Source organism: Homalodisca vitripennis, chromosome 2 (assembly GCF_021130785.1).
Source record: "Homalodisca vitripennis isolate AUS2020 chromosome 2, UT_GWSS_2.1, whole genome shotgun sequence".
In the NCBI taxonomy this organism is placed as follows: domain Eukaryota; kingdom Metazoa; phylum Arthropoda; class Insecta; order Hemiptera; family Cicadellidae; genus Homalodisca; species Homalodisca vitripennis.
Window position 1 is genome coordinate 56,500,019 of NC_060208.1, and position 228,829 is coordinate 56,728,847.

Genomic DNA, 228,829 nt, shown 5'->3' on the forward strand with positions numbered 1-228,829 from the left:
GCATTGTTATAGTATACCTCTCAACATTTTTTTCACGTGTTCTCTTTAAACTTTACGAGGTATCATAAAACATGTAATAACTCAAATATCTTTGTTCTAAATAATCTAATATTTCTAAACAGTTTTCTGAATTGCTCCTGAATGGATATTTCTTATAGGATTCGTCTATAGAATGCTAATGCCTTGGCCCGTCATTGTTAAAATATTAAGGTTTTTATTTCATTGCATACAATTATTATCATGAATACCTACTTGAATACTGCGCCTTTGACTAAACTAGCTGGGATATATTGTGTCATGTTAATATCTGAAACTCATTTCACAAACATAAATACACACAGTGGAAGTGTTGTGTTTATAAGCAGCAATACGAATGCTTTACTGGGAGACTAAGACAGCATGGCCTTCGAAAATTTCAGCAGAATAATATTCAAGTTGTCTGCGTTTTGGTGGAAGATTAAATGGGTTCGTTAGCTATAATTTATTCACTCATCTGTAGTCCTAGATTTGACATTTCAGAACAACGTCTTAATCAGTGTTTTAGCTCTCTGGGTTCTCGTTTCGTCAGCAGGAGGCGGTTACATTGCTTAACACGTATTGTAATAGGTTAGTAAATCCTGGAGGAAGTCTGCTTAAAGGTATAGATAATAATACTCTTAGTTATCTACTGAATTTCCAACTTATTATCCAACAGACGGAAGCAAATGTTACATCTATTTTTTTATCTTTGTGACCAGAAAGATTTCTCAAAACCTTACGTATACCACTTCAACCCTTGATTTTTCATCGGATCGTGTTCAAAAGGGAATGCTTAAATTTTAACACATCTTATAAATCTATCAAAACCTACTATCCCGAACAAAGTAACCATTCGGTATACAACACATTCTAATTATAAGTTTTAATTAATGTTATACTCATTCCAGAAAACTTTGAGGATTTCTCCAGGTACCGTTTGAGCATGACACCAAACGTTGTATGTAAGAAAACGTTTGAGAAATGTTATAAGCATTCCAAAACACTTTCTGTTTTTCTACTGATTCATAAATAACGAAGTTGTGAATGTTTTAGATTCATGGATAACCTAGTAGATACTTTAAAATCTAAATTCGCCTTTTTCAATCTCAAACGTTTACATTTTGCATAGTAGAATGGCTAATAACTGTGAAAAAAATGCTCCTTAAAATTATTCTCCAAATACAAAAAAAGTTACACGCACGCACGCACGCACGCACGCACACACACACACACACACACACACACACACACACACACACACACACACACACACACACACACACACACACACAAGTATTGTATTTTATACCGAAGACTCAAAACAGCCCGACTGCTTGAGCGCCATACAAATAATGTTATACCTCATGCACTTTTACGACATTACGACCTCATTTTTAATCGTAGAACTATGCGAGTGAGTTATTTTAAATATATAATTAATACGTATGGAAAAGTTTATTTAGTTTCTCGATGTTTATTGGTTATTCCACAACACAAATCTCAAACATTTTTTAATTTTGTCTTATAAATATTCAAAAAGTATACGCTGTGCAAGAAAAACTACTCGTAAAATGCATTTGGATTCGTATTAATAAGATTGTCCAAAACAGACATTTCCCAAAACACTATGATCAAAAATAAGGGCGTAAAAGTTCATGAGGTTTACCGACATTCTTAAGGGGAAAATCTTAAGGTCGTTTCACTACCTTAATAGATATAAATATCTAAGATGGCCGACAAGTAACATTTAGTGAAAGTGATCTCTTATTTAAGTGCAGTATTAGTAATGATTAATCCAACAAAAAATCACCACGGTGCTCACAACATTACAACTAACAACGGTAAGTTTGTTCCATTAAGAAAAACAACATTTTACTCACCAGAAAAAACACAATTTCCAATACAAGCGAAGGAAGTTTTTTTCCAACAGATTTAAACATAATTCTAATAACAAGCAACTACACTCAAGAAAAAGTACTATTCAAACTATTATAAACTTCAGACAAAGCTGTTTTAAGCAGAATTAATTAAGACAAACTTTTCAATACAAATAATTACTTAGATATAAAAAATATGACACATTGGCAGTGACGTAGTGCCAGCAACATACTCATCAACTCCAACTCATCACTTCCTCCAACACAAACAACAAGTGTGAATGCCGACAGACTGCTGGACAAAGTGTGTCACTGCTGAGCGTGAGTGACCTGAAACCTGCTGACACAGCAGCCCTGACCTTGCCATACATACTGTGCACACAGCTAAGTGTACAATCTCATTGACAACAGAAGTAGCCTCTTTTACAACTTTAAGGATTATTTCTCATAACACACTACAGCATGGCCACTTTTAGACTGCCAAAATTAGTCATAGTCAGACAAAGTTATTAAAGCTGTATTCCAGTAACTATTTTAACAATCAATAATCAAAAAATTGACAAATAATCAGACAAGTCTTTAAAACTGTTTTCCTACTACACCAAGTTTCAATTAAGAATCCAGTATTTTTATTTTAAAAAAATGACTAAATATTCTTGTGGAATGTGCACAGTAGGAGTCAAGCACAAAGGCATTTTGTGCACTGGTGTTTGTAACCAGTGGTACCATTCAAAATGCTTGGATTGGCCAGAAAAAAAGTTCTCAAAGCTTTCTAAATTTGAAATAGAGAACTGGAAATGCAATAAATGTAAACTGAAAATTTCAACTACAAATCTTACTTTGGATACAGTTAATGACCAACTGAACAACTCTGCTATAGGAGTAATACAAGAGAAATTACTTAACGTTCACAATTTAGAAGAAACGGATTTGGAAACTTCTCTTTCGTTAGCTGCTGAAGTTGGTAATGCCCTACTAACGGAAAACCAAAAATTAAAGCAGGACTTACTTGATATGACACTTAAAAAATTATGGTTGCCTGTAAAGTCGGTTTTACGGGCGAAGATTTTACGTGACAACGTCTTTTTCTCGGTAGAATATTTATTGATATGAATATTATTAAATTGCACAATAGGAACAAGGAATTGAATGAAAATAAGAATTGCACAAATTTTAACTATAGAAATATATTTTGTTTACTAAAACATTGTACATAATTTGAAATTAATTAAAATTTGTTATTGTAAATGGTAAAGTTGAATAAAACATTTACTAAAATTGGAATTTGAAATTCTTGCTAAACACAGTTAAATTCTAACTCCGCGCGTGGTGATTGGTCGGTTTAGTTTAGTTCGTTTGTTTGGTCGCACTGTTATGACAGGTTAGAGGTTATAATTTGTTATTTTAAATGTTTGACTAGCAATACGCGCTGTTTCTTCTCAATCGACTGAATTACGATTGATTGCAGAGTGATTTAAACTAATCATTTACTTAACACTATCAACATTTGTCAATAGTATGACATAACCTATAAACTCAGTTTCTCAACTTTTGTGTCAATCTAACAATTAATCAATCAATCATAGTTTACGATAATGAAATATCAGTGTACAATTATTTACCTTTATTGTTGTAGTTGTTGTAAATGACGAATCTAAGCACTCCACATTTTCACGAATAAACATAGTTATCTGCTTTATCCCGTGCGGCGGACCCACAGTTATCTGCTTTATCCCGTGCGGATCCCGTGCGGCGGACCCACTGGACGGGCATCGTAACGTTACCGGGCGTTACACTTTTTCATGAGTGACTCCGAGCCGCAACCTAATTTAAGACGTTGTCACGTCAAAAACACAAAACTAACACAGGACTTTGAAGAATTAAAAACCTACTCTGAAATAAACTACCAATCACAGATTGAAAAGCTAGAAAATGACAGGGAACAATTACTAAACAAATACAACAAACTAGTAGAAAATTTAAATTGTATTGAAAACCAATTAGAAAAAGAAAAACAAATGCGGATGGACCTCACTAAATTATTTGAAGAACAAGATAAAGAAAAGGAAGAGACCATCTGCAAACTTCTAAATGAAGTCAAATCCCTAAAAGCCTAATCTTTGTAGAACTAGTTCACATAAAGAGACGGCAAGACCAAGCTGAGGAATTTATGAAGACTATACGAGCACAACTGCAATATACCACTTCGTATCCTAACTGTCCTAGTAACTCATTATCACAAAACTGCTCAGCCAATGATGACAAAGTTAGTGATGGACAAATCAATTGTAAAATATACGACCACTCACATTTTCAGAGCCTGACAGCAGATAGAGACTCAAACACTACCCCAGGAATCAGCCAAACCTGTAGACAAAAACTGAATACCTCTGTAACAAATACTGTGACTAAAAATATCAAAACTGCAACCCCAGGAACCAACCAAACCTGTAGACAAAAACTGAATACCTCTGTGACAAAAAGCATGACAGAAAACAACAAAACATCAACCCCAGGAACCAGCCAAACCTGTAGACAAAAATTAACACAACATAATCAGTTAGGAACAAAACCAACTATTTTAGCATCTCTTTACAGGCTGCTAAATATGCTGCGGGTAACAATACCTCTCTAACCAAGTCCAACCTAACACCGCTAACATCAGAAAAAAAACCACCAATGACCGCAATAATTCGTCCAGACAACGAAAATTTTGAGGAATTCTTCATGAAAAACATAGATTTTTTAAAAGAGTCAATCAAAATTTCCTGAACAAGCCAATCACACTGCACCGTACCCATGACATGGCCTCTGCTACTTCACAAGCAACATCAGTGACTCCCCCTACTGAACTAGACCAACACCACATAACAGCTGAGGCAGAAATACATCGGTCCAACCATTGTTTAGACCATGTAAGCTCAATAAATCACCATCCATAACAAAACTCAAAGCAAAATCAGGACAACTACTTTTCTTCCATCAAAATATGGATAGAATGGCAAGCAAAGTTGAGCGGCTAGAACACCTGCTGCACAATAAAAATCCAGATTTTATAATACTGACAGAACATGGTCTAAAAAGGGCACAATAGATCAAGCCATAATAGCTGACTACAAACTAATCAGTGCTTACGGCAAAACATTAAAGGAGGAGTCGCCATATGTAAACATAACCAAGTTTCCTATAAAACCGAAAGCGTAGGGTTAGAACAATACAGTATTGAGATGACTTGTAAAGTATCAGCTATTAAAATAAGAATGACCAAGAAAAAATGCTTATACTTACTTGGAGTGTACCGACCACCAGGATCGAATTTTGACAATGTAGGTACTTAAAGTCCTGTCTGAAGCTTTGGACAAAGTACCGCTGAGTGCTAAAAAAACTTGTTATGGGGGATGTAAACATTGATAATCTTGATGAGACATCAAGAGAACGCAGTGCATTCAACGAACTGCTAAGGGGATATAACATCCAGAGATTAGACCTCCCACCTACCAGAATCACCGAAATCTCTATATCCTCAATAGACATAGTATGCTCAGATCTGGATCAAGACATGATAAGTGTATAAGTAACTATCACTGGGCTATCAGACCACACTGGACAATACTGTACAATAGACATGCCAAAAGAGACCATAGGAAACATATATAATTCACAAAGAAATCTTACACATAATAATCTCCTTAACTTAAAGAACCGACTGTCTATGGAAACTTGGAACTCCGTCATTAATTCAAATGAGGTAGACGAAGCATATTTCCACTTTGGCGCATCTTTCCAGTTTGCACTTGACTGGACTTGCCCTATGGTGAGATCTCGCGCTAAGCAAAAAAAAAAAGGGAAAAATGGTTAATTATACCAGAGAAATGTGTATCCTTAAAGAAGAATTCCTACAAGCACAAGATAAGTTTTTCCTAACTGGAAATCCAGATGACAAACGGGCTGCCACCGAACTTAAGAAAACATATGACCAAAAACTTAAACAGTCAAGACAGGAGGCCAATGCTACATACATACAACAAGCAGATAATAAATCCAAAGCTATCTGGAACACTGTAAACAACAAGAGGCAAAGGAAGATAGGCCCTGAAACTACTAAAATAGAAATATATCATGACGGAGAACTGTTGACAGATACTGAAAGAATAGCTAATTGTTTTAACGAATATTTTGCAAACATATCTGAAGAAACCCTTAAATAAATTACATAAACAATGATTCAGTCCCAGCCACTTAACATGTCGAAGCAGTTCTAAGAGAAACTCTAACAACTTTGGAACCAACCACAGCTGATGAAATGTACAAAATTGTAAGGTCTCTAAGGAGTTCATATTCTTCTGGAGTAGATGAAATATCAACAAAGATCCTTAAATGTTATGCTGATGAACTCATAACACCCCTTGTAACAAATCACAAATTTGTCCATTCAGAAAGGCATCTTCCCATCCAAATTAAAAATAGCTAAAATCTATCCGAAATTTAAACAAGGTGGACCCTCAAAACATTGTCAATTACAGACCTATCTCTCTTCTCCCATCAGTCTCAAAACTTATTGAAAAAGTAACTCTTATTAGACTCCTAAAGTATCTAAAAGAGAACCAAATACTAACTGACAAGCAGCATGGATTCATCTCAGGAAAATCTACCACAACTGCATTTATCGACCTAGCTGAATATATAATTGACAATATGGAGATCAGCAACACTATCACCAGCTTATAACTTGATCTCAGTAAAGACTTTGATTGCCTTGGACATGAACTCATATTGACTAAACTTCAAAATGTTGGTATTAGACAAACAGCACTCAGTTGGTTTGAAAGCTATCTCAAAGGACGAAAGCAAATAGTGGAACTAAAGGAAACAACCAAGGGACTCACACAATCACTACAATCTCACCCCCTACCAGTGAGAAAGAGGAGTTCCACAAGGCTCGATCCTAGGACCAGTTTTGTTTATTTTATTTATAAATGACTTTCCAGAACACTTGAGAGAATATTGTCAAATGATCATGTACGCAGACGACACAGTTCTGCTTGCAGAAAATAGAAATACTGAACAACTGGAAATTAACACATATATAGCTTTCAACATGGCTCAAGAATATACAATGAGAAACGACCTCGTTCTCAATGAGAAAAAAACAAAACAAATTACTCTAGGCAGTAAAAAGGCCCTTGTAACTGAACTACCAAATATCCAAGCAGCTGATGAAGTTAAACATCTTGGCATAATACTTGACGAGAACATGCGCTGGAAAAACCATATAGACAGCCTCTGCCTAAAGCTTAACTCAGCATTGTTTGCATTAAAGAGAACCAAGACAACTAGTACTCATGAAGCCACGAGAACAGCATATCATGCGTTATTCGAAAGCCACCTGCGTTATGGAATAGCAGTCTGGGGTGCTTCTTCAGCTGGCAATCCCCACAGAGTTCTGGTGATGCAGAAAAAAGCAATAAGGTTAATGGCTGGAATAGGACCTAGAGAGAGCTGCAGAAACATCTTCAAAAACTGGAAAATATTGACAGTAACATCCATTTACATCATAGAAACCATACTTTACTGCATAACTAAGAATCTTCCAAAACAAAGAGATCTCTACGGCCACTACACTAGACAAGCAGGGAATTACACTCTACCAGTCCATAGAACAGCATTGTTCGAGAAAAAAACCATCATATGCTGGAATGAAACTGTTCAACAAGCTACCAGATCATCTGAAAGACAACCCAAGAGCTATAAAGAGAACCTTACGGTGTTGGCTGCAAGACCACGCACACTACACGCTCGATGAGTTCTTCTCATGGAGTGATGAATTTTAAATAGACTTCTCATTTAATAATACAATTCACTTTTAAAAACTGTTTGACTCTGCAACATGTCTTGATGATATTGTTAATAAAGCATATTGTCTATTGTCTACAGCCGGTTCTTACGGTTTATTGCAAACTAGGCGTATACGCTTCTTATAATACTTTTGATTACTTTTTGAAATAATTAGAAATAATTGAAACCCAATGGATACGTTTTTATTGACAAGGTTTTAGTCGTATTGTGTATTTACAGTGAGTAGGCTCGGTAAACTTCTTCAACCATTGCATACAGCAAAGTGATATCTAATTTGTATTTTGTATCATTGAGTTTACTATTTAGTTTGATTGTGTGTGGAGGCTAGAGCCTTATTTGTATTCTAATCTTGAGTGAAATACAAATTTTCAAATTAATTATATCGTTTAACGATAATGTAGTTAATATTGAATTTGGGAACAAATACATTTGTATATACAATTTTATACAAACATGATTTACAGTTGGTTTTTCTCTATGACCTTTGACGTTGCAGGCAACTTTATGGAGCATGTTGATTTTACATGTTGGACACCCTGTCGTCTGTGAACACTCATGGTAGTTTTTTAGTTTTGGCAGTTAATGTTATTAACTTTCAAACGTTAAAAATATAAATAAGTGTTTTCATTTTTATTTATATGTCTTGTTTACAAATGTATCTTTAAACGTTTATGTTTACAGTTACAGCAGTGTATTATTGTAAGTACAATAAGCATTCATTTTCAGCGGAAAGTAATAGTTTTATAGTCTATATTTGTGAGCAAAAAGCTTATCAACAACATAATGTAGTATAGGTCTAGAATTTGAAAGTTTGTCCTGCATTAATTCTTCATATTAGTAGAATAGTACTAATTTAATTATAGTACTCCAATGATCCTAATTACGTTTCAAATTAACTTTCAAAATTGTCATTAATTGAATCTTTATTCTGAACATATTAAAGCATCTTCTAATCCAAATAAGCTTGTGAGGTTATGAGTTTCATAATTATAGAAAATTGGGATAATGTTTACTTTAACCACATTTACCAAAACGATTTAAAACTACTTTTACCAATTTCTTAAAATAGGATATTATTTCTAGAAAAAATTTTTGGCTGTCGCAAGCCCAATAGTTTATTGGAGTGTTAATTTTAGGTTATATCTCAATTAATCCATCAATCTTGGGAATCAGTAGGAATTGGGGATTCTGGATGATAACAAACCGGTAATTGTGAACTTAGTAGCCACAGAGGCAAATGAAGCGTTTGCGTAATTAAACTATCGCCATTGTCCACCTGAAGGCGCAGTATAATACTAATCGTCCAATACTCGAGTGATTGATAATATCAAATCATCGATATTCATGAGTAAAGAACCCTTGGTATACTTATTTTTAAACCAAAAGGAAGGGTTAAAACCAAATTACGTTCTAATTCAAATAACAGTATAAAAAGTGATGTCAGGGTGAATACAAAATAATGTAGGATGTGTGTATTTATTAAGGTAATTATCATATTAACGGCCGGAGCGGAAAAATACAAGTTTTGCGTTATTAACTTATTGGAATCGTCCTATAGAACAAAAAAATATATAAGGTTTGATGGGGTGGAAATGAGAAATAACGAAGTTCTAGAACATAAAAAATTAAACATCTATTCACACACGGAGTAATATTTCCATGTTGCACATCCACGTCGAGCGTCACGTGACCATGATTCAACCTTGTGATGACGTCATCGGATGCGCCGACATCTTTGCAAACGTAAATGAAAAATAATACTGAAATGAACAGTATTTTGATCCAAATGAACAATGTTTTTCTTAATTTCAAGCTACAAATTAATGAATTGTTATCGGGTTGAAACAAGTGCCTCCGGCCATCAGCGCAGGCTGCCCCGCACTGATGTCAATGAAAGAAAAACATCCCTCGAGATAGTACCTATCAGTAAAATATCAAATTCTAGAGGGGCTGATCAGAAATATAAATTGAAATATACTGCAAAGGCAATTATGTAAAGTGAAAAAAACTTAATAAATCATGACAAACTCTGATATAAATATATAGATGGATATTAACAGAGAACACTTACCATTAGTGTGTCGGTGGATATAGCTCAGCAGCAGCAAAAAAGTGGATTTTTTAAAATTGCAACATTTAAAACTTTTTTTTACAACTTTTTCTAATTTTCCTATCGCAACGAAAACAACAAAGTCTCCCAGTTTAAAAACAACACGCGACCCGCACGACGACGAACAAATACACTCATTATTAAAAATTCCATGTTCAATTAAAAAGGAAATAATTTCGTTTCGGTTAAAACGTAAACTCTTTACATGCCCTACTAAACAGTCCGACACACACAACTCACTAGGGTTGGTCGAACTAGTGGATGGTTGATTCATAATTATAACGCACTCACTCAATCCAACCTACTGAACACGATATCTTGTGAAGCACTGACTCATGCCCCGGAGAACTCAGATAACAGATACGTTATCAGGCTGCTATCAGTCCCGGCCGCAGATAATATTCAAGTAAACAGATTATCCAGACACAGCGCACAAACTGAACATTAAAACATTATAAACTTAACTACTTATGAATATACCCCCTAAAATCATGTTATTTGTCATTTACACCCCCTAATACTATATATATTTTTTGTTCAGGAGGGTGAGCAGAATACGTTGATAACGTCAAATTCGTGATTTGCCGCCTCGGCCTTTCATCTTATAATATCTTTTATTAAATATAACAAATAAAACCGTATAACATTTACTTACTTTGGCAATTATGAGGTTAAAGGCCGACCTGGCAAATCACGAAATTACCATTATCAACGTATTCTGCTAATTCTCCTGGTTTTTATTTTTGGAACAAAAATATATATGGTTTTAGGGAGTGCAAATGACAAATAACATGGTTTTAGGGGGTATATTCATAAATAGTTACATGTTGTAATGTTCTGTTTGTTTGCTGTGTCTGGATATCTGTTTACGTAAATATTATCTGAGGCCGGGACTGATAGCATATCTGTTCTCTGAGCGCTCCGGGGCAGAAGTCAGTGCTTCATAAGATAACAGTGGAAGTTTTGGATGAGGGGATCTCTGACCATACGGCACAGCTCTGTATGCTACACCACCAGCAGGTAAAAAACCAACAGCCCAGATGACTGAAAAACGACAATTTCTGAAAGGAACATGAGGGACAATTAAAATAAAACTACAACAAGAATCATGGGAAGATCTGATTACTGCTATAGATGCAGACACAGCCTACAATTTGTTTAGTAACACCTTGGGAATGATAATAAATTCTGCTTGCCCACTAAAAAAATCTAGAGTAAAAGGAAAAAGGAGAAATAAAATAACAGATGCTGAGGCTGAAAGACTACGTAAAGTTTTTTTACAAGCACAGATTGTATACAACACTACTGGTCAATTGATTCATAAGCAAGACAAACTGCCTCTAAAAAAGAAAGCCTATGATTTAAGACTTAAAGAGTTAAGGCGTAAAGAAATAACAGACAAAATTCTTCATGCAGAAAATAAGTCAAAGGCCTTATGGGCAGTAGTAAATAATGAAAGGAAAACAAAAATATCACATAGTCCGAAGGAATTAATGGATCCGGTATTAGGGAAAATTACTGACTCTACCCAGATCGCTGATTACCTAAAATTCTAGGTTTGTTACAGCGGCAGACAAGGCTCTAGAGGCTAATGCCAAAACCACCCCTACTTGTAACTGCTCAGAATAATGTTCCACCCTTAACACTCTTTCCTACCACTTCAGACGAAGTAATAAAGATCATATCTTCTTTAAAAACAAAATGTTCTTATGGAATTGACTTGGTATCTTCGAAGCTGCTGAAATTTTGTGTAATGGAACTGACGGACTCCAATAACTCTACTGATAAACCGATCATATCGCATAAGGGAGGTTTCCAACAAGGCTTAAATTGGCGAAGGTTATTCCCCTTTTCAAGCAGGGTAGCACCTCTGATGCTAGTAATTATCGACCAATAACGCTGATATCAACAATATCTAAAGTTTTTGAAAAGGTGGCCCTGACTCGTCTTATTACTCACCTCCTGGAAAATAATTTACTAACTAGTCAGCAACATGGTTTTATCAAAGGACGTTCTACATCAACCGCTATAGTTAGTCTAATAGTACACATTATTGATCAACTTGAAAATGGCAATACCTGTGCATCTGTTTTATTAGACTTTAGTAAAGCATTTGACAGCCTTGATCATAAACAACTCCTAACAAAACTGAAAGCTCTTGGAATTTCTGGAATTTCAGCGAGTTGGTTTGACAGCTATTTGACTGATAGACAACAACTGGTTCAGCTGGTTCATTCGGACAATGGTATGACTCGTTCGGTGAGATCTAGCCTGCTAACAAACTCGAGAGGCGTACCTCAAGGCTCTGTATTGGGGCCTGTTTTATTTGTACTTTTTACAAATGACCTGCCTAAGTATCTGCAAGAATTTGCTACCACTATTATGTACGCGGATGATACTGTGCTTTTATTAAGTAACAAGGAAACAGAGCCACTTGAAGTGTCAACGTACATAGCAACTGAATGTAGCCACTCAGTACTAGCCATCAGAACAGCCTGGTACTAAATGAAACAAAATCGCAACATTTAATAATGGGAAGACGAAAGCTTGAAGCGGGAACTCTACCTAACATAGATAGAGTAGAAGCTGCCAAGTATCTAGGTGTTATAATTGACACAAGTCTTAATTGGACCTCTCATGTTGACAGTCTCTGCAGGAAGCTAAGTTCTGGACTTTATGTAATCCGAAGAATAAAGACAATTAGTGATGTGCAGACGGCAAAAACTGCTTATTATGCACTTTTTGAAACACATCTTTCGGTATGGTATTTTAGTTTGGGGTATATCTAGTTCGTCAAATATACAAAGAACCCTAATCTTACAAAAGAAGTGCATACGAACACTAGCTGGGTTGCAGTCTAGAGACAGTTGTAGAGCTGCTTTTGTTTGATCACTCAATTCTAACTGTAGTATCACTCTATATACTCAGTGTAATAACTTATGCCCATGAAAATAACTTCACCCGTGGCCATGACGTACACCAACACAACACTCGCTATGCTGCAGACTTCGCTCTTCCCCAACACCATTCTGCTCAATTTGAAGAAAAGCCATCCTATAAGGGAGCGAAGTTTGTTCAACTGCCTGCCTGCTGACATCAAGTCCCAAGAAAACATAAAGAAAACATTAAAGACCTGGCTGTTGAAACACCCATTCTATTCCATAAATGAATTTTTATCTTGGAGAACTTTTTGACATAAACATGTAATAATATTGACACAACTAATATTTGTCTTATAATGTGATGTTATATTTTTGACGCTAATGCCATTCTCTATGATTGTTGCAAATAAAGTACATTGTCTATTGTCTATTGTCTATTGTCTATAGTGGACTGTAGTTTGGATCGAGTGAGTGCGTGACAATAATGGATCAACCATCCACTAGTTCAACGAATCAGAGTGTTTTTTTGTTGGGCATGTTAAAAGTTTACATTTTGACCGAAACGAGATTATTTCCTTTTTAATAGAACATGGAATTTTTAATAATGAATGTGTTTGTTCGTCGTGCAGTCGGGTATTGTTTTTAAACCAAAACTTTGATGTCGTGTTTCTTTAAAGTTTTAAATGTTGTAGTTTTTAAAAATCGGCCCGGGCAGGTTTCTTTTTTGAAGGAACGCTCTTAGACATAAGAGACATATTTTTGGTTTGGTGACCTCGTTGCTGCATTTAAAGCCAACGAGACAACGCTATATTTCGTTGGAGTTTGGTGTTTCTGCACATTCTGTGGTGGACTAGTATTCTTTCTGCCGCCAAGTGTATTTGCATCAAATTTCAATTACATTAAAGAAAGTTGGCGGTCCTCTAACGGTCGTCGAAATTGATGAGGCCAATTTTGGAAGGAGAAAATACAATCGTAGCAGAAAAATTTTAGAAACAGTGGGGTTTGGTGGAATCAAAAGGCAGAGCAGAGATTCCTTCCTTGTTCCTGTTGAACAGCATGACAGGGACACCCTCCTTGACGTAATTAAACGGTTCTTGACGGTTCTTCCAGGTGCGACAATTGTTAGAAGGCCTACAACTGTCTCGCTGACGAGGGATTCAGGCACTTCTCCGTGAATCATTCCATTAATTTTGTTGATCCTAATACCGGTGCACATACAAACACTATGGAACGACACTGGCGAGAAGTCATGCCGAACATCCCTCGTTATGGTGTCTGGGGTTACCACTTTGTCCGGTACTTGGCAGAATTCCTTTTCAAGACTAAATATCCCCACCCACATACTAGGCTCCACCACTTTTTTGTTGCTGCCGCTCAGCTCTATCTGCCAACACACTAATGGTAAGTGTTCTCTATTAATGTCCATTTATATATTTATTAGGGTTTTTTATGATTTATTAAGTTTTTTACACTTTACATAATTGCCTTTGCGTTACATTTCAATTTATATTTCTGATCAGCCTCTCTAGAATTTGATATTTTACTGATATGTACTATCTCAAGGGATGTTTTTCTTTCATTGACATCAGCGCAGGGCAGCCTGCGCTGATGGCCGAAGGCACTTGTTTCAACCCCATAACAATTCATTAAATTTGTAGCTCGAAATTAAGAAAAACCTTATTCCTTTGGGTCAAAATTCTGCTCATTTCAGTATTATATTTCATTTACGTTTCCAAAGATGGCGCCGCTTCCAATGATGTCATCACGGTCATGAAAGGTCACGTAACGCCCGACGCGGATGTACAACATGGAATATTGCTCCGTGCGTGAACAGTTGTTCCATTTTTTATGTTTTAGAACTTCGTTATTTCTCGTTGATCTGAGCTTAAATTTGAGTTCTATCTCGAGAGGATATTTTTCTTTTTTGCCAACAGTGCAGTCATCCCCGAAGGATGCGCTGATGGCCAGAAGTATTTCTGATCAATATTTTCCCAAACTTAGATCATGTTGATTACCAAACTTAGGTAATTGTGAAGGTCCTTTTTAGGACTAAGTGTGGGAACAAACCGTCCTTTTCCCTCAGGACAAACAAACCGTCCTTTTCCCTCAGGAAAAAAACGGGGTGGAAATGAGAATATTGTGTTGTATAGTCAAATTTCAATCAACCCATTATAAATTTATCACTTTATCAGTCAGTCTATGTTACATTGAATTAAATTAGTTCAATTTTTGTATACTAACGTGGTACCACGATGATGACAGATTACTGGAACATATTGCCTAAACACATTATGAGATAGGTGTACACCAACTGCATTTGAATATAATTTAAGAGTTTTTCGTTTAGTTTTTCTTGTTTTTGTCATTTTGGCCACAGTTTCTACATTCATGAGAAGTTTATTCATTATTATTCAACCTCCTTGGTGGAAATTATTCATTATTTTTCCGTTGTTATTTTGGTACTTTTAGCTTTTGTGAAACTTCTATGGGTATCTCGAAGTAAATCTTCCTGATTGGTTGGATATAGTTGTGTATCCATTTCTAGATATCCATTTCTAGATATAGTCACAATTTATTTCTTTTGTAGGACTAGTGAGTGATATTTTTCTGCATATTGAATGTCTTAAGTTAGTGTTGTGAGTGCACTTTAGTGTATACTACTTATTGTTGTGTCAAAATGAACAGAAACAATGTTGGACTTTTAAATTTTACTTTGGTATGTGAATTAAATTGTTTATGCATTTCTACAATAGCAGTAACTGTTAGTAATCAGCCTTATTTTTAGTACCTGTACTATCTCAAGGGATGTTTTTCATTCTTTGCCATCAGGGTGGGACAGCACCGAATGCATTACTGTTAGTCTGTTCAATTACTAGTGCCTTTACGAGATTAAAAAAAGTTTTAGCCTCTCTGAAATTTAATTGTTGTATATTGTTTTTTTTTTTAATTTAATTCTTAACCCTTTGATTGGTGGATTTTTTTCTGTAAGAGTATCCTAATGTGTTTTTTATTTTTGAATTTTTTAGGTGTTTTGTTGTTTGTTACCTCACCAACTCAATTTGGAATTTTAACTACTGCTAATGCCAAAAATGACTTCCTTGTTGCTGCACTCACAACTTCTTTGGGGAAATCATATTCTAGGTTTATTCCTATAATTTCTGGTGTTCTCTCCAGGGCTCTATTATAGGTTCACTTTTGTTTCTAGTATATGCAAATGATCTTAACACCCACTTAAAGGATCACTTGGGGCAATATGCTTATGATACAAGTATTGTTGTGTGAGATAAGTCTACTCAATTACTTGATACTGCTCTACAATCAGTATAACTGAATCTTAGTGTGTGGTAGTATTTATATTAGTAGAGAAGTATTTCCTCGTGAACATCTCATTACCCTTCCAATCTTGTTCATAATGACGTGCAATCTACGTAAATTGCAATTCAGTCTTCTGATGTTAACGAATGGCTAGGTGATGTGGTTGCATCCAGTGTTACAAATGAAGATCTTGCATATGAGCAGATTATTGACATCGTTACGTAATAAGCTAGTGCTGAAAAAGAGAAGTCAGATGAATATAAAAAAAAGAGAAAAAGACAAAAAGATCAGCCACTCTGCAGCAAAAGAAATTTGTTAGAGACTGCCCTAAAGTACTTGGAATAACAATCAGCAACAACAGCCATATACGTTTCGTGAGCAAAGAAATGGTGTGAGGCATCAACCAAGTTAATGTTTAAAAAATGTATGATTTTTTAAAGTACTTGAAACATGTTTTCATACCTTACTTAAAACTTAAACAAAATGTTATTCTTTATGTATTCGGCTGTAGTACATAAAGTACTCTTATATTAAAGTACACATATATTCTTAATTAACTGTAGTACATAACATATAAATGTAGTAAAGCATTTTTCACGAACACAATCGTTGTATCCTTGTGAGTGGTTTAATTAATTTCCCCTGATTATCCGATCGTTTTAGCATTCCGACCATCCTCTGGACCTGTAGGGGATGGATAATAGAATTTTAACTGTATTTGTTTGCTTTGTCAAGTTGAATTTCGTAGCTAGCAGTAATGTTTGGAGACATTCGTGTCAGACCCTCTAGAATTTAATATTTTAGCCCTTAGCCCTTGGTGGTGGCCGGAGTCACTTGTGTCAAATAAAACAACTTTTATTTGGATAAAATTCCCCTGATTTCAGCATTATTTTTTATTTACATACAGTGGAACAGCTGCCATCAACAGCAACCAATAATAGGTTAACTCACAATCATAACAAGACCATGTGGTGCCCAGCACAGATGTAGAACAAGGAAATTTACACCGTGCAAGAAAAGTAGTTCTACTTTTAATGTTCTATAACTTCACTTCATTATTTGTCATTTTCACCCCTTGAAACCTTATATTGTTAATTTGTTCAGGAGTATGATAAAAATAATAGGTTAATAACGCGAAGCTCGTTTTTTTGTCCCTCCTGCCGTTAATTTCATATTTTTCCAGGAAGACAGGGAATTTTGGCAGGAAAAATAGGATTACCAACTGCGTTTGAGGGTAATTTAAGTGTGTTTCATTACTCTCACCTGTTTTCGTCATTTTGGCCCAGCTTCTTTTATGGTAAAGTTTAATTATTGGTTTTTTTTCTCTGTTATTTTGGTCTTTATTGCCAAAGTGAAGACGCTTAAAACTTTGTGATGTTGAGGTTTGTCACTCACTGGGATATAAAAACTTACAATGTAAATGAATAAGTACCGCATTATTTTCCATAAATATTGTAGTGCATAAATACAAGTAAAATAGTACACATAGCATCTTTTAAAATACAAAACCATACTGTAGTGGTTTTAGCAACATAAAACTAAATTACAAAACAAATAAAAACATGATTTCTTTGAATACAGAAAAAGGTTTTTAACATGTTCACTTACTCTTTCTTATCATGGTAAGAGACCCATGTTTTACCATTAACTCAGCCTCTAGAAGTTCTAGAAGCACACACTTAGTTTTATTTATATATTGAGTTTAACCCAGTTGTAGCCTATTTGCAAAAGACTCATAAAATGTATTTTATGGTATTTTTTGATTCTTTTTATGCAAAACCACATTTTTACATAGCCCATATAGCACAACATACATACAACATATTAAAAAAAGATTAATAACATCACAATTGTCACGAGTGTTTTCATTTAAATTCAGCATTAAAATGAGAACAAAATGAATGCATTTGCATCGTAATGTTTTATTGTAAATGCAGCAAAACACTGAACAATAGATTCATAGCCTTATTCCTGAGTTTCATCAATGTCTTCATAATTTTGAATAGGCCTACCGGTACTCCAGCTGGTAGACACTGACGTCCTGGTTTTCTTGCAAAAATTTTTAAATTTTAGTTTACTTACCTGCTGTGATGTGTAAGCTTATCAATGCGCAATCGAGTTCCAATAACTTTCACTCATTATACTATATTTAAGAAATACACATTTCAAAACATTCAATGCATCACATGCATTCCTTCACTGAAGGGTGGGTTTGATCACTTTCACTATTTCCCATCTCATCTTCTTCCCCATATCTGTCACCGTCAGGGTCTGCCAGTACTGAAGATGGAATGTCACAGAGGTGCTGCTGCCGCATACGTTGTTGATGGACGGGGGCATTACTGTCAGCTCGTTTAAATAATAATTCCTTTAACAAGGTTTTTATTTTCAGACCTTCCAAATTTTAAATTTTTAAGCATTTTCCTTTTGAAAAAACTATAAATAATGTAAAGTGGCTAAAATAAATATACATCTTAGCCTGAGCCTAGTTTTTGTTTCATGAAGTCTATTCTTTGTTATCATTGTTACCCATAAGACTAATGTACAAATGTTTGCTAACACTTATTGAAATCAAATGGGGTGTTACAACAACAGCAAGGCAACAACTGAACTTGATGTGTATATAGGAATTAAACTTCATGCCATATTTCAACTCTTTAAGTCAGTTCGTTCGTCTCAAGATATCATGTAGGCAGACAAAGGAAATCGTTTCAGCCTCTGGAGTAATAGTCTTTACTAACGCTCAGCCAATGTCATAGAATACACTTCTTTTAAACAGCAATTTTGCACTGACTAACTCTTGTATGTTGTCAGTAAAGTCTTTATCAGTCATCCTTTTACGCTTTGTTATCCTCTTGGACTTTTTAGTAAAGTGATTGGGCAGGCCTATATATTCAGCTACATGTTTTATTTACTTCCATAACTTGTTTCCCCATTTTTCATTTCACAGGTTCTGAAGTTCACTAACTAGATCCTTTGGGTTTTCTATGACGTTGTGAATTTTCACACCACAAGCCTGAATGGTGTGAAAATTGTTCACTAAGTTAATAATTTATATATTAAAATTATTTATTAAACTGACCAGACGTATTTAAAAACTAAAGAGTCACACTATCACAAATATGTTACAAATATAGCTTTTCTAGATTGAGTGATCTGATCCTGATCAGTGTAGTGTCAACATGGAACCATTGAATAAGCTTTTAGCGGGTGATGGGATAAAAATGACCAAGAAAATCCGGTTGGACTATGGCCATGCTGATTCCACAGCTTTAATTATATTGTGACCTGGTATAATATTAGTATCTATGTCTTTTACTTTACACAATATTAAACAATTTGAAATATTATTAGAAAATTAAAACCCTTTCTAGTTATAAACTGTTGGAACAGAGCTCTTCACTTTCAATCTTGTGGAAAGTAAAAGATAACTGAAAAATCGTATACTGGACTTAAAATTTGCTTATTAAAATTTGCTTATTAAAATATAGTTTTATTAATAAAACGTGTAACAAATCATTTTTACATTCGTATTTAATTTATATTAATATTCGGTTTAAACCTAAATATTTTCTTATTCAGAATAAATTTTGTCACAAAATGTATTCTGACTGTATTTTTGAAATTTTGGTACAATAATAAACAAAATATTTGAATTTAAAATGGTAGTATATGTTTTAAAAAACAGTTTATTTCTTAATATAGTTTTAAATATTTGAAGGTACTAAAACTTTTGTAGTCATATAATCTAATCTGTAAGAGACCATTACAAGAGAAGGACTGAAGACTATGTGATATGTATTACAGTTCTTTTATTTAAGTTGTAATATTTTTTAATATTTCAGGGTGGTGTGAGAGCAATGGAGAGTATCCCACTGGCAAAATACAACATAGGAGACCATCTGAATCCTGTTGTAAGAATTAAACGTTTAACTGAGGAGGATGTTAAGAAGTATAAGCGAATTAAGAGAATTTCTGAGGTACTGTAAATTTATTTATTAATTATTCCAATTGAGTTGGACATGTATTGAGATTAAACCATTTATATATCAAATAAGTTATGAATAATCTCAGTTGCAAAAAGAAAAACATATATTTAAGGATACTGAATTTCATATAGATAGATCTATCAGGAATCTATGTTTGCTCACAGTGCTGGTAGTCGTGGAGTTAGCACTCTCTCATACATGGGCGGGCCCCAGCAGGTCAGTCGCCGTCTGGCCTTGGCAGTTAATACGAGCATTCGTTCATTTAATTTTCTATAGCTTTGCAAAATGTGTGTCATAATAAGAGTTCTCTGCCAAATGCAAAGTCCGTGCTTTAATAAGGTTTTTACATCAATCGTTGTTCAGTGGCTGCTAATCATAAGGAACTTTTTGCCATTTATGGGCCAAAATTTATGGGTGAACGGAGTGTACATTAGTGGGTTCATTTGTTTAAAAGTGGGACGAACAAACATCCACAAAAGAGAAAGGAGTGACAGGCTGTTTGTGATGAGTGAAGAATGTATTGACAAGATCGATGTTCAGTGGCTGCTAATCATAAGGAATTTTGTGCCATTTATGGGTGAACAGAGTGTACATTAGTGGGTTCATTTGTTTAAAAGTGGATGAACAAACATCCACAAAAGAGAAAGGAGTGACAGGCTGTTTGTGATGAGTGAAGAATGTATTGACAAGATCGATGAAATCGTTAGAGAAGATCAAGTTTCACAATCTTTGAACTGATTATCATCTCTTTATGCACGTAAAAGTGTGGCTTGGCTCTGTGTTTTGATGGTGATTATGAACTCAAAAACAAATGTGAAGAATTCTCATTAATGGACAGAAAAAATTCAGCAAGTAAATTAGTAATATTATTGAGGCTCCATTTCTACCATAGATTAAATTGGGTAACTCATCTCTAATAGACAAAATCAAAGTGGCGAAAACGGCTGAACATGTTAAAAGTGTTTTGTGGATACTGGTTGGATTGCGGACAGTATGTGCTTCGTTTTTAGAGGGATACGCCCATCCATGCTTTGACTACGGTTCACAAGTATAATCTTCAGCCAAACTTAATGTTCTTAAAATGTTGAATTCTAAAACCTCGCTCTTAGGCTTGCAACAAGGGCTTTTTGCTCCAGTCCCAAGCAGAAAATGGTGAAGCTTCTGTTGCTGACAGGTGAGTCCAACTTAAGGTGAATTATCTCCACAACCTGAAAGCAAAACCTGACAACCTGAATCATTAGGTTGTTTTTGGCAATCAGTTGCAAGAGATACCTTTGGTAACCCACAGCCCCGTTTAAAGTCTGTATCAATGTCATAACAGATGAGCTACAGGTTCTAAATCATCTTGTCTTACAGCATCATGAATTTAATATCCCTCTATGGACTGTATCCCCGGCATTGCTGTAACATTCAAAGGGGACTGATGAGTCAATGTTAGTTATGTCTTTTAAGTTCAATTCACTGGCTCTCAGTGAAGTGTACAAAGATGACTCAAAAGTAGAAGCTGGCACTGGCTATGCATTTAAAAAAAAAGCAAATAAAGAATCTTCGCTAATAAAGAATTTAGATTCAGGCTTCTCCAAACATATCCTGTGTATGTGGGTGAACTAACAGCTGTATTGATAGCCATAGTTTGTCCTAGAACTGTGATGATGGTTATCTGCTCCAACTCCCTAAGCAGCTTAATCATAATCAAAGACAGTTGTCATCAAAACAAGTTCTTGTGCATGAAATCAAAGGGGCAATACATAATCTGACGAGATGGCTGACAAAGCGGTGAAAAACCCTACATTTACCTGTCTGCACTGTATCAAGATTGTACTATGCAGCATAAGACCTGAATTTAAACGAGCACTAAAGTATAAGTAGGAAGGTTATAGGGCAAGGGAATTAGACAGTAAACTGAGTGTTTTCAAAGACACTATCATTCCTTTCGCAACTTTGCGTTGTAACCAAAGAGAAGAAGTGGTGTGCTGACAGTGCATTGGCCAAACACTGGCTTTAAAAAAAATATTAAAAAGACATTCACATATTTGCAACTACCTCCTTAATCTCTAAGACCTGGTCATTCCAAGTACCTAAATTTGATTAGTTTATTGTTACGTTTAATGGGCTGGACTCCCATACACTCCCTCCAATTAATTGTTTTGTTAGTTATAGTATGTCAGTGTTATTTACCTGTTACCTAAATCATTAATTGATGTATTATCTTTAATCAGTCATTGATAACCCAAAAGTCTTTTTCTCCAAAAAAGTGGTGATATTAAACACAAACGTAATCTCTTTAATATGTAACACCAATGGATTAAAAATGCACAAAAGATTAGTTATTTAAAACTTGAAATTTTGTGAAACTAAAATAATTTTAGTAAATAAAAGATTTTCCAACTTCAGTGAAGATCAAATTCAATTCCTTTCTTCTCGTCTGAACAGATTTTTGAATTGCCTTTATTAGCAGCATATATCTCATGTGTGATTGTATATTATCAAGGTAACAGTAGTTTTGTCATAGATTGATGCACTAATATGACATTTTTTAAATGAGTAATTCAAGTTCATTCCTAAACCTTCATTTTTATAGAATTCTAAATCTGATTTAAATGGTGGCTGGAACAATATTTGGCTGGAATTTGCATCAGTAAATCAAACTAAATTAATTACTTTCAAAGTACTTCAGAGTAGTTGTAACAATGATAATTTATAACTATAATTATTAACAAGTACCAATAAATTATAGAGTTCCATTTATTCTTTACTTTTATTTGAAACAAATATATAATATATTTATAAATTAGAGAAGTATTAGTATGTAGAGTGTTTTCAGAAAATCTTTGATTAAGTTGACAAAAAAATCAGTAATCAAATATTTGGAATACACTATGTTTAGCACGTCATCAAAACATAGCTAACACTATAAAATCATGAGATGTTTTGATCCCACTGTGGAGATGTCTTGTCAACAGTTTTGCTTTAAAACTGGTTGACTCAAGATGCAAGTACTCTCAAACAATACAAGAGGCAGTACACATGATACAGAGATTTTTCTGTACAGCTTAATTAGAGCGATTAATATTGTGTGCTATAAATATTAGCAGTTTATTGTGTTCTTAGAAAACAAGAATTATAGCAAAAATTGAGTTCAAACTTAACTTTAATATTTAGTTAGTGGATGATTATGAATTATATGACAAAAAGGAATTATGTCTTTGAGAAATATTAATTTACTATAAGAAATAAATATAGTAAATAGATCAAATCAAATTCATGGGGTATTTGATTATACAAATAAAATAACACAGATAAATTGCATTTTAAACCAAACAGCAACCTTTTCAAAATCTTAGCATCATTTCAATATATGTATCAATCCCTCTCCACCAGGAATATTGTCTTGCCAACCATTCATTTTTACTATTCCAATTTGGGCTTCATGCGGTTTATCCATTATCCCTCTCCTAAGATTGTAAGGAATTTCAACTCTTAATCCTTTGAAAAATACAACTGTTCAACATAAAACTTCATGATCTTTGTTCTGAAATGTCCTTGGATATGTTTGCAATTTTTGTTTGGGTAGAATATTGCATTTGTGCCATGAACAATATTTAAGTGAAACAAAATGTATACATCTACAGAATGAAAGCAAACTTTTAAGAATGTAAACATAGAGTATATATATTAGAAAATCATATGACACTACAGTATCAAAGGAACCAAATATATCAGTAAACTATTCAATTATCCTGTTAATAAATTTAGTTGATAAAGGTAATAACTATATAGAGAATAGTGTACTGATTAAGATGAAGTCTAATTACAAATGTGGACTCACTTCACGAATTGTGGCCGGATTTCTCAGAATTTACATCACGTAGCAAAAGATCTTTGGTCACTCAATCCATCAGAAGTTGCATGCTTCTTTTTAACGTAATCTCAAGATATATGTGTTATCAAGACATTTGTGGTACCCTTTTCTTAGCATTTTTACAATGTTTTAAATTTGTATTTATTTAGATAATAAAATAAATACAATAAATAAAACCTGGTATTGATCATTTACACATCTCAAATTGTGCCTCAATAAATTGTTTTTATTTTCTTACATAGTAGTACAAAATATGAGATCTTATATATTTAAGGCAACTAATAGTTGTCAATACAACTTGACTTATTACTGCAAATTGGAAGTCATTGTTATGTGTTGTTACATTCAGTTTATTGAGAAATTGTTATAAGAAAATATAACATATATATAATTATAACCTCATGAAACATTAAGTTTATCAGTTTAACATTTTAGACAATAAACAATGTCTTTATGTCCCACAAGGCTGTACTTGGGCCTCTTTTATTCTGACTTTATACAAACGTTACTTCAGTATAACACATTCAAATTTTTTTTGTTCTTTACTCTGACGGTCTGACGGTATGAAAATATATGTTCACTTTTTACCAAATGAGCTGGCCACTTTTGTGTCACTACTCAACTTGGATATTGAAGCTATTAACTTTTGGGCAACACAGCAAGGACTGAAACTGAATGGAAACAAAACTCAAGCAATGATAATGTGTTACTCGAGAATGATAACCGAATTAATCTTGACACCGCACCGAAACCTAAACTTGTTATGAACAAAATTACCTAAACAAACTGAAAATGCTCTGATTCACTATGAACACAAATCTCAAATGGACTGACCAAGTTATTATAATGTGCAGAAGAGTCTTTGCTGGTATCCTCGGTTTGAAGCGGTTTGCCTTGAACCTGCCATTCTATTTTTCAGGTGATACTCATTAAGATTGTTATACTACCGACTACTGTGTTGACATGAATGATGACATGTTGAGCAATCAGACAGACTCCAGTGTGCTCAGAACTACTGTATTAAATTTATTTTTAATCTCAGACGTCATGAGCATGTTACACAATGTTTTCAGCAATTGTCACACATAAAACTACATCAACTACGTAAATTCCTCATATTTTCTATTCTACTGTACATTCAATTAACTAAACCAAATATCCCGTTTATATGTGCGATCATGTCAAATTTATCTCTGATATTAGTTAAAGATCTACAAGAAGTGAAGCTACATTAGTATTAATTCCATTTTGTCAATCAACAATTTTTAATAGGTCCTTTACTGTTCAGGCTTGTCGCCTTTTTGTTTAACCTTTAAATAAAAACTGTAAACCACTTGGACAGATTGCAACAAAGTCAGAGATGGACAGATCAATTGTAAACTATATGACCACTCAGATCTTCAGAACCTGACATCAGATAGAGACACAAACACTACCCCAGGAATCAGCCAAACCTGTAGAGAAAAACTGAATACCTCTGTGACAAAAAGCATGACTAAAAACAACAAAACATCAACCTCAGGAATCAGCCAAACCTGTAGACAAAAACTGAAGATAACTTAACACATCATCGGTTAGGAACAAAACTAATTATTTTAGCATATCTTTACAGGCTGCTAAATATGCTGCGGGTAACAGTACCTCTCAAACTATGTCCAACCTAACACCGCTAATATTAGAAAAGAAACCCACCAATAACCGCAATAATTCGCCCAGACAATGAAAATTTTGAGAAATTCTTCATGAAAAACATAGATTTCTATAAAAGAGTCAATCAAAAGTTCCTGAACAAGCCAACCACACTGTTCTATACCTTTGATATGATCTATACCTCTTCACTGGCTACATCAGTAACGACTCCCTCTACCATACTAGACCGCTACCAAATGACAGCTGAGGCAGAAATACATTAGTTCGACTCTATTTTAGACCATGTAAGCTCAATAAATCACCATCCATAACAAAACTCAGAACAAAATTAGGACTACTTTTCTTCCACCAAAATATGGATAGAATGGCAAGCAAAATTGAGTGGCTAGAACACCTGCTGTACTATACTAATCCAGATTTTATAATACTGACAGAACATGGTCTAAAAAAGGGCACAATAGATCAAGCCAGAGTAGGTGACTACACACTAGTCAGTGCTTATGGCAGAAGTGAACACATTAGAGGAGGAGTCGCTATATATAAACATAAACAAGTTTCCCATAAAACCGAAAACAGGTTTAGAACATATAGTATTGAAATGTCTTATAACGTGCTTATACTTACTTGGAGTGTACTGACCACCAGGATCAAATTTTGACACTTTACTTCAAGTCCTGTCTGAAGTTCTGGACAAACTACCGCTGGGTGCTAAAAAACTTGTTATATGGGATATAAACATTGATAATCTTGATGAGATATCAAGAAAACGCAGTACATTCAATGAACTACTAAGGGGATATAACATCCAGAGATTAGATCTCCCACGTACCAGAATTACTGACATCTCTATATCCTCAATAGACACAGTATGCTCAGATCTGATCAAGACATTAGAAGTGTAGAAGTGACTAACACTGGGCTATCCGACTACACTGGACAATACTATACACTTGACATGCAAAAAGAGACTATAGGAAACATATAATTCACAAAGAAATCTTACACATATTAATCTCCTTAACTTAAAGAACTGACTGGCTGCGGAAACTTGGGACTCCGCCATTAATACAAATGAGGTAGACGAAGCATATATCCACTTTGGCACATCTCTCCAGTTTGCACTTGACTGGACATACCCCAAGGAAAGGTACTCGTGCTAAGCAAAAAAAGAGAAAAATGATTACTTATACTAGAGAAATGTCTATCCTTAAAGAAGAATTCCTGAAAACACAAGATAAGTTTTTCCTAACTGGGAATGCAGATGACAAACAGGCTGCCACCAATTAAAAATAAAACTGGGGCCAATGCTACATACATAAACCTATCTGATAACTCGTCAACGCTGTAGAATGCCTTTGACACCAGAAAACGCTTAAGACGAGTTTTTGACGCCTTGGGCGTTTGGGCGTTTTTAATTTTGTTTAGGTTAATCCTTTGAGTGCAGCAGCGTCTACATAGTAGATGTTGTTAAATGTGCATAAATTGCCGGCATCTACCCAGTAGACGATTTGTATTTAATTAATATCACACACAATTCATTTTTGTTTTGACAAATAACTTATTTCACGGCAATCTACAAGTTTCGAACAATCGATTGTGATTGATTTTTATTGTTCACCGCCCCCTTGTAGTTATTTGCCATCAGAAAAAAAAACAGATGACGCAATAGTTGGTCAGCTGCTACTTGTTGCCATTAACTACACAGTTTCGTTTGTTGTGTGTTTACATTGTGCTAGTTTCGTGTGTTTATGCTGAAAACTGTTGTTATTACTATTCTGCAATTGTGTTCAGTAAAACTTACAATGCATTTATAAACTTCTTTTTTCGTGTTTAGTGACGTATATTTTATTGTTGGATTGGTGATGAAGTAAAACGCAAGTTCCAATCAAACTATTGATTTTAGGTGAAGTAAGGTTATAGAAGTAAGGTTATATTGTAGGCCTGTGTATATTTTTATATAATTAGTATTTTACAGTCGTCTTACTTCATTGAGTGAAATAGAATAGTTATAATATTGTTTCTAAACTTTTGACAAACTTGAACAAAAATTGCTTTTTGTTGTATTTTGTATATATTGCAGTATCTGGTTAAATATTACTGTAACACACCATATTATGGATGATTTTTGTTCAGTTTTTCATGCTCTTTCATATGGTATAGCTAAAAAAAAAATAAAAAAATAAAATTGTATAAATAAAATTTTAGTTCAAACTTGAAATTTATTTTTTTTTCATTTTTTAGTTTTTTGTTATAACCTATATTCTTTTTGTGTAAATAAAAATAAAATTATAATATTATATGGAAAAAATACCTTGTTTTATAACACTCAAAACTAAAAAAAATTATTCAAATCAGTTGAATAGTTTTTTTAATATAGTTTTTATCCACACACGCTTGCAAAACAGAAGGAAATGCTCCGGCAATTTATGCGTATGACTTGGGAAAATATGCCGTGGCACTCAAAGGGTTAAGCAATGTTTTTATTTTATTTTTAAATTATAAGTTGATAATTTACCGCAGTTGTATCATATTATTGTAAATTTACTGTGTACAATATGAGGTTGAGTGGTAGAGAGCTAACTCACCTCTATAATGAAGGCATTTTTCATTTTATTTATTTACATAATCATAGAGATCAGTAGTGGCATCACAGTTTTGTGTGTGTGTGTGTGCGCGCGCGTGTGTGTGCGTGCGTGTGTGTGTGTGTGTGTGTGTGTGTCAGAGAAAAAATACAACTTACACAGTTAAAATAGGAAGCAAGTGAAGTTTTTCTTTAATGTTCATTCTTCAGGTATTCTTCTGAATAAAATGGACTCTTCAGTAACCAGTCAGTAAGTTTCTTCTTTAATTGTCAGGCTGGATTATTTTAAATTCTGATAGCTTACCTTGTGCAGGGTGTTGTATCGAAATTTTTAGATATTTCCGAGGATATTACTTGAGTTGAAATCGGTATGTAAAATTTCCTAACATATGACAGGTTAATAAATGTAGTATTAATTCTTTATTTGTTATTTTTATACTGATTTTTTTTTTAAATAATAAAAAAATATAAAATTCCCACCATCTTAAAATAATAGTTTTTTTAACCAAAAGTTATTTGTTAATAAGAAGAAAACAATTAGACATTGAAATACTATAAAGTAAACGGGTGAGATGTATATTTTAAGCTTAAAAACACAAACTTACAGACTAAATGTTTCAGTTTTATGTGTATTAAATGATATTTTATTCTTATTTTGACCTAAGGAACAATCCTCTAAAATATCTGAGGAGTTAGAAAACACTCCATAATTATAAGGTGTTGTAGAAAATGTTTTAATTCAATTACTGTTTATTTCAGTTGGATCCAAAAAACAATGATTTTCTGCCAAGTCCTGGAGGTGAAGTCAGCTTGGAATATATGGATAATGAGTCAGGTGAGGCTTTATCAACATCTGGAGAAAACGGCCAATGTTCCAGCAACCATATCCATAACAGATGCTCTAGAAATCTGAAGGCAGTTTATGAAGATACTGAAGATCAAACACCACGGGTATGTCCCAAACAAGTAGATCTTAAGACAAAAATATCTGAAGTGCACCATAGTAGTAACGAATGCCCCAAAGAGACAGATTATGGTTTTGACAGCGAGGAGAATAGTAGATCACGGAATGAAGAATTTTTGTTTGACGATCCAAATAATTCAATTCAGTCCAATTTGCAGTTTTCAGACAGCTTTCCACAAGAAATTACAACCGATTTGGCTTTCTTCGATGAAGAAATTCTTCGATTTGATCATGGCCGGATGTTAACTGATGAAGAGGTCTGGGATGGATTGCAAAGCCTGAACTCAGAAAATGTATTAGTGTTACCCCCGAGTGTCTGTTTGAAGGTGAGGCTATTAGATGAGGAAGTTGACAGAGACATATTTCCAGAGATTGACTTCAACACTCGTTTGATTATAGCCCCCATATCCAATGCACAGCAAGATGATCATACAGGGTTTAATACAGAAGGCAGCCACTGGAGCTTGGTTGTGGTGGATTTGTGGAAACAAGAATATTTATACCTTGACTCTATTCCAAGGTTCAATTATTCTGATGCTCTGGAATTCTGTAAGAATGCCAATATTTTGTTAGGTTTCAAGCATTTCAAGTTCATTGTAAAAGAATGCCGGCAGCAAAATGATGGCTATAGTTGCGGTCTTGAGGTGATGAAGAACGCTCGAGAACAAGTAGAACTGTTGAAACATAACCTTATAGGATCGTCCATTATGACAGGGAACACTGCATTTGCTGGGAAACCCAAGTTGGTAATAATGGGGGACTATCATGCCCAAAACATCGCAGAACTCCTTCAACAGATAGTTCCACAGTTTGATATACTGAGCGATTGCTGTCAAGGAGCTTCCGTGAGTATCACGGTTCATGTCATATCGGTTATCTCAAAATTCCTACGAGAGGAAGATTGTATTCTTGTGATCACTGGAACTGAAGAGACAAAGCCCAGGGACTATCCCATAGCTGCACTACACATATCAGAGATAATCACCAAGACTAACACTGCAGGAACCTTGGTTGACGAGGTGCCTTCCTTCAGGTTCTGTCTGATCCGTCAGAACGCCAAGTGCCAAAAGGATAGTGATGAATCTTTGCAGGACAACTTGATTGATAGTTTAAGTTAGCCCACACAGACCAGTGCCTTCATTTGTTGATAGTGTAATATGTTTTAATTGTTAACATTAATAATGTTAAAACATTGTTTATTATTGTGTATTTGTTTTGATAAAAAAAAACACTATATTTAGTGATTCATATTTAATTTAGATCAGGGGCTAGTTTCCTGAGTGAATAACATTTAAGATCTTCACATGATGAAGGGTACGGAAAATGATACTGTTGTAGTATTTAATTAGGTTAAAGTATATTTTTGGTTGACTTGGCAAATAATGTTTAATATAAGTGAGTCAGTCTTTGACTTGGGCTATTATAAACAGTATTGTAATACATGAGATGTTTTCACTCTAGTGACTTAACTTTAAAAAGTGCAATTATCACTTGGTAACAACACAAAAAGCCACGTGTATTCAGATTCAGTCCTTGGGCTTCCACCTAGTCTTTTTTAAATATTAATTCACAACATTTTTAGCCATTTTTATGTAAATACTTTGTGCACAAAAAATGTTGGGCGTACATATTTAGCATCAAGATACGTTTTATTCAAAAGTCAGAATTTCTTTGTTCACAAACTTTAAGATAAAAATTAATGTCATTAACATTAGAAATTTATATACACATTGTTTTTAATATTATTTCAGTAATATATCACTTTGAGTATGAATCTATCAAGTTCACAATGTGTCTTGCAGTGCAAGTATTACAACTATTTTTGCAATATCTGTTGAAAATATTTATTGAATCTTAACATGTTGACTACTACTGGCTTTGTACCTGGTGCTAGGGCATCTTGGTTATGTGTATCAGACTAAACCACTATATTCCATACATTTTATGCAATAAAAGGTTCTTGGATGGTAGGATCAATGATATTAAGTTTCAATTAATTGTTATTTACTTTATCAGTTGTCGACTGCAATACCCATTTACCACCACTGATGGGATTTTTTTATTATGAGGCCCACAGGTGGCTCTCATGACATTCACTTTATTTTCTTGACCATCTATTGTTGTACTCTTACTTTATCACATGTTTAACTTAATGCAACTTAAATCTCTGCCATTTATCAGTACTTACAGAAGTAATTTTTTTTATTATGAGGGCTAACATATGACTCATGGTGTAGGCGAGTTCCTTGCATGTAGTTCCTTACTAATTTTTGTTCTACCTTATTCATTTGTTTTGGATAATTTTTGTAACTGTGAAAAGAGTGCAGATGGTGATGTGAATATTAGGATTTTTTACTTAAATTATCCAAACTACGTAATGCAGTAAGCAGAAAACACAACAACCATTTCCAGTTCACCTTCCTTTTATTGCTGTGTCTGGTATCTGACACTATCTCAGACTTGACTCCTGGAATCTGGATCAATTGTGTACCTGATGAAACACCACCTATTTATGTGTCTCTGATGTTGAAACAATGTAAATTTTACTTTTTGAGCTTCTTTGTCTCCCAGATTCCAGGAGTCAAGTCTGAGACAGCGTCAGATACCAGACACTGCGATAAAAGAAAGGTGAACTGGAGCTAAACTCAAAATTCAATTGAATCAACCCTTCCTACCATAGCTACGTTATGTGCATTTCTTAAGCTCTTCTTTTGCTCTTTAATTATTAATTGTTCAGTTAACAAAAAAGTGTTAAAAATCTTAGTGAAAGTTTTGTGAACATTTTTAAAAGTGCTTAGTTGTAGAGCTACCAGTGGTTCCCATCGCATAAAGAAGTAGATCTTAAAGTAACCTCATGCATGGCATACAGATACTCCGGTAGCAGTCAATGTCTTAAGATATTTGTTACTTGTTGAATTAGTATTGAAAGTCATGACATCTCCAGATGGCTATGTTAAAAGTAAAAAAAAAAAAAAAAAAAAAAAAAAAAAACAGATTTATAAGAGACTAATTCAGACAATATCTGTATATTGTGTATAAATATAAGCCCTTTTTTTAACAAAATATAACACTTATTATTGTCATATGTCTTTCTGCAATGTTTTCAAATTAGGTCTATGTTGTTTTGTTTATAATTAGATAGTACCAAAATTTTCTGCTAGTCAACATACAGAAGTATTTTAACATTTAAGAGAAATTTTAGGCCGGTTTTATGAAAATCAAAAGATTTTTAAAGGTATTGTTCCTGATAATTATGGATTACTACTATGGTTCTCAAATTATAGATAATTACAGTTGTTTTATTATTTTAATCCATTATATGTTTAATAAATTAATGTCTTCTAATTTGGTCAAATAGATAATGGTAATTTAATAATACAGTATTCAGCAAATGATATAAAAGTAATATGTTATTTTTATATCTGTAAATATAAAGTTTAAAGCCCAGTGTTACAACATGAAATATCTTTTGTATCTTTATATTACGCATCTTAAACAAAAATAAATATTATAGGATTGAATGTCAGCACGCTAGTATATTCAACCTTCATTGTTTATAATGATTTATTTGTAAAGTTTTAAAATATTATTGTTTTTCTATATTTTCATATTATGTTCATGTAATTTTTACTATCTTCATAAAGAAAATATATATCTCACTAAAAAAAAAAAAAAACAATATTACTGTTATGCATTTATGATGTTACAAAAATTTGCTGCACACACAAAAGATAAATAAATTATATTGTGCATTTGTTATAAACAATTGTATTTTTTAGATTGTAATATTTTCTAGACATAAGCAATGTTTTTGTTATGAGTTCTTTGAAAACAAGAACAACCGACTGACTTATGTTTACTAATAGACTTAATTAATTTTAATAGTACTGTATGAGTTGACATTCTGAAAAGTTCATACATCAATGAGATAATTTTTGTTTTTAAGTGTACAAATAATTGGTTTTGTACAAATGTATAGAAAATAAGAGTTAATGATGTTTACCATATTTTATTATGTGTAATAAATACTGATTTAAAAATGACAATCAGGTGTTATTTTTTAAATTGAAAAATTCAACCATAATATATCTCTCTAATATTGTGTAAAGAGTACAGTAATAAATAATTAGTTGAAAATTATTATAATACTATCATAGCACAAGAAATATAGTTCTGTTCCCTAATTTGTATTTACCAGATATTTCACTGGGGTGAAAATCTCAAGAAGGTGTTCAATAGTGGTAAGTAGCCTGCTAACTTGTATGCACTACATATGGATTATTTGGGGGTTGAGGCCTGAGTTGCTACTGTAGCGATATACCTCTGTTGTTAGACTTGTGATGACGTATGGACCTCTACTAAGGTGATCTAAGACAGAAATCAACCTGGCATGTAGAGATCTTGCTGTTCCCCCAAGTTTTGCAACCTCTTAATCACAGGTGCTATTAGCAATTGTTCCGTAGTTCTCTGAATTGTTTCTTGGACCTATGGCCAATAGACTTGTATCTTTCGGCTAGTAGGTATGAAAATGCATATCATCTCCAAGGCGAGAAACTAATGTATTTCTGGAGCTTTTAGATATACCAGAATTATTTAGGTTAGTGGCAATGAGGGTTATGACATGATGCCATCAGAACCAGATACCTCTTCAGTAGACCTTTTGAAGATGCTTTTGAATTATACCTTCAAGAGAGATTGACTCAATGGACTGAGAATTCTTCCTCACTGTGAAGAAGTTGTACACAGATGATCCAAGACGGAGAGGAGATCCGGGGCGGTGATTGAGGGGAAGCATTATGTTGTGGGTTATTCACTGTAAACAATACATTTTATAAGATTAATTTTTTATAAGAAACTGATAATTTTTGTTTGGTTATTTTAGTGATATTTTATATTCTCGATTGGTTTGGTATCATGATATGGAACTGTAGCTGAATGCACAAAACACTGTATGGTACTAAATCAAGAATGAAATAAGGACACTGGATGGATGGGAAATATGGGAGTTTTGTACATATGTGTTCTGATTGACAACATCTCTTCCACACTTCCAAAACATCACTAACAATACATAATATTGCTACAATAGAGTGTTTATAAGAGTGGCTAAACGAAGAATTATATTGTGGTCCATTCCTTTGTTTCACCTGTTGCTTTAAGTCTAGAAGCTAGGTTAGATCCTTATGTAAAATGTTGATTAACCATATTCCCAGATTTGATCATTACAGTATCGTTGTTATGAGTTGTAAATGTATAGGTTGTTTAGTAGAAACTGATTAAAAAAAATTAAATTAAAAAGATAAATCAAAATAAAATATATACATATATTCTTCACTTATTTCACCCAAAAAAAGTGCCCAACACTTTTATAACAGGTTATCTCTCTCAATGCCAACCACTCTTTTGGTGTTTGTGTAATGTTCAGCTAAATAATTCATAACTTCTTAAAAATAAAGATAATGAGATAATTTGTTCTTTTACTGGCCGCTAAAAGCTCCCGACTACTTCCGCGTGACGCGACTCGGCAACTGTTAGTGTTCCAAACAGCTGTTCGGTTGCTTTGTTTGTTTACGATTCTAGTCGTGTGTTGTGTTGTGATTCATCATGGATAACGATTTGCCGTCTAGTGAAATTCGTGAAATACTTTATAATAGTGATTCAGATAATGACAGTGACATTTCTGTGAATGTGTTTCCACCTGATGTATCGCTTGAGGATTATTCCAGTGGAAGTGATGATGACTATGTTCCTGAAAGCCATAACTCGTCGTCAACTTCTGACAGTGAGTTTGAAGAACCTAATCCTAGGCCTAATCGTAATGAAGAAAATACAGGGGCCACAGTAGACCCAGCCACACAATCTGTTTGGTTACGCGTACTTCCTCCAGAGCCTGAAAATGATGTAGCTGAACAGTTTCAAGTTAGGAATCCTGGCATAATGCATTGCCCTCCTAAAAACAGTGCACCCATAAAGTATTTTTATTTATTTTTTACAACTTCAATTTGGAATATGTTTATAACTGAAACCAATTTGCATGCTCACAGAGAAATTAACAGAAAACGTGCCTCAGGTCAAATGAAAGTGACTTCACGCTTGCAAAAATGGGTAGACGTAACAGTAAAGGAAATGAAGAAGTTCATGTCAGTACTTATAAATATGGGCCTAATCCACAAAAATAACATAGAAGATTATTGGAAAACAACTAGATCTCAGGCCATTCCATTTTTCCCATCAGTTATGTCTAAAACGGTTCCAGTCTATAGCGTCTATGTTTCATTTGAGTTCAGCACCAACACTTGTACGTGGGATGGCTGGCTATGATCCGTGGTATAAAATTAGAAAATTTTACAACAGCATGAATGAATCATTCAAACGACATTTCATTCCTTATCAGAATATTTCCATAGATGAGAGTCTCATTTGAATGAAAAATCGTTGTACATTTATTCAGTACCTCCCAAATAAAAAACATAAAAGATTTGGCATCAACAAATTTGAAACCTGTGAGAGTAAGACTAGCTATGTACTGCATGTTGGTCTTTACAGTGTGAGGGACTATTTACAGGGTGTGAAGATCCATTTACTCAAAAAGTAGTTATGGACCAATTGACACAATGCCAGTTATTGGACAAGGGTTACCACATTTTCTTGGATAACTTTTATACTAAAATTCCCCTTGCTCGCAAATTGTATGAAAAGAAAACATTCATTACTGGAACTATAAATAAAAATTCAAAGGGATTGTGTAAAAAGGTAATTAATGAGAATCTTGGAGTGGAAAAAAGTATCTATTATAGGCAAGGAAAGATACTTCTGGAAGGATACAAACAAAAAGCAAAGCGAAAACCAGTATATTTGATTTCTACGGGATTGCACGCTGAGGACAAGATTATACAGAGTAGAAATAGTCTTCAAGCAGTAAAACCTGTTCTCATAAATGGATATAATTACAACATGGGTGGAGTGGATGTAAGTGACAAATCCATGTATCATGTCACATGTAGCAGGACCACACAAAAGTATTGGAAGAGGATCTTCACTAACCTGGCTGATATAGCTCTCCACAACTCCTACATACTGTACAAAAATAATACTGACCGACCAATGTCCAGAGCAAATTACATAGAGAGTATTGTAGTCATTAGTTGATGAGGAAACTGTGGAAAACTTACCCCAGCCTGGACCACAAGGTGATTGTGCACATGGTCTTGTACACCTACCTAGCCGCAAGGAGCGCACTTGTGAAGTATGTTCACATGATAAAAATGTAAAAAGAAAGCGCAGTTATTATTGGTGCCCTGCCTGCAATTGTGGGGTTCATCCCACATGCTTCCACAAGTTGCAGCACTTCTGGAGGGATAAAAAGGTGGGACGGAAAAGGGCTAATGCTGAAGATGACTCTGAGTAGACATGTTCACCATCTTGTATATAGTCTTGTTTTTTCAATTGTAATTTTATTTGTAAATAAAAGTGTTTATAACTATGTATTTTCTTGTTGTGCATAAGTAAGTGAACATTTTGCATATTTTAGATTTGTAAATAAAATTAATTTTTTGAGTTTTTTTTTAATGGCATAATATAAAATAGTGTTTTTTGAAAAACAAAGATTTGAGTTCTGACCATCAAACATCCACCATTATTCAGGTAAGTCAAATTACAATTATCTTTATATTGTACAACATATTCTGCAGAGTAATTTGATGTATAACACTTTTGTGTTTTCTCCAATATAATTAATTGTACAGGATAAAAAATTAAAAACTCTGCACGCAGCTTCAAAACAGGGTGCCAGTCAAGGCTCAAATGCGCGCCAGCCGGAGGGTTAAAAAAAGACGTACTAATTCATTTGAAAATGTTTCTTGCTCCTTTAAAATTCGTCCATGCAAACAACAATCACCAAAATAATTTCTATTTATGCGATTATATATTAAAGTTATTCCTATTTTTAAGAAATACGACCCAGTTTCAATTACTAAATATCGGCCTGTCTCAATTTTACCAGTGATAAGCAAAATTTTTGGAAAGCTTTTTCTTTTAAGAATGCTTCACTTTTTGGACAAACACAAGCAGCTCTCAAGTGAACAATTCTGTTTCAGAAAGGGCAAATCGACAACAGACGCAGTTTTGAGTCTTGTATGTATGATTGTAGAGGGGATTGAATGTAGAAACCACACAATGAGTGTGTTTTTAGACCTGTTCAAAGCATTCGACTGCGTAGATCACGGTACACTGCGATTTTGTCGAGACAAACTTGAATCCCACGGCATTCGAGGCGTGCCTCTTAAATGGCTTAGCTCGTTCCTAAGTCAGAGATCCCAAGTTGTCCAAATATCAAATAAATCATCCAAACCAATAGACCTGAGATATGGAGTCCTTCAAGGGTCTATCCTCAGTCCTGTGCTTTTCCTGCTTTACGTGAACGATATAAAATCATCTCTTCTGCATGGAAAACTGGTGCAGTTTGCCGATGATACGACTCTCTTTTTCAATGCAATGTCAAGCGAAGTTTTGGAACAACAGGCTTTTGTTGACATCTGTGTCCAATACTTCCACAGCCTCAATCTAACAACAAACTCTTCAAAAACCAACGTTTTGAATTTTGCCTTGCGCACTGCGGACAACCAGTGTGAGCCGACCATTTTGTTAGATGACTCCACACTGGAAGAAGTCTGCTCTTCAAAATTCCTAGGAATGCACCTCGATCGAGGGCTGACTTGGAATGAGCACATTGACCATGTTTGCGCAAAAGTCTGCTCAGGCATTTTTGTTTTGAGATCTTTAGCCAAATACTGTCCGAGTCAGGTACTGATTACGGCGTATTACGGCTTGATTTACCCCCATCTTGCCTACGGAGTGGTCCTTTGGGGAGCTTGCGCAAACACTCAGTTTCAAAGAGCATTCAGACACAAAAAAAAATTAAATTTAGAGAGTCGTGCAGGGAAGCTTTCAAGAAATTGCAGCTGTTGGCTCTGCCGCGCCTCTACATTTTGGGAACAACTTTGTTTTGTATGAGTAAATGTGCCTTAACCAGAGCCCAAGACATACGCGTGACAGAGCAAACTACCGGACTGGGAGACACAGAACGGTAGTTTATGAACGCCTACCCTCGCAAGCGGGTGTGCATTTCCTCAACAGACTGCCCAATTCAATTACTGTAAATATGCCCCAACGCCTATGGCGTTAAAGACTCGCCTCAAACGCTTCTTGGTGTCTCAAGCATTCTATAATACGGGTGAGTTTTTGGCATTAGACTGGGAGACCGCCCAATTAGAAGACTGACTCTACTGTACTAAGTGGGTTGCATTGTCGAAGAATGAAAGAGGCGTGATTGTAAAATTGTATGTATGAATGTGTATTGTGTGTATGAATGCCTGGAATTTTAGAAACCCCGTATTGACGTTTTCCATACAATGTATATACAATGTCACTGCAATAAAAAAGATTTTGATTTTTTATTTGAAACCCGTTTCTCCAGGAAATGCAATGCATCGCAATGTATACGCAAAATTTCAAATGATCCTAAGGGGTGATGTTGCACAGCTGCAGTAACGGCACATTTATAAGTCGGTAAAACATTATTAAGTGCTAAAGCCCTACGTCTTTCGTCTCGACGTCATTGTTCTTTTAATCGGTATTCTCGTTGCTTGCCATTTTCGGTACCTAGCTACACATTGTGCCGCACTCTGCCGCATATCTTGCAGACGTCGCTCTCGTTGTTCGTTATTTTCAGTAGCTAGCTACACGTTGTGTCGCACGCTGCCGCATATCTTGCAGACGTCGCTCTCGTTGTCCGTTATTTTAAGTAGCTAGCCCTACACGTTGTGTCGCACGCTGCCGCATATCTTGCAGACGTCGCTCTCGTTGTCCGTTATTTTCAGTAGCTAGCCCTACACGTTGTGTCGCACGCTGCCGCATATCTTGCAGACGTCACTCTCGTTGTTCGTTATTGTCAGTAGCTAGCTACACGTTGTGTCGCACGCTGCCGCATATCTTGCAGACGTCACTCTCGTTGTTCGTTATTGTCAGTAGCTACACGTTGTGTCGCACGCTGCCGCATATCTTGCAGACGTCACTCTCGTTGTTCGTTATTGTCAGTAGCTACATGTTGTGTCGCACGCTGCCGCATATCTTGCAGACGTCACTCTCGTTGTTCGTTATTGTCAGTAGCTACATGTTGTGTCGCACGCTGCCGCATATCTTGCAGACGTCACTCTCGTTGTTCGTTATTGTCAGTAGCTACATGTTGTGTCGCACACGCTGCCGCATATTTTGCAGACGTCGCTCTCGTTGTTCGTTATTTTAAGTAGCTAGCCCTACACGTTGTGTCGCACGCTGCCGCAAATCTTGCAGACGTCGCTCTGGTTGTTCGTTATTTTCAGTAACTACACGTTGTGTCGCACGCTGCCACAAATCTTTCAGACGTCGCTGTCGTTGTTCGTTATTTTCAGTAGCTACACATGTGCCACATATGTTGCAGACCTAGCTCTCGTTGCTCGTCATTTTCAATAGCTACACTTGTGCCGCACGCTACTGCAAATTCAACCCTTAGAATTAAACAAAACCTGAAAAAATTGGTCCTTAAAGTAAAAATTATTTGGAAAGTTTAAATCCATCTCGTTTTCTTTGTGCTTAGATTAACAATTGTTATACTGTATTTATTTTCTTCATAAGCTTAAGACATTTTTAGTGATTAAAATATTCAATAAATTCTATTTAAGAGTTTTTTAATTCAATAAATATATTTAGTTTTTTCAACTTGTATTTGAATAAGGGGTTTAGTTGACCGTTCCAGACTGCCTCACCAATTTTTTCATAGTTATATTGGGGAACTCTTGTAGATTATGAGTGCATCTAAATTAACTCTTTGTATTTGCCCGAAAGTGATTTATTACGTACCGTATTTATAACATTACTGAAAAATCGCAACTTACTTTTTAAAAAACTTACTTATTTATTAAACTTAAATAAATTATTATTTACGATGATATAGTATTATTTACGATTTATACTTTGTGGCATAAACTTCGTTGTATTTGTATTCATAATAAACTAGCATTTTCTTGTACAAGTAAGAATATGCTAGTATTTACGTGCATGCAAATACGTATGGAAAAGTCAAACAAACAAAGTATCTTTGTTAAATATATAGGTGACAAGAAAATAAAAAAATAAAATATGAAACGCTCTATTCTTGTGTCGATTTTATCACGTAAAATAACTTTCGTTACACATTTATTATGAAATATTGTCATGTCTTCATTCATGATGTAGGGCATTGTTGATATATATCAACGATGCAGACTGATTATGCCATAGCATTACCGAACACATTATTCTGTACAATCAATAATATAGATTACCATAGATACCGGTGGCCGTGCACGCAACGATACTCGTTATCAACCGACACTGCTAATCGATTTCTAAATGCAAAGAATCGATTGTAAGTACTCGGTTAGTTTTTAACAGCTACCTGTATTGACTAATGTCAATTAATAAATTACTAAAATGTTATAGTTCTATTCATGAAAAGTGGTTTCTATTTCTGGTAGAAAACGTTTAGTAATTATAATATAACGTGTATAAATAAGGGGTATATAAAAGAGAAGTTTATTGATATTCTTTGCCCTGATGCTATAAAATTATGCAATCAGGGGATATGGTATGTGGATGGATTTGATTTATTAATATAATTCATAGAATATATGTACGAGGAAATAGCGGACCTTATAAATAATACATCTACAGTATTTATTTTGCTTTGACAAGAACAGGTCTCTATGCCACATTTACACATTTTACCTGGGCGTAATAAACCAAAAATACTGATTCTGGGTTTGGGCCAACCAGAGTAGAAATCTTCGAGAGTTTGATGATGGGTGAGATGAGAAACTGTATCCGAACTGAAAACTTCATTTGACTCACCTTTATTTATGTTCAACATGGGGGGCGCCACACCACGTGTCATGTAACAGGCTTAGCTGAAGTTGCATGCAATATTTCAAATCTATACATCTCATTTTTTCTTGAGATTTCTTGCGGACAGGCAGACGATCAAGTAGACAAAAAAATATATCTGCCAACCTACTGAACGATAGATAAACTTCAATGACGCTCAATCAAATCTCATGGATACACATGCACCTTGAACGAACTCATTCTCGTATATCTAGAAATGAAGTTGCATGCAACATTTAAAACCTACATATGTCGACCAACGATGTCTAAAACTGTTTAGGGCTCATCTTTAGCTTCACTATTATTGTTACCAAAGTAAACACTGATTTTGCAACGTCTTCGTGGTCCAACCCATATTCATTGTTTATTGTTTGTTTCCTAAATCTTCCATTGCATAACCCATTACTTAATGGCTCAAGGCAATTTTTTCATGCTATTTTACAGTAAATATAAACAACTAAAGTTAAATTGAACATGAAATTAAAGTATCAGCCTTGTAACTGATGCAATTCCTTTCGACAATCCCTAGTTCAATGTTAATACTTTCATCCTTGATTTTCGACCAGCTACTTGTTAGTACCTGCAATATTCAACACACGTCAAGCAATTCATCCAAATCTGTCTGACCAACCAGGTCTCCCTCCTGGCTCGTCGACAGTATGCACGAGATTGAAAACAGCAAAACTCTTCTCAACCTTCAGGATCGAATGTGGTTAAAATGAACTCTTAGTCATTTCTCCACTAAAATGACCCTGATCAAGACTAAAGTAGGTAATTACTTCACTACTACATATATTAGTTAACATTTTAGCTGAAACATCAAACATTTTCAACAAGCACTCCCCTTTTGTATTATGAGGTTCTGAAACCAGCTTGAAAATATTTCGAGAACTATAAAAGTACTCTTACAATCTTCTTTCTCCATTTTTCCTCTTTAAGTCTTTTTACTGTCACATGGTAATTTCAGATGTTCGGATTTGTTATAACAATCTTATTCTGCCGGACTTAAAAAAATTTTGTTCGAATACAAATCCTCCAAGATTTGTTTTTTAAAACTTCTTTCTAAGCTCCCTTTTGCAACTCAAATTTGACTTTGTTAACGGATTCGGTGCATGCGAATGAGAATGTACATTTCGTTGAATTAGGCTCATAAGAGATGTGTTTATTCAGACGAAAGATAGTATTTACCCATGTGGACTTGGAAGTTACTGCGAGGCAATCATGCGTATTTCGTTTCCCTGCTAGGACATATATATTTATTTATATAATTTCAATAAACATTGAACACAAAAAGTACTTGCTCCGCTAGGACTCGAACCCGGATCTCTCACTTGCCAGGTGAATGTGCTACCATTACACCACAGAGCCCCTACTTTTCACGATTCAATTATTTAGTATTTGGGCCGTATCTATATATATATATATATATATATATATATATATATATATATATATATATATATATATATATATATATTGAACTTGAAGATGACTTGTACTTGATAGTTTAATAATTTTGTATTTGCCATTATCAAAAAGGATTAATAAAATATAAAAGTATAAAAATGTGTATTGTAGTAACAATACAATATAAATATATATAAACAGAAAAATAACAAAACATATATATTGAATTAGCAGAATCATAAAATAAAATTATTTCATGCAATAACATGATATTTGAATGACAATATAGACAAAGTTAGTCTTTAAACAGCGGTTAAGGGTTTTTTATCCACAAAGATATTACATTTTATTACGTTTATATCGATTAAAACAAACAGCCTATAGCTATTATTTTAAGATTAACTTTATTTATATTGTCATTGTAATGAAATATGGTTATTATTCCAGGAAATAATGTATTTCTTCTGATCCTGTTATAAAGTTAAATATTATTGGTAGACCGACTTCAAAGAGTCACAGACCTATCAGTAATTTTATAGTCGTTGAATCGGTCTAGACCATGCAAATCACTCAGGTCAGGACGAAACGGATTGCGAATCGATACGCACACTCGATATACACAACCGGAACTACTCCACTCGAGTTCCTCAGTCGAGCGATGGACGGGAGTCGGTGAACATGCCACCGTTCTTCGGAGCCTCCTCGTGGTTTCGGAAACCCTCGGAGACCCTTTCAATCCACGACGGGCTATTCCAGATAGGATGTCAGGCGTACCACATTCTGGTCCGGGAACCGGGCGAGCCACCCGGGGCTGCCGAGCGACTCCTCAAGCAGAACGGAACTGCGACCTCCGCCGATCAAGTGGTCGTCCTAATACCTTCACAAAAACCAACTTCCATGAGAGGTCGTCTTTCTGTAAGTTGTACTATAAATATTTTTTACTCTTGGAGATCCACTTCACACCATTTTCTTGATTGTTTTTGTTCCTACAGTTATTTTAAACTCAGTAACCGGTGAGAAAGACTCCTGACTAAAAAAAGGACACAGTACTCAAATATAATACAACGTGGGTAATCGATTAAATTCTTATCAGTAATAGACGTTACGAGTTCAAAAAATCAAGGTACATGAAATCTGTCAGTTTTTGAAACTTTTTGATTGGTATTGGTATGATTAGTGTGCGTTTTCGGCATCATAGAATTTTCGTGTTTTATTTTCCTCGTAATACCTTTTAAAAAATTAACACTTCCCTCTGGGTTAGTTCTCTATGACCATTGTATTCACTTACCTTTTTGTTTGTCTTTATTTTAATTTATAATCTACTCTTACTTAGTATTAACGATACGCAAATGTCAAATTCATTGTCAGTGATTAGTTATAACCTAGTGGTCAAAACTAACAAAAATTAAACAAAAACTACATATTTTCAGTCTAATAAGAGCGGCAAAACGAATATGTAGCACTTGGATTACTTAGTTTGTAAATTACCAATTAGATTAAAAATACCATTTATTAATAGCGTTGAATGATCTATGGTTTCCCCACAGTACGATGACGCAGTTCGCCACAAATATGTTCCCTAGGTCCATACGAAAAAAAGGTTTGTATAAAGTAACTTATTTCAACTATATTTATATTAGACAACACAATTACTTTCTAACGGTTTAAGGTTTTACATATTTGCTACCATATTTTCAGTTAAAGATTTCACTGGTATTTTAAACATTTACCTAACGATAGGTTTAACTTAATAATTGATAGAAAATTAATGCAAAATCGTCTTTATTTATTACAAGAATGGTATAACATAAATTTTAGGTTTTAATAATTATGTTACTGTTAATAATTTTATTAAAGTACTCCGCTGGAGTTAAGCCTATATACATTTTAACGATATGACATGCGATTTTGTAATTATTTACTAAACCTCAGCGATGGTTGTTACGAGACGTATCTTGTACTAGAGTTTTTTTTATGGTTTCTTGCATTATTTATTTATTGTGTTTCTCCACACAATACTACGTTGATTGGTTGTAAACTTATTGGGTTGGACCACGATGCTAAAACATAGTCATTTTGACTCAGAAATGAGAGAAGTCCTAGGTCAATGAAAATATAATTTTTGTTGAGTTTGATTTGCCATGAGCATAGAAAAAATACCGTAAAGTATAAAATAAAAATATGGAGTGAAAAGTTCACTTTAAAAGTCAATTCCAAAATTTGATGATCACCGTTGAAGCGCCCTCGTTAGCTAACCGGAAACGGTCGCTCCCACTTTCCCTCATATCATGTTTATCGACACTGGGTTTTACACTAACAATTCTTTTTCATTGGCTAAACTTACGAAATTTTTCTCTACTACTGTTAAAAAGTTTATTCGCTATAGCGTTAAAATGGTTTTCCAAATTTATAATATTTCTTTCGATTTCACCTTTGAATTTTTTTATTTTTACCTTAAATACGTCTGATTGTAAAATATTTTAAATCTTATATTCAAATTAGTTTTTAAATCTTCTATGTTTAAAAATCTTAATTATCCGGCAGGAAACAAACGTTTTCTATATTTTGTAAATATCCTGTATTGATTTGTCCTGTATTGACATCAAATATATTTTGTGAATCCATGTTTATTAAGTAATACTTTTGAAAGCTCATTCAATACAACATTCATACACATACATGTCCGTAAATTGAAGGATCTTTATAGTCATGAATTTGAGAATCACTGTAATACAACTCAGCTTTTCTTAAATAGTTTATTAATTTTGTAGGAGGTTCTTCCGTATGAGTCAAAATAGTAAGCAAAATGATGATTTTTGTAACAACAAATCCAATGAGATTCACTTCTTAAAACAGAGTCTAAATTTACAATTTCACATTCAAATTTATTAACTTTTTCAGATAATGTATCTCGCATGAAAACTTCTCTGAAATACTTAATATTTATACAAATTTCTTCTAATTCTCTAAAATTTAATGGTTCAAAATTTTTATGTTTGATTTCACATAATTCAAAGTTTTTCATCCAACCAATGTAATATATATATATATATATATATATATATATATATATATATATATATATATATATATATATACTAGCGGACCCGGCGCGCTTCGCTGCGCATTTCAATAAGTTTCCCGCGGCTTCGCACGCAATTTCCCGTTGAAAACAGTACACTATATTCACTTATTCATTTTCTATCACATTCTAAACATTGCTGAGATAATTGATAGTCGTTCCTTCGTGAGCTTCTTGGGCGCATTATGAAGGTATGTACCACATTCCTGATACTTCTGTCAAAAAAAAACAACTAAGGTTGATTTTATAACATTCTTTATATTTGTAGCCAACGTAAGATAGTAATTATGATATCTGCATTGCTCTTCTGATCAAGCATGAGCATGGTTAAATAAATATTGCAGTTAAAGGTGAATTTTTACGTCAAATTTGAATTGTATTATCTGGATAGTAAAGTCTATGTTTAACAGTGATTGCAGAAACAGTTTAAACAAAATTTGTCGTTTCTCTTAAGCTTACTCTATGCTTTAAAACTATAAGTGTAGTAATTAAATTATATATAAATATATTTTTTGTCGCATTATATATGTTTACAAAGAACAGCTGATTAAAAATTTGAAAAGACTCTTTCACTTAATAACATATGTTTGCTGCAATGCATTTCTTACGGGTATTTCTGTAACCAGTGGGGCGGAATCCTGAATCGGGAAAGGGATAAAAAGTATCCTATAACCTTCTACAGATCAAGACGAACAAATTAAAAAAAAAAATAGGCGAATCCGTCCAGCCGTTTGTGAGTGATGCTGTTACACACGAACAGTTTCATTTTTATATAATAGATATATATATATATATTACTAACTATTGGAGTCACATATTTTTTACAATTGAAGCAGCTTTTCTAACGTAAGGTATAACATTTCATACAATTGGCAGATCTTCCCCAAAATCTAACAACTCTTTCAATAATCCACCGTTTTAAAGTTCTTTCAACTGATTATAAGAAAATTCTATTCTGATTTGTTATTGTTTTTCTTATGCTTTTCAAGCTTTTTGTATTGACTATTTGTTAAAAATATTTCATTTTTACCACTTTTAATTGATTTAAATTGAATTAAATACTAACAGAAATTTCTTCCTAAAAGCAGATTTTGTCTTGCTTTATTGCTCTTTTCTCTCCATTTATGAAGCTAATATTTTGATTTTTCTGCGATCCTCTTTCCCAACTTTTTTTAAGCATTGCTCCAGCTGTTGGAAGCGTAACAAATCTTTCACCTAAACTAGCATTTTTTGATAAAAAGATTCATTGCTTCATCTTGTAAACATTTATCTGAAACATGCCGAGAATTTGTATCTCTATGTTTTACATAACAAATATCGTGTTCCATTGCAGCTTTTTAAATTTATTTATACCAAGACCTCTTCTTTTTAGTCGTTTTTGAAGCTTTGTTCTAGGCCCCAGATACTGATGGCCTCGTACATGCAATTCAAACGGTAAATTGTTAACGAAATCGTTTAAAAGTCCGCTATCTTCTATTAAAATATATGAACTTATTGCTGGTAAAAAATTCTCTTTAAATACTTAATTTTGTTTGGCTTTCAATAAATCCATCAAGTTTATTCGAAAAAAATCTTTAATCGCTTTCTTTTTGTTCGAAAAATGGTTGTTTCCAGCTTTTTCTTGAGCACAAATGTAGTTAATAATACTTTCAAGTATTTGTTATTTCATCCATATATCTCTGTTCTATCTTATTATTACTGAATTTTCTTATTCCAGAACCTTCGATTAATAACCCTCTGTTTCCCAAATTTGTTTGATTGAATTCATATATGTTTGCCATGGTCTTTTTAGTCGACGGACAACGTCTACTAAAAACATAATCTCATTATTTTTATAGATCGAATCAGATTTCTTAAGATTTAAGTTTATCTAAAAACATTCTTGTGAATATAAAGTATATTTTGGTACATCGGTGTCTGTTAACAATCTCCATAAACCCTCAGTTCCTACGTATCTTATACCGTCAACAATTATGGCATTGTGTTCAAAATTATCTGGTAAATTTCTTATCATAATACTTCTCTTTTACCTATTTTAATACAAACCAACTTTGTCATCATCTGATCTAGGAAGAAATTGTTTACCAATTCCACCAATTATTACATATCCTGTTTTAGGACTTATTGGGTCAATTACTGTAGGTTATTCAACGATTCAAAATGTGTAGTAGATGGTAGTTTTGATAATTCAAATTTCTCTTCTGTTTCTGGGATGGAAATATCTGCAATTTGTCGAACAACTAAAACCAAATCCATCACATTTTGATTATGGTTTAAAACATTTTTTATGCCCTCAACATTTTAATAGCCAAAAACTACTAGTTGATAGAGGTTTTTGGAATAAATTCTTGTCCTTCTTCATCAATTCTAATCTGTTATTTAAATTCTCAAAATTAGTTGGTTGCAACGTTTTAATGGCCATCCAGATCCAGCATTTGGATTATCCATTTGTTCTCGTTGCGATAATTTATTAAATTGATTAGTGATAAAATCATCAATACAGTATATTTCGTCGGATTTGATAATTTAAATACATTTGACAGGTTTGTGGTTCGCCATTTACTAAATTTCTTAGTAATATAATAATAAATTCATAAATGCTTCTTATAAGAAATAGCAAAAGACTTCGTAATTATCCTTTATTATTTCGACGTTTGTCGTTATTAGAAAGATATAAACTAGCAAAATATTATATAATGTCAAATAAGCACAATAAGTTTGAGCGTTAGCGCAACTATTTCAAATGCATGATAAATCTTATTTTATACACATACATTTTATATATATATATATATATATATATATATATATATATATATATATATATATATATATATATAGCCTATATATCACTATTACCCTAAATACAGTAAAAAAAATTGTCTTTAGCCTAAAGCAGTCCTAAATTTCCGTTAATATTTTCTTAAATGTATCGAATTTTTATATTCTGATTTGTACTTGTATATATAAGTAGCAAAATAGACTGTTGTAGTGATACAAAATAACGTCAATATATGCCGTGTTTTTAAGTTAGGCAAGGAAACATAAACCGTAATAAAAGCAACACTCTATTTGCTGTAACAAAGACAGCAATTATAGTCCTATTAAACAATAGGACTTGTTTACCTTAAAATAATCCTTCTAGATCAATAAACAACGTAGTCAAAATTGTAAGGATGGACGGGGTGGGGATGTTATACAGTTATTTAATGATAGCTAAATCCGCTAACTTACAACATCATGCCTTGACTTTTCTAACCAATGTTCTTACTTTTTCCAACGATTTATAAAGAAAGCAGAGCTAATGTAAAAAATATACTGACATCCACGGATAGCACATGGCAGTGGATGGCGTTTCGCCTTAGGGCGTGGTCTAGGGACATAAATAATCTTAACCACCATCTGTGTGTGATATACAGCTAAACTTTTGTCGAATTGCACCACGCGAGTTATTCGTTTGAGGTCATTGATCAGTAGCACACAATCAATTTCCGGCCCTTCCATGTGGTGCCAATTTAAATGTATCAACGTAGCAATATAACTTACTGGTTGGACAACTTTTACATTGCTCAGATGGTGTCGGTTTACCTACTCTGTATGTTCAACTGGTTTAGATTTAAGTTAAATTGATTTCCACACAATACGAATGGTTAAATAAATAACAGGTGTGACCTACATGACAGTCATTTTTCAATATATTAAATGAAAATATCAACAAATAAATATGGTTACAGCAGTTAAATAACAAAATCTGTAAGAACGTAAATGGATAATTTTAATTATATATTTAACAGATAACAAAATAATAATACTATCTTTTGAATAACTCTTAAGTAATAGTTCAAGAGTCAAGCAATCAAAAACGAGGTACTAGCGTTTCCTTCGGTGTTGTGTTTCACTAAAGTCAAAACCGAATAAAAAATAAGCGTAGCACACCACCATGTGAGTTAATACCCGGGTATAAGATATAAGCTATGCAGGTAAAAACTTCTTCACTCAACTTTGTTATCTCTTTGGAACTAGATCTACAGCTATGGTCTTTTATTTAGTTTCTGTTAGAAGAATTAAACGGTGTACATGTCCTTTTCATGGATGGAATCTATGGACAGTTTCACGTTGCTCCTTTATGAATACACAAAAATTACATTTCAATGGAATAGTCTGTCTTCGTTTGCAATTGTTTGGGGAATATTATATACACTAGTATTTTTACGATGGTATTTTAAATTCAAACTGTTATTGAAAATTGTTGAAAATTAAGAGATTTGTCATATACATGGTAATCTAAGTTTTGTCTGTATAGGCTATATATACAGGGTGTTGTTTTTATATTCTACACTACAAAATAAGACATTTTTGCATTTTAGAGTTTTTCTATATCTCTAATGGTTCAGGAGCTACGTGGACTGCAAGTTTTCGGATTTTTTCGGACTGATAATAAAAACCCTATATATATATATATATATATATATATATATATATATATATATATATATATATATTTATTTATTTATTTATATTTATATACACACTATTAACATTTAATGTTCGTTTTATCATAGTTGTGTTGTTATTTATTCTCTGCATATTATATATTTTTATTATTGTACAAGTTTCAAAATATATGTAACCCCTGTACTGGGTTTATATTTTATCCATCGCACGCACAATATCGAAATATATACGAACTAACATAGGTCATGGAATAAATAGCTACAGTTGCAATCGTAGTTAATCCACACCCAGCCGTCTCGCTAAGTTAACCAGAGCTAGTTGGTAGAATTCACTAGTAAGCGTTGTCCTGATAATGGTAGTCAGGTCTGATGGTAGGATCGCGCTGGGAAATACACTTTAATGTTCTATATTTTCTTTAATGTTAATGTTGTAATGTTATCAATAGTAAAATATTTAAACTAAACACACACATTCCTTTGCTTTTCAAAAGGGACATTTTTCTGAAAAACAATTTTTTATTTAAAAATAAACTCTCATAATATTTTATCCCACATGGAGAAAGCTGATTTTGAAATTGCTACTCCATTGTAAAGTGACCTTTATCCATTCCCAAATTCCAATTACATAGATAAGCCCCCTTCAGTTATTAACTATTTGTGATAAACTTGCTCTAATAGAAACGCCTGCACTATAAAACAATCCAACTAGAAATAAAACTGCAATAGGCAAACATTAATTTCTACCAAGACATTAACTCATCTGACTTGCTCCAATATGAATTGAAATATTTGCAATATATAAATTTTAAACCATTAAACTTTTAAAAACGTTCAAAACTAAATCTGCACTGCCCAATTCCTTTAATGTACCTACATATGTGTACACATATCCCATAACAGTTGCAATCATGACAAAAACAGTAATTAATTAAGATAATGAAAGTAAATTTATAGATAATATTATTATGCTCTAATGTTGCATACTCACAGAATGGACGAGAGTAGGCCTACAATAACATATACCAATAATCATGTTTTGTTCCAAAATGGTAATGTTTATTTTTACCTCTCCTGTAAATTTTGCTTTGTTTAGGCCTCACCAATACGGTTTATTTTTATAATTTGGTCTAAAATATGATTTAACAAACTGTAATCAGAGGTAACTGGATATTTCAAGAAACTACACAAAAGACCCAGAAATCGTATTAGGAGTTTGCATGCTAAGCGCGCAGGGGTATTCACCCAGCAGTGCTGCCCTTTTAGAAAGGTTACTACGGTAGTAAGATGGGTTGTGTGTTATATTCGACCTTCAGGGAGTAGGGGTGAGTTGAGAGCTCCGAGACTGGCCTTCACCCAGATCGAATAATGTCAACACATGATTTCGCCTGTTTAATGTCTTATCGACAAGTTGTTTCAATGTTTCATTGATTAAATGGTAGCACTCAATGTTTCAGTTTTAAGTTAAAAGTGATTCAATTCAAACAACTCTCTTTATAGATTGTGCCATAGTGATTTTAAAGAAAATATCTTAATTTTCTTGGCTGCTCTACTGAGAATTTGTCTGGTTACATTAAAAATGGATCTGGAATGTGTATAGTTTTTTTTTAACTGATCTATTTTTCATCTTATGTTTTTAAGAAATCTATGAAAGATGACGACACCCAGATCTGCAAGCATGGTTTATATAATTATTTTAGAGATTAAAATGGACGGTATTAATATTAAATTTTACCCTCTCTGGGATTGAGGGTGATTATTCATAACTCAAAATATCTTACACTGGCATTTTAAAAACGTTTATACAACCTTTGGAAATTTGCACCTAAAATAAAATTAGTCAGTATAGCACTTTCAGTCGCATACTGTATAAGCAATAATATTACTGTCGTAGATATAATGTAAATTATATGTTTTGAAAGTTCGGCTATATCAATGTCAACATGTTTGAATCATCAAGTTGGCAGTGGACTGCTCTTAAAAATATCATTTAAATTTAAACCAAAGGTTACAAAATGAAAACACATGGTTGATATATATTTGACTCTTGTCTTGTTTTGTGAAGTGATTGATGTGGAATGGTATTTTATTATATCTAGAATTCCATTAAAAAGTAAGTTATTGTTAATTAATTTGTCTTAATTGCCCTTTCGTTTTAAGTTGAAATCTGTTAAGTTCATTTTCACTTGAAATTCTCATTGAACAATTACAAGTATCATGGATGAACATAAAAATATTATGCAAATAAATATCAACCGTCAACAATAACAATGTTTAATATCGACGACATACTACAACTTGTAAAAGATTCTTACTTGGAAATTATTATTAGAATATTTGGTGGTACAAATGAAAATAGAAAACTAATTGAACCGAAATGGAATCGCGGTGGACGTAATGAGATGGACAGCTAGGCTTTAAAATATATCAGTCTGAGATTATGCTCTTGAGCTTACAATTTAATTAAAACAAACCGTAACAAGTTCAGTTCACAAGCAACCGAGATCAGACTACGGCAATACACTTTACGCCATACGAAATTAGTCTAAAATTGAATGTTTACGAGTGGTAGGTGTCCGCAACATCGTCCGTGTGCTGTACTGCGATCATTGCATACCAACGTGTAGCTATTTTACTTTGTTACTGAAAACCTTTCATGACAAATCAAAGCAAATATAGTTTTTCAGTTTTCCATGAACATTTTAAAATTTAATTAAAAATTAAAAATTTTTATGAACATTTTCGCCTGTAAACTGTATAATTTGACCAATATACCTCTTTGGGAAATTAGGATTAGTTAGTATCGCACCGGGGGACTGTTTTGTACTTTTATAAGAGTAGTCGTAATTAGACTTTTACTGTTCGGTCAGAAGTTCCCTTTCTTGTGATTATAAACACGTTAGCAAATCATATAAATGTATAGAAATATTTAGTAACAAAAACAAGTGGTTTACAATGTTCGAAATTAACAAAATAAAATATTAGACTATTGTTAAGATTATGCACTTTTATAAATCATGTTAATTACAGTAAATAAAAACCTATAATGGACGTAAACAGTGTTTGATACTGTCTCAGCTGTTATTTTGTTATTGAGTTAAACTACATGAGCCAATCAAATTAAAATTTTTTCAATTTTGTTTCTAGTGAGTCAGATACATTTTTACTCGTGAAAGTTCTTCTGCCTCAAACTACGTCATGACAATAGATTGTCCGACAAATACCCAGTGGCCTTGTGTACTGCATTGCCAGTTTTTTTATGAAGCGTTAATTTATCGTTTGCCCAATTTCATTTTAAATAAATATACGTATATTTAGTATCAAAGTTAAATTTACGCATTTACGGAAAATAACATTTGAGCTTTGATTTATTATAACACTTATCTTGTTTTGTATAAAGCACAATTTTTCTTTAACGCTTGCCTGCAACTCGGGTCTATGATGAACACTTGCCGCCATGAGATCTACCGGTTGAAAGAGAAGCTCTTATCATTGTTGGTCTCCGTGAAATAAGAATATTTTTAGTAACTTGACCATTCCATGTAAACAAATCTCAAACGTATGTTTGGTAACCGTATCTTAGGATGAGTGAATCAAGCTGTGGTTCTTCTTCAAAATCATACATAATGGACAATTAATTATAACCAGTGCTGTATGTCTAAAAAAGGCAGTGCAGTAACCGTGGGTTTGTTTTCTGTTTGGGAGTAGAACTTATAATAATAAATTAAACTATTTAACTGTAATTTATAATCTATAAAATCTCACATTTAATTGAATGTACCATATGAATTCTAACTTTTTAAAACTGTAATTTAATTCCATATTTGTTTTTAGAGACTCACGATTTTGAGATCGTACAATTTTTTGCAGCGAAGCCAATGAAGTGGAATGAATGTTTAACTGCATCGTTTAACGGTTGGCGCAGAGGTGATTAGCGTGGCAGAGTGGAGAGCTGTAATTTTGTGGTATGTTTTCATTATTGAATTGGTGGACCTTGACCTACTCAGTTGATCACGAACAACTGTTATCAGATTACTTTCTTTACATCTCTGTTTCACTTTTACAAATTGAATCCACTACCATTTTTTGGAATCTCGTAATTTTCTAAATAATTAAAGGTAGTGCATGCCGTCAATTCATACCGAAGTATTAAAATCATTGTACCTACCAAATTCATATTAATATAACTGCATACATTGCTAATATATAATTGTAGTATTTTTTAATCAGTGTGAATTATATTGATTAATATTAAAATAAATCGTGGAGGTTTTGTTTTAAATTAAATAAATTACGAAAAAGCTAGTGGGCATTCATTCGGTTGAAAAATCAAGCTGCCTTTTCATGAAAACTAATTTGACAAAACAACTTTTTTTTAATCTTAAGACATAAGTGAAATGAAAATATTCATTTCCACGGACAAACAACCTATTGGTGATTCACATGTAGCCTACACCTTACAAATGGGAAAAGCCATTGCGGCCGGCCTGGGCCTAACGTTAACGTTACCTTATTTCCAAAAATGCAATTTACTATGCGTCAAAACATGCTTAGTATTCATACACGCTTAGTATTGAAACTATAGTTTCAATTATACTTTTATGAGTATAAAAGTATATATATGAATAAAAAGAGTAGAACTCTTTCTCTTAATTTTAATAGTTTTGATTATATATATAATCACATATATAATCTCATATATATATATATATATATATATATATATATATATATATATATATATATATATATATATATATAAAATCAAAACTATTAAAATTAAGAGAAAGAGTTTTACTCTTTTTATTCGTCGTAATTTGCCCTTTCATTCAAATACAGAATGGACGTCGTCATTTAAATTACAAATAAAAAATGTATCATCAAATTTATCAAGTACGTGCCAGCTAGGGGATCCGGAACTCCTCAAATTTTCAATTTTTTTCAATTACTTTTTAGCAAATGATTATTATTATTTTAACAATTCAGTATTGCTGAAATGTACTGCTGAAAGATAGTTATCAACATTGAAACGAGTTAAGAACTTCTTAAGGAAAAAAATGGGGAATGAGCGGTTGACTGCACTTGTCTTACTTTCTGTCCAAAACGGGAAAATATCAGTCGTCTTGATCCCCCTCCACAATTCTTTCCTGGCTACGTTCTTGTTATAAATGTGCCTTTTACCCTTGCCCCTTGGAAGTTTTACTTCAATTTAGAGTTAAAAGTTGAGAAATCGTACAAACAATAATTTTTTTGAAACACATACATAAATACGTATTGAAATTAATTTACATTTAATTCTGTGTAGTCAATCACGGAAATAATAACTAGAGGTTAAAGCCTCTATATTGTGATATTCTGTAGCAAATAAAGTAGTTTAAAAAATAAAAAACAATTTCTAAAAATCAAGGTGGTAAATCGTAAATCACTCGTTTTAGTAGTTTAGCCCTCATAAAGATCAACGATGTTGTAAAACAAAAAGAGATTGCAGGCAATAACAGGACAAACTGTTATAAGTACAGTAAGTTGTTTACAAGTAAACAACGGTGAGCCGTCAAATTTAGAGGTTAAGTCTCCACTGCGGCCCGCAGTTGGCGTGTCAAACTTCATAGCTAAACTCTGTCCGCCTGCCTGTCGTGACTGCAGTCTTGCGTGAGTCTGGCTACCACGTTTCCTGTAATACCAGCTGTTACTGGCCGTATTCATTAATAACTACTATAATAAACAATGAAGTTTTACTCCAGTCATAAAAACAACGATTATCCCGGTATTTCACTAACAATATATTACTTGTGTAAAAAGCACTCTGAGTTAATAATGCTAGAAATGATTTTGACATAACGTACATTTTTCAATTTGAGTTTCATAAATTTCACTATGGAGAAAATCAAAATGGCCATTACCTCAATCAAGTTACTTTTTAAACGCAAATCGGGGTACAGGTAGGACTCTATATGAGTATTTGTAAAGTTAATAATTTACAGAATATAAATTGTACGAGTACTTCCACTTACATAAGTTTATCAAATTTCATACCCGTGTGACCACTAACTTCGTAAAGTCAAGTGTACAGAACAGATCTCATGTCAGCATGATCCTACTTGAAGAGATAGGAACAGTACATAGTGTGATATGCAAAAACAGTCCTTATCCAAGTGCTCGTCTTACGTGACACCAACATAATAATCTCCTTGCTTCAGAAACACATTGTACAGGAATCCATTAAAATGTACACAGATAGTGATTTATTTACATTTTACAAGCCTCGATCCCATTACTGTTCAGAGGCTTGCCCAGGAAAGGTATAATTTCACAGGTAATACGTTTAATAGCAATAAAATAGTGCATGTGGTTATAATGATCAATTATCTCGAACTAATAACTCGGAACAATTACATTTCTTTACATATCACATGCAATTCACAGGTTGCGCTTGGCCAGTTTTACTAACAAGCAATAATTATAAAAAAGGAAAAAGGTTTATCCTCCCAATCCATTGCAGTTCATTCACACACATCGTTTTTTAACTAGCATATTGTACTTTATCAATAATGTCATGGGTTGGAGATTTAAATGTACAATATGTGTTATTTGAGTCAAACAAGTTTGCGGCGATGTTTTTGCTTTACAAGCGCCTTTATAATGAGATGTGACTCGAAGGAGGTTTACGTTTAAATATTTTTACTAACCACCCCCCCTCCCCTCACAAATCCCCATTTTAGGGTTGAGGTTGAAGTTCTCACATAAACCAAAAATATGATTTTGAGTCTTATAACGACCCCCTCACACCATGTGTATTAGTCGTTTCAATATTTCAGTTCAAAAGTTAATAAACGGGAGGTAGGACTTTTGGCTCATCTGGTGTAAATTTTTATAGTTAGCCTGCTTATGTCCCTAATAACAACATAATCGTAATAAATAATATAAAATTACTACTTTTGTTCTCAAATTAAAAGTGGTTTTCAGTGTTTATAGTCGCATTATCACGCAGCCTAACAAGCTCTGCCATATTTGATGCAAATGTTGAGCAGCTCCAGTTACCTTCCGCTTAGGCAGGGTCTGAAATATATGCTGTCATAGGCTTGCTTCACACCTGGATTTGGATTCCGTGACCGTCTGAAGCGATCAAAAATAGTCAATCAAGAGTAAATCAATCAATATAAACCATTTTGCAAAACAAAATAAATCTAATTGTTAACTTCTTCTTTGAAATAAAGACACTTTGTCTATAACAATCCACAATGATATTTTTGCAAAAACTAAAATCAGTCAAAAGATGTTTCATAACAGTTCCTTACTTGGAAATACAGTCACTCAAAATTGAGGAAATTCTATTCACAAATTGATACGTTAATACAATTTTACGAAAAATCATAAAGAGGACGAAGGATGCAAATGATAACTGACGAACGCTATAACTACAACGGCAAAGACCTACCACCTTAGTGGGTGACATTATACTAAATCTTCGAACGATAAAACATATTTTGATTTAAATTATATATGTGACAGATACGGCCAAATACAAAATAATTGAATCGTAAAAAGTAAGGGTTCTGTGGTGTAATGGTAGCACATTCACCCGGCAAGTGAGAGATCCGGGGTCGAGTCCCGGCGGAGCAAGTACTTTTTGTGATTCAATGTTTATTGAAATTAAATTCGGCTATTGCCATTTATACAAATTTAATTAATGGCAAATGGATAAATGGAACTGCAGAATGTAATTTTAATTAATCCGTTATTTATTAGTAGGTCTAATTGAAGACAAAACTAGCTTAAAATTATTTTCTTATTTTTCTCAAAAATATATTGTAAAATTTAAAATCTGAGAAATACAGTAATATACTGTATATTTGTGCATGTAGTAAGACAATATCGGTATTTGGAAAAGGGAGTAGGTCGATATGATACGGGCTCTACGCCGAAACGAGACTAACAATGATCAAAGTACAGGAGCCGCTATCAAGTATCAATGACTTTTATGTTGTAGTTAAGAAAATAGTTTTAAGTTGAAGTACTAATAACATTTTCTTATTTCGTAGTCCGATGCCTCATAATTTATGGATAGTTTAGTTACATGCCTTACAGTTTAGTTACATTTTCCCTTGTGATCCCCTTAGCCTGCTACTTATCCCACTCTGCGTACAACCAAAACCCAAATTTATGCGGGAAAGAGAAACGCAATGAGTTTATCTGTTATCGCCATTTTCAATTTTTTCGAAAACAAATAGTGAAATCGAGAAATATTCCGGTTAAAAGTCAATAAGGTGTAAATTTGAATATCAGATGTATGCAGTATAAGGTCAAATTTAGAAAAAACTTGCTAATGGACATAATACAGTGAAATATTAGACTTAGTTTGACTAGGATGTTTTTATACATCACTCAAATAGTATACCGAACTTTAGCACAGCGTAGGGGCAATACTGTGTCTCTCTAAACGCGAAATCGTGGGTTCGATTCTCGGGAAGATCATTAAACATTTCCGAATAGATTTTGACCGTTTCCCTTTAAAAACATTTAGTAGTAAATAAAATGCTTTTGGCTTATAGAGAACCCGAAAGAATAAAGAAATAGTAAGGTCATGAGTTTCCTTTTTGTTTTCGACTTGAACGGTGGGATAGGGCGTACCGTTAATAATGTTCTCCCTGATAATTATGAGCTTGGATTTTTGTATTAATTTACCACTAAATTATATTTTATATTATAGCTAAATTATTTATAACTATATAAACCATCCATTTGAATGGACTGCAACAACTCCACGACTGGCGAAGTAATCCATTTTACTAAGCCAACAGTTTCAGGGGGTTAGATTATTGATTACTGGTCAAATGTCAGCACCATTCTTTATCGTATTCCAACTCTGTATACTTCTTGTATCAAATAGTAATTAAATTATGATTACCTTATATAGAATAACTCAATAGAAGCTCTCATCACTCTTCTTTTATGTAACAAATGAGAGTATAGATTCAATTTCGATACACTAATCCCTCGCCGCTCTTCACGAACATTATTAATTAAGCTGTTGCTGTATAAGTCTATGCGACTAATCGTAATATATACTGTGCCAGCACCACTACGTCTCTAGAGGGCTTCCAAAATAAGAAGATTTGCCCCATGGCGAGTTCAGTATGGTTTGTTTGGTCCCTGACGTCATTTGCTCAACAAGAATCCTAATCAGCGACATCTTAATGTAGGGATAGGCGTGGAACATGGACGCAATATCACCTGAATCACCATTGGTCCACATGTGAGACTAGGTTTCAGAGGAAGGAGCCCTACCAAGGGTAATCCGTCTATAAAAAACTGGACTATCCGCCGTAAAAATCTTACAACTCTCTAAAAACACTGCCCCTACAATTAAAACAAACTGATCTTAAATAAGAAATATATTTGCAAGTGCAAGTACGTCGAAATTAAAGAAAAACAGGAAAATCTTTTATCAATAATCAAAATGAAGAAGCAGATGAGAAGATTCACAAATATCTCTTGAAATGCCACCTTCAGATTGGGATCCATCAGCTTTGAATCCAGATCACCCTATAGAACAGTTTTTAAACATAATTGTGTCTAACATTTCTGATCCTTCATTTGCAGATACTTTACCAAAAAACAATAATTTAACAAAACTGCAGCAAAAAGCTATAAATTCTTTAAAAAAATAACAAGGACATAATAATACTTCCTGCTGAAAAGGGCGATGTAACTGTAATAATGAATATAAAGGATTATATTGCTGAAGCAGAAAGACAACTGAGTGACAAAACTACTTATACAATTTTAAATAGAGATCTTAATGAAGAATTTTGTTCAAAAATATCTAATTACGTAAAGAATAATGCCTTACAAGAAAACTTAAGTGATCATGCCTTTAATTTACTAATAAAATAAATTTCAAAAAACACCAACATTCTACATATTGCCAAAAATCCACAAGAAGGTTTCAAATCCACCAGGAAGACCATTGTAGCTTCAATATATTCTTCTCTAACTGAGAGAATTTCTTCATTTGTTGATGACCATTTAAAAGAATTTGTCACTAATCTTCCTTCTTTCGTGAAAAATAGTAATGATTTTTTTGCACCTTGTGAAAAGTGTAGCTCAACTTCTTCCTGAAAATACTATATTAGTATCAATAATTGTACACAAATATTAAACACAAACAAGGAATTCATTCTGTCAAATACTACTTAAACAAACGTCCCAAAAATACACTACCTTCGTCAGATTTTCTTTTAACATTAATAAATTTCATTCTAAAATATGAATTGCTTCAGGTTTATAAATAACTTTTATCCACAGCAAAAAGGGACAGCCATGGGAACAAGAATGGCTCCTTCTTGTGCTAATCTTGTGGTGGGCAAGCTTGAACATGATTCTGTAGAAAACAACCATACAAACCCATATTTTAGAAACGTTACATTGACGATATCTTCATGATATGGACATATAGTAATGAACAATTACAAAGTTTTTTGCAATCACTGAACACTTTCTGCAACTTAAAGTTTACGTGGGAGAATGATATCTGATTCAATTGTGAGTTTCCTGGATATGGATATTTTTATTGAAAATCAGAAGTTGAAAACTAAAATCAATATAAAAACACCAACACATTTCAATACCTACATTATGACAGTTGTCATCCGCCCCATGTCAAAAACGCCATTCCAAATAGTTTAGCTAAAAGATCCCAAAATTTATGCAGTGAAAAATATCACTTAGAACAATATATTGCTAATTTATTATCAGCATTTTCCAAAAGGGGTTATCCTCGCAAACTTTTAAACAACAAACTGAATACTAAATCACTATCAATTGAAACAAATAAATCTAAATTTGACAATAATGATCCAAAGTTTTTAATAAAATACCACCCAGGACTTTATAAAATTTACAATATACAGCATACAGCAATAATAATTATAATTAGCATGCAGTTTATTGGACAGCTCTGCTTCAACTAAAAACATTTTGAAATACATTCCAAAAATAAGATTTAGAAAACCACCGGTTTTGAAAGATAGTTTAGTACATCACAAATTACCTAAGCACAAAGACCAAGAAAACGTGACAGTTGGATCACATCCATGCAATAAACCCAGGTGTTTAGTATACAACATGTGCTCTACTTTAAAAACATTTACAAGTTCTACACAAGAATCGTACAATATATTTGAAAACTTATTATGTGAATAAAAAATATTGTTTATAAAATTCAGTGCAAGTTATGCCCTAAATACTATATTGGCTCAACAATAAATTCTCTTAGAACGAGGATGACAGGGCAAAGGTATGCATATAAACATAAAAAGACAGAGCAACCTGTAGTGGCACATGGCTTAAAACATAATTTAAATTTTAAAGAAACATATTCAGTGAAACCAATTATAAAAATATCAGAAAATTTAAGTACAAACCGTCATGGAACCATGGAACAAGCCCATCAACTCGTCACCAAATCAAAATTTCCAAATGGATTAAACTTAAGGTAACTTAGTCAACAAAGTGAATTTATAAAATCAAATCATATGTTTACCATTCTACGTAATTCATTTTTCATTTTCTGTGTTGATTTTTATGTTTATTTTGTTCTTATAGCTCTATTTGAGCTACACACACACACACATTCAATAATTTCTAAGAAGAATTATTGAACAGAATTTTAAACGCTTGTGAACGACTGAGGTGGTATCAAAAAAGCTACACGTGGTTTCGTTAGACACACTAGACTGAGCATAAATTATTAAGTAAATCTTGAACACCATGTATAAGGTATGAAATTTGGAATAACAGATTGGCAAATATCAGCTATTAAAATGTTTTGTTTTTGCGGAGCACTTTCATTTAATAAACGAATATTGCATTTTCTATCTTATTTTTCATACGTGTTGATTTAATTAAGCATTAGTTTTTTAAACCTTGTGTTTTTTTTATTATCAGCCTATTTTACATTTTTCTCTTCGGAATTAAATTATCTAAAAGTTTTGGTTAAAACATTTGCGTGTTTATTACCCATTCAATGAAGTTAATTTACTTCAAATCTAAAGAAAGCATGTTTATCGAGACCGAATTTTACATATTTTGTCTGATATCTCAGAAATAGGTGGTCTTACAGCCCTTACAGGTCTGGGACGTATTTTATTCAATTTTTTAGTTCATTCTACAAAAGAATTTAACAACTATCTTTACGCCACAAACACATCAGTTTCGCTTTATTTCCGTACTTTCTTAGAAAATCGGGCGAAATCTTTCGCTAGCCGTAGTTCGCTAACAAAACGTTTCCGGATATAAGTTTATATGAACTTTTTTTCATTATTGTGATGAGAGGAAACCACCTGTTAAATTGGTCCGGTTACTTGTGGGACACTCTTTATATATCGGTACACTCTACACCTTAAATCGTATCGATTCCGAAATTTTTTCGTCTTATTTCATTGTAATTTTAGATGCTAAAACCTTAGCTTGGTCTTTGTTTAGTAGAAATAGTGAAAATGCGTATATACAGTGCAATATTCTGATGTTTTCATATGTCCTGTCATCCAGGAATTCCACTTTTAGCTGAATATCTTCACGTAAAATATTCAACACATTGCATTCACACAAGGAATTTCGTGGTGACAGAAAGTGTGTTTATTTTGCGTGTTCTCTGACATTGCTTTTTCTGTTTACTTTTACGTTGTTTTTAAATAATATTTCTATACATCAATGTTAACTTCGAATATTTCTCAAATGAATTGTGGTTTGAAGGCTTACAATATTTAAGAATAATAAATTGTGAAGAGGTAGATGACAATTTATTGCATGATAGACATAACACCTGTGACATAATATGGCCAACTGATAGTTATAATGGACGCTGTATGATGTTTATGGTAGCAAATGGTCAAACTAAATATGACACTAATTTATCTGTTCTATCGCAGATGTCTGTTATGTTTGTAAACGGTTCATCACAAATTAAGACAGCAAGTAATAAAGTCAGTTTAGGTTAGCGAAACCACCCAGACAATAGTATTAATGTCGCGGTACAAAATAAAAATGGTAAAAAGGATTTACAAACACCGATTGTACGATAGGAACAATCGCAGACAGTACCAAGTTATAATAGATGGTGAAGACCTAAGTAGGATCATCTTATCAATATTGGTAAAATTTTAGGGCTTCATCGTAATAAAATTAACTCTATTACTCAAACAGGAAACAAGCTGATGGTTGAGGAAAAACGGGCACGGCACATATTCTTTTATTAACTCTCCGCATCTTGCTAAATACAGCATCTTTATCCCCACAAATAGAATAGAGGTGATGATAGTAAAGGTTGAACCCGATGATATTTATGATATTTTACAGAAGGCAGAAAATCCTATTCCGATTAGTGATGTTTTTCGACTTACAAAGAAGACGCATACAAAATACAATTGCGTTAAAATTGAAGTAAATTACCGCAAAGCAATAAAATTAAACTACTTGCTTTTATCTATATATGCTTATTTTATATATATATATATATATATATATATATATATATATATATATATATATTAGTATCAATCGGTATACATCCTTTTTTCGATGCACTTCAGTTGCTTAAAGTTGGTCAGACAGGATTGAGGTGCTCAAAACCCAGAATTTGAAAGATATGTACTGAAAAATATCACTATATTCAGTGCAAAGAGCCGCGATTACATTGTAAAAGAAAATACGATTCTGATGATAGATCATGTCTTGATTTACGAGACAGTACAGTATCGAGGAAAGAATGTCAGATTTGAACGGAAGCTACATAACTGCAAGTAATTACTACACCAAATCATACATAATGTAAGGTTTATTTTGTTTAGATTAAGGTTGTGAAATATTATTATGAGCAAGGGCTGTTGTGAGAGGATTTAAATAATAGGTTCGATTGGCAATTCAACACCCTCAAATGAACCAACACATATTTTATTTGTAATAGCATCTCATTATATTGATTAAAATTTTAAATAACAATGGATATCATCAACCGACATATTGAACACAAACTTTGATACCAATTATGTTTAATATTAAATTATTCATTACAATTTATGTTTAATTTATTTAACTATAACATTTATTAGTAAATTTTGTAGTGTTGCAATAAATATGTGTTCATGAACTAACGTGAGAAAACTTTCTTTTACAATATTTAAACATTTACATAAATTTACATGATTAAAACAAATGAGTTACTTTTCCAAATTGAGAACATTTAAATAAAATATATATGGAATAGGAAAATATTAATTTCAAGATTAAACTATTCATTTGATTTCTACACATTATAATCATTTCTTTTCATTACTTTAGGTACAGGTACCTTTGAATTGTAAATTAAACGTACTAAAATGATTAATGAACCCTGATATATAATACTACGTTCCTAAAATTAAATACAAGATTTTCTTAACTTACATTTTGTTTGCACTTGACACTATTGTTACAGTTTTGATTTGAAAAGTTAATAGTTCATATTTTTTTATGTTTGTTTGTAAAAGATTAATAAAAAAAAAACACACACACACACACAGGAATCCATACAAGAAGATGAACATACACCCATGCAATTTTGATAACTTACAATAAACATATATAAATCAATAGATTTTAAAATTAAGAAAAACTAGCAACCTATTTTAGAGTTAAAATTAACATAAAACAAATTATCATACATATAAGATAGAAATACATAAACTATTGTAAAATTGAATCATCAGATAAAAAAAATAATTTCTTTAGACCAAATACCACAGAATACATTAAATCTTAATATCAAGGAGATTGTTATGCAAAGTAAGTTTACAACACCTGGAGTTATAAAGTGAATTTAGATCAGCTGGTGACTTTACAATAATGGAATTATTATTCTTTTGAATGATGGCATAATAGGATACTGAGAAGAAGCATTTCTCATCAAAGTTAATAAACATTTGAGTTATTAAATACAGTAATACTTTTATTATTTGTATTAAATTGGTGAATCTCGATTTTTGAATCCAAGAACAGAAAAGACATTTAATAGATGATGAACACTTGAATATTGGATGACAACCAGAACTCTCAGATCTGCAAAGATTACTACTACCAATATTAAATCTACACTAAGCTGACAAGGGTGATTGGAAGATGAATAAGTGTCAGTGGAACATACAAAGTAAAACTGGATTTGAATTCAAGTAAGATCTACCCAATTTATGATTCCAAATTTTTCAAAATTTAAACCTATTTTTGTATAAATTGAAATTTAACATGTACCACAATTTTTCCTATATTGGATATAATTTTCTTTATGTGCCCATGGCAGTATAATCCACGAAACCCTGTATGTGACAAACAAACTCAATAGCAATTATTGTAAATCAAACGTTTATTTACTGTATTTATATCAATAGCTAGTTAAGCAAGGGCAAAGAACTGGTTAATAAATAAATAAAGCAAAAAGAAAAATGTAACACTATTACGCCTAAAAGATTTATGCCCACACACCAAAACAAGCACTGGCACTCCCGAACGTGGCTTTTCGAATCAACTCCTCGACTTCCTGCCTCTCCCTCGTTGTTCCTGATTTCTGATGTTGCCCCCGCCAGCTCTCCTGACCACGCCTATGCCAAATCTCTCCATCATAATAATTGGTGAGTACCAATCTTTCATATCAGCATAGCTGTCCCTTAAATCGTCGCATGATTTTTAGAAATAAGCATTTCCTGTTTGTTCATAATCGGTTTTTGGGCGGATGTGCGTATCCACTTACATCCGGAGGATGTTTGTTTCGAATTGTAATACAAGACTTCCTTTCCAGCAACTATCTGTACATTGATTCTACGAATTTTGTTATACTAATAATTACGGTACGTATTAGAACCAGTATTGATTACATAACAAACCAATAATCACTCAGTTTTTGTTTAGAAAACATATTTAATACGTTGAATGTTATTTACAATGAAGAGAAAGTAGTTACATGTGATTCATCTTTAAGAACAACAACCATCGAAACAGAACTCATTGGTATACGGAAAACACTCCATGATTTGCTAAGTGATGCTGTGTTCAAAACAAAATATAGTAAGTGAGTGCAAACAGTCATATGTATACCATGTAATACATGGTGCAAAGGACAATCTGAGTAATCAAACTTAGATTATTAACGTGTTTTTGTGATGATGGGGAAAATGCTAATGCACCGTCAGCGGATTCCGCTAGCTGAGTGAGACTCGCAGCCATTATAATCCCACTAGCCCAGGCATCGCTCCCTCTCGTGACTGCTTTCCGCATTACTTTAAGAGAGTGACTACTTAAGCCAACACAGGGCTCCTATAGTACAGGGAAAAACTAAGGCTGTATTATCTTTCATCTAATTTCTAGGTTTTCAGCACCCCCTCTACATAGTATTCAAAGTCTGTCTGTCAGAGACCATTTTCGGAAAAATGAAATTCAGTGAGAGATTGACCGATGCAATCTCGAGTCACCCTCTTTCGTTTGCTCCGCATCCCCAGAAGGACACTCCGAGCATCTTAAGCAGGCACGCTAGAAAGTTGCTAAGTATATGGACACGGAGTCTGTATATTGCAACCCAGTCAACTAGAGTCACCGTTGTTCATATCCTACCTTAACTCGTTCTACTTATCGACTTGTTCCTGATGATTGCACGCTTCCAAATCCGTGTCACTGTACAGAATTTGTGTTAAAATCACCGTCGCCAATTGAATTTCCGAGGGGGCAAAGTACATCCTCCAAATTGTTCAGATCCTGGAAATCGACCAAACTTTCATTGTGTGTGAAATAACAGCTGATGAATGTGACCTCATCACTACTTACCCAAACAAAGCCCCGACATGTACATGTTTGGTATTCAGATTGCAGCGGCGCCAAGGGTATCACAGAGCCACTACGGCCAGTCCCTCACAGCACTGCTCGCTTATTATAACTATGTTGATTTTGTGAACGAGATGCGAGAGGAGGTCGTCCGCAACTCTACTTCGGTGGCAATTTCCTTGGGGGATTTTTACTGGCCTTCTCCAGAGTCTGTCAGAAGACAGAACAGGCCCTCGTGCTATGAAGATGTTTCAGTTTTTCGGGGGATGCGTTCAGCCTCATGCACAGTTGACTCTGGGCTCCCGACTTACACTCGTTACACCTGTGATTCGTATCCCCTTACTTAAAACACATGACATGATTCTTTCTGTCCGCATGAAATTGGCCTAAACCGATACACCGGAAGCATTTCGTCACTGCCAGCCTCCGACGGATCCTACAATAGACCCAACCGACTTTTATCCGGGCAGTTATCAGAAGCCTGCTGGCCGCACGTTCCGTTTGGTGCACTATGAGCAGTCTCTGCTTCCGCCCTCAAAGTCTGGGTCATGGAGACTCATGCTCCCCAAGTCAATTCCTAGATAGACATGTTTACTGAAGCTTTAAACTAATTAGGTAATGTATTGGATAATTATGACACAGCTAGAGAAAATATTAAGAATGGTGCAAGGAAATGCATAGTTACTGGCTGCGAAGTGGGCTGATTTCGAACATTACTTACGAAATGTTGCATTAAATCAGGAAACTTGGTTTAAAGCAATAAAATATAATTATTGTATAGGCAATACAGAGGTGATGGATATAGTGGATTATCATTCTTTATAAATAATTCAGTCGGCTGTTTTCGTAAAGGCAGAGGTTGTCAAGACCATGTAGTTATTCTCCACAGAAGATATCATAGCTATAAGTAGGAATAAAACTGTAATCGCTGCGTCGCTTGATCTTAAAAAAAAAATCATATGACAATGTACACATTCCTACTCTTTTATGAAAATTATATACTATGAATATTTCAGCTATTTGTATTACATATCTGTCATTCTAGCTGACGGAATAAATAGTGGTTCTCAAAATAAGTATGAAGGAAATATAACGAGTTCCTTCTAGAGGAAGAAGCCAGTGTAATCAGCCCATTATTACTGTATCCATACATGCAGATATTAAAGAGTTAATGATTGGAAGAACAAAGTCTCTTCAGTATGCAAATGAAATTTTAATATATGCTTCTCACTGAGTGAATATAAAAGCGTGTGAACTGCTACAAGACAGTTTGAGGAATGTCAGCAGGTATCGCTCAAAGGAGCTAAGTTTAGTATTTAATCCTATAAACTTTAAAGTAATAGTATTATCAGAAAAAGGGGAATGGAAACCTTCATAATGTATGATTAAATATTGCCAGTCTTGGATAGTCACAGGGTTTCAGATATACTTTGACAATAAATTCAAGTTTTTCTCATATAGAACAAGTATCTAGTTGATAAATACAAGAAAGACTTAAATATTCTGAAATCGTTAGCTTATAGAGTTAAGGGAGTACACTCAAAGTTTCGATTCAAAACATACACAACACTAAGAAGATCAAAGATAGAGTACTGTAGTTTTATATACGATGACTTAATAAGAAGCATGAGCAAATGATCGATATGATACAGAATTCTGTATTGCGGTTTTGTAATGGAGCCTTGAAAACTACACCCATATCAACAATGTACATGAGGCTGCGATGTCACCTCTAAGTTTGAGCAAGGCATCTTTACTTATATATACTTATATATTTATTTATTTATGTATATGGATATAAATGTTTTAAAATACAATTTTTCCTAACAAATTATTTTTAAATAAATAAAGTGAAAAGATGTGACTACTAAATTGTGTTTAAATTTGAAGGTTTATGGTTTCATGGTATAAATACCAAGCCACAAAAACAACTCGCTGAAAGCAAATAAAACAAAAATAACCTTGTTACAGTTGGTTTTAACCTGTCTGTCGTTTATAGTTTTAAAACAGATCTCATCCTGTATTATATATTTATAATTTTATTCATAATTTGCTGTATATTAGGTTCGAATAGTTATCTTGTGTCTAGTAGGTTAGTGACAATTTCTATAGAAAATGACCATAATTACAGTTCCTGGCAAAAACAAAAAAGTAAGTATACCTTTAAGTTAAACAATATAGAGTTCAACAGTTAGCCTAGGTCTTTATTTAATATTTAGTAAAATAACATTATTTGTTATCAATTAGGGTGATTTAAGTCAATGAAGCTTAGACATGAGGTAATGGTTTACTTTAGCCACTTCACAATGTTTGTTGTTTTTTCAATAGGAAAATACTTAATTAAATTTAAAAACACAACAGATAACAGGTAGGGTACGATAAGCGGACCCGGTTTTTATATCGAAATTGGTAAACGATGTTACGTAATCATAACCATCGATATAATCAATTGAGGTAATTATGTTATAAACGGCCGGAGCGGCAAAATACGAGTTTTGCGTTATTAACTTATTGGAATCGTCCTATAGAACAAAAAAAATATAAGGTTTTATGGGGTGGAAATGAGAAATAACGAAGTTCTAGAACATAAAAAATGGAACAACTGTTCACGCGCAGAGTAATATTGAGTAATATTCTTACGTTTGACCTACTTCTGCTTTCTCCTGATTTTGTCTGTTTCTCTTCCTTTTTTGTAGCTTGTATTTCATCCATCTCTAACTTTTCTCTTGACCACTTCATTCTGTTATTTGTTAGTGCCATTAACTGAAAGAAAATAAATGATCAAGTACTATTTAATAAGCACCTATGAAGTAGTTATAGTCAATAAATAGGTAAAATTGAAATATTCAATTAAATTTATTGAAATAAATGAATAACCATTTATAAAGCAACTAAGTAAATAACTGCTAACAACTTTAAAAGGTTTTTATTTTCCTCAAATGTAACACACTGATCAAGGCTAGATAGATCTGTAGAAAAGCAATCATACGACTTTGTAACAAAAAATCACCCAGTGATAACTTAGGTGAAACTAAATTACTGAACATCATACAATGGTGTAAGAGTTATAAAAATCCTTCGTATAAACTAAAAATCTGTTTTATATCAAATTAAAATTAGCCTAAATTAAATCTCTATTGTGACAGTTTAGTTATAAAATGTGTTTTTATTTTATAATATGGTATTAATTGTAAATTTCTAGATTGGGCACTTAAGCCTGTCTTGCTCTTCTATGTAGATCTTGAACATCTTAGTTAAACATTTGCTTAACCTTACTTCTGCAAATGTTTATTTACTAAATATTTATAGCTTTTATACTACACAAACTTTTGTATGTTTTATGTAACAGGTGTTACAATTTGACATGGACTAACTTAATGCAGATTTTGAACAAAAGGAATAATATCTCTGATCTTTGGATAGATATTTTACAATTTGATTTCAATCCAACTAATGACATCAACAATAGCAGCAATCAGCTGGTCCTAAGCTAAAAATGTAGGTTGGTTAATCATGATTAAAAATTACCCAACTTCCCCTAAACAAACATCAGTTAGAAATGTGAATAAAACTTACAAAATATATATTTCCAGAGATTAGTAATTTATATAATTTTCTTGTTTTAGTTGATTTAATTTTTTGTTGCTCAGACTCAGTTTAGCATGGAATTCTTGTAATGTTTTTTTAATCTAAGAATTATATTTAAATTTTTACTATACAGTTTATATTTACCACCTAGGATATTTTTGAATAATTTATGTCATTTCATGTGCACTAATTTTACAAGGATCAATCAAGAGAATTTAGACTTGGCTTTGGTTGCTGGAATAAGTGGGATAACTTAGTTTTAGATTTTGGAAATTCTCATTATGATCTTGAAAAATTTAATTTACAAAGCAAAGTATTTATCTTTTGTTCTGTTTTGTTAACCTAATTTTTATTAATTGTTTTACCGTCGTAAAATGTTATTGATGTGATAATTTTACAGATATTCTTGTACCAACAATGGGATTAGATTATGGGAATTAGCTACATATTATTTTCATTTTAGTGAAATCATTACTAATCTTGTATTTGTTCCCCAGCAAATATTGGACCGAGGCACATCGCTGCCCTCAGATGACTACGATGATTGGGAATCTCGGTACATGATGAGAACCGACTTTGATGACTTTGGAGATAAACACAACGAAATGTAAGTGACGGAGTATTTTTCTCTGTAGTTATCAACTTTCACGTAGCATCGTTAAAATATAACCCAATGTCGGAACTGTACCTTACAAATGAATTTTCAAACTTCTAATACCACAGGGTTACAGTATTATTAACCCTTTAAATTGTAGTTAAAAACTTTGCAAATGACAGACAGATTTCGGTCTCCTCAGTGGTGAGTTTAATCAATTTCTCTATAGAATACATATATCAGACAAAACACTCTTAATGTTGTTTACTGTTATAATTGGAGTTAGGTGAAATATATAAATATAATAAAAAGTCTGATTTTTAGAAATAAATAAAAAAAGAGTTGAGATAGTTTATACTCTTGTTGTTTTTAGCTTTTTTAAAATTAAAAATCTAAAGCATTTTAAACAATTGTTTTAAAGGTTCAAGATGTACAACAGATTTTTAATTTCTTAGTAATCATAAAAACCGTGGATTTGTTTAATGCTTTTTATATTTTTTTTGCTATGAAACAGCAATTTTCTTGTTTCTTAAAATGACACTGTTTACAATATCTAAGATAAAAGTAAGAATAAATTCTATAAAAATACAATTAAAATCACTTTTGTATAACCAATGTAAAGTACTATAAGAAAGTACGATTCTTTAAATTTATTATTTTTTAGAAATTTAGAAAAATTTTATCAAGTACTGAAAATGCCATTACATTTCTATAACATTTTTATAAATATATTTTTATATTTATTTTTTAATATCACCAATTAAATTATAAGAAAACCTCATAATTTTCCTACAACTTATTGGCAGCAAACAATGATAAAGAACTCGTTGTGAATTTAGTTAAAACTAAAATCTATTTGTGCTTGTCATATTTTATTAAATTTATTAAAAACATTTAATAAATAGGATGTACTAAAAAATTAATTTCTTTTATTGCATAAAATAAATTTGTGAGTTAACATTATATTTATTTACAACTAATTCAATTACAAAGAAACAATAAAGGCACTTCTCTGTTTAAAGTTTGTTATTGACGATGAAAGGTTTGAAAGGATAACAGGATTTCGGACATTTTCCATCTTTATACGTTACAAAAAAAAATATAACACAACGTTTCGAGGATCTATTCTCTTCGTCAGGTGGGTTAGGTATTAATAGGCCTACATATAAAAATAAAGAATAGAAAGATGAAAAGAAGGGAAAGAAAAGGCTTCAAACTTACCCAATAACTGCTTAGAGTCCAGTCCAGGGGTTGTAACTACACAGAATGCAAGTCCCGAGCACAAGTCACGAGTACAAGAATCACATTCACACCAACAAAGGCGAAAGTGGGATACAAACAAGAATATCGATGTTGGCTCTTTCATCGGCACCGCGTCGTGTCATCTGAAACAATGGGACAGGAACGCGATGGTCAGAAGGGGAAGGGGTAAAGGCAAGCCTCTTGTTATTCCTTATAATAAAATGTAAACAAGATTGTTTAATTTTCATGAAATAACCGTTAAACTGAATAATATACATAATTCTTAATGAAAGATAAAGAAAAAGGTTAACAATGTAAAAGAGAAATTAAAATGAACAAAAACACACTGTCTGACCTCACACACACCACAAGCAGCACCAACTGTCACCCCCACAGTCCCTCCAGCAGGAAGTTCCTAACCCTTGTCCAGAAGCACACACTAGCCTCAATACTTCTTATATCATCTGGGAGAGCATTCCAAAAGCTCCAAGCCAGAACAGTAGATGACCTATTAAAAATGGTTTATTTATGAATTGAAATTGATAGTGAAGTACAATTCTCCTTCTGGTAGGTTGTTTACTAAAGTGTGTAGTTCACTATAAAATCAAAGTGATCGGAGAAATAAATAGGAGTTTTAGTTTTAAAATTTAATGTAGAATGGAAAGAATGTGTAATTGGTGTACTTTTTGAAGTTTTACTCCAGAAAACACTGTGAAAAGTGCACGTGACGTCAGATAAAAAAAAATCTAATAAAGTAATTCTGAGCATGCTATGGTCTGTCCAGTTGCACAACAGTCAACGGATTATTATGACATCACAGTAGTTAAAATGTGGAAATATAAGTGTTTTAATCAACATCACCTTAATGGTAAATGGTACATAAAAAGAAAACTTTAAACTATAGATGCTAGCAAAAACTTTGTTGCATATTATCATAACATGGTCAGCTTTAAGGTTGTATTCATAGTTAGTCCAAGATTTCTACTGTAATAGGCAGTGTGATTTGCAATGTATATTTTTAAAAAAACATAGAGGTATATTATCGGCCCCGACTGCGTTGCTGGTCATCCTCGAAAAAGCATCCAGTACGTAAATTTGATAACCATATCATTCTCATTATTGGTGACAGTAACCTCATCCCAGGGCAGAGCAGCAGCATCAGCAAGAAGAGCAGCATGATGTATGTTTCTGTATTCTTGATAAATGATGAGTTTTGGCACACATTTTGGAGTTTATAGGTGCAAAAGATGAGATCGTGTTTAAAAGTCCAGGGGCAGGAAGTTGTCCATGGTTCACAACATGGGTTGTGTCAGAGACAGACATGATGTTCAGCCGAGTGTCGGTTGTAGCGTTATGATGAGGAGGTTGAAGTGGGAGTAAAGTTAGGTTCCAAGATTGAAACATTGTAGTTAAGTGTGCTTCATTGTAAGCAGGTCCAGTCAAGTCCAAGTTTAGTTCGCCCATATGAATGACCTGATTGTAATGAGCCTTAAGATCGATAAGTGTGTGTTTATATTTAGTGAAAAAGCCAATATTTGAGGCTTTGTAACATACAATTACAAGAATATGAGTTCTAATGACACTAACATCCAGAAACATAAATTCTAGACGCCCCTAGAATAGTCGGATTAGTATGTAATAAAAGTAGGAAAGTGAGATTGAACATATGCACACTTGTGCAGATTAAGATGATTTAGATATGAAGTCAATTAAATAATGAACGCCATTCATCAGTATGACCATATAGTGCACATTAATGTGTGCTCTAATAATGTTTGAGACATTGGAAATCAGTAGCCTAAATTAAATTAACTTAAGAAAATCCAAATTCCACAAAAAAGTAATTCAAGATAGTATTTTTAATCTCACAAATAATGTACACACACCTTCTTACACTAATAAAGTAAAAAGAACTTATCAGTAATAGTTTGTGGTGTACAACTGTATCTAATTAATGTTTATGGTTTACTAGTAAGTTTAACATTACAGCTCACTGTTATCACTAACAGATTACAATGAATTACGACAATCACAACCAGTTATTAGCACTGCCTCATATAGTTGGCTGGTTATGTAGCTTCAACAATCTTTTCTATCTTTTTTAATTACGTCTTGAGTTGATTAATACCTGAGTGGTTTAAAGTTATCACAGTTAATTAAAATCTGAGTCTGCCAATCAGTGAAATTAGTTTGTGCTCCTCTAATGTTCTTATTTGTGGTTCATAAAGTGGTTTTATGCAATGGGTGCTGTGCATAAAATTGTGAGTTCAAAATGAGTTTATTTAGCCTTACATGTAAACTCTTAATTAATTTTTAATTTAATAGAAAATGTTTTCTGTTGGTTTCCTCAATGATAGGTATTTAGCTCAAATCATCGGTTACTTGGTGGTCGAATGTCAAAGATAAGTTGACTGATTCATTCACAATGAATCAACCCTTCCCACCATAGCTACATCATGTGTAAAAACTAGGCTCCTTCATTATGTCTAATACATCGTAGTGCACTCAATTGTACACAACTTTGTGCAACTTGGTGTTTCTTGGTGGGAATACTTCTTCACCTACATACACTTCATTTTGTATTCTAAGTATCTCTCATGTCAAAACATTAGAAAAAGTTCGTTATGAGCTTCTTTGTCATTGACTTTTTTTGGATCTCTTACATTCCAGATTTCAGTTGCTGCACTATGAGGAAGGTGAACTGGAGCTAAACATTCACAAAGATAGATTGATGTGAATACGTGTTGAAATTGGTCTCTCTGTGTTACCTGACTTCTATACTATGCCCTTTGTTGATAGAGTCTTACAAATGTGTTCAGTTCTTGGCAAGTAAGGTATAGAGGTAACTGGATTTCAGAAAATTAACAATGCAGCCATAACTGTATACTGTTGTTTGAAGTCGTTACATTTACAACTCTAACGTTTCCTCAGTCAGCTTTAATTATTGTGCTATTAATCACCTTTCTCAAAAAAACAGTATATCATAGCCCATAATGAGGTTCACTCAGTGTTTCTAGGTATAGCACAGATAAATCAATAACATATAATCTTTCTTGGAAGGTGGGGTCAGAAGGGCTGGTTCAAACCATCGTGTGTGCCTATCTCAATCATCCTGGTGTTGATCGTGTTGGTAGTACTACTACCGCTGCTGGACCACGCAGACAGACAAGCTCAGGCGGCAGCTCAGGTGGACTGGGACTCGTTACGCAAGTGTCAGGCTGAGTGTAGGTGAGTCTGCACTGTGCATTCACTCTCAAATTGACAAAGTTTTTATCATTTTCTATGCTTATTTTTGTTTACTTGATTCTTTTGTTCACACTTACTAGTTATATTTAGCAAATTAAACATTAAAAAACCTTTTATTAGATAATTATCGTTATATTTAGTGCCATCTAACAGAAACAAAATCTTTGAAGCAATGACCTGTCAATCATCATCTGTGCATGTACAGTATATGAACTGGTTGTTCAGTTTTATTAACTTTGTAACTTGTGTTAGTGTCTGAGTTTATTGGGTTGGCTCTTTAAGATATAAACTATTTATAAAATCTTGGCTGTGTATAGATACCAAGTAATTTTAAAGTGAAACTCTTTATACCTTAGTTTGCATGCTGTCTATAAGTTATGTTGAATTTTACACTTGGCCTCTAAGGCGTTAAATAAATCTTCTGAAATACTCTGATTCTCCTATCTGAATACTTTGGGTATTCAGCTCCATCTATATATTCCATATAAAAGAACTAGTTGTATTCATTTTCTTAAAAATTGTTGAAATAGATTTAGATTTGTCTAAATTTTTCAAATGGTCTTTTCAGCAACAGCAAAGAGGTTTTTCTGTGTGAAAACTTTTATTTTAATGGTAGAATGCTTTTCCAAGGGCAATGCTCAGGCCTTTATATCAATGTTTCACTTGATTACTGTTTAATGATATACTGTTCTATGAGCGTACAAAACTTAATAATAATGTGTGTTTGCTTCTGAATATTATATCGTCAAACAATCTATTCCATAGAAAAAGTTTCAACTGACAATATTGCTAATTACCTGAATATCGTAAAAAGTTTGTGAATCTATTTAATTTTTAATTTTTGTTTTAACCATGTTCATGGTGACAGCTAATTTCTTGACTTTTATACGCCATCAAACTTTTCAATAATGGAAAAATCTGTAGTCTTTTTTTTATGTTAAACATAGTATTAATGGAAAAGTTTGTAGACTTTGTAATTATTCATTAAAAAAAAATATTTCAATTTGTTTCTTTAAGTATCCCAAGGAGTACCTAAAAATTAATTTACTTAAAAAATTAAGCAATCGTGTACTCTACGGGGTAAATGATAGTCTGAGATATTCCTTTAAGCATGGGCTCATATTTAACAAATAATTAAGAGAGCAAACAATAAAACCGCATTAATGACATTCACAGCAACATTTACTCCATTGAGCACAAGAGGTACTGTACTAAATCCCGGGATGTACCTGATTGGGAATTGTGTATTCTGATTGCTGAAATGTTTTAGGTTTTCTTTAGTGGAGTCGATACCAGATGGTATGAGCTATCGGAACGGCACCACTCCCTACCCATCCACATTTGCTGTCTGGTCAGAGATGTTGGCTAAGGCCACAGCCACAATCGAGATCGCCTCATATTACTGGACCCTGACTGATGGCACAGCGGGGAAGTTCCCAACTGGAGTTCAGGTGGGAATATACATGTTATTCACAGTGAAATGTGTGTGTGTTCACTTAAACTCAAGAACTGCCGGACAAATTTGGCTAATTTTGGTTTTTAAATATTTGTAGAAGTCCAAGGAAGGTTTGAAAGGTGAGAAACATTGGAAAAGTGTCTAAGGATATTTAATAATTCTGGAAAATAATTATAGTATTTACAACACGTAATCCAAAGTTAACTGACCCTAAGCAGCTGTTGACACTTTCAGCTGTAGTTTACCAAAGTAGTAGAAACATTTGTTTACATCTAAGTTTTAGAAACTTTTGAGTAGTTATATAGTGCTAGATCAATAGTATTATGCAGATTGCTAAGACAAAGTTACTACCTCATTTTAATTTTAGACTAGCAGTTACCCATGGCTTTACATGCAAATTCGTAGGTTTTTGCATCTGTATGATAACTTCTGTTTTGAATGAATTGTACTTCTGACACTAATGTTGAGTTTGCCTTCTCTTCCCACGATCAAGAAAATATCTTCAAAAATGTATTTTTATAGTCCTTGTAATTTACTTTGATGTTAGTATTTTTTCTATCCATTACTGATTTTGCTTCCTTTCTGATCCAGTAAATATATATATATATATATATATATATATATATATATATATATATATATATATATATTTATACTGCTCTGCAAACCCTACTTTTGTCAAAAGACAACTAATTTAGGTTTGATAACAGTCAAAATGTAAAGTAAAGGGTAGATTGTCTCATATATCTGAACTGCTAGCAGTTACCCGCTCCTTTGCACACAATTAAGAAGACGTTGCACATGTATGACTACTGCTAGTCTGAGTGTATTATATGTCCGACGCTAATGTTGAGTTTGTCTTGTTGACATGATTAAGAAAATAAGTCAAAAAGTGTATATTTATGGCCATTCTAATTTACTTTGTTAAATAGTAACATTGTCTTTAAGATCTAATACTTAATACTTGATAAAAATATCCAGTTAAAAGTACATTAACAATGACAATATGCGTTTGTTTCTTTAAAAACTAAAAAATATTGTTAATATTTTAGAACAATTAGAGCTGGAATTAGTACATTAGATCAAAAGCACAGTCCAACGAACTTTCATCTAGCATAGTTCTTGCCGACTGCTTCAAAGTGAGTCTTCAGTGTCAAATTCTCACCATCTTATGTTTTTGAGAATTTTGTAAAATAGATTAGTACCTACCTAATCGCTGAAATTTAAAATGAAATTATAAATATTTGTACTCACTGTAAATGTAAACAAATTTAAAATAATAAACAATGTTTACACATAACCATCGATTATATTGGAAATGATCTTTTAATTAATATTTCACAATTTGGGGAAACCAAGGTGGGATTTTTCCGCTACCTTAAAGTGGGGTGTAGCCCGGAGGGATTTTTCAAATGAGAATAGGTCTATATTGTCAAATTTCAGCGTGATTGGTTGAATAGTTTATTCGAGAAAGCAAAACAAACAAACAAAGGCACTTTTGCATTTATAATATTATTAGGATTATGATTTGTAAATACAGTTTTGAGTAGTTGTAAAAAAATAAAGTTATTTGTTATGACAGTTATAATTTGTATTCTATAACATGTCACCATAGAAAGACATATTTCACTAATGGATTGATTTATGATAGGTTATGAACCTAATTTTAGTCACTCTAAACAATCGTGGACTATTCAAAGTGAATATAATACATTCTATTATTTTAATGTTCTATGTTCTAGGGCCAACAAATATTTGACGCAATCCTGTTGGCAGGAACAAAGAGAAAATTGACTGTGAAAATTGCTCAAAACTACCCGTCGCAGAGTCAACCTAACAAAGACACTGAGGTCCTAGTGAGGGAGAAAGCTGCTGAGGTAATTTATTGTTTCATCATGTGATATTTGGTCAAGTTTCCAATAGTATTGTAGAGGACAGGACAAATATGGAATTAACAGTTACACCGGTTTTATATGCTGAATGGTCATACTGAGTTTACCGCAGTCAACATGTTAAATTATTGTGTTTATATTGGTATGCTAATATCAATCAAGATATTTGTCCAAAATTACCTTAGTAAATAAACTTAAATGTAGCCTGATGCCTCTTGTCTCAGAAGAGGTAACACGATTCTTCAGTATCTGTGCACAGACTACAAAGGAACTAAGGTGAAGGGTGTTTAATTACTATATATACTTTTTTAAATAATCTTTATCCTGTTATTGAAAATTGACTTTAAAAATGTCAAAAATATTCATTCTATATGTGCTTAATGGTTTAGAATCAAGGTATAAAGTTGCTTTGTGCACACTTTTAAGTAGAGAGACATTTTGAACTATTAAAATAAAAGGAATAGATATGTTGGTCAGTTTAGTGTATGCTAGCAATTATTTGCTGTAAATTTTAAACCAATGATAGACCTTAGTTGAATCTGTGAGTGGGTGGTGTGCCTACTAAAACATAATATATGTGTATGTGTTTGATAGATTCCTAGTATTCAATGAGGTAATGATTTTTTAAATAACGATTTATGGAGGATAATCTGGCAAACTGGATTAAGTGATATTCTCTCCTACTATCCAGACTGTCAAGTCAGCCTAGGTTACATTATTCTCTTGATAATCCCTGCAGTAAGATTATTGAGGTGATGAAAGAACACACAAGTCCAAGAGTTATACAGAGGAGGTATAAGTAGAGCTGTGAGAGAGATGCTTATTGATGAGACCAGAGAAGTTTGGCGCCAATTAACCTGTTTACCTCTTCAGGTCCGAAGTCTCAATTTCCCACGGTTGATCGGCAGTGGGATTCTTCATACCAAGCTGTGGCTGGTTGACCGACGGCACGCCTATATTGGGAGTGCGAACAGTGACTGGCGGTCACTCACTGAGGTCAAAGAGATGGGTATCTACGTCCAAGACTGTCCTTGCGTCACTGATGATATAGGGAAGCTGTTTGATGTAAGTACACTGACTGGTAGATGTAACTTTGTGTTTTTAATAGGTTGTATTAAAGACCTGACTCAGATTTGAGATGACTAGGTTACATGATAAACCATGCTTATTGTGTTGACATTCATCTGCCTGCACCATGTTTCTGATTCTTAGGCACATCTGGAGTTCAGATTTCATTTAAATTTATTGATCTAGGGATATCACAATTGAGAATCAGTACTTGTCCTTATAGGTTTGTATAGCCAGGCTAGAAACTTGTATAGTTAATGGTGTTACAATAGTAATGTCTTATCTAGACTATATTATACTCTTATGTAATTTAAAATCTTATTTTGTCAATAAAATCTATTAAAGTAATGGTAAACTCATTCACTTCCAAGCTAGCAACAACATATACTAATCTGTATATTATAATATTATGAATTACTACTTCAACAAAATCTTAAAATTACTTTATAAATGTTATTAGTGATTCCACTATTTTATGACATTATAAAAGGTGATTTCTCAGTACAGTTACTCAAAACCTATGTCTATGAAAATATTTCATATGCATTTTTTTAACTGTACAATGTCAAGGATAACTGGAATTGTTAACCTAGACCTGGTGGCTATTCTAGAAGTTCAGAATGGTCATGCTGTTTTTAGCACTTTGCAAGCTTTTATGTATAAAATCGCCAAAAATAGAATACTAACCTAATTTTTTAAACACTTTTTTCAGGAAATGTAGACTACAGCATTGATACAAACAATAATATTTTTAGATTTAAAATATTTTTCATGAGAGGAATGAAAACTTTTTGTAATTAAAATTACGTAAAAAATCTTAACTTTAGCCCCTCTTTAGGGGTTATATATAATATAATACAGATATAATATAATATATAAAATAATATAATACAGAATACTTATTCATAAACATCAAGTTTAGAACAGGTGTAAATACATAATAATATAAATGAAAATCAATACAATGTAATGGAAATAAATTTTCTTTAGTTCCTTGTAAATTTTTAATAGTTGTTGTGGCTATTTGCATGTTCAAGGAATACACTGATTGTGTAAATTGATTTCTTCACAAGCCAGGAATACAGTACATTTTTAGTTTTTTTTTTCAATTGTCTTGAGCTCGATAGGTAAAGCATTATATAGTCTAGCTCCAGCATATGAGGGTTTCTTTGCAAACAGAGCAGTCCTGTGAGCAGGTAAGTTGTAGTCAAGTCCATGTCTTGTGGTTTGACCGTGACGATTGTTTCTTGTCAAGTTTAAGTTAGCAGCAAGCATGATGACTTTAAGTATGTAAAGAGATGTGATGGTCAGTAAAACTAGGTTTTTGTATGCATCTCTGCAGCTGTCCCACGGTGCAGTGTCAGCCATTATTCTTACTGCCCGTTTCTGAAGAACCAAAACTTGTTGAAGGTTGTTGTTTAAGGATGCTCCCCATAGTACAATTCCGTATTGGACTTTGCTCTCAAATATTGCATGATAAGTTGTTCGGGCGGCTTCCAGAGTACTTACAGATTTTATTCTTCTTAGGGCAAACACTGCTGTGCTGAGCTGATGACACAAAGAATCAATATGAAAGCTGCAGAAGAGAGAGTCATCTAACGTCAGTCGAAAATGTTTTGTGTAGCAAGAGATTTCAAAGTCATGTTATTTTGTCCTTGTTTTTTCCAAATATGATGTGTTGAGTTTTTTATTCATTGAAAACTAGGTCATTTTATAAGCAATATTGATGGGCCATGTTAACTGAAATGAAGGTGTTAATCTCAAGAAGCTCTGTCGATTTGTGAGAGGTGGTCAGAACAGTGTCATCTGCATACATGACTGGGTAGCAGTATGTGTCAATATAATTTGGTAAGTCACTGGTAAACAAGATAAACAAAACAGGGCCCAGCACTGAACCTTAAGGAACACCTCCGAGTCATGGCTAGTGGTGGGGATGTTGCTGTTTTGGTTATCCCTTTAGTTGTGAGCTGTATTGTCACTATTTGTTTCCGGTCGCTTAAGTAGCTCTTGAACCATTGTAGTGCCATCACCTTAATGCCAAAAAAACTTATTTTAGCCAAGACCAAATGATGATCTAAGCAGTCAAACGCTTTACTTAAGTCAAGAAAAGTAGTGGTGACATTATTTCCTTCTTCAATGTTATTGATTATGTGCTCTATTAAATCAGTAAGAGCAGTTGTGGTGGATCTTCCAGCTAGGATACCATGTTGTCTTTCTGTAAGAAGATTTTTTGTTAGTAAATGGTTTAGGAGCCTTTTCAGCACAATTTTTTCTAAGACTGGAAAATGTTGATACAAGGGATATCGGCCTGAAGTTCTGTAGCTCATGTTTGCTACCTTTTTTATGTAAAGGGTAGACTTTAGATAATTTCATTTTTGAAGGGAAGATCCCCTCAGTCAAAGACTTGTTTATTAAATTACTCAGCGGATGGCAAAGTTCGTAACTGCATGTTTTAACCATCCTTGATGAAACTTCATCTGCTCCTGCAGAAGAGGAAAATTTTAAAGACTGAATAATTTTGAGCACCTCGTCCGGGTTTGTCAACTGAAAAGTAGTTAATAAACAGTCGGTTTTGTCTTTGTCAATGTGTTTAAATTAGTGGGTCTGTCTGGAGTGTTTCTTCAGCAATCCATGTAAAGTATTCATTAAAAAGTCTTGATATTCGGTCAATATTGCTTATAGTACCATCCCCCATGTTTAGCTGCCATGTACTGGTCTCTAACTGTTTTTTGGGCGCCCGTTCACTGTTGATCACGTCCCAGATGGCTTTGGTTTTATTGCTATTTGTATTTATATGGTCTTCATTTGCCATCCTCTTAAGGTCTCTTAATTTAAAGTCATAGGCCTTTTTTATGAAATCTAGTTTATCTTCTGGCTTATTACTTTTAACATATTTTTCTTGTGCCATCATAAATAGTTTTCTTACTTCTCAGCTTCATGGTAAGATATATTTTTAAATTTCAGACATTTAGGCTTGCATCTTGATGTTTTTAAGGGACATGTTATATCAAGACCTGATGTAAAGGTGCTGATCAATTCTGAATAACTTTCCTCAGCTTGAGGCTCCTGGTAAAGCCTTTCCCAGTTTCTAGTGCAAATAATTCCTTTAGACTTGAGAGGTTATTTTCATTTAGATGTCTCCTTGTCGATGTTGTTAGTTTTTTGGGCAGAGTTAGAATATTTAATGTGGTGAGTTGTTCTGTGTGGTCAGAGAGGCCCGAGCAAAGTATGTCAACTTTAAGGATGTTATGGTCAAGGTTGGTGCAGACCACGTCAATGGATGAATTAGAACTGCTGGAGATTCAAGTGAAAACTTGTTGGGTTTGTTCTGATAAGGGCACCAAATGTAACAGGAGTAATAGAAAGAGATCTAGAACTGTCTGTTCTCTTTGCCAAAAGGGCTGCCATCCAATGTGTTTGCCCAAACACATTTGCAATTAGGCCTACCAGATTAAAAAAAAATTGTAAATATATAAAATAGTGTATGTAAAAATGTGTAAATAGATTTTGTGACTTAGTGATAGTGAAAAAACTTCATTGGTTCAATGATTGGAACTCCTTTTGATGATATTTGTGAGTGATTTGTATTTGTTTTTATTTTTATTTTTCCAAAAATTGGCACATAACAATTTTATTTTATCATAAAATTATTATTATTTGTTCCTCTAAGGGTATGAAATTTTGATATATTATAGCTAATTAAATGCAGAACTGAAATATTTAGGTCTCTGTGGTAAAGTTTTTATTACTTCTTGTAGTTTTAAGGCTTAAAAGTTATTTTTTAACATTTTTAAAAGTTTATTAACATAAAAAACATATAGTATCTATATTCTGCAAATTTTGGTACCAGAAACATTACAATAGCCTGAGTAGAAATCAGAAAAATAATTTGTTATAAAAAAAACGTACAAAAACAAAGCAGTGAGCATGCAGTAGTTTTATGAGACTTTCATAAAATTGGCGTGGCAATTTTAAGAGAACATAGTTTTTTCTCCCGGGTTAAAAGGGTTAATATGTTTGCACTAGAAATTGTTTCGTGAAAACTTCTGTGAATTAATTAAAATACAAAGTTACAATAAAATTTCCTCATTGCTAAAAAGCTATACAATTTCATTACAACTATTTTTATATAGCTCATAAAATTGAGCTATTTGAAAATAACAAACGTATTTGTTTTAGGTATTTACTTTATAAACAGTCAAAACTAATATTTCCATAAAAAGAAAACTTTTTTACTTAAATTTATAAAAAATATGCAGAAAAAGACTCTGCTTTATTGCTATATTTTTGTTATATTTATATAATTACTGTACTTTATAGGTTAAACAAATACAACATTTATGAAATAGCATGAAAGATAAAAAAAAACTACAGATAAAAATAACTACAGATACAAATGTAAATTACCAAAATTAGCCCTTTTCAGTTGTTTGACTTTTAACCAAAATATAAATTTAATAAAATGTTGGGTTTTTATGATACTGCATAGTTATAATATAACCTATAAATAAAATTACATGTATTATATGTTATCATAGACATATAATAAACTAACAGAAAATTTTTAATTGGCCAAAACTAATTAATTCCATAGTGATATAATTTTGGAAAAACAATTATTTCAAATGAAGATGAGAAAGTTTTTCAATAGTTTGCTGCATATCACTTCACAACATTCAAAACACATAAGGACTAAAGAAAATTGATGTAGGCATTTACAGACTGAGAACATAGGCTAGAGGGACTCACAGAAAATCTTAGTGAGACAGATAGCCAGAACTAACACTGAGTTTCAGCAATCACTTTGGTTTGACAGATATAAGATCCCGTTCATGGTGGCCAACCTATACCAAAATAAACTCGTCTTATGTCAATCTCAAGCCTTTTTTTCTGTACATTAATTTATTTTTACTGGTATGGTCCAAGAATAACTGAGTAAACAAAATAATATCATTGGTATGTTGGAATACAAAAATAGCACTTGTAAATTACGTATTTGCAAGTGTTTACAAGAATATTTATAAAAAAAAATTAAGTGAAAATAGATCTGTCTTCTCCTACTCTGTTGCCCCTCTGAACTTGATGCATAATGAAAACAAATTTGTTATGTAAATCTTAGAGTGAAAGATAATCGTTTTGAATTTTTACAGCAATAGGGGAAAGGGAAACAAATGCAGTCTTGTTGGTTTTTTAAAGTTAGATCTTAATTGATGACTAAGATAAAATGAAGGAATAAGTAAGATCATTATTCTGGATTGGCATATATTGATGGACGACCTTATTAGTAACATTTGTTTCTTGATAGCTATGTGTTTGTGAAATACTAAATTTCATGATTTAGATATATAAAGAAAACATAAAATGATAAAAAATTGTGATTTATTATTGTGTGAATAATTCCAACATGAATTTTTGTTAATACATAATCACAAAGTGGCCCTTGTGATCATATACTGAAATCCTTGTTGCCTAGGTTTACTGGATGATGGGAGCTGAGGGAGCCCAGATTCCGGATAAATGGCCGGACTCTCTCTCTACACCTTACAATGAGGAGACGCCTATGAATCTTTCCACCAATGGCCTTGTCTACCTTTCCGTAAGTGGATTAGATAGTCTCTTCAAGACTAAAATACTTGTGTTGTTTTAAAATTTAATAAGTATGTTCTGATATTGTGGTGCATGAGGGAGTAGTGGCATTGGAGCTGTGATTGTGTCACCTTAATACGTATAAGTGTGGCAGTGCCATATACTGGATATCGTAGTGGTTAACAAGTTAACAGCATTCTATGAGGGATTGAAAAACTCTTTTGTAGCTATGACTAGTGTGCCTTCTTTTAGGCAGCTGTTATGTAAGAAAATATCTTAGTGTTGTGGAGTTTAAATTGTATGTAATAAACAACTTCTTAATGTTTAGGTTTGTTTTATAATTAACCAAAACTTATTTTTCAAAAAGCCCACATTGTCTTATTTCAAAACCTAACTAAAAATTACATTACAGTGTAAAAGTAAAGGCAGATAATTTATTACAAACTGTTGAATTTTTTCATAAATGGATATATTTGTAATTTATACTGAATATTGTTTTTAACGTATCATGTTTATATCAAATAATAGTTTTCTCTTGTCCTTCAAAGTGCCTAATATATTCTATTGATGTAACTGTAGATAAATAAAGAATTAACGTGTTGGAGTTGGGCATTCAAATTTCAGTAGTTATATTGTAATAACAGTATTGTCTTCATCTGAGATCAATGATTAATGATGGTATTAATAGTGAAGCGTTTTTAATTTTGTTGTTTTATTCACCTTTATTTTATTCATGTGGATGGTTTCTTAAAAATTTAATACAGTTTGTAAAGAAATATGAGTAGTTTAAGCATTGTATTTTAGTTTTCACAAATGTATAATTTTTTCTTCTGTGTATTAGAGTTCGCCACCACAGTTCTGTACTAAAGGTCGTACTGGGGATGGAAATGCAATAACCTCCACCATCCTCAAAGCTAACAAGTTTATCTTTATTGCGGTAATGGACTACTTTCCAACGTTTATCTACACTTCAAAACCTAGGTGAGTGAATAAGTATAAATTTGATTAACCTAATATCTTTATAAAAGACCCCTTTCATACCACAATATCTTCCTTTCCCTGTTCATTTTAATGAAAGGCTGGAGTGTTTCTGGAAGACATGCAATTAAAGGCTTTTTTAACTGTAGATTAGTTTAATGTTTAGTCAGTTAGGTCAGGTTAGATTGCACTCAACAGCACTACAATTTACTACATTTTATTTTGCCCATCTTTTTACTTAATTTTTGTAACATCATCTGTTTACCTCGCTTCCTGCCTGCCACTGTTTGTAGGTGGTGATACGGTAGATGGTACTTTTGATAGGAAAATTCCACAACTGTTCTGTATTATACATTTTGTTGGTATTCATAAATAAAAGAAAAAGATGAAACAATCCTTCACAAATTTGTTTATTTTGCAAACATTAAAAGTGAATTTTTCAGTAGGCTATTATTTATTCCTTCTTTTGGTGAAACAAATCTTTTCTTCTCTTGTAAAATGTTGTTTCTTGTAGGTCTTTAAAGTATCCTTTTGCCTTAAAAATATACTATGTAATATAAGTTTTTTATCACACAAAAATATCCAAATAGTTCATAAATTTAAAAGTCTGCATTCCCAAAAATTACAATCCATTAAAACTGCTTAATAAACATCATTGAATCAAAGTACAATAGACACTACTTTTATAATTTTCAGGTAACAAATCTCGGAATTTACTGTGTTAAAGAATTTTATTTCTTGTAGTTGTTCATTGTAAGTGTAGGAAAATTCCATGCTCGAATTAGAATTTGAACTAATGTCCGTGGAGTAATAATCTAAAATGCCAACTGTCTGGGATGGCTGAATAAGTGATCTAATGTTACCTCAAACTGTTATTTCACTAAATATTTTACAATTGAGGATAATAAATAAATAAATAAATAAATAAGGTCTTTATTTAGCAAGCGTCCATCAGTACAAAAACTGTTTTTCATGAAAACTCTTGTTCAGACATATAGAATACATTGGAGAACAATAACGTAAACCATAAAATAAACGTAAAACACTAAACTATAAAAAACTAAACTAACCTGATGCATATGCATGGGTCAGGCAAACACCACCTTCACACTCCCCTTAAATTTCTTACAGCTATAACTTTTTAAAGTAGGTGGCAAAGCATTGTGTTTTCTTTGGTCCAAAGTAACCTAAAACCCTTTTTCCCCGTTTCCAGCTTTGTCTTTGGTAGGTGCAATAGGCTGTTCTGACGGGTACTACGCACATTAATTTCTTGCCTGAATACCAGCTTATTCCTGAGGTATTCAGGTTTTCCCGTCTGAAGAATTTTGTGGACCAGATTGACGGTTTGCAAGTCGGAGACATCCATGATAGACAACACCTTAGCATTTAATCTGTACTCGCTGATGTGGTCGAATTTTTTCAGATTGTAAACGAATCTCAGTGCTCTGTTCTGCAGACGAGTAAGTATCATCAAGTTTTCCTGAGTCAGACAACAAGCAAAAGCTGGAAGAGCATAATGTATAGCAGGAAATATTGTTGACCGAACAATTTCAAGCTTGGAAGATTCTTGGCAAAATTGTGCTTAATCTGTAAAGGGCCTTTAATCTCATTGTCACTGTTTTTACATATAGCTTTGACATGATTAAAAATCGAGTTGGGGGTCAATAGTAACACCAAGAATCTTTAGACTATTACTTGCCATCAAAAGCTTACCGTCCACAAATATACACCGTTCAGCGCAGCTATTCACAGACTGACTACTCGAAGATAACCGGTCTACAAGCATCACAGAACAATTTATTAGAATTCAATAGCAAACCATGATCGTCTGACCATTTCTTTACACTCACTAAATCAGTATTGACATGACGGACAGCCTCAGCCGTTTCAGAGGGTTTAAAAAGAAATCAATAGCTGTGAATCATCCGCGTAGGAATGCAAAGAACAGTGACTTAAGTGTTCTTTCAAATCTGCTGTGTATATAAGAAAGAGAATCGGTCCTAAGCAACTGCCTTGAGGAACACCGACGAACCTAGGAATGCTGTTGATAACTTCCCGTTTACCTTGTACGTTGCGTACGCCCAGACAAATAAGATGAAAAACCATCTAACTGAGATATCATCAAAACTGGTAAAATCTAGCTTTGCTAGCAACAAATCAAAATTCACCGAGTCAAAGGCTTGGGAGAAGTCAAGGGAAGTAATCACACTCTCTAGGCCCTTATCTTTAGCTGAAATAATTTCATCAATGACATTGAGAAGTGCTGAGCAAGTGCTAAAACCCTGCCTAAATCCTGACTGTGTTTCAGGAAGTAATCCTTCAGATTCTAAATATAAGACTAGTTGTTCTGCCACAACTTTTTCCAGTATTTTGGAGATGACAGGAAGGATTGAGATAGGTCGAAAGTCTGAAACTAAGGTAGGATTTGAGATTCTTTGGCAGAGGAACCACCACGCTCTGCTTCCAACTAGAAGGGAAGTTGCCAGTTTTCAATGATACATTAACCAGGTGAGAAACTGCTCCAATGCAAAAGGGACTCAGGCCTCTAACCATTTTTATGGATATTCCATCCACACCAAATGCAGTACTTGTGATACTGTTCATCAACTCCTTTACCTTACTTTCGGATACAGGAGAAAAAGTGAAAGTAGAATCTATCCCTGCACATTTGTTACTGTTAAAGAATTTCAGTTTTTCTGTGCTCACTGTCCCGTTACAACCCATAGTTGAGAAGTAATGATTTAAATCTTCTAGTTCAACAGAATGGTCCTTTCGTCAACTGACCTCATCAAACCACCATCTCTTAAAGTAGCCCAGAAAGTTTTTAGAGTTTTTTGTATTCAAAGTATCAGTAAAATACTTCCTTTTCGCTGATCGTATGGCCACATTGAGTGCGTTACGAGCCCTGCCAGTATGCATTCCTAGAAACCTGTGTTTTCAGAGACAAATAAGTATGTTTACAATTATTCTTCTTTTTTGTAAGGTATGCTATGTTTGAATCTCTCCAAGGAGCTTTCTTTCTTGTTATTCTTTTTCTCACCAAGGGTACACATTCATCAAACACTTGGACTATTTTTTGATGTTAACACATTAGCGATATCATCCACGTTTCGATGAGTCATTATGTTATCCCAGTGTATATTGGAAGCAACATCAATAAACGTATCACCGTCAAAATCTCTAAAATTCCTATATGTAATAAACTTTTCTTTGGATTTGGATTTTTTGCAAGGCACGTCACAGTAAGTCAACCTGTGGTCGGTGATTCCGTCTACCATTGTGAGTAAAAATGTTGGAGGTATCAACCATTCCTACGTCAAGGTAATGGGTTCTTGTCTACAATTAATCAAATCAATAAGTGAAAATGAACTTTCTGTGACACGTGTGGGCTCCTTAATAATCTGAGAAAGGCCCATTGATTGAAAAAATTCTTTCGAGATATTTTACATCTGCCCTCTTTTGGTTCAGAAGATTCACATTCAAATCACCCAGCAAAATCACTGAATCAACACCTGGTGACTCGTCGATGTACAGAGCGTGGATTAAGGAGCTCAAGGTTCGAATAAGGAACGTCTGGGGGCCTGTATGCAATGCAGATAAGTAGCTTCAAACCTTTAAAGATTAACCACACCGCTGATGTATTCAATACGGTTGTCAACATTTTGAAGATAAAGACGAACAAACTTAATTTCTTGTTTTACATAGAGAGCTATAACCTCCACCACCATCTCCCAAACCAGTGGGTCTATCACAACGATGGAGTGAATAGCAAGGGACATCAAAAACATGAGAGGGGGTCTCAGAAGATAACCATGACTCTGTGATTCCCAACAGGTCAAACTGGAAGTCCTCAATCACCGAACACAGCTCCTCAAAGCCTGTATTCAGTGATCTAATATTAACTTGAGCTACTCTACAACTGTTGGTAAAGTCTCGGTGCCGTTTTCCCGACAGGTTACTAATTAAAGAAGGGGAAACTGAATCATCAGTATGGATATCTGAGGGCTGGGACACACACCTTTTGGCTCAGCAGACACAGCCTCATAAATTATTTTCAATGAGTGAAAAATAAGATCACCAAAACAGTCACTTCCCTTCCGATTCAAGTGTGTCCCATCACGCGCTAGATGATGATATTTAACCACAGCGCTAGTGTCAAGGAACTCTACGTTGAAATTATTGCACATCAGCATTAGCTGCTCATTAAAATAAAAAAGGGCTTTCTGATTGATATCCTTTCTTGTCAGAACACTATTTACAATTATGATAGAGTTTGGGAATTCTTGTTTTGCTGTAACTCAACAGGTCAGCCATAGAGTGAAGCACTGTGCGCTTACCCCAACCACCATTATACCCAGGCCCCCCATTATAACCATGAACAAGGTTGTTTTGTACCAACAAGTAGATATATTATTTTAGGTTGTGCAGATTTATATTTTCCAAGCTTAATCTTTAATATGAGAAATTTTAGCTCCCGGATTAATATCCACGATAGCCCCACCATCTGCACACCTCTTCCCTGAGTAACGCAGAAGTGAGTCCCCAATTAACAAAACATTAGACATAGGAGTTTCCTGAATCTTCTCATTTGCTTGTATTGTATACTTTGGACCGCTTATGTCACTAGAAACCTTTACTCTTACATCTGAGTGCAAGACATTGCGATGAGTAAAGGTTTCTTTACCCACTTTAGAACTACTTTGATTTGGTACATTTTACAGAAACCCTAGGTTTGTTTGTTTGTCGTATGAACGACTTTTGTTGCCATTTACCAGATGAATTGCAAATTGTTGTATCATTAATACAGGTACTCTCCAACTCAAGGGCTTGAAAAAACGGTTTGTACATTTTACAATGTGGTTACTTGGGAGGGAATTAACATTTGTATTTTTGGTACGTATACCCTTAGGTTTTACTTTACCCATTTCCACGATTTTTTTAGTTGGTGGAGCACCATCACAATTGGATATTGCTAGAACTTAAAACTTGGTCTATATTACGAACATTGACAGCGGATGGTGAACATTTTGGGACATGATTGGGCCTTGCAGTGGTTGGCTCAGATGGAGCTACCTCAGACTTATTTCTTATCAAAAAGCCACTAGGGCCATCGACAAACAGTGCATACCAGTTACTGAACGAACTCCCAGCACTTGGCATAGTTTTTTGGCAAAAGCCCTCGTTTAATGAACTTAGCATTGACCAGTACACTTAGGCCACATTTCATAACTATTGTTTTGTGAGTGCAACTCAACTCATGGAAACTGTTTGCCTTGAAGGCCAGTTTTAATTGTTACTGCTTTTGCAACTACTGAGTTTAATGCCAAGCAATGAATCCAGATGGTAAACCAAGTGACTAGAAATGTCAACAAACAGCAAGCTCAAGTGCGAACCAGTATCTTGCTGTAAAGTAGCTGTGTTATTACTAACACACAAAAACGCATAATCAAAGCTGTTAAACATAAGTTCACCTAAAAGAGCTTTTACATCATTACAAGTACCATGGTTTCACAACCTGAGTTACAGAGGGACCCATAAAAATTACCCTGGATAAGCTGTCTTTGTTATTACTACTAAAAGACTGAAAGAAAGTATCGAGAATTGTGTCATCCACCCATCTACATTTAAGCCAGGACTTTTCCTCAGCTTTTTTTAACTGAGGATTTTAGATTAGTTACAAATCTAGTCAATTCTAGTTTTTGATTATTACTAACCGCAAGGTCTGACTTAAGTTTAGGCAATAATTGAATCATTCTCGCCAACTAAAGACTTGCAATGATAGACATTCATCAGACTTATTTTTTAACTTAGTTTTTACATCAGTAAGGCTAGAGAGCATTCCAACAGTTATTTTTTAAAACAACGTCTTTTTTCTTCACGGATGATATCCAGTTCGTTAAATGAAGCGTTGAGATCAGATTGCCGCTGTTGTTTTTCTCGTTCCAGTCGGGATTCGAGAGTCAAGATGTTTGCAACTGAAGGTCCTTAATAACTGCCCCAGAATTCTTTTCAGAAGCTAAAGCGTTGTCCAAACGCTGAAGTAGGCTGGAGATATTCAGCTGAAGGTCTGACAAAGTGATGTGAGGGTGATTAGCCTCTAACTTTTTCAAAACGAGGCAGATATTTGTGAGAAGAGTTTCTGTGTCAACGTCCAGATTGTCTGTGTTGGCAAACGCCTCCTCAATTTGATTGGATGCATAATTAGACCTGCCCGCGTTAAAACCATTTTATTGTATTGACACAAACACTTTGACGTATCGTAACAACAATTCTCCTCTGAGTAATATATATTACAGTAAATATAACAAATTTAAAATTCAGGTTAAAAACTATAAATATAACAAAGTTAAAATTCAGGTCAACAACTATTAAAAATAATAAATATTACAGTGTTAAAATTCGGGTTAAAAACTATAAAGAATAATAAATATAACAAATTTAAAATTCAGGTTAAAAAACTATAAATATAAAATAGTTAAAATTCAGGTCAACAACTATTAAAAATAATAAATATAACAAGGTTTAAATTCGGGTTAAAAACAGATTAAATAAACGTTCCTTTGATTGTTTATTTTAAAACAATCAATTTATTTATTATTTGCGGAAGCAAAAAGTATTCGCCGTGCCGTGGATCCGATCCAAGGTCCGCTGTTGCTGATATGTCACAGTCTGAAGCGATGTCACTGAGCTATCAGTGCTTGCAGGAGGTACTGAAGGCACTGGTACTTGAGCCGTGCAGATGTTCGAACAGCGAGCGATGGGACGTGCTTATTGACATGTGCTTGTCTTGGTTAGCTTGTATTGAGGTTAGGTCGTATCTACGACTATCGCCTTTACTCACTCAAATGTTCCAAAATGTCACTCACTGTCCATTGTCTCAGCGCTTGACGAGTCTGCAAGTTCACTTGTTACTTAAAGTTTTATTTTAAATTTAACTACTAAATTTGGTATAAAATCACTAGCCGATTTGGCACAGACTTATTTCCAGTGGCGCCACCTATAGTAGAAAACATTAGTTGATCCAAAAATTATGTATTTGTTTTCTAAAGTTTTTAAAAACTTTAACTTATTACTATTGTATAGCACTTACTGATACTACTGTTTGTGCTGTGTGTAGGTACTGGGCGGACATAGATACAGCATTGCGAACGGCCGCCTTAGACAACTCTGTAGAGATCAGACTACTAGTCAGCTGGTGGTCCCACTCTCGAGAGTCAGAGAAACTGTTCCTACGGTCGCTTACAGACATCTCTGATGGTCTCAAAGTCAACATTACTGTGGTGAGTGCCAGTACAACACACTTGTTGTGTTTGTAAACCTTTTAGTAAAATAATGGTCAGATAACATTTTCCTCCCCTGAAGTCATGGATAAAACCAAAAACACATTTTTGTAACACATCCTATTGTAACACATCCAATCTCTTTATCCTCTTCAACATACAATATACAGTCCCAGTAATTCGTACGAACTTGTCATTGTGATTTGATATAAACGTGCATAATCTTATTTGAGATTAAATTAATTCACAATATAACAATAGTATACTAATTGTGTGGCAGTTAAGTTAATCTCTTTATCCTCATCAACATACCATATACAGTCCCAGTAATTGGTACGAACTTGTCATTGTGATTTGATACAAATGTGCATAATCTTATTTGAGATTAAATTAATTCACAATATAACAATAGTATACTAATTGTGTGGCAGTTAAGTTAATCTCTTTATCCTCATCAACATACTATATACAGTCCCAGTAATTGGTACGAACTTGTCATTGTGATTTGATACAAATGTGCATAATCTTATTTGAGATTAAATTAATTCACAATATAACAATAGCATACTAATTGTGTGGCAGTTAAGTTAGCATAACTTACAAAAAATAGTGGTAAATAATAACCAATTACAAGCACTCTGAATTTGAGAAAATACATAGTTAAAACTTTAAAACAATAACAACTAAAACTCAAAAATGATTAACACGTTCGCTGCTAAAAATTAAGTAATGTATGTTGCTAGAGGCTAATTTTTTTTTATTAGTATTCACTTACCAATTTAGTTGTTGTGACACGGTTGGTACAGAAAGGTCATCAAACACCAAAAAGCCGAATTCATTTTGAAAACGTGCAGTAGATCTACCGCACACGCTCCTGGGGCCAGTCTCTCTTCGAAGCGCGCACCGTTTTCCTTATTGTTTTTGAAAAACAGACCACTAACGATTGTTTATAATAATACTGGGAACAAATCACTTAGTATAACTAAAAATATATTGATAAAAAACACTAAAAACTACTATTTACAACCCAACCATCCTCCCCAAGGTACGCTTCATTAGTCATGGAATTGGTCAAAACAATGTGGGACACACAACCCAGGCTGTCCATCACATTCTAAACACTGCCACATCACGTATTTCTTTCTGCCATTTGCATAGCAAACTCTGCACCTCTTTTGTTTACTTCTCTTTCCACAAGCCACTTTTTCTGTAATCCGTGAGGGTACATGGGGGACGCGGCGGCGCTTCAGAGGTCGAGGAGGCTCGGGAACGTCCGGGAGTAGCTTGTCAATAAACCTCCAGACGGAAGTCGTACAATGGCATTTTGTTTTCTCCACTTGATGTGCGAACTTCGTTATAGAGATAGTGTGCATTCACTAACATCATCTGAATTACGTGGACAAAAATCTTTTTATACCACCGCAGTGTTTTCCTTTCGCAAGGATAATATGACATCATTTGGTCACTGCGGTCCACGCCTTTCATAAAATGGTTGTATTGAACAATTGGTAGTGGTTTTAGTCCTCTCCAAACCACCTCGATTAATTGAATTCACCATGTCATTTTTCAAATTCAGTGGATATGTAAGAGACAACGCGTTTGTCTTTCCATTTGGCGACAACAACACTTTCGGCGTAGCGGGCGATGGTTTTCACCCTTTTTCAGGGTTGCCGATTTGACTTCAGGAGATACGTATTTTCTGTCCAGCCGAAGAGTTCCAGTGCAATATGTATTCCTACGGAGCAGGCTTGAGGCAAGAGTAAAAACTATTATAATAATTATCCATAAATAAACTGTGGCCACAATTGAGTTTTCCCTTGCATCAGCTTCAATACAACATTGGCTGCATGCCCCTTACCACCGTAATCATCTAAAACTCTCCGCAATACATAAAAAAACGAAGTATTAGGCCATGGGGGTCACACAAAACTGTACAGTTTGATGCCGTTACTTATGGCGTTTCCCTTTTATATATTGCCTAAAGTACAACCGTCCCCTCCATAAAACCATTCCCTCGTCAATGCACAACTTTTTTTGAGGATAATAAATTGAGTCCCATTTTATTGTTGAAGTAGTCAATTAGAAACTGTACTTTAGAAGCTCTGTTGTTTGGGTTAGGGTACCTTTCAAAATTAATGCATCGCAAAATAAGCATGAATTTGTCCCTGGCCATGAATTTGGGGAAGCACGTTGAAAACAGCTTACAAGTTTTCCAATAGTCTTGTATTCGGGGTAATTGTAATATTCCCATGTGCAGCAATAGGCCAAATAAAAACATTTGAGATCCTCCACGGTAATGTCTTTCCATTTATGGATTCGTGAGCCTGGGTTGTAGTAGGTCCACAGAATAACTCCAACGCGTATCTATTCGTAGTAGCCACAATGCCCTCCAAAAAAATCACATCCACCAGCAACAAGAAAAAATTGATTGGGGTAATCTCATTAGGCAAAGGGACTAAAAACTTTTCCTCTTTTGTAAACGGTACATCTTTCATACCTATAGTTTGAGGAACTCCATTGTGGTGGTCTTACGTCATAGTCCTGGGTCTTCGACCTCTGACTCATCAGTCTCGTATTGTTCATCGTCGAGGTCCGGAGCATAACCAGGGACACCAGGGTCCGTCTTCATAATCAGAATCACTATTAGCCACAAACTTGACGTCTATTCTGGATTCCACTAGTTCCAGGAGGCAAATCCATGTCTATTGTATTATAAGAATAACACTAAACACACAACAAAAACGGTAAAATTTGAAGTAGTCTAAAAACTAACCACAAAACGCTAACTGAGAACGGCGACCACAAAAACGCGGGAAAAGTATATCCCCACGAGCGGCAAAACGGACAACCATACACGACGAGTGCTGAGAGTACACTGACTGCCGACTGGGTTTTCTAAACAATGGCGCTGTGCAGTAGATCTACGTCATGCGCGCCTGGCGCGAGGCAGCCGTGCAGTAGATCTACCGCAACCGCATTGAACGTGTTAAGGTGTCTTTTGAAGATTAAATTACATTAATAATTAAACTGTAAAAGAAATATTAACACTTAAGTGACTCTGACAGTATTTATGGTGAAGTAAGTTTTAATGATGTGAAGGTTAGGATCCGTATTTTACAGATAGTCTATCGGAGTGACCTCGGAACAGTTAGTAAACCTAAATATGCAGCGCTCGGTAGCAAACATGTTAAAGACTTTTAGATGATGATCACACAAGGTTTCCAAAAATTATCTATGTTTATTTCTGGCATAAAATATTATTATCCGTATTAACCCTTTTAGGACCAACTAACGATATATCGTTAGTTTGTCTTTTAGGCTAAAAATACCAACTAACGATTTATCAGTAGTTTGGTTTTATGGGTATAAGAAAATAATTAATAACTTTGATTCAACCAAATTTTGACTCCACATCTATTGATAGTTTCTACATTCACAATCGTCTTTGAATTTAGTAAAATTTTTAATCCACGGAGGAGTGGGAAATGATAAATTGCGCAGTTGGTAGCGCTAGCTCTCAGCCGCGACCAACACGCGATTCGCCAGCGCCAGCTGACTGACGCGGCCCCTGCCGAGTTTGTTTACGTTTTGTTCATTGTGTTTAGACGATTATCGTGCTTCAAAATGACTAAAAGACATTTTGAAACGAGGATAGTATTGAAGATTTATTACATAGTGATGCCGATCTAAGTGAAAGACCAGAAAATTTGACAGACTCTTCTGACTTTGTCGTGAGTAGTGAAAGTGACGAGTTTGTTGATGATAGTGATGCCGATCGTGATTTCAATCCACCGATCAACCCTCCACTTCACATGGTAGAAGGTTTTCACCATCAAGAATTATTAGTTCATCGTCATCGGAAACAGACGATAACGAGCCACCTAGACGAAAAATCCAAAGGTAGGCCTAGAGTTGTAACAAGGCCTGTGCCAATGAACATAGAGGCTGAAATGTCCGATTCTGATGATGGCAATGATATGAATGACTTAGTTTGGAAAGAAATATATGAAAAACTCAGATTCTCCACCCAGTCACCTATTTTCTTTCAGTGAACTTCCAGGTCCCAAACATTGTCCGCCTCCAAATGCTAGGCCTATTGATGATTTTTGCTTGTTCTTTACCACAGCCTTTTTGCAAACTATTGTGAAAGAAACAAACAGATATGCCCAGCAGTACACAAATGACAATGAAATCAGTATTACCAATAAAATAAGAAACTGGATGAATGTTACTGTTGGTGAAAATCAAAGCATGTATTGCAGTTTTACTAAACATGGGACTGATCAACAAACCAACACTGAAATCTTACTGGAGTACTGATATGACCCAAAATACACCCTGGTTTGGTCAAATGTTTAGTAGAAACGGTTTCAATGCATTCATATGTTTTTTCATTTGGCAGACAACAGTAAATTGGCGAAAAACACTGATCCTGATTATGACCCAACAGCAAAAATTCCAACCAGCTATAACTCATGCCAACAATGTTTCACGGCATCACTATATTCCTAACAAACAATTATCAATTGATGAAAGTTTGGTTGGGACAAAAAACTACACTAGATTACTACAGTACCTACCAAACAAACACCATCACAAATGGGGTATCAAATTGTGGGTAATTTGTGATCCATTACAAATTATTGTTTGGGGTTTACATGTTATAAAGGGGCTTCATTTTCTGATGATCGAGAAGAAATTAAAAAGTATGGCTTAGCTACTATGTTGTCCATGAAACTTATGCAAATGGGAAACTATTTGAATAAAGGCTTTCCATTTATTTGTTGACAACTTTTACACCAGCTTTGGACTTATACAAGACCTGTACAGAAAACAAACCTTCCTCACTGGTACCATAAGAAGAAACCGGAAGAACTTACCCAATGATGTCAAAAGAAAATTTGCTGTTGGAGAAAAGAAATATTATAGGAGTGACTATATTTTGACTCTAGCTTATCGTGAAAAATCATCACAGTCACGACCAGTAATACTTGTCTAGTCTGATTCACAAGCCATAGATGTTCAGACCAGGCGCACAAAATTTGGTTTTTGAAAGAATAAAAAATAAACCAAAAGTCATTGATGAATATAACAGATACATGGATGGAATTGATACAAACGACATGATGCTGTATGCTTATCTGGATGAGAGGCGTACAGTCAAGTTCTGGAAAAAAGTTGTATTCAACGTTTTTGGACGAATGGTTCTAAATTCGTATATTCTGTATAAACTAAATTGTTTAAGGTAAGCCTATGACTAGATATCAGTTTGTTGTGTCAATTATTAGAGACATAACTGAGGAATGGCTTACGGATGAAGACTCCCAGTGGTACTGGTGGTGGCGGTGATGCTCCAGACAACCAGCAGGCTGCCAGCTATTCTACTCAAACTTATGGAATATTCAAGTTACCAGGGAAACAAGAAAAATGTTGTGCTGTATGCAGTAAAATTAGTCTTCAAAGTGGTGGTAAAATGAAGAGATCCAGAACTGCCTGTGTCAATGTAATAAAGGCTTACATGGAGTGTGCCTCACTCACCAAACATGTTTGTTAGACTTGTCAGCAGTTCTGTAACATTTCTTCTGTGTGCAAAATAATTTTATTTTTAGTTTTTTAGTATGAGTAAGTTTTAGAATAGTTCTAAAAAAAAAAAAGTAAAGAATGTCTTATTTTACCAGGCGAAGTTAGGGCTAAGAAGCCCTCTCTAACACTTAACCTGGGGACCAACGGCCTTAAAGGTGACCTTCCGAACCACCACCTCATGAACTTTCAAACTTAATAAGACCATGAAATAACTTGAATTAGAGACAAAATATTGTTTCATTACTGCTTAATTGGCCTGTTCTCTGTCGTTAAAGTTATCTTTTTCTGCTTCTATCTATTTTCTAATTTTTACCATTATTATTATTTTTCCTCCTATCTCAGCCAATTTATTGAAGAAAAGTATTGAAATAAGTTGCAATCTTCTAAGCAATAACTTGTAAATACATGTATCTATATGTGTGGACTGTTCTATTTTTTTTAGATTACATACAAATTTTCAAAAAACTTTTTTTATTATATAGGTGTTAACAAACCTTTTTTTTTTGATTTGCACAAAGTAAAAACCTATTTTCTTATTGTTAGTCACTTCATGGCAGAAAAAAATTGTTGAAAAAATTATTGAAATATCTCCACTACTTTAGAATATACAATTTTTTCCCCAAACCCTTACACTTTTTAAAAATACAAGGCGGCCTTTTAGGCATAGAAAATCTGAAAACGCGCGGTCCTAAAAGGGTTAAATGTTAATGAAGGTTTTCAAATTAGAAACTGTCAAGCATTTCTAGAATAAGTTACTGTAAAATAAAAATTAACACATAGAGTCTGGCTTTGTTATATATGGAAATAATTGCCTGGACAGCATGATTCTATAGATTTTCAAATTTTCCTTAAATCTTTGTAAGGGACGTTGGTTTACCATATCTCGGCTATTTTAAATAAGAAAAACCTTAGGAACAGTTATATCAAAATTTGTAAGACATATTTTAGTATTTACAAAAATTATAGTTCACTTCTTTTTCCTCAATATTCAAGGTATAAGCCTTTTCAAAAAATGCATTACAAATACTGTTAATACAACTTTTAGACCTTATATTTAAACTAAAGATCAACAAAACAAAAAAGAATCATGACAATATCACCTCTGGTCCTGGAGGAAATGTAAAAACTGTTACTATAGAATAAGAGAATATTTAATGATATTTCTTTATAACTAAGCTAGTTATTCTGGTTTTGGCTGAGTTTAGTCTTGATTATAGTATTAGTATTTTATATTTTTACAATGCACCAGTTTGTTTTAAATTTTAACGTTTGACGTAAACCTGTCAAACGTTTATACAATAAAGAACTTTTGTATTTTATATCTGAATCTTTAAAAAACATATTTTTTAGAAAACGCATTTAAAGTTTTACTCGCTGCCAAGATTTACATAATTTTGACACAAATAAAATCCACTACCTCCTTTATACTTATCATATGCTTTTAGCTGGACACAATTTTAATTTCAGAAGACCTGGCTGGTTTACAAAGAATTTGTGAATCTAGGCTATCTCAAGACAACCACTACTTGCAGGTCTGGGCCTAGCAATCTCAGATTTTGAGTCCACTTAAAGAAAAGAAAGTTTAGCAATTTTATTCTTAAAGATTTTACTTGTTCTTGGCATTTTTTTTCTGAAACAACACAGTTGTATGTATCAAAATAAGTATTTGAGAAAACTCTACAGATACACTTTGAAACTTACTTGTAAGAAAACATTCAGTTACTTGTTGATTACACAACAACAAACAAAACAGTTAAAAGAAAAAATATTATTTTTATGAGAGTGACAAACAAAACAGTATTACCAACATAAATCGAATGTAGTTGTGGCAAATAATCAAACAATAGTATTATGCATGACAGTCAAATATCTCAACACTGCTGAAGTCTTGACTTAGGAAAGACAATGGTATGAACATTTATAAATTAATTATTTAGATAAGGTTGTAGTCAGCAGAATTATAAATATGATACATCAAATTAATTGTAAAATATTAAAATGAAATTTTGACCCAAAATGTTCAACTGACTTCCCATGTTACATTCAAGGTATTATTTTTTTGACCAATACCCCTATCCTTGTTCTTTAAAATGATACACACAAACACCCTTTGGCTCAATAAATAATTCCCTATTATTATTGTTTAAATGTAAAAATGTTTCAAAAATTGTCAATTCTGAAGAAAATACTTTTCTCAGCCATGTCACTTTTACAATTTTATTTTATTTTCAAAATAAATAAATCACTCAAATTTTAACACATTTAATTTTAAAACATTGCATATACTTATTACAGTATGCTGATTGAGATATATGTATATATATAAAAAATAGTAACATTGTGGTAGTTATTACAACTATATGAGTAAAAACACGAAACAATTCATCAAAGTGTAAAATTTTGGATTTTTAGATCTGTCATATATTATTATTTTTCGATCTATCTTTTATGTTATATTATGAACTAGTTTAAAAAAAGCTGTTCTTGAGTCACCCTCGAGCACTGACAGCATAATTTATTAATGATGCTCAAGCATAGATTCCAATGTGGTAAAACCATTTTAATGTTTTAGAAACTGTTTGTGGTGCCTTCGACTGCGGAACAGCGCAAGATTCCGTACGCAAGAGTGAACCACAATAAATACATGGTTACTGACAATACTGCTTATATAGGTGAGACTTAGTGGAAAGAATTATTATTAAGTGATAGAATTCTGTTCTTTTTATTGTTAGCGTAAAAAAAGTAAAGATGTCTTATTTTACCAGGCGAAGTTAGTGATAAGAAGCCCTCTCTAACACTTATCCTGGCCATGCAAAACAAGACGATAACGCACATTCTCAATCTAGTACAAAGAAAGAAATGGTGGATTGGCTTGAGCAACATGATGGTATCTATGACGAGAAGTCTACAAGGAAAGCCGTATTGTATGATTCACTACGTCTAAAACCTTGCAAGAAGACGTACAATGTAGATAAATTTTTATTTATTACTATGGCCACACCGTGTTAAGGCTACCACCCTTATGTGCGATCTTAGTACAATTTAAATTGCTTTTAAGAGCAACAATTACATTCAATCAAAGAATATACAAGGAAATATGGAGCTACATGAACTTGTTACAGAAGTGCTGGCTGCCATTGGACTAAATAATTGGAAAAAAAACGGTTTTTAAATCAATTTTATTGACGAAATGGTAGTGAGAATGACATTCTGTTAACACATTAAATAATAATAATAAATTCATTTGCCATCGGCTGTTATGTAGAATATTTTTAAGTCTTGAAAAAGAAATAAAATTTAAAAAGGAGTAATGCAGATTCATCTTATATTCAAACCATCTCATTGCCTAGATTTTAAAATTAGCTTATGTGAATTCCAACATTTTGATATTTATTACATACTAGCTGACCCGGCGAACTTCGTACCGCCTTAAAGGGTCCACAGCATCCACATTGGTGCTTGAAATGTGCAGAATAAAAGACAAAGTAAAATATAAATCAAATTAGGTCCTATGTGATTTTTTTTCCTTCACAACTAATCTGAAATTTAAATAGGAAAACAAAATAAAAAACACAATTCGTAAGTTATCTAAAATAATTTAAATCGCAATAAGCAGCAAAGCCACAGATACATTAATTTATTAATATTGATTCTCTTTCTTCAGTCGAGTACCTTGTGATATACAACATTTTTGTCTTGTTATTAGGTGCAAGAATGAATAAAGCAGATGGTTTGCCGACACGTGAACATGCCACATATAGTTGTCCATGAGAAAAACATGGATTTTCTAAATTTAGTCCACAAACGCTCAAAGATTGGCCTTGTGATTTATTGATCGTCATGGCAAATGCAAGACGAATCGGAAACTGAGTTCGTTTAAATTCAAAAGGCATATCGGTAGGAATCATCGGAATCCTTGGAATAAGAACTTCCTCACCTTTAAATTTTCCTATAAGAATCGTCGCGTGAATCACATTTATCATTAATTTTGTTACAACCAAACGCGTTCCATTGCATAATTTTGGTTGATTTAGATTGCGAAGCATTATGACTACTGCACCAACCTTCAAAAGTAAATTATGGGGTGGTAAGCCGGGCACATCCAAAAGGTTTAAAAATTCAGTTGGATAGTTAGTGGCCTCATCTTCGTTTCTTACGCAATCAATACATTTGAATGTTTGCAGAGTACCATCAATTTGACTCTGAATTAAAAAGTTCAAGTCATCCACATCCTTGTTCTTAGCTGCCAAGATTGCTCGCTCACTCAACCAATTGTTATTTTTGTGATTAGTGATGGATCAAGAGGGGGAGTCAGTATTGGCAATTTTACTTTGCCATTAAGACAACACAATCCAAGCGACTCTCCAACAAACTTCAATGCACTACAATGCCCACAAACAACATCCATTGGACCAATAAGTACAGATACATGCGAACTGTAATCATAAGTGCAATCATGACTAAATGATGCTCTATTCAAATTAACAGCTGATGTATTCCTTCTTGCGTGTCGAACTTGATCTAGTTGTTGATCAGTACGATTAGCTCGCCGATTTCGCATAGCCAAGCGAGCTGTTTCACGGGCTTCCTCTCTTTGCTCTTGAGATTGAGAAGCACGAAGTCGGGCCATACCAACACGACGCTCTTGTCGTCCGATTTCACGTTCTTCTTCAGTAGAATTGTTCACTACGTTACGAAGCCTTCTTGCATTACGGCTTTGTTGAGAGAGATTTGATCTTCTGGGTCGCGGCATCTTTATAATAATCCTCTCAATGTTCACAAACACTCGCAAATCGTTTAATTTCGTGCGAAACAAAGTTATCCGAACCGAAAGCAATCGAAGTAATAAGTTGTTTGTCTTTTTTAAAAACCAACAGATTATTGCAAAGGTAAAAAAAAATTACTTCATGATTGACTGATTATTAAGTAAAACTGAAAGGACAATCTATATGTCAGTAGCCATGATTTCATTTTGTTTGACTGAGTAACCCAGAAAAATGACACAGGCAGCTGTCAAAGTGTCAATCAAATTTACAGTTGTTTGTTTACATTTTGGAATTCAGGCAATTGTTTTTTTCAAGATACAGTTTTTTTTACTCTATGCTTTCAAACTATAGGTGTAAAGAAATTTAAAAATAGTAATTAAATTATATAAACATATATTTCTCGCATTATATATGTTTATAAAGAACAGCTGATTAAATTTGAACAGGTTCTTTCACTTAATAACATATGTTTGCTGCAATGCATTTCTTACGGGTATTTTTGTAACTTTTAGAGACCAGTGGGGCGGAATCCTGAATCGGGAACGGGATAAAAAGTATCATATGTCCTTCTCCCAGTTCTTAGCTACCTCCCTACCAATTTTCAACCAAATCGGTTCAGCCGTTCTTGAGTTATAAATAGTGTAACTAACACGACTTTCTTTTATATATATATAGATAAATGAGGTTCTAAATACAAAAAGTCCTTTTAGAGTGAATGGTTTCTCAGAATTTTGGAGAACAATATCAAACCAACAATTAGTTATTATTACTCATAAAAGAGTGATTATTTTTCCAATTTAATCTTTGGGCCTAATTTACAGATACGTATACATGTATACTTTGGACTGAGAAGCCTACTACAGTTAAAAAGCATCTACTTCCAGTGCTTTTATTCCACTATGGGTATAAGGAGGAAGCGTGAAAAATCTCAACTTCTAGTTGTGCCTTACCCTTCAATTACACTTACATTAATGCTAAATCTCTTCACTATGGATCAAACAGTTCTCGAGATAATGTGTGGAACATCCTATGCTGACATGCACACAAAGACATGAAGTAGATGTGATGCCTCAATGATTTTGTCATAAAAATTACATTTATTTTCTGGTGTATTGCTTTGTGATCCCACTTGCTCTAGCGATAGACTCATTGTGGTCACTTGTTTCCTCAAATTGTAGTCATATAGCAAACGGTTCATTGAATCATGTTAGTGTCCCATCCCTCCGTTTTTGTTCCTACAGATACTATTAATATATATCATCCCACAATGTGTATGGAAGCCAATTTCAAGTACTACTTGTAAACATTCACGATTTTATGTTGAGAATGGTCTAACATAAACATATTAGTCTGAATTGATCACTGTTGTAATCTAGAATACAAATTATATAATGCTATTTGCCATTACTATTTGTATCACACAATGACAGCTGATATTTATTAATGTAAATACAAAATACTGTGACACTGCGTAGCACGTTGCTTTTTTGTGACTTGATCGGCTGTCAAATGTATTGCCTATCTTTACAGTAAATATGTTTTCTTTAAATTACTTTGAAGAGCTTTTGTGGCTGGTATTTTGGAATAAAAGTATGCCTTTGTTTCATTCTGATATCTACGCAATGTAGATGCCAAATTTCATACAAATCTGTCCACTGGATTTTATGTGATTGAGTATCAAACATCTTCATAAACTTAAGCATTCATAATGTATACAATTTATGACTTGTCTTGCACATTTAAGCCAAAAAATAGATTAGGATAGATAAGTGCTGTTTATGTTAGCAAGATTTGTTATGAAATTTCTTATGTTTTTAGGAACATCTAATTGGTCTGGAGACTACTTCACGGTGACTGGAGGAGTGGGGGTGGTGGTGGAGGGTATAACAGAGCTTCGTCAACAACTGGAGGAAGTGTTCCTTCGAGATTGGAACTCTGAGTTTGCGTACAATCTACCGAGATAACATCTGTCTCTTCCGTCTTATGCACTTGCACATTTCTAAAGTCAATTTCCAAATGATCATCTGTTTATCTATAGTAAGTTTTGTACTTTAACATCTCCTAGATGTTTTTAAGCATATTTTAGTGTTTGTACAAGCAATGGTTTTACTGTATTTCCCTTTAGGAGCAATAAACACAAAGCCTTTAAAATATGCCTTAAAATCTACAAATATAGGAAGACAATTTCATATACATAATTTATATTTCATATGTTGATATACTCTAGTAACAAAATGATTGGTTGTAAATATATTATTTTTATGTTATTATGTTTTTGTTTTAGGTTGTGAAAATGATCTCAATTTTTATGAGCACTTTTAACAGCTTAACATTTGAATTATGCTATAGGCAAAATGATATCAGCATAACTGTGACTTGAAAGCTAATTTATTAGTATTAACGCTTAACCATTTAATACACACATTAGGGTGTCTAACACAGTCAACGTGTTAATTAAGAGCACTTGAACTAAGGTAAATTAAGATAATTAATTTTGAAAATGTTTTAGTGCTTGTCATGAAAGTGTTGAAAGCAGAAACTATTTATGGAAATTAGGGATTACAATTCAAATAATAAGTATCTCATATCCTAAATTCAAGTAAACTAAAAGGGAATCACTCCTTATCTATAGTACAAAACATTTATCAACAAAGCTTGTATAAGTCTTATTTTCTGTAATTCTACATATATTGGAAAATAAATAAATCTACATTAGTGTTAATTTAAAATTCATAATGCACCATTGTTGTCATATTAAGAATGAGATGATTGTATTGTACTCTTATGAACTTTACATCAATCCCATCCAAGCTTTCACTCTCTACTTATATAATCCTTCAAGGGGTTAGTTATAGATTGTATTTAGTTTAACTGTTCAAATCCTTACATGGTATTACAAGTGTAATTTTGATTTATACTCTATGTTAAGGATGTTGTAAAGGAAACAAGCTATGTATATGATTTGTATTATACATGATAGGAAACAGGTGCATTTTCCAGGTATAATGTTATCCCACATGGAACGTTTTGTTCTATAATATAGTATAAACGGGTCTTACTATTAATTTTCTATGTAAAATGTGTGGTGTTCAGTTTAATTTATTTATCATGCAAGAGATCACACCCGTAACAATTTGCTGCGCTTTTCACAACTTGGTAATATTTGTATAGGTAACAACACTGGCGTCTTGAAATGCTCATCACATTTCTTGTCATTTCTTCATGTGATCTTGATATACCTGTATGATAGTCTTTTGCCCAATTTGTCTTTAAAATATTTTTTTTAGTTCTCTGTACCCAGTTTGGCATTATTCCCTGATACAAAAGTTTTTAATAATCACTCATAATAAATTCAAGTCCTATTTTGCATGTTGTTCTTTTATTAGATACGTTTTATTTTGTAGCATAAACATTTTTATTTATAACATAAACAATGTTTTTATTTATTTGGTTAAGTACATGCAGCAAATTGCAAACATGGAATATTCCACAAAGCGTACATTTTATGTTACAGTACTTATCATGTTTTTGTTAGGCAGATGATCTAAGTTATTATATTCTGAGAGGTAGTCATTCAAACTGTTTGAAGATTTTTTAAATGGTATTTTAATAAGGAAAATAATAAGTAATAATAAAGTAAGCTTTTAAAACTATTTGCATGTTTTTTAGATATTATTTTATTGAAGAAAAATCATAATTAATAATAAAGTAAGCTTGACCAAATACGCTTTACGGAATCTCTTATGTCCAGGAAGTGGGTGTGATCATTGTATTCGTTTCCTGTATAAGATGTTTTAATTATTCTTTGTGAAGTTAAGTATCAATAATAAAGTTTTGAAAGGCTAATGATATTTTAAAGATAGTTACTTATTTAACACCTGTATTATTTTACTTTCCATTTCCACAGTCATTCACAGGTACTTAAATATAATTTTTAAACAAATTAAAATTATTCTAAAAGAAAATGTATATTGTTTTTCTTTAGATATAAATATACATAATTATAGCTAAAAATACATTTACGTTATTAAAATTACAAATGACCTTTTAAGTGTCATGGCCATTTCCCAATGTCATATGCATAAAGTGTCGGCCATATTCTGTAAATTTCGCAGTATTTGAGTAAAAATGATGAACTAAATCTCTGTATAAACCATGATATGTTTGACCACTGTATCAGCTTTTAGAAGAAGACATTCTTATTATGCACGATTCACAAACCAAAAATAAACAAAAAAAACAATACAAAACTTCCAATTATAATCACTAATTTTGAACCTAATGAATATGGTGATATAGTATATACTACCAGAATAATGTAGTACAATATTAAATGTTTTTTTTAATACAAATTGTCTACACTGGCACTTTATAGATATATTTATACTGATAACATATGTAAGGGGGCACTCAAAGAGTTAAAATACAGTAATTTGTTTAGCCTTTTTGATGTAGCTATCACACAATGTTAGAAAAAAAATTATGTTATTAGCTGTGAAATTAATATGTACAGATGTTCAAGTGATTTCATGTGTTCATTAAATAACTTTAGATGTGTCCTATTCTATTTTATAATGGCCTTTTGGTTGGGTTAAGCTGTGCATGCTTACAATTTTTATAGTATGTACTTAAGATTTGTAATCCTTTGTTGACTACAATTTAAGTTCATCAATTTAGAGTAGCGATAATACTATTGAAGGTACTATAATATAATACTTTGGCTGTTCTAAATTGTATCTTAATATTATTATGTTGTATGATGTATTTACATGAATTGTTCAAGCTCTATTTATAGTTTCTTGTATTTATATTTACAATCATCAATAGAATTTTGATCAACAACATTTATTAATGTAGGCTTGTATATAAAATATTTCTTTATTTTTATTACAGGAAAATTACAACATTTTTAATCAAAAATTGTTTATTTGTAACTCATTTTAAACAAGTTTTGGTGTTGTGCGTTAGTTAGGGTTTTGTATGTAAGTGTTTTGTTATAACAGAGTAATAAGAGCCTATTTTTGTAATATTAAAATTAATTCAGAGTTTTCAATTGATTTTACAAGATTTTTTTATTTATTTGTATGATACAAGGTACTGTCAAAAGGTTTTTGAAATTGCTCTCCATGTTCAACAAAAGATTCACAGAAGGGGAAATTTCTTTTCCTGTGATTAACAGCTTTGATAGTGAATGTACTGAATTATCTTGCTTTCTTTTTGTTATCATCACAGCTGCAGATGCAAAAAGGGCCGATAAAGTTTTGTTTGTTTTTCACGTTTTCACAGTTGACATTCTGAAAGTGTTCGCTGAAATTGCACTTTCATTATGAAATAGAAACATGTTGATTTTAATGATTTTGTACACCCTCCGTATTATTCTAATCTGGTATCAGTTAACTTATACTTGTTTCCAAAGCGGAGAATACAATTGAAGGACAATGTTTTGGTGATGGTCCAACTCAGTGTTTCCAGTAAAGGATTCCAGTTATGTTTTGATCAGTTATGTAAATGGACAAATGATTAAATGCAGTAAGTGAGATAAGGTAATAACAATGTTTCTAAAATTTCTCAATTAATTATAACTGACCAATTCCAGAAAAGTTTTGACTAGACCTTTAATTTACTCAAATTAATGTACTTTTTTATGAACTTTGCTTTATTTTATTGTAAATCTTGTCTTTGGTTACTTTTTTCATAAATATATTATTTCGTGATTCTTTGTTGCTTAAGTTATTATAACCCTACTTTATCTCTTACATTTTACACAGACATAAAGTGTATTTTGTTCTGTAGCAGCTCAATTTCATTCATTGTACACTATACAATGGTGTAGTTTATTTTGTACTGTGCAATAATCTAGTACATGAGAAGTAAAACAACAATGAAAACTACAACAAAATCCTTTGAACATATGTTATTTCTCTTTGTCTTATACATTATTTGTATAAGATACAAGACAGAAGTATGCCAGATCACATGTAATTTATCAGGCTTTGCAGAAATTGCATTAAAAATTTCAGTTCTATAGCTCATTTAATTTGAGGTATATCTTGCGGACAGACAAAAAATCAGAAAGAAAATACATTTTTACAGCCCCCAGACGGAAGAAAAAAAAGCCAGACTCCTGAATGGTTGAAGTTCAAAGATGCTTAGCCAAATCCTATTGAAGGACATGCACCATTATCAGACTCAATGTTATATTAGTAGAAATGAAGTTACATTCAAATGTTCATAGCTCAAATTGTTTGAGATATTCTGTGAAAAACACAGAGACAAACAGGTAGGTAGACAGAAGAAATTTGCAAGTCCCCTGATATTAGCAAAATATACTAAATTCAAATCTATAGCTCAATTCATTGTTAAAATATCCTCCTGAGTTGGCTTTGCTAATTTTCAGCCAAATTCCCTGAAGGGACACAAACCATCATAGAACTAGATCTTTTCTGTGTAGATTGAAGTGTTATGCAAAATTTAAAGCCTCTATGTCAAATCATTCTAGATATCTGCAAACCGTTAGATTTTACACTAACACCAACTGTATTACTGATAGTGATATGTCATTTAAATTATTTTGTTATTCAATGATAATTCAACAATCCAGTCCTAATTGATGTCAAATAATAATTGATCAACACATTTTAAAACCAATAGTTGAAAATTTGTCTTTGTTGTTTGTATGATTGTAATAATTTCATATCAGCTGTATGACGGTTACTTCTTATTATTTCATTATTCATCCGAACACTGTGTTCAATTTCTGACAGCATTTCATAACAAATCTTGAACATTACTGTTGCTTCATTGTAAATAGAAAAGATTACAAGGCAATAACGAGGACATATGGGGGTTGTCCAGACATCACCCAAAATCCAGAAGATCATATTATTTAATTTATAAATGTTTATAATTGAACATCTTGTACACTTATCTTGTTTTATTACTTTCAGAATGTGTTCTTGTGAGTGCTTAATTAACCTAGCGTATACTCTTCAGCGTTTTACTTTATTCATACAGCGATACTTATGCTGTGTTCAGAATCGGAAAGCTTCATTCTTGAACATATAGTACAGTATTGGTGTCAATAAACATTGCAATAATTAATGTACAAAACAACAAGAGTACAAATAATGTTTGATAGTTGTTCAAGCTGAGCAGTGAGCCAGGAACTTGTGATCTCTCCACAAAACATATTCGCAGCTTTGCCTTCAGCACCTTAGCATTATGTGTTTTCAGCTCTGCAGGAAGTAGATTGAAGAGGTTTGCATATTTCTTTTCAAACAAGGCAGTTCTATGGGATGGAATAATGAAGTCATCTGCATGTCATATAGGCCGTTCATACATTTTTTTTCTTTGTTCTCTTTTAAGCCTCAGCTTCAGCTATGTAGGCTTCGATATACACTGGTTTATTTTCAAAGTACATACACTGTTTCGTGTCAATACATTATTGGCCCTCCCTGGGATTTGAACCTGTGATCTCTCAGTTAATATACTAACTGTTACATCCCTGTATATAGTTTTTGGTAAGTCAAAATTGCAGGAAAGTGAAATGACATCAAGCGTATGACAGGGATGTAACAGTCAGTATGTTAAGATTATTTTAAGTGTCTCTACAGCTATCATATGGGAGTAAGTTAGCTATGGTTCTCTGAGCTTTCTTCTGTAGAACCATGATTCTTTGCAAATTTTTGCAAAAACTGTTTCCCCGTAGGACTATACCATACTTTATACATGACTCAATAAGTGCATGCAAAGGCGTTGTTGTCTCTGGAGTACTAATAGATTTAACTCTTTAGAGAGCAAAAATAGCAGACTTGAGTTGATAGCTTAACTCGCCAACATGGTATAGGAAAGTTTCCCACCTAAGGTGATTCCCAGATGTTATGTTGAATGCACTTAAGTCCAGGAACACCACAAACAGCATCCTTGTGTCTTCCGAGTGTCACTTGTTTTGTTTTACTTTCATTGAACACTAGGTAATTATTTTCACAATATTGCTGGGCCAAGCTGACTGAAATATACGTGTTAATTTTTGAGTCGCTCTATTGATCTGTTGCTGGATAAAAGAACTGTTTCGTCAGCGTAAATAACATTATAACTATAGTGAGGCAGGTCTGATATAAATAAAACAAATAGTACTGTGCCCATCACAGAGCCTTGGGGCACTCTTCTTTTAATAGGTAATGGAGCCGATGTTTCAATTTTTGTTTGACCATTTAACGATTGTTTAATTATTACTATTGGTTTTCGATCACCTAAATAGTACAAAACCATTTTAGGGCAGTGTCTTTTATGTCTAGTAGGCCCAAATTTGACAAGAGTAATTTGTGGTTCAGGCAATCAAATACCCTGCTCAGGTCTAAAAAATACTGGTGATTGTATTCCCAAAGTCAATGCTGTTGATTAAGTGCTCAACCAAGTGAATTAGAGCCATAATAGTTGATTTTCTAGGAAGCAAACCATGTTGTCTTTCAGGAAGAAAGTTAATGGAGCTAAGATAACTGAGAATTCTGGATAAAACAATTTTCTTTATTATTTTGGAGACAGTTGGTACTAAAGAGGCAGGTCTGAAATTCTTGAGTTCATGTTTACTGCCTTGCTGTAACAGAGGACACACCTTGGAAGTCTTTAACTTTGAAGGAAAATAACCTTGGGTCATTGACTTGTTAGCAATAACTAGTTGGCATAGATCAAACTTACAAATTTTACAAGAATAGCAGAGATTTAATTTACTCCAGTAGAAAAAGAAGATTTCAAAGTGTGGATCGTATTGAGAACTTCGTGATTTACGTGGAAGAATTGGCAGAGAATTTACTGCGAGGTCTGGTAAGGTGGTTGTTCCAGTTTTATTGTTGAATGTTTTTCTTCAAAGTGTCCTCAGCAATTGTTAGGAAGTAGACATTTTAGTTTCTGGCCTCCATGTCAGTTTCATCCGTCACTTGACTTCCACTATTTATTTTCCATAACATGTTGAGGGTTCTTTCTAGACAACCTTTCATTATTTATTGTCTGCCAAATAGCTTTTATTTTGTTGGTAGCTCTCATGATATAAGATTCATTTGCAGATGTTCTCAGCTCTTTTAGTTTAAGATCATAAGCTTTCTTGCTTGCTACAGCTTCTTCTCTGTCCTTGTTACATTTAGTTGAAATAAATATGTTTTGAGTTTCAAGGAATTGCTTACTCAGAAAATTAGTTTAAGGGTGTAGCAGTTCATGCTTCTAACATTAGTAAGAGTTGTCTCTAGACAAGGTCTTAGGGCAGGCAATTTCCAGGGTTACTGTCAATGTTTGTGTAAAATTGGAATATGCTGTTTCTGTGTCCACTGACTGGTACAATTGATCCCAGTTCTTAAAATCAAGAAGTTCCTTAAACCATGTTTTGAGAATTGGAGTGTCTCCTTGTTTATGAAGTAACTACAGGTTTTGATGGAATGTCTAGGTGTGTAACTTAGCCTGTAGGATCAGAGAGCTCTGTGTATTTTCAAATTTTGTGTGTGATTCTAAGCTAAAAATTAAGAATGACTTTTTTCAATTTCCACTTTGTTTAGCCACCATTTTGTATATTTTATTAACTAATTATTATCTCTAAAGCTAGTAAAGCTATAGAAACCAAATTTGGCACAGTCCCGAGACCTTTCTCCAAGTCTCGAATGTGATCCTCTTCCCAGACATTTACTACAGCTTTACTGTACAAGAAGGCTACCCTACAGCCCGGCTTTGGCTCTACCAAAAGGTTTTCAGAGCCTATCTTGGTCTGCTGTTTCATTCCCAGAAATGCGTTTATGACCCAACACCCAACCGAGTAAAATTTTGATCCTCTTTACCAGTTCCATTACAGCATTCCTTTAGTCCCATACTTTCAGTCAAGAGTTGGTTTAAAGTGTCATTAAAACTGTCTGACAGCCTTCTGGCGCATGTTTCAATGGCCATGACTTCAGATTGTAACAACGTTGTATATTCTTTTAAGGACACCACCAGTCTGGCTTGTGGCCTACATACACCAAACTCTGCCCTTGAGTTCAGCAGTGAACCTTAAGTATAAAACATCAGAACATCTTTGGTAGAGTAGGCCTCCTTTGTATTCCATTTATTTCTGCTTTCTATGGTGACATTGTATAGTTCATCAAAGGAATATTTCTTTACAATGCACAAAAGCTGCATATGTGACCATTGGTTTAATTATCGTTTCATAGATCCAATATATCAACTTGGATTTTCCCTATCCATACCAAAGAGTCTTAAAAGCACCAAAAGCTTTTGTTGCTTTGAATATAACATTTTCTATATGAGGATTCCATGTTGCTTAGTACAACTCCTCCTAGTAGAGATAGGCAAATTCAGAATTTTCGAATCTCAAATCTGTTTCCATATCCTAATAAATCAATTCCCAATTCTTGAAATTTGAATCCTAATACCATTTTCGTCTAAGTACGAGTTACACCAATCATTAACAATCCGCTTTTATCATTTTTAAACCTTTGAGACTCTCTGATAGTATAAAATATAATCCAAGAATACACTCTATTTTAAAGGGATTTGCAGAGATTTAAGAAATTATCTTTATTTTAAGAACAAAGTCATGTCACCTACCTTCTACTTAATCTGAAAAATTATAATATGGGCTTTCAGAATATACGCTGTTGATCTTTAAAAAATATGAGCTTATTTTGTATCTCTTACAAAATATACTAACACTTACCCCCACTTCTTTTGCATTGCATTGCATCTAACATTCCATGTTTTTGATTGAATAGTTCCGATGATTTCAGTAACACTGGAACTATTTTAGACCAATGTGAAGAAGCCCTAAAGTCGAAGTTCTCTTGCTTCTTAGTGAAAGCATTTCTAGTATAATATGATGGGAGTGGAAAATAGAGTTCTTCGACAATTTTGTCATTTAAAAGTTGCATTAGTGTCTGGTATATTGCTTTGAGATTCTGCTTGCAGTTACCAGCGGCTTCGCACAGAAATTCGTAGGCTTTGTACATGTATGAGCACTGCTGGTTCAAGTGAATTATAGTTCCGATGCCAATGTTGAGTTTGTCTGGTTGCAACAAGATCAAGAAATCTGTCAAAAAGTTTACATTTATAGCCATTATAAGCCTTTGGTCTTAGTATTTTTTCCCATAGTTGATTTTCCATTGCTTCCAAACTAGAAAATATATATACACACACACACACTCACATATATATATATATATATATATACAAATACAGATCTGAGAAGCCTACTTCTGTCAAAAGGCAATTAAGATAGGTTTTAAAACCAAGTTTTTAAATGTAAATTCTAACTAAAACTTCAGATAATATTTACTTACTCTGTGTTCAATAGGGGTTACAGAAAAGATTGAGGTAAGAATTTGTGTTACTATCAATCTGAGTGGTAACAAAAACTAGTAATCGTTTGTTTGTTTCTTGTTGAGCAGCTGATGCCTGCGCATAAATGCAATGAATACATACATGATATTGCATAAATATAAACATGGACAATACATATTGCAAGCAAAAATCTATTTAAAAAACGCACAATAATTTATTAATTAGCATATCTATCTTTAATTTTTAAGAAACTAAGTAAGTCAACAAAGTTTTAGCGCTTGGTAATTTTTATAATGCTGATCCGTGTCAAATGCAGGAGACTCGCGGTGATGTGAGTACATAAATATAGAAAATACTATCAATAAAAAAAATGTTCCAGTATGGTAATTTGCCAATTAGGTTATCCATTTACAGGTTTTCAAACAAAAGTACAACATAAACACATTTTAGCAATCGGTAATTTGTGTACTGCCGATCTGCTGCTGCCCACGAATGTACATAGCAGAATCACAGCTTTTGCATGCACATAATTACAAAACTGCATGCAAAATATTATTTGTAAAATTACAATAATTTGTCAGTTATATTATCTATCACATCTTTTTATACACAAAGTGCAACAAAAACACGTTTCAGTGATGGGTGACTTGCGTACTGCCGGTCATCAGTGAACAGACTTGTGGCGATCCACAAATATACATATACGAGGTGTGATCAAAAAGTTCCAGGACTTTTTATATACTATGCGAATGCAATGTCTCACAGCAATGCGGTTGGCAGCATTGTATTCCCTGACTCAACAGTAACACAGCTGTGTTTGCAGATCAATCATAACATCACTGAAAGTAACATTAGCACAGTTTGTTTGAAATTAGTTTTATAGAGTTTGGCTATTTTTTTGTTTAATGAAAATGAATGTGAAAGAATAGCAACGTGTTTGTGTGAAAATGAACAAAACGTTTTCTGAAACCTTTTTGATGTTACAAGAGGCTTTTGGTGAAGAATGTCTAAGCCGATCATGCTGCAATCAGTGGTTCAAGAGGTTTAAAGATGGCCGAACATCCACAGACGACGATGCTCGTTCCGGACGCCCTTCAACGTCAATCAATGATGACAATGTTGCTAAAGTGAATGCTCTCGTACGATCAGACCGTCGACTAACAATCCGTGAAATGGCAGAAGAGTGTGGCATGACCAAAATTTCATTTGGGTCATGTCAGGAAATTTTAACTGAAAAACTTCAAATGCGTCGTGTTGCAGCAAAGTTTGTGAAGAACTGTTGACTGAAGACCAAAAAGAACACCGAATTCATGTTTCAAAGGAACTTCTTCAAAAGGCAAATGACGACGAAAGCTTCTTGGATCATGTCATTACGGGAGACGAGACATGGGTTTTTGGTTATGATGTGGAAACAAAAGCCCAATCATCACAATGGACATCAAAAGACTCTCCAAGACCCAAGAAAGCACGTCAAGTCAAATCAAATGTGAAGGTCATGCTTACGGTTTTCTTTGACTGTAAAGGTGTCATCTACTATGAATTCCTTCCACAAGGTCAAACTATTAATCATTTTGTTTATCTTGAAACCCTCAGAAAATTGTGTAATGCTGTGAGAAGAAAGATACCTGAGCTGTGGCAAAGTGATTGGGTCCTTCACCATGACAATACTCCTGTTCACTCTGCATTAGTTATCCGTGACTTTTGTGTAAAAAAACGCAATGACTCATTCCTCAGCCCCCCTACTCACCTGACCTGGCTTCAGCAGACTTTTTTCTCTTCCCGAAGCTCAAGAGACCCCTGAAAGGACGAAGATTTCAAACAGTTGATGAAATTAAAGAAAAAAACGACGGAGCTGCTAAACACCTTTACAAAAGAAGAGTTTTCTGGGGCCTTTGATCAGTGGAAACGGAAAAGTGTGTAGCTTCCCAAGGGGAGTACTTTGAAGGAGACAAATTCGAATAACCTGCATGTTGTATGAATAAATGTATAACAATTCAGTCCTGGAACTTTTTGATCACACCTCGTATAACATACTAACTACAAGAAAATTATTATTAAAAAAATACAATAATTTGTTGTAATATGAGACTTATCACTTTGCAAACCTGGCCGTTTGGCTTTATTATTTATTAATAATGCGTCTTTCGTAAGCTTAGTTTTTCTAAGAAGATTTTGCTCATAGGTCTTTATTATGGCATTTTATACCATTTGAGGTCACCTTTCAAATTCTAGTTAATTTTTCTGGTAGATATTGTATAACAAACACGTGTCACTCCGTGAAGCAATAACTCATGTAAATGCAGTAAATTTCATATTTTTATTTGGGCCTGATAACAAAATGCATAAATTTATTACTTTAAGTTTCACGTGGAGGATTATACAAAGTTTTCTCTAATTTTTCTGCACTCAGGGAAGTTATTTTAAGGAACTACGAAAGTAACAGAAAAAAATATTTTCTAATTCCAATTGAGTAAAGTTGAATTTATAATATAAATTTAATTTATAATATAATGCTCCATCTTAATAGAAACTGTCCTTTATGACAACAACACACTGACTCAAAAGGAATGACATTACTGATAGAAATGAACATCCTTCTTAAAGACTCTTGAAGAAGGGATATTTTATTGTTCTCCTATAATTTATTTTAATTACATTTGGCAATAAAACATCAGCTACAACATTCTAAAAACGTATTTATTGACATTTCAGTTAATTATGTTAATATTAAAAATAATTTACATAGAAAATTGCATCAAAATAAAAATTTAATTTATAAATGTGTATTATAACAAACAATACAATTCCAATTAAAAACAATAAATAAAACAAATAGTTTTGTTTGATTATTTTACGCCCATAAATAATTAGTTTTTGATTTGGTCCACCTATTAAAACCTACATTGATTTTACTGTAATATTCTATTACCTTACAATCATGTACCATTTACAGATATTACTGATCTAGTAAATTGGTTTATTCTTTTTCTAAGATGCAATCGGTTGGAAAATAGTGTACAAGACAAAAATATATAATTATGTCACGATTACAAATTTGATAAATTACTAAAAAATACATATACTACATGAACTAGTCACTTAACCACGTCTAACTCTCAAGTACAAGTCATATTTTAAAACTCATAAATACCTAAAATTAAAAAACAATTAATATTAAAATGTGATAAGCATTTGACTTGTAAAAAATATATACAAAGCTGTTTATTAGCACTTTATATCTTAACTAGATGAGGTAATAAATTAAAATAGCAAGTGGGATTCAACAGTTGCCAAAATTAAGGACGGCGTAATGGACGTTCAAGTGATAAGAGTTTTCATTGATAATGTTCAATCAAATACAAGCTGGTGAAGCTTTCATATTTCATTATTGAACTATTCAAATTAGCCCTGTTTATCTGTCATAGAAAAAGATCAGGTTTGTTTGTTTTAATGATACGCTATTCTCTTTTGTAATCACACTCTGCTTATTCCTAAAATATTATTGAACTATACAGGGACTCCTATTGGACTCCTATGGACTCCTCTACCAACAGCAGAGCAGTGGGAAGGGAAGAGTCATAACAAAACAAGTTGTAATGTGCTCTTAAGGCAGGATTTGAACTTATACAAGTATTATTAACCCAGACTTAGAGTCTGATATTTTCAACTGTACAGCCTCTTGCTCTTGAATAAAAATAAAAATTATACTCAACATAATTAATATCAAAATTTGATAAAAAATATATTTTCACCCATATTATAATTTTAATGTTATCTCTACATAAAGGTTTTATAAATATAATTAATAAATAATGAATGGTTGAAGAAAAATTGTTCTCTTAAAGACCAAAATTAAATAAGCTACAAGTTTATAAGTAATCATCCAAATGTTTGGAGAAGAAAGAGAACCAGCATAGGATTATTGGTTCTCAACCAAATAGTAACAAAGTCAACTGATGAATCCCACAATTAAATACAACAATACCAACACAGCTGCCGCCCTTGTGCACTGAACAGACTCGCACAAACATGTGCCTACGAGATAACAAACAAGTCAAGGCAGGAACTTGTTCATCGATAAAACTACATTTGAACATTTCAAGTTTAGCGAGAGGAAAGGAACCAAGACAACCCGCCAGACGGTGATACTTCAATTGGTTATTGTATACCTACAAATTTTTGCTTTCACCTGCAAAGGTGATAATGCATGAAAATTAAAACTGCTTTAATGATGAATCAGTGATGTCAATATTACTAATAATCCATCACTTCAGTATGCTAAATGCATCTAACATTAAAATTTTAAAATAAAACGTTTTCCTGTTTTTTATATTCTATATGTATTTAATATTATACTTAATTTTAAATTTCAACCAATATCATTTAATTTGTTTAGTTTCCCTTAAATACTTGAAATCTTACAAATAAATTTGTTGAGATTGTTTATCACCCCAACAAATAACAAACAGGAAATCGTTGCATGTTGTACTTAACTGAACAAGGAGTATTTCTTGGTTCAATAGAACCATTTAAGGTGAATTTAAGAAAATCTGCACCACCGTCTAACTCTTTGGTGTCCAGCATTGACTTTTGTAACTAACAAAACTCATCTCATGCAGATAGGAACAAAGTGGGTTTGAGACACAATCACTGGCGTCGCTCGCATGATTCCCTCATCAACCTGTATCAATTAAAACTCTAAAAATTTAACAACGATATTGTTAAGCCTATATAAAACTCTGTAAGGGCAATAAGGTGAAAGTCAATGCTGGCCAACCATAATCAACCCAGAACCAAATCTGAACAGTCAATACACCAGGTTAAGACCGAAACTAAACAAGACGTCAACGAATATTACAAAAATAAACATAAAAACCATCAAACTCAATTAAAACGGCACTGTTTTCATATCCTCTAGACACTAACAAGGCACATTTTAAAACATTTAAGTAAGTCGTTTTCTTAAACGTCTTTTCTTCCTTAAAGCGTCGGACATGAGTCGGAACCAATTATAAAAAATCACTGATAGTCAACAGAAATAAATTAGTACACTGTACAAGACTATGATTAATAATAATCATTAACGATAACTTGATACCTTTATGAATCTCAAACTTTGATACCTTAAGCTTGTCAAGCAGTCCACGTTTCGCTGCAGTATCAAATTTTAATGAACAAAAAGAATATAAGAATAAACGCACATTCTTAACTACATTGCTATGATCCACTTCTCAGGAAAAATTTATGATTATGAAAAAAAAATTTAATACAAAAATGTGAGAAAATAACATTTTTTTAAAGTGTCCGACATAAGGCAAGCCACCTGTGCGCTTGAAACTTCCACCCTATTGAGCATTTGTTGAAAGAATCTTATCAATCTCCTATCCGCACGGAGACACCTTCTTCCCATCTGTCTGACTTGAATTTCTGAATATTGCAAGTTGTTTGTTCATTCAATCCGCTGCTTTCACCTGAGCCATTATCTTCCCCTCCCACAGAGGCAGAATATCGTTGTCGTCTGTTATCTCCTCTTGGATGACAGTCATATCAAGATCCTCACATTCTGTCTTGAAGAAGTACCTAAAAAAAATAATCATGATCAAAACATAATTCTGCACTACAAACACAGTTTAGGCTACATGTCAAAGAGAGGAATTGGAAGATAAGGAGAGGATTGCTTAGGTGTTAAGTACTGAAAAATAAATTATGATTAAATAGAAGTAAATGGAGGCAATATTGAAAAAACGCTATTTGTAACACTGTATTTCATAACCATTTGTATTTCCTCAAAATTAAATTTTACAAGGTAAGTACAATGAAGAGTTAGGTGGACCACCCATCCGCGATGTATAGAGGCTGAACTAAGAAACCTACTTTCTTAGTTTTAACGAAAACTCCCATATTTCGACCCCAAAGAATTTTAGAAAATAATATTTAATACCCAAAAATGGCACTTGTGGGGGGTAGGTGTCATATTTTAAAGATCTACTTATTATTATTTTTGGTGCCATTTCTCAACCATCCAAGATAAATCCAAACATTACAAACAAAACAATTTTAGTTCTTAAGAAAGCTATTGTAAGGCGTAATGAGTCATATTGCCATTTGAATCTTTTTGGTTCTACGAGTTTGAAATATCATAAATTTGAACTACTAAAAAAAAAAAATGGAATTGTGCTGAAAAGTGAAACTGTAACATAGTATTAGAGAAAGTACTTCTTTGGTAACCTTGGAAACAAATTTGGATTTGCTAAAACTTTTACTGAGGTAATAACAACAACAACATTAATAATAATCATAATAAACTGAAACTGTAGAACTTTTAACATCTTGGACAACCCTGTACGCAAGAAATGAACCAAATTAAAACATTTTTTTTAAAATGATCAGTGAATACCTTTTTAAATGGAGGTTAAGTGGTAGAGAGGACTTTTAAGTCCTAACTTCGCCTCTGTAAATAAAGTCATTTTTCATTTCATTTCAATACCTTTAAAATAAGGTACAGCTCAACCTACCTACATTTAAAAATCTTTTAAAAATGACCCCTACCTCCCTAAAAGTGCCAATTCGGGGTACTTTTGGTGTTAAAAATTATTTTCCCCAATTCTTTGGGGTCGAAATAATGTTTTTGTTAAAACATAGAAGGTAGGTTTCTTGGTTCAGCCAATATATAGTGGAAAGGTGTTCTGTCTCACCCTGTATATTTCTTACATCTAAGTACAATAATAAGCTTCTGATAACCCATACAATGTAAGAGAATGCTTAAGGAAATAAATAGGTTCTGTATAAGGCAAAGTCTGTATGGAGGTTCCATCATACCAACATTTTATCAGTTCCAGCACCAGAATAACCTTTAAAACTAAAATTATATCTTTTCTTGTTGCATAATCAATCAGACATCACAGAATGTAATAGTATCATAACAAAACAACACAGAAAGAAGTAAATAAATATGGGTGTATTCCAATTGTTCCTGAAATTTAAATCTAAACCAAACTATCTATTAGATGTATTAAAATGAGAACCACCCTACCAATCATCTAAAACATAACAGGCCTTACATTGAATAAAATTATTGTAAGAAAACCATATTCAACTATTTCTTCCCCAAAATATAACTTTTATTACTACAAATCATAAATTAAATATGCTCAGTGAAACTGACTGCAATAATTCACTATTAGCTCTTCCAAGCAAGAAGCTAAATATATCCACTATAATCAAATCCTCAGTCTTTTTACAGGGTTATTAATCAATCTTAACTATTAAATTCATGGCTCTTTCACATCTTTCATTGTAAAGTAGTCATTTCATGGTAGAATCTTTCTTTATAAACAATGTTACCAATAAAAAACAAATAAGATTGCATTGGGAGGAAGGGGACAAATTTGAGATGCTGAAATTTCTCACAACGCGCCAGAATGGTATGTGCTCAATGGTTTGATTTGCTGGATAATGAGCATAAAAGTGCATAACATTTGGTGCTTGTATCATACCAGAGCTCTATTAGCCCATAGGAGCGGTTCACACGAGGTAGAATTGCCCAAGCTTAATCCTTGCGGTTCACAGCACATTTAGATTTGATCCTGACACTATTTAGAGCGAAAACAGGCAAAAAAACACTGACAAAATGCTTTTGGTTGTGGCAGCGAAATTGTTGGTTCCTTTCTGATAGCTAATGCAAGTTCCGGTGTTCTACTGCGATTCAAGTTTGCTTTGCTACTCTATGCTATGAGGCGATGCAAAAGAGACGGAAGAATGGGTTTACCTAATGCTACTGCAGTTACAGCTTAGGGAAGATGCCAGAATGTTTAATTATTACCATATGTCCGACAGATCATTCAATGAACAACTGGGGAATATTAACGTGATGCTTGATTCCACAACATAGTCCTACACTTCATTTCTAGTTTAACCCTTATAACGTCAGTATATCTTTTCACAACTTCCAGCAAACGGCACAATATTAAAAAAAAAAAATTTTAATGTGTAAAGTTCATTTTTATTTTTACTTTCTATAATTATGGTAAGTATAAAAAAGTAAAAATTTTAAAATTATCTTGTACGTACATATATTTATGTGATATTAAATTGTAGATATAAATAAAGTCAAAATAAAAGGCACACAAAATTTTATTAGCTAAACTATAAACATTACCAGACAATTATACGAGGGCTATTCAGAAAGTAGATTACGTTTTGGAATTAAAAATTAACAAAGTATAGGAAACAATTTTTATCATATACATATGAAAGCCACACTTAAATACTACTTTTCAACATAGTCGCCATTCAAATTTAGGCACTTATCATATCGATGGATGAGCTTGACAATGCCTTCCTCATAAAATTCTGCCGCCTGTGTCTTCAACCAGTTTGTCACTTCTTGCTGCAGCTCTGTGTCGTCGTCAAAGCGCTGCGTTGCCAGCCACTTCTTCATTGTTGGGAACAAGTGGTAGTCACTTGGTGCAAGATCTGGGCTGTATGGTGGATGAGGAAACAACTCCCACTGGAATGATTCGAGAACTTCACGTGTGCGATTTGCCGTGTGAGGTCGAGCGTTATCGTGAATCAACAGAATTTTCGAGCTCAACTTTCCCCTACGCTTGTTTTGGATCGCTCTTCTGAGGTTGTTTAACGTTTGGCAATACCTTTCTGGGTTGATTGTAGTGCCTCGTTCCAGGAAATCAACAAGAATTACACCTTTCTTGTCCCAAAAAACCGTCGCCATAACCTTTCTTGCCGACATCGTTTGCAAACATTTTCTTGGTTTGTGAGGTGAACTTGTGTGTCCCCACTCCATTGACTGCAATTTGGTCTCGCAGTTAACATGTTTCACCCATGTTTCATCGCCAGTTACGATGCGATCGAGTAGTGATTCACCCTCTTTGTCGTAAAGCATCCAAAATTGTTAACGCTGCAGCCATGCGCTGGTTTTTGTGGACGTCGGTCAGGATTTTCGGTACCCATCTTGTACAAAACTTGTGGAAGCCAAGCTTATCAGTGACGATTTCGTATAACAAAGTTCGTGAAATTTGAGGGAAACTAAGCGAGAGTTCCGTTATGGTTAACCGTCGTCGATTTTCTCGGACCTTTGCGTCAACTTTCTCAACAAGTTCGTCAGTCACTATGCTGGGTCTTCCACTTCGCTCTTCGTCATGAACATTTGTTCGGCCATTTTAAACTTAATGACCCATTGTCGCACTCCACCTTCAGTGATAATGTTGTTCCCATAAACTTCACACAACTGCCGATAGATTTCTATAGGCTTACAGTTTTTGGCAGTCAAAAACCTAATTACTGCGCGCACCTCACAGTTGGCGGGATTTTCAATTGCGGCAGACATTTCAAACAGGCACTGTGACTAGACGCGTTACAACACGAACTTTCCGCTAGCACGGCTGGATAGCCACTGAGCGGTGGGACGTCCTGACACCAAGATGGCCGCGCTAGTCCCGCCCCTGGCGGCCACAGCGCAAAACGTAATCAACTTTCTGAACAGCCCTCGTATAAATATAATTAAAATAAATTATATTTATAATAAATTATATATAATAAAATTAAAAATAAATAAAAACCATATAAACAGAAAACACGACGAAGGAAACCGACTCAGCGATGGTTAGACACGCACTACCTGAAGCCAAACTGCAAACAAAAGCGCGCACGCTGTACGGCGTCTGTGCCGTGTGGCAGGGAGAGTGTCTAGACGCCGCGTCTATTGTTTCAAACAATGTAATGCGACAGCTATATTTTGACGCTTGACATAGGTCAATAACCCACACACATGGTTGACGCATACCGTTAGTGACATTGATCGGATTTAAAAGGAACTTAAATTTGCTATAGACGCAGTTTTGTGTCGATGCGCCGTACCGCGTCTTTGCCGTTTGGAGATAGTTTGTCTATGCGCCATACGGCGTCTGTGACGTTATAAGGGTTAAATCAATCAGTGTTAATGTCGCACATTTTTAACATTAAAACAATGATAATAACATTAGAACTGAAACAAAAGACACCTATATTCAAGATGAATTAAGATGTGAAACACAGCAACAGATGTCAAAAGTGCTGAGTCTCGAGCCACTGCATGTGTTCGTGACGTTAGGTACTGTAATTGGCCACTCCGTGTGAAAGAACCAAAGATCATTCATTGACGGCTGTGGTCTAGTAGTGGTGGTGGTTGTTTGCGATCTTCATGCCTCCAAGCTGAGGTGAACCGCTCCATTTGATCCAGTACGATCATTCGTCACAAGTGGCCACTATTGGCTTGTGCAATTTTCAAGTATGAACCGGGACTTACGACCATCTGATGTTTTAGTCGCAGCAACGACGCATGTCGATTCATTTAATCCCAAGTTGTAGAGATTTTCTGATTTGTAAATTAAATTCACAGTTTATTAAAGTGCTTTTCATGTTGAACAAAATTCACGACTTAATCAAGGTTTCACGATTTTCACGATCAGGTGGGACCCTATTTGAACTCTACCAAGCATTTCAGCACCACATCAGGTTGGAATTCATCATAATCATAGAAATTCATCACTTCCAAACTCCATTGTTATCGGTACATTCACAAACTAGTCCTTTTTGTTTTACCAGCCACAAGAATCAAGTAGACTGTAAACCACCCTGATCCCAAATTCTCTGGTCTCTGAGAATACCACTGGTCACTTAACCTTTAGAAATCCACGGCCTACACTAATTACTATCGGTAAACAATTACAGATGTAACTGTGATAATACACATATAAATATTAGTTTACACAAACACATTTCAACCAAAAGTTAAAACAAAACCATTGTCCTACCTGTAAGAGCCTTTCTTTGGCAGATACTCCTTGAATTGCCGCAGAGTGACCTGCTTCCCTGGTATTCTGGTGCGGTATGGAAACTGCTCTTCACAAAACGAGAAAACAACAATAGTGTAACTGCTGGTGGAAGCTTTGCCTCCACCACTTCCCCCACCACCACCATTCCCACCCCCACCACGACGGAGAGTGGAGCCGCCAGACTGAGAAGCTTCTGCTTTGCTGCAGACACCAAACCTATGATGGAACAGAAAAAAGACAAATTAATTAATAACATATTTATACTCATAATTTGTAGGCAAAAAAACAGTAATTTATAAAAAATAAAAATTCCACTTTACCTCCAAAACATATGACTTCTTGATAACAGACTTTATAGCCTCAGATTTGAGGGCTAAAAATAAGTAAAGCAGGCACAAAGGCTGCAATTACGACTAAGTTCAGAGTCTTAAGCTGTTTCCCTCATAAAAAATGTAACGGAATCACAATCAAAACCAGAAGAATTTTTATACTAAAATATTCTGTTACTTTAAATCAGTCTCACTTATAGATTTACATGCGAAATGTTGGCAACTGCTCATTTGCACAGGCCAGGTACGTGGTGTTATTGGAATTTGACTAATATTAGGAATTACAAGTTAGTCTACAACATTAATATAATAATCATTTAGAAAATCAAATTTCTGGGATTTAAGGGAAGTGCACTTTTGTGGTTTCAAAGCTATCTTAAAGGAAAAAATCAATTAGTTAAAATTAGACAAATAGAGAATAGAACTGAAAGAATTGTAAATTCCAAACCACAAATTTTGAAGTAACTAAGCATCTGTGTGTAATATTGGATGAACATTTTTCTTGGAAGCTTCATATTGACAATCTGTGTTCTAAATTCAGTTCTGCTATTTTTATATTCAAAAGAATACAATTTGTAAGCACACCAACAGCAACAGAGATGGCATATGATGTCCTATTGGCATCCCATATTTGATATGAGCTTTTGCTCTAGGGAAGCTCTTCAATTTACAAATCTCAAAAGAGTAATTGCTACACAAAAGTGCTGTGTGCGATTCCTGACCATCTTTAAACCTCGAGATAGCTCTAGAGAAGCCTTTAACACACTTGGCACAATGTTATCTATTTACATCACTGAAGTCATCATTAAAAATATTTCACAAGGAAACTTGTCTAGAATAAAGACTTATGACCATCACACACAACATGGCAATGACTTCTACTTATAGATGCATAGCAGTACACCTTTTTCCAACAAACTTCCTATATTGGAGCAAGGCTATACTTCCATGTGACTTCAAAAATTGTAACCCATCTTGCTCTGTAGAGATAAACAATCTACACCATGGAAAAGTTCAAGATTGCAACAAATTTAAAATAAATAAAAATATACATGTGTTTTAACCAATTTCAGTTTAGGATATTGTTGTCAAAATTATGTAAACTTCATATCATGACTATATTGTAACTATCTGCCAATGTAATTTCTCCTATATTATTTAGTACATAATTTAAAAAAGGTTCCAGGTCAATATTCTGCTGTTGCGACTGGACACCCAAATCACAATTGATAATTTTCCTGTTGGTAATGTTAATGACTGGTTTTAATACCCAAAACTCTGATCATGAGGGGCAATCGGCTACTTATAATTAATTATTAACTATCCATATACCTCAACTTTGTTAAGTGAAGAAAGTTGGTTAGATGTTTATAGGGCTAAGGTTGACTGTAAATTTTGTTTTATATATATATATATATATATATATATATATATGTGTGTGTGTGTGTGTGTGTGTGTGTGTGTGTGTGTGTGTGTGTAATTTTAATTTTTGTTTCCCTCTAGTAAGAAGTAGGTGTGCAAGAACCCTTATAGAAAAGTTTATTTGCACACCACGACTTGCAAGAGTGTTGTTTATTACAATCAGGAATTAATAGATTAACATTCCCCCGACTATTATGTTTGGATATTTATTACAAACAATGTTTAAAAAGTACTAAATCTAGTCAAAAACCATTAATATCAGATCCAGGAGAGCGGTCATTTACAATAAAATTACATGACCGCCTCAGAGAACCAATTGTGATGTTACATAAGTTGTATTATATTTTGCCTTCCCAGCCTAAATCAGTAGTAGACATACCTCGGCCTTGACTGTTTGGTCCGCAGCTCGTCCTCCAGCAGACGTCTCCTGGCCTCTTCCAGTTGAGTGGGAGTGTGAGGACTGGGCAACGGGGGCATACTTGGGTCCGCCACGAACGGCTGAGCAGGAGCAGGCGGTGAGGCGGACCGACGGCGGTGTGAGTGCTTGCCACATGATGATACACTCTCACGCTCGCTGTGAGTTGACACCACACCACCTGTCCCTGTTCCGCTCTCCATCAGCCAGGACATCACCCAACTACACACATTAAATAGATTTACAAAAATCCAATCCATTAACAAAGCTTAATACAATACAGATTGCAATAGTTCTGTAGATCAGCTATGGTAACTAATAAAGTCAAATGGTAGAAGTCAAGAACAGGCCTTAAACTTTTCAAGATTAAAAATCCCTTGATATTTATTTATGAATCTAAAATTTAGTATAATAGCCTCAATCAGTTGTATGATAAAAATCTAGCTTTTTTAACTATAAATGGGAAATATTTGTGACTTTTAGCTGAAATTCGTTACTTTTAATAATATTTATGACCGGTTATTGAAATTATTGTGTTTTTTCATGAGCAGTATAACCACTTCTTTACAATATCTCTGCATTTATCTGTCATTCATTTGGAAATATATAATTACTTACATTTAACTAAATTTTGCTAAATTTTAACAGGAAGTCTTGTGCGGTTAAATTTGCTCAGAACGACTATGACAAGAAAGCTCGTAATTTAGTTTTTGTTGTGAACTGTAGTTTGTAAAACCAATGATATAATGCACTAGAATGTTTACTGAACATCAGACAACAACTGAGCTCCATTTATTGTTCTTGGCTTCCTGTTATCGAACTGAAACTGGTTTTTGTAGTTATCGACCGTTGTTTAGGACTATAGGCTGACACATTTGACGGTGCTTTCTTTAAGGGAAGAGTGCAAGTGCAACTCTTGAAACCGGCGTGTTAGTTTTGTTCCTGCGTAATGTTGCGACTAATAAGAGTTTTATTTATTTGAAATAGTAATTGAATCTGTGTTTACATTGAATTCTTTTAAGTTTTACGCTAAAAAATTTTAAAAATGGTTAACCCAGACAATGAAAACGTTGATCAATTTGTCAGTGACATTATAAAACACACCAAAATATAAAAATCTTTAATTTTTGAAATCGTATTAACATGCTAGGGAGAAGTACAGAAATGTATATTCAGCATTCTAAGGGTTAAAGTTATCACTTCTATTCATTTGGGTTTCTTCTTAAATATAGTAAAGGTATCATTTTCACCCGCAAGATGAAATTAATGAATCCATTACTAAAGCAGGTAAAAATTAAAGTGTAATTTGAACAATAGATCTCAAAAGTTCTGTTTTATTATAATGCTATTAAACATTGGTTCAAAATTTCATAATATTCTTATCGTTATATCTTCAGAAAGTGACAGATTAGGATATATTGACTTCTTATTTTACAAATGATGACTTGTAAAGCAGTTCTCAAAGTATGACATAAAGTTTAGAAAATTTACTTTTTAAAGGAACCATTGCAACAAATAAGAATCTAAAGAATATTTTTCAGTCATATTTGACTGTCACTATTTCCAGCAATACTACGGTCAATATATTTAAGTTACTTTGGTTGCCATTCACTGATGAAATGAACCAGTGTTAAGAGGCACAAAATGAAAAACGAATTCCTGTATTTGAAAATTACTAACTTGTCCTTGAATTGTGATGCCATACTGACTGGAGGCGTGTCACTCACTACGCTGACTCCGCTGTCTGTCAACTCTGTCTTCTTACTGCTCCACTTGCCTCGACTCTGCCTCAACCTCGAATCGTGACCTAACCCAAGGCATATAATCTAATGAAATAGGCATATAATCAACAACATGTTTAGTGATCCAGTTTTTATCTACTTCGTTTGATTGATTCTGCTTAAAAGTGGTGGAGGACACTATCACTAAGAGGTACCACAAGGTTTGGTCATGAGTCCCTTGTTTAATTAATAAAATTTGATTTATAACTGTTATTTATTTAATAAAACTGTAAGATATGGAATATATTTTTGAATTTCTTGTATTGTTTCAATAACAGTTTAGATCCTACTTGCATGTTACATAGCCAAACATAGATGATAAACTACTATAAAAATATTCAATATTTAAAAAGATAAGCTATATGAATGAACTATTTAAGTTATTTATTTAGAGGAAAATAAATTAACTTTACTTCTTTCCATATTTGTTCAATTTTCTATATTTCATATCTTCTGTATGTATCCAAGTTCTTATAGTAATTATAATTTCATGAATTTCTAAAAAACATAGTATATTAAAAGAATTTGTATATTTTCTAATCTAGGTATTAATACGTTGACTGCGGCAGACGTCTTACGTGCAGAATCACATTGAGAGTAGTCAATTTTACTCAGTATAGAATAGCAGTAAAGGTATCAACAACCTTATATGTTGAAAAACATACATATATAAAATGATGTAAAAAATATTTTTCATACAAACAAATTACTTTGCACATCCCTTCTAGCATAGACAATGTTAAAAATTAAAATCCATCTAGTAATATTATCCTATTCTGGCATTCAAACAGAAGTATAAAAAAATTCCCACCTTATTTGTTCTGTTTTCATAAAAAAATGATCAGAATTTCAGTATTAATGCCTTACCTGGAACTTGAGGGTATGTTTCTGTGTAGTCAGGCATCGATTTACTCTTTGGCAAGTGATGTCTGTGTTCTGAACCCTCTGTGAAATCGTGAACATTCCCTGAGTCCGACGAGAATGTTGAGAAAACATCCTGCACAGTAAATTACATCTCAGTTCTTACACAATTACTACAATTTAAAAAACACTTATCTGGCAATATGACAAATGATGATGGGAAGATATACCTTGTCTTTCCGTGGATATCGAGTGTAAGGTCTGGTCTGATAAGGGTGTGGTGGCGCAGCATTGACATGTGATGGTAAACTGGAACCACAACTACCCTGTAACATTGATACAATGCTGTAAGCACACATTCTTTGCACACCATACATGTCAGCAATGTTTTGAAAATGTAAAAGCAACACAACAATACCAACAGCATTTATACATTTTTAAAACTTCTGAACTGTGAAATGAATTATGTAAACTAAAATTACTATGAACAATAACAGTAGATCAGTAACAATAATTTTACACACTCTTGATTGATTTATTTCATTGGAAGTTTATCTTTTGGGGCCCATTTGTTCCCCACCGGGTTGACTCACCAGGTCCAATTAATTTCAAGTGAATATGCCTATATTTCAATCAATTTCAGTCAATAAATTGTAATACACTCTTGTTTTTCAAGGAAGAATCTTGTACCATTGTTATAAAAAGTTAAGCAATGCAAAATAAATGTATTCATGATGTAAAAATAGAAATACATTTTTGTTTAGGTTTTTTTTACTTACTTTATTTCTTTTTGAGTCAAAACTGTAAGGAAGTAACTATCATAAGTATTAGTCATGTTCTAAATACTTACATAATTAAGTTCATGGCCTAGGAACATGTAATTTGTAAATAAATAAATAAATATATATATATATATATATATATATATATATTGTATACAACATATTTGATTCAGTAAAGCACCCATATTTTAGCTTATGAGAGTGTGTAGTACTAATTACATTGGTAGACTGTAACAGTGGATCGGTTGGTGTGTTCTTTTGAACAAAGTAGGCTACTTGAAACATAGTTAGGCCTACATAAACTACTTGAGTTTTTTCACTTCTAAACTGAATATTATATCAGTACGATTGTAAAAAAAAACACTAAAGATAAATAAGTTGTTACTATAACAATGGCTTATTGAACTGTACATAAAATAAAAAATGAACAAACAGAAAATTTACTATACTATACTACCTTTGTATCCTAACTATAGTCTGGGAGGTAAAAGTCCTATTCAATAAGGAACACAACTTAGTTATTCATACAATCAATAGAGGAGTTTATCTAAAAAAGGGATCAAGATTAACTAGATTTGTTAAGGGTTGAAGTGAAGTATAGTAAAAAGTTAAAAAATAACAAATTAAATATTTTGTCACAGGTCATTTGTATTTAGCTTGACACACAAAACAAATTATTAGATATATAAATAATAAACACTAGACATTAAATCATTAATAGGTGGAATCACAACAGCAGAAATTTTTATAAATACCTTTGAATTTTTCACAAGACTCAATGTAAAAAAATACCTCTATAAATGGTTGTACAATGATCAAAAACCCATCACTAATTTCTATAACATTTAAACTTTATAATCTGAAGTCAAACTTTGTAAGACAACTTTCTCACGTGAGTAAACTCATTATATGGAACAGAAGTTTTAAATAAAATTACAACACCTTGGGTACATCCATTGTATTAGGAGTGTACTTGACCATATAGTATATTAGAAAGTAGATCCGTTGTCATTGGGAAAGTTAATGGAATCTACACAAGAACTCATATGTCTTTGGCTTTATTTTTTTGTACCTCATTAACTAACCTCAATACCATCAAGTTTTACTATTTTTCAATAAGATAAATCTAGTGATTCAAATTCCTTGTCACTTTCATGAATGAAGGAAAAAAGCTAGTGTACTCCAGACAAGGATGTTGCATTACCCATGTATCCTGGCTTTATTTATTTTTATCTCAGTGACAAACCTCAATAACATTAAGTTTTGCCGTCTTCCGCTCAATTAATCCTTTACTGCCAAGGACTGACTTAACCGGCTTTACAGTTTATTCTGATCACACCCAATCTAATCGTCCGTCACTTTTGACTCAAAGTCCACCACAATCGACATTCTCGGCTCTGGCATTGAGGTCAAGAACCCCATGGGCATACATGGTACATGTAAACATTGCTTGGCTAAATTTACCTTGGCAAGAGGCAGGTTGACTCTGCTGCGATGAGGTGGGCTCTTGGGACGGGGAGAGATGAGACCAGGTGAACGAGATGGCGTCAAGTCAGACCAAACTCTAGACACATGCTGGTCTGAAACATCACAGTAGACATGGTACAGAGAAACTTACTTAAGAAAAAGTCACACATTAACAAATCCAACATTTTATTGCAACCAACATTAATTTTAATGAACTGGCTCATGAACTTTTGGTAAGAAACTTCACTGACTGTTGTTCCAAGGAGTAGGACCTACTACTTGACTATGAAATACAGAAAATCATAATTATATTTTCTGACAGTGCAAGTGATTTCCATGAGAAATGAGGATTTTATGTTCACCGAAACTAAAAAGTTAACAGTTGGTACACATTTCCTAGAATGAAATTCATTGAGATTTCCAGTTGTTTTAGAACAAACTCCATGAATTTTAAGAGATGTAATATAATTTGATGAAAAGCAACAACTTTTACTGGTACTTTAAGTCATAATGGTAAAGGTTCACACAATGACTGAAAAATGAAACCATATAAATGGTAGTTACAAAATAGCAAAGATGAAAATTAATATGTATAACTATATGTATATTTATTGACACAATGTTAAAATATTTGTAAGTTTGAAACAAAAACAAAGCCATTGTATAAAATAGGTAATTTGTGTACTGCTCATCAGGCGATAATTAATTAAGCAACAGATAACCAGCAGAGATTTGATCGTCAAGTGACATTGATCAATTCTTGTAAACCGATTTTTTTTAAGATTCGGTGGATTTGAGATTCAGGATTAGACTTAGACACATCACTACCTTTAAACAAGACGTTAAAAGGCCCTTCCACCTTTAAACTTGATGTTTTCCAAAAAAAAGAAAGAATTCTGTGACAAAATTTAAGAAAATTCTATAAGTATTTTAAATTCCCTGATTTTTCTTAGTTTACCAGAGTTAACAAAATTCCCTGTGAAATGCTATATTTATATAGAAATATGCTATTCTGTATGTATATATACATACATATATCAAAATAATGTTTATTAACCTTAATAATCATATCATATTTACTTGAATTGCGTTTTAATGAAAATGCTATAAAATGCGTCTTTTAGGCCTGGTTATTGCTGATCAAACACGAAATGTGACACCAAACTTACAAACCAAATTGTTTACAAACAGTGACCTCCCATGACCTTCTCAAGTCCAACAATAATCCAGTTATTACGACATACACACAAGGAATGGAGGCTTGTTGCAAGCAGTTCACAAACCATCCGAAAGTGCTGTCCAGACTTGACAGATATGTGCTCGCTAACAGTTTAACAGTTTGGATCATAGGTCTGGATGCACCTTAAAGTTTTTAAAAGATTTGTTGGTCCTAAAAGGGTTAACTAAAACTACAGGGCATGTGATCGAGAAACTCAATGGAATTGGAAAATAATCATGGCCACAAAGATGGAAAATGGAGAAAAGTGGATTGAATATTATATTAAAGAGGAGATACTGTCTTCAAAATGACTTAGCTATAAATCCATCGAAAACCACAAGTACACAACATATAAATTTTAGTAGAAGACACGAACAAATACCAGTTATTCCCAATATTACAACAGAAATGAGGAAAAACTTCTGGAGCTAACAATTGATGCCAACCTTACTTGGGCTTATCATATTAAAGCACTGACCAAGAAACTCTCATCTGGAATATTCCTAGTCGGCAGAATGGTGTGGATAGGATGCCTGGAACTAACCAAGACAGCTTACTATGCAATGGTAGAATCTCGTATTAGATATGGTTTAATTTCTTGGAGCATAGAACCTGAGGCCAACCTTAACAAAATCTTGGTCCTCCAAAAAAAAGCTGTTAGAACACATGCTGGCCCTACAGATAGCTGCAGAAAAGCCTTCAAATCACTTAAGCTTTTAACAGTGATTACTTTACATACTTGCAGTTGTCATTTAGATCAAGCAGCTTCCAAGAAATGAAGACATACATTCCTACTACACTAGGAGAGCAACTGACTACAGTCTTCCTATTCACCACACAACAGAAATTAGAAAAATATCTTCCTACATCAGGTGCAAAATCACCAATGCACTGCCACAAAACCTCAAGGACAAGCGAGAAAACAAATTGAAAAATGAACTACAGAAATGGCAACTCATATACTCAATCAAGGAGTTCTTCGAGTTCTTATATAACAAGACATAAAATATTATAAGAAACTAACAAAAGATTGTAAAGCAAGATTACCACCTTTTGACACCATTGTATTAAAAAAAATGAAATTACAAATAAAGAATATTGTCTATTGTCTGTTGTTTATACAGAAACATAGATCTATAAAAAAAATTAATGATATATACAACAAAGAGCAAACTACTTTAACACTCAATAACACGTGGGAGTGAGAATATTTATAGAAGTGGGTATATAGATTCTCTGCTTCAATTAATTAAAGACTGAGGGAAAATGAGTGTTAAAAATCCTAAACGGAACAAAAACAAAATGCTCTATCAAGATAATACTCTTACCTAGGATATCCTGATCATTGTCATCATCCAGTTGCAATTTCTCACGTATTGTGTCTGTCAGACTGCGTTGTACCGCCGCTGTCAGTTCTGGCGGTAAAACTTCAGCCTGCAATAGATGGTTATAATGAGAATAAGTGACCTAACAAATAAATTCAAATCTACACAAAAAAAGACTTCTGATCACCTAGATTCCTTCTTTGCATTTATTAACAAAATAAAGACAGTTTTTAATATCCTCAAAAGCAAAAAGTCTTGTTAATTGAGTTATTGTTACATAATCAAAATAGTTTTTAGAGCAATTCCAACTATAATGTAACTTGTTTCCACTTGTTTTGCAGATCTTGTGAGCAAAAATTCACTCACATAATTTATTGGAATTCACCCTTTCCTGCTTTAAGTATAATTTATAGACAAAATTTTATTTATTTTGATGTTCACATTCAATTCCAATATATTTTCATAATTATACATAAAATACAGAAATATAAAAACAACATATAGTGATCTGTCGTGCCAGTCAAATATGAAGTCAAAATGACGTTGAGATGCAACTGTTTATAGTTCCATACATATGGGTGAAGACTTACAATATGATTAATTAATAAATAGCAACTAAAATACTTACTAAAAGAATCAGAATTTAACAAAAGACAAAATCCACCTTTAGTGTGTAATACTATTAGTGAAAAAGCAAATACTTATTATAACGGATTTTCAGTTTAAAACATTTCTCACAGATCTCTGTTTAGGTCTAAATTTACTACAATAATGTAACCTACTTAAAATACAATAAAAAAATACTTTGTTTACAGTTTATTGCCAACACTGATCATTTGTGCGTTGAAGAAGTGATCCAACACTGATCAGGCAAGAAACTAATCTAGTTAAAAATGTTAAACTAGTAAATATTTCATTAACACTTCCAGCAAATCAATTTAAACCATAGAAGATTCATATCCCTATTCTCACCTCTTGCAATTTACGATCCAATTTCTCTTGTGCTTCTTGATTTCTCTTCACGCTTTCCAGTTTCTCAATCAAAATAGCAGCAAATTGATCAGGTTTCATCGGATGCACCTAAAAATATTCAATTGTTTGAATTCCAAAACAAAAAGAACAAACTGCTAGTCTAATTATAACAAAGGGCAGTCTATTGCTTGATTTAAAATATTTTCACTAACTGTTTTACATGATTTTTCAACACTTAATCAAACCAAGACTTCTAAGGGAGGAACTCTTGATACAGATAATAGCATTGTTTTAGAAATACATGGATAAAACAGAGGTGGTAAAGTTGTAGCCAGGTAGAGGGTACTAGATATGTGTATATGACTGCAGAGTACAGGACAGGCCAGAACAGATAAGGCATATCTTAACTGACAGCTTTTGAGTGATAAGCTTGCAAACACCCTGCTACTGGACTAGCAGGTCCATTATATCCATCCATAATCCTTCTCAGTTCAAAGAATCTATAATTGTCATGAGATACTACGTACCCTGAGAGTTTTAATAATTTGGGTATTTATGATTATTAACCCTTTGAATGCCACAGTGGCAAAGATTGAGTAAAATACAAATTCACCTAACAATTATGTTGTAATTCATATATGTGAAATATCAAGCAATAATTTGCGGTATTACAAGGCTTCACAAGAAAGATTACAATTTTTTTTATTTTAATGAAAAAAGTATCAACATTTTTGTATTGAAATGCACAACAAGAAAATAACATGCAACCAACAAAACAACAGAAAATATAAGTATCAGTGACATGTAAAAATTAAAAAAATATATATTCTTCTTTTTTAACAAATTACAAACATAGCATTATACTGTGAAAACTTTTTTTATTGTTTATAACATTGTAAATGTGGAAAATTATTAAGATTTTTTCTAGGACTACAATAGTTACATAACAGTTTTTGAGAATATATACATACAGAACACGTCCAGTGCAGGGCTACAATCGGAAAAATTACGATTTAAAAACCTTGGCTTTGTGTCCTGTTGTAGTGTGTAAGAAGGATCTTCGTAAAGTATAAGAGACAATGAAAAACTAGTTATTATCACTATCACTACCTGAAAAATTACTTAGTCTTAGTAAATTACGTGAGTTGAATAAAGTTAGCATATTCTAGTTAGTAAGAACTAAGTAGTTTAAACTGGGGCTATCCTGATGTGCTAAGTAATATGCTAGCCGCTTAGCATACTATGCATGTCTAAATATTAGGATATGCGTATGACGATTGAATTGCAGCAAGAGGCAGGTAGCCTCTGACATTATCTCTTTGTTGTGCCCATCTATCTACTGCTCTTGTCTCCATATGCTCTTTATTTACCATCCGTCCCTCTATTAAGTTTTAATATTATTTTTATTCTTAGTTTACCTTCCGCTACAGTTAAGTATATCTGTTGGTTTGTCAAGTCTGCAGAAGACAAATTGGTTGATCACGAAGATACAGGCAAGAATGTTAATAGAAAATTAATTGTAAAAATTAAAAAATACTCAATTGTTCTAGAAAAACCACCATGTATGAATCAGTAAACAAAAAACCAGCAATCGTTGCATTGACTGAAGAATATTTTAGTGCCACTGAAAAGTAAATTATGTAATTAGAAAACTCATTAGAAAAGAAAAACCTAATTAAATGCCACAAAAAACAAAACTATAGAGTTTAAGATTTGGGAGAAATAGTCTCTTTACATTGTGAGTAGGGAAGTAAATCACATTTGTCATAAAGTGCCAGAAGCACTGACAGTCTGTGTAAAAAGGAGTTTAACAACAGAAGAATCACAACCAACACCACAACAAGGTAAACAACTACTACACAGTTTGCAAGGATTCGAAACATTCCCTTGACCTGTCCAAATACTCTTTCAATAAACACACTCTAGAGTGAGTCAAATTAAAATAGATTTCTTGTGGTTTTCTAGTTTGCTGAAAGCAATTTATTACCCAGGTTGAAAGTACATAGTCTGAATTCCTCAATAGGCAAAATGCACTGTTGTAATGTGAAAGTATGTTTATGATGGGACTTCTTCTCCTAGTCCTGGTATCGTACACACTGCCAGGCCACTCCTCTGAGACATTTGTAATTTTTTTGGCTGCGTCGCAGATTAATTGAACAATTAGACTTGGATAACTAATCTTTCCTAATTATTTACGAGGATTATTCAAAACTTAAGATCCGATTCGCTGTATTTGGGGCCTAGGACGAAACACACATGCGTGCAGACTCCCGGCATGCCTTGCACATCAAGTGCCACCATTAGTGTTGTTACTGTTGATGTTTATAGTGTCAGTTCACAATGTTGAAAACAACTGATCAGCCCGCAGATTGTGAAGTAAGTCCAGTGATATGGTCTTTGTCTGCAAGAAACATTCCAGTGGCAGAAATTCATCGGCCAATTTTTACAACTTAGGCACTCAAAAGCTTGTTGAACAATGTGAGAAATGCTTAAATAAGTATGGAAGTTATGTAGAAAAATAGAGAAAGATGTAAGGAATTTAAATAAAACAAGTGTTTTGGAAAAGAAATTTTATTTTTTTTATTAACTGGACCTTACTTTTGGAATAACCCTTGTATTTATCGCCAAACATGGTAGGTTCTTTTATTTCAAAACGAGAACAGTCAATGGATCCAATAACTGTAGGTCAGCGAAAATGGATTTGCAATAAAAGACTGTCATCGTTCATTTCCTCTAAAGTTGAAAACAATTTAATCCATCTGTTGGATTTTTTAACAATGTTATCCATTACGTAATAGTTGGTTTTTTTTAAACTGTTTTTCAATGAATGCCTACGTCCTTAGCCACTCCACTCTGAAAACTTGTAATGTTTTAGTTGCATGTGCAAGTATAAATCATACTATTGTTGTTTGTTTCTAGATGTTTACATTATGTTTTGAAAAATAAGATGAAAAGTTTCTATATTGATTTTTGTATTTAACGGTTTACTGTGTTGTTTACTATTTAAAATAAATGTTGTAAAGTTCACCTGGATCAGTAAGGTAACGCCTATGTGTAAAATATATGCATCTTAAGTGTTCTTTCATTTAGTGAACCCTAGAAGATGGTTTTCACCCCGGAATTTTTGGCAAGGTTTACCAACAAAAAAAATCATTGCTGTGGCACCCAAAGGGTTAATTGAATACAGTAAAAACTTATTTTAAATATACATAAGAGAACACATTACTCTTGAATAAACAATTAATTAAACTAATTTACTCTCCACTTACTCCAATAAATCTCAAATGTGAATAACCTCCCATTGTAAAACTAATTACATTTCACCAGACATAATAATCCATGGCTAATCAAAACAGTTTCAATTTAATTGGCCCAAACATGTGACTGATGGTAGTGAAATTCAATAGATTTAGTCTTCAAATACCTTCTTTTTAATAATAGAATCATGAGAGACATCTCATTTGGAAAATATGATTAATAAACATCAAAATATGTTTTGGTTATCCAGAAACAATCTCAAACCTATTTTACTTTACAATTTATATATCATAAAGTATACACTTGTGTATACAAAAAAAAACCTTAAAAAGTGTTTGAATTGAACATATGTTTTAAATGAGACACCTCCCATAATCCTAATCCCAAATTAATTTAAATATACACATCTTTCCACTCTTATTACCAGTTACACTTGCTTTCATTCCACTTGCATTCCAAAGTCCCAAGTGCCACATTACAAGACCACCTATCGCTGTACCCTCAGAATCAAACTCCTAACCTCCATCCTAAAGCGAGGCTCTGATGTTTGTTGAAGAGCATTCGACAACCGATAGAAACTTCAATAATTTATTAATAGTAGTTGTTCAATGAACCAAAATAGATAACAAAAACACACCTCTCTCCTTGTATTTTATTCACTTATTTAACACATAAATTTAAAGTGGTTTGATAAATAACTGTGACAATTTGAATTTAAAAGAATATACAACAGAATGAGGGAGCGATAAGTCTTAGAAATATCTATAAGATGGATCATTATTTAAAGAGGATTTTATGTGAGGTTTGTAAATAATAAGTTCAGGAATTTTAAAAGTTTTAGAGCATACTAATTTATAGTTATTCAGTTTTAACTTCAGCGCCGTAGTAAAGTAAATTTTACGAACAAGCTTCGAATGACCCATTGTAATAAACAATGAGATCAAATATCCCAAGGACAGATCCTGTCATGGTTGGCTGACTCTAATCAATGACAATGCAGATATCATTTCAGAATTGCATGAGTGTTTGAAGAAAAACCCAAATGGAAAATTTTTTTTCTAAAAAGGTTGAAAGGCTTTGTTATCATAGCAACATTGCTGTCCCTTTTTTTAGATTAGATCATTGAACAAAATCCATCATGCCATACGAAAGCTACAGAGCTATCATACAGTTAGAGAGATGAACTCTCTCTTTATGTCCCTTCTACTGCTTGTACAAAACCTAAAGATAAAATACCTGTTCTTTCTGAATCCGCTGTGTCCTTGGTATGAATGTGTGATGCATATAGAGATCCCGGTTGAGATTAGCCGCCTCCTTCACTTGTCTGTAGTGTCTCTGGTATTGTTTCCTGGAGAACCTATGATGGCTGCTACTCGAAACACCATCCCTGATATCATAAATAATAAATTCAATACCAGCCTGTCTCAGTTACATAATTATAAGTTCAAATGTGTCTCATCAAAAAACTTCTTGATACCACGTAAATCTGTGTGCTCAATGAATTATTACAATACCATATACAGATAGGGTGTAAATAAATAAAGTCCTGCAATGATCTTAATTTTTAAACACTTTAAGTTTAAATTAAACCATAAACTCTTTGGTAAATGGGATTATCACTTTTTGAGCGATTAATTGTACTTTTATAGTCCAAATTTTGCAGAGGTAGGCTTGGGAAAACAAAAGATGGTGGAGAATTAGGAATATGCCATTTACAATGCATTGGAGATATGGAAGGCTTAGATTGGAAGAAAAACCTGAATTGTTGTTATATAATAAATTACCTCATTCAATCTGGAATTTTTAATTGAATATCTACACATTTAATATCTTTTAGATTACTCATACAATCTACAAGATACAAGAATTGCTACAAGATTGGAAATAGCAGCATGGTAGTGAAATGACCTACATACCAAGCTTAAAGGCTTAACACAGCATCACACATTCCCAATCTTGGCAGGATGGGTAAAAGGACTACTTTAAATACAAGAAGTTTTATTACCATATGTCCAACTTTTAAGTATTGTTTGTAATCTATACTATTACAAAAAAAATGTAATGGTCTCTCCCTCTCTCTCCCTTATTCTCCCCCAAGAACATTGCTGTAAACAGGTTGCTGGTTGCAAGGTCCAGACTGAAAGGCGGGTGTGGAAACACCTCCCACTTAAAAGCATCCAGGACTTCTCAAGTCCGATTTGTCGTGTATAGTCAGGTGTTGTAGTGAACAAATTTTTTTTAATTAACTGTCCTATGCACTTGTTTTTTATTGCTCTTTTTAACTTTTGCAAGGTTTCACAATATCTCACAAAGTGTATGGTTGTGTCATGTTCTAAGAAATCAACAAGAAGAACTCCTTTCATTTCCCAAATAAACAGCTGCTACAATCTTCTGTGCTGATAATGTTTGCATGCATTTCCTTGGTTTTTGGGGGTGTGTGCCCCCGCTCCATAGACTGTAATATGGTTTCGCAATTCAGGTATTTTACTCAATTCTCGTCTCCTGTAATGATTTGATCAAGTAGTGAATCACCATCTTCTCCGTAAGTGTCCAAAAATGTCAATGAAGCAGCCAAATGCTGATTGCTATGGATTATGTTAAGATTTTCAATACTCATATAGCACAAAATTTATGGTAATCTAACCAGTGTCACAATTGTATGTAACAAACTCCTAGAAGAGAGCTGAGAGTTCTGTTATTGTGAATTGGCAGTCTTCTTTAATCTTCTCATCGACTTTAGAGACAATTTCATTGGTCCACTTCGTTTGTGGACTGCTAAGCATTGTATTTTTAAATCTAATGCACAATTGATAAACTCCACCTTCAGTAATCATATAGTTCCCATAAACTTCACAGAATTAGTGATAAATCTCAATTGGTTTGTTGTGCTTAGTTAACAAAAACCATATTACCAACCGCACTTCACAACTCGTGAGATTTTCAATTGTGTCACACATTTTAAACTGCTATTGTAAAACAACAGTAATCTCTCACTAGCACAGTTGAATAGCCACTAAACGGAGAAACGCCCTGACATCAAAATAGCTGCAATAGTCCCGCCCCTATCGGCTACAGAGCAAAGCGTAATCTACTTTCTGGATAGCCCTCGTGTAATCATAAATATAAGAATTTATACATGGTTTATATATGGTTTATGGGTTATGTTATATGTTATGTTGTAAATCTGACAAAGTATACAAGGTTAAACAAGAAAATTACTGAAAAGAAACAATTTATAAATTGAGATGATCTAAAATTTAAATTTACACTGAATACTACAGGCACTAGACACCTCTTTGTTGATAATATTTGACATAAAATATAATTGATAAAACAATAATATAAAAATTTGGAAAATTAGGCTTGTAAGCTAGTTTGGCTTTATCCAATTTTGTTTAGTTATTCTTTATTTGTAAACATAGGGGTTAATATTATTATAATTAAATACAAATTAATAAGTGATTCTAAGATTGGATTTGCAAAAAAAAACTTATTTCTCTAACAATATTACTATTATATTCTAAGTTTGTAAGTCCCTGAAAGGCTGAGATGGTGAGGTGGCATGGTTTATACTCACAGAGAGCTGTCGGTGAGGGACATGTTGTCCGACTCTGTGCGGGCGTCCGAACTAAGGCTCTGCAGTTCTGAGTCCTGGCGGGAGACAGGGTTGTAAGAGGAGTAGGGCATCCGGGCCTTGGGCACATGCGTTTGCAAGAACACACTGACAGACACAGACAATCACTACACACCACTCATAATCAACGAATGCATTACAAATAAATCAAATCAAAATGTTCAACAAAAATCAATTTATATTTATAATAAAATAATTATTACTAAAACTGATTAAAAACTTAAATAATTCCAATTAATTTGAAAACATAAATAATGGAGAAAGCTACTGCAATACTAAATGAAATACTAACATAAATGCAAAATTTTAAACATCCCAGATTCACAAGATACAATCTTTTTAAATCTTAATTTCAATCAACCTTACACAGTTATAAAGCTCCTAACTGTATAGACCTTCTTCTATGAGCGATAGAGAAAATTGGAATTCATAAATTTTAGCTGGTTACATAGGATTTGTGCCTTATAATTTTAATATTTCACTAGCTGAAATAATTTTTTTAAATATTGAGTTATGAGAATAGACAAAATAGATCTTATTAAATCAGAAAGATAAAAAAATGAATACACTTAACAACCGAGTAACGAAGTTAACCAGTACAAAAATGTACAATTTATACAAACCAAAGTATTGATACTGTATGTGTCCATTGGTTGTACAAAACAAATAAAAATCAGCTGTTGTTATCTACTCGAAACAAATTTCTGTAAACTATACTTGCCTAAACTGAAAATATTTATAAACCTTCGCCTAATGTTTCATCTCAAAAGTTTGAGGAACCCCTATACTTCCCTGATAGCTTCATACATATAATCCTTATACTTTTTCATCTTTACTAAACGTTTTCAATTTAGATTATATTAGTTAAACTTTAGATTAGGAACTACTGAATATATGCAAGGTTTCCAAAGAGAATCATATTTTGTAACCATTTTAGATTAAACAAATAAAGATGACACACTGATACAATATTAAAAATGTTTTTTTTTTAAGGAACAATCAACTTTTAATTATTTTTTGGAAACAGCCTGTAGAGATTTAGAAGAAAATCTTAAATGAGAACATAGGTCGAGTTTTATATGGTATGTTCTCTCTCTCTCTCTTTCTTTGAAAAACATAATGCTACAAATCAATAAAAAATGTTCACATTATACATGTTGGCGGTACCAATGGTACGAATGGCAGAAAAATTGTAAACAGGAAATGTACTAGTACATGACATAGGCGATGGGGATGATGGAGTTATACCAGAGTAAGAGTCTGAAACCACTTACACCTCTCATCATCACCAATGGCAGTGCTTTGGCTCATGCAGATTCTGTGATTTGCTGTAGCTACAAATGTAAATTTCAAAAGTAACGAAAAACAAGTCACTACATTAGTGGACACCATAGGAGAAAATTCCATCAATATTTATGACTCTTTCAACTTGTCAGATGAAAATGTCTTAAGATTTAGATAGTGTAATATCTAAGTTTCTTTTTAATGAACCGTGAAACAATCAGAAGGGGGACCTTTTAATATTGTTTTAATATACGTGTTACTACGGACTAAAAAAATGTTCATATGGAACAATGAGGGACAATTTTATTTGCAACAGACTAGTTTGTAGGATAAACAATGGGGAGGTTTGTATTCTTTTTACTGATGTAGAATAGTCACTACAGAAAACAATAAAAATCTGGAAATAGCAAAAGCAGTTCTTTTTATTTATTTATTTTTTTTTTTTCGAGAGGGGAAGAGGCAATTAATAGTCTCCGCATGAAATCCTAAAAGGACCTGCGTCTCCTTACTGTATGTTTAGGCCCTCAGAATCTTAGACTTTTACAGAAGCATTTTAAATTTGAGGGCTCCTGTTCTCTGATATCCCTGGGACTAAGAAGATAAGCCCCGTTAGGAATAGCAAATGCAGTCAGTTTACAGTTAGTTAACATGTCTTTAAAAGAAAAGTCACAAATAAATAAGATATAATCCAAAGAGTTCTTGTAGGAATCACGAGAAAAGCATTACCAATGTTGGCAATGTAGGTTGCATCATGCGAAGATGTCCTGTCTGAAAATCCAGAAAAAATGTTCATCCCACGGTACGATCGGACACTTCTCATCACTTTTTTGACCAAAGGTGGAATCAGGGACGAATTAAGGCCATTGCCACTGAGGAAAACCTGAAGTTGATCCTGTTAGGCAGCCAAAGCTCTAAGTAATATGTCTGACACCAGGTACTATACAATAAGTCACAAAGTTTTAGTTGTAGTCATGGACTGTGAAACAACTCAGTTTAAGGCTGGCTCCTCAAACACGTAATAATTGGTTGGACAATTTGGTTTGAATAGTTTGAATTTTCCATATGAAAAACTTTCAGTTTGATTGTCACGTGTGCAGGAAAGTCTTTCAAACAATTAGTTGATTAGAGAAATTATAAGATTTCCATCAGCTGTCATACAACCAATACCGCTCTGATGACAAAAACTGACATGTGTGGAGAATTCAGACGACCGGCCATCCGCAGACTGGTGACAATATTAATTCAGTAGAAGTTTTGATAAGACCATGATATCAAAACATAATCTCACTTTCTTCCTTTTAACTTATGTAATGTGATGACGACCATTCGAATTGTGTGTTAAGAGCAATCGTTCAAAGAATAAGATCAGTCAACAGACTTTAATCATCCGAAGGATCACTGCATGTATGGGGGCTTAACACGACACAGGGGTAGAACTAACCACGATAAACTCCACTATACTAGTGGAGATAGCCTTGTATTAAACAGCGCCAGTGAAGCTCACAAACACACTGTAGTAATCACGCGCTGTCCATGGACTGTAAACATTTCAGCTACACCACTGGCCATCACGGTCTTTCGGGTTTTGTCATTGAATTTCATTCACATCACATAAAATACTAAATTTGGAATTAATCAACTCCTGATTTAAGGAGCAGTAAAATTATTCCATGATTTCATACGTTCTTAGACAAATAAATGGTGTTTTGAGATTCCCAGCTTATGTCCGGTGCATAAAATTACCGCCCTCATATTATTTACAAAACGATAATTTATTAATTATGTTATTAGTTTTCATACACAAAGTAAAACAAAATTTGGTTTTTCATAATTATTAATTTGCATAAAGCTGATCAGCTGCCCTCCGCGAATAACGCAACAGACACACGGCACTGTGCGTCCCTAAATATGGAAAATACTAAATAGAAGAACAATATTACTGACAAAAAAATGTTTTAGCGATGATAATTTGTGTACAGTCAATCAGCCAGTAATTAATGACACAGTGAATCTTCGCAGATTTGATTGTCAAATCCTTCCCGTAGAGCGATTTTCGAATCCGAATCTTTGTTGAAGATTCTGTGAATTATGAATTCGAGAGTCAGGATTTGGTTTCCACAAAGAATTTGGTTCAGGATTTGATACTTCAATTACAGAATTTCAATCCCCCATTTCCAAAATTAAATGGATCAGAAAGCTAAAATACTACAAATAATGTGTCACAGTGATGATTCTGACCTTTAACTAGCTCTGCTTCACAAAGAAATACTCAAAATGTTCACTAAGATCTCTGCTCAGAGGCTTGTGGGTCATAAAACCTAAATCTACTTCTATCTATAGAAGAACAATTACTGCAAAAATTAGTTACTAGTCTTAGTCAATGTCTACTGGATATTAGAAATAAGAATAGCTGTTTTACAGTAACAGGATAAAAACATGTTTGCCTACATTCATTCTAGAAGAGGAACATGAGACTGACAAACGCCCACAATCTTCCAAATTGGATTAGAACCACGTTCTTATATAATATCTACAGCTGATAAAGTAGGATACTGATTGAATTTATATTTTCTCAAAAAGTTAAAACAGCCACAAAATCTACCTATGACTGTGTCTATAGGTGCACTAAAGTAAAAGGTCAAGACGTTGTGCCCTTAAGAAGATCTAATCATATCTCCAAGATACCTGACAGATTTAAGGTCTAATAATTCTTTTTACAAAGGGAAAGATTTTATACGGACTCAGGCAAAATCACTGTTGTTTATAATTTAACATACGATTACTATTATTATTATACTGTTTATGAAATTATTTTGTAACCTACGTCTTGAACGAATGATTAATATCAGTTTAGTAATTAACGTTATTTGTTACAATAATTAACCTCCATATTACAGTATTTATTTTTAAATCTGACCAAACATTCATAAATTTGAAATTACATTGTTTTTGACTGAGTACCTATTTTGATGTGATTTATGTTAAAATAGTTTAATGAAATATAACATCAACATATCATCTGATGTGCTAATTGATCAAAGCTTTGCTACAATCTTACTTTATCTTCCTCCTCGGGTGTCCCAATGATGGTGAAGTCACATAATATTCAGAAACATATTCCTTACATTCAATGTGGAATGTCAAAGTGTACTGCTGTAGCTCCTAAAGAGGAAGGAACTTACGCTATTATCAACAACTAAACATTCTACCTTCAACCATCTGCTATTTTGTGGGTGAATCATCAATATACAGGGTGAACCGATTATGTTGGTTTTGCAGTATTACGGTTTGATAAGGGAGAAAACTTAAATATGATATAAACTCAAACCAAGCACTCATTATAGATTTTCTTCTGACAACCAGAGGACTGTACTCATACAGGTGATTCGAAAAGTAAGTTTCTAGGTATAGTTTAGATGTCTTAAGGTCTATTACTTCATCTGCAAAGGTTAAAACAATATATCATCATTATTTTTGAACAATATTAAGTAACTCTTTAAAGTTTTAAATTATTACTAGCTGTTTTAAATTTTATTCTGTCCAAAATTGTACAAAAATTGCTACATACAAGACAGAAATTACTACATCCATCATACAGATTAACAGTTATCAAGCTATTGAAAAAATATTGAACCTTTCTATAAGGTTTTGGAAACAAAGATGCAAAAAATATATTAAAAATGGGATGTGCATTTTATGACAAGAGGAAAACAACAGAACAAGCAGTAACAAACTACACAAAAAACTGAGAAAAAAAAACAAATCATTCTGCTTGCTTCAAAATAGAACTCAAATTGATGATTGATCATTAATTACCCAGCATAGGCTTCAGGTTTAGGCCTGAGTTCGGTTGCTCGTCGCTTCTGTGTGACCAGCAGCATGTCTCGAGTGAGTGGAAGGGGAGTCTCGGTAAGCTCAGAGTCTTCGTGGACCGTAGCCAGCATCCCTCCACCAATTAGACCTTCCCGCCCACTGCTCCCACTGCCACTACCACTTGACGAGCTGCAATATAAGACTTTGTCAGCCCAAGATAAGTGAGGCTAAAGATAATCCAGGGATGTATTCCTATTCTGTCAGGTCTTTATCAAAGCATTACATAATTGTTTATAAATAAATCAAAATACCTTTATTCACAGAGTTTCTCAATACAAGGTCTGTTTTACAAAATAGCTCATGTTAAAATGATAAAAATACATCTAAAACTAACAAAAACACAATTCAATTTACATCTACATCAACATTCAAAAACATTAATTTAAAAATTCAAAGTAAAAAATTTAATTAAATTTATTTTAAAAGCTTATCTTGTTGAGTGCTACATGGAAAGGCCTATCCTCCCCTCACAAGCCTTTCTGAGTAGATACAGCGACTCCCATTGAGCCAATACCTAGTTTAGTCCAAAATCCAACAAAGACAAAGCTTTATACAAATCCAAGATAAATCTGAGGTAATTTTATATTAGCATAATTTATTTATGAAATGATTAGAATATTAATTAATATAAACCTGATAAAAACTAAAAAAATATTTATTGAATTCGCCCAAATTAAAATTTATAACATTTATAGTAGCCTAGTAATAATACTAAAACTACTAAGCTTCATAAAAATAAATCTAGAATTCTAGTAAAATCAGAATCTAGAATTTGTGAATCCCAAATTTAATTGAAAACCTTAAAAAATTGATTCCCAATTATTGAATTTTAAAACCAAGCGGCTTTTATCAAAACCTAATTTCAATTAAATTAAATTAAAATACAATCAAAACAATTTCTGCCATTCTTAAACCTTGGAGACCACGTAATAAAAAAAAAATAAATAAAAAATAAAAACAGGAATAGCACTCTATTTTAAAAGGATTACCAATTCGCTGTGGCAAAAATGTACTTAGGGCTATTGGATGCACTTTTTATGCCTTTTTTTATTCCGAAACAAATAAATTGTCCGCTCATTTCGGAATTGTGCGATAAATCACTAGATGAGCTCTCCAAATAGAACTTTCTTCTTATAATTACAACACAGGCTACCGATGAGATTTGTTACACAAGTCAGCAGAGATTGGGTCTAAGCTCCTTGCACAAAATGAGGAGCTTAACAAAGAAAACTATAAGTTGATTTTTGCATTACAATCAAAGGAGGCTGAACTGGAAGATCTTAAGAAAATGAATAATTTATTAATCAGTAAGCAGGAGAAACTATTTTCTGAACTTGATGTTTCTCTGAAACAAGTAGAGAAGGAGAAATCTATAAGAAATATGCTGCAACAAAACTTTGAAGAGCATGACACATGAACAACGTCGTATCATTACATCATGTGAACTAAAGATCACTGCTCTTGAGAAAAAAACTTTCTTGTTTAACAAAAAGTTCCAATGATGCTTTAGAAATTTGTTGTGCTAAGACTCCTCCAGAAACTAATGAGCCAAATAACCAAGTAATTAAAACAAATGCAGCTGGGGAAGAATTGGCATCACTAAGTGGAAGATTGTCATCCTTGGAAGAACAGCTGAAGACTTTGAACCCAAGGGTTATATCGGTGGAAGACAAATTGACAGTGAACAATCCAGAGGAGATGACCATTTTTAATGAATGGTTTGAAGGCTTTGGAACTTAGAGTAACAACTTTGGAATATTCCCCTTCCTATCAAGAAACAGGAGTATCCTTACATGAAAGTGAAAATAAGTCTGACACCTTTTCAAAATATAGATCAGTGTTCTACACACACTATGAATCTCAACACTGTTGTGGATTCTCTTACTTCCACTCATAACTTTAAATTAAATGTAAAAAACCCTCCCATTTCTGCAAAGCTACTGAAAGCTGGACAGACAACAGAAGAAATTTTTTAATGAAAATATTGATGACTTCATCAATCACTGCACATCAAATAATATTTTAGAAAATAACAGCTTCAAACCACATGTTTCCCTTTCACCACCCACACTGCTAACAAGAAATAGTATTCCAGGAACTAAAAACCACATTCCTCACTCCAAAATTGTTTCTCACATGGAGGTACAGCAAGGTTTTTTAGAAGAGGGTCCAAACATAAAGGGAAAAATCAATTTTTCAAAAACCAATTGATTTGCAGAACTTTTACAAACTCAAGCAGAAAAATGGCAGGAATTTGACAATCTTACATCAAAATGTGGACAGAGTTGGGAATAAAATGGAAAAGTTGAATCATCTTCTTTTTTCTCTCCACCCTGACATTCTAGTAATCACAGAGCATGGGCAAAAGCAATGAGAATATTCTAAACACAAGATTTCTGAACTACACAATTGTTTTCTGCATTTAGCAGGATTAACACATCAAAGGGAGGAGTTGCTGTTTATAAGCATAGCAGTCTTTCCAATGAAGTAAATGCACTAGATATCGAACATTTCAGCATTCCCTTGGTATGTGAAGTCTCTGCAATTGCAATCAAGGTTAATAAGAAGGAACAACTGTACGTGCTGGGTGTTTATAGACCTCCCAGGCAGGATAAAGAGTCTTTTTTATCTTGCTCTCCAGACACTTACATCCATTTTTGAAATCATGGCCTGCTCAATGCCTTAAACTCATTGTTTGGAGATTTCAATGTTGATTGCCTAAAAACTTCTAGTGATTCAAAGACACTAAATGAGCTCCTGATTAGTTTTGATATTGTAAGGATTTTGCTGCCACCTACAAGAATTACCTGTGACACAAGCTCTTCCATCGATATAGTTTGCATATCCTCGGCCTTCAGGGATGATATTAATGTTCAGATAATTCCTGCAGCTATTTCGGATCACACGGGACAACTTTGCAGTTTGGAGTTTGAAGCGGCCATGACTAAACCAACTTCATCCACACGTCGGCACTACAATGATGAGAGTTTGGGGATTCTGAAAATGCTTCTTGCTACTCAAGACTGGACACAGGTTTTTGAGACAGCCCTGACAGAAGAAGCTTATGAATATCTTTCTTTATATATTGACAGCATCCCTTAACGAAGCATGTCCCTTGAGAAAATCTCGTGAAAGACCTGTCTCTTCAGTAAAACACAAGTATGATACTGAAGCAAGAAATCTGAAAGAGCAATTTCTGCAGGCCCAGGACCAGGTACTTGTTTCATGGTATGGAAGAAGATAAGATGAGGCAAATCACCTTAAAAAAACTTATGACTTGAAACTAAAGTCTTTAAGACAACAAGCAAGTACAGACTATCTTGACAGATCTGTTAATAAAAACAAAGCTCTCTGGACACTGGTAAACAGTGAAAGGAAAAGGAAAGCCTCCAATACCTCATACTTAGACCATATCATGATTTCCAATTCAAAAATTGAGGACACTACAGAAATTGCTAACAGATTTAATAAATTTTTTACTTCTATGGCGGATGAAACAGTAAAAAACTAATCTTCTGGAAAAATCTGCAGTAAGAAAAATATTTCCTCTGAATGTAAGGATACCTCTAAATGTGTTACATCTTACTTCTGAAAGAGAATTGAAAAACAATAATATCAAATATGAAATCCAAACCCTCTGTGGTCTAGATGAGTACTCTTCTATGATGATTAAATACTGCATGGAGGAGTTACTTCCACCCTTACTTCACATCGTAAACCTCAGTTTGAGTGAGGGTTGTTTCCCAAGTAAGCTGAAAACTGCAAAGGTCATACCCTTGCACAAAAAGGAAAAATGGATGACATGGGGAACTACAGACCGATATCGCTAATATCAACCTTTGCAAAAATAATAGAGAAGGTTGTTCTTGTAAGAATTTTCGAACATCTGAGGATAAACAACATTGATTTATCAAGTCAACATGGTTTTCTTTGCAATAGATCAACCTCAACTGCTTTGGTGGATCTTGTTGAATTGATCTTAGAGAAACTTGAAGAAGGAGATAATGTCATAAGCATCCATCTAGATATGAGTAAGGCATTTGATTGTCTTAGCCACAAGCTTATTTTAGATAAACTTGGACATCTCGGCTTTGAAGGAACGGCATGGAATTGGTTCAGAAGTTATCTGGAGGGTCGTGAACAGCTGGTGGAATTGAAGGAATCTAGGAATGGAGCAACATCTACAGTAAGATCTACCAAACTTCCCATTACCAGAGGAGTACCCCAGGGGTCTGTCCTGGGCCCCGGTGATGTTCATACTTTTCAGTTTTGACCTCCCTTATTTTACAGAACAATACTGTCGAATCGTGATGTATGCTGACGACTCTGTCCTTGTGACTTCATCAAGGGTTGTGGAGGATCTTGAAGTGCAGACATACATAGCCTTCAACATGGCTCTTGACTATTGTAGCTCCAATGATCTTGCTCTAAATGAAAGCAAAAGTGTACAAATAAACTTTGGAAGCAAGAGAGATGACATTCACGCTCTTCCTAATTTACAATGTGCTAAGTCAACTAAGCATCTAGGAGTCATACTGGACAACCATATTTCCTGGGGCAAATCATATTGACCAATTATGCAGCAAGCTGAGCAGCTCACTTTTTGTCTTGAGACGGATGTTGACTATAGCCTCACCTCAGGCAGCCAAGACTAGCTATCATGCACTCTTTGAGGGACACTTAAGGTATGGCATCGTGCTTTGGGGAGCCTCGTCACACAGCCACCTTGAGCGAGTGCTGATAATGCAGAAGCAGGCTGTGAGGTTGCTGCATGGTCTAGAAAAAAGGGAAAGCTGCAGAGACACCTTCAAGGGTAACATATTAACTGTAGTGGGCATTTATCTATTGGAAACTATCTGCCTAGCTAATTCAAAAGGCCTTGTACGGAATGGACACTTCCATTCTTATGGTACTAGGCATGCAAATGACTTCAATCTGCTTGCTCACAGGACTGGAAGATTTGAAAAGAAGCCTACATACGCTGGTGCTAAATTTTACAATAGACTGCCTGCTGAAATCAAGACAACTGAATCAAGGAGTTTCAGAGCACATCTTCAGGATTGGCTTCTTCAAAGACCTTTTTACAGTATTTTTTATTGGTTTTTTTTTATTGGTTTGACTTCTTTTATCAACAAAATAGGCCATGTAATTTTCATGTTTAGTGGAAATGAAGAGATCTTTCCATTTTTCAACCATAACTCAATTCACATAGCATGCAACTGTTTCATCTTTCTTTAAGGGGGTTTTGTTCACTTCCTAGGGGTATTAGTCACTTCCTGAGGTGTAAAGTTTCTACATACACGCAATGTCCATGTGTAGCATGTTTTTTCAGCAAGTAATTTGGAAATAAAGGTGTAGTTGTTGTAATAATTGTACATGTATACTGAATGGTCCTGCTCAAAATAATCTTTAAAAAGGTGGAGAACTACTTTCTCAGTATGCCCTACACCAGGTATAGCAGCATCTGTTTTACCCATGTGCAGCAGAAATCTTAAAATAAACTTCTGAAGTTCCTTCAAAGTATATACTTTTACCCCATAAATCTGTCTTTTGCCCTTTATTTATAGATGAAATTGTAGTCTTCTTCTACAAAGTACGATAGCCTTATAAATAGCCAATTTTTTTTAAGTGTAGTAAACACTATTCATTTTGTCATTGAAGTATCCAATAACGTACTGAATTTTATTAATGGCATTTTGAGTACTAGAGTCAAGAGCATTGTCATTGGTTTCACAAAAATATAATTAATGCATGATAGATAAAAATCTAGGTATGAAACTACTAAACCACTTAGGTTGAACAGAAAGCTGTTTTCCGATAGTCTTGGATTTTAATCATACGAGGTGTGTCCAAAAAGTATCCGACCTTGTTAGGACTGTAGGGAGGCTGTCGTAGTTGGTTGATGTCGTGTTTGACCAAAAACGCTGAATAAGATTTGAGGAATGAGCTGGCACCTTGTCGTGGTGCAGGATCCTGTCACGGCTTAGGGCCGCCTTTGGACCTCAAGATAATACTCCTTATTCACTGTCTGGCCTCTTGGACAGTCAATCGACGGGTTTCATTAATTGCTGCACGAACACGTTCAACATTTTCAGCGTTGAAGGCCTGCCAGATCGGTCATCACTCTCCACTGATATGTGGCCATATTAAACCACTCTTTTATTTGTGTATCGTCCATAGACATGTCACCATAAACTTTCCGTATCATATTAATCGTCTCTGATGCTGAATGGCCAAGTTTATGACACGTTCAGTCATATTGAAATGCGACGCAAACACACGGCAGTACTGTAAGGGAAAGAGCGCTGTGACTCACTGAGTGACCGGATCGTATTCAATGCCTAATATGGGAAGGAGTAGGCTCGCCCCTCCCCTCCAATAACCGGTTCGAGCCGGTTGTTTACGCCGCGGCCGCCTACACGTCAGTGGTCGGATACTTTTTGGAGAGACCTCGCATTTATCACACCAGTGTGAAGCAAAATTCCTAAGAATGTCTTCAGCTCAGGCACAGTGATATTGATATATGTGATATAGGCACAGTGATATATGTGATATCCTTTCATGAATTTATTCATGATTTAGATGTCAAGTTAGGTTTATTGTCTTTGAATGCACAAATGTTACAATACTTGGAAATTGGTTCAAGAAACACATCATCAAGCAATAGTGTGAAAACGTCCAATGGGGAATCAACCGCTGACATTGGCACCAACAAAAAGTCTATGGTAATACTCCACCACTGTTGGGCTAAAATTTTGTATTGCTAAACTTTGACAATAAAACAATCACCATTTAGGATATGTAATTAACATGGTGTAATCTTAATTTCAACCATTGGGAAATCTGGTAAAACATATCTATCAGATTCCACTGAAACACTTGTCGCCTTCTCCATACAACTTCCAAGACCTTGGTCTTTTAATGCTTCTTGTCTCAGGGATATTTTGAACTGTGGATGCTTCCAGTATCTTTATAAGCTTTCAGCTCCAGGAAGACTCTGACATTTGAAAGGTTCCTGCCTTTAGACATTCCTGCACCATGGGAGTTAAAAGAATCTCAGCCTCTAAGAGATTTCAGCCATTGAAAATCTCCAGCCTCTGTGAGTTCCTGGCATTTTTTAGCCTCGGCAATAAGGTCAAAAATCGCCAAAAGTTACAAACAATTCCCTGCCAGCTCATTTTTTACAGGTGCTAGAGCACTATTAGACACATTTTTTTAGTCCCTGTGGTTTTCCCCACCACCCTTTTAAGAATCAATTTGCAAGCATTTAAAATGCAAATATTTCCTAAGCTATTTAATGAAATTTAAAAAACGTTTTTTTTTTTTTTTTAGCAAAAAGATTTCCAAAAAATAGCTTTCATGTATTGTTCACTTTTACAATAAAACAATCACCATTTAGAATATGTAATTAACATGGTGTAATTTTAATCTCAACCATTGGGAAATCTGGTAAAACATATCTATCACATTCCACTGAAACAAGTTTGTGTGATAAAACTTGTGTTAAATTAATAAAGTTTAAATATTAGTTTATTAAACTACAAATTTAGACATATTGATTGTTCTGTAACATTTTAATTACTTTACGAAAAACTAATTGATAACAAAATTTAAAAAGTTTGATACATTTTGTTAAATAGCTTAGCAGGTACAGTATTTGTTTTTCAAATTGCTTGCATACTGATACTAAAAAAGGAGTGGGGGAAAAACTCAAGGGGAAACCCGGGGACTTTTGTAAAAATGCATGTCTAATGATGTTCTACCATCTGTGAAAAATCCAGCTTACAGGGAATTATTTCTAAGATGAAACCTTTATTGACTAAGCTACTATAAGATTTTGGATTGAAGATTACTCAAAACTATCTAGCCTTTGAGAGGTTGTGGGCACTGGGAGTGAGCTCCTTATCCAGAGGCTTCTCATCTCAATAGGGCTTTCAGAATCCCACACTCTGGGAGCTCCCAGCCTTAAGAGCTTTCAATAATTGAGAGATCTGCTCCTGGCCCCTTAAGAGTTCCTGATGTCTGGAAGCTCCAGACATAAGAGAATTAAAAATAAAGATTTTTAGATGTGCTGGACTTTTAACTTTCAGGCTCTAGAAGCTTCTTGTCCCTAGAGCCGTCATGCATCTTTTGGAGTTCCTGGATTTGGAAATTTTTTGTCCTTAAGAGCTCTATGTCTTAAGGAATTTCAAGACCCGAAAAGCGCATTTGGCTCTGAAGGCTGAGAAGCTTATAGACCCTCCTGGCCTCTGAGACCTTCTACCCCTAAAAGCTCTTCGCTTCAAGAAGATCCCACTCTCTTAGAACTCATGGCCACCAAGAGCTCTTAGTTTCATGGTCGCAATTTTTGAATAATTTCAGGCACTAGAATCTCAGAAAATTGTGGAGCATTCAACCTCAAAGGTTACAGGCCACTAACTGGAAGTTTTTGATACTTAGGAGAATTTGGTATCTTGTTGCTTCCTGTCTTTAGAAGCTCCTGAACTCTGGATCCTAGAAAATTCTTACTTAGAAATGATCATAAACTATGTTATCTTATTCCAAGTCTGTAGTAGTCTATATTAATAGAAGCTTTTCTGTTTTGACACTAGAGATGTTCCTTCTTCGTTGGAAAAGGACAACAACTATTTTTAGATATAACTATGTTCCATAAAATGTTTTTAAAATATGCTAGAGTACAAAAACAGTGTTTTCAGCCCTTTGGTACAGTATAAAAACAAAAGATATAAATAACAATTGTTGGTTAAAATTTATTTCATAACATGTTCATACTTATTCAAGTGAAATTTAAGAGAACAACCTACATTCTGTTCAACTCAAGATGTTTGTTGGGTAATAATGAAAGTTTAACCCTTTAAGTGCCAAGGGCCGATTTAATCGGCCTAGCAACGTTTCCGCATAGTGCCAAGGGCCGATGTAATCAGCCCGATGGTATTGATGAAAATTCCCAAGGGCCGACTAGATCGGCCTTTCCAATATTGGTCATTCTGTTGCTAAATATTGACGTATAATATTGTAAAACGTATCAAATTAAAGCCTAAGAAATGTACGACATAATTCACGTAGTGATAGTTTGTATATATAGTATACAATATTTTTATGTAGCTGATATCTAGAAGCCTGTGGCGCGAACCGCCTGTTGTCACGCTGCAGTTGTTTTGTTTACGTTCAGTTGTTTTAATTTGCTAGCTGTCTATTGTGGCTGTGTTGACATTTTGATTAATTTATGTTTCTGTTATATGCCCCCAACGCTTAAACTTTTTTCAATGAACTTAGAACGTTATAACAAGATGTAGTTGAGTAACAAAACTAACATTATGCCCCCAACGCTAATTTAACTAAACTAACCTAAACTTAAATAATCATGTGATGCTGTGCGGCCTGCCGTAATCTGGATTCTAAAAAAAATGTGTTTTTTTTGTTTTTTTATTTTTGCTTACACATATATAAATATATTTTTTTTATTTATGGTCAAAATGTATATATACCAATTTGTAGCCCGTATCTTGCCCTAAATAATAAAGCAAAAAGTGTCCCATTATGTTAATATTTAAGGAAGGTGTTTATTTTTTAGTAAAATACTGCAGTAACATAAAAATAGTGCTTGGCACTGAGGGGAATGGCATGTCACAAATGACTGGCACTGGCTGCACGACCTCCGCCACTTCGCGTGGCACTCAAAGGGTTAAGGAAGTAAAACAAAATTTTGACTGTTGTTAAAATAATAAGGACTAAATCACACTCTTGGTAAGGATGACAAATACTAAATCCTACCTAGAGCCATTCTGTGCTGCCTGGACATGATTGAGATACACGTCTGAGCGCAGAAAGTTGGGGTAGGTTGTGTCGGTGATTATTCGCTCCACCTCTTGTTGACTCTCGGTGAATACACCACAATCTAGTTCCCCGCCATCCTTGATTCGTCGGTTTACAGACTTCCGCAACTCTTCGCTCACACCAAGCTGCGTCTTTAAGAAGTACCGCCTGCAAAAAACATTCGCCAACTATTAATATTTACTTAGCACTTGAAATTTTATCCCTGCAATTAATTTTGAAATTACTTCAATTACAAATATAACTTGTAATATGCAAATAACAAACAAAGATGCAAATAATGTTACTTAGTGTTGGATTACATAAAATAACATACCTTAAAGGCTTGTATTTTTTTAGTAAGTTCATTAACTGATTAAGAAGAGTTGGATGTATTGACAAGGCATTGAGATTTTTTACATGAAAACACTTCCATCAATTACATTTTAAAATTATTAAGTTTTACAAAATTATATATTTTTTATGACAGTGGAACCCCCTGTTACAAACAACTTCCCTATATACAGTTTGTCCAAGTTTAATGTTCATTTTATGTTTACTCAATAAATTAGACCATTTGAATGCAGTCATGGATTTAAAGTATTCAACTTTTACATTTATCTTATTGTAAGCCAATATTTCAATCTGCATAATTATAACATTTTTTCCAAGCAAATAATTTTTTTGGGTAAAAATTCTTAGCTACATCACACACAAGGAAATCACAGTAGAAATCAAGCCACAGTGACGATTCATCACCACTAGTGATTTTAAACTGTTCATATCTCTATTGTTTTTATTTCCAAGTTTTCACAGTAAAACCTTCCAATTTTCTATTCCATTCATAAAGCAAATATAAACGACAGTAATACTGTATTTGACCCTAAGACTAAGTGTTATTACTAGCTGTAAAATGCCATGGAACTGTGATGGCCTAATTTCGTCATAGGCGGTATATGCAAGGAATTCAACAGTGACAATTCATCACCACCAAGTTTTTTAAGCTCCTTTGTTTATATATTTTGTCTTTTTGTTCATACATCTATATCTGCCTTTTAATGTGTCAAGATAACCTTGTGTGTATATATACCTCATAAATCTTCCTTTCTGAGATGTTTGTAAAACATATGTACCCTAGCCTCAATAAAGAGAACAAACATCTATCAAAGTGGTGTCATAGGACAGACTACAGTCCAGCAGGATAGGTCTGCGGTATTTTAGTATGATACCACAAGATTACCGGTACACAAGATTTGGTACAACAAAAGATAAACCAAAGAAACGTTTATCTCAAATTCATTTTTGTTATAAATGTACAAAATAAATTCTAAGAATACCACACTATTTCAAATGAATTTTTAGAGATTCAGGGAAAGGCTATACTTTTAACACATTCGAGTCTACGCTCGAGCCAGACGCGAGCGCCGTTGTTTAAACCCCCGGCCGGCACTCGAGCATGACTCGAGCACAGCTTTGCCGATTGATATACGGAGTTGCTCGAGTGATATTCGAGTGCCGTCTGCTGCATTAGAAAGCCAGCTTTAATTGTTAGTTCAGAAAAATTCCGCTAGGCGCTACTACGTCATACCCGTTTGAGGCTTTTGTTTATCCACTGACGTGGTCAGTCTGTCTACAACAATAATCATTTTTTTAGCATTTGAAATTTTTTTGGCAATTAAAATAATTATTTGTAAATATTTATATAGTAAATGCCTTTAAAAAATTGAAATTACTTGTTTTATTTATTCAAAAGTTAGTTTTCAAGTAACACAAGACATGCGGGAGTTTTTATTTTTCTTAAAAAAAATGTAAGTTTTGAAATTTTTTAAAAATTAATTAGATTTTATAGGAATACAGTTTTACATATCATTTTAAAGAGGAAAGATAGAACTTTCAAGAAAATATAATATCTTATACATAATATTTAAGAGTTTTCTATTAAAAAAATCTGAAAACCAATTAATTTATGCAGACCGGGTTATAAAAACAGCAAATAGCGAGCCAGACTCCAATGTGTTAAAACTACAAGTCATTTCCACTACCTTATACTTTTATATGCTAGAAATGAAAAGATTATAAAATGGATATATGTAAAAGAAAAACAAAATGACTTCTTATACCCTTTAATATTTCGACTAATTCATTCTCAACAAGGGTATAAACATTGTATAAAGTGCTGCAAATTAACACATTCAATGCTAACATCTTCAAAGGGAGACACGCTGAACTCACTCCGGGTACTGTAGTCTCTGATCATAGACCCTCAGCCATTGCTGCAATATATGCCAAGATATTTTATCATGCCACATAGAGGTTCAATATTTTCTTAGCAGTGAATGTGTTAAAAATAATATACACATTCATCTATTTGTATTAATTAATTATAATAACATTTGATGGAAAAATCCACACTCTCTTTACGATAAAAGAATTAGAAATAAAAACCTAAATATATTTTTATAGAAAATATATTTATGTACTACTACAGTAACAACTTAAAATAAAAATTAGCAATTGTTTATTTACTGCAAAGAACGCTGACATCTCCATATACAACAATCAGTCACACTGGAGTAAAAGAACATCCTAATAGTATTATAAATGCGAAAGTGCCTTTGATTGTTTGTTTTGCTTTCACGCATTAACTATTCAACTGATTGTACTGAAATTTTACATAGACATTCTTAGGGTACTTGGGATAAATATATGCATATTATTATTTCGAAAATCTCTCTGGGCTACGCCCCACTGGTCACTAAAACAGCAAGAAACCCAATCTTAGTCTCTACAGTTACGAAATATTAATTGAAAAATCCTGTTAAATTTAATGAACTGTTTTTATTAACACTGATTTTAACAGCACAACTATATGTTTAATTTATTTAACCTCTATTTTAATAATAATATTTGTTTCATAAAAACTGTGACCATTTTATTTGCAAAAATGTCTACATATTCAAGACTGTTTGGATTCCTTGACATTACTACAGTCCAAAAAACAAGAGTCTTGTGGAGCTCTTTTATTTGTAATATGTAATTATATAATTTAAAATGAGGTTATTGTTGAGAAACTCCTTGTTTTGCTTTGTGCAGTTCATCTTTGCCCCGGACAGATACTTTAGTTTTTTATAGTAAAAGCTCTCTGCGTCTATAACCGCCTTTTAACAATCATCTCAGCCGCTTATATAGGTGGTAGACACGCTTGAAAAGTTAAATTAATTTTTTTTTAAAGACCTCAAAAAAAAGATAAGTGTTATTATTCAGTCAGAACAGATTTACTGTGAAAAATGAGTTCTATGAGAATTTTTTAAACAATACACCCATTATCAACCCACATTTATACTTTAATGTTATTTACAACAGTACAAAGATTTCATGAAAAGTTTTTAAAATTTAAATTATGTACATTTTGAAAGATCTTCAATCAAAATCTTTATATATATATTATGACAAAATGTTTTTAACATAACTCATTCTGTGTTTTATATCACTGAGATATATTATATTAATATGTGATAATTATATGTAATATAATGAAATATGACACCTCTCCTAGCTCTCTAGAGTGACTAGGAGAACTCCTAGAGCAATTTCAAAAGTGTTTTTTGTTTGTGTTTTTTTTAATTAGATTTTGGAAACTTTACATAGTTCTATATCTTGACATGTAACTCTCCTCTTTCTCTTTTAAGCATAGTAGAGTATAGTTCCTGCAGAAATGGTAAAAAGCATAATCAATTAGTTTTATCATTAACATATACATCCACGAACCTGTAAATGACTCGTACAAGTTGGCTTATCTTTTCCGGATCGGTCTGTTTGCGCAGGCCCTCGCAAGCAAACCAGAAGTCGAGCGCGTCTGCATGGCTGCGTCCTTCGCCCTCTAGGTACCGTCTGAACAACTCCACTCCATCCGGATCCTCCAGCAGAGCAGGCAGACACCGTGCCCACCGGAGACACGAAGGTGGTGATTGTGGCTCTCGCGCACTTGGCGAACTGCTTCCCTCTGGTTCGAACCCCAATGGTGCACATCCTTCTGTCCAAAACAATGATTCTTTACTGAATTTCACAACTCTAAATTCACAGATACCTTATAGCTACAATTGTTTGTATTTTATATCCAAATATTGAAGCATTGTTAATGTTTTTACTTTTATTAGTAATTTTCATACAATAATAGTTTTAACTTTATGATTCATTGATTCTAATTCAAAACATTTTTACAATTTACAAGACCAACCTGACTAACCAACGTTACTTACCCGGCAAGCTCTCGTGATGCGAGAGGGTGGAGCGGCGTGGCGTGGGGACTGGAGAGCCCCCGCGACACAGCTTGCCACCCCATTGCACTAGTGGTGACTGGACTCCGGTACAAGTCTCCTCTCCTGCATACAGAGAGAGGTATCAAACTCTGGGCTACAAGGTCTAATTACAATTGAAGTAGACCAACTAGAATATTAAACATGCTTAATAAAACAAAGGAAGTCAATAAAACTAATTAGGCTGGCCACTAAACTGTCTGATCTAACTAAAGTGATAATAAACCCAGAACAGAACAAAAATAAACACAACTGATCACATACAAAATCTACTTCCTCACTGAATATTGAGAACAATTTTAAAGATTTCTTGTCTCATAAGCTTCAATCTGGCATGTTACGAAAAACTTAAAATACTCTAATGTATCAACCTCAAAACATTCAGTACATTAAGAAAGTTTAGTATACAATAAATGACATTCAAAGATAAATTCTTGTAGAAAAATGCAATCAAATAAAATAGTTGACTGGAAATGAATTGTTGTTTACACCCAAAAATCTCTTATTTCAACTAGCTATAACCATATTACCAGGTACTACAGGTGGTCGGGGCGAGTTCTGGTGGAAAGTGATGGACTGTGCGCTGGAAGAGTCAGCAGGGACACTCATTGCAGGGGGGAGCCTTCCCGCCAGCCACTACGCTGCACTACCATCGCGCCAGTACTGTCAACACAACATTCTCATGTTATCTCTTACAATAGTCAAGTAAGTCATTGAACCTTCTTCGATTCTGAAAGGTTATATGAAATTTTAATGCAATTTTATAAATGAATTTTAAACACTATTACTATAATTAGTACGCCAAGTGGTTTTTTGTTAATGACAAACGAAATAACAACTAATGCAATATAAATTTCATTATACTTGTTTTAAGTTTGGGAGTTTTTTCTTTTTTTCATAATAAAATTGTTTAAAGTGTTACTGTATATGCCTATTTCAAATTTTTTAAATTTAAATTGTCCCTCCACACAGGCATAGCCTTGGAGGTTTCACATTTATCTTCTCTTGAAGCTTTTTTATGTGTTTTTATATCACTGTTACATTATTCAACAGCATTGTACTGGTCAGATCTGGCATTTAGATTAAGTTAAGTTTGTATTGTTATGTAACTCTTGTAATGCTTGTTTGAGAAAACAAATATATTATTATTATTATATTATATCAGGTAATATTATCTCAACTTTACTTTTAGAGAAACCATGAGAGTACAATACTTTATTTATCAAATGTAGGACCCAGCGTATATATTTAACTTTTTATAATTCTGGTGTTTTGTTTAGAAAATTGGTTGCTCCTAGAAATTGGAATGGTATGTTTTTTTAACAATATACTAGTAGTAAATTTCTTGTTTTTTTTTCTCTTTACTTTACAATATTTCTGATTATAGTATCGTTCTCTAATACCATTAGAGAAAAATTTTGAAATTTAGAAAAAACCTTATTTATTTCTACTTTATTCCATGCAATTTATTGATTTTTAGATTGGATAGATCTTAATTATTGATGAATTATTGGAGAGTTTTCATTCTATTTAATGAAATAAAAAGGGAAACATTATTTAAACATTTACAATGAAAAATTCAAAACTTTTTTTATAAAAATGCATTGCATATGTAATTTTATCTCCACAAAGACTTGACTTTTTGCATTGATATTTTTGATTGGAGTAAACATACGACAAATTTGTGACCCATACAGAACAAGTCAGAAATGCAAACTTAAGCACAAAATACATAGAAAAAGTAATGGCTGCATTCTGGCTTGCCATTGTTAATTTGGTATTGAGTGTGTGCACTGCTGAGAAATTCAAGATAATGACAAATGTGATTTTTGTAACACTTATTTTTACAAAATGTAGGTAGTACAAACTAGTAACAATATTACTCATTTGATCAACCTATTCCTTATTTCAGGCTGCTTTTCTACAGTTTGAAAGCAAAGTATCATTATCCCCATACTTAAAATGAGAAATCTTCATTTGGTACCTACTTTAGGCCTATATCGATTTTGCCATCTTTATTCAAAATTCTAGAGAAAGTGGTGGTTGATCAGCTAATAATCTTAACTCCCCCCAAACAAGCCATTAAGATTCATTCTCAAAATCAGTCTGGTTTTGAAAGTGGTTTTAGAATCTGTTGATCGGTTCGTGTCTGAGTCCAATTATATTAATTTTTTTGCACCACTGATCTTGAAAATGAATTGTCATATGGTGTTCCCTTTACTTATATACTGACAATACTTTTGCATTTTTTCTCACCATCTATAAAGGAGGTAATGAACTCATACTCTCTGTGTTGCTTTGAGATAAACTACTTAGAGGATAGGAAATTTGAAAAAGTCATAGAAGTCATAATAGACCTTAAGCATGTTGAAAATATGTTTCAATGAGCAATGAAAAAATTAAGAATTTAAAAAAGATTTATCACTTTCATTCCTGAGTTATCGAAACTGCACAAGATAAATTTCTTGGTATTTTAAACTACGCTCTTTCTGCGTTTGGAAAGTTTATACTGTTTTTTCACTGAGGTAAAATTGTACCCTAAGATTTGTTATAATATAACAAATATTTGATCACATTTCTCACTTTCTCACCATAGAAAGTGGTCCAATTTGCTCTCAGTGAGAGATCTCTGTAGGCTCCAAACTGTGAGACTGATACACAAACGATTGTTTCATTACCAGAAATGTAAGGTGTCAAAATGAGCGATTGTTAGATAATTGCATACCAAACAGAATAACATGCCAACATTGTCATATGTAAAGCTGGAGGCAAAAAAGGCTTTCTCTTACTTTGAACCTCAGGAGAACAAATGCTCTTCTACTTATTATTAAGAGATTAAAAGATTCTTTTATGTTACAAATTTATGTATTGCTTATCTAAAATAATGAGTTTATTTTTTAGTGTTTTTGTCTTATAGTTAAACATTTTAATAAAATATAGATTTAAATTTAGATATTAATATAGGTATTGACATGAGTTGATTTGTAAACAAACAGTTGATTACTGAAATCTGTTCACAAATTTATTTGATTTATTTATTTATTTGATTTATTACATTTATACCACAAAGTATGAAAGCATGCCTAAAGGAAAAATATAAAACTTAAATGTAATTTTATTTTAGATTACAAACAACCTAATAAAGATAATTAACACAGCAACAATACTCATGATGTCTAACAACTTTCATTATCTCTCGTGGACCATTTGTATACATGACAACATAAGCATATGTTTAGTCGTTACGACAAATTTTTCCAAATTATACATTTCTTAGCACAATTTAATGATAATAGGCCTGTTGTATTATTAAAACACACACAGTAAATTTAAAAATATTTTATTCAGTTAATTTGTTTTTCAGTAAACTGTAAATATATTGTACTAAAAAAACACACACACAATTTTCCAATAATTGTAAATTTATTTCACCAGGCCTTTCAAGGCCTAACAATTTTCTTGCCCTCCCAGTAACAAATACTATGCTTAAAAATAAGACATAGGAAAGCTATTAATGGGTTCTCACTAATTACTCTAGAATAATTATCTTAAACCATTACAGATTAATCTATCTTAAGTGTCTGAATGCAACCTGGTCATTCAATCCTCAATTTATTCTGATAAAATGTACCAATAAAGTTCTTAACAGAACTGACAATAGTTCTGTTTGGATTTAGTAGTGATAATTGTTTAATCTTTTATTACTTTATCACTTGATAAATGCACCTCACTCACTCTAATAAATAATTGTTTCTTTTGCAGCTTGTCATGATATTAAATATATTTTCTAAATAAAGTTATTCACTTCTTTTCAGTTAATATTCAATAAAAAATACTATAAACTGTCTACGATAAGTAACCTTAATAGAAATTAAGCATTAGGTTTCTATAGACATGTTTTATAATTCAATAGAACAAAAAACTAGGGACGCAATTGCTCTTGATGAATCACCACGGAGGGTTTCCGATCAGAGAAAAGAAATTCTGTAAGGATGGAGGGGAGATTTGATTTCTGCCAATTCAAACCAACCATTCACCGATCGATAGCAGCTTTCTGACGGGAGGTCTATCCCCACTTCTCAAATCGAGCACCCCAAGAACCACCCCGGGCAACAAAGGATTATTGGAAACGCAGAATGGAAAATAGAAAAACATTATAACTAAATAGGCAGAGGTACAATGTACAAAAAGCTCGAACCAATATTAAAATGAGAACAAAAGCTGAATTATTTGAGCCGTAAAAGTAGAAGAGCAGTTTTTGTTATCCTAAACTTGCACCAAAGCGGAATAAATAAGCTAACCCCTCGCCCCTATTGAAATGTCTCGTCCCATCAAGTTCATAATTCCAGTATACCAGTTATGACAGCTACGATACCTACCCTCATAATTGCCAGTATCAGGATTTCCAACAATGGAGAAATTCACCACCAGGTGAGACCGACCCTCGGAACAATAGGTCACAGGAACTACTTGGCTCGTGGCACTACCGCTCTACGGTCGCTACTGACTCGGAGAGAAGGGGTACTATCAACACCCCTGCGCCGTAGTGCGCAAACTCGGGGGCTGAATCATCAAAATAGGAACGCTAGGCAGTGAAAATCAATGATGACAATGGATGTTCGAGGAAATATGCTTCATCCATTTCATAATCCCAAACAGAAGAGCACCAGATGTTCTACCGAAACCTAATACGATTTAATAACAGCTAATAATACAGATGTTTACCTGTCTATAGAAATATGATTGGACCATTGGTTCTAAAGGATCCCTTAGCCAGGTACAATGGGCAGCAATGTTCAATCATCTGTGAAAACAAGCCCTTCAGATTTGATGCCTGTCAAATTTGACAGCAGGCACATGGGCCACTAGAAGATGTCTAGTTCTCCTAGATGTCTTTGTATTATAGCATCAAACCAATTGAAACCCATTGAATTTCCCAGTAACAACAGATTTAAAAGGTATTACTGAGTTGTCTTCAAAGAATATATTTTCATGGTGGTAAGATATAGTCTTACTGTTTACAAGATTATACTACTTGTTCTTCTTAACAGTACATTACAAAACTTGCTATTATTTTATGTTCACTTTTAAGCATTGGTTACTTAAAATTTAACAACAAAACAGGGTAAATTATCAGATATGAAACATACTACTTGAGAAACTGTTACAGAATTTTCCTGATATTAACTTTACTAAACGCTACTACCCCTTTGAAAAAGTAAACCTCAAAACTAATCTGCACAAATTTAATATACCTTGTATGTTTATTTACTTTGTTTTTGTTAGCTATTTTTAATCTTGTCAAAATGTGAACTCTAGATTGTTTAACAAATAAAAATTAAACCATTTTAAAATTGTGTTCTGCTATATAGGATTTCTTTGTTTTTCCGCTTTTGTGATAAAGAATTAAACATTAATACAAATGAAACAGAAAAGACTTTTTAGATAAAATTTGAAAAAAAGAAAAACTTAAAATTATGTTGTATTTTGCAATGCATTTTGAAAGTCAGAAACACAGACTATATTGTTGTGACAAAGGAATTAACTGTTTGTTATAATACCTCTTTGGTATAGAAATCTTACTATACATCTGGTTTTATTATTAAGTTATTTCAATAAAGTTGTTAAGACAAGGATATTACATTAAAAGAGATTTTTACTTTATTAACATTTTACTTACTGCTTCCTATATAACAGTAGATTATAAATCGTATTATTTATTTGCCCCTGTTCACTTTTAAGCCCTGGCAGTTTAAAATTTAATTTTAATCGAAAAGAGGAAAAAATTACTAGATCTTCACATGTTAACAGAGAAATCTGACATTTATTCATACAAATAATTATTTTACATTAGATCACATTAGTTGCTTAGATAATATATATATATATTATAATATATATATATATATATATATATATATATATATATATATATATATACATCAAAATGACAGAAATAGCTGATTAATTCTATATATGCTGCAAACATCTGTAACATCAAATTATGGGGAAGTAGCCATTTATTATTCAAATATTGTTTATTTACTTGCATACTTGTTACTTGACAGTTTAAGGGAGTTACTTACTTACTTGTTACTTGAAGTTTAGATTGTTACATAATAATCTATTTATTTTTGACCACCATAAATACAGACTGATATTACATAAATGCATCCACTATTGCTGGTATTGATTTATTTAGTCAATAACTGATCCTGCAAATAAGACAGAAAAGGAAATTCTTTAATCCCTCATTTTTAAGTTTATTATAAGTTTTTACATCCTTGACTAAACTAGCTTCTTTTGATTTTTTAGAATTCAAAATATGGAGTCTTTATGATTTGTAACATATTTAAACTCTGGATCTCTCAAACGAATAGTAACTTGTCGCTTAAAAATGTTTATTCCACAGTAAAACAACTAGTCACTACTACACCAAAATTATACAGTTGCAATAGAAAACGTTGGTTTGCCGTTTCTGTTCACCCACTTCGACACAATGAAAAAAACCAGGATTTTTCTTCTACAGTTGGCACGGGAAATTTATTTCAGCAATTCCTTCTTCAACAGTAGCATCTGTTTCAAACATCTATTTCAAACTCTCTGGTCTAAAAAAAAAAAAGGAATTCCAAACACAGTTAGCAACATTTCTATAGTTTTGACTAGTCGCTGGTATTTTGTAGTTTTTTATTTTATTATAGCGTTTGTAATTGTATCAAGTGACATCAAACTTTTTATTGTGAAATTACCATCAAGTGGTATAAATATCTTTTAGAACTTTGTGTATTGAAAGTGTTTGTTTGGTGAAAATTTTAACAACATTTTGTCAAGACAATGACTTTTCCATTGTGATGCACTGTCATCATCATTCATTGAGAATTTGACTTGTGTTTTTGAACTACATTGTAAACAAGAGTTTTATTTGTGATTTTGTTACTGAGCAATAATTTAGTGATATTTACAGGTAAGCCTAACTTTTTGTAGGCTAAACTTGTGCAATAAACATTAATCACCTAGGCCTAGGCTACTGTGTATTTTAATTTCTTTATTTATTGAACACTATAAGAGACCTAGTAAATAAGTCAGACGATCTGAGGCAATGTGAGAGTGATGAATTTCTAACTGACTGTTAAGTAGACGAATTTTGTCAAACGCCCCCTATAACATCCGCTTAAATTCCCCCTGGCTGCAATACATCTGAAGGCATTTCTGGATTCTCCTCCTCTCTAGGCCTAAATGAGGCAAATCTTTCAGATATAGAAGTAGCAAATAGATCATATAAAGTGAAGAAAAAGGAGTATTCGGTGTGATGATGTATTTGGTCATTCTGAAGATTTAGATTTAGACGTGTCCCTCTCAAAATTTTCAAGCAGTAGTGGGTACAACTACAAACCAGATAACTAAGAAGAGAGCTCAAGTGATGAAGGCGAGAAATAGCCCAGGAAAGGAAGACACAAGCATTTTGCATCCCAGAAGCCATCACCACCAGCTGCTCAGGCCCCATCACCAGCTGATCAGCCCCCATCACCAGCTGATCAGCTCCATCACCATGCGCAGCTCCTCCTCCTCCTGTTCAGTATGTGGTTAAAAGCATATCTCCTTGAGAGGCCAAAGCAAGTTGACTCTAAATTTAAGTTTAGTATGGACCCTGATGGTTTGGGAAACAAACAACTTTGCTTAAAGGCACATTGATCATTTGGAGCTACATGGAGGCTTCGTCCTCATTCACTGCTGTACAACTGGTTAAATGTGACTGTTGAAGAGATTAAAGAGTTCTGGGCTCTACTAATGAGCATAGCACATGCGAAAAAAGTCTGTTGAATTACACTGGTCATCTGTTCATACCTTTCTTTTCTAAGACCATTCCGTTACATATATTTCAACAAATCACGAATCACATGTTTTCATGTGTCAAGTCAGAAATCTAAGGGATGACTAGAGTATGACCTGTGTAAAAAGAAAAACCACAATTTGGTAAGCTGAGTGCAGAGTTGGTATTCACTACAAGTGCCAAGACAAGTTCGAACATTACACCCACTCGAATTCGATAGGAGATTGTGTGACCTACTCATCTTCAAGCGTGTCTGAGTAAACTTTTACAACCCAAAATGCCTTGGAATTTGGAATTGCCTTTGGAATTGTATGTGAATAGGTTTTATGGTAATTAATTTTACTTCATTTGAAGCATTTCTTTTTCAATACATTGCGTGTTATTATAAACTTTTCATTCCTTGGAAAACCACTTCTCTGGTTTTGCAACAAAAAATCATTGCATTTTGTAAACATAAGAAAAAAATTACTTCTTTTCAGAAATTGCATCCTCTACAACGTACTGAAAGATTGAAAATATAGTAAGCATACTGAAATATCTAAAAATGTTTGAATGGGAATATATGGTCTTTTGTAGAAACAGAAAATGTTATTATTGACTATAAAAATACTTTATGGATAGCGAAATTTTTTATGTTTTGCATAAAAGTTTGTTGGTGATATTTTGTATAATTAGAAAAAAATGTATTGTTTCTATTTTTATAAGCTTTACTTTGGAATTACTTCCTTACTTTTCTTTTTTGCAATGCCAAAAAACCCTAAATTGAAATACAAAAAATACATCCAACTGCATATAACTGTTCCATATAAAATTATTTGCCCCAGAGCTCTGCCTCCTAGACTCTATAGTGTTTTCTCTAAGATACTTCAGATGAAGATGTAAACTAATGTCTCAGTCAGCTTAAATGAATTTAAAGATTAATGCGATAGTAAACTCCTTTTGAAGTAGTGTGGAAAGCAATCACGAGAAGGAATAATGCCTGGAACAAAGGGAGTTTTAGTGCCACAACTGTGTATTAGCATATTACCCACCATCACAAAAAAGAATAAATAGACATTTAAGCTATAAATATATCTTTAGTAAAGAATAAGGATATATAAGGTGAAACTAAAAAAATCTGCACAAGAAATTAAAAAGAGATCACCAAAAAAGATATAGCTTATAAGAGTAGTTTTAGGATGAAAAAAAATGTTGTGGTAACAATTTACAGTTTCTGGAAAGTGGAATATTAAAAGCCAACAATTTATAAAACTACAATTTTATCTATGAAATGGTAAAAAGTAATAATTGCCTATTCCCAACGAAATAAACATTTAATTTTTAATTAAAATAGATTTACTGCAAAAATATTGTTAATAGTTGTTCAGTGTTAATACATTTTTTTTTAAATAATTTTTGAGGTAGCTACATATTGCTACATTCAGGTTAATCATTTAATGCAACTCTCAGAATGCCTAAACTAATAAATTGTACATATTTTGATTCAACTAAATACAAAACCATTAAAACAAAAAGCAATTTTTACAACATTTTATTTCTATTTAGATAGAAAATTTGCAAGAACTTCAGGGACAATAGTCTAAATAGTCTTTTCTTTCATAAAGGACAATAAAAGCAGTGGTTATCATTGTCTGTTTTTTCTTATGGTACCTGCTTATCTTGATGTGGCAGCATCAAATATCACTACAGACTGGCAACTTCTCAATGGTTATATGTGTTTCAATACAGAAGTATAAGTTATAATTTTATAGTTTTAAAAGTTTACTACTACAGCTATACATGGCTAACATTAGTTCACTTAGGTATAATGTACACTTACTTCTGATAACACTTGAAATGTATATATAGAACGTTATTTCGCTTAAAGTAATTAACAGATATTCAGTAAACACACAAATGCATTAGAAATAAAATACTTTAAACTAGTTGACAATAGACCATCTGGGTGAACTATTAAGAGGCCAATCCAGTCCAGACTAAAAGTACTAAATGACTCGAGTAATCAGGAACGTGACTCTTTTGAATTTGGCCAGTAACAAAGTACTACTGAGAAATCTCAAAAGATTGTTTATATTAGTATTGTATCTTCGAGAAATTCTGAAAGTAACAGGAAAACAATGAATCTTTCTCGACCAAGACAGCAAGTTACACTTGATCAAGACATTTTTATCTGTTAAAAACATTGCAAGATAGGCAAGAAAATTTTCATGTTCAATTAGAAAAGCATTGGAGAACAGAGTACCATGGCAGTACTGTCTCCTTAATTTCTCTCATTTTATTTTCTTCATGTCTGCCCACAATATTTTTCACTCGTGTCTCAGTAGTTTTATTACAATATATTTCATATCCGATGTTACACGTTTTGTGTAAACTGTGGGAGTTTCACCTCATCTCTTGCGACTCAGTCATCTAACTCGTTATAATTCTTTTTGTTAATTTTAAGACAACCTGGTGAAGATAATTAAATATTATGAGATCAAAACATTAATTGTTAACAGCACATTTCTATATTTTGGTTCTAAACCAAAATTATTCTCATATCCTAGATATTTTTTGAATTTTATTTACAGCGTAATAGATTATTCAGTTACAATCAATGATTAGAAATTGAAATTTTCAATTTGACTTGACTAACTTTTTACATTAATTTGAAGTTCACATTTAAACTATTTTTCCAAGTCCATGGATATCACTGATTAATATCATTGTATTCTTTGTATTCTAATATTAATAGCTAAATTATTACAAGTCGAATAAACTCCTCCTAAGTAAAATTGACCAATAAGTGACTTAATGGCAGGAAAGCCGTGTACAAGAGTTGATCCATTAGTAACATGTTACTGGTACTTTGGACCTAACTCAATTAATAAGGGACTGGACATAACCAATTTGTGTGAGTAAACACCAGTCCCAAGTATAACCATGTTTGAAATTATGAATTATGAGCTGCATTTACACAAAGTAACAAACTATGTACGATATTAATCATCTTATTGACAAGGGCAAAGAAAATGTTGAACAATATATAAGTCTCACGTAACTCATACTTGTTCAGATTTCCCTTCTCAAGTCAGTTAACATATCATTAAACTTCAAATAAAACTACGAGTCAAACTCACCCATTAAAAAAAACACTGTCTACGCAACTAAGCTCTCCTTTTATAGTATATAGTATAAAAATATGTTTTTGAGATAACTCAAGTTCACCTATTTCTCGACATTGGGCTTGGTAAACATGTGACTGCCAGATATATAAGGATTATTCAAGGAAAGATCCACTTTAATTATTCTACAAAAGTATATTACATAAACCTGCATTTTCCCACTATATTGAACACATTTCAGTTTCTTGAGTAGGCTATGTATTCGTTTTACAACGTATTTCATTAATCTCTCTATGATTTTACATCTTACTTAAGTGTGTTTAAAAAAATACTTTGATGATATTTTGAAAATACTTGTGGAAGACACATATGGACATAAGTTCTAACTGAAATTTAAGTTTCTGGTTCATACAATGTCGAATCATTGCTAACACAATTAAGTTGTTAAAATATTTAAACCTCACTATGAAGAGCCATCATCAGCCAATAGATTTTAAACTAACATATCTTTGATTCTGTTAGTAATGTTTTCATATAGAGTACACTGGAAAACTAAGGTATTATGACACCAGTTGTGTAAGCCTACAAACTAAGGCTAGAAGTTGTTCTAAGACAAACTAAGAATATCTAATTCCCTAAAAATATTTTTATCTCACTCACATATGTTTTGATATAGTTATGTACATTTTTTATTTTATACAATTTTACTTTTTAACTCTAGCAACGTCCCATCCTGACTCTTTCAAAATGGATGGAGTACATTTGGATTCATCAATAATCACCTTTAATTCGGTACCCTACTCATTTGAAAATTGTTCTACTAATGCTGTGATGTAACAAAATGTGTTGGGAAATCATGCGAGCTACATAGTACTAGTTTGCCAAGTCTTCATACATATTAAGTTTGAAATTACTTAATTTTTGTATTTGTGGAGTAGGTCAGAAAATCTGCTTACTAATTTATAATAAATTGAGGGTGCACTTTATGGCACTTAAAGAAATTTTAAACATTTGACCAATTTAAACAGTTTTAACAGTTGACCAATTTAAAACAAAAGTCATAGTGATTTGACAAAAATCACTATAACCGCTATTTGCCGTACTTCAATTGTCCAGTTTATTACTTTAGAAACTAATACCTGAAATTCTAGGAGTTTAAAAAACCGTGCTATTATTGTGTTTCCAAACTGCTAATGAACACCACAAGAAAATAATATTCCATGACCTGTTGACATATTAAAGCATGTAAAGTGTATCTTGAGTAAAATGGTCACAGGAAATGAAACACAGACAAAGCCACAGAGCAAGATCATAGTATCGGTTTTCTGAAACAGACATGGTATTTTGCTAATGGACCTCATGTTATAAAAAGCAGTAATCTAAAAGCTTGACCAAGCTGTTATCCAAAACATATGGGTTAATATTTTTCAATAACATATAAACAACAGTATACGATTCAAAAGACTTGTATGGACGGTTTGAAATCCAGTGAGAATAAAGTTATCTCCTTAACAGCATGCATAGAAACATAATTTCACAGATAAAAACAAATGTCATTACGTCAATACCAAATACACAGTTGTGTTCTTTCGCTTTAGCTACAAGAGGCCAATTAAATCTGCCCTCCTTAAAGTCTGTGGCTCCACAATAGACAACGACCGATCTCATCGGCTTGTAAGTTCTTCACAGCAAATGTATATCTCGCCTAGTCCCTACCCAATCACCTGTTGATAACACAAGACGAGTCACAATGTTTACTCACAATGGTGTAGCCGATGGAGGGAGCAGTTTTCAGGACGGTCAGATGGCAGAATAGTCACTAACCACTCACTCCTGGCACGTCACAATATGCGGTGTGTGACATGTGACTCTGGGCTGCGACCCTGGACATGTAAAAACACACATTATAACTTTTACTTAGTTTAGGTTTATGAAATGGGGTTTATTACAATTACAATTACTAGTATTTTTTCCCCGCTTAATTGTGGACTGGATTAAGAATTTAATATTGTCTAACAGCTGTCATGTATTTACTAAACTAACTGAATTTTAACACATTGCATACATACAGCATACTACAAGATTCCACAAAAAAACGTAATGCTACAAAAAGTGTTTCTTAATTAACTCCATATAAATACAGTTTTTGTCAGTGTGGTTAAGTAATTTAGAGATTCAAGCTGGTTAATGCACTCCTGAAGGAGATTGCCCAATGCATTGAGAGAAAGCCAAGCAAGTTTTCTTCTCTTGAGTTGCATTTGACCAGCTTTAGATTTGACTATTTAATAAGTTTCAATCAACAGTTTATAGGAATTGGATGGGCAGAAACAACAGATAGAATTGCACTGATTTGTTATGCAATAGTGAGTGATCATACACTTGAATTTTTATCTCCTACATTTATATTAAAATCTCAATCATTCCAAATCACTTCAAACAATAACTAATACCATATCAATACAAAGATCTATTTTCGAGTAAAATATATTTCTTTTTACTCTACTGTATCCAGTTTTTACACTACCTGATTTGCAAATAATCTGTTTTAATTTGCATTGTTTTTAACACAGAAACATTAATATTTTACTGTAGTTTTAAAACCTTTCCCAGTTCTACAATTGTTCTCTTTTTATTTGTTTTTAAATAATTGGATACATATTGTAATATATTATGGTTAATAGCAGTTACAGCTTCCCACATTATTTCCTAGAACATCATAGGCATATCCTTTAAGTGTACTGTAATAAGTAATAAGTCACTGGAAGATATGCCAATCTTCTAATCCATTTTCGAATAATTGTTTAAAAGTTAAAAAATTTGTATTTGGAAGCCATGAAGAGGAGAGTGGAAAGTTTTTATTAGTACCAATGAAATAAATGGAATTCTGAAACATTGCATCATAAATCTTAATCTTAACTCTGCATCATAAATCTGTGTTGGTTTTTCCAGAGTTCTCACACGGTAAGCACACACACATACAAAACTGAACACCAAGACCTTTTCAAACCATGCCTATGTGCACAATTACAAACACTAAATTGTCTATGTTAAAATTATTTTAACTTAATAAATTAAGTAATTAATTAATTAATAATTCGTCAAAGGTATGGATTTCTGTAAAATGATAAAGTACACAGTACACCGTTGTTTTCCAATCTCTGATCTTTATATCATATTTTTGGCTCAGTACAGGAATAATGACATAAATTTGTATATACCTAATCAGAATTGTACGTCTCTTTCTTGCAAAACGGACCCGCTGTCCATCAATGGTTTTCTACCTTTAAAAATTGCACTTTATGTCAAGAGCATTGCTTTATGATTCCATTTGCAATGGTCACAGGATCACTGGGCTCGTTTTTATCCTCAATTTAAGCTCAGAGCGGATGGTTTGTTGGGTTATATAAGTGTAATGGATAAGTATGATGTAAGTGTTATGAACAGCTTTCTACTAAGATCACCAGTTTCCAATGTGAACTGTCCAATAACTTATAGCTTCTAGAAGAGTCTTACAGTTTTACATTCAAACTACAAGTTCCAATCTTAATATTTATAGATAGGTGCTGAAATTCAGTTTCAATGCCAAATTCCAACTCCTAAATGTCTAAGGAAGACGTAGACTCATTTACAAGTCTTCAAGTTATAACAGAGGTTCTTGCATATTGCAGGTGTCAGGAAACGAATCAAATATACATTAACATCAAACCATCCCCATAATCTTATTTGTGATAGGTGAATTACCATGACATGTTAGATCTTATCACCCTACCTCCTAAAGAGATTAAATTTGTATTTTCCTACTTTTTAACTAGAAGCAAACAGGAAAGGTGTGTTACTAGCCAAGGAAGATATCCCTTAACTTATTATCCCAATGCCCTCCTCAGTGTGAGAACCAGTGAACACAAAACCACACAGGTCATCACATCTTTTGCAGACCATACTGAGTTTACGTGTCTCTTGATACTGTTGAGTAACTGCTCTGATTCCACCGCCCTGTCAACAACAGAATAATTCACTGCTACTGAACCGAATACAGTAGCATTGTGATGCTTTTTGCAATACCAAGCATTCTGTTGTAGCTTTTGTGCCAACAAGAGGTAAACAGCCAATGCAGATTTCATATTCATCTTGTATAGTGAAAGACCATTCAAAGCAACGATTCACACACAAAAACAAATTATTTTCAGTTGTTGAGTTGATTGACACAAATAACAAAAGACTAAATATTTGGCAACGCCTATTAATGTTTCAATTTTTAACGAGCATTATGTGCCTTTATAAAATCTCCTCAAAAAGAGATGAGAGGTTGGTGTAATTCAAAACAAATTGTTCCTGACGAACTGCACAAAGAACTAGAACTCTTCAGCAATAATATGAAATTATGGTAGAAAACACAATAACAGCGGGTGAACAGGCGGTGAGTGACTCAAAGCGAAACGACAGAGGTGTAAGGGCTTAAGTGAGGGGCTCACTTCAAACAAGCCAAACGCTTTGATACTGGGACACTTGTTCTCACTTTGTGACAATCTCTGCATTGCATCTAGACCTCAACGTTTTATTACACTGTTGTCTCGACGTTTACAGTTTTATTAAAACACGAGGCAACAGCATATTCTTAATATCAAATATAATTTCTTGTTGGAAGGATTCATTGACAATTTTAAATGTGAAACCACAACTAAATGAATACATAAAAATGTTAAATCTGTTTTATTGCAATATTTTTAATTTAATTATAACAGGTTTCAAATCCAGAATACACAGCGAATTTTTGAAGTAATTTCACTGAATGAATTGATAACAAGAGTTGTAATCACTATATATTTTTGGAATGCAAATTAATCTAAGTAATTATTTTGCCTTTTGATCACAGCTCAATTTTTAGTAAATGCTTGATGTAAGGTGATAAAATTAAAAAAAAAAAAATAGAAAATAAGTTGTTTGGTCTTAAAATGTATTGGAACTTGCTTCAAATATTTACTAAGGTAAATTTTACCTTTAAGAAACACTTATTATTTCAATTTATTTTAACAGTTTAGCAATTTTCTACTGAAAAACAAGGTCATCATTGGCATATTTCTTTTAAATGACATTCAAAACATCTCTGAGATAAGTAATAGTCACTGACAGATATTGAATCTACATTTTAAGATATACATTTAGTACTTTAGATTTAAGTTTAAGGAGAATTGTTTTGAGGCTGTTAAGTCAGAGAGTGAATCAGTTTTTATAAGTACCAGTGAAACAACTCGAATTTCTCTCCAATATCCAATGATTATTGATTGAATAGGTATGATTTCGGTAACAACTGAACTATTTTAGGCCATTGTAAGGTCGAAGTCTTTAGTTTTTCAGCTAACACACTTCTGATGTAATAGTAATAAATGGTACGGCTATCTAGTTTTGAAACACAAGTAGGCATATTTTGAGTATATATTTTATATTCGTGGTTAAGAGCTTCAGATGTTAATCAAAATCGCGATTGGTTTTTATTTTACCACATGTGCATAAATGGACACATATTTAAAATTTTAACTAAACATATGTTTTGTCATGATACAATGTTTAAATAGAGCAGTTGATTACTTTTAACTGGCTCGTTCAATTAATTAATAACATATGGTTGCACCAATGCATTTTTGTTGGTAATTTTTTCACAACTTTTTAGGCCAGTGGGGAAGGTTGGAGAGGACTCTTCCTTAGTGACCCTCTAGGACATTAGATAAACTTGTGTACACATTTTCATGTCTCTATCTTTCATAGTTTTTGCTGGGTGTTGTCTTGCTCAACTAAAAATAGTTTTACAACTAGTTGAAAAGGTGTTCGAACCTTGCTACAGCCCCATCAACTGTTTCTGTCTCAGCTGGGTCAGGGGGCATTGCTATATATGTAGCATATTAGCCACATACAACTAGTGGTGGCACTGTTGCAATGTTCACACATGCAAAGTAGACAATTTAATTATATATTATAATTGTTATATTACAAGACAGAGGGTCCATTTTAATTAGTGCCACCATTGGTATCTCAAAACGACTAATTTCAAAAAAAAATTAAAATGGAAAACTTTGTCTACTTTTTGGTGGCAAAAAATAGGATTTTAGAATTTCAACTTTTCTTAAGGAACATCATTTTCTTCTTACAATTTGTACATGAACAAACATGTTAAAATGTAGTTATTCTTGGAAAGTTTCCTTTTAACTGACTCATTTAAAAGCTGCAGCCCAATACTGCGTGTTTTTAAAAGTTTGAAACATCTATTTTTCATTATATCAGAAAATGGCTCACAAGATGTCAGAAGAAAAGTTGAAATGAGAGCATAGGTCGAGTGGTAACATCCAATTGAAGATCTAGATTAGAAATACACAATGGCATTAATACAACTTCAAAGGGTTCAATCCATATAAAATAACAGCTTATATTGTTCCTTAAATTTAGACATTTTTCAGGTGTTACTATTGTAACTAATGAAAAGAATAATAACAAAGCTATTTTCAATGAGCTCACATTTGTAACTTTAAACCAATACCATTTTGTTGAGATTGAACCATTAATTTAGACTGAGAAACTGGTGGTAGCACAGTTAAATAGGACACCCTATAATTAAAATTATAATCCCCTGTGTAGGAAAGTAACTCCTCAAATGAAGGTTTCGACAACTACGAATAATTTAAAACTTAAAAGGTTACTTTCATGAGCACAAAGGTCATCAAATATTGTGTATATGGTTTTGTACATACTAAACCTAAGTACTAACATCGAGTATTTCCTAAACCTTCTCACCCTTCTACTCTTTCTAAATGAAAGAACAAGAAGCAGCAGGAGTTCTGTAGTCTGTAATACCATGATTCCAAACTAATGATGTTGTACAGCTGGTTGAAAGCGATTGCTAGTAAACTAGTTGTCCCACCGGTGACCAAGTTGTACCACGGCTAATAGTAGCCTAAACAGTAATGCAAAATACATTTCCCTATTATGTGTTTTTAAAATATATAAACAAAATCAAGCCGCTTTATCCTTCGTATTTCAACTGCAACACGTTATTGCCCAGAAAGATATAAAACAACATAATTTCTAATAAATTTAACAATATTCGATTCACAGTAATGTTGCTTTTTCTTCTCTAAATATGGCATGGACATGTGTGGGCACAGACAAGAGACATAGAAAACATTTGTTTTAATGGCTGTAATTACATTGCGCACTTTCTAAAGCATCTTGAGAACTAAAATGAAAATATTAAAGACAAAACACTAATTACATTAATGGTGGCAACTATAAGTATCATTTGGTGATGAACGTTGTTGTATTCAATACTGTGAAGTATTACTATCTCCAAGGTTTGTAAAAATCATGAATATTGCCCACTCTGACTTCAACACTGATACAAAACTATACAGATAGGAATAAAAGTTACAAAAGTACAATGGGCGTTGTTGAGTCTTCAAGCAGGAAATAATCATGATTGTTTAACATATTAGTCCTTTTCTTACTAACTGTCCATACACTATCTTGTTTCACAGTTAATTTTAAGGATGTGAGAAGTAAGAGATGTGTCAAGGAGTAGCCTTGTTACTGGGCAAGATTAAGAGTTTCTCAGCAAATGTCATTAATTAACAACCCAACAACCGACCAAGTGAGTCTTACATTTTACATGTATCTACTACAACATTCTTTTTCCCACTAATTACTTTACACCTAAGATATAATCATAAATAATATCAAAACATTGGCTGAATTACAAAGAACTTTTAGCATTTAGAGTTTCATATATATATATATATATATATATAATATATATATATATATATATATATATAATTATAATTATATATATAATAATAATAAATAAATGCCCAAAGGCTTCTTATATAAAAGAAAGAAAAAGTAGTATTTTGACTAAGTTGCAGTTGTCAAGTAGGATATAAAATATGATAATGTATCAAAACATTATCTTATATACACAAACATATATATATATATATATATTCTCTTTGACTTTAATAATCCTCCTCTCTACGCTATATATTAAAATTGGTTCTATATTTGATAAATAATATATTAAGCAAGTATTTTGTGTGTCAGTAAAGTTATTATTATTATTATCACTCACTAAAGCAGGAAACATTACAAATTCGTAATAACAATAAGCTAATCCAAATCAAACGATCAAAACATTACATTGTTTTCCAAAATCTTTTACATAATTTTGATCTAATACACACTAACAAACCCAATCTGAGAGACGAATATATATATATATATATATATATATATATATATATATATATATATTCATATATAAAACTTGGACACCACTAGAATATTATTTTCAACCAAGCATGAAGTACAATTTACAATTAGTCTGCTATTCTTTTCCTGTTTAATTTAGAACGCTCAATGCCATTGTATTTGTTTCTCAGATCATTCTTATCTTTATTGGGAAATTCTTTCTATACACTTTGGAATAGCAAACATAACCTTATTGAATAGTTTTCTCCACGAAAGAAAATACAACAGCATTTAAATTTTGATCTACAATAACTTAAACTATTCGTTCAAAATTAAGATTGGACCCACAAGTTATCTATCCATTGGACTAGGACTAGGAATTCTATAGGAGGTTTGAACGACGGCTGGGGGGTAGGGGGTGGAGTAATGTCCGCAGGTGAGAAGGGTCAGCCTTCCCAGAAAAATCTTTACGACTCCTGGGTGACCTGGGATGCCACGAGGGTGATCGCACCCCATAAAACATCGGGCCACGGACTGACTGACGCATCACTCTCTACGTACATACGCAAGGCAGCGGAAACGCGTACGCCCTGCGAGGCGGCAAGGTGCCGGTACTGGGGGGGGGGGCGAATCGAAAACACAACAATCAGGTTCAAGGTCATGCTGGGCCAGGCGGGGCGTGATATTTATAATTACACTGAGGCCGAAGCCGCCTGCGCTGCGCTCGGCCTGCGCCTGCCTTCAACCGCGGTGCCCGTGACTGTGATCGCACCGGGGTAACCGACATGTGGAAGCGCCCAACACGATACCACGTCCCGCCTTCACGAGTAGAAGGCTCTGCAGACCCAAAGTAAGATTTTAGACGGAAAACGTATCTAAAAATTGTGGTTTGTTGGTTTTATAACCTGAAAAAAATGTTATTAGTAATTCATGCTGAATCTGTCCTTCCAATTTCTTGGAATGGAAAAGCAAAAATAGTCAATAAAATATTTATTAAAAAGAGATCAAACTGAAAGTAATTTTATAATCGCATATTCTAATGCAACACATTAAATTTACGGCTTTTACGCGCGCTTGGTATAAATGTCTAGTTCAAACAGACAAATCGTCATTTTCTCTGAATCGTGAACACTTTATACTCATACATCATCATATTTTTATACTGTATCCGGAGAGCCTTGAAGGATTACAGACCCTCAAATCATCACACACTTCAACCAACAGCTGACAGCGACCCTCTCTACCTGCCTGCTCTTAGAGTACTAATACACAGACAGCGATGCGACGCCATATATCTGTGTGTACATACCCCCTAGTCAATAGTCGGCAACTGGTACTATGGCGTTCAGAAATTATCTTTTAATGTGTTTAGATAATTTTACAACATTCTTCTCTCGGTGAAAAATAATTCATAGAAAAGTCTGAACACGGCATATAATGATGTTTATAATGATATAATAATTTTTTATTCAATTTTATCAATTTAAAGCTTAACTTAATTTTCAAAAGGAGGTACATACATAGTATTAGAAGTCATATTCTATGTTGATGTATACAGATTAAATATGATCAGATAAATTAAATTAATCTAAAGCAATGAATGCTCATCAATGGACTTGACCATTAGGGTTGTAAATGCACTTCCGTGGACGCTTGGGTCGGGGGCCACTGTCATCTCATCTCCTCTGTGATAACACCTGGCCTGGACAAGTGCTTACTACTTAGCGTAAACATTATTTTGAGTCACAAATTCTTAAAGCTTTCTTTACTTTAGCACTTATTAATGCAACATTTGCGTTTGAATGTCAATATTACACGTTATACATTAATGGTAATATTTCAAACGATTCAAGTGACCTCTTGAAGGTACGCCAACCTTACAGCCGACAGCTTCATTAGTAGCCTACGAACAGACCCGTTAGCAATTTACTACACCGTACCCATAAACTAAATGTCACTCTTAATGGAACAGGTAAAGAAAAGAATTAATTTTAAAAATGTATACTAAAAAGAATCAGGCGGCGTTTTACAATCTACAAAAATCCTCAAATCTCACGGCACGGCAGACAAGCATAAAGGTAAATTGAAAGCGTTCTTTCTCTTCTAAGACGGGCGGGACCGTAAATTTTGAATAACATTATCCCCGAGTCAACTAATTAAAGAAGACGCATTCTTAAAGACTTGCACCGCGGTTTTATTATTCACTTCTGCCGCCTTAAGAATTGTTCACTCAGTATTCGCTTTGAGTGTAACTAAAACAATGAGAAATTGCTTTTTTTATTAACCAACAAACCTAACTCATTATAGAAGTGCTCAATTTTGTACGTCATAAAATGGAAAACGGTAACAAGGAAAAGGACAGGGAAATGAGGGAGGAAGGAGAGCTTGACAAGACATCCTTAATTCGACCAGCTCACTTTTTCACCGTGCTAACTCAGTGGTTTATATTCAGTTTACTGACCCTGTTTGGGCGCGAATTTCCACTTTACGTTAACAATATAATGTAATATAAAAACGGGTTCGAACTATAAAAAATACTTCAGTTCTTAAAAAAAAACCGTAAAAATGTAAAATAGGAATAAAAATGTGATGCTGGGAAAGAGTGGAAAATGGTGGAGAGAGATGGTACCCGCACTACCAGCCTCCGAGTACTACACATGGGATGGGTGACTACACGACCAAGACGGTTGACAGTACTACACCCACACGTGTAGTAAACACAAAGTGGGTAAAAATTTCACACTACTTGTTTTAGCTATTTTAGCGTTTTTCTTGGCATTAGTGTGCAATAAAAACGTGGTTGCTGGTAGACCGCTAGGGATAAGTAGTAGAACAAATATGTAGTTTTTAGAACTAACCATTCAACTAGGTTTTGACGTATTTTGGCGAATGGTAAGCATCTAGCATAATCTACTCAATATTTATTAAAATGTAATTAGCCATTGCCATTTAGATAAATTTAATGAACATGTATATATATATATATATATATATATATATATATATATATATATATATTCAATATCCAATAAGATTTATCACAAATAATACTTGCTCCGCAGGGAGTGTGTGTGTGTGTGTGTGTATATACCGTCTTTATACACCAAAATTCTAAACTGAGGATATCCATACTTTTAACTCACACCGTGCGTGCGTGCTTGTGTGTGTGTCTGTGTGTCTGTCTCGCTCTGTGTGTGTGTGTGTGTGTGTGTGTGTGTGTGTGTGTGTGTGTGTGTGTGTGTGTGTGTGTGTGTGTGTGTCTCTGTGTGTGTCTGTGTATTTGTCTGTGTGTGTGTCTGTGTCTGTTATTATTATGTTCAATAGTATTATTTTAAGTGCATGCCATTCTTATTTCAAGCCTAATGGTGGTGTACGCATCATACTTCTCATTAGATACTGTAATCCGATCAATTGGTGTTACATAAAGCTGGTTCGGAAGGAAAACGTTCTATTAAACGTTAATAAGTGTATCTCTGTTACACCAATAACCCTTCCATTACAACAATTATATTGAATAGCCGAACAGTTTGTGACACCCCATCTCGACGTGTCTATACATCACTCAAAAACTACTGACAATGTTTAAAAAAAATCGTATGTATAATGCTAATAACAAAACGTTTTGGTCCAACGACGTACTTATAATCTCGTCTAGAAGTCAAAGTTCAGACTTATACAAGTTGTAGAAAGAAAAGTTCCTTACAACTAAAGTAGGTACACATTTCTCCTGCCATCCAAACTTCTCATTCTTTAATTAAGGGGGGGGGATTCATTCCCTTCTTCTTTGGGATACTTTTAACTATTTATATAGCTTGTTCCTTTTATCTCACTTATTCCAAATGGATAGTTCGTCTCGTATAAGTTAGGTATATAGCAGGTTTTGCTAAATGGTACACAATAGGCTTATTAAGACGCTATACAACAATGATCTTCAAAAATTCATAAACTCCTTTAGTCAGTTACGCCCCTAAATTCGTTAAAAAGCTCACCTTAGCGCGGCAAACGGAAGCGGTCATTACGCAGATTGACCGAGAACGGTTGAAACAGTTTGCGGGAACATTTCCGCGTGGCACGGCGGCCGCCTTTGATCTCGCCGACAGTGGCTGTAGAGTGAGGGAGTCTCTTTGTCTCGGTCGATCCACCTCCACCTCCACCTCTGATGTTTGCCAAGTAATGTTGTTTCAGTTCACAACTTGATTCCCTCATCTTGCAACCGGTTGGGGGAGGATTTCGGAGGAGCGTGTGACCTGGGTCACGGAACGGGTATTGTTTATTATTGAAAAACTAAATTATGTAAAACACACGGCTGACAAAATATAGCGAAGGTACTTATTTTAGCTAAACACATTAGTTTCCTTGTTAAAAATACTGCTTACCTTATTCACTACGGTTTTCCACTGATTTCTAATGTAAACTCACACAAATATGAGCCTCCGATGTTGATACTTGCCTGCATATCATATAACGTGACAATGCCTTTATAGTTTCTATAAATAACACTTTTAGGTTGATGAAATCATTTTTATTAGGCTAAATGGTTTTAAGTATTTGAGTTTGAACTTTGTTGGTTGGTTTCTCGTGTTATGGTACAGAACATCGATTAATTAACCGGATATGTCTGGACCAAATAACAAAAATCTTCCGTTTATTTCTCTAAGTGCAAATGTGGTGGTGTAATGTACAACAAAATAAGTGTTTCTATTTGGGAAAGAAGTTTTCTCAATAAAACAATATCTCCTTTAATTTTTCTCAAGATAACAACTTTTAATTCCTAGTGCAGATGATAGCATACTGTCAACCAAATGAAGCTACATAGTACTACATATTACCTAGCCAGGGAAGGTTTTCTAATATTCATTTCTCACACAGTGGTGAAGAGTTTCGCCGCACTGGATCATCCCAGATTATACAATTTAGAATTTCAAGATTAGGAAGAGTGTTTCTGTGCATGGCGAGCCTTGTTTCTTGCACTGAGTTTCATCATTGAGTGCAGACTTGCTCAGTTCTTGTCTTGTCGCTTTAGGTACCTACCACAGTTACCGAACACTTTCGTTCTCATTACGTTGCATTACGGTACGGCTGTTGTACCCAATTCTGGTATGGTACATTCTGATCCATTAAAGGATTTAATTACTCTAGAACAAAGTATTTGGGCTGCTTTCAAAAGTATCTACTGTTATTATATTTGGTCTAAATAACAAATACTTGTAAATTTAACTAAGATTATAATCAGGACAGTTTTTACTAAATATTTTCGAGATGTTAGCGTTTTTTTTTTTTTTTTTTTTTTTTTTTTTTTTTTTTTTTTTTTTTTTTTTTTGAGAGAGAGAGAGAGAGAGAATTTACACTTCTATAATTGCCAGAAGACTAAATACAGTAAACATATTTACCTCTTTCTCGTTTAAATATTCCCATACAAAACTATCGTACAACCTCATTCAGAAAAAAACCCTTAACGCTGTATAACAGTTTTTAACTTTAAAGTAGTTTTCAATGGGTAAAATTATTACAAGCCACGTTTCTTTGCATAAATTACTTTTGCCACGTAAATATTATAACTGTACTACTTAAAAATCTACAAACAACTGCACGATAACCGTCACGAATGTAAACTGACGGAAAGAACAAAACAAATACTAGAAAGTGTGCTGGGTCGATATAGAAGTTCGTCCATCGTTTGTTCACATGATTTTCTGAAAACAGAGGACCATGCGTTGTCCAAGTTATGGAAACGGTTACGTGAATACAGAAGATTAACATTCATATGCAATTTAAAATGTATTAACTTGGAACATTGTCAAATTGTATTAACTTGCATTAACATAAACAGTACATTACATATTAAAGACCATTCTAATTGACTCGAAACTCTGGAACGGAGATTAGTCCGAATAAAATCATGTCGAGATGCACGCTCGAATCGAAGCGATCCGCCGAGATATACGGCCGATCTATGCGGAGCAATGCAGTACTTTTCAGGGGAGTGTGCACCTTTTTAGTTAAAAATCAATACTAGGATTCTTTAATTCTAGGATTTTTTATGGAAAGCAGTCTCTAATTCTTTCTGTTTAAGAAATTACAACACTTCCATGTTTTTAAAAACCCCTCTGTTAATACATTTTAAAAAAATAGCGCTACATGATTTTTGCCTTGCGTTAACACGAACTTGTCCACCCCAGTCATGGTGCAAATAAAATAATACTAAGGCACTAAACATGGAGTTCAGCATAACCATACCATTACCCCTTGTTGTAAGACATAAAGCTGTTATAAAAATATTGGAGTGGTGTACCCACAGCAATACTCAATCCCGAAAAAACTTTCAATAATACCATTTGCCAAAGAATTCCAAGAACTGTGTTTGCTGTTCTAAAAATATTAAAAATGTATGTCAAATGATGTGGATATGTTTCAATGATTGAGAAATAGCTAAAGTAAATGTTTTGAAGAGACTTAACTTAGATGCAGAAAACCCACGATTGGCGATCTAGAAAAATACGACGCTTGAAGGATTTAGAAAGCTAAAATCGAAGGCCAAGAAAACCAAAGAAGAAAATGTAGGAGGCTCTCGAAGACAAATTAAGAATATGAGGAGGATGTGTTCTGTGCGGCAGCACCTTAAACAAATGTATATACTGTGGTTTGCATATAAAAAGATTATATCAAAATTAAGATGTGTTTTTACGGTAAGTGCTGCTTTTTTGTTATTTATACAAATTGGAATAAATAACTATAAAGGATAAAAACTTGAAACTTTGCACATATCCACTTTATATTACGGTTAATATAGTGAATACATTTTGAAATAATATAGGCATATACGTAGTAATTATGCCTATAAAAGCGTAAAAACTTAAAGAAATTTTTAAACATCTTTATGACAAAATGAAAATCATTTGACTTTACACTAGCAAGCTATGAAAGATAAGTAGTAGAGTGCAAAAGGCCAAATTTTATTTTTTTTAATTGGTAAAACGTATCAAAACGAAACATGTTTTCACGTTTAAAAAACACCCCAAATGGTAGAACTCCTATTAATCTAAGAACACCGTCAATCTGTTGAGAAACAACGCATGCACGCAAAACACTAATAACTGTTAAAACAAATAGCTCTTTACGATAGGTGAGGTGTAAACTTCTTCGTCAAACTATTTAATTTTGAATGAGAACTGGTATTAGAAATAATCGATTTATGTTGAATGCGATGTAAATATAAGCTCCAATAAATCAATATATTAAGATTACATATATTAACGCAGTATTGCAGTACACAAGATTCTACGCCGGTCAGCGCTGTCTCCTGGACTATTACACTTGACGTTTGAATATTTACTAACTTAGTAAAACTATAAAGAGTACAGTGAAAGCATCACTAGATTTGTGTCTTCAGGTATAAACACTAATTGTGCAGTTTTGGAACGTGGTAAACGGACTGTAGGTCCACGTCGTAAAACTGTCGGGGGCATTTCTTACCTACTTTTTAGGGGGCGGACACTGGCCCCACTGTCTGACTCAAGGATATCTTTTGACGAGGAGTTGACAAGATGTCGTATTCGCTCTGCAATACTTTAACGGGTGTTTCTATATCTAAAGAAAATAATAATCACATGTCTGTCTTTAAGTGCATTAATGCATATCAATTTTATATATTGGTTACTGAACAATACTGAATTTTTTGTACTTTAATAGTTAATAAATAACCCTACTCCATGGGAGTTCGTCGAAGCTGTTTATTATTACGATATCTACGTCATAAAGCAAAGTGTAAATTATTATTTGTTCAGTGGACAATAATCTTTTTAATTAAATGTTTGTCAGTACACGTAAAAAATGGGTTGATAATGTGATACAATTATGCCAGTACATGCAATTATGTCAAGTTTATAAAATGATATATCAATGCCATTACATTATAATATTGATATTGATTAATATAATATCAAGGTCTATTTATAATATTGAAATAAGATTAATTACACAATTACAATATTCAGTTCTTTCAACAACATTAAATTTATAATATTAATTATTGGTTTTTAATTAAATGGTATCTTGAATATATGCTAATATTATTAATAATAATGTACAGTAAATGTATGACAGTTGTACGTGTTTTATTGGTAGTTTATAAAAATTTGATGAATGTATGTTTTGGACCGCTGCCCAAAGCCAATATAGGCCAAATAAATATGGGAATTAAAATTAGTTAGATATTTGTATCACTAAAATTGAGTATTAATATTAAATCTGTGTATATTGTGTTATTGTTAATGCTAGATATGTGTATGATAACGATGCAGTAAATTGTATATCCCCATCCAAAGTTATTCAACACAGTTTTAGAAACACAGATAATCGGAGATAAAAATAAATACCTGTACTCCTTATATTACAGGCTATATATACTTCCTCAATGAGTTGTTATGTGATTTCATATCCACGATTTTGAACTGATTACAGAAAACTAAATACATATTTTAAAAATGTAGGATTTAAAAATATGTACCATTAAGTTGTGGGTGAAAAGCAAAGTAGACAAATTATTTTTTAGTTCAGGAAGCATAAGTGGAATGATATTGTATTACGTGGGGACAGTAAAGAACATTAAAGACCGTTACAGTAAACTCGTTTATAAAAATGAGATAAAGCATTTATACGGAAAACAGCCTAAAGATATTGCATTGTAAACATACGACTTCGTTTAATTGTTGCTATCGTTTCAAAGGATTTTAAGTCGAAAGTATTTGATTAAAACAGTAAAATAAATATCCTTTCGTAGGCATTGTTTTCGTAAACGCAATTAAGATTTTAAAAACATAAGAAATAATACATAACTCACAATGTGTAATATAAAATGTATTCAAAATGTGTAAGGTCAAACAAGATAAAAAAGAATATGTATATAGCTTATCAATACGTTATTTTTCTTTCATACACGATATCAACACGATTCAGAAACAGACAACGTTTAAAATTACGATTTGGGAGTATTGAAAAATATTTGCAAATTTGCCTCAATTTATACCATTTAATGACGTGGTACAAATTCTATATTTGAATTATTAATTTAAAAGTTATGGTGGTTTTATTTAAACTGTTATTTGTTTTCTTTAACAATAAAAAATAGTTTACTAATTTTAATTCCTTTATTTACTTGGTACATTAACTTTGGGAAATAGCACCCAATACAATTTATACATTTTTTTATAAACTACAATATAGTTAAACAAAATTATCCGGCAGAAAATTTTTCTACCAAATTATATTAATAATATGTAAGTCGAAAGTTAACTTTACCTTTAGGTTACTGTAGTGTTACGATACAGTTCAACTTTCATTCGTACATTATACTTAATCTTGTATTATTAATTTGAAAATACGAGTTTCTAATATGATATCAGTAGTATTAATTTTAAAAAGTTTTTCAACAATATTGTTGATACTGTGGGTTGTTATTTTAATAAACATAGAGATAGTTGTTAGTACAAATAATTAGTAACATACCCTAGTTGTATTATATTTCTATTGCAAATGTAATGTGAAGTACTAGATATAAACTAAAACTAAATGGTAGCTTTAGTTCTTGACAGCAATAGTAAAACAATAAATTATCCATTGCAGTTAGCGTGTAAGTTTACTTGCATCATACCAACGATGGAACAGGAGGGTAATAATTAATACAAACTTGTGTAGATGTTTATGACAGCCTATTAGTATTAGTATAAATGCCGTATTACTAAGATAGTAATACAATACTATTTAAGGTTTGGTATGAAAAGTAATCACAATTAGTAGTCCACTTCAAATGTGATAGCTTAAGTTTTGGTTTGAGTAGTCTACAGTATTGGAAAGTAGGATCGGTAGTCCACAGTGAGGGTGTGGATTAACTGCCCCCTACCCTGCAGAAATGTGACGTCAGCCACCCTCGTCAAAAAGAGTCGTGAACCTACAGTTCCATCTTGGAAAGTAGGATCGGTGGACCACGGATGTCGGCGTGGACTCCTTGTCCTATCCTGTGGAAACGTGACGTCAGCAACCCTCGTTAAAATTAGATGTGGACCTAGAGCCGTACTATCGAACCTGTTACTTTTCGCGATTATTATCGATCCGTTCCTGCTGTTGAGTTTGGACAGCACTTTGTGTGAGACATATACTTCTGTTATCGTAAATATGGCTCACTGCTTTTGTATGTGTGTGCACTCACAGACGCTCGGGCGGGTCCATCAAACGAATCGGCGCGGAAGCCGTTTGGTAAGAAATCGCAATAACAGGAAATTATCTGTAAGGGGCAAAAACTCAAAACTGGCGTCGAGTCATGAGCGGCGGATAAAAATTTGCGTCTCTTATCCATCCCAAGAGACCGCGGCGCGTTAAACGTCGGTGATTCCACAGGTCTTCGCTCGGCATGAGCAAGGAGCGAGAGGCATTCCTCGGGCGAGCCGTAGCGGCAGAGGCGGACTCGGACAGCTGACAAGCAGGGCTACCAACACTCCGTCTTCAGTGCGACCACCTTTTCAGGATGAAAATTTGTGAAAACAGTAACCACACATTTTAAAGCATTATGTCTTGTAATAAAATTCACTGCTTTCTACATAAAATTCTATAAAACTGGGTTAACTTGTCATTGCAACTATTTTGATTTGAGGTTTCATATTCGGTTTACACAAGATAACAATACCCTGCATTGTAACGTTGTGTATATGTAATTTTGTAAAGGACGCTATGCACCAAATGTCATTTCATTTTTTTCTTGATTACACTAGCACTACATAACTCAATGCATGCGTGTTTGTATTTGAAACATCGAAGCCCATATCCTTCTCATTGAGAGTACCTATCTGTAATACGATGCAGCCATACAATATTTTAAGGCGTAATTAAGGCTAGGCCAAAGTAGCCTACTCTGATTCAGTGCATTATTCATTATGTTTAAGAAGTCATTTGTAATCCCTCATTTCTAAACGAGAAGTGCCTACTATTGTTCACTTTATAAAATTATTTACTACATTGTTACATTATAAAACATTTTAAAATACATATTTGATATAATAAGCTTTGTGAGACTTGCTGAGTCAGGGAAACTGTGGTCGTCAGGGCATGTTGTCGTGTTCATTCCTCTGTTTTCCTTATCCACCGTTACATTTCCAAATCATAATATGAAGGAAGCCAACCAGATTTACCTACCTTATGTGCAAACGTTCTAAGATTTGTTCATTAAGGTTGGTTTGATAAAAGTGTGTTAATAGTATTTTCTATGAATTAGATATTTTAAATTGCTGACTGACTCAACCTGGAGTAAGAATTAGATAGTAACTTTGTATTTGCTATCTGCATTACATTACTGAAAAAGCACTGTATACTTAATATTTTCTCAAATTTAAATATAAACAAATGTTCCAGACTCTTTCATGAACATCAGCTGAAAGTTTCAGTTAAATTTGGATTATGAAACATAAATTATATTTCCGAATTCTAAATTATTCCGGAAAACACTCTATCTTTCTCTCATATAAAGCTCCCTCGGACTTGAATGAAAAAGTTAAAAAAGAAGAATAAGCGAATAGTCTAGTCGTTCTCGAGATTAGTGCTTAACCAAGACATGTATTGATTCATTGTTATTTATAAGAAGATATATAAAACTGTGGGAAATATATTTATTCTAGGAATATATTATACACCAAATAACATGCCTAAATCCCTTTTCCAGATATTTGATGCCTTTGCATTTGTGAGAGGTAACCATATAACAAGAAAAAAAAGTAAGTACTATAGTTATAGTAATAGTTAAAATTAGCTTGATTTATCCACTTAATACAAAAATGTGGGATATTTTACACATTTTCAGAAATTTAAATTTTTTCCAGGACTATTATAAAAATTTCTAATAGGGCTAATTGTAAATGAAAATACTGAGGTAGAATAAAAGTAAACACTTTAAGAAGAATATTAAAAATAACTAAATTATAAGTAAAAAACACAATGAAATGGTCACTCGACAACAAACTGAGTAGTTAGTTATTATTTTCAGCTTATTTACAAGTAGAAGCATAAAAAGTTGCAACGCCACTGATTATATAGCAAAATAAAATCTTATAAATATAAATTAATTAGAAAATGTTGCTAAGCTCTAATCTCGACGACAGCTGGAGCAATTCGGCTAATTTCCCCCCTAAAATTTCTTTCCGAGGAAGGTTTATAAGAAGAGAAAGATAAGAAAAGTTACCTGAAATACCTTAGAATTCTGAAAAATGGTGGTATTTATGTTTTAAACCCAAATTTAACTGACACTAAACAAGTTGTTGCCATGCTCAGTTGAAGCTCGACATAGAGACTGAATAATCTGTTTACACTTATATTAAAAAATATTAGTTGTACAGTGCTTGATCTCTTAAGTAGTATAAGCAGATAGCAAATAAAAAGTTAATTTGTAAATATTATTTAAACGCTATTATAAAATCAACTTGATGAACACAACTGCGGATGTTTTCAAGTATGACACTCCAAAATGGTGGACTTCCCTGACATTGTGATAAGGCATTTTAACAGTGGCTTATGGAAAACCAAAGAAATACACACTAATATGCCTCAACGATCCATTCTTTCCCAGGCTACAGTCCACAACAACAAGAATTAACAACTCAAACCCTTATAAACGATCATTCTAGAAAGTTACATGAACTTAAAAATGACCCCTTATACCGTAAGTAGATAAGAAGTGGATACGATTTCTCTCTTGACCTTATGTAATAGACTTACATATAAGTTATTATATGGATAATACACATACGTATATTTTTTTCTTCGGGACAAGTTTTTCTTTTTTATGACATTCTAAGTGTTTTTACTAATTTTAAACAGATTTCGACTTTGAAAACTGCGAGGGACTGTATACGGTTAAGTTCACGACTTCATTAGAAATGTCGACCTTTGTGATCATTTAGGTATGAAGCAAGTATAGTTTCGTTATGTTTTATATTTTTAAACAATTAATGTTTGAACGTCCTTATATACGGACGTTAGGACTTCATGTAGATATTTTTGGTGTCAGTATGTACGGATGTAAGGATCGAAAGGACGAACCAAAGAATTTGTTGGAGCATAAAACTTATTCAGTTGATTCAAATAAATTATAAATGTTACCATAAATATATAAATTATCTTAATATTCTTAGTTTCCTTAGAAACTAGAGTTTTTAAATAAAAATTCCTATTTAAAAAATATTGACAGTTTTACTGGAACAGCTCTTTCTTAATTTAGCAACTGATCTACCTTCCATTCTACTTAAAACTAAGATAGTGTAATGTCGAGTAACCTCAACTTTAACTTAAATTTGTTCCGCGATCAATAGAGCTATTCATGAGGCTATTAGAGAAAACAAATATATCTTATATGCGAACAGAGAAAGTAAAGATTGTATTTACATATGTCATTTAGAACAAGCTTGGTTCTACAAATACTGTCAACAGAAACAAACGAAAAATCTCATAACTTTAACTCTTACGAAAAATACAATAAAAGTGTTAATACAATTAAATGTACAAGAATTATTAGAGTTTAATTAACTTTCAATTTGTTTACAAATTGATACAACAAATACATATAGAATTAGCTAATTTCAATTTATAAGTGAGTTATAAAAAATGTACAATACATCCAAAGAAAGTATCTCGAGTAGTACCTGATTACATTTTGTATATTTCATAATGTTAGTTTCATATAACTATAGTAACATAAGTAAAAGGAACAGGTGCGTTTCGCGTTCTCACTGAATGAACTACCCAGTCAAAGTTTTCGAGCCGGCCAGTAGAGGCAGACGGACGTTTTCGGCCCGGTCCGTAGCAGAAACGATGTAACCGTGGATCAAAGGGACCGTCCGGCATTCTTAGTGGCGCGGCAACTTTTTGTACAATCACGGCCGGCTTGGCTCAACCTTCAAAAACTCCCCCCCCCTTCAACAAAACACTCCACGGCACCGCTCAAATCTGGAGCCCTGTCTTGTCATCGCGCGCCGGCCGTTACGACCGCCACGAGTTCACGAGAAAATTCAGAATTCCGGAAATCCAGGAATTTTACGTGTTTTTAAAACTCGACCGAACAAGCATAGCCAAGGTATCCAGCTACTTTAGGCTTGCAGCCATGGAGCTAGGGTGTGTCAGAATGCGTCTTCTCTTCTCACTGATCCTTCCATGGCACAAAACCGTCAACTTGCGGGTTACTAACGGTGGTATCCAGCTACTTTAGGCTTGCAGCCATGGAGGATGTTTGAAGCTAGGGTGTGTCAGAATGCGTCTTCTCTTCTCACTGATTCTTCTATGGCACAAAACCGTCAACTTGCGGGTTACTAACGGTGGTATCCAGCTACTTTAGGCTTGCAGCCATGGAGGATGTTTGAAGCTAGGGTGTGTCAGAATGCGTCTTCTCTTCTCACTGATCCTTCCATGGCACAAAACCGTCAACTTGCGGGTTACTAACGGATGGTGAGGTGAGGTAAACATGACTCTAGCAACAATAACAACAACGCCCCTGATTGCAAATAATGACGTGTTCGTGGTTCGGAACAATCAAAAACTCCCTAGTTACGCTTCCTTGATTGTGTTCACTCGCCCGGATTTCTCGTTTATCTCCCACTACCCTCCCTGTGTGCTAACTATCCTGCATCCTGGCAAGACATTCAGTTTGTTCACGTCGTGTCAATAGCTAAACCCAGTCACAAAAGAAAAAAGTGCGTAATTGTGTTTTTGACAAGCTTAACATTAAGTAACTTGTGCCGCCCTCTTATTGAGATCAAACACGTTGCCTACCATGAGGACTAAAAAGAAAAGTTCGCATGGAATCAACAACAAAACTTGGACTAAATTAGTCTTTATCTACAATAGTATTGCTATTATTAAGAGCATTTGTCTTTTATATAATTTTATTAAGTTGCCACTATTTTGTATCAATTCAAAATAGGTACACGTCGTGAGTAATATTTATAAATTGATTAAAGAGAAACTGAAAAAAGAAAGAATAAGTGATTATAAACAAAAATACAAAGTTCTCCTTTAAGTATTATACAGAACCCTTTTATTTTATTTTAACATCTTTATGTATTTCCAAAATTGTTTAAAATCAGTAACATTACATTCAATTCAATTCATATTAGGGAGAATAAATCTAGTATGAGTATGAGGAAGGCTTAAACAAGGTTTTTTTGAAATTAGACCAATTTGAATGTATTTTCCAATCTTCCCACCTCCAACAACGGTGTCAAGTCTTATTAGGCGGTCTCTCAGTCGTACGCCAGAAACGCGTTAACATTATAAAATGTTTGTGACGTTAAAAAGTGTATTGTAATGCCTTGGGCGTTTGGGCACTTTTATTGAATCTGAAAATTTGATGATATAAACTTGTGTGGAGTATATTGTGGTATACGAGTAATGTAGGTGTATATACAGGTAAGTATATTTCTACAATAATGGGTTCTATGCTATGTAATTCTCGTGTAAACCTATTTTTGTACGTTTCTCTGTACTTTTATCTGTCGGCAGGATTCTATAGATTCGAAATTTTTCATGCAACCACAGCGAAGCCTGTTACGACATATGGTGTGGAGTACTTCTACCTTTTACAATATTATTGTGTTGTCAATAATCGTTACGAAGAAAAATACTTTCGCATTTAAAAAATGGAATTTCGTAAAAATTTGTAATATCGGCCTAACAACATAACGCGAGAGCTTGGTTCAAAATTCCACCACCCTCCGTAATACCGACAGCTTATAGTATTTCCACGAGATAACGCGTCGCCGAACAAGAATGCACGTTTCAGATGAAATTGTCGAAGTCCACACATTCAAGACTGGCGGACCGTGATGTATTGTGGATTGGGGCTCAGGGTGAAGGCATAAGATTTTAAACGACAATACATCACCATACAACTCAATTTGTGTTATTGTAGGTGCAATATAAATCCCGCTATTGTGGCTCCAATGTCGTCTTCTGTTCGTGATAGACGCGCAATCTCGCTGGTCTTGTGAACACGATTGAATCCACAATTTGTAACAATAAAAAACAATCGCACGCTGTCCATTAAATTCATTTGGTTATGATATATTTCATCCCACAGTACAGGGTCACGGGCGAAGCAGAATTACATACTACGATTGTGACTAATGATAGTTATTTTTTATTACTATATTCATTCATTTCATTTTTATTTTAAAAATGTATACTTCCATTATTAAAAATCTATATTCTGAACCCCTGAACATAATACTAACTTTAAATCGCACCAAAACCCCAGATTAACCTGCTATCCAAAATAAGAAATTACATCCTAACTCAAATAACGACTAAACCAGGTAGTGTTTGAAGTTTGCAGTTTGAAGCAATGCCTGTTATTACAATTCAAATTATTTTACTCAATAATTAACGCCTATTACGGTACTATTTCCGTTACCTTCTAAATTTTACGTTGAACAAACTGCCTTTAACCTAAATTAAGACGTAATTTCAAGCAGATAGCTGGGAGATCGCTCTTGTAATTCATCAAACCAATCTGCCTTTAACGTCTGTAATAAAGAGGTTGAATTAATGTGTTATAAGCCAATATGTTTAATTCGAACGCCTGGTTTTCATATATTCAACCAATCTAAATTTCACAAAAATTAAAATTGTTGAAAAGCAGATTCTCACCGTGATCCAGCCAACCGCTCGCTCCGTCGCGTCAGCGGGTGAGCGGAGTGTACCAAAACAATGAACGAGCGGCAGCTTGCATGCGTGCAGGCTACGGAGTGTGTGCTGGCTTGGACAGGGGGGGTGCTGTATGCAAACAGGGATTGTATGAGTGTTTGCATGTTTACCATCGGGTGGAAGAGTTTGATAGGGGTAGTGACTCAGTATGGATGTGGGATGTCATAAATAAATAGCGTAGTTCTGACCGGGTGATTGCTGGACTGAAAGCAGACAACTATATTGTATACATCAACGAAATCAAAATAAAATGTCCATATTTTTTATGTGAAATGATGGATATGACCACTTTCTTTTTTCTTGTACTTAATCTTAACTTAAACAATACTTAACAGTGACATTAGATGAAAAATATCAAACAGTAAATAAATAAAAATATATGAAAAACTAAAAATTACACAATCCAGAAACTGTGCTCCCTTTAGATATGATTAAGATTGTACTTGCATCAGTATCGTAAACTCTGACCAGTAGATCACATGAGCAACATAATAAGCAGCCTGCATATCCTGTTTCCTGAAATAAGCATCCTGCATATCCTGTTTTCTGCAATAAGCAGCCTGCATATCCTGTTTTCTGCAATAAGCAGCCTGCTGGCTCATTCCACCTCCACTCCTGAGTACAGGGAATTAGTTCTGTCCCATCTGCTCATCTCTCTCTCACACTCTCGCTCGCTCCGGCCCTCCCTCCCTCTCCCTCTCTCCCTTTAATCTTTATATGCCTCAAGATGATTAAGTAATAGATATGAATTAATTTACCAGATTAATCCAATATATTGATAATTGTTATATCAACAGCTATAATTTTGAATTACGTCAAGAGGTCAAATTTTCCTTTTGACTTAATTAGAAGAAAGATAGATTTCACGTATACTGGTATCTTAAATTATTATAAAGATTAAATGTTTTATACTTCTAAAACCTTTGAACCTCCGCTTTTAAATAACAGTGGCTTTAAATTGTTTTAAAAAGGTTGTATTAATTCTAATTTATGTTGTAAGAGATCCCAGACCTTAATTTTGTACAACTATGAGTGGCCGCCATCCTGAAACTTTCTATTGGTTGAGACTAGCCAAAGAACGTACCCAAACGTTGTATAAATTCAGTTTGAATTGGATATAAATTATGTTAACCATGTGTACACTATTATTCCAGTAATGATACAAGGTTTGTACGTTGTTATCAGAAAAATCTTTGTGAGAGACAATAATACACGTACCCAAACGTTGTATAAATTCAGTTTGAATTGGATATAAATTATGTTAACCATGTGTACACTATTATTCCAGTAATGATACAAGGTTTGTACGTTGTTATCAGAAAAGTCTTTGTGAGAGACAATAATACACGTACCCAAACGTTGTATAAATTCAGTTTGAATTGGATATAAATTATGTTAACCATGTGTACACTATTATTCCAGTAATGATACAAGGTTTGTACGTTGTTATCAGAAAACATCTTTGTGAGAGACAATAATACACGTACCCAAACGTTGTATAAATTCAGTTTGAATTGGATATAAATTATGTTAACCATGTGTACACTATTATTCCAGTAATGATACAAGGTTTGTACGTTGTTATCAGAAAAATCTTTGTGAGAGACAATAATACACGTACCCAAACGTTGTATAAATTCAGTTTGAATTGGATATAAATTATGTTAACCATGTGTACACTATTATTCCAGTAATGATACAAGGTTTGTACGTTGTTATCAGAAACATCTTTGTGAGAGACAATAATACACGTACCCAAACGTTGTATAAATTCAGTTTGAATTGGATATAAATTATGTTAACCATGTGTACACTATTATTCCAGTAATGATACAAGGGTTGTGTTATCAGAAACATCTTTGTGAGAGACAATAATACACGTACCCAAACGTTGTATAAATTCAGTTTGAATTGGATATAAATTATGTTAACCATGTGTACACTATTATTCCAGTAATGATACAAGGTTTGTACGTTGTTATCAGAAAAGTCTTTGTGAGAGACAATAATACACGTAACAAACGTTGTATAAATTCAGTTTGAATTGGATATAAATTATGTTAACCATGTGTACACTATTATTCCAGTAATGATACAAGGTTTGTACGTTGTTATCAGAAAAATCTTTGTGAGAGACAATAATACACGTACCCAAACGTTGTATAAATTCAGTTTGAATTGGATATAAATTATGTTAACCATGTGTACACTATTATTCCAGTAATGATACAAGGTTTGTACGTTGTTATCAGAAAAATCTTTGTGAGAGACAATAATACACGTACCCAAACGTTGTATAAATTCAGTTTGAATTGGATATAAATTATGTTAACCATGTGTACACTATTATTCCAGTAATGATACAAGGTTTGTACGTTGTTATCAGAAACATCTTTGTGAGAGACAATAATACACGTACCCAAACGTTGTATAAATTCAGTTTGAATTGGATATAAATTATGTTAACCATGTGTACACTATTATTCCAGTAATGATACAAGGTTTGTACGTTGTTATCAGAAAAGTCTTTGTGAGAGACAATAATACACGTAACAAACGTTGTATAAATTCAGTTTGAATTGGATATAAATTATGTTAACCATGTGTACACTATTATTCCAGTAATGATACAAGGTTTGTACGTTGTTATCAGAAAAATCTTTGTGAGAGACAATAATACACGTACCAAACGTTGTATAAATTAGTAATGATACAAGGTTTGTACGTTGTTATCAGAAAAGTCTTTGTGAGAGACAATAATACACGTACCCAAACGTTGTATAAATTCAGTTTGAATTGGATATAAATTATGTTAACCATGTGTACACTATTATTCCAGTAATGATACAAGGTTTGTACGTTGTTATCAGAAAAAGTCTTTGTGAGAGACAATAATACACGTAACAAACGTTGTATAAATTCAGTTTGAATTGGATATAAATTATGTTAACCATGTGTACACTATTATTCCAGTAATGATACAAGGTTTGTACGTTGTTATCAGAAAAGTCTTTGTGAGAGACAATAATACACGTACCCAAACGTTGTATAAATTCAGTTTGAATTGGATATAAATTATGTTAACCATGTGTACACTATTATTCCAGTAATGATACAAGGTTTGTACGTTGTTATCAGAAAAAGTCTTTGTGAGAGACAATAATACACGTACCCAAACGTTGTATAAATTCAGTTTGAATTGGATATAAATTATGTTAACCATGTGTACACTATTATTCCAGTAATGATACAAGGTTTGTACGTTGTTATCAGAAAAGTCTTTGTGAGAGACAATAATACACGTAACAAACGTTGTATAAATTCAGTTTGAATTGGATATAAATTATGTTAACCATGTGTACACTATTATTCCAGTAATGATACAAGGTTTGTACGTTGTTATCAGAAAAATCTTTGTGAGAGACAATAATACACGTAACAAACGTTGTGAATTCCGTTTTTTTTTCTTTTTGTATTTTTACGATGAAAACACAGACATAATTATAACCATTCCTTTGGAAGTAAACAAAGTATATATTTGATTGTTATAAGTAGATATGTTAATAAACATAGTTTCCGGTTGAACTAAATCAATTTTTCGTTTTTACAAACAAATGTATGTTTCTAAGGCTTTAAGACGAGAGCTTTTGTATATTTGGAGGTGTTGCGAGTATCATGCCAACTTTCATAGTAATCACGCCATCAGCGTTGTAAAAATTAACCATTTAAACTAAAAATGCATATTTAGTGACGTTTCGAGGTTGTAGATCCCCCTCAGTGAAATCTACCTTTTTTGTTAAACCGGCAGGAATTCTGAAACCGTATATATTTTAAGTAGCCTAGATCTCGTAATGCAGATATGTCAACCCGTAGGGTGTTTTTTTGTAGTAAGGATAAAATCAAAATAATTATAGCAAGGGAGGTCCTGGTTTTGATTATACATTATAAAAGTAGTATATAGGAATATAATTTGCCTTATAGATATAACTGTTCCAATAGACAGGATAACAATATTTTATTAATGTATAGTAACATTTCCGAAATTTGTAAACGACCTGATCTGACGTTCGGAGATCAAATAAACTGGGAAGTCCGTTCTTACTGATAAATAATCCACTTTGTTCTTTTCCGTCCGTGTTGATTATTTTTTGTTTAGATAAGTTATGTGGGTTTACCTCCTCGTGGATATTTGTGCACATGGTAATCACAAGATACCATCTTATTTAAGTGTCATATACGTTTTTGTCTTCACTGAACAAACTGCTATAAAAATCTAAAATGTAGTTTGCACGGAATTGAACAGAGATAACTATTACGAGTCATTGTTTACAATTTTTATCGTAAGCCAAGAGGTTAAATACGTAATAACTATCAGATTCAGTTAAAGAAATCTTATATATGGGTCTGTAACACTTGCCCATCCTTTACAGAAGGATAATACCGATTTAGCTACTGAACTGAAAGCCCTATGTTGGACTGTATCAACACGATAGCCTTTCATCAAAAACTACTCCAGTACACAGAAACTACTATTTTTTATTACATACCATGTAAAAAAATTATTTACCCGTTTTCCAAATAGAGAAATGTAAGATGACGCTTTGTGTAAAGTTTAAGTTAATAATTTCAGAATTTTCACAAAATACATAAACTTAAACTCTAAGTAATTTAAGATTGTACTCATAATTTCTGTATCGTCCGAGTTGCTATGTTAGCATAACCTTGGGTGATTTGTGATTTTGGGAATCACATATTGAAACCATCATCGAACTGTGTCTTTCTTGTCTATATACATACAAGGAAGTAGTACAACACACCACGTATCTCATAATACTTATACTTCGCCGAGGTTGCAGTCAAAATTTTAAGTATATAGCTCATTCCATTCTTGATATGGCTTGCGGACAGGCAGACAGTAACACATGAGAAGACCTTTTCATCCCCACGGAAGAAAAACAAAAACTTTTGTACGTTGTAGGATTTAATGACATTAAGTCAAATTTCATGATTGGACATGCACCACCACTGAATTAGATGTTCCTATTATTAATGTTATGCAAAATTTCATGTGAATAAATCAGTTCGTTTTTGAGATAGCCTTCGGACAGGCAGGCAGACAAAAACTAATGACAGACCTCGAGAATTGGCCGTCAAGCTCAGGTTAATTTTTCAATGAAAGACTCTCTCTTTGAGAAGTGATATAGTAAAACAAGTTTTCGATCACTTTACAGGAATTGTAGACCTTTAAATTAGATAGTGTACTATGTAATTGTGTGACCAAGCTAAAAAAAACTGCTAAAAATAATATTTGCCGTATGAATGTGAGTTAAACCTTTTATTGTATTAGTTGTGTAACTAACACAATCAAGTTTATATCGTCAGGAAGTGACACTTTTTAAAATGATTTATGACTGGAGGAAATTATTTTAAAATAAAACACATGTCCATTCCTCAACTGAATATATCTCTCTCATACACCTCGTAAATCTTATCCTTACCTCCAACCGTTTTACTTTCAGCCAAATTATAAGATAATCCTACTTCCTGTGTCAAATGCATAGCCTGTCAAATGATCAATTCATATAGTTTTCTCTTATTTTTCAGCCTCTACATTTATACTTTATCTAGATACATAATTTATTAATTAGACGGTTAGATTATTTATTCTAATGTGACTTATTTTAATTAGCGAGGTGTACTTTTAATTTTTATTTCATGTTATCAGAGAAATTAATAATTTTCATTATTCTTTTACGTTATTGAAATGAGAATGCACAATTTTAAAGCAAGTAGGTCATGTCTCGTAAAGCGACTTGTTGTTAAGCTTTGAAGATCATTCAATCAACTGTATTTTTCACATCTAACCATTTTTTGAATAATTTAGTTATTTTAAACGTATTAATATAACATTATATATATATATATATATATATATATATTATATATATATATATATATACAGGGTGTATATTATGTCTGAAACACCCAAATATATCCTTTAATAATTTAAATATAAAATTTGAAACCTCTTACAATCGTGATAGAGATTGGGCATCTACTTTTTGGAACAATGTTTTGTTATGTCACAACCAACGGGGACGTCCTGCCGAGGGTATCGTGAATATTCTTAATGGAAGCCTATACCTTGTGATACATAATTTTAAAGGGTAATAGCTTACTGAATTGAATGCCACAAACCGCATCTCAAAGGAATTAATTCTATCAGAAAATAGAGCATTTTTAGTATTGAAAATTTACTGATGTTCAACAATGTAATTTTAACGTGGTTCTTGCCACAAAATGTGTTACACTAATTTTTTAGCATTTTTTAAATGTTCAATTAAAATAAAATAAACAATTTATTTTTAAGCTGGTTTCATTAGTACAAATTTTACCAGTTTTTATTACAAAGAATAAAACTTATGAGTCACTTTCTCTGATTACTTATGAATCTGTACTTGGTGTTTTCCAGTCAGCAGGAAGGTTTTAAAGAGACAAAGGTCACTAGCCTATGAGAAACATTATTGTGTTATTAATCATCTGGTCTACAGGTTTCAGTTTGTTGAGCATGGAGCTTTCACTAGACAGGTCCTAAGCTTGGGAATTACAAATGGACAAAGGTCATATCATTCCTGTCGAGTTAATCAGTGTCTCTGAAGCATTGCTGTCAACAAGTTATCTAATTACAGTAGTTCAGTTTTTATTTGGCATTTTAATGGAATTGTCCTGAAAGAGAACGAATTACTCTGTTGATGATGCGAGGATATGGCGATCGTCAAAGATCTTATCGGGAAGTTTGTAATTTGTTTAATGACACTTTCCCAGAAAGGAATCCCATAAGTGTTTTCAACAATATCAAAAACTATTGAGCGTTTTTGAAATGACAGGGAGTGTACGTAATCGGCCAAAGTCGGGTAGGATACAATCTGCAACAGATGAAGAACATGCACTAGATGTTTTGCAAACATTTATTGAAGACCCACATACATCGCTCAGAAAAGCTGCACAGCAACATGATATGCGCCCTATGTCTGTGAGTAAGATTTTGAAAATTAATAAATACAAACCATTTAAAAGTTCATTTAGTCCAACAGTTAAGTGAGGATGATTACGACAGAAGAGTTGAGTTTTGTGAACTTGTGATGCGCAAATGTGATGACAATAGAGATTTTCTGACCAACATACTATTTTCTGATGAGGCAACTTTTTTCCTAAATGGCAATGTTAACAGGCACAATGCCGTTACTGCTGGGCTAGTGAAAACCCACATTGGATTACTGAGTCCCATTCACAGCAACCACAAAAACTGAACGTATGGTGTGGAATTTTAGGTAACAAAATTGTTGGACCCTTTTTCATCAATGGAAATTTAAATGCCGAACTTTACTACAATATGCTCCAAAATGAAAAATAATCCCAGCTATTCAAATTGCATCAGGAGAATACTTTGATAATGTATGGTTTCAGCAGGATGGTGCTCCACCCCATTATGGGAGACAGGTAAGAGAGTATTTGGATTTAAGGTTTCCTCATAAATGGATTGGCCGAAGAGGAGAAATCGAATGGCCTCCAAGATCTCCGGATTTTGTCACCAATCGATTATTTCCTATGGGGTCATTTAAAATCCAATGTTTATAGAAGAAAGCCTCATAATTTGGAAGACCTAAGAAACAGGATTATAGAGGAGATTGCTTTGATAACTGAAGAAATGTTAGGCAACTCTGTCGAATCATTTTACACAAGATTGGCTCATTGTCAAACCGTAGAAGGAACACAGTTCGAACAATTGCTTTGACACCAAATGCAGGTAAAAACGTTTGTTGTAAGACTTTTCTAACAGCATACATTATTTTTTATTTGTAATAAGAAAATCAATAACATAAGTATTTTCCATAATTGTACTGTAATAAAAACTGGCAAATTTGTGCTAATAGAACCAGCTTAAAATGAAATTTTTGTTTTATTTAATTGAACATTTAAAAAAATGCTAAAAAATTAGTGTAACACATTTTGTGGCAAGAACCATGTTAAAATTACATTGTTGAACATCAGTAAATTTTCAATACTAAAAATGCTCTATTTTCTGATAGAATAATTCCTTTGAGATGCGGTTTGTGGCATTCAATTCAGTAAGCTATTACCTTAAAAATTATGTATCACAAGGTATAGGCTTCCATTAAGAATATTCATGATTACCCTCGGCAGGACGTCCCCCGTTGGCGTGACATAACAAAACATTGTTCCAAAAAGTAGATGCCCAATCTCTATCACGATTGTAAGAGGTTTCAAATTTATATTTAAATTATTAAAGGATATATTTGGGTGTTTCCAGACATAATATACACCCTGTATATATATATTAATTAAATTTGTATAAGTGGCAATAGCCTAATTTAATTTAATTTCAATAAACATGTACTTTTTGTTTCAGTAAATCCGGCGGAGCAAGTACTTTTTGCGATTCAATGTTTAATTGAAATTATATATATAATACACACACACACACCTGTTTTGGATGTTTTTTACAATTTAAAAACTCCAATTTTTTTAATTATTCTCCAAGGGGAAGTAACATTTTTTAAATTCCAAAACATATACAATTAATTAATTTTTTCCGTGACATTTTTAACACGATGAAAAAATTAACTTATGTTTTTCAAAATAAAAAATATGTCAATCCCTAGGGTCATATTTCACATACTTACTGTAAAAATGTCAAATCCTTATCATCACACATTTTCCATTGGGCCTGATTACTAGAAGCCCAAAACGGCTATTTTAAATGTCTATAATTTCTCGTGAAGTGACTTCAACGAAAGTGTTGAACGAAAAATGTTGTTCGTACAGAACAGTATCTTAAAGGGTTGTGACATTATTTTTTATTTTTTTAATAACTAAACCCGAAATCGAATGCATCACCTTAAGGAAGAGAAGGAATTCCAAAAAGTATTGGCCGTAATATTTAAGTGTCCAAAGAAAATTAGCTAAACAGTATAAAAGTATTAAATATCCAGAAAGAAATGCAATCACTTGTACAAATACAATTAATTGTCCTAATGTTTGTGCTTGTGGCCGTTTTACATAAATCTATTATATTGCAATCGCCCATATCACAAATTTATGAAGCGTTGTATAACTTAGACGATTGTAGTAGGACCAAAACCCAACCCCGTTCGAAAAACTTGGGTTTATAAAACACATCTGCCGTTATGTCTAAGTGATCCAAATAAAACTGTATCTTAATAAATAATTACAGAACTTACGCAGATAGCTTTGAAGAGTTCATTAAACAGCTAGATTCAAAACTGTGGCCGTTCGCGTTAGCAAAAATATTTAACTGTAACATTAAATAATAGCTCTTATATATTTATATATATTTCATAACTTATTTATTGCGAGCGTAAAAACCGACCGTGACAAGTTCGTATAACACCTGTATGTTTTCCAACCAAGGGACTTTGGCCGATGTCCTGACAGTAAGGCGGGCCAAGCCAAAAATACATTTATAATTCAGTAGCGGAAGAGAAGAAATTCAAAATTGAAACGGTATCGCTAAAAAGCGTACTTAGAAGAAAGCGCACAGTTAACCCTTTTGGACAAAATGGATCCGGCCCCTATGTTCTTAGAAATAAGGGATGTTACGCACACAGAGCGCTCACGTGATGAGCTTGAATTTGGGTACTATCTCGAGAGATGTTTCTCTTTTTTTCGTAGAAGTGTGGGGTAGCACTGAAGCCGACACTTTCCCCTCTTTCTTAAACGTGATCTGATCTCGGAAAAGTTAAACTATCTGGGACATGATCTGACGTACCGATCGGGAATACCCTGGCTATTGTAGGCTTATTACGTGATGACGTACTTAAAGGATGGGGTGAACTGTGGAGGATGGCAACTGAGCATTTGTATTACTTCTTATGTTCAAGTTTTCAGTCTTTGCGATAAAACTAATTTATTTACCCAAAGACTCATACAAAACTATACATCATCTGAAACTAGACTACATTTTTTACCTTTAGGCTATCTTGAAATTTTAAATTTATATACCTAACTTTCCAGGCACACTCCTCCTCCTTTTTTTACATGAAAAAAAAACAAAAAATCCCTACTAAACGTAACACAATTCAAATAAAGATATTTACTCTAGTTACTTATTATCATTGTATTACACTGTTCAGAATAAATTCTAGTATATGCGTCATCGAAACAAGTGGCGGCAGGTAGGCTGGGCTGCGCGGCGCGGCGTCGCGTCGCGTCGGGGCGCGAATGTCACTATCAGGGCACTTGAGACTTCGGATATATTATAGTATACAATTAAAATTTGAAACCACCCCATCAGTGTTCTCATATTTAATCAAATCAAATAAAATATATCCTTTTGTTTTATCCTTTTTTTTATTCGATCCACAAAATTGACCTTTACATCTAAAATATAATTTTAAAAATTCAATTTAAATTTAAATATTTGTCCAGGGTGTCCACTCATTTAACACGTCTGAATGTGTAATTAGAGGCTTGTATCACAAAAATTCAAAGCGTTATTTAAAACTACAAATAAAGTAATACACATTAAACTAGCAAATTGCCACAATAAGGACAGAACGACATGGAGCCTCGAATAAGAAAAAATGTAAACTAATTGAGTTAATGATGACATTCGAAAGGAAATCTAAGTAACAGTATGGTCACGTCTTACTACTACATATGGATATGTTACACCATTTTAACATATTACATTAAATATTTGCGTCAGATAATAAGATGAGCTACTATAATTACAAATATTTATTTATAAAACAATATATGAATATTATAATATTAGGAAATTTATTTGTTTTAAAATAGTAATGGTAAAATAATAACATTAAATAGTATCCAGCTCTAACTAGGTACTCGCCCACCGAATTTAATGTCGTAGGCGTCATTTACATTCCGCTCACACCATTGTTCCTCACCATTGTTGCTCACTATCTGAAAACCGTAAGATATAAGAAAATCCATGTAAGAAAAAGACGTTTTCAAATATCTTCATTGCAGTAAACAATAAAACATCATTGCTTTGCAAACCTCAGAGATTTTTTTAACTTGCACATCACAATTCTTTCCATGCAAACACACAAAAATGTACATCCACTCGCCAATATTTACCCCGAGACCCAACTACGATGTCAGTCAGCCAAATCGGCGGTCTTTGGACAAATGCTAAAAATTACTGACATCATAAAATGTATGTAACAATAAACAGCGTTAGGGTATTTTTTATTGAGCCTGACAATCTGTTGGACCACTCGATATCTCTGAAGGGCGAAGGGGAAAATTCCCAACAGTTACCCTATTTTGAGATTGATTTGTTGAAATTTTGGACACAACTGTTGGGAACGATAAAGGTTTAACTCCAAATTTTTACTTTGTCCTTGTGCTGGAACAGAGAATCGTGTCTTAAGCATACTGTACGATTCTCCCATACTGTAATGATGATCCTATGTCATTAGGATAAATAAAAAAGAGGACTGGGCTGAGAATAAATCCCTGAGAGACTCTGTGGCTCAGAGTAATGGAATCAAACAATTGGTTTGAAATTTGGACTTGTTGCGTTCTATGGCTGAGAAATGATGAGTATCAGTCTAGATAACGCAATATACCTACAATTTAATACATAGACTCATTTATAAATTCAACAAAATATCATTTGTTTATTTTGGGTGAGTTGAACTTGTAACATTCTTTACTTTAATATTGGTTTTTGGGGATTTACATTATTTTTTGAACAGTTTTGTATTTTGTTTTATTAATTTGAACAACTCTATGTATTTTTTGTATTTTTAAAAGCCCTTTTTAGTTTTAATTTTAATTATCGAGGAAACACCACTGATTTTTATTGACATGTGTGACTAATTTAATACATTCTACTAGAAACATTAGTCAGTTTCTACTTATGAATATATTAAATATTGAAATATGAAAGTTGAATAGCATGTTTACATTTACGTACAAAACAATTGGGTTATCGATTGCGTACCCTAAAACAGAAGCTTAGTTCAAAGGAACTACCAGGTGTCTAACCTGTACAATGGCAATTAACAGGTAAAGTAATTGATGATTTCAGAGTTAGGAAATGGAATTAGATCCAATTGTGACATTTTAGGAAATATGAAAAGAGCTATACACTCACCATTGATGCAAAAGCTCATCATCGGCTGTTTCCACCTCCGCAACAGACCTTAAGTTTAGGCTGGTGAAGCTGAAAAACAGTACTCACAAATACTCCAGTGGCTATATTAGAAGTAAGAAATCCCATCCCACTTATACAGCTTTGGCAGATCCTACGCTCCTAAAAAATGTTTGCACGGGATAATCCAAAATTAATTTTTAACATAGTTTGTAGTAGAATCCCAAAACCAAATTTGTGGGAATTTGGTATTGAATATTTGTGAGAATGAAGAAACATGGAATGATGGAAACGTAGAAAGGATGTACAAAGGCGCAGATAAAACCTGGGTCAAAAAAGCCGATCTTGTCAGAAAATTATGTTAAAAAATAATAATTCTGATATGTGGTCATTATAATATAATGTAAAAAAACGACAAAAAAACTTTGATCTTGTAGGCTTTGTAGTTGAGTAGTATGTGGCGTCTGTCACTTTTTATTTTGTTAGCCGGTAGCCATACCAAGCCTTTTACCTCTTCTTTACTACAGCTGGTCGTGTCGTCTAGCAATTCTGGAAGCTTCTACTTACTGTCCTTGTGTCTTATCTGATTTTACGGTTATTAGGTTTTTTTAGCCGCACAAATTGGTTTACAGAGTAATATTATAAAATCTGGACTGCGCCGTTCTCTCCGTCCGTCCGGCTATAGAGAACACAAGATTAATCAACAGACAGCATAGGTAACGCGATGTGAAACCAAGAAAATCGCGCGCCTACGACAAGATGGCGGTGGCCGGAGATAGTCATCCTAGTGGCGAACGATAGACCAGCCTCCCTGGCTCTCACAGGTGCAAACTTGAAACACCACGTGCAGTCAATGTGACCATTAGTCACTGTTGCTGTTGATGGTGCACAGTGTACACTCTTTAATGTGTTTATACACGTAATAAAAGAACAGATCTTACTTCACACAATGGTTTTATGAAATTGATGTTAAGTAAGTGTTTATAGGACAAGGTTTCCTGTTCTGTTTAGGTGGCTTAGTTGACTTTCCATAAACCCTAGAAATTGACAATCTCTACATAATTTAGCTTATTACAGTATAAATATGAACTATACAAGGAACCACCAGAGAGTGCAGTTGGCGGCGACCAATAGAATGGACTGGCCTGCGCGACGTTGCCACACAATTGCCGTTGCCGCCCGGCACGGCTGGCGCATTGTGGCTGATAAACCGCTGCTCTGTCACAACTAACACTGATACTGAACATTTAAAAACTTATCAGTATAATTGAAAAACAACATTTAAAATGTGTTGACAGCTATATTACATTTAAATTACTTGTATAGTTTATTAATGTTATTACAAAACTAACTATCAATTAAAACAAACAAATCGTCCCGTCAGTTAGTCAGAGTAAAGTACTTGCTTATTTCCATACGATACAACAATCTTTTCAGTGATTTTAAACGATTACTAAGCACACACAAAATTAATATACATGTTGATTATATTGGACACTGCATGACGTGTTGCTTGATTAAAAATAATTAAAAAATATAACAATATAATCAATTTTAAAATTATGGAACAATTATATTTTTAAAATTTGAAATAATCCAATTTTCCACTAAATAGCTTTTAGGGCCTACTATTTTAAAATGAAATACGTTAAAAAGCATGATTGACTTAATAATATTCTTACCTTTGCACTTGTATATTAAAACCTCGGAGTCTTCTTCATTTTCACGAAATATTAACGGGAAATTAACGTTTTTGCGATATTTTTATGTTTTTTTTTTAAATTTATATTTCGGCTAAAGATTTTAATCCTACGATCTTCGTATATGAGTAATATAATACAATAATTTATTTCAATCCATTTAACTCAACATGGAAATAAGCTACAGAGATGTACTTTTTTTTAAATGACCGTAAAATTACAGTTTGTAATACGTAATTAATTAATTCAAGACAGCTCTAACATTTCTTTCGAGCGTAACGGTTAAGTATTTTAAGAACGCTGGACTCACGCGGCTTGTGGTTAGAGCGGGGAACAAGTTTGGCAACGTCGCTCAGTTCTCGTTGGCCGCTCCAAGGTCACGGGCAAAATAGGCTCCTCCCTCAACTGCACTCTCTTGTGGTTTTTTGTATAATTTGTTATTTTGTTTGGAATAATAATAACTTTCATCAAAGCTCAAGATTGTGGGGTTCTCGTGTGAACTGTAGCGTACCGGCATATCTACAAGCGCCCGACTCGCGAGTTGACATTATCATACAATCTAAAATATAGACCAAACTAAGGCAGTTTAATAAAAAAAAATTATTCAGACAGTTTAACTCTCTAACTACAAATTCCACTGTTTTAAATTCACCTGTCAAAAGAAGCAGCCGAAAACGGCTGTCACGTTTAAAAACAGTTTTATTTTATTTGACTATTTAAGATATATAATAACTGTTATTTACATTTTGGATGGACATTTACCATTAGTGTCCTTGACTTATAAGTTTCATTCACGCAACGTTTGAAAATGATATCTTTATTTTAAGTAGGCTAGATTACAAACTGTTTGAAACAGGAGCATTTGCACCACTCTGAGCGTAGTTTTGCGTTACTCTCCAACGACAAGATGGCGGACATGGGTTTAGCTGTTGTAAATTAAGTCCTGATACGCCTGGCTATATTTCAAACGGAATAAGATATTGATGAAAACTTTTCACCATACTTATTAATTTTTTTTTACCTTTTAGTGGGTAAAAATATTTCTCCCCTTTTCCTAAGGGAGGCCATTTTAAATTATCTATTTGCAACTCCTATTTTGTGACATGTCATTTGAAAGGTAAATTCAAAAGAAACACAATGACATGAACAAAACATCTTCACGACAATCCTAGCAAAAGTTATGGGCAAACAACCCCCTACATCAAAGGATGTAAATTAAGTCCTGATACGCCTGGACATATTTCAAACGGATTGATATATCAATGTACAACCTTCACCATACTTATTAAATTATGTTTTGTATTTTTCAGGGTAAAAAATTTCACCCCCTATTTCAAACTTTAAATTTTCCAATTGTAACCAATCTTGTGACATGTCATTTGAAATGAAAGGTCTTGATAAAAGAAAAAGAACAGTGGAAACTAGACCTTTCTACCTCAACCCAGTACAAAATAGCAGCTCACTAAAATTAATTAAGTTAAAATCATGGATGGATCCTGTTTAACCTTCAATGGACAAAGATAGAAAAATGAAACTCAGGACACCACTCTAGGAAAAAAAAGCAAACCATTTCCCCAAAATGGGCTTATTGTGGGTAGTTTACAATTTTTAAATGTAAAGTTACAATAGCACAATAGTTTGAGAATATCGAAACCTGATTACCTTAACTTGTTTGGAAGGTTATACAGAATTTCTGAGGTGGTCCTTTTATCCAGCTACTTGGAGGGCGGATGTTGAGAAGCAAGGGTTAATTGGAATTGATTCTATCACCTGGAGCCCGCACAAACCCCTACTGGATGTACATAGAGCAATATGTTCAGGATATTATTTGGCGATGAAGGGATGAAATCTGAATTTCAGAAGCCTCCTAATGTACCCAGACAATTCCAGCAGTTTGTATACCGTTTTACGCAAAACTGAAGAAAATGTTGACACTCTTAAACAGCCATGCAAAATTAGACTGTTGAAATTTAAACTCAAGGCAAGCTACGATTTCGTATTACAAAATTCAATAGTGAAACATACATTTAACAAAGAAGGTAGATGACTGTTTGTGAAACAGTTTAGTTCAAGTGATTGTATTTAACCATTTATCAAATCTTGAGCACTCAAGTTTAAACAACTACATGTAACTAGGAAAATTTCAATAATAAATAAAAATTATAACTTTTCGTCAATTTTTGGCCACTTTGAAATGTCTGTCATTGAAATGTCTTTCTATTAGCATCCATGAAAAGAGCAAAGCAATATTAGTGGCCATACAACAATCGGCATAGTATTAAACCTTACAGAATATATAAATCAGACATAAAAGAAAACAAGCAATTCGTGAGACTTTGGCGTCAACAAGTCGAAGTTACGAGTGGCATTACTACTTCAGAGCAGAGGTCTAATCTACTGGTCAACACGAGTACAATCATGGATGAGGTAAGGAGACGAAACTATTCAACTTGAGTCAAGACATTGCTTCACTTTCCACCTTAAATGTGATCTGTATAATACAAAGTCTAGGGTTGCAATTTGCAATTTATCGGCGGCCTGTATGAGAGGCCTAGTTGAAAAACAACGAAAATTGAGAAACAATTTGCTGTCGACGTCTGACAAAATGAAAGGTTTTTAATTGGGTTTTATAATTTTTAATTTCAATGATCAAAAATATGTCAACTATATAACCTCAATCTTCATCGTTAAACCATTTTGTCCTCTTATTGCTCTGATGGGGCGAAACTCTAAATAATTATACCACATACACGGCTCTCAATACACAAAATTCAACAGCATAACATCATTAGGCAAACTTGAAATAATTCAAAATTATTTTAGACGGAAATAAAATAAACTATTTTGGTGCAGTCTTACATTTAACGCAGACTGGACAAATAGTATTTGTGATTTTCGAACTGCGCGAAGATCATTTAAAAACATACGAACGGACGGACAGATGTTTCTACTGCTGTAGAACTCCGGAGGCAAAGGACCGTGAATCCAGCGGCACTCGGACCGCCTCGAGTATAATCGGTTCCAGTGACGTACTCACTTAATTATTCGCCCTTACTCAACTCCTTTATTTTAACATTACATCACGGATTATTCTCCTCGGATATGGTAATAATTATAAAAGATCCCATTAAAAGAGCACAGTAGTCACCTCAACAATTTTCATCTATAAAGAACATAAATCATAAACAATTAGTATTTACAAATAATAGTTTTTGAACAATTCATTGGCATTGAGACACTATAATCTAAGCTTTTAAAATGAAACAATTGTCGATTTGAAACAAATTTTTACGTGTAACAAGAGTGTTAAACTTTAGCCTCATGTTAAAATCGGAACCTCAGATGTGCGGCCGGAAGCTGACTAATGTGTTTTCTTAAAATGTACGCATTTATTCTGCATCTAAATTTACGAAATTTCAGAATAAATAAATATTATTTACGAAAGAATACTCATCTGAAAACCTTTTGTTAACAAAATATGGGGGGGGGAGTTGATTAAATGCAGAATATGCACAAAACTTTATAATTTTGTTAACAATACAAAATGTTAATATTCAGACGAGCTTTAAAAATATTGGACATTTGTTATACGAAAAGACTATAATTTACTATAAAAACCAATATTCATTTTCAAACCAAAAAGAAGAGTTTATTATAACCGCAATATTATTATTACATTTTCAATTAGATTATTATTGCAAATGAACAACTTCATCTTTGTTTGTTGAGAGTATGAATGTATCATCGTTGGTACAGAATTAATAAGAATAAGAATTGGCAATGTAATCTATCTACTTATAGCAGAATCTAAGGATGGTTTGATTTACGGCTTATTGAAACCACGGCTGGATTGACGTATGGGGCATTAGAACTGAGGATATTAGTGCTGGAACGAAGAACAGTTTGATCTGGAATGTATTTAAGCTGAATGTAATTTGAAGATATGTTGTATTGGAATGGAGGATGGTTTTTAGCCCGAGTGTATTGCAATCGGTTTCCCTATGTTATCTGAAATCCGTAAGGATATCGATAATTAATGTCAGGTAGTTTGAACTCCACTCACAACTGTAGGCTAGTACCATGGCTACACCCCACTTACCAACCCCACACAACCTTACTTCATATTCACTTCGCAACACGTCGTCAGACGCCCCGGAGCAAAATGCCGCATACATAGGTTTTCAAATAATGTTTTCTTTATTTGGAGAAAGTAGGAGTGGAACATCCGTGTTGTCTTCATATCCTGCCTCCACTACCTGATTTTGGGGCAAACCCAGTCTGTAGCGGTCTTCGTTCAATCAGGTACCGAGTAATCGACAAGTTAACGTGTGAACATTTTTTGGCATGAACGGGCATGTGATAGTTGGCATTCGCTTTGACTTATGTAAGCAATTTGCTAGCATGCGTATATTTCAATACGATATTTTACACGCGATTTAGGTTTTCCTTCAATGTGTTTAATTATCTTTTGTGTTACAGTGACAGAATAATATGTGAGCGGCACATTGCTAACGTTGCGTGTAGTTGCGGTGTACCAGTAATCGTTTACATTTGAAATATTGCAGAAAACATAAATTTGTTTATGTGTGAAACGTTTTTTCCACGTAAAACCCCATCATGTGTTAAGGCCAATTGACTAACAGAGAAAGTTGCTCACGTTTTTGAAGATTTACTTAATTTTTATAGTTTTTACAAGATCTATAAGTTAAACACGTTAATTTGGCATTGCTGCAGGAGTTTGTACTTAGTTGGAACTTACTTACACCAAACAATACATTCACGATAACTGTTTTCTCATAAAGAGGCACTACTAACCATATGCTCCCCCAGTCCTGTTCGGTAGCTACGGCACTGCCGGAGATCCCTTTGATCCGCCGACACAGATCGACGACACCTCCCCCTCCTCCCAAGACCATGCCACTCTCTGGGTGGGACGGCCGGCAGACAGCTGCCGATGCAGCGGTCTACCTCAACTTTCTTTAGGTCCCTCGATAGCAACTAAATCACCGGGATAAGTACTAATGAACACTGCTTTCAATCGTTTCAGATACGAGTGTTGCCATCATGATTTTGCATTAGAATTCATTATATTTATACAGCCGAAGCATTGCATAAATGTTTTACCCTCATTCGCGTGTGATCACCAAAACGTTTTAGTAGAATACCACTGGCAAAGAATGTGAAGCTGCTATTGAAAAGTATTCCTATCTCAAAAAAGAAAATAATAAAGGATAAGCCATTCCAGGAACGGGACACTGTAAACGTGTTGTTACCTAATACGTTTGTACTGAGCAACTGGTTTAGCATCTAAGCATTCAGCAAGTGTTCGATATTTCTGTTTGTTTTACATTCATCCAGGAATAAATTTTTGTATGATAGTTGATTCAAGTACTGGTGTTGTCAAGTATTTTTCCCAGGTCTTTTGAAATATTTTTGCATATTTCTTATATGGAACGGTCCAAATTCTTTGAATGACTCGTGGAATAAGTGTTTGTTCTGAGTGTTCTTGTTTCCATTACATTTAAATGTTACACAATCTCTGTATAAATCCCTCACAACATTGTTGTTTCTATATAAGATCAATGTGGATAATATTGGAGTTTGGTAATTATTGTGGGTTGCAAATTTTGTAAACTTTTAAATTTTAAGCTAGCAGGTATAATGTTAGGAAATAACGTTCACAATACGGTATTCCCACTTCAAAATGTTGTATGCATAATAATATCAAAAGTAATTGTTTTCTTTAACCATTCCTAGGTTTTGATTAAATTTTCATTGCCGTGCTGATAATCCATTAGAAGCACAAACTGACCACACAACTGCAGATATTTTTGTTACACTGTTCTTAAAAATTTATGTAGAATTTAAAATATTTTGTGTAAAACATTTTGAACATGGGATGAAGATATGAGAGTTTGTTTATTTTAAATATTAAATATGGTGTTTACTTTATATATTATTTGTGGATATTTCCAAAGAATCTTTTAATGGTTACACCAATACATTACCTAAAATTATTATTTTTTTATTTAAAAAATAACCAATATTTTACTTTACTTGTACTACATTTGTATCATTTAGAGCCCATTAAGTTGCTTAAAACACTTCCACATAATTTTACTCTTAAAAAATGTTTATATGAATTTGGTATAAAATTACAATGGAAACTCACAGATATGAAAATACACATGGACCAAAATAGAGTTAAATTGGTACTTTGGTATTATTTTGAAGCCAATGTTTTTAGAAATTCTTTTCTTACCACGGACCAAAAAACTACATTATAAGAAAGAAATTACTTTATTTTAGTTACTGTCAAAATTACATGCTATTAAGACGATGTGTTCTTGTTTTCTGCCTCCAAAAAAGAAGCAATGTCGGCGATCTCCACGAGAATGACGACACTCTGTTCTATTTACTATTTATTATTAGGTTATATAAGTACGTAAATACAGACGTACGTATAATAAATGTAACAAGTCAATGACGGCTCACGTCATCTGAGCATGAACTTACGTACGGTACAATCTCGAGGAATTTTTTCGCAAGAGGTGCGGGGCACCAATGTCCGCACTCACTGATGGCCAGGGGCATTTCCGATCGGTACTTTCCCGACCTCAGATCACGTCTAGATCGCCCAACTTTTCCCACGTCAGATTACGTTGGACGATCTAGACGTGATCTGAGGTCGGGAAAGTACCACTCGGAAATGCCCCTGGCTATCAGTGCGGGGCTTCGGTGCTACCACGCACTTCTTGACAAGAGAGAAAAACAGCCCTCGAGACCATACCCAAATTAAAGCTGAGATCACGTGACCGCTCGTAAAGATTATCTTTAACTTTGGTACTACTAGTAACGTATTTATAATAAATTAATCTAAACCTACTCTTATCGCGTAATAATTAGCAATAGATAGGGACAGAATGCCCCCTCTAATTGATATCACTTCTTTTGGGAGGCAAAAAACAAGAACCGATCATCATAATGACATCACACAATCTACACAGTACGTCAAATAAAGTTTGTTATTTCTAATAAAGTAATTTTTGTCCCTCCCTGGTAAGAAAAACTCTTCCAAAAATAGTGGCTTCCAGATAATACCACTGGTCAAAGGTCCAATAGAGTGGAAATAAAAAATGTATGTTAATTATTTCAAGGAGTCATTCATTTTTCTTATACTACTTATTTCTTTTAATAAAATGTATTAAGCTACAAAATATCTTCTATTGTTTTATTGCTCCTAATGATTTTAATATTATCAAATTCACTATGGATAATGGACAATTTGAAATTATATTAGGATTTTTAACTTTTGCTATTGGTTTTTGTTACAGGAAATAGACATTATTTAGGGGTCTGGAATTACATTTTTGACTGATGTAAAATAATGTCTTATAAAATATGTCAGTAGCAAGTTGTTCAAAATATTTTAATATGTTTTATAATGATGGTGAATGTTCAAATTATGCTATACTGTCCAGTTTTGTATTTTTCATTTATATTAATTCTCCATGTGGTAAATATACTTTTCACGGAAGACATAAACTGCCACAATTTCAAACACATTTTTTGGGTCCAAAACAATTGTTTACCACAATTGGTGGACACCACACTTATTTAAGTTTCATGTGTAAGTACCACCTTATTTCTAATTAGATAAAAAAGATCAATGGTTTTTCAAACTTGAAATATTTTTGTTTCTATGATTTATCACGTTACCCTGAGATTGAGCCACATTAAACACAGAACTCTGAAGGATACAGATTGAATACTGTGTCTTTCCACATGTTCCACCTTCCTTCTCAAAAAATAAATGAAAATTATTCACCTTACTACATATTTACAAATGTGTATGGTTTGAACATATTACAAATATCTCAATACAAAACTTTAGTAAGAGTGACATACAACGGAAGCATTGTATGTAAAATATCACACCGTTCTTAGATACAATTAGATTTAATATGATGAAAATTAATTAGTTTATGGAACTAAAAAGCATTGAACAGCTTAACACTCTCTGGCCTACTTGAAGAGCTACGGTAATGATAATTACAATTACACTTCGTGTACAGAAACATAGATTTCTGGGCTGAAATATTTATATTGTACAATATTAGTTTATTTGATATAATTTACAGTTATCTTTTGTAATGTGTTAGACAGCATCGCTTGTAAAGTTTAGAAAATATATTTATATCTTATTTTCTAAGATTAGTTCTCCCTACTCTCCCTTGAAAAGCAAGCATTATTTCAAACTAATTTTAGCACACCTTTTGGATTTCATTATCCTAATAATTTATTTTCAAGTCTGTTAGTTTTTTTAATAAAAGTCCTCTATGATTACCAAAATAATAAGCTACATAAGTTATTTCGTACTGTTCATATTAAGAATATTTTTGTTATATAATTAATTGTATTTATCTTATGACGATCTTGAAAATTGTGTATTGTTAGTCTTTCATAATATATACTGTAATGTATTTTATATATTTTTCTCACATTTTCATGAAATCAAACATCAAAGTTGATAGTTGGTAGCCTAAACATAAATTCTTTAAGATCCATTCTATGATATTTTTAAACACGTAACTTAGCTATGGAGACAAGGATTGATTGAATGCTAATGTTGAGTTTAGCTCCATTTCCTCTTCCTGTGACAGTGTTAGATTTCAGATGCTGCACTAAGTGAAAGGTGATAATGGAACTAAACTCAACTTCGCATATTTTTAAAGTTAGATTCAAAGGTTTAAAATATACTCCAGTGGTTTAATTTATACAGCCTACTAGCGGACCCGGCGCACTTCGCTGCGCATTTCAATAAGTTTCCCGCGGCTTCGCACGCAATTTCCTGTTGAAAACAGTACACTATATTCACTTATTCACTTATTCATTTTCTATCACATTCTAAACATTGCTGAGATAATTGATAGTCGTTCCTTCGTGAGCTTCTTGGGCGCATTATGAAGGTATGTACCACATTCCTGATACTTTCTGTCAAAAAAAAAACAACTAAGGTTGATTTTATAACATTCTTTATATTTGTAGCCAACGTAAGATAGTAATTATGATATCTGCATTGCTCTTCTGATCAAGCATGAGCATGGTTTATATTAAATAAATATTGCAGTTAAAGGTGAATTTTTACGTCAAATTTGAATTGTATTATCTGGATAGTAAAGTCTATGTTTAACAGTGATTGCAGAAACAGTTTAAACAAAATTTGTCGTAACTCTTAAGCTTACTCTATGCTTTAAAACTATAAGTGTAGTAATTAAATTATATATAAAAATATTTTTTGTCGCATTATATATGTTTACAAAGAACAGCTGATTAAAAATTTGAAAAGACTCTTTCACTTAATAACATATGTTTGCTGCAATGCATTTCTTACGGGTATTTCTGTAACCAGTGGGGCGGAATCCTGAATCGGGAAAGGGATAAAAAGTATCCTATAACCTTCTACAGATCAAGACGAACAAATTTTAAAAAAAAATTAGGCGAATCCGTCCAGCCGTTTGTGAGTGATGCTGTTACACACGAACAGTTTCATTTTTATATAATAGATTTCAATTTCAAATTATATAAAATTTTAGTCTCTAAAATTGTCAAGTCGCTATGTCATCTTTGACTTATTTAACCATCAAACAAGGCTTTAAACCCTTGACAAAAAATCTTATATAGGTAATGTTCCCAATGAACTGAACTATCTCATAAAAGTATAGAAATATGTGATAAGATTGAAAAGATAGTGTTTTGTACAAAGACTGTATTTTTGTCAATAATGAAAATTACTTGGTTTTTTTACATCTGTGTTTTATTTATTGTCACTATATTTTATACTAAAACATGACTATCATTATAAGTATTATTGTGTTGGGTTTTTTTTATATAAAAAAACAGTACCTATTATTTTTAATTTCCCCTTATTCCAGTAAGAATAAATATTTACACAATTTATAATATCTTTTACAAATTATATTCTACACTATTATCGAAAAAATTATTAATTTACAAACAATTTTTTTTTTTTAACAAACACTCAAACAACAGTTTTACTTAGTCAATTTGACCACATATTCCAAAAGTGTGCAACTCTTAGCCTATTATACAACATGCAGTGTAATAAAATATTGTAAACATAGTAATTTTCAAAAATAAATTATAAAATCTTTTTATTTTTAGCTTTGCAGACTTTAGCGTTAAATTGAATATGCTAGATCTTTCAAACCGACACCATCTTTTCAGAAAGATCTCTTCTACAATACTTGTTATCTTCAATAAAAGCAACATTTTATTCCCAAAATAGGCTCCAAAGATTGGTGTTTAAAAATTTGGAAATCTAACTTTTTGGAAACTTAAAAAACAAAGATTGAGTTTATTTATCAGGGGAAATGGGGAATTGGTTTTTTCTTCTAGCTGTAATCGCAGCATCACCTCAGTTACGCAGTTGACGTGTTCCCAAATTTGCCTGAATATAGATGAATTGGTGCTTGGAGTCTTACCCTTAAAGTACATTTTTTATTTTATTTAGTACAATTAATAACTGCACAAGATATATTTTATAGAGGCTGATAAATGCTCTTAAATGATTTTACAATGAGCGATACATAAGAGTTTGCAGAAATACTTCTTGTAAACAATCCATTTCTCAACTCGTAAAATGAATCACATTGGAGTGAAGAATATTTTTTTCTGCAAATAACGAGATTCAGCCCACGTTTCTGTTCCCTAGATCAATCACAGTGATTGAAGTTAAAATTACGTATTTTCAGATGTAATACTGAATGATCGGCATAAGTTTTGAAGGAAATTGATGTAGCATGTTTTAATTTTATTTAATATGCTATATCTAGCATATGAAATAATGCTGTATCTAGATACATAAAATAAATCGAAATGTGTAGTTTCTATAGCTTTCAGAATCAATTGAGACAAAAATCATCAAATATAAATGCATGTTTAATTGCAGGAAAACCTGTAAGCTACTGCTACCCCCCCCCCTCCCATTAAGATTTCTAGGGACATACTACGGTATGCTCAGTCTGCAACACTTCTAGTGTTAAACTTTATCTTTATCTTGTGCTGTTTTATATATATATATATATATATATATATATATATATATTCTCACTAAAAATAAACGGTTTTTCTGTTAAACGTGTTATTTAATACATAAACAGAAGATCCATCAGTAACCGTGATGACAGACAATCATTCAATCATTGCCAAACAAAAAATAATTTTTTTTTATGCTTTAATATTTTTTTTTCGGTAGGTAGATAACTTTATAAAAATTGGTAAACATGTTTAAAATTAAGTGTAATACATTTTGGCTCGGTTTTATTGAATGTAGGCTTTTTTATACTTCTTTGAACACTGACCCCAATAATTTAAAAAAATAAGGTAAGATTTTCAGATTATTTTATTTCTCTAATAATTTAAGACAATTTTGGGTACATAAAATATCAACAAACTTATTTTTGTAAGAAACAAAAGTAAATTATAAAAATTGGCAGATGAATAACATAGTAATGACATTTTTAATCACTGTGTAAGTTGCTGAAAACGGCTCAGTATTTTTGGATAACAACTATAAACCTTCTGGCATTTTTGAATAGGCCTAGTAGTAGCCTACTCAGAAAAATTTATGGTAATGAAAGTGTTAAAATAAATTACTAAGATGCAAAGCTAATTGCATCTAAAAATTAATTTACTTATTGCTCATTTGTTTAAGAATCTATTATATTTAAATTCTAAAGTTAGGCTACAGCCTGCATGGGCTAACAGAAGAAAGTAGCCACTTAACCCTATTTATTTCTTAAATTATTTAGGAATTTTTTAGTCACTGAATATAACATATAATTAGGGAACTCAATCTATGTTGATATATTTTAATTTAAACAACTTAAATTAAAAACATATTTTCATATAACCTAACCGCTGCGTTACTGAATTTACATATCAAAAGAAATCACACCATCCCTTTGGAGGAAACCGCCCTTTCAAGTTTAAACTTAACTTTGCCTTGCTTACCTTAGAAATACCTGTCCCTTTGATGTTGTTTGAAGTATTAAACACAGCGAACTCCTTTGATAACTTGACACTTGCACACATTTTAACAGTACTAAACCATTTTTTAAACCAATAACAACCTATAAAAATAATAACTATCACATTATAACTTAACAAAACAGCTTTGTCAACATTTAACATCAACAAAAAACTTACAACTTGTTACAGAAATTCAAGGCAGACATGTTTGATCTTAGTGCGCTCTAGTGGGTGATCATTGAAACTATTCAAAAGTCGCAGCCAATCAGATTCTTCCTTGAAAATATTCTTCTTCTTTCTATATTACATATGAGTACGCAAAGACTGTCGTGACATTTCTGTTATAAAAATACTTAAATTTTTACCATACTGTAATAACTGCCAGCATATTGGAAATATAATGTTCTAGTAAACAAACAATGTATAATGATTGCTTATTTATTTACGGTTCTATCATAGTTACATTTGAGTATACACAGAAACATATGACTGATAAGGATAAAAATTCAAGTTGAGAAAATATAAGTGTATAATTTACAGGTATATTTTAGATTAATCCTACACATTATAAATTTGTTTGAAAGCAATAAGAACATAATATAACAGAATAATACTGTTTATTGAATAACTATACTATACTAACGTCCACGTACCAGTCATTGTCAACGTGGGATTTCATAGTGAAGTTATGTATACTTTGGTGAAGTACAAGTATATTAGTGAGGTTGCATATTACCTCTAGAAAAAAACTGAGAATTTAACATTGAAATACAATCGAGGAGCAAACATTCAAAATGGTGATTTCTCACAAAAAATTGAAAAGTGAGTTTTTCTGGCTGATTGCTATTCTCCAAATTTGAATCTCAGAGATTCAATAATTAGTTTCAGTCAAAAAATGCTTTTCTCTATTAAAAAATAAATGTAGAAAAACTGACATCTCAATCAAAAAGTGTTATCCTCCAAAGCCTATGTTCATTCAATTAGTGGTTTCTCAGTGGACCAATCACAGCATGCGCTCACTTGTGTCACATGACCAGTTGTCATCTGTTACTATTTCCAGCAGATATTTATGAGGTTATAGTGAATGTTTAAAGTCATGTTAGACTGTTTTCATAAGATTTTGGATTAAGTTAATGTTGTTTTATTATAACTTTGAAAAATAATGGAAGAAGTAGTGGATGGTGTGTTAGTGAGCATTGGAAATAGTGGGACACGCAAGAGACAGGCAAGTGGTGGGAAAAGGAAAGATAGCCAAACGTAAGCGGTACTCTGCAACCATCAGGTAGTAATGTTTTACATCCCATGCAAAACACTCCACTAAGACTTTATCATGCTCTGAAATTAGACCAAATGATGTAAAGAAACGGTACTTTGGATTATACCCGACCACACCCAGACATGAATCGTTATTTCACATTTCGTTTCTACTGATTACTAAGATTAGCGTGTAGACTAGAACAATATTTCGTCAATATAAAAACAGGAATTGTCTTATCGCAAACCCCTCCCATCCTCAGACACAGAGGTCAAAGTCGAGCGTCTATTAGATAACGTGATTGCAGGAGTCTCGCCGCCCGTTCAGCTGGTGCATCGCTTTGTTGTACTTCAGTGTTTTACCTCTACATTTCTCCCAAACACAAAAATTCAACAAAAACAAACATTTACCAAACTAAACTCTTTATTAAAAAAAACACTAAAAAACTTGTTTTTATTTCTTGATCACATTCCGCCACCCAAAATGCGAGTGCCTCCGGGCCATCAGCGCGGGCTTTGGCAGCACCTTCTCGGTGCTGCCCCGCGCTGATGTCGACGAAAGAAAAACATTCCTCGAGATAGTACCTATCCGTAAAATATCAAATTCTAGAGGGGCTAATCAGAAATATAAAATTGAATTGTAATGGAAGGGAGGCAATTATGTTTACCGTGCAAATCACGTGATGCCGCAGCGGTCTGCCGTAATCAGGATTCTCCGAGAAAGATAAGATAACAGCGGACAACAATAACGATCACAATACTGGAAGGAAATGCTTGTAAGTTTGTAATTTTGTAATTGAAGAGTTGTTTTTTTCGTTCTATCATGTTGTTTCTATATAAATTTCTATTTTTGTGTTCTTCATACTAGTGTGGTCGGTATATTCCCAAAGTACAAAGAAACTGCGGGACAAACTTTTTATAATAAACGTACCAGAAAAACTTCGCCAAGATTCTATATACTTTCTTCATTTAGTCGTTACAAAGAAACGTTTTTTTAAACGACGTAGGCCTAACATGCCGAACCAAAACAAGTCTCTTTCAACAGCTCACAGCATGCCTTTTCAGCTTAATTACTATATTCAAAGCAATGAAAAAATAATTCCTGTTTGCAAGAAAAAATTTTTCTTGCTATCACCAAAGTAGGGAGAAAAAGGCTAGCCAATTTAGTCGCAAAAGTTTATTCTGGAGAGCCTATTGAGGATAAGCGATGGTGGTGATAGGAAAAGTAACAGGAAGTATCGAAAAGAAAAAATAAAGTAAGAGATTTTCTTTCTAACTTGAGGGCATGTGAAAGTCACTATGGAAGAAAAAAATCTAAACGTCTGTACTTAAATTGTAGATTAAATATAAAGAAGTTGCACCAAATGTATAGTGACCAAGTAGTTAACAATGACCAGTACAAAGTCAGTTTTGCTATGTTTAGGAGATTATTCGTCAATGAATTTCAACATTGGCTTTAAATCTCCATCAAGTGATGTGTGTAGCACGTTGTGCACTACTTGATCAGAAAATAAAAAAAGTTTGTACCAATGGGATCTGCCGAACGTGTAAACCGTATGACTGAAAAAAAGAATCCATAAGCTAAGGGCGGCGAACTCATTTTATTCGTTCATGAAAGAAAAATCACTGATGAATCAGTTATGGGAATTTATGTTTTGATTTGCAACAAATCCAACAACTTCCAAAAACAAACATCCAAGTAGCATATTATCTAAGGCAGTTGAACTTTTATAGCTTATCGTGTAACAAGCTTAGATGGTAAAAAATTCAACTTTTTACACTTGGTCTGAAGAACAAGGCAGGGAAAGGTCAGTACTGAAATTTCATCAGCTCTCTATAGCCACCTCAAAAACCAAATGCATTTAGAAGGTATAAAAACTTTGAGATTAATTTTGTGATGGCTGCATCTCCCAGAATAAAAATAACATCAACCTTCACATGCTTTTTGCATTTTTTGTATACGTCCAATTCAAGTGTTCATGAGATTAAGTTTTACTTTCCAGTGAGAGGACACAGTTTTCTACCAGCAGACCGTGTTTTCGGTAGGGTTGAAAAAAGTCCTTAGAAAAAATGTTACATTAATATCCAAGGAGCAATATTATGAAATATACAAGATTATTGGGGATGTGAAAGTTTTGGGTGTTGATTGGGAAGACTTTTAAACACAAAATCACTTAGCGTGCTCTTCAAAAATCTCACCATACATTTCAGAATTGAAGCTGGATGCTTTTTGAGAAAATCCCAAGGACAAAGTGTCAAGGTCAATGGCTTCAAAAACTATAGGTTTTAGGATGAAAGTGAAACAACTTGAGGGTTAAAACTTCTGAAAAAAGGTGTCAAACTTTCTAATAACAAGAAACGGTCTTGGAACCTTTACCACTCAGTCATCATATTTCAGCTGAAAAGAAAAAAGATGTGGAGAAACTTGCTGAAACTTTTGTATGGGGGAAAGATTGGCAAAATGAACCTGAAAACGCTTTTAAATGGTTACAAAAAAACAATCCTGTACGATTTACCAGCCGGCAATGACGAAGAGGAAGAAGTGTGTGACTGTGCTGGACAATGATTTTGGGCTAAGGATCTGATGTGATGCAGGTTCTCCAGAACAAACTGTAGACAACAATGTAGGCTACTATTTTACTTTTCAATCGACCTTAAAACCTGTTCATGTATCAATTTGAATAAATAAACCATTGAATTTTGTATCATTTGACTGAGTTTTCAATAAAGA

At 33.4% G+C, this 228,829-nt stretch overlaps 3 protein-coding genes and 1 long non-coding RNA gene across 8 annotated transcripts; 2 read left to right on the top strand and 2 right to left on the bottom strand.

Annotated features, from left to right (window-relative positions):
• The first annotated feature begins 8,303 nt into the window (after nucleotides 1-8,303).
• LOC124354000 lies at nucleotides 8,304-30,306 on the top strand. Its single transcript, XM_046804111.1, has 3 exons — nucleotides 8,304-8,450; nucleotides 19,904-20,038; nucleotides 28,900-30,306. Exons 2-3 carry the CDS (start codon nucleotides 19,919-19,921, stop codon nucleotides 30,220-30,222), a joined length of 1,443 nt encoding a protein of 480 aa, XP_046660067.1. The 5' UTR covers nucleotides 8,304-8,450; nucleotides 19,904-19,918; the 3' UTR covers nucleotides 30,223-30,306.
• A 12,830-nt stretch (nucleotides 30,307-43,136) lies between these two features.
• LOC124354001 (5'-3' exonuclease PLD3-like) lies at nucleotides 43,137-109,843 on the top strand. Of its 3 annotated transcripts, XR_006921650.1 has the most exons (12): nucleotides 43,137-43,384; nucleotides 70,930-71,039; nucleotides 75,330-75,497; nucleotides 76,786-76,966; nucleotides 78,714-78,848; nucleotides 79,737-79,928; nucleotides 85,405-85,527; nucleotides 86,359-86,498; nucleotides 93,613-93,775; nucleotides 101,931-102,030; nucleotides 105,943-106,161; nucleotides 106,409-109,843. XR_006921650.1 is itself a non-coding variant. In XM_046804112.1 (11 exons), exons 1-11 carry the CDS (start codon nucleotides 43,148-43,150, stop codon nucleotides 106,086-106,088), a joined length of 1,695 nt encoding a protein of 564 aa, XP_046660068.1. In that variant the 5' UTR covers nucleotides 43,137-43,147; the 3' UTR covers nucleotides 106,089-109,843. The 3 variants fall into 3 exon arrangements, 2 of the variants coding, with proteins under 2 accessions (XP_046660068.1, XP_046660069.1); XM_046804112.1 differs by having other exon boundaries at nucleotides 105,943-109,843; XM_046804113.1 differs by lacking the exon at nucleotides 43,137-43,384 and adding an exon at nucleotides 68,807-68,995 and having other exon boundaries at nucleotides 105,943-109,843.
• On the bottom strand, nucleotides 59,867-72,766 carry LOC124354002. Its single transcript, XR_006921651.1, has 3 exons — nucleotides 72,249-72,766; nucleotides 69,496-69,607; nucleotides 59,867-60,117 (listed from the first exon to the last, which is right to left on the bottom strand). It is a non-coding gene; the product is annotated as an uncharacterized LOC124354002 (long non-coding RNA).
• An 8,273-nt stretch (nucleotides 109,844-118,116) lies between the features above and the next one.
• Nucleotides 118,117-225,074, bottom strand: LOC124354003 (axin). 3 transcript variants are annotated; one of them, XM_046804115.1, is made up of 18 exons: nucleotides 224,827-225,074; nucleotides 175,721-175,841; nucleotides 163,554-163,686; nucleotides 162,967-163,089; nucleotides 162,476-162,737; nucleotides 158,669-158,878; nucleotides 148,838-149,023; nucleotides 143,681-143,824; nucleotides 141,340-141,490; nucleotides 136,846-136,953; nucleotides 135,877-135,982; nucleotides 133,327-133,442; nucleotides 131,311-131,406; nucleotides 131,087-131,216; nucleotides 130,119-130,245; nucleotides 128,403-128,660; nucleotides 126,252-126,488; nucleotides 118,117-121,020 (listed from the first exon to the last, which is right to left on the bottom strand). In XM_046804115.1, the coding sequence occupies exons 3-18, from the start codon at nucleotides 163,630-163,632 to the stop codon at nucleotides 120,894-120,896; spliced, it is 2,460 nt and encodes an 819-aa protein (XP_046660071.1). In that variant the 5' UTR covers nucleotides 163,633-163,686; nucleotides 175,721-175,841; nucleotides 224,827-225,074; the 3' UTR covers nucleotides 118,117-120,893. The 3 variants fall into 3 exon arrangements, with proteins under 3 accessions (XP_046660071.1, XP_046660070.1, XP_046660072.1); XM_046804114.1 differs by having other exon boundaries at nucleotides 162,476-162,740; XM_046804116.1 differs by lacking the exon at nucleotides 143,681-143,824 and having other exon boundaries at nucleotides 162,476-162,740.
• Nucleotides 225,075-228,829: the final 3,755 nt, after the last annotated feature.

What these genes read in the sequence shown, in the direction of transcription:
- LOC124354000 (XM_046804111.1), top strand. Translation starts at nt 19,919, where the DNA reads ATGGAGAGTATCCCACTGGCAAAATACAACATAGGAGACCATCTGAAT. An exon ending in GAATTAAGAGAATTTCTGAG is followed by an intron (nt 20,039 to 28,899) that starts GTACTGTAAATT and finishes TGTTTATTTCAG; the next exon opens with TTGGATCCAAAAAACAATGA.
- LOC124354001 (XM_046804112.1), top strand. Translation starts at nt 43,148, where the DNA reads ATGCCACCGTTCTTCGGAGCCTCCTCGTGGTTTCGGAAACCCTCGGAG. An exon ending in AAGTGTCAGGCTGAGTGTAG is followed by an intron (nt 75,498 to 76,785) that starts GTGAGTCTGCAC and finishes GAAATGTTTTAG; the next exon opens with GTTTTCTTTAGTGGAGTCGA. An exon ending in AGTTCCCAACTGGAGTTCAG is followed by an intron (nt 76,967 to 78,713) that starts GTGGGAATATAC and finishes TCTATGTTCTAG; the next exon opens with GGCCAACAAATATTTGACGC.
- LOC124354003 (XM_046804114.1), bottom strand. Translation starts at nt 163,632, where the DNA reads ATGAGTGTCCCTGCTGACTCTTCCAGCGCACAGTCCATCACTTTCCAC. An exon ending in GCAGCACAGAATGGCTCTAG is followed by an intron (nt 149,024 to 158,668) that starts GTAGGATTTAGT and finishes CTTATATTGCAG; the next exon opens with CTCGTCAAGTGGTAGTGGCA. An exon ending in GATATCCACGGAAAGACAAG is followed by an intron (nt 131,217 to 131,310) that starts GTATATCTTCCC and finishes TTTACTGTGCAG; the next exon opens with GATGTTTTCTCAACATTCTC.